The sequence below is a fragment of the Lynx canadensis genome, chromosome B3 (genome assembly GCF_007474595.2).
Source record: "Lynx canadensis isolate LIC74 chromosome B3, mLynCan4.pri.v2, whole genome shotgun sequence".
NCBI lineage: Eukaryota > Metazoa > Chordata > Mammalia > Carnivora > Felidae > Lynx > Lynx canadensis.
The window spans coordinates 48,709,783-48,998,140 of record NC_044308.2 but is presented as its reverse complement, the minus strand read 5'-3'; the positions used below and the strand labels follow the sequence as shown (position 1 = coordinate 48,998,140).

Genomic DNA, 288,358 nt, shown 5'->3' with positions numbered 1-288,358 from the left:
TGCCTGCAAGATAAGGCAGACAGAGCAGGAGCTACTTCAGGATTATTCAAAATATATTTCTCTGTTTTCATTTTCGTTGACAATGTTGATTTCCGCATCTTAGGTAAAATAGCCACATCTCTCAATCTTGACAGAGTAGCCTTATGTAGGAGATGAACATCTATCGGCCTCACCTCGGATGCTTTCCTAATTGTCCAAGCTCCCTTCTTCCTTGTTGGTAGCCTCCAGCTGAAGCAGGACCAGAACCTATCCCAGTGTGTCCCAGAGTGAAGATCTCAGTCATTTCTTAGATGCAGGCTGATTAGAAGTCAGACCCTCAGGCAATAGATGAGCGATATGTGGTTAAGCCCCTTCCAGGGAGACATTGGGAGCTGGGCATTTTTGCCTGCTTCCTCTACTCTGGGCCCACATGTATGTATAGCTGCAAGTGACTACTCCTGTGCCTGTGAAACTTGAGAATGCAAGTCGCAATACTAGGTGATCCATGGGCAGGTCACTTGGACAGCAGTGCAAAAGCTGGGGCACAAATGTGTGTACAAGTTTCTTCCACAATGACATTAGCAACTTTGGGCTGTGGGGAGACAACAGGAGAGGTGTCCACCAGTTTCCTAGATGTGTGTTAAAGGAGAAGTCTGACCGGCAGTCAGCAGTTTTCCAAGTATGCAGATGGGTCCCCTTTTAGTTAAAAAAAAACAAAAAACAAAAACGGGGAGATGGAGTGGGGGGAACCTGGGTGGATAAGTTGGTTGAGCATTGACTCTAGATTTCAGCTCATCATGATCCCAGCCAAGTTCATGGGATAAAGACCTACGTCAGGTTCCACACTGAGTGTGAATCCTGGTTAAGATTCTCAGTCTCCCTCACCCCTCTCCTCGGCTCATTCTCTATAATAATTAAATAAAAATCAAAAATTTGAATATGGGTAATTTTGCCTGCTCCCTTTATACTGGGCCCAGGAAGGGCAGCCCTTGTTAAGTGTTCACATACCAGTAACTACTCTTTTGTTTGCTACAGTCTTGTACCCAAGTGTCACTGGTGTTCAGTGCTAGGTGTTGTGGGGACCTGTCCCTTGGGTGAGCGTCTTAAAAGTTAGGGCACCAGATGTGCATTCCAAACCCTTCACTCCTCAGGGAGAAGATAGGAGTTGTGGAGTTATTTCCTCGTTGTATGGTCTTGTACCAGGTTTACTGGAAATGTGTCTCAGCCTTTCCTACTCATTTCAATGTGGCCATTTCCTCATTCAGCTAACGTATAAGTCACCTAGCTAGTTTCTGGATTTTCTTCAGTAGTAACTGCTCTGTATGTAACTATACATTGTGTGTGCATGGGAGTAAGAAAGTTGAAGAGGCTACTATGGTGTTGTTATTGGTCAATCCTTATTTGATAGCTTTTTAAAAAAAAAAAAGCTGGGCCTAAAAAAAAAATGTCTGGGCCTAATCCCAGAGATTCTCATTTAATTGGCCTGGGACAGGGCTCTGGCATTGTTAATTTTATGGCTGGCCCATATAATTCTAATGTGCCAACAAGTTTAAGGCCCACTCTCTGCATGCTACTATAGCTGTCCTTTAACAGATTTGACCCAAACCTTCCTGGATGCCTAATCTCTAGTGGCGATTTCCCATCTAGCCAAAGGAAGTAAAATCACTTGATAGGACCCACGTTATTTCTGAGATTCCACTTAAAAGTGGGAATGACATGTTACCATGAATGCTGTACATTTTGAGAAGATGATCTGAAGATTTTTTTCCCTTTTGGTTGTTAAGACAGCTCAAATAGCCTACTGGGCATCTTCAAAAGCCACCTCTCACCTCAAATGAACCCTGAAGCTTATCAGCATTATAACTTTCAGTCCCTAGGACTGTTGGCAATAATCCCAACAGTCCTGGAGAATTTTAAGAACTGGCAGAAGAATAAATACCTATTAAATTTTCAAAGTCCTATAAACTGTAACTAGATGAAGACAATTCCCAATGATTCAAATTTCTCAAATATAACATAAACTAATTATTTTGTTGCTAAATGAGGCAAATAATGCCTCATACACAGCAGACACAAACATTTCAAAACCTAATTGAACACTGAAATCACTCATAAATAAAAGCAGGTGTTGGTAAAATTTCAAATTTTTTAGATAGCAGGATTAGCATACATTTCAGGGCCAGGTGAATATTTCCTTCAATAATTAGAAATTACACTGTAATTACAGGCATTACTATCCTAATTTACTTTAAGACAATAAATTTCAAAAACATTTCATTAGATTTGCTGTCTTAATTACACTCAAGCTGGGACAAATGATCACCTGTCAGTCCTACACACAAAAAAATTAAACTACTTCATAAAAACGTATCCAGTTCTCCAGAACCCCTTCTCTTACTTGATAGATTTTTTGTTTCCCTTGAATGAGTAAACATATATTGAGCACCAACCATGTGCCAGGCATCATACTAGATGCTATTCAGAATACCAGCAGGTGACTGACTCAGACTGAGCTTAATTCTAAGCTCTGCTAGTTGTTAGTGACATGGATCACACTATTCAATTTCTGTTAACCTCAGGTTCCTCATCTGCAAAATGAGGACAGACTTAAAGGGTTGTGAATATTCTAAGATTAATGCAATGTACCTGTCGGTAATCACTGGCACTAAATTCTCACAACTCTGGAACTAGGTAGTACTACATATTTGTAAATGTGAGAACAATGGTATTGAGAGGTTATGACCTGCATATTTTCTCCTTTGAGATGTTTTTCCCTACACAATTTTTATTTCCGTTGTCTATTCTTCTAATGTATTTTCTGGTAGTTCTTCTTGTGTATATTCTAAGAAATGGGGGAAACTGTATTAGTTCAAGTCAAAACCTAATAGCTGTGGTGTTTTGGCAGCATGAAGAATCTGAGGGCTGAAGAGAAACTCAGTGAACCATGCAATGTAAACACCTAAAATTTAACAAACAGGAGTATGTTGTACTATGCTTCTGAATGGCAAATTCTTTGAATCAAGTAAACTGCCTTTAATACTTGCTCACTCCCTCCCTGTACTGCATTCCTTGCTATCAGAAGAGGAAATATGGAAGTCTCATTAGATGCACACTAGACAACTGTGTGGAGTAATTGACTAGAATGGCATACTTTTCACTGGTGTTCCTAAGAGTCCACAGCTTGCCACCAAACTAAACATATTAGCACTTTACTGTAATAGACTAAAGCAAGTATTTAAAAGCTGTCATTCTGAAAACTGAGTTCCTCAAAATACTAAAGAGCCTGTCTCTTGTATTTTTTGTTTGGTTAACATTACTTTGGAACAGTACTCTTGAGGTATTAATAGATTCTTCCCAATTCATTGTCCTTATTTATGTTTTTATACTCTATGACTGCCATAACAATAACAGCTTATGTTCAGTCCTTCGTAGGATTTCCTGACATGGGAATGCTCCAGCCAAACCCAGAAATGCAGGTTGATCTGTTGCCACTAAAGAAGTAGACCTAAGCAAAATCTGGTATGCCACCTAAGGCAAACACTGCTCTTAAGCAAGTCTTCCTAACAGATTTGATTAATGCTGAAGTCACAGAATGATTCCTTTCTTAATGCAGCTCACTGCTGGTAATTTATCTTTTGTATCTTTGAAGTTACTGGTTATTTAAAAAAACAAAAAACAAAAAAACCGTCCAGTAAACCTAGCATGTAGCTACACACTAATTTTCCACTTAGTCACAATTATCAAGCATCTTCCAGGCACCAGGTACTTAATATGTGCCTGGGATAAGATAGAAACCATCCCTGGACCCTTGGAGATTATGATAAAATGAGCTGCCTGGATTTGCTGAACAGGATGGAGATGTCTATTAGTCAAGACTTTATCACAAATGTTGAAAAGGAATCTATTAGCAAGATCAAAGGGCAGCCACAAAACTAGAGGTTACAGAATGAGATATAGTAACTGGTACCTTAGGGAAGGTTACGAAGCACAAATATCACCTTCAATCCCTATATGATGGATTCAATTAAGTTATAAAAACCAAGGAAAATTTTGGAGCAGGACAGCTTAAGCCAAAGGGTCACCAGTGGCACCAGAAAGTAGAGATTCTTACATTCAGAACATAAGAATATATTCTTAAAAAGTCACTTCTTCACAAAGAAATTCAACTGACCAAAAAATTTCAAATCAACATAAGGCTAATTGATACTCAAAACAAAAACATGCAGGGCAAAATGTGTGAGTTATATTTTCAATTCTGTTATATGTAAAAAAAAAAAAATATAGAAAGAATTTTCCAAAAGAAATAGACTTTGAAACTGTTTTTTCTTTTTTGATACTTATTTTTCCCCCTTATCTTTTGAACACTTTTAATTCAGCAGGCTACTGTGCTAATTTTTACCAGGTAGTATTCATTCAATATTATAATGTATACTATACATCTGTATAATTAAAGTCTGATTTTTTTCAATCTCCTTTTAAAATGTAAGAAGGATTGGTGGGGGGGATAAACTGTCTTACATAAATTAACCCTTGATATTATGGGTGATAATTCACTGTTTAAATCATGAGCTGACAAATCGGAAATGGATTTCCCCCTCCCAATCTTCGTAACAGAATGGGGAATAAGATGCTCTAAATAACTGATTTTTCTAGGTGAAATTAAAAGTTAAAATTAACATTTTAAGCCCTACATAACTCTGGCTTTGTGGACTAAGTGCACTGTAATCAATTTAATGACAGCTATCCCCAAACCCTAATACCCTCCACCTTTCTCCCAAGGCAAAGCCCATTGCCTATAAGTTTTGTGTGGTCACAAAGCCAATCCTAACAGCTAAGAATTCAATACTACCTATTATGGGAGTGGCCTTGAAATGATTATTTTGCATATATTACCTGGATCCTCATAAAAAATCCTGTAGTCATACTATCATTTCCATTTATTCAATGAAAAAACCAACACACAGGTTGAGCATCACTCAAGTAACTTCTACAGTCCTCTCTTATAGCAATCACTGGGACTTAAGACAGTATCTGAAGCTCCAGATAAATCCCTTCTACACATAGGCACTTGCATGAATACAAAACACTGCCTACTCCATCTATGTGATAAGAAGGCAAGTTACCTAAAAATTCTTATAACTAGAAAAGAAGAGTGCTACTTCGTGGAATGTTAGGAAAGAGGCCAGTCCTTATTGAACTTATTTCTATAACATAAACATCTTTCAAGGTTTTCTATTTTTAAGAAATAAGACTTAATGAGTTTAAGTAAATTCTACTCCCAGGGTGGAGCTCAAACTCACAACCCCAGCATCAAGAGTTGCATACTCGGGGCGCCTGGGTGGCGCAGTCGGTTAAGCGTCCGACTTCGGCCAGGTCGCGATCTCGCGGTCCGTGAGTTCGAGCCCCGCGTCGGGCTCTGGGCTGATGGCTCAGAGCCTGGAGCCTGTTTCCGATTCTGTGTCTCCCTCTCTCTCTGCCCCTCCCCCGTTCATGCTCTGTCTCTCTCTGTCCCAAAAATAAATAAATGTTGAAAAAAAAAAAAAATTAAAAAAAAAAAAAAAAAAAAGAGTTGCATACTCTACTAAGCCAGCCAAGTGTCCCTTAATGAGTTTTTTCTGCTATGCTACAAGGTTTTATAAGGCAAATGTGTAAGCAAATTCTTTTCTATGACTTCCAAAGTTATATTACCCTTAAACAATTGAAGAATACATAAGTTCTATGAAGCAAAGGTCAGGAAAATTTTATGCTTTTGTGTTACACTAACTGCCCAGCAGAGGTCTCAATCAGACAAATAGAAACAGCACTGTACCATGCCACTTCTCAGGCAACATTTTAAAGGGACAACTCAGTCATAGAGCCGTACTTAGCTGCAGAGGAGGGAAGGGGGGAACGGTGGCATCTGCATCCATACAGTTTATAAAGATATCTGGGATCTCAAAATACTATGAATTCCTGACAGGAAGAACTGATACTGCATCTCAAAGTTTAATAACCAAACAGTTCTCTTTTCAGCTCCATTTCCCAAACTGATGGTCTCAAGGTAGGAAATCTGACAGTATGTGATCTTAAACATGTTGATTTTTTTTTAATTTTTTTAATGTTTATTTATTTTTGAGACAGAGTATGAGTGGGGGAGGGGCAGAGAGATAGGGAGACACAGAATCTGAAGCAGGCTCCAGGTTCTGAGCTGTCAGCACAGAGCCTGACATAGGGTAAACCCACAAACTGTGAGATCATGACCTGAGCCGAAGTCGGATACTTAACCGACTGAGCCACCTGGGCACCCCTTAAACATGTTGATACTAAAACAAACATAAATCTAGTATGGAGTACAAACTTCAAGTAATTTAACAAATGTCTCTGAGTTCATGTATCATTTCCCCTAATTGTTTTATCAATAATGTTGTCTACCAATGACCCATATTTAACAAATAAGAACACAAGGGCAAAAATCACACTGGAATTCAGATCTTTGTCCTGAACACTTTGTCCAGTGATCACTTTTTCACTAATACTGAAGTAAAAATTTAGCCATTACTTTATAATTTTATAACCCTAAGATTATAATTTATTCTAAGTTCTGTCCTTAAAAATGTGAAGTGAGTTAATATCCTTAAAGTTGCAAAAAATGTAGAAATATAAAAACATTATTCAGTATATATTTTTCTTTAATTGTATTTCCTACTTCAGTAGTATGTGGGAGTTCTTTTCTTCCTGCTAACGAATAGTTTTTTAGTAGCTTTTAAACAAAAAATATGAACTTAGGTCCAAATAATTTGTGACACAAAAACCGTAAATTCTATTATCCAAAAACAATTAGGAGCTTTTTTAAAATTTTTTTTTTTCAACGTTTATTTATTTTTGGGACAGAGAGAGACAGAGCATGAACGGGGGAGGGGCAGAGAGAGAGGGAGACACAGAATCGGAAACAGGCTCCAGGCTCTGAGCCATCAGCCCAGAGCCTGACGCGGGGCTCGAACTCACGGACCGCGAGATGGTGACCTGGCTGAAGTCGGACGCTTAACCGACTGCGCCAGCCAGGCGCCCCAATTAGGAGCTTTTAAACCACTGCTAAGCCGGAAAAAAAAATCTGGTTCTATCAGGAATCTCAGAATTGAGTGTTCTCCAAAATGAAAGTATAGAGTACCATTTCAGGAAAAAGCTATTCAGCTCTCACCTCCAACATAATTAGGCTTCATATACTCTTCTAAGAAACCAAAACAAATACTGAAATCAAAATAAAAGATTACTTAAGGCTAATTATCCTACATACAGGTTGTTTTAGTTCCTTGTTTTAAGCCCCCTTCTATAATATTAATAAAGTAAAATTAATATTTTACTGCAAAGAAAATTTATGGCTAGGGATATGTAAAATATATTTTTGTCATTAGTTCTTCCATAAATACTGCATAGTGCCATTACCCAAATGGCAGGAACATTTTATGCCTACACTTCACTTCTGTATTTACAAAGAGAAGTTGCATGACTTAGATAAATGTAAGTATCAGTGAAGGTTTAACAATGGAAATGCAATCTAACATCCATAATATCTGATATTTTACAGACAGCAATGAGCAACGTAGAAGAGATATATTTTTAAATACCTTTCATTTGAGTGACCTTATGTAAAATATAAAAGATCATTTAGAAGTTCTTGGTCTCCTAAGGACATTTTCAAATGCACTTATAGAAATAGTGAGATCTTTAAGAAATATCTTCCATGTCCACATCCTGTTGTAATTTCTGCACCATTTTTTCTTCCAATTGCTTTCCTTTGCCTTTAAAAACAAATTTTAAAAAAATATCAATCCACTGTAACCTTGCAGAACTCTTAGCAACATTTTATAAAGGATCTTAGATGGTTTAAAATAGCCAATTCTAAGAAATTTAAGAATAGTAACCAAACCCACACAGGTCTTATGATATGTCATACATAAAATAAGCATTCCATACACATTTATTCATTTCACCCTAACATGCATTTTAAATATGAGAGAACACAGACACAGAGACGGATAAAATTGTCCCAGATCACTCAGTAAGCCCAGTAAGCTCAAGAGAGAATTTGAACCCTGGCCCTCTGGCTCCAAGGTCTCTGTTCTTTATAGTGTACTTACCTACCCTAAGAGGGTTACCTAAAAAGTTACATAACAACAGCTCATTACTGTTGTTCTGGGTGTAAGTTCACATCGTCTATATGTGAAACAAATGCTCCACGATTTTGCCTATTTTAATAAAAGTTGGTACAAAAATTAACTCGTTAAATACTTAACTATTCAATATATAAAGAATTTGACCTTACTAAGGTTTCGACATGGAATCATTCACAGGAATTAACTCTTGAACTAAATCTCACCAAAATTTCTCTCCCTTCAGGTAATCTGCATAAGTAAATCATATAACAGATGGTATTTGGTGCCAGCTGAGTGAAGACTGGTTTTCTAGCACCACAAAAGAAACTATTCACACAAACAACTGCCCAAATGAGTGACTATAGGCAAGTTATATAAACTTAAAGAGAAAATTTTAATACAAACAGCAGTATCAGAACCCAGAAAGCTAAGGAACAGAAGCTCAGACTCAAAAGGCCTGGGCCTCTGTATTTATCCTAAGTTGCACAAGTCCCATACCAACCAAAGTTGGAAAACCACTAATAAAAAACACTATTATTTAATAAAAAGTATGAAATAGGCAAAAATCTATTAAATTAATACTCAAATATGACTAGCTTATGGAATACAAGATTTTTCTGAAGGGAAGAAAAACACCATTTGCAATAAATTAGAACTGGGCAATACAATGAATAAATTATATTTTTATAAACAAAGTCATATCATAAATGTGATATTTACATGAAAAAATGCCCATAAAAAGTTGACTAGCACCCACTTAACCAGACCACAACAATCCTGACTCTTGATTTCTCTACTGAAAGAGAACTTCTGTGTAATACAGCACTTACTGGCAAGAGGGGCCCGGATAAGATGAATGTTTTGCTTGACTTCTTTGATGTCCTGAACTTTCTGTAATTCTTTATTTTTCTTTAATCTAGGACACAACACATAAAAGCCAAAACTAGTTACTAAAATTGCTTTAAAAGACATTAATTCATAATTTATCAAAATTATTTTAGCCAGGGATTAGCAGTAAGAACTCAAAATTATTTTCCAGTTCCTAATTAGCTTAAGAAATTCTTACACTACCACTGGTTCATTGACTGTATCCCTAGTACTTAGGAATAAACTGGGGATTAATATATATTTGCTGAGTGAATGAAGAAATGTGATTGAAGAATTAAATGTCAGACATCAATGTCTATTATATAGATATAGTGCAAACCTCTCAAATGCTAAAGTACCTAGATCTTTTCTCCTCAAATGAAATAGTCTCTGTGCTAATTTTTCTGATCAGTAATACAAGAACACAAAACACATGTGAGACAAACATGCTAACAGACTAGTTCTCAAACATTTAGCTTTTGTTTCTATATCACTTGAACATTTTTTTAAAGCCAGAAAGCTGTCGGCACATGCTTTTCTATGACAAACCAAATAGTAATGTAATCAAAAACAAATGCTCCTGGGACACCTGGGTGGCTGTCTGTCAAGTGTCCTACTCTTAATCTCATGGTTCGTGGGATCTAGCCAAGAGTGGGCTCTGCATTGATAGCATGGAGCCTGCTTGGGATTCTAGCTCTCCTCTCTCTACCCCTCCCCTGCTTACACGTGTAGACCCTCTCTCTTAAAAAAAAAAAAAAAAAAAAAAAAATCCCTGCTCTAAAGAAATAGCCAATTCCAGCCCAGGGAAGTATAAGATGAGGCCACATCTTCTTAGCCATCAATCAAGAAAGCACCCAAAGAAAGATGAGGAAATTCACAATGAAATGGGACCCTGCCTGAAGGGATGCCCAGTAGCCTATATGGAGCACTTACAACATCAAAATAATGACAAAGAATTATCACCCCTTGAATACCAGAAGAATCAATGAATACACACAGATACATGAATAAATAAAGGAATACATTTTGAAACTGGAAAAGGGAAAAGCTCCTTTATATGAGAAAGGCAACTAATAAAAGAAAAAATTACTGAACCAGGTACCAGTTTGAGTAACTGTGCACAGGGTCAATGTATTTCCCCTAAGATATGTACTGATCAAAAAGAAAGAGCAGAGCTTTTCAATGGAGTGGAAAAAACTGGCAGACATCCCCTTAACCAAGTGATCAATCACTTGAAACAATATGTGGCTCCTGCTATGTGTGTCCTTCTCATGTATCATCATTTCTATGATACTCTGGCCAAAAGTACCTAACTTGAATCTAATCATGAGGAAAACAAGATAAACACAAACTGAGGAACATTCTATAATATAACTGACCTGTATTCTTCAAAAATGTCAATGTCATTTAAGAGGAGAAACTGTCCAAACTAAAGGAGCTTGAGGAGATAGGACCACTAAATGCAATGCAAGATCCAGGGTTTTCTGTTGCTACTGGAACTGGTGAAATTTAAATAAGGTTTGTAGGTTATATAACCATATCATTCAATGTTAATTTTCTGATTTGGGTAATTATATGATAGGTATCTAAGAACATGTTCTTATATTTAGAATATATACATAGAAATATACTCAGAAAAAGGGTATCATGTCTTCAACTTACATAAAGACAAGGACAGAGTGAATGTGGCAAAATGCTACCAGAATATACAAGAGTTCTTTATACTATTCTTGCAAGTTTTCTGAAGTTATGTGAAAAAAATTTCTCTAGATTTCTACTAGTAATTATTTTTCCAAGAGTTAATCTACACATGTTCATACCTGTTCATTATAAATTTAGCTTGGCGTTTCTGTTTGATCTCTTCAACTCTCTTCATTGCATCAACTACAAAAAAAAATGAGTTACGTATTTTTGCACATTCAAGCAAGAGCTTTAATAATCACTTTATTCTGACTTAGAAATGGCTTAAATGAAACCCTCATTGCACAAACAATCCCTACTAAAATAGCTGAAGAAGGTAGGTACTCTTAGAGTTAACAGTAATGTCACCTATCTTTCACAAATACAGCTCTAATTTTTATTTTACAAAAATCTTTACTGCTACTAAATTTTCCTTCTACTTTAAACCAGCCCAAACTTTAAGAATTTGGATTAAGGGCAACAAATCTCATTCTTACCTTGTCCTCTCCGTTTAAAAAAAAAAAAAAAAAGGCACCATCCTGGTAATAAATACTACTTTTTCCTTTAAGTGCCTGGGATATGATCTGCACATGATGAATACTGGTAGAATGAACGAATCAATTTGCCATGTTCCCAACCACTAAAATCCAATAGTTTTGGGAAATGTGTAGAGGGGCTAAATCCAACTATGCTCTACAATCTACATTAGCACTAAGATTAAGACAAACCATACAAGTAATTTTACATTTTCTAGCAGCCACATTTAAAAAGTCAAAATCTAGTGATGTATCTTGTTTTATCCAATATATCCAAAATACTGTCATTTCAACATAATACAAAAATTACTGAGGAATTTTATGCTTGTTTTCATATAAAGTCTTCAAAAACCATGTATTTTACATTTACAGCAAATCTCAGGGCACCTGGGTGAGTCAGTAAGTTAAAAGCATCCCACTTCTACTCGGTCATGATCTCACAGTTCATGATCTCACAGTTCATGAATTCAAGCCCCGCATCAGGCTCTGTGCTGATAGCTCTGAGCCAGGACCCGGCTTCAAAATCTGTGTCTATCTCTCTGCCCCTCTCCTGCTCATGCTCTGTCTCAAAAATACATGTTAAAAAAATTTTTTTTTTTTTTCATTTACAGCAAATCTCTATTCAGAATAGCCACATTTTAAGTGTAGCCCCTGTGGTCAGTGGCCGCCAGACTGGGCAACACACTCCCAATCTAACTTCTTCTATTCTGTGGATCTGAAGAATAGCAGGATATTCAAGTAATCTTAAAACATCACCAATATACTTTAACTATAAAGGATAAAATACAGTGAAAAAACCTGTCAGATGCCACCTTAAACAACGATCAAAGTTAACACAGCCAGTAATAAGACCAATGGACAGCAGGAGGTAGCTCCTAATAGGATACAACGATAAGAACTCAGCATCCCATCTATGATTACCCAAATCTAACACTGAGGCAGTATCAAACAAAAGTCAATTAAGGGACTTTATACCAAACACTTGACCCATACTCTTCAAAACCATCAATATCAGTGCACGTGGGTGGCTCAGTTAAGCATCCAACTTCAGCTCATGTCATGATCTCACAGTTTGTGGGTTCAAGCCCCACATTGGGCTCTGTGCTGACAACTCAGAACCTAAAACCTGCTTCAGATTCTAGGTCTCCCTCTCTCTTGCCCCTCCCCCACTCATTTTCTCTCTCTCCCCCAAAAATAAACATTAAAAATTTTTTTTAAATCTGTCAGTATCATAAAATATAAAAACTTGGGAACTGTTTCAAATTCAAAGAGACATGACCTGTACTATTCCTCCACAGGTCTAAGATTAAATGATAATACTGTACCAATGTTAATTTCTTAATTTTAAAAACTATGCTATGGTTATTTACAAGAATGTTCTATTTTTCAGGAAATACTCTTTCTAAACTACTTACGGATAAAAACATTATATATGCAACTTAAAAACTTCAAAATATTATAAAAGGAAAACAAAGGACAGAGAATGGTAAATTTAATAACATTTGAGGAATCAAAGATGAAGGATATCAGAATTCTGCAGCTTTTCTGTTCAGTCTAAAAATATGTCAAAATAAAATCATTTAAGTGTAATCTGGAGACCAGCCAACATTGATACCACCTGAAAGCATGTCAGAAATGCAGAATCTTAAGTCCCACCAACACATGCTATATCGCAATCTGCATTTTAACAAGATCCCCCAAAGGTCTCATGGAGCCACTGGTATTAAGATAATGTCTACATGAATAATCTAAGACAGAGTCAACTTTAAATCTGGTCATGCTAAATATGTAACTTTTTTCTTTCTTTACTTTCAACAAAAATATGGCCCAGTTCTGGTACTCAAAAGTATTTCTATACCTTAAAGTTACTCAGAAGGGAAATAAACAGCAGTGGCAGGTAGGGGCACCTGGGTGGTGCAATCGGCTAAGCGTCCAACTCCATTTCATCTCAGGTCACGATCTCAGTGTTCATGAGAACAAGCCCTACTTCAGGCTCTGGGCTGACAGCCTGCTTGGGATTCTCTCTGCCTCTCCCCCTACACACACATGCGTGCTTTCTTTCTCTCAAAATAAGTAAACTTTTCAAAAAAGTGGCAGGTAAATCCTCTCCAAAAAATAAGACACTACCTTTCCAAATATTGCAAAAGACTGAAAAATTTTTAATGTAAGAAACACCTGATATTTTTTTTAATGTTTATTTTTTTGAGAGAACAAGAGACAGAATGAGCGGGGGAAGGGCATAGAGAAAGAGACACAGAATCCAAAGCAGCCTCCAGGCTCTGAGCTATCAGCACAGAGCCTGACATGGGGCTAGACTCATAAACAGCAAGATCATGACCTGAGCCAAAGTCGAACACTTAACCAACTGAGCCACCCAGGTGCCCCAGGAAACACCTGATATTAAAATTGACCTGCAACACAAAGACCTGAAGGATAAAATACAAACTTTTCTTCCTAGGATTCTTGTTTTTGAAGTTCTCCTGCTGTTTCTGTGGACACCAGCATCTTAACAAAAGTTGCTCAGTCCACACCTTTCCACAATTCAAAAACGTAAGCAATGAATATAAAACTGCCAACAGATTAGCTTCAGACCTGATGATACTGAAATAGAGGGTGTGGGGAAGCAACAAATCTTTTAGAAGAGTAACATTTTTTTGGAATACTACTAAAAGTTTTTATTAACTGTGCAGTAGGAAATAGTTTTAAGTTCCAAAAGACTCATACTGTCTACTGAGAAAGTTTTCTATGAAAAGTCTACTTTTAGGATCTCAAAACGAAAGGATAATAGAATCTATGCGGGGGGGGGGGGGACCCTCAATAGAGCACTGCTGCTTATAGAATTTACTTATGTAGGGGTGCCTGGGTGGCTCAGTCGGTTAAGCGTCCGACTTTCTCAGGTCATAATCTCATGATTCGTGGGTTCTGTACTGACAGCTCAGAGCCTGGAGCCTGTTTCAGATTCTGCATGTCCCTCTCTCTCTGCCCCTCCCCTGCTCGCACTCTGTCTCTGTGTCTCAAAAATAAATAAAAATTTTTTTTAATTTACATATGTATAAATAAGTGGGGCAGTGATTGATAACATATGAACCAGTTACTGTGTAAGAGAAACAATAAAATAGGATTACTCAGTGAAGTGCATCAGAAGGGCAAGGACTATATGTGCCCTGTTCATCTTTGTATGCAAGACTAAGTACTTATTGTTATAATACATGAAGTCTTACGATACACAATTGTATCTTTCAGGAACAGTGTTAATAACAGGAAACCAGCACAGAGGGTCATAGTAACTGAATATCCACAGACGACTAAAATATTCACCTGTTTCAACATCAAACTGAATCTCCACCAAGTAATAGTTATAAAATATGTAAAAATGATCTGGAGCTGCTATCCTCAAACAGTAACAAAGAAAATAAAGTCCAAAATTAAATAAAATTCAATGGGATATAAAAATGCTTTCAGACCTTCTAATAACATCTCTGACAAGTTTGTCTTTTAGATCATTTTAAGAATTCTTACCAAAAATTTGTAATAATGCGTGGTGATGGATACCAACTAGACTTTGTCATTTCACAATATATATAAGTATCAAATCATTATTACACTGTATACCTGAAACTAATATGTTCTATGTCATTTATACCTCAATTAAAAAAAAAGAATCCCATTAATCTCTTTAGAAATCCTTGAGTTTAAATCAGCATTATTTCCTTACCAAATAAACCCACTATACTCAACTGCTTTCAGAAATTAACTCTTCCTCTAATTGCAAAACAGAGGGAAAGACCTTATTTAAAAGAAACAAAACACCTAGGTTATGTGGAAAGGCAATTCCAAAACTGGAGTCTAAAGTCTTCACATAGTCCAGAAAGATAAAGCTTTAGAGAGTGTCAAATACTACTACAAAGGCCCCAATTTTTCAATTCCTCCCCTGAAGTGTTGTGACTGGGCAAAAGGTGATAAAAAGGATGCCCTGACTATGATCCATTCAAGACTGATAAAGTCTACAGGACCCCAAGCCCTGGAGACTTCTAAATAACAAACCAACTATATCACCTCCACACCCAAGACTATATAAATGGCTAAAGAACACGTAAGACAGGCATGGGGAGAAGAAAAGTCAGGGACAAGGACCTCAAACATACGCAAAGGGTCATCTACAAGCTAACTTAAGGAATTTAGTTTTACTACATATGGGTTTTTTTTTTTTTTTCTCACTAAAGTCTCTGCCTACTTCAGGAAAAAGAGGGAAAAAGACAAGGACTAGTTACCATTGCTTTTAACTTCAGCAGCCTATAGCTCCACTTATACCTAAGTCATGCACTTAGAAGTTCTATCAGAAAATGTAATTATCACCTTAGGTGCTACACTTTTTAATTTTACAGAAGCATTACATTTTATAAAGTATACCGAATGTTTATATCCCTAAACTAAATTATCTAAACTTATAAAGTGTTAGGTTGGGGCACCTGGGTGGCTCAGTCAGCTAAGCATCTGCCTCTTGATTTTGGCTCAGGTTTGATCTCGCAGTTCGTAAGTTCAAGCCCCACATTAGGCTCTGTACTGACAGTGCAGAGGCTGCTTGGGATTCTCTCTCTCTCTCTGTCTCTCTGCCCCTTTCCCCACTTAAGTGCACACAGCATGTGCACGCTCTCTCAAAATAAATGAAAAAAAAGTGTTAACTTTTGTGTATATTTTAACTATGCCACACTCACCCCAAAAAAGTATTCTCCACTTCTATTTTTTCTCAGATTTTTAGGTATTTTTATATCTGTGTAAGCACTTCAAATCATATCTAATAATTACATTATTTTTATAATGTATATATCAGCCAATTCTGAAAAGGATTTGGGGCAGTTTATAACAAAAGATGCAAGTACAACAGAACTAGTAAAACAAAGATAAAGAATAAAAGCTAATCAATGAAAACATTTAAGCAACATAAAACATTAAATTCAAGGTAATATCCCAAACAAGTCTCTAAAATTCCCGGTATTCCTTTGTGACTTACTAGTTTTATTCCATAGCTCTCGCTGGTATTTAACAGGTTCATTTCTACGTTTTTCAAATTCAAATGAATTATCCTGTAAGAGAGGGAAAAATAATGGTTTTAAGGGAGATACAGAGGAAGCATTACTTAAAACTTTATTCTCCTTTTCACAAGGGTTCCAAGTATTTCAAACCATGGACACATATTAAGATTTCCCCAGGGTGGCCCCAGCAAACCCAAGTTTTCATACTTTTTCTCCTTTTCACACCAGATGTATAAGACAGCCCTACTGAAAATACCAATCTGTATACAAGTGATTCTTTTTTTTTTTTTTTTTTTAATAGATTTTCAACGTTTATTTATTTTTGGGACAGAGAGAGACAGAGCATGAACGGGGGAGGGGCAGAGAGAGAGGGAGACACAGAATCGGAAACAGGCACCAGGCTCTGAGCCATGAGCCCAGAGCCTGACGCGGGGCTCGAACTCACGGACCGCGAGATCGTGACCTGGCTGAAGTCGGACGCTTAACCGACTGCGCCACCCAGGCGCCCCTGTATACAAGTGATTCTTAAGAGGACATCGTGAGGAAGGTATTAGCCCCATCCTTCAGAGGGGCATATAACAATCAAGGAGATTATAAAAAAAACTGAAGAGGCCTCCCTAATTTCCAGTTCCTAGATGAGACTCACAGGCAGAAAACTTTCTATGAGGCTGAACCATATGAATTACTACTTTTCAAAGATCAAAATGAGTCAACCATTGAGAATTTCATATGGTTCAACCTAAAAACTTATCATGTATGTTCATATATCTCAACACTTATGTACCTTTGTTATAGCATAAAGCTATATAACTACACATCTTCAAATAAATGTGGTGCTACTCTGCATGACATAATTCACTCCCAGAAATTCTTCAGGTGCCCTTTAAATGTACTTGGTATTTTGACAGTTAATAATCCTATTTACCTTAAAACATGAGAAACAATTTTAGAAAAGCTATAGTTCTCTTAGAAAAACTATAGGTATGTTTCTTAGTTTTCAAATTTATGTGAGATAGGCACATGGAACAGCATTAACTCTGTATTTACCTATTTCATTTATATACACGTGACCTACTCAGTCACAATAACCTCAGCAAAGACAAGGTAACTGGTCACCAGCAGATGACTGTGACTGGCATCCTTTCTTCACTCATGCAGTTGTCACTTGCATTTGAAGTGCTAAGTTTATTCTCATCCATACCAGAAATCATTTTTGTGACAATAATTGTGATTTGGCTTTGCATCTTGTCAAAATACATTCTCCTCATTCATGGAAAACGAGGAGTATTAAGGAAGCCAGGAAAAGGCTTCACTACAATTGCTTAGACACTGCCCTTAAGGAGTAGAGAGGTGGGAAAGTCAAACAAGGAGGGAAGGAACAGTTCAAAGGTCTTCCTCCCTCAAAGGAGGCTTATGCAGCAGCTTTCACCTCCTCCTTTACATGGGTCATACGTGAACTAGCTTCACCAGGCCCTTATACCAACTCAGTACCAACAACCTGATGATGGCTGACTCATGCATGATATTCTCTCACCCTTGACTATCCACTATTCCTCCTTCTACCAACACTATTACCTAATTTCTCTGTTCTTGAAGTCCTGTAAGAAAATCCAGAAACTGATAAATGAGTCTACTACAAATCTTATCAGAACCCTTAATGTTGGTGATGAATCCTTTAATTAATCTCTTGGCTTTGTCTCAAAATCCTTGAGTAGCAATTTTCAACTTCACCTCAATCTATTTAAATGATTTTCCCTTTTGTTTGCAGGAGCTAAAAAATGGTTTTCTGAGAACAAGGAAAATCACGTCCAAAAAATGAATTAGGAATTTTTTTCCTTTTCAAAATTCTACCGATTTATCATTTTTAGGATCATGTGAGAATTAGATTATTATCAGAACCAAACCCAAATAAATCATTTACCAATTCTCATCACAGGAAGCGTTGTTATAGTTAATTAAATTATATGCCCTCCCCTGTAAAAGTTAAAATTTTAAAAACTGTAAAAATTCCATTGAAAGCTAACTATACTCACCACTGTAAGCTCTTTACCAGCTGCTTTACGGAATGCTTTAGTCCACCTGACCTTGCGAGGATTGCGCTTCTTTTTAAAGTTTTTATGACACTTGGATTTACAGAATCTGAACACCTATAAGAAAAGTTAAAATAGTGGAAAGTCAACATTACGATTTTTTCTATCGTAGGATGTTACCCCTGCCCAGACAAAATATACTGCAAAGTCTGAAAAATGACAATGGTTGTACTCACAATTTCTTCTTACAACACCACTTAGAAATACATGTAAACATGTAAGATTAAATGTAAATTGAACTATTTTTTGACTAAAACCTGACTATCAAATATCACAGCTAAAGGCTAAGGGCCCCCAAAATAATATGGTTAAGAAACTACCAGTCATGTTTATAGATTAACAGTAAAACCTTACAGTCATCTTAAATAAAAAATGGTATTTGCAAGGAAAGTCACTTATTTAAATCCCTGCCCACTTAATAATAATTCTCAAAATTCACTTTCTATATACCTCAATGTGGGAGGTGGGGGTAGTTTCAAACTACTCCTGTAAATCCCTTTTTGTTCTTTCCATCCTTTTTGTTAAAAGCACAAAATAATTTCAAAAAAGCAACTAACAATGGCTACAGATTTGTTTTCTAAAATATGTATTCATAGTAGGAAATTCTTCAATACTCTAATTCTCCACCTTCATCCCAGAAGATATTATCCTTTAACAGTGCTAACTTAAAGTTTAATGATGCTTCAATATGCCAGTGAAATGGCTAATTAGGACTCATTATAAGTCTACAATGCATATTTTGTTACTTTGTAATGTCTCCAAACACAATGCAATTTGTATGTGTACAGGAAATCTGAGAAGAAAAAGTACTTAGGAGTATATGGATCTTGGCAAATAAAATTAAGGTGAATCATCACACCTAGAAGATGTGACCTATCTTCTAGGTCTAATTAAGTATAAAAAAGGTCAAAATGAAGTATAAACATTTCAAATTTTGTGTATACATCACAAACCTGCATATATATCACAAGCCAAAATACTTTTCTTTTTTTTAATCTTTATTTATTTTTGAGAGAGAGAGAGAGCGCAAGCAGGGAAGGAACAGAGAAGGAGACACAGAATCCGAAGCAGGCTCCAGGCTCCGAGCTGTCAGCACAGAGCCCAAAGCGGGGCTCAAACTCATGAACCATGAGATCATGACCTGAGCCAAAGTCAGATGCTTAACTAACTGAGCCCCCCAGGCACCCCGCCAAAATACTTTTCATTTTATGTACACTTTGTTCTATGGGGAAATTCAAGCAGGTCCCCATATACACTAGAACACAGTTTTCTTAGAAATATTCAATACTAGGGTCGTCTGGGTGGCTCAGTCAGTTGGGCATTCATTCAACTCTTGATTTCGGCTCAGGTCAGGATCCCAGGGTCATGTGATGGGGTTCCACATTGGGACCGAGCATGGTGCCTGTTGGGATATTCTTTCTTTCTCTCTCTCACTCTCTCTGTCTCTGTGTGTGTGTGTGTGTGTGTGTGTGTTCCTGTTCCTCCCTGTCCCCTCCTGGCCCTCCCTCTCACTCAAAAAAAAAAAAAAAAAAAAAAAAAAAAAAGCCAATACTAGTTTAATCTGATCTGGGTCAGTACCTCCTGGAGAGCCCTCTCCTAAGAGACATGGGTCAAAACATGCCTGTATTATAAGTTTCAAAGCAAGTAGAAATCTAAGAATACAATGGATCTCCTGGAGTACCCCACCATGAATTCATATCAGTAATTTTGTATTTTTAGCCCAAAGGACTATTGCCTTTTACAGTAAAAGCCTCCTACATTTAATGCCTACTAGATAACTCCTAGACAAGTCCCCATTTCTGAGATACACCTAATGAGAGGTTTGAACTTGTCCTGGATCTCCTCAATTCCAAACTGAGCCAATGTAAAGTTATACATAGAGAAGTCTATTTGAACTCTGTATCTAATAGATGTTAACTGAAAAGCACAATAAAGTACCTGAAAAGACTGGAATCAATGGAGCTATGAAGGGAATTCAACCAACAAATAAGAAAGATCTACTATGTGTCTGATATTACCAGGTACTAGGGATACAAGAATAATTAAAACATCATACTCTATCTTGAGAAGGTTAGGACAGCATTGTAATAAAGTCTCACTTTACAATGAAGAGATTGAGATCAGGGTAGGGCATAAACAATGGGATAAAACTACATACAATGGTCATACGTAAGTAAAATGGAAATATAAAAAAAGGAAGTGGTGGGTGAGTGGTGGATGGATTGTGAGGCAAAGCTTCATAGGCTCAAGTTTCCCTCTTAAGCTAGTCCTCTATCATCCTCAGTCTTCAACATGCAGATTAAATGATCTAATACCTCAGCTTCAAAGTTCTTCAACTCTTAAACTCCACTGACTGAATACTTATTAAGCACTCATTAAGGGTGCATGTATTTTTTATGTTTGAAAAGTATATAAAAATATGGAATATTAACACTAATTGTACCCTTAAGAAAATACCTAAGAAGCGTAAGAGAGGAGATCTCTATGAAAAACGGTCCCAGGGAGCCTGGGTGGCTCAAGTCGGTTGGGCCTCCAACTTCAGCTCAGGTCATGATCTCACTGCTCATGGGTTTGACCCCCACATCAGGCTCTGTGCTGTTATCTCGGAGCCTGGAGCCTGCTTCGGATTCTGTGTCTTCCTCTCTCCCCCTCCCCCATTCACACCTCTCTCTCTCTCAAAAATACACAAGAAGGGAGGGAGGGAGGGAGGGAGGGAGGGAGGGAGGGAGGGAGGAAGGAAGGAAGGAAGGAAGGAAGGAAGGAAGGAAGGAAGGAAGGAAGGAAGAACAGTCCCAAAAGCTAAGAGAAAAAAGGCAGAAAACCTATTAGGAAGTTATAAAAGTAACAAGTGCCTAATATGAAACCAGAGTGGGAGGCCAAAAAGAAAGCAAAGACCACTAAACTTTGCAGAGCCAGGTTAAGACTTGGTAACTAGATTAAAAAAAGGTAAAAGGTTCAAAGATGACTCTCACATTTCTAGCAAAACTGTCTAGGCATAGGACAGTAGTATTAAATGAGAAAGCAAAAAAGATGTGAATTAGGAACTCTCAGTAACCTCACTGGTACAAACAGGATTTCCCCATCCAGTGGAAAATTCAGACTAGAGCAAAGAAGGTACAGATTTGGACATCATAAACACAGAAAGAACGAGATTCCTATCTTCCTTAGTGCTTCAGGGCCTCTGAATCTCATATCCCCAGCCAACTCTGTTCTTGTCTTCCCTAGAGTAAGCTGGCTCGCAGCCAATTCAATACTGTCCTTGCTAGCAATACAGACTTCATCACCATGAACTTCCACTGTGTCTGCCAAATCAACACACAACTCTAGATAGCTCCCATGGTCTTTTGTTCTCATTCCTATACCCACCCGATAAGCCCTGCGGGGCAAAAACCGTAAAATTATAATGACCAGATGATCTACAAAGCCATATTGCCCACTCTGAATTAAACGCCAACCTAACGATCATTAAGTTAGTTTCTATAAATTTTTTATCATGTTCCTGAGATCAGGTATTCAAAATCTTCTACACGTTCTTTCAAGTTCCCAAACCTAGTTTTGGTCCCACACTCTCAGCAAAAACCCCTTGCTCCTAATTAATGACGTCAATATCTTCCATCTATAATAGATACAAGGTGATGAAGCAGAAAGTGTAATTCCTTAGCATGACAAAGTCACCTGTTAAAATATAAAGTCCTAGATCCAAATGCTGAGAAATAGTATGTTAGAGGAAAGAGATTCGTTCTGATATAAGAAAGCAAATTCATGTATTATTCACAAAGTCTTTCACAACCAGGTCTCATAATTATGTTTGTATTTTATGTTTATAGATGTATCTTCTTATGTAGACTTACATATATGTGTATTTATAGCCTTACCCCAGGCCTGGATCACCATTTACAAGTCACTTCCCTAAAGACATTGTTTCGCTGTGCCTCTCTTCAACTGTTTACTCTTCCACCACCTAGAATTCCCTCTTCTCACTTTTTTATGCAACATTCAAGATGCAAGATAAATGTCTTTCTGAGCCTTTTCAAATACGACCCTCCCCAACTCACCTCCAGCAACTTCGTAATACATAACTATTATTAGGCCATATGCAGTATTTCTATAGTGTTACAGACACTCCCAACTCTTTTTTTTTTTTTAATTTTTTTTTCCAACGTTTTTTTAATTTTTTATTTTTGGGACAGAGAGAGACAGAGCATGAACAGGGGAGGGGCAGAGAGAGAGGGAGACACAGAATCGGAAACAGGCTCCAGGCTCTGAGCCATCAGCCCAGAGCCCAACGCGGGGCTCGAACTCACGGACCGCGAGATCGTGACCTGGCTGAAGTCGGACGCTTTAACCGACTGCGCCACCCAAGCGCCCCACAGACACTCCCAACTCTTATTCATCTCTAGGGGCATAGACCCTAGCAATAATGCTTGACTGGGCATACATTCAACAAAGTTTACTTAATTCAAGAACTCCACCCAAGTACAAGAGTGACCAAACAGCCCCCACACACCCCCAGACTACATCCGGCGCTGGCTAAGATAACTCGGGAACCTCACCGCAGCCAGCCCCGGTCAAGGGTGGCCTGGTGTCCAGCTCGTTTCGGGACACCAGGAAGGAGAAACTCCGCAAGCGGGAGGTCGAGGCCGGAGGTCCTCACAAAATCATCCCCTTGTGAGGGCAGCGCGGAAAACGCGAGCCAAACGCCCCAGGTGCAAAGGAACCACGCGCAGAAGCGGCGCTCCTCACGCCCGCGGGAGCGTCGCAGAGCGCGCGCCAGTGTTGGCGACCTCACCTTGCAATCGTTGCGGACAAACATCATGCCGTGGCCGGGGTAAATGGGCCCCGAACAGAAATAACACTTCTCAATACGCATGTTGAAACCGCGTGAGCTCTCACAGACAAAACGCCGAACACGAGTGGAAGTGACGCAACCCGTCACAGGAAGTGGTTCTCTTTAGTACCTGACCCCGGAAATAGTGAGCATGCGTCGGCCCTGAGGGCCCTGGGAAGCGGTCCGAAAGTGACAGCGCCTCTCAGCGGTAGCGCGAGCAAAAGCGCTGCCGTTTTGCGCAGGCGCAGAGCTGCAAAGTCGGCTTGGCAGCCTTCACTGTGGGAGGTGGAACGTGGCGGTACGCCGCCTTAGAAACCTGTTCTCACAGCGGGTCGTTTTCCTCTCTACCATACCCTGTAACGTCAGCATTTACTCCTATCTTATGTGATTTGTTCTTTGTCCCTGGCCGACTCTACACACACTGGGATGTCTTTAGGAACTTCTTAACACTGGGGCACTGCCTGCCCCAGACCTGCCACTGACTGGCGTCCCCAGAGTACTTGCGCTGTGGCAGCGAGAACCTGCGGCCTCAACGCTACGACCCAAGCGGTCGAGTCTCTGAAGCTTAGAGAACGTTACCAACAATTTTTGAAAGACTTGTGGTGATTTAAACCTTTTCTCCTCCCTACCCCCTTTTAATTAATATGCATATGGTAAAAACATTTTAATAGGAAACTAAGTTTCCCTCCTCAGACCTCGAGACTTCTCCACAGTGGCAATTGGTTTCTTTTCAAGATTTTCTGTGCGTAGATAAACATGTTGATTTCTGTGTGCGTGTGTCTCTTTCTTCTTTTTAACACTAATGAGCATCCTATTCACCGTTTTCTGCACCTCGTTGTTACCTGTCTCCCATTATTGGAATAAGAGCTCCATGAGGACAGGGATTTTTGTCGTTTTGTTTACAGCTATAGCCCACAATGATGAAGTCTTGGGGTGATGGTGGGGTGATCCGGAGACAACAACGGCCAAGAAAGAATTCTTGAAGATGTCTTTGGTGCAAAAAGGTGATTTTATTATAAAGCATGGGGACAAGACCCATGTGCAGGAAGGGCTGCACTGGGTTGATAGGTAACTGATTAGATACCCTCAGGTTGTGAAGAGGTTAGGGATAGAGTAAGTCTCTAAGGTATTTTGGAAACAGGGTTTCCAGGATCTTGAGGGATTAGCTGTTGCCAGGGAAATGCCATTTATTACCGGTTAGTAAAACCTGAGTCATGGAACCATGGAGATGTGTATTAGAGGGGCATAAGCCTGGAGTATGATTGCCAGCATGTATCTTGGGAGTTGAGATAAAGGAAGTTTCCAAAGGAATTTTTATATGTTAAAGTAGACTTACAGGATCCTCAAGGTTGGGATAATGTTAAGCTAAGATTCTCTTTTGCCCCTAGCAAAGTGTCATCATCAAGGCAGCTGAGCTCCTATTGGGAGGTCACTCTGCCTGTTTCAAGAACTAGTCAATGGGAATTTAATTTTTCACTTGCCTTAGTTTCACACATTACCATGTCAAGTAGTTAAACCCTTTCCTTTGTTCTTGGGTAGCCAGGAGTATCCAGGAAATATCACATATTCCACCAGCGAACAGGGGGTACTGTTAGCCTTTATTTTGCCCTCAGCTTGCCCCACACTCCTCATCAACAATACCTAGAAGAGTTCCTGACACATAAGTATATATTCTATTATCAATGAATATTTACCATTCTTTTTCACCATTTTGTATAATATGCAATTACATGAAGATATCATTTTAATTGGTTGCTTATTGATAGACATTTGTTTCCTACCTTTTGGCATAACAAGTACCTTTATATTACTGGTGGGAGAGTCAGCATTGTGTGAATGGAGGTCTCGGTTCTTGGACTCCCCTCGAGAAATATTTATCTGAGGATCTGCACTCCAATAAAGATAGCCTGGAGGAATGTAGCGAGAGGAAAGCAGTTTATTCAACGTTTTTTTTTTTTTTTTTTTATTTTTGGGACAGAGAGAGACAGAGCATGAACGGGCGAGGGGCAGAGAGAGAGGGAGACACAGACTTGGAAACAGGCTCCAGGCTCCGAGCCATCAGCTCAGAGCCCGACGCGGGGCTCGAACTCACGGACCGCGAGATCTGACCTGGCTGATGTCGGACGCTTAACCGACTGCGCCACCCAGGCACCCCGGAAAGCAGTTTATTAAGGTGGGAGAGCAGTATGGCCCAGAGATGGCAACTGCACTGAGGCTAGAGGGGTCCTTTCTTTGTGTATAAGCAGTCTTGGGTCACAGAGGGAGAGGTCTCTAATGGAGGCTGCTTCCAATCAGTTGGGAGATTCCTCCCACAGGTTGTGAGGGAGAGTTTTTGACACTACAAGGTTTGTACCAAAACATTCATTGCAGCCTCCCCCCACGCCCCCCTCCCACCCAATACTTCACTCTCAACCAAGAGACTGAAAATTATTTTATCCTTATTTAATCTTCTGCTCTTATTCCCATCAACAATTATAGAAGAGCCTCACCAGTCCTCACAAGCTATTTACACAATTCCTTCCCAACTCTCAGTTTTATCCTGCTATTTGAACAAGAAATTTCCTGCCCTTCTCACTTACATGGTCACCCAGCTTCCCCTTCTTACCTTTAATGTCAGAGGCCACATCCCTCATCCATGTTTTTAATACCATACCCTAATGTTTCATCTGAGACTTGTTCGTTTCAACCTATGAGCATATTCAGTGTTTCACATTAGATTGAATGGACAAGTAGCCAGTCTCCAAAGTTTTTTTTTCTTTCAAATTATAACAGAAAACATGAGAAAGGAAAGATATGTATTCTACATCCAATAAGTTGAGCTAAAATCTTAAAATACTTCTTTACATTTATCAAGCTTGAGACCTATGATTCCTGAATCTGAAAATAGATGTCTTTTATCATTACTGAAAACTCCTCAGCTCTTTTCTTTGCATGTATTGCCTCTTCTTTTCTTTTTTTTTTATATATATGAAATTTATTGACAAATTGGTTTCCATACAACACCCAGTGCTCATCCCAAAAGGTGCCCTCCTCAATACCCATCACCCACCCTCCCCTCACTCCCACCCCCCATCAACCCTCAGTTTGTTCTCAGTTTTTAAGAGTCTCTTATGCTTTGGCTCTCTCCCACTCTAACCTCTTTTTTTTTTTTTTTTTCCTTCCCCTCCTCCATGGGTTCCTGTTAAGTTTCTCAGGATCCACATAAGAGTGAAACCATATGGTATCTGTCTTTCTCTGTATGGCTTATTTCACTTAGCATCACACTCTCCAGTTCCATCCACGTTGCTACAAAAGGCCATATTTCATTTTTTCTCATTGCCACATAGTACTCCATTGTGTATATATACCACAATTTCTTTATCCATTCATCAGTTGATGGACATTGAGGCTCTTTCCATAATTTGGCTATTGTTGAGAGTGCTGCTATAAACATTGGGGTACAAGTGCCCCTATGCATCAGTACTCCTGTATCCCTTGGATAAATTCCTAGCAGTGCTATTGCTGGGTCATAGGGTAGGTCTATTTTTAATTTTCTGAGGAACCTCCACACTGCTTTCCAGAGCGGCTGCACCAATTTGCATTCCCACCAACAGTGCAAGAGGGTTCCCGTTTCTCCACATCCTCTCCAGCATCTATAGTCTCCTGATTTGTTCATTTTGGCCACTCTGACTGGCGTGAGGTGATACCTGAGTGTGGTTTTGATTTGTATTTCCCTGATAAGGAGCGACGCTGAACATCTTTTCATGTGCCTGTTGGCCATCTGGATGTCTTCTTTAGAGAAGTGTCTATTCATGTTTTCTGCCCATTTCTTCACTGGGTTATTTGTTTTTCGGGTGTGGAGTTTGGTGAGCTCTTTATAGATTTTAGATACTAGCCCTTTGTCCGATATGTCATTTGCAAATATCTTTTCCCATTCCGTTGGTTGCCTTTTAGTTTTGTTGGTTGTTTCCTTTGCTGTGCAGAAGCTTTTTATCTTCATAAGGTCCCAGTAATTCACTTTTGCTTTTAATTCCCTTGCCTTTGGGGATGTGTCGAGTAAGAGATTGCTACGGCTGAGGTCAGAGAGGTCTTTTCCTGCTTTCTCCTCTAAGGTTCTGATGGTTTCCTGTCTCACATTTAGGTCCTTTATCCATTTTGAGTTTATTTTTGTAAATGGTGTGAGAAAGTGGTCTAGTTTCAACCTTCTGCATGTTGCTGTCCAGTTCTCCCAGCACCATTTGTTAAAGAGGCTGTCTTTTTTCCATTGGATGTTCTTTCCTGCTTTGTCAAAGATGAGTTGGCCATACGTTTGTGGGTCTAGTTCTGGGGTTTCTATTCTATTCCATTGGTCTGTGTGTCTGTTTTTGTGCCAGCCTCTTCTTTTCTCTAATTTCTTCTTCTAGAATTCCCATTGGACATAAATTGAAGCTTTTATCTTTCCTCTATATCTCTTCTCTCATACTTTATCTCTGAAATCTATATAATTTTCTCTGACCTGGTTTCTAGTTCAATAATTCTCTCTCCAACTGTGTCAAACTTGCCATTTAACTTTTGACCATTAAGTTTTCAGTATCAATCGCTACGTTTTTCACAATGGAAATTTTTTTCATTCAGACCAATATTGTAGCTATAATAATGACTTCTTTTTCCAGATGTTTCAATTCCTTTTATGTTTGTAATTATCTTAAACATTTTTACTTTGTGGTCCACATCTGATTACTATATTATTTAAAGTCCTTAAGTGTAAAATATTGCTGTTTTTGGTTTACTGACCCTGGGTCATGATTGAGGATGAGGGAGTGGGCAAGGAATGGGTTTTTATTCATAATTGTGAGTTCATCCTTAGTAGAGTGTTTTCTGTAAGAGTCCTGTAACGTGTGGGTGGAGATGTTCCCTCTGAAAAGATTTTGCTTTGCTTCTACCAAGTAGTCCAGAGGAATTACCAACCAAAAATCACATTTTTATGTTAATTTCTTAGCTTAGCCATTCTCAGGCAAAAAATAGGATAAACTTGAACCGCAAACCTGTGTAAAAGGTTATAACTTTTTCAGGAGATACTAAAACATAGACTGGGCCCTGGCTTTCTGTGTGTTTGGGGATGGGGGCATTCTCCATTCCAGTGCCCTACCTCCACCATACCCAAGGCTTTCTCTCCTAATGGCAAGTAGTCATTAAAACCAAGCACCTTATGTGGATCCTGAGAAACAACAGAAGACCATGGAGGAGGGGAAGAGAAAGAAAAAAATAGTTAGAGAGGGAGGGAGGCAAACCCTAAGAGACTCTTAAAAACAGAATAAACTGAGGGTTGATGGGGGTTGGGAGGGAGGGGAAAGTGGGTGATGAGCATTGAGGAGGGCACCTGTTGGGATGAGCACTGGATGTTGTATGGAAACCAATTTGACAATAAATTTCATATAAATAAATAAATAAATAAATAAAATGTAATAATAAAAAACCAAGCACCTTGACTACTAATACTGACAAAATGAAACCAAAAGCAAACCACACTCAATATCAGGTTGTTCTAAATTCTCTCTGTTGCTGCCATTGTTGTTGCCATTGTTTTTGTCTGTTTTGTGGGGGAAAGGGAAGGTTGCAGGATATTTCCCTTACTTTGAGAGACCAACACTGTATTTTAAAAAAAATATGTTCATTAGTGCTCTCTTCAGCAGCACATATAGTAAAATTGGAACAATACAGAGAAGATTAGCATAGCCCCTGCGCAAGTCAACACGCAAATTTGTGAAACGTTCCATATTTTTTATAAAAACAGGGAGGGGGGAGAACTGGACAGCAACATGCAGAAGGTTGAAACTAGACCACTTTCTCACACCATTTACAAAAATAAACTCAAAATGGATAAAGGACCTAAATGTGAGACAGGAAACCATCAGAACCTTAGAGGAGAAAGCAGGAAAAGACCTCTCTGACCTCAGCCGTAGCAATCTCTTACTCGACACATCCCCAAAGGCAAGGGAATTAAAAGCAAAAGTGAATTACTGGGACCTTATGAAGATAAAAAGCTTCTGCACAGCAAAGGAAACAACCAACAAAACTAAAAGGCAACCAACGGAATGGGAAAAGATATTTGCAAATGACATATCGGACAAAGGGCTAGTATCTAAAATCTATAAAGAGCTCACCAAACTCCACACCCGAAAAACAAATAACCCAGTGAAGAAATGGGCAGAAAACATGAATAGACACTTCTCTAAAGAAGACATCCAGATGGCCAACAGGCACATGAAAAGATGTTCAGCGTCGCTCCTTATCAGGGAAATACAAATCAAAACCACACTCAGGTATCACCTCACGCCAGTCAGAGTGGCCAAAATGAACAAATCAGGAGACTATAGATGCTGGAGAGGATGTGGAGAAACGGGAACCCTCTTGCACTGTTGGTGGGAATGCAAATTGGTGCAGCCGCTCTGGAAAGCAGTGTGGAGGTTCCTCAGAAAATTAAAAATAGACCTACCCTATGACCCAGCAATAGCACTGCTAGGAATTTATCCAAGGGATACAGGAGTACTGATGCATAGGGGCACTTGTACCCCAATGTTTATAGCAGCACTCTCAACAATAGCCAAATTATGGAAAGAGCCTCAATGTCCATCAACTGATGAATGGATAAAGAAATTGTGGTATATATACACAATGGAGTACTATGTGGCAATGAGAAAAAATGAAATATGGCCTTTTGTAGCAACGTGGATGGAACTGGAGAGTGTGATGCTAAGTGAAATAAGCCATACAGAGAAAGACAGATACCACATGGTTTCACTCTTATGTGGATCCTGAGAAACTAAACAGGAACTCATGGGGGAGGGGAAGGAAAAAAAAAAAAAAAAAGAGGTTAGAGTGGGAGAGAGCCAAAGCATAAGAGACTCTTAAAAACTGAGAACAAACTGAGGGTTGATGGGGGGTGGGAGGGAGGGGAGGGTGGGTGATGGGTATTGAGGAGGGCACCTTTTGGGATGAGCACTGGGTGTTGTATGGAAACCAATTTGTCAATAAATTTCATATATATAAAAAATAAAAAAAAATAAAAAAATAAAAAAAAATAAAAAAAAATAAATAAAAAAAAAAAAAAACAGGGAGGGGGACAAACAGAAGAGACTCATAAATATGGAGAACTGAGGGTTACTGGAGGGGTTGTGGCGGGGGGGGGGAATGGGCTAAATGGGTAAGGGGCAATAAGGAATCTACTCCTGAAATCATTGTTGCACCATATGCTAACTAATTTGGATGTAAATTTTAAAAAATAAAAAATAAAATTAAAAAGATAATAATAAAGTATAAACCACAATACTCTGAAAAAATATGTTCATTATATTTTATACAGCATTATTTAAATGTTTTAGAGTGGAAGAATTTCCCAGTTATATAGTCACCAATGTTGCCAAAAATAGAAGACCTGGAAACACCATACAGAAATTTCCATTTTATAAAAATGCCAATCAAAACACTCCTTCTGGAACATTTCTTGGATTGTTAGTAATCTTGACATCAACTCCAAAAGATCAGAATGTACTTCTCAGATTTCCTAATTTCTCATAACAAACCAATATAGACTTACAGATGAGCCTAAACATTTTTGAAGCTGTTTTTATTTTCAATCCTACTCCTCTGTCTTTGAACATTGACTCCTTTTTGAAAACTTGTTCCCTTCTGCCGCTGCTTAAGTCCTTTATGCAGTCCACCAATAACCTACTATGTGCCAGGCCCTTTTCTGTGTAGTGACAACACAATTTTGAAGAAAGCTGCCCGAGTCCCATTTGTCATGGAGTTTATGTCTTAATGGATGGAGACAAACATGTAACTGAATCAAGTGGTGTTGAGTGACATATATAAAATCAAAGCAGGTAACAAAGAAGAAAGCAACAATCTGGTTGGGGCCATGAGGACAAGTGACTGCTATTTTACAGAAAGTGGTCACTAAAGTCCTTTGCACAAGGTGACACTTGAACCGTCTTAAAGGATAGGAGAGAGAGTCACGCAGATATGTGGAAGACTAGCTATTCCAGATCAAGGGAACAGCAAATATTCCTGAAGCAGGAACACACTTGACTGCTCCAAAGAGACCAGTGTGCCCACAGGATAGTGAGGGAGGGGGACAATGACAGAAAATAAGGTCAGAGTCCATCTCCCCACATATTCTTTCCGTATCCAATGATGATACCCCCTTCCCGATGTCTCTTGCATCCATCTCTCAGGTATAATATTAATTCAGGCCCTTACCATCCTTGTTTTGCTCACCAGAGACTGGCCAGTACAACACTGCCTGCACTGTAGGTGTTCTATAAATGTTTGGTGATAATGTACTTGAATTACCTTCTCCAGAACCTGTTGTCTTGGCTGGCTCCTCATCAAACATCTAATGAAATTTCTATCCCTGAATTTAGTTTTCTCTAGTATTCTAACTTCTTCTTTGAAACTTTACTGTGATAGGAAATGAAATTATATTCACACACAAACTTGACTAGACTACTTTTTAATTATAAGCTTAATTGGCACAAAGTTCACTGAAGATACACTTCACTTTTATACAATCTTATAAATAGAAAAATACATTGATGCAAAAAATGTTACTTCAATAGCAAATTCAAACAAGTGATTTCCCAAGAGAATACAGGTTATTTATTTCAATAATTAAAGATAGTTCCTGCATGTGCACTCTATCATGTATATGTTTAATTGTGTATTATAGATAAGGCCAATGGGATATATAGCTAATTGCTCATTTGGTTCTTGAAAAAGTGAAACATACAAATATTGTCTTCTTTTTAACTATATATAAAATGCTGCCTGATACGTAGCAGTAAAATTATAATTCACCTCACTGAAGTCTTACAGCAACTTTAAAAGGCACTGCTTGTGATTATGACCCTGCCCTTGTAATGTCTGAATCTTCGTCTCACTGAAATAACACAGTTCAAATGCACAGGACTCAATGACTTCTTCAGTATTTAAAAGAAGTCTTCATTTCAAGACTAGAAATATGTAAGATCTTAGTAACCACAGCTAGGTGTTTTAAAGGAGTGGTGGGAGGGAACTGGCAAAAAAACAGGATACTCAATAAAAAACTATTTGAAAATTACCATATAAAAGTTAATTACTTTCCATCATCACTGTATTTTTATCATTACAGTTCTTTCAAGCATTTGCCACCACAAAATACATTTACTTTTATTCTTTGTCTAAATTACAATGAGTGATATTTCTTCCTAAATAGCGACTAAGCTCTTTGGAACTTTTTATCTAATTTCTTTAAACCACTTTAATAAATAAGAATTTTCCCCTATTGACCTTTATAAACACCTGCCATAAGGCATATTTTAAAACTACCTTGAATTTGATATGAAGACTCTTAAGCATTACAGAGGAATCCATGAGCTTGGCAAGACCCAGCAAGTGCAATAAATGCCTGTGATCTCAATAAAAAATACAGGCTATAGAAAGCTTCATTTTTCTTATATTCAGCTATAGTATAACTGCTTAAATACAAACATCTTTTATCTACCAAATAGCAAACAAACATTTTATGTAATTAAAAACTAATTCCTTCAATTCCACCAATGTAAAAAATAAAACAAATTGCAAATATCAATGACATAAAGCATGATGGTGAGACAAAAGATTAGTAGTTCATAAGCTAATTAAAACTACTGTCTGAGGATGCCAGACCAACATTATAAATATGAAGACAAAGAAGCTAAATGTTTACTTATCACAAATAACTTCAGCATAAGCACCAGCTATGTCCAAATGTGGCCAGCACATAAGCCAAATATAAATGCACAGGTCACAGTGAAATAAAGCCATAAAAATCTAATTCCCTGATCCTTCGATCAACCCTTCAGAGCAGTGGGAATATAGCAGGGAGCTAGAAGCCCCACTTCAGTTGCTCATGCTATATTAAGACACCCCCGACCTCATCCCCAATTCCTTACCTACCAAGAGTCAAAGCGAGTGTATAACTGGTCAATCCAGTTTATCCAGAGTCTATAGACATAACCATAATTTATCCTATATTCATTTTAAAGATAATATTTATATAAATACTCACAGATATTGAACTGACATTTGTATATATTGTTAGTTAACATTCAAGTGGTTTAGATGGCATTTTACAAGGTCACCTAGAGTACAAGTATGGTTTTTAAAATTTGGATTGTTTTATAATTGTACCTAAGATTTTAAGAGTTGGACTCTGGACTGATGTATGTTAAGGCAGGTGATGGCATCTTTAGTCATTCTACTTAATAAATGTACTTTTCTGTAACCACAGAATCCTCAATTCTTGAATGATCTACTGTCATGGGCTAAAGTTTTATAAGGCACTTTTAGCAATGTGAAACATTCTCACAACTCTCAGGCTGAATCTTAAATATTTACAAAGCTGCAGCAAATTAATTTTGAAACCAGATGCTTTAATTGACAGCTCTAATTGGGACGGTGAGAAGCAGTTTGTACACGTCGGTTCATCTCTCTCTGTGCCATGTATTACACACAGAGAAGATCACAGACCCTTGAGTTATTGTGTAGCTCACTGGACTCTTCAACAGCCACATATCCCCTTCTCCTTTTCTTCATTCAAGTGATCTGTGGAGGTGTGACCATTGGATCGTACCACTCCTTCAGGAATCCAGGATTTGTCTACACACCGTTCCATTCGCTTCATTATCAGGTCCAGGAGCATCTCGATTGCTTGGTTTATGTTTGTCCCGTTGGCAGCACTAGTTTCAAAGTAGGGGATTCTGCAAGACAGAGACAATTCAGGTAAAAACATGTGTAGGGAAAAGAAAGTGGCCTTTGCCCTTTATAATTCAACTTCAAAAGTAAGTGGAGCATAAATATACAAGAAAATAAAAATGCTTTACCACAACAGAGTACATAAAAAAGCAAAAGAAGACAATAATATAATTAACACTGAATTCCTAACAGAGAAAAACCTCTGGAAATTTTTATTCACATTTCACAGATGATTTTTTTTTATGTTTATTTTTGAGAGAGAGAGAGAGAGAGAGAGAGAGAGAGAAGACAGAGTGCGAGTGGGGGTGGGGCAGAGATAGAGGGAGACACAGCACGTGAAGCAGGCTCCAGACTGAGCTGTCAGCACAGAGCCTGACACGGGACTCGAACCCATGAATTGTGAGATCATGACTTGAGCCAAAGTCAGACACTCAACTGACTGAGCCACCTAGGTGTCCCCCACCCCCCATTTCACAGATGATTAAACACAGGCTCAGAAAGATGAAGTAATTTTCCCAGTTTCATAAAAATACAAAGTAGAAGAGCCAGGATTTGAATCCACAGCTGCTTGATTCCAGTGAAACCAACTCAACCATTATGTTCTACTGGTTCCAAACTCATCTGCTTTGTATGAGGATTTCCAAAACAAATCCCTTCTACTGCATGCTGCACATGCACTGACAGTAGAGAAAAATGCACGCTCTCTGGCTGTGTTTGTCAAAGGCTTTGCCACTTGTCAATTCTAGCCTGTATTCTCTGATCATAAACTTGAAGACATTCCGATTTCTACATCATCTCAGAGTTTCTCAAGGACATCAGTCTTTGGTTACCCAAGGACCTGTGATATATGTGAAATTTTTAAATAATTCACAAAACATAGTTTCAAAACTATTAAGACTGCTTCTCATATAATCTTGAGAAATGAGTCTTCTTTTTTCTTTTTTTATTTCTTTTTTAAATTTACATCCAAGTTAGTTAGCATATAGTGCAACAATGATTTTAGGAGTAGATTCCTTAATGCCCCTTATCCATTTAGCCCATCCCTCCTCCCACAATCCCTCCAGTAACTCTCTGTTCTCCATATTTAAGAGTTTCTTATGTTTTGTCCCCCTTCCTGTTTTTGTATTATTTTTGCGTCCCTTCCCTTATGTTCATCTGTTTTGTAACTTAAAATCCTCATATGAGTGAAGTCACCTATTTGTCTTTCTCTGATTTTGCTTAGCATAATAACCTCTAGTTCCATCCAGGTAGTTGCAAATGGCAATATTTCATTCTTTTTGATTGCCAAGTAATATTCCCTTATATATATACAACACATCTTCTTCATCCATCCATCGACGGACATTTGGGCTCTTTCCATACTTTGGCCATTGTTGATAGTACTGCTATAAACTTTGGGGTGCATGTGCCCCTTTGAAATAGCACACCTGCATTCCTTGGATAAATACCTAGTAGTGCAATTGCTGCGTTGTAGGGTAGTTCTATTTTTAATTTTTTGAGGAACCTCCATACTGTTTTCCAGAGTGACTGCACCAGTTTGCATTCCCACCAGCAGTGCAAAAGAGATCCTCTTTCTCCGCATCCTCGCCAACATCTGTTGTTGCCTGAGTTGTTACTGTTAGCCATTCTGACAGGTGTGAGGTGGTATCTCATTGTGGTTTTGATTTGTATTTCCCTGATGAGGAGTAATGTTGAGCATGTTTTCACGTGTCAGTTGGCCATGTGGATGTCTTCTTTGGAGAAGTGTCTATTCATGTCTTTTGCCCAGAGAAATGAGTCTTCTCTCAGTGGCCACCTTTTATACACTTGAGTTAGTTCTTGAAACAGGATTAATCAACTGCCAAATTCTTCCTGCTTCTTAGTAAAGCCATGAAAACAGTGATAAAACTGTATTTCCTCAAACTATCGATTCCATTTCCGCCATTTAGTAAGGAATCTGACCAAAATGCTCTGAGATATAACAACTGCAAAAGAAAGTTGTTTGAGCACCTCTGTGGGTATTGCAATTGAGTCTAGTTAAATGTTCCTTACATTTATAGGGACTTTACAATTCTCCATCAGTATTACTTTTTTTGGAGAATAGCTTTGTTTTCCTGTGTTCTCCTAGTATGTTAATACCACATCAGTGACTCTGATTACAATTTCAGTTCCTCTTTTGTTATTTCTTGGCTAGGAGCAGCTTCCACCTGAGAGCTTTTATAAATATATATATTTTTAAACTTCCTAGTGCTTTTACATCAAAAATCAAAAGAAGACAATAAAATAATTGACACTGAATTCCTAACAGAGAAAAACCTCTGGAAATTTTTATTCACATTTCACAGATGATTAAACCGAGGCTCAGAAAGGTGAAGTCATTTTCCAAGTTTCATAAAGATACAAAGTAGCAGAGCCAGGATTTGAATCCACAGCTGTGTGATTCCAGCTTGATTCCAGTTCTTCTCACAGCTGCTTTGCTTCTCATGTCACTAAGATGCCATAGTGGGGGAGGGGGGAAGTGCCTGGGTGGCTCAGTTGGCTAAGCATCTGACAACTCTTCACCTTGGCTCAGGTCATGATCTCACCATCCTGAGATCTGAGATCGAGCCTGCATGGGCTCCTTGGAGGGGCTTCTCTGTCCCTCTCCCCAAGTCCCTCCCCTCCCCCTCTCCCTCTTCCCCACCTCCACCACTGCCCTCGCAATGTTGCATGTACCCCCTCTCTATTAAAAAAAAAGGCAGCAGCAGTACAGTAGGGGGTACATGTATAGGAATGGAAGGCTATTTCTCCATATGATTCCTCATGAGGCTGTCTTGTTATCTGCACACTTCCTGTAGGAGCTGATAGGACTTGCAACGGGACCTCTGCACTTCTCTCCTGCTCCAAGCTAGCTCTTAAAAACTCATTGAGGAACTCTCCAATGAACATTTATCCATCCATCTGTGAGTACTACGAGACACAGTTGCTCTACTGATTCAACCATGTCCATGTTCATACCCCTCTGTATCCTGATGCTAACATACCTTAATCAGGAAACAGTATGCTGGGCAAATTACATGCTCTTAGTGTTTTTAAACCTGCCTGGCAACACCTTTGGTTACTGTCAGTCTTCTTAATTCCATCTTCATCTGTTGCCTTATCCATAAAATGAAGATAATGCGTCTCTCTTTCCCACTCCCCTGGTCACATGCAATATTTGATGACCAAGTGGGAGGAGTGCATCCTTTGTGGGGATTCAACAAATATTTATTTATTGAGCACTTATGTTATTGAGCTGAATCACGGGGACAGTGTGTGATGCTGCCATTGTTGTAAGAATGGAATTTAGGTTGAGAATTCTCAAAATTTAAATATTTACATTTTCTTCATCATGCTTTTTCTTAACTACACCATGAAGAATTATTTAATGTCTACAGAAAATTTCTCATACTTAAAAGAAGGCTTGGGGCACCTGGGTGGCTCAGTCGGTTGGGCGTCCGACTTCAGCTCAGGTCATGATCTCACAATACGTGAGTTCGAGCCCCACGTCGGGCTCTGTGTTGACAGCTCAGAACCTGGAGCCTGCTTCAGATTCTGTGTCTCCCTCTCTCTCTGCCCCTCCCCTGCTCATGCTCTGTCTCTCTCTGTCTCAAAAATAAATAAAAACATCAAAAAAATTTAAAAAAAAAATAAAAGAAGGCTTAATCATTCTAGCACCATTCAGAAATATACTGTTTCATGGAAAAGCAACTGAAAAATTCATCATTCCCCCCAAGAATAATGAGCTGAAATTGGAAATACAAAAAGAGAAAAAGAGAGAGAGAGAGGAGGAGGAGGACGAGGAGGAGGAGGGGGAGGGAGGGAGGGAGGGAGGGAAAGAAACAAAGAAGGGGGAAATAAAACTGGTTGAACAGAAGAACTTTCTTGTCATCATAATGCACATCTAATTTTTTGAAATCCCCTCAAAATCCAATGTAAATAGCTTTCAAACTCAGGTCCTGAGCTCCAATGAATTCAACTGAATCTATTAAGCTGTTTCTACTTTCCACAGTTTTTCCCTCTTGCTCCTGAAAATTGCTTCACAGTTATTTTTGAGGCATACATGAAAATCATAGTTGAAAATACTTTTAAGAACTATAAAATCTATGCATGGAAGTTACAAACATCCTTGACAATGGTTAGGAGCCATAACCTCTGAAGCCAGCCTGCCTGGATTCGAATCCTAGTACAACCTCTTACCAACTATGGAACCCTGACAAGCCATTAAACTCTGTGCCTTATTTGCTTCATCCATAAAACTAAACACTATCAGCATTGTCTTATAAGGATTAAATGAGTTAACATTTAAAGCATCTATATCATAATCTGACACACAAGAAATGTGTCATTTTTGATATATGTGTCACTGATAAATGTTTCTTATTTCTAAGGCAGAAATAGGTTAGGTTACAAAAGTTTGTTTGTAATTTTGTTGTTTAACACTAAGAACATATCATCCCATAGAAACACTGTCACTGAGTCATGAGACAGTCATAACTCCAAGAGACCTGAGCAGCATTATCAACATTAAACTCTCAAACTATCTTAAAACTACTGATTTAATCCACAATGTACCTGATCTACAGAACTACCCTAAATCCTAGTACCTGGGACCATGTTATGCTTCCTTCCTACATCAGGGATGGCTCACTCGGATCCATCCTTGCCGGAGTTCTTCATGCCCCAAAGCATCTGCCTACCTTGAGCCCTCATCAGATCCCTAATTCCCCCAAGTGATCTTCACCAAATGCAGAGAGAACTGGACTTTATTTCACTGATTAATACTAAGGTAGAAATGATTGATGCCTCTAGCAGATCAATAAGCTATTGTCTAATATGGTTGCTAACTTAAATATTTAATTGGTAGAACTTCAAGTTATATGAATTAGGTTACAAACTTTCAAGTCACTCATGTTGATATAGTACATCTTTTAATAAGATGTACTTTAAATTTTAATTCCAAATTCAAGCAACAACATCTCAGTCAAGTATATTTTCTTGCCATTTGTGAAGCTCCAGGTCATGGGACCAGGAGTCTGATTAACAACCTTAATCTTTAGACTAATCATTCAGAGACTTCCTTAGAAGACTCTGGGGCAATGCGGTTTTTGTTTCTACAGGAATAAATGACTGCTAAAATTCACTCCTCTCTGCTCTCTGATAGTTACGCTGCCAGAGAAGCAAATGAGATCCACAGAGAAGACCCTGAAATAAGACTATCTTTCCCCAATAAGTGATGCTCCAGAAACAGAAATGTGTCTTTGAGTTCACATTTGAAAACTGGACTGTCTTGCTTGTCCTAAGGGCAAAGATGAATCTAGTGGATGCAGTCAGTACTATTTTTATGTCCGCATCTTCTTGATGTTCACTTCTAGAAGGCATTCAGGCTACATTATCCAAACACTTCTCCCTATCTGTAAAGAGGATAACCGTGGTTCATGGGGTCATTGCGGTAAGGAGAAATTGAGATAATACATGTAAAGGGCTTACTTAGCACAAGCCTAGAATCCAAAAAGTGCTCAATAAATGATGATCTAATGGGTTTTTTCTTCTCTAAGAATAATACTCTGCTTTTCCAAAAACTTATTAGGCAAAAAATTTTAAAAATTACCTTAAATTCAAGAGGATCAATTACCCTTTTAACCACAGAAATAGTGATATTGTCCCTTCTCTCCACATGGTGGTGCTAATGTAGCATTACTAGAGGCAGTATTACCAAACTTGTGAAAAAACCCTGTGCAGCTACCTGTGATATCAGTCCAAAAATAACCTCTGAATAGTCATTTGGAATGCATGCAGAATCCAATTTTGGTATATTTTTTAAAAGAAATAGATTAATCACAAATTTTAAAATAAATAAAATGAGCAAAATGGCTAACTACTTCAAATCAATGAGGGAGGGTATTATGATCATTTACAGTTGTTCACCAGGATATCAAGATCCTGCTCATGCCATAGGTCAGGATCCACATCAGGCTGGTTTCCTTTCTACTACTTATTTCCACAAAACTACAAGACCCTAGATTACAGTTAGAGGTTGTCAAAAATGAAAGCAAGTATATTTGAGGCTTCTGTCAAATGGTTCTAGTTATTTGGCTCCAGTACGGATCCAGATATTATGGAGAAATTTTTTACTAAATTACATAATTAGTCTCACTACTTTTCAAAGTCTGTTGAATGCTAAATGAACAACCATGTATAAGAAAGGGCTGGTTTATGGACTGTTTCAAACTAGGAGGTTGTGCCAAATAAAATCTAGATCCTGTAATGAGTTGTGTGGGGTTCTGAAAAAGTTTGCACGTTTAGTTTCAGCTTATGTGTGTGGTTTTAAACATGCCCAATAATACATCATTATTTCTTGTATAAAGGAAGGATGTCATGAAGTATGCAAAGAATCAAATTATTTGAGATCAAGCTATTCATACCACATTTCATCTAGTTCAACGCACAAAGGACACTAAGTATGCTCCTGAGCTAAGCCACTTGAACCCCAGAAATAGCCTGTACTCAATAATGCTGTAAATAAATGTTTTTAACACATCCTTTAATCCAGAAACTCTTGAGCAACTTTCTCATCAATAGCTCACAGCCTCCAGTGGGGAAAAAGTTGTCTTAAATTTGCTGCCTTTAAGGAAGTAGATCTTAAAAGTTCTCATCAGATGAAAAAAATTGTAATGATATGTGGTGATGGATGTTAACTTATTGTGGTGATCATTTTGCAACACATGTATCAAATCATCCCATTGTACACCTAAAACTAATACAATATTATATGTCAGTTATTACTCAATTTAAACAAATTGCTACCCGTTCCTCTGTACGACACATGAAATATGTACATTGAATTTTCACTCCTTCCTTGTAGTCACATTTTTTTCTATTTCTTTCAACTCTGAATCATGAACAAAAGGGTTGTAATGACCACCAACTAACCTTGTGAAAAAAGAAGAGTCTGGGAGGGTATTTGGATGCAGCCATTTTTACTCACAAAGTCCTTGCCTGCCCACTTGTGGTGGATACTCTCTCAGTACCAACCCCAGTGTCCCTTCCCAGTCTATACCACAGCTGATTTAATCAACTGTGAAAGAAAAACATTCCTCTCTAAAACATGGATTTTCCAATGATGCGTCATTGAGCACATTTCCCTCACCCATCCATGGTACAGTAGACAACTGCTTCACTTTCTGTGCATAATGATTTGTCCAACTATACTGTCAAGGAAAATATCCACCAGCATGCACGTCTGATAGTAACTTGACATCCACGCCAGTGGTTCTCAAAGTGCTGTCTTCAGCCACCTGCAGGAGCAGCATCCGGGGATCGGAAACAAATTTCTGGGTTCCACCCCGGATCTACTGAAACAGAAACTCCTTGTGGGGGGTGCCTGGGTGGCTTAGTCTGTTAAGCATCCGACTTCAGCTTACATCATGACCTCAGAGTTCCTGAGTCCAAGCCCAGCATCAGGCTGTCAATGCAGAGCCCACTAGGGACCCTCTGTCCCCTGTTCTCTCTGCCCCTCCCCCGCGTGTGTGTCCGTGTGTGTGTGCGTTATGTGTGTGTGTGTGTGTGTGTGTGTGCGCACGCACAAACTCTGTCTCCCTCTCTCTCTCTCTAGCTCTCCCTCTCTCAAAAATAAAAAAATATATATATATTAAAAAATAAAATAAAGAAACTCCTTGGGACCCAGCATTCAGGTGATTCTGAACTGCACTATACTAAGGCTTGAAATCCCATAGTATCACCTCAAAGAGAATGTTGCCAATACTGGATTCTGCTTCCTCTTCTAACATATTTGACTTTGTAGCTATTTTTTAAAGTGTTTCAGCAACTGTAGACTGTAGTTGTTTTGACTGGCAGCAGTACAAGTTTGAGCAAACCTGCTTTACTCTTTTCTCTGATTGCATTGACAATTTTATTCAGTATAACATACTAGAAAGTATTATTTTGCACTTGTTCTAGACAAACCTAAATATTATAGGGAATTACAGGTAAATGGATTATTAATCTACTAAAAACAAAACTTCTGATATTCTTCATCATGCATTCGATTCACCCTTTCCATTTTTGGCTACCCCATGAAATCCTTATTCTCAGATCTACTGTCCTCGCAGACACAGACTTATGTTCCATATTTGTACTGTAACATGGTCTTTATTACGTTTTCAAAGTTTTTCTAAGACAAAGTCTTTCTCAAAATTCATGTATATTTAAGAGAACCATTTGTGAGCCAATGATCCATTTTCAGGAACTGGGGAGAAAAGGTAGCACAATAGGAACAGAAAATGCAAATTTATCAAATATACAAACAGTATCAAGATGTATCATAAACTGTACCCTATTTTATGACTTTTAGCATAGAGATAAACTGACCAACATAGCCCTTTAGTACATGTACAGCCAATGAAAATGTTAAGGATTAAAAATGAAAAAAAGATTCTGTGAAAATAATCATTAAACTTAGATGTCAAATTTATGAAATGCATATGCACTAAACTGTTTCATTATAGCTCCTCCTGAAATTGCGAAAAAGCCTACAGAACTACATTTCATGCTTCCTAATTCCTAAGAAAATTTTGTTTCCATTCCTTTCCATTCTTCTCCAATAGATTCCATAATCTTATGTGCTAATCCCTCCTCTCATTTTAACTTTATTCAGAAACTTTAGATTGAGCCCCTCTTATGAAGTACTCCCCAGAGCTTGTGAGCTGGACACAGATGAAAGACAATCCCTGTCTCCCTACAATCCCAGATTCCCCCTACAGACAGAAGGCAATGTTGGGCTCTTTGATACCAGGGAGGATGTGGAATCCTGAGAACCAGAACAGAGGAAATAAACAAAAGGCTGAAAAAGCCCAGAGGGGGGAGAAGTCAATCCTGGCTCCACTCCAGTACTTGAGAACATACTTGTTGGATCTAGCTAGCTCCCCTAGATGCCCTACCTCTTTTGGCTTCATTCACATACTTCTCAAGAGCATGGTCTAGGTCCATGGTTTCCATTGCTTCATCACTCACTTCCTCCTCACCTACTTGCAACATAGCTCCCAGGTCCCAGTTTCGACACTTCAGTATTCTCATTGGTATCTGGCCCTCCCCCTTTCCTTTGCACTACATTCATTACAGGAGTGCCTCTCAAGAATAGATGAGCATATCAGAATCTCCTGTGGGGCTCTGCCAGCCTCCACCTCAGAATCACTACTCCAGACCAAGTGTGTCAGAAGCTCAGAGGTGAGGCCCAGATCTGAGTATTTGTTAATAGCACCAGAGGTACTTTTAACATGACAATCAAGTGGAGAGCTTTTAAAAGACATCAATGTCCAGGCCCCTGCCTGTGGTGGTTTTGTAACAGGTCAACTTGGTTAGGCTGAACATTCCCCAGAATTTCCTTTCTAGTTAGGGTACATCACAGGAGAGATTTGGGGGATATTGGGGGGTGGAAGTAAAGCAGCCGCCACTCCGTAGCTCTCATACATTGTTGCTCACCTTCTGGCTCATCTCGTTGGCATAAATAAACCAGCAAACACACCTCTACCTGCTCCACATTCCCCAAGATCCTCTCAGTTTCTCCAGCTCCTGGGCCGAGTGTGCCTAGCTCTGTGCCAAAGGTCCCTGGCTTCTCTAAGCTATCCACACCATCCAGGCCAGAGGCAGCAAGTACTGACATGGGTTTCATGTGTCATTATGGGTCCCAGATGGTGTTTCCTGGTGCTCTCTCTCATCTTAGACCCACCTTCCCTTCCTGACTTCCTGTCCTGTGGACTTCAAGCTTCAGCATCAGAAACACTTTACAGAAACTGTTTAACCAGCTCCCACAAATCCCTGTAACAAATTTTTTTAGGTATAATTTTCTTTGATTGAATCTTGCCTAATAAACTGCTCCAGGCCAATTATTTCAGAAGCTCAGAGGTAAGGCCCAGACACAAGCATTTGTTAAAAGCTCCTCAGATTTTTTTTTTTTTTTTTGTATCTAAATAAAGATTTTGAGAGAGAAAGAGCATGCACACAGGAAGAGGGGAAGGGCAGAGAGAAAGGATCCCAAGCAAGCTTTTTGCCAGCAGTGCTGAGCCCAACGTAGGGACTGAACTCACAAACCCATGAGATCATGACCTAAGCCAAAACCAAGACTCAGGACACTTAACTGACTGAGCGAACACAGATGCCTGGCTCCTCAGGTGATTCTAACACAGTTAAGCACCATCTATCCTACAGTGAAAACCTCCACACCCTACTGCAAATCTGTGCCAGGGTAAGCTAATATAGTTGATGGGAATACACACAGCTCCTCAGCCCCACCCTGCCTTGCCCCACCCCTAGAATTGAGAAAGACTTAAAATCCTGCTCTGCCCCACCCTGTCTCTAGTCTTTCCTCCCTCCATTTCACCACACCCATCCACCACCCTAGACTGATATAGACAAGTACTTATCACATCCCTCCACATTCAAAGGCTTTCAGCAACTTCCTGTCCCCCAGGAGATTAAGTCTACTCTCCTTATCTGGTATTCAAAACTGTCCCCAGACTCTGGCTTCTTCCCGCCTGGCCAAACTATCCTTCTACTCCGTTCCCAATGTGAACCCTATCCTCCAGTGTTTTCTGGTCCTCCATCAATCCAAGGAAGAACAAAGCAGTTGTCACAAGATAAAAAAAGAAAATGCCTCCTCTGGCCTCCTTGGATTCTGCCTAACAACCAGGACCAGTAGCATCTCCTGCACACCACACCACCTCTCTCTCTAACCTCCCTTCCTTCTCAACTCCACTTGCTGCCTCCTGCTTACATTAAGGGTAATTAATGCATATACATTTGAGTTCTCATTGTATTAGAGGTAGAAACAAAGCAGAGCACAAATTCCTTTGTAGAGGTGCCCTGACATTTTTAACAAGTGGAGGCTAACCCCTTCTTTCATGGCCAATTAATGCTGTTGCTACTGTGATCCTATTCCAGAGCTCAAGGAAGACAGTATTTAGATTATTCTCTACAACAAAACCACAACCTAAACCAAGGGGATCCTCACACTCCTCTCCCAGCATAGAAATTTCAAAGCCAATAGGCCTGCTTGTATTCTGGGGCTCTCTACGGCAGCACATGAACTGGCTTTGCAATTTTTTTGCTGAATAGAGATAATTATCCCATGCATCTCCTACTTGCATCTTGGGAAAGCAGCCTTATAGAATTAGGGCATTTGCACTCAAATGTGTCTTTCTTCAAACACCATGAGATTGAGAAAATGGTACTGAAAGAGTAAATTAAAGCCCTCACCCGGTGTTTTTCCTATGGTTTCACATATTAATATGCAAAGTAGGTATTTATACCTCCCAAGGCTTACATCCGAGTGTGCTGATTTTTTGCTTTTGTATTTTCTATTACCCATTCATGTGCTAATGTTTGAATTGGAAATTCACACTTGGAATTTGAATTGGAAATGTTTTCTCTAGATTTCTCCACAGAAACACTCACCCATATTTCTCTGCAAGTCCTCTTGCTTCTTCCTCTTTTACTACTCTCTGGTCTTCTAGATCACTCTTATTTCCACATAACACTATATCTGGGTTTTCACAATATGCATGCATTTGTAGCTGGCCTATAAGAAAAATTATTAAACGAAAGTAAGTGTACGGTCAATGGAAAATATATGCAAAAGTGCTTCAAAACTGTAAATGGATAGAGAGACATAAGGAAATGATATAATGCTTTCAAAAGCATTAACAACCTAATCAACAAAACCAAATGGATGGGACAGATATGTAAAACTTATCCTTAAGTTCATACCTCACCTTATTTAAATATCACAGAGGAGTGGGATAATTTGCTAACCTTCCAAAAGTATGTACGTGCATGTGGCAACCACGGGCATACACCCATGAGGCTATCTTTCTGTTGAAGGCCATTTGAAAAATACTTGGAAAATTTTAGTACTTATTGCTTTAAGATTAAGCTCTGTTTTTCCTATGGTTTCTTTCCATGCAACAACATTTTTAAGAGAACGGTCTTCATACAAACTAGCTTGTTTCTCTCTGAAATGTTTTTCACATTTTTCTATTATCCTAAAGCAGAATCGATTCAATTAAAATAAACAAGATACAAGATTAAGGGAGAGAAAATTTAGAATAAATAATAAATGATTCTGTCACCAGAACCAAGAGGAAGCAGGAGACTATAATTCTTATTCCACAGCTTTTATTTCTTTTCACCTGAAAACCCGTAAATAGGCATAATTTTAAAAAGCAATTAAACAAATCTTATTTCTTATTCGTCATACCCCATAATAAAATTAAAGCAGCCCAAACTTTCACATTAAGACATACCTCAAAGTTGGTATGGCCTATTTTTATCATGGTTAACCAGAACAGTGTTGACATTTTAGTTCCTCATTACAAAGTCATGTTCATTATATCTTATCAAGAGAAAATCTAGTTGGCAAGCATTCACTGATCATTAACATAGGCCAGATACTTGGTGCAGAATTTCAGAGCCCTGGCCTTTGCCTTCAAGGACAATCGGGCAACAAGGCCTATACAGGCAAAACCAAACTGTGTTTCCACTGACTGCCATGCCCTTTCTTTCCTCCAGGCTGGTACACATTCTGTCCCCATGTGCTTGAATACCCAGCCACAACCTTCCTTCCAGGAATCTTGACCATTCTTTTAAGACTTGACTCTCAGTTACCTCTACTGTGAAACCTTTCTGGTCTCCAGAGAGTCTCTGTGTTCTATTAACCCATGTGTCCAGTGTCATGATTACAAACATGAACTCAGAACAGACTGTGTCTAAGGTTGAATCCTGGCCCGCCATTTACTAGCTGTGTGACCCTGACCAAGTTGTTTCCCCATCTGTAAATGGTAATAATAATGGTACTTACTTCATAGGGTTAAGGTGTGGATTAAATGAGTTAATTCAGTGATTCTCCAAGAAAGGTCCACGGACCAGCAGCCTCACCATCACTAGGGAACTTACTACAAATGCAAATTCTCAGATCCCACCCCAGATCTACTGAAGCAGGAATGCTGGATCTGGAGCCCAGAATCCGTGTTTTCATAAGCCCTCTGGGTGATCCAGATGCACATTTGAGAACCACTAAGTTAATCTTTAAAGCATTTAGAAGTGCTAGGTGAGTATTACCAGTAATGATGTTTAATAGTGTTTATTTTGGAGACTCTGGTAAGTGTGATTATTGGCGATTTTTATTTCTTCCTGATTTTTCTACAAACACTGACTTACTTATATAAAAAGTAATCAATTCTTTTAAAAATCTCACTGAAGAAAAAGGCAAATACATAAAAACCTACTACAACCTACTATGCTAAAAATCCTCAAAGTAGTACAAAATAGAAGCTAAGAGGAAAAAAGTTTAATACAACTACAGTTATCACAGAAAATTTCATGGAGGCCATAATTTCCCAGATTTTAAAGAATAAGTAGAACTCCATTGGGGCGCCTGGGTGGCGCAGTCGGTTAAGCGTCCGACTTCAGCCAGGTCACGATCTCGCGGTCCGTGAGTTCGAGCCCCGCGTCAGGCTCTGGGCGGATGGCTCCGAGCCTGGAGCCTGTTTCGATTCTGTGTCTCCCTCTCTCTCTGCCCCTCCCCCGTTCATGCTCTGTCTCTCTCTGTCCCAAAAATAAATAAAAACGTTGAAAAAAAAATTAAAAAAAAAAAAAAAGAATAAGTAGAACTCCAACCAGTTTAAAAAAGGGTGGGGGGGGGGGTAGAAGGGGCTTTTCTCTGAGGTCCAGGAAGACAGATGAGTGAATCCAACACTGCCTGATTCCTTTCAGATTTCAGATTTAGGCTTAGAGGACTCAGCTCTCTGTTCAGTCTCCTGATTCAGCAGGGCTCACCTTTGTATGTATCCCCTTCCCAAAAGGGCACGGAGAGAATCGTAGTCAAGAGAAAAGGCACTGCCAGTACAGGTCTGGAGAAGCAAAGGGAGGACACAGACCTCCTCTCCCCAGGCTAATCAGAGTCCAGGAATCAGCTGTTTAATGCAACAGTACCTTTGTTCTGATATGTATCCCACCCCCCAAAAAGAAGAAATGAATGATCCGTGTAATACGCAAAATGCTAATGGAGGAAAAATAAAATGTATAGATAATACATTTTATTCCCAATTAAGATTTGATACTATTACTTCTGACCCTGAACATTATAACTTTCTTTTTTTTAAAGATGGGTTGGGGAGGGGGGGAATATTTTCCATTGAAGATATGAAATCCTCAAAATGTATATGTTTTCTTTACCTGTAAGAATTCTTTTACACTATAAGGAAAACAAAATAACATGCATACATTACACATAATTTCACATAACTCTGTTATTTACCTAATTAGCTAAAAAGTCCAGATAGACAAGATTTATCTGTCTCAGAGTTTCCATTTCTATCAGTGAGCAGGGGCAGAGAGAGAGGGAGACACAGAATCTGAAACAGGCTCCAGGTTCTGAGCTGTCAGCACAGAGCCCGACGTGGGGCTTGAACTCACTAACCGCAAGATCATGACCTGAGCTGAAGTCGCATGCTCACCTAACTGAGCCACCCAGGCAGCCCCAGAATTTGTTCTATCGATACTGAAAAGAAGATGAGAAGCAAGATCTGAAAATAAAGGACTAAAAATAGCCACCATCATTCAGCTGTAAGAGAAATAATGAGGTATGCAACACGGGCATTAACAAAGTCAAGTCCAGTAAGCACAACTAAATTTGGGGAAACTATACTTAAAATATTAAATAGCTCTTCAACTGGTAATGATCAATTTAGTTGAGAAAGTGCATTAAAGGCTACTGAACTTGGGGCGCCTGGGTGGCTCAGTTGGTTAAGTGTCTGACTTGGGCTCAGGTCATGATCTCATGGTTTGTGAGTTCCAGCCCCCCCACCCCCACCCCGTCAGGCTCTGTGTTGACAGCTAGGAGTCTGGAGCCTGCTTTGGATTGTGCGTCTCATTCTCTCTGTACTCTGTCTCTGTCTCTCAAAAATAAATAAATGTAAAGAAAAAAATTTTAAAAAGCCTATTGATCTGAAAGCAAAAATTCCATGTCCTCAGAGAAGTCAACTACTATTTAAGGCCCAGAGTCCTCATCCTAAAATAAAGACACGCCACCTGCCTGAATCTTCTCCCAGAGCTTGTGAGGACCAGATACAAAGTATGGGAAAAAACTTTTAAAATCACAATGCACCACAGAAATTACTTATTTCAAAACTGGTTCTTAAAAACAAGGTTTTCTACTATCAAAATCACAGCCAATGACCCTTTTATAATACCAAAACACCAAGTCGTTTTTAAATGGTAGGTATTTTTTTTTTTTGTATTCTGATTTAATGGTCATGTTGTATTTTTTAACATTTAGAAACATATTTAATAACCTCCTCTAAAACTCTGCTATATTCAATATTAAAGACATTGATTTATATTTCCAGAATTCAGTTCATTTTTTCCTTGCTTCCTTCCTTCCATAAATACATAAAAAGCACATTTAATTTCTACTGTATTCTAGGCAACATGCTTGGTGCTAAAAAGACATACACAAATCAGAGTTTAACAGATTCATGTAAGAAAGACATGTTAACAAGTATAGCAATTTAGCATACATCATAATAAAAATATGTACAAACTATTATGGCAATTTAAAGAAGAAATACATAATATTGTATGGGGGTCATGAAATTTACATTTAAGCAAACACTCTGAAAATAAGGAGATGCTTCCTCAGGAGACATAGGAGAAGGGCAACTCAGTGGTAAAAACAAAAGTAAAATTCCAGAAGCAAAGATCAGTGAGCCATCAGCTGAAGATGAGAATGACAGCCAGTGGCACATTTTGAAGCATCTTGTAATGCATGTAAAATATCTGGTACTTTATCATGGGCCACAGGAAGCCATTGAAACATTTTAATGAGATCATATTTATCTTCTAGAATGATAACTCTGGCAGCTATGTGGACAGTAGATTTGAGGGAGATGAAACTAGAGTTAAGACAACAAATTAGGATATTAGACTAGGTCAGGTAAGAAATAATGAAAATCTAGTCTAGAAACTGTCAGAGATAGACTTGTGAACCATGGGTGTCATGCTTAAGAGCATGGTCCCAGGAGCTATACATTCACTTACTAGCCACATAATCTTGGATAAACCAGTATCTTTCTGTCTCATTGTGCTTGTCTGAAAATGGAGCTAAAAGTGTTAATGTATATTAATGATTTAGGATAGTTTTCAAGAGATCTTATTCATTAATATTAATATTAAGTACAAGGATCAGGTTTTTTGTTGTTGTTGTTGTTTTGGTTTTATTTTATTTTAACTTGTTTTTTTATTTTTTTAAATTTACATCCAAATTAGTTAGCATATAGTGCAACAATGATTTCAGGAGTAAATTTCTTAGTGCCCCTTACCCATTTATCCCATCCCCCCCTCCCACAACCCCTCCATTAACCCTCAGTTTGTTCTCCATATTTATGAGTCTCTTTTGCTTTGTCCCCCTCCCTGTTTTTATATTATTTTTGTTTCCCTTTCCTTATGTTCATCTGTTTTGTCTCTTAAAGTCCTCATATGAGTGAAGTCATGTGATTTTTTTCTTTCTCTGACTAATTTCACTTAGCATAATACCCTCCAGTTCCATCCACGTGGTTGCAAATGGCAAGATTTCATTCTTTTTGATTGCTGAGTAATACTCCATTGTGTGTGTGTGTGTGTATGTGTATGTATGTATGTATGTATGTATGTGTATATATATGTGTGTGTATATACGTGTGTGTGTGTGTGTGTGTGTGTATGTATATATATATATATATATATATATATATATATATACCACGTCTTCTTTCTCCATTCATCCATCGATGGACATTTGGTCTCTTTCCATACTTTGGCTATTGTTGATAGTGCTGCTGTAAATATTGGGGTGCGTGTGTCCCTTTGAAACAGCACACCTGTATCCCGTGGATAAATCCCTAGTAGTGCAATTGCTGGGTTGTAGAGTAGTTCTATTTTTAGTTTTTTGAGGAACCTCCATACTGTTTTCCAGAGTGGCTGCACCAGCTTGCATTCCCACAAATGGTAGGTATTTTTAAGTAACCATATTTATTTTAAATATTTGGATGTTAAGAATTTGACATCACAGTATTCTTTAATAGATTTTTCTAGTCTAAATTTACACTAATACCATCAACAGATAAAAGTGTACATTTGCAAACTGTTATTTGATCAAGTAGCAGGATTTTAAGTGGCTACTAACCAATCATTTAAGAGATTAGGATCTCTGAAAAGAGCCAAGATGAAGGTGTGTGTGTGTGTGTGTGTGTGTGTGTGTGTGTGTGTGTGTGTAGTACTGGTGACCATTTTTGCAAATGTAATTCTAGAGTCTTCCATCATGGGATCCTCCTGCCCAATGCTCTGGCCCTAAAAGCAGAAAAGGGACCTCTGAGTACAGAAGAGACATGGAGCTGAGGGTATGATCTGCAAAGCCTTCAAAACATATTTATATCTATGTGATGTATGTGTTAAGCCCTGGGATGATACAAGTCCTCACAGTATACGACAGGCAAGCAGATACTTAGAGATTTATCTTCTCTGGGCTTCTGTCTCCTTATCTATCAAATGGGGCTAACAGCACCCTCTGTGGAAAAGCCAAAGTGATTACATGCAAAGTGCTGCCATGTGCCTATAGGATAAGAAGTACCCAGCAAAGGGGTGCCTGGGTGGCTCAGTCAGTTAAGCCTCTGACTCTTGATTTCAGCTCGGTCATAATCTCACAGCTTGTGGGTTTGAGCCCCCCGTCAGGCTCCACATTGACAGAGCTTGCTTGGGATTCTCTCTCTCCCTCTCTCTCTCTGCCTCTCCCCGCCTCTCCCCTGCTTGCTCTCGCTCTCTCTCTCAAAATAAATAAACATTTCTTTAAAACACTTATAAAAAAAAAAAAAAAAGAAGTGGTGAGCAAATCAAAGTTAACATTACCAGGAAAAGCACAGAATGTTAGTTATCTTTGCCCCTAAAGTAAAACCTTAGGAGCTCCTCCAAAACAACTTGCACCACAAGTAGAATATAAGAGGGCATTTTATTATGGGAAGTGGGCAGTGGGAGACAGGGAAACAGTAACACTTACTTATCCAGTTTCTGACATTGAGGAAACTTTGCTCATTTGTCAGATCAAAAAGCAGAAGAAACCCCATAGCATCTCTGAAGAATGCTGTTGTCAAGCTACGAAACCTAGGAACATAAAAGCAGATTGGTCACCTAAATCATGGCCTCACTCCTGAAATATAAAACTAGCAGCAATTCCCTCAGCTCTTCCAATAATTCATCAATAACAAATTAGGTGTTTAATAATGTGCCATAATTTCTAATAATTTCACATTATACATGCATATGGTACCTCTTAACTATACAAGATTTAACAAAGTGTGCTATAATAGATCATTTTATCAGTATAAAGGTATATATATAATCAATGATATTGGGTATCTTATAAAATATGGTAAAGAGATATCTAGAGCTAGAAAGAATATTTCAAAACATACTGATACTTTCCAAAAATTATATTTGGAATTTTCTTTTAAAATAAAAACAATCTTGGAGCACTTGGGTGGCTCAGTCGGTTAAGCGGCCAATTTCAGGTCAGGTCATGATCTCACAGTTTGTGAGTCTGAGCCTTGCAACAGGCTCTGTGCTGACAGCTCAGTGCCTGGATCCTACTTTGGATTCTGTGTCTCCCTCCCTCTCTCTCTCTCTGTGCCTCCCCTGCTCATGCAGTCTCTGTGTTTCTCTCAAAAATAAATAAACATTAAAAAATTTAAATAAAAACAATCTTATAGAGAACTGATCGTTACCTGAGGGGAGGTGGGGGAAGAGATGGGTGAAATAGATTAAGGAATTAAGAGTGCATTTCTCATGACGAGGACTGAGTAATGTATCGAACTCAGTATAGTGTATTGCTGAATCACTATATTGTATACCTGAAACTAATTTAACACTGTATGTTAACTATGCTGGAATTAAATGAATAAAAATAAATAAAATAAAAACAATCTGTGTAAGTTTTTAAAAATTAAAAAAAAGATAATGATATTCCAAAAGTGTATACTACAGTTATTTATCACTTACGTAAGTTTATGTGTTAATGGAGTATGTGATTTGAAAAAACAGTCTGCTGGACAGGGACCACAAGAACTAGCTCATGATACATTAGTCTGAGCCAAGAATGCACAGTACAATTAAGAGTTAATTAGGCCAAAAGCAATGGTGCCTGCTGTGTAGGTTTTCCTTGTCCTGAGAAAGTTCAACTTGACCTGACATTGCAATGGGTTCCATAACCTTTTAATTTCAGTCTCTACAGAAGTTTAATAACTCTGAAAAAACATTTCTTTGGCTTCAAGATGAGAGTACTATTGACTCAGTCCCTAGCCTTTCTTGGTGCTCTCTTCCAAGGTTTTATCCAGCTATATCCTTTCTCTCTCCGTTTCAAGTCCGTTTCCATTTTACTTTTATGCAAAGCCTGCAACTGACAGGCATAGGCTCTACGGAAAAGAATACTGACGTGAATTTGTCATCTAATATATTTTAAATTTTCTCAAATATTCCTAGTGAACATTTTTACAAAAAAAAAGAGTCCTTATCTTTTAGAAATACCTACCAAAGTAGTTATAAATGAAAAAATCTGTTATTTGGAATTTGCTTAAAAATAATTTAGGAGTGGGGGTAAAAAGCGGTAGAGGTATAAATGAAATGAGATAGGCCACAAATCGATGGCTGTTGAAGCTGGGAAATGTGTACATGATTTTATTATACTATCCTTTCTAGTATATATTTGAATATTTCCAGAATAAAAAGTTAAAAAACAAAAGAATACTTCAAGAAAACTAGAGAAAACAGCAGCTTCTAGCTAACTTAAAGAAATTTTTATCAAGATTTCATGTGACTTATCTTGATCAAGCAACCTCTGACCATATGAGTTAATTCCAATCAGATTTTCCATGAGGTTTCAACAATCAAGAATAATGCATGCAATTCTACAATTGTCTTTGTGGCTGAGTAAATAGCAAAAGTAAATGGTGGAAAGTGTCTAAGCAAATGAGTAGAACGAGAAAGGAGGAGGAAGAAAGAGAGAGGAGGGAGGAGGAGGAGAAAGCAGGAAGAGAAAGAAGAAGAAGAAAGAAGAAGAAAGACCGTAAGTAAGATGGTCTATTTTGAAAAGGATTCATTTTTCTTCTGTCCTTGTATGAAGGACACATCATTACCATTTCGGATTGATAAATTCCCTGCTAATTTGTAAGTATGTCTTATCTAAGTACAAATCAACCCATCAGCTGGCCTTTTCCTGCTCAGGCACTGTATGAAGAGCATAGCTGGTTTTCCCTTTCCTCCAGTAAGAAACACATAACTGAAGGTCTCATACCTCTCCTGCCCTGCTGTGTCCCATAATTGCAGGTGGATTCTCTGACCTCTACCAATGGCTCCATCTGGCCCATTGGCTCTGTACACCTAAAATAGCAAAATGGAAAAGAAAACTTTTGAGAACACTACTCTTCTTACTTTTCTATTCAGTAAAACTCCCATAAGCTTCTAGACTCAAAAAAAACCCTCTGGAATACAACCTTGTTTGTATGTTATTCCAAACAATTATCTTTGGGTAATACAGTAATTTGTAATAAAACATAAATATACACGTTATCTATTTTTATAAGTATATTATGAAATATATATAAATATCATATAATATGTATAAATAACAATAATCTGGGGAACTTGGGTGGCTTAGTTGGTTGAGCGTCCGACTTCAGCTCAGGTCATGATCTCACCATTCATGAGTTTGAGCTCCGCATCAGGCTCTCTGCTGTCAGCACAGAGCTCACTTCGGATCCTCTGTCTCCATCTCTGTCTCTCTCTCTGTCTCTCTCTCTGTCTCTCTCTCTCTCTGTCCCTCCCCCACTTGTGCATGCACGTGTTCTCTCTCCCTACCTCTCCCTCTCTCTCAAAAATAAATATTAAAGAAAGAAACAAAACATTAATCCACTCACCTTTCCTCAAAGTTCCCTCAGGTCACTAGTTTCAGAAAATATTACCTTTCTATGATTTTTCCCTATCCCATCTTTAAAAAGTACTCTAAAGCAATTTTATAGGAAGGACATCTTAAGATCTCTTCCTCCATTAAAGCAATGAAACACTGGCCAAAAATGTCAAAATCCACTTTTTCTAAACTCTGAGAATTAACAAAGGCTTGCAACATCCCAAGAAGAATCTATTCCATAAAAATGGCTGAATATCAGTAAAAACAGTAAACTTCGTGCTGTTTCAATTTATCTTATTCCCATCCCACCCTCCCCAGCTCCTTAGTAGCTTTGAAAAGCAACAGATGCATAACTATGGTAGCTGTGAAAAACATTAGCATAGTAGCCACTGAAAGGAGGCAGAACAGGTTTGGAGCTCTCCAAGTCTTATCCCCAGAGAACTGTCTGAAAGTTACCTGTAAATCTCCATTCCCAGGCCTTCACTTGACTTTGCCTGACTCAAAGCTTGCTCTATGATGATAACCTTACCCTTAGGACATTTGTTGAAAACAATCAGCAGCAATTATTTAACATCACAGCTACCAAAGGCAGCAATACCAACTGGGGCTAAATCTAACAAACAAACAAACAGGAAATGAGATGTCCATAGGGAGTCTTGAAAAGCTCCAAAATGTTCCTTGGAATCTACTAGGCCACTTTCATGTATGGGACCATACATATGCTTGGAAAAGACTTGAAAAGACCCAATTCTCTATGGCTGACTTTGAGACTCTCTCAAGCAGGAAATGAAGGCTAAGGCAGAGTTGTAAACTGCCTGCAGGAACATTAGGCACATGTCCCACAATGGGTGCATGCATGCACATACACAATCTGTTGGAAAAGGCTGATAGACTTACTGGTTCAAAGAAACCTGTCCACTCATTGGCTTATCACTGAGTTAACTGAACAGAGACTTCAGTTAACTTCAGCACTAGAATTAGTGCTGGGATAGAATTAGTCCCGGGATGTCACTAAATAAACAGCAGGAACAACAGCAACAAAAATAAAGAGCAAAAACAAAAACCTCTTAGGAAAGGGGAAGAATTTGATTGCCAGGTTTTATCATTTAAAATGTCCAGTTTTCAACAATGTTTATGAGACACATAAAGAAACAGGAAAGTATGGCTTATACACGGGGGGGGGGGGGGGGGGGCAGGGGAAGGGAGTGAAGAAATCAACAGAAGTCATCCCTAAGGAAGGCCAGATGTTGAACTTACTAGACATAGACTTGAAATCAGCTATTATAAACATGTTCAAAGAACTAAAGGAAATCATATCTAAAGAAATAAAGTATGAGAATAATGCCTCATTGAATACAGAATGTCAATAAAGACATAGATGCTATAAAAAGTAAATAGAGATTCTGGAGTTAAAAATACAGTAAGTGAAGTGCAATATTCACTAGAGGGGCTCAATAGCAGACTTGAAATGGCAAAAGAAATAACCACTGATTTGAAGAGACAGGTCTGTTGAGATTATCTAGGCCATGGCACAAAAGGAAATAGAGTAAAGAAAAATGAACAGAGTTACAGAGACCTATGGAACCATCAAACATACCAACATATGCAAACTAGCAATCATATCAAAAGAAGACAGAGGCAGAAAAAATATTTGCAGAAATAATAGCCAAAAACATCCCAAAATTTGATGAAAAACATTTGTCTTCACATTCAAGAAACTCAGTGAGCTCCAAGAAGGATAAATTCATAGAGACTGACTAGACACATCATCATCAAACTGTCAAAATCCAAAGACAAAGAGCAGCAAGTAAAAAGTGATTCATCACATACAAGCAATAGAGGCCAAAAGGCAGTAGGAGGACATAATTAAAGTGCTGAAAGAATAAAGACTAATCAACCAATAATTCTATAGGCAACAAAGCTTTCATTTAAAATTGAATGATTAATTAAGACATCACCAGATACACAAAAACAGAATATTCATCACTAGCATACTTGCCCTATAAGAAATAATAAAGATAATGCTTCAGGCTAAGATAAAAGGACACTAGGCAGCAAATTAAGTCCATAAAAAAGCAAACAGCACCAGAAAGATAACTACATAAACATAAAAGAAAGTATAAATGCATTTTTGTAATTCTTTTCTTCCATTTGATTTAAGTACAACTTCATGAATAAGTACAAACCTGTTGATAGGCACACAACATATAAAGTTGTAATTTGTGTGACAATAACGGTGCAGAGGAGGGAGTAGGAAATGAAGTCCTATATAAGCACAGTTTCATTATAATATTGAAATTAAGTTGGTATTCATCAAAACTAGATTGTTATAAATTAAGATGATAATTGTAATGCTTAGTGGAACTATTAAAAAAATAACTCAAATATAGTAAAAATAATGGCAAGGGAGTTACAATAGTATACTAGTAAATATAGAACACAAAATAAAGTAGTCATGAAGAAATTGAGGAACAAAAAGAGAAATAAGACATGTAGAAAACAGGGACACCTGGGTGGCTCAGTCAGTTGAGTGTCTGACTTGGGTTCAGGTCATGATCTCATAGTTCATGAGTTAGAGCCCCGCATCAGGCTTGCTGCTGTCAGCACAGAGCCCACTATGGATCCTCTGTCCCCTTCTCTCTCTCCTCCTTCCCCGTTTGTGCTCTCTCTCAAAAATACATACATAAATGCATAAACACATAAATAAATACCAGAAAAAGATACATAGAAAACAAGTAGCAAAATGGCAAACATAAATGCTACTTTTTCAGTAACTATATTAAATGTAAGTGGATTAAATACTGCAAATAAAAGGCAGAGATTGGCAAAATGGACTTGAAAACATGATCCAACAATGTACTGTCTACAAGAGACACACTTTAGATTCAAAGACACAAAGAGGCTGTAAACAAAAGGATGGGGAAAAAATACCATGCAAACAAAAACTAAAAGAAGAGCTCGAGGGGCCATACTAATATCAGAAAAAAGTAAAATTAAAGCAAAAATTGTTATTTATCATTTTATAATGATAAAAAGGTTACTCCATTAAGGACATATATGAAGAAAAAGGGAGAAAAATAAGCCGACAGTAATATTGAGATATTCCAATACTCTACTTTTTGTAATGGATAGAACAAGTAGGCAGATGAACAAGGAAATACAAGACTTGCACAACACTATAAATCAAAGACATGACAGACATCTACAGAATGCTTCACTCAACAACTGCAGATCATACATTCTTCTCAGGTACACACAAAACATTCTCAAGGACAGGCCATATGTCCTCATAAATTCAAAAACAAGCCTCAATAAATTCAAAAGTCAAATAATACAAAATGTGTCTCTAACCACAATGGGTAAAATTAGCAATCATTAACAGTAAACCAAAATTTGGAAAATTCACAAATATGTGGAAAATAAACAACACAGTCTTAAATAACCAATATGTCAAAGAAGAAACACAAGGGAAACTAAAAAATACTTTTAGTATTTTTACTAAAATACTTTTTTTACTGTAGTTGTAGCACAACTACAAAAAATGATCAAATGAAGCTAAAGCATTGCCTAGAGGGAAATTTCTAGCAGTAAGCACCTATATTAAAAAAGAATAAAGATTTCTAATAAATAACTTTCAACTTTAAGAAACTAGAAAAATAAGATAAACTAAACCAAAAGCAAACAGAAGAAAAGAAATCATAAAGATTGGTGGAAATGAATTGTCTTTTCTTTAAAAAGGTCAACAAAATTCATAAACCTTTAGCTATATTGACCAAGAATAAAAACAGAATACTCAAACTCTTAAAATCAGAAAGTTTTTTAAAGATCTCTGTATCTCCAGATACACTAAAAAATAATAAAAATTTAAATAATTAGAAAAATTTTTAAAGGACAAAACTACCAACTTTACATTTCTAAAAAGATTATAAAGTAATACTCTGAACAATTGTATGCCAAAAAATTAGATAATTTATAATTGAGAAATTCTTAAACACAAATACCAGAAATTAACTCAAGAAGAAATAGAACATCTAAATAGACATATAACTAATAAGGAGACAAATAGAGTTTTTGTGGAATGGCCAGGCACAAATGTCTTCACTGATGAATTTAACCAAATGTTTAGAGGAGAATCAACACCAATCTTTCCCAAACTCTTCCAAAATAGATAAAAGGTGGAAATACTTGACTCATTTTATAAGGCCAATATTATACTGATACCAAAACCAAAGATATCATGAGAAAAAACAAAAACAACAACAAAAAACTACAGACCAACATCCATTCTGAGTACAGACACGAAATATTAGCAAACAGAATCCAACAAAATATAAAAAGGATTATATGCCATGACACAGTGAAATTTATCACAAGGACAGCAATGTTGATTGGCCTTACAAAAATCAATACAACACAATACACCATAGTAGTATAAAGAACAAAAATCACATAACCATCTCAATATGTGCAAAAAAAACCTTTGAAAACATCCAATGCCTTTCATGATAAAAACACTCAACAAATTAGAAATAGAAGAGAATGTCCTCAACTTGAAAAACTGCATCTAGGGGCGCCTGGGTGGCGCAGTCGGTTAAGCGTCCGACTTCCGCCAGGTCACGATCTCGCGGTCCGTGAGTTCGAGCCCTGCGTCGGGCTCTGGGCTGATGGCTCAGAGCCTGGAGCCTGTTTCCGATTCTGTGTCTCCCTCTCTCTCTGCCCCTCCCCCGTTCATGCTCTGTTTCTCTCTGTCCCAAAAATGAATAAACGTTGAAAAAAAAAATTTAAAAAAAGAAAAACTGCATCTATGGAAAACCCAAGAACTCACATTATACGTAATGGTGAAGGTCTGAATGCTTTCTTTCTCCCTGAAATCAAAAACAAGATGAGGATGTTCTCTCTCATCAGCTCTATTCAACATTTTACTGAGGTTCTTGCCAGGGTAATTAGGCAAGAAAAAAATAAAACTTATCCAAATTGGAAAAGAAGAAATAAAACAGGAGATGACACAATCTTGTATATAAAAGATCCTAAGGAATAAATACACACACACACACACACACACACACACACAATTAGAATTAATAAACAAGTTCAACAAGTACCCAGTGTACAAGATCAGTTTACAAAATAAATTGTATTTCTATACACTGGAAATGAACAATTCAAAATGAATTAAAAAATTAATTCAATTTACAATAGCATAAAAACAATCCGTTGAGCATCCAACTCTTGATTTTGGCTCAGGTCATGATCCCAGGCACAAGCCCCATGTCAGGGTTCCAAACTGAGCGTGGGGCCTGCTTAAGATTCTCTCTCTCTCTTCCTCTACCTCTCTCCCCCACTCATACTCTCTCTCTAAAATTAAAATAGTAATAGTTTTTAAAAATACTAGCATAAAAAATTAAAATGCTTAAGAATACTATTAACAAAAAACATACTTTGAAAGCTGCAAAACATTGTTGAAAGAAATTAAAGAAGATCTAAATAAATGGAAAAACATCTCATGTTCATGGATCAGAAGGTGTAATATTGTTAAGATACCAATATTCCCCAAACTGATCTGCAGATTCAGTGCAATCCCTACCAAAATCTCAGCTGGCTTCTTTGTAGAAATTGATAAGCTGACCCTAAAATTCAAATGTAATTGCAAGGTATCCAAAATAACCTTGAAAAATAAGGACAAAGTGGGAAGACTTTGACATGCTTCCCAATGTCAAAATGTAGTACAAAGCAGAAGTAGTCAAGATAGTGCTGGCTTAAGGATAGACATCTAGATGAATGGAATAGAATTTCAAGTCCACAAATAAGTATTTTTATTTATGGTCAACTGATTTTCAACAAGAGCACCAAGATCATTCATAAGAGAAAGAACATACATAAGAGAAAGAACTTTCAATAAATGCTAATGGGACTAGATACCCATATGCAAAAAAATAGAAGTTGGACCCCTATTCACACCATACACAAAATTAACTCAAAACCTATGGAGAATGAATTAATGCCTGAAGGAGGGTAAATTGGAAAAGACTGCTAAAGGGCATGAGGTTTCTTTTGGGGTGATGAAATGTTCTAAATTTAGATAGCAGTGATGGTTTGTACAAATGTGAATATACTAAAACACTGAGTTGTACACTTTCAATGAGTGAATTTTATGTTATGTAAATTATATCTCAATAAAGTCATTTTTAAAATACAAGGTTATAAAATGGAAATTGATAAATATAATCACATATACACATGCTGATTCTACCAATTACATGTCAATACTAAAATTTTTATAAAATCCTGTTCTTACTCAGTGGGCCTTTAAGACTCTAGCAGTGGAAAAAAAGACCTAGGGTGACTAAGAGGGAATGAATTCTTCTGCCCTGGAAGACAGAGACCCTGTATCTTTTCTAGGAAGAATATTCCCCATTGAAAGATCTTTGTTATTAATCTCCTGACCCCTTGTGGACCTGCTTCATGGTAAGGGTTGATTTTTCAGCAAGAAATGTAGTTCACAGAGAAGACCATCTTCTCTCTGCAACTCTAACACAGTGACTTCCTGCCCTCCTCTCCATCACCAGAATAACTTTCAGTCCTGTGGTTCCTTAAATGAAAGAGCCCCCTCCTTCAGTGTTCTGTAGAACCTCACTGTTCCCTTGGTTACTTCCCAGATCAAAACGCAATACTGGCATTCTCACTCCAACTCCAACCTCACCCTTCTGGCAGCAGTGATGAATTCTGCCACTTAGTGGGGTTGAATTAAGAAAAAGGCCATTAAAAATGACATCAAAGGGGGAAGAGCATAGCTCACAAAACAGGAGTATCAGGGTCAGGGTGGTTTGTAGGTTTCATAACAAAGTTAGACAAATAACTGTGAAGGTCCAGGGAAAGACACAAGCCTAAAGGGTGTTCAAGGGAAAATTAAAAGAAATCTTCACTTTTGTCTCCTTGGTTTTGTTTTCAGAGAAAGAGGTTGAGTGCATGAATGTGGGAGAGGGGTGGAGGGGAGGGAGGGCGAGAGAGAGAGAGAGAGAGAGAGAGAGAGAGAGAGAGAATCTCAAGCAGGCTGCAAGCTCAGCACAGATCCTGACATGTGGCTAGATCCCAAGACCCTGGGATCAAGACCGGAGACCAAATCAAGAGCCAGATGCTCAACTGACTGAGCTACCCAGGCGCCTATCTCCTTGGTTTTATATTAAGTGTTTTTCAGCACAACCTTCTAAATCACATTGCCTAGATTGAACATAATGCATTTTCATATGCACCCTTTACTGGTATATTCCAAACTTTGTCTTTCTAATTCCTACCAAGTAGACTAAACAGAAAGGCAAATGTTGACTCAGATATTTTTATATAGAACTTACCACTCTCTTTTCCCTGAAATCAATGCCCACTGTTGTGATAAATTTGGAGTTAAATTTGCCATCTGTGTACTGGTAAAGTACACTGGTTTTCCCCACTCCAGAGTCTCCCAAAGCTAAAAACTTGATGAGGTAATCATAATCTCCATCAGACATAATGAAGAACTCAGTGGTTCACCTGCAAAATACAAACAAATGCATATTTACGAAAAAGCCATTAGGAAATATTAGAATCTTCCATGAATAAAGTGAGTTACTTTAATATCCAGCTCAATAAGTACTATGTGACACCTATATGCCTAGGGTTCTGTGAAGAGGATTAGATATTACTGCCCCCAAGGACCTAATATTTTGCTAGATGAGGTACTACTGAAATAACATTTTAATTTAAATTTAACATGCACATTACAGTACTATCAAGACAAAAATTCCAAGTGAGAATGAAAATCAAGAAGATAACCACTACCAAGTCTTTTTTTTTTTTTAATTTTTAAAATATTTATTTTTGAGAGAAGAGAGAGTACAAGCGGGGGAGGGGCAGGGAGAGAGGGAGACACAGAATCCAAAGCAGGCTCCAGGCTCTGAGCTTTCAGCAAGAGCCTGACGCTGGGCTCAAACTCACAAACTGCAAGATCATGACCTGAGCCAAAGTCAGACACTTAACTGACTGAGCCACCTAGGCACCCCCAACCACTCAGTCTTACATACAGATCCTATAAAACAAAAATTTTAAAAAGAAAAGAGAAAGGAGAATGTTACAGAAATAATAAAAATTAGGAGTGCAAATGATTCTAACCACCCCCCCCCCTTCTTTTTCAGAGTCTCCTAGCACTAGATCCTTGGCTTTTCTCTTTTATGTGGACATCTAGGCAATTTCATTTATCCTATTCATTTTCAAATGTCACTATAGTTAATTCCTTCAAAGACAATGCTAAATTCACAAGTAAAATTTGGCTTGCAGCTTCTTTTATTTTATTGTTATTATATATTGCAATTAGGTCAGGGCTTTGCTAGAATTCACTTCTCCCTTGGGAACTGAGTTCCAGATTTGAGCAGTCACTGTTTAGAGACCATAGTTCCATTACAAAGGGTTCACCTACCCATACTTGCCTTGGTATTTGAACAAGAAATGCTACCAATTCAGGTCTTCAATAGTAACTAAAACAAAAGTCCACCTTACAGAAGAAAAATTCTGTTTTTACCAGCAAGACCTAAACATGGTTATTTTTATCCTTTGCAACCAGCACTCTTCATGATTTGTTTTTATTCTCTAAATAGATTCAAACTACTCAAAATACCAGTCCAACTGAAAATGTAGTCTGCTTCCAGGGAAAGCTTACTTCTTTTTATCTTTGCATTTATGATACCAATAAACCGTTCTGAAAATCAGAAAAATAATCAGCTATACCATTACCACTGACCACTCTACCTGCCCATTCAAACATGCATACTTACCCATACACACACATCAAATGCCTACATTAGATGCTGATTTTCCTCTCATTATCCACTTTCACCCAGCCTCACATCGAGAAACTTTACCACAATTCTCAATGCTTCCTATGGAATTATTTCTATAGATCCGTAAGATTCATAAAAGCTTAAGCAAGGACATTTATTGGTTTTCAAGGGTGCCTCCCCCACCCTATCCTCAATTTGATGACTCACCTTATGGCCAAAAATCCTGAATGCCGACCCCCAAGAGCCACTGCAATTTATTTCCTCATCATGCCTTAGCGAAGACTGTGACCTCATATTCAGATATGGCTGGTCAGCTGATAAGGGCAGAGCCTCCACTAACATTCATAATTCTATTTGCACACTATAAAGAATGATACTTCACAGATGATGACCTTCCTATGCTATAGCTTCAGTATGTACAGGTTGGTTGCCAGTATTAATGGTACATAACAGAATTCCTCTCCAGAAGATGACCAATAGGGTACAAATAGTTTATCACACTACAGCATCTCATTTGGCTCCCAGTGATTCACTAATAAGAGCTAAGAATTGAAAAGCAGGTCTAGATAGTGTTTAATCATTTTAGAGGTTCCCCTCAAAATGAATGACCAAGCAGAAAGCAACTCCGAAGTCTGCAATGATAACAGCTATCTTACTTCTTTATTTTTAATTTGAACAAAGTTTGCTCATTTCTATATCTGTGTTTTTACGTCATTTAAGGTACAGAAGAAAATGTTGTCATCAATGGCATCACTCTTCTGTAATTCTCTAAATCCACTTGAACGGAATTCAAAGACAGATGAAACTACCTCTGCTGCACCAAAATTTAATGTGTTTATTTATCATGGGAGAACAGTCACGCAGATAAGTCTACAAATGCTCTTTGTGGGTTTCGTTTTCTATTCATGTTGACAGCAATACATAACAGTTTATTCACAAACCAAGCCATCATAAATGAAGGTATTAACAAACCAAATACCACAACTAAAGGTATAAAAACCACCATCACTATTAATCATAGTTTGCACTCTTCAGATCATGCCTCTAGGCAATTATTTTCAGATTAACAAGGCAGATAAAGATCCAGACCTTTCACTCTCTGGGTTCAGTTTTCCAAAGGATGAAAATTAGAACCCATAGAGATTAACTCATTTGCACAGTCTAGCATATACATCTCCTAACTCCAAGTCCAATGTCCACTCTATCTCCAAGCTTATTGTTGTTACTCAAGTTTCTACAAATGCATGTTGGGCTTAACAGTGACTGGGTATGATATTGTATAAGGTAGCCTAATAGGAAACACATGACCTCTGAAGTCCAGGAGAGCCAGGCTGAATCCCAAGTCTCCCACATGCCAGCTACTCAGATGTCTCTGAGCCTTGGTTCAAGTTTCCATTCTGTGAAAAAGAATATATACTCCTTCACACTCTTGTTCTAAGGATTGAATGAGATGCTCTTTGTGGAACACCCAGAACAAACAGTGTTTGGCATATACTGGGTACACAGCAGATGTTAGCTCACTCTCTTCACCCCATTCTGGACAGATCAGACTGGCTCTGAAGACCAAGAACAATCTCTGAAATTGCCCCTGATCAGCTCAAGACATATTTCTAGCACAAAGTATTTCTGACTGGTTCAGAGTCATTTGCTGAACTAGATCACTTAGATCTAGTTCACAACATAGATCACTTTCAAACTAATTCTGATCTTTTGTGGCTGGTTTAAAACATTTTCAACTCATTGTAAATTGATATGTCTATTGCAAAAGAGTTACGACCAGCTGAAAAACAGGTTCAAATCTGTATCAGACATTGCAATCCATTCTAATAAGCTCATACTTGTTCCAAAAAAAATCTGAATGCTTCATTCTAGTTCAGAATCAAAGAGTTGAGTTCAGAGTCCACCTTTTTACTGACCTAAAGCCACTTTGGCTAAAATTAGGTATATCTAGTGAACATTACTTGGGTCTGGTTTGAATGGCTCAAACTGCTTCAAACTAGTTTTACCTAGCTCTATAAGTTCTGACCTGAACAAGCATGTTCTGACTGGTTCACATTAGGTTTGATTGTTTCAGAGTATATTTTACTGAATCAAGTTAGTGCTAATCAGTTAAATCTCTCCAACTAAGTCATACTTGCTCTAATTTTATCAAACTTCTTGTAAATTAGTTCATGTCATCTATCAAATGTTTTTTATGGTCTTAGATGGATTAAAAACTGGCTCAAACTAGTCCAAGTTGACTTATCAGATGTTCAAACAGTTTAAAGCTAGAAATGTAAAATGATAAACAGAAGCACAAAAAGCAATGGTTTGGTGCTTTACACTTACACTGAACCAACAAACTTAAATTTTTACTTATAATTACCTCAATTGTATGTGTTGGAGAATAGAGAACAGGTTGGGAGAAAGGAGTATTGGCACACTGGCAGAGAATACGATAAACAATAGGAAGAGGTGTGATGAGTGCCAGAGTCTTCCTTGGTTGAGAACTCACCCTTCATTTTATCTAAGGGACCTAGCAGCAAAACAGTGATCCATGATCCAACAATAAAATAGAGATTTCAAGTTGAGGAAAACCTTCATCAAATTTGGAGGCTATGTAAAGTGTGCCCTAAATTGGTCACAATGACTAGGCTAGTCTGGGTTAACAGAGACCAGAATTCTAAAAAGGAAGGAAGCTGCAAGGAAATAAAAGGACTCAGGAAAAGAGGTAGGCCTTCAAACTGGTAACAGATTTTTCAGGGTTTGGGCAGGGTATATTGATGGTAACAAGATTCTTCTCTGAGTTTGCAGTTATTTAGTTAAAGCCTAGAATTAATGGAACCATTCCATCTTTCAGCAGAAGATAATTCTAGTGCTTAGCAAACTACAAGCACAAACACACATGTGTGTGTTTCACCAATGCTTATTACCACCAGATGAAGAAAACTTAACATTAAGTTTCAGCTGAAAACATACAGCGCAGAATTTTACATTTGGAACACCCCAACAACATTTTGTGCAAACTATTTGCAGTCAGTATTCCAAACTACCGATGCTTCAGAAGCCAGTTCATGAAAGCTCTTTCCAATTGCATTGCTCTTGCTAAAAATGGGTTGGAAGCCCACACACTAAGTATTTTATAATCTTTATCACAGCCCTAAAGGCAGGTGCTACATACTACACACACTTATTCCCTCAGAAGGATCTCAGTGCCATTCTGTCATGGATGTCCCAATGAGAAGATGAGTAAGTGGGCCTTGGGCAGTCTATCTACATGCTAACATGGGCTCAATTCCAGCACATTGTTGAGGGACAGGAAAAAGTAGAGGTTAAGAGCATGGAATCTAGAACCAAACTACCTGGATGTGAATCCAGTCATTTCACTTTAGAAAATTTAACCCCTTTGCCTCAGGCTCTGCAGTTTGAAAATTAGGAATGATTTTTTTTAATTAATTTTTATTTTATTAATTCTATCATGCATATGCTTTCTTATTTCAATTTCTTTATAATTGGGGTGCATCTTACATTTTACAGTCTTACAACCCATGACATCTTGCGATTGTTACTAAATGAGGTGGTACTGGAGAGAATTGTGTGAAAACCTTTCATTAGCATCTTCTAGCAACATCACAAATGCACCATCAACACATTTTAGATTTGATGAAGCATTAAACCTATCTCAGAGGGTTATTGTGGGGACTGAGCTAATGTGTACATGAAGAGTTTAGAACAATGTCTGGCACAGAGTAAATCCTGTATTAGTATTAATTCCTATTAGCGTCATCATATCGCAATCTAGCTTCCAACAGTCAATATGCAGGCAATATTCCTTTCTTAGAACTGTAAGAAAGAACTATGTCCCTAAAAATTAATGAAAAAGAAAATAAGGATCTATGTATGAAGAACACTTGAACCCAAAAATTTCACTTCTTTAAACTCTAGATCTCCTTCAGGAAGTAGAATCTGAAATACCTCAAGGAAGTGTCTTCTAAAAAGTCAAGAATGACCCTAATTTGGGACTTGCAAAAGACTTTCTTACTCAGTTCACTTCCACCTCTCCTCCCTATACAAATATTTTTTCACAGGGCTCTCCACCCTCACTCTCATCAGATTAACAATAGAAAGCAAGAAACACCCACTTCCTCAACATTCACTAAGTGGTGATAATTGCCTTCTGAGAGAAAGTCAATGGTCTTCTTCCTTATTTAAAAAACAAACATATTTTAATTGTTTTTCAGGGAATAAGATAGGAGAGTGGTTTTAGTTAAGAGCAAAGGAATTAGATCCATTTGTCTCCCTCTCTCCCTACCCCCCACCACACACACAACCTTAGCCCAAATTCTCCATAAAGCTTCCTATTAAAGTCAATCACAGACTCCAAACTTAGGATCTCCTATCATTTGGCAGAATCATTCTAAAACTATTCCAGATAGGTCAGCCATTTCTTGAAAGCCAAATTTTCCCTCTATCACCCATATTTAGTACAGAAAGTAAAAAAAAAAAAAAAAAAAAAAAAAAAAAAGGAAAGGATAATATTAGTTGAATAATCACCATGTGCCACAAACAGTACTAGACATACATGATTTTATCAGGTCATCATCCTTAAAGAAAACTCAATGGTCTGTATAAGAGTTATAATACATAAAGAGTGATATTTTCTTAATATGATGGGAAGTAGGCTTGGGTTCAAATTTTGACTCTTTGTGTGAGACTCCTTGTTCTTTAAACCTCCATTCTTTCAACCATAAAGTGGAGATAATAATGGCTACTAGGTGACATTATCTACAGAAAGCTTTTAGCATATTGCTTAGTCTGTGTTAAGCGTTCAGTAATTGAAATTTGTCTTTAGCAATACTATTCCAAATAGTCTCATCAAGTTTTCAGCAAGGCATGTCATTTTACAATCTATTCTTATTTAACCCAGTACCTGAACCTTTAGAAAAATCATAGGAAACATTCAATTTAGGTACAATCACTTATGAGGTCTTCATCCATCACAAAAGCTATCTTGGCATTCCAAACTAACACTAAGTTTTATCTGTGTGATTTTTGGCAGTTTCAGAGCTGGAGTGTTCGTGAGTTGAATATTTTAATTTCTACAAGAGGAAACTGAATGAAGCTCAGAAAAGACAAGTGAATAATATAAAATCAACCAGCAGGTTAGATGTGGGACTGAGCTAGATCCCTAGTCTAAATTCTAGCACTGTATCCTTTTCTAACATATCATGATTTTTGTTCTCTCTGTATTCCTTTCCTTCCTTAAAAGCCAGGAACCTCAGTTATAGTTGCTTTGATTCAGGAACCAAAGTTTTCTGTGGTGCCAGCTCTTACAGAGATGAATTGCTTTATAACCAAGGCTTAGACTCAGAGAAGTTGGGATAAAAGGCCTGTACTTCTGCGTCTCTGTCACAAAGCCCTTCCTTCTGATTGGTTCCCCCAAGAAGAGAAGTCAGAAACTGAGGGCTTGTCTGCCTCTTATTGGTCATAGTAAATCCAAGCAATTAAGTACCTTGATACTTGTACCATCTCCTGTAAATCCTTTCTTTAGGTCTTTCTTTCTTGTGGTTTCAAAGTGGAAAGAGCATAAAAATCATCAAGTTTTTCATTTCCTTACAAACTTGTTTGGTCTCGAGCTTAGTACTCTTCTCTCCAATCAAGATTATTTTCTGTAGTGCTGCCTTAAGTTCTCTGTAAGGATACTTCTGGCTCATTCACTCTCTCTTTCATTCATCAAATATTTATTGACTGCCTTTTCTGTGCTTGTTGCCTGAGCACAATGGAGAGCCAATACTCACCATGGAAATCTTACACTTTTAGACACATCCTAAGGTATATTCTTCTATTGACTATACCCACCTCTATGGTTTTTCAAAAAAGCCAATCCTCATGAATATTTTAATCTTCCTTTCTAAACATAACACAATATGACATCAAAATTCATACCCCCATAGTACTTTTTCCCTGCCGATATGTGCACAAGCCACATGTGTGGCATGCATATAAAGATGCAAAACGAAGAAAAATGTGAAGCTCAATAGAGAATAAAGAGAAAACTTAAAAAAAATACTTATTTTGAAAGAGGGGGGAGGGACAGAAAGAGGGCAACAGGAAGAGAGAAAATCCCAGGCAGGCTCCACGCTCCGCATGGAGCCTGACACAGGGCTCCATCTCACAACCACAAGATCACAACCTGAGCCAGTATCAAGAGTTGGACACTTAACTGACTGAGCCACCTAGGTGTGCCAATAAAGAGACAACTTTTAAAAGAGAAACATGAGGTATATGTCCAGAATTTTTACTGGAAAAGATTTTGAACTTCTTAGGTTAATAAAATATTACAGTATTGCTATAGAGCTTATGGATTCCACTTGTCTTGCCCAAAGTGATTTCTATGTAGAAACTGGAGCATATGAATGTAACTATTTTTCTGATAAAGCATAAAACATCAGCATTTTTGGGAACTCTATCGCCTCATGTTCTGTCGTACATATTAATATCCCCTTATCCAAGCATTCATCTAGATAAAAATGTTCACGTACCAATGACTGGCATAGAACAATAAAGTCTATCAGTGTTTTTAAATTTTAATGTTAAAAATCAGGAGGCTTGTCTTATTTTGTTTTGTTTATGGAACCACTGTTGACCCATTCCTGGCATTCTGAAGCACAAACATAATAGAAACAGCAGAAAAAGGAAAGAGAAATCATACAGAGTGAGGCAGGGTAGAAAAAGCATTTTAAGATGTACCAAGATATGAGTGGGGTCAACTTGTGTTTACCAAATAAGCCCTGGCTACAACGGTCTCAGACCATTGCAATTCCTACATCCTGGAATAAAACACATCCACTCTCACTACAGAAACAACATGTGTACTGCTCCATTTCCACAAGAGAAGACAGCCTCTGCCTTCCCTGTACGTAGGCTTCCTCTTCTCAATTTCTTGTCTAAGTATGAGGAGATAGGTTTCTGTCCTCTTGAGTAGGAGCTGGTCTTGTTTGTGAAAAGATCTTGGGTAGAGAGAACTAAGTGGAAATCTAACAGCTTTGAAAAACAGAAGGAAATTGGAATCTAGCTCTTCCTTGACACTTTATTGAAGGATGAGTTTGATTTTATCTAAATTCTGAATATTATAAACTGCATTAGATATTCACCTATTACCTATGATTCATACATACATTCCTATCAATACAGTGTTTTGTAGAATATCATGGATCCATCCTTAACAGTAACGGGAGATGTCCCTGGCTAAAAATCTAAATTTGCATATCATTTGGCTTAATATTTATAGATGCACCTGCTACATAGGAATATTCCATTCTCCTCATTTAAACAAAGTGAAAAGACTGACTTATAGCAGATGGTAGTATTCCAGCATAGCAAGTTATCCAAAGAAAAAATAAAGTGATCTGCAAATACCATGAGATTAAATATACATTTCCAAAAACTTGCAGGACATCCAAACATTTCCTCATTTGTAAATTCTTCCTCTAGACATTTGCAAATTCTTTATGAGTATTAAAGAGAACTATTAGGGTAAATAAAGAATAAACAGTCTCAATCCAGGCGTTGACCTATTTCTGAAATGTTACCATCATTTCAGTATGTGAGCAACATAACCCAGTAAACAAATACAAGCAACTACACATTAGGAAAGAAGGGGACATTGGAATTATTCTTGAAAGTGGAGAGTGTTCTTCTGGAAGACCATTGTGGAATGATTCAAATGAAATTATGGCTTTTCTTTTTTTTAATTTATGGAGACCATTGATTCATTTACTTAAAAGAGTTTATTTATTGCTTGAATCTCTTTTAGGATCAAAATATGAGTGTTTATAGGAATTTATGGAAAGTAAACACTGGGTGTTATATTACTTGTAGTTTGTGATAAGTAATTCTTGTTTTATAGAGATACAAGGTAACAAGGAAAGGGCACGCTGTAGAATAGGTCGTTTGTAAAATATAGGCCATACTATGGCAATAGGAGTGGCTGTTTGGTTTGCTGAGTAATATCTCAAACAATGTGAAAGCAGCCCCATAATGGACACAACCATATGTCACTGCAACATCCAATCCATGGCTAAATGTGCTTCTTAATGACACCATGAAGCTGGAAATTAAGAATCTGAGAGAAGTGAAAAATCTGTAAAGTCTACTCCGACACAGAGGCTGCTTTTTAAAAGCACATAGAAGATGATGTTAACAAACACTGGAGTCAGGGCCTCCTATATTCAAACAACAGGACGCCACCACCTACCTGTGTAAAATAAGTAGCAAAATGCCTAATAGCTATCAGTAGGTCACAGTTCTCGTATGATTACAACAGATTAAAGCTTGAACACTGATCTTACGACTTTAAGCCTGGTACTTTTTCCACAATACCTTAAGAATGACACTGAAAACTTTATAAAACTCTCCAAGAATGGAGTGAAAATGTTTTCCAAAAATAGAAAAGGAGGAGGGACTTCAGCTACTTGGAAGGTGGGCTATCTGCAAGTCAACTGGTTGACAGAAGGAATTCTGCTGTCGCAAGCTAAATGATGGCATTTGGTTGTGTCGGAGTGCCACCAAATTCTGGGCTTGGACTCAGAGGCAGAAATACTACGAATGACAGTACTGCTACCCCAGGCAGGACTGCAAGGATAAAAAAATCATGTAGACTTGCAGGACTTGATATTGGAATATGCATTTCCAAGGTCACAAAACACACAACACCTTTACATTTTTCACCTAGAAATGGAGTCAGTGGTGCTTCTCCCAATACTTGTCCTCCCAGAACATGGGACATGTGTGGTGAGGCCTTTGACCAGCACAGCCTGGCTCTTTCTCGCCTCTCACCTGCTGCAAGTTTTTCGTGTACTGCAACACAGCAAAGGTGTTAATCTGTCAGGAGAAACACGCCAAATCAAGGAGCAAACAACTTTAATTTGTGAAGTAGCAATGATGCTTCTTTCATTCCAAGAAAAATATTAGGATAGAAAAAATTTAGGAATTAGAAGAAGGAAGACCTGTTGAGGATCACTGTCCAAATAATAAAAACAGTGAGATAAATATCCCTGAGTTGACAATAACTGGGGAAGTGAAGAGCTCCATTATCATTGCCTTTTTTTAAAAAATGAGAACGTGAGCACTCTGTATTATTCACCGCGTAGGTAAAGTGTGTCCAGAATAAATACCACTCTGCCCTTCCAGATCCAGCCAATTACACACTAGGATATTATTTTCAATGTTGTTTATAAGGGTGATTTTTACAGTATAGTGAAAACATTTCACTGATTTCTTAAAGGACAGGGACCATACTTTAACTTTTCTGTGATGACCTACATACTTGCAGGAACTGTGAATGTTGGGAGCTCCCATCCCACATACCCTACTCCAAAGGCTAAACTGAACCCTTGGTTTGGCACACAGATGCTTACAATGGTTACTAAGATGTTCCAGATATGGTTCCACTTCTCCTTTGTCCTACCTACCCCACATCCTCATCCCTGCTGACCACATCAGAGCTTGGTTGTTCTCAGCCCCCAGGAATATGCTCTTTGGTTACGTGGTGGCTTATTAACACACACAGGATTCCATCACTTCATAACTGGTTTTCTTTTCCATAGTCTAACATCCACCCTCAACCACCCCCCATGTTGGGTTCTAACAGCCCTGTTGCTAATAATTACCCCTGTGCCATGACCTCTCTACTCTCTTTTCCCCTTTCTGGCTTTCCTGTCTCTCATTTTCAGGTACTTTTCCCCAACACCAATTTGTGTGTGCAAAAACTGACCTTACACCAACAATGCCAGTCAATGAATGCACATTTCCTTATAACACAGTGAGTTGCCATGTTAACTTCAAGGTATTGGACCCTCTCAGTAAGCTCAAGTGCTGCTGTGTCTTCAAGGACTTCTACTTTTCCAATAAGGAAAAGAGATTTGCCCCATCTATTCCTGGGAATAGAGCCATTTCAGGAACATAAATTCTTCTCAGTACTGCGCTAGTTTTGGTTTTCCCATAATGTTAATGAATAGGCAACATACTGATACAAGTCCATCCTGAGTTTAAACAGCTGTAAATATTCTTACCATATACCAACTTTCTTCTTTTAAAAAATGCTGCTCCATTAAGGAAACTATCAACAAAATAAAAAGCCAACATATTAAATGGGAAAAAACTTTTGCAAATCATATACCTGTTAAGGGATTAATATGCAAAATATATAAAGAAGTCCTACAACAAAACACCAAAAAACAAAACAAAACAAATAATCTGATTTAAAAATGAGCCAAGGACCTGAATAGACATTTGCCAAAGAAGACATACAGATGACCACCAAGTACATGAAAAGATGTCCATCGTCACTAATCATCAAAGAAAATGCTAATCAAAACCACAATGAGATATCACCTCATACCTCTTAGAATGATTATTATCAAAAAGTTAAGACATAGCAAGTGTTGATGAAGGTAGGAAGAAAAGGAAGCCCTTGTACACTGTTGGTGGGAATGTAAATTGGTGCAACCACTGAGCAAAACGGTATACAGTGTCCTCAAAAAATTAAAAATAAAACAATCATATGACCCCATAATTCCACTTCTGGTATTTGTCAAAAGAAAATAAAAACACAAAATCAAAAAGATATATGCACCCCATGTTCACTGCAGCATTGTTTACAACAGTTAAGATAGTGAAACAACATAAATATCTGTCAAAAGATAAATGATAAAGAAAATGATATCAATACACACACACACACAAATATAACACACACACAAAGGAATACTACTAAGCTATAAAAAAGGAAATCTTGCCATTTGTGACAAGATGAATGTACTTTGAGGGTATTATACTAAGTGAAATAAGTCAGACAGAGAAAGACAAATACTGCATGATGTCAGTTATATGTGGGGGAAAAAAACACCCCAAGCTCATGAATACAGATCAGTGACTGCCAGAGGCAGGGAGTGGAGGAGGGCAAAATGGGTGAAGGAAGTCAAAAGATACAAATGTCTAGTTATGAAATAAATAAGTTTTGGGGATGTAACATACAGCATGGCAAATACAGTTAATAACATTGTATTGCATATTTGAAACTTGCTAAGAGAGTAAATCTTAAAAGTTCTCATCACACAAAAATTCTATCACCATATAGGACAGGTGGTAACAAGACATACCATGGTTATCATTTTGCAACATATGCAAAAATTGAAAAGTTACGCTATATACCTGAAACTAATACAATGAATGTCAATTATACCTCAATTTTAAAGATTTTTTAAATAAAAAATTATAAAAAGAACATTGAAATAGGCTCAGAAAATCAAGCTATTTCCTGATGATTTAGCACAACCCAAACAATGACATGAGGATTCTCAGCCTTGCCCACTGGGTGTCAGTAAGTTACAGACAGCTGGTTATAGGTCTTTTGGGTCCTTCTCAAGTCTACTTTCTACAGTAATGTATTTAGAACATGTGTTCAATTGCTCCCTAAAAAGTATCATATTCTTTAATAGCTGAATCAAAAGGAAAGAAAAGAAACTCACCCAATTGACAAGGTCTAATCGGATATACTTCTTATGGATTCTCAGGAAGTCTTTCCTTGTTCCACCCATTCAGTGTGCAGTCTTGGAAAGGACTGTTTGCATTTCTGTCAGCAGCTGTTTATAGAATGGGGTGTGCCTTGGATTTACTTATGCAAAAGGACCAAGAAACTACAATGTACTTGCAACCATCCAGCCAATTTCTAAATTAACCTGTATGATCACAGTTGGCTTTTTAGCTACTGCTGTTGATTTCTAATTTTATTGCATCTTGGGTCAGCAAAATCGTTCTGCATAATATCAAATTTTGAGGGATTTCTTAAGTTTTATGAATGTTCCATGACTGTTTGAAAATTATCTATATACCCTGTTAGTTGTATGCTAGTTATGTTTTTCAATCTGATATTACCTTTATTTACATTTTACTACTTTATCTGTTTCTGAGAAAGGTGTGAAGAAACTGGATTTTTTCTTATAAAATAAGTACAAGATAATATCTTAAAGAAGATGAATATAAAGCATCATAAAAGAACAAGGCATTGCAGTCCTTATTCATGAGGCATTCAATCTGTGGCCTTTGTGTTATGTAAAACACTGAGATCCATGGAGGTACTTTAAGAGTTCTGTAACTTTTTATTCAAAGGTCTGTTTTACCTTTATTTTTTTGATTTGGAATAAAAACTCGTATAGTCACACAAGTTATATAGCAGATTTAGAGACATCCAAATTATTCATTTATACTGCTTGCCTAAGTTATTTGTTTCTGTCTTTAGAGCATATATGTTACTTGAAATATCTATAAATGTGTTATTAATGGAGAAGGCTGTAATTTGCACTAGGCTTTTCTCTCCTTTTTCTTTCTCTTTTTTTAAAATTCAGAGTAGATCCCTGGGTCCACTCTTGTGAAATTATTTAAAGAGGCATATGTGAGCCACTCTCCGTACATGACAGCAAGGCTGAGGCACATCTGTTTAGCATGTTTGCTTCCATCCCATTAGGACAGTCAATTGAGCAATAAGGAATGAACACAATATGCTGCATCAAAACATTTGATTACAGATCACTGTAGAGATGATTTTATGTTTGGAGAGCTTCTTGTTTGACTTCTATAAATATGATTGAGCTATTCTAAGTTTGGGTTACTTCTTGTCTATTGCAGATTAGTATCTTCACAGCCTGTTGGATACTCCTGCACAGGGTCTCAGAAAACCTACATCAGGTCATTGCAGTAAACCTTTCACTACCTCAAAAAATTGCTTTGGTCCAGCCAGTTGCAAACTATCTTTAGCAAGTTTCTTCAAATGAAATCTTACATGGCACTCCAATATACAAAACCAATGAAAGTGGAACCATTCTGATAATAAGATGAACATGATACCTGACCTCCAAAGCCTGTGGCCCCCACAAGGACTATCAAGGGTCCTTTGCACACATTTGGAAACCAGTGAGGAAAGCTCTACCTTCCACCCAACTGAATCATCTCATTTGCCTTTGTACACAAACACTTCCTGTCTGCCTAAGGTGTTTAGCCTTAGATCGACAACACATTTTTGTAAGGCCTGCTAGGCTTTTCTACTGAACATCTCCTTAAGATGCCACCTCTCAGATCTCCCCCACTTACCACATTCTTAGGATTCATCTCACCTGGGAGGGAAAACCTAAAATATACTGGGTGTCCCTGATGAGAACTCCAAGTAGGGGTACCTAAAGCTTGAGAGAATTAAGGTAAGTTGGTAAGATAGAGTCTTGGAGACAATGATCATTGGGTCACTCACAGGAAATGAAGGTCTATGGGTCTAAGTCTAAAAAGTCCTGGAAAAATCCACACCGAACTGGCCAAAAGTGAACAAAAAAGCAGCACCCGTCACACCCCACCTTGGGACAGGTACCAGTGTCCTTGAAAATGAGAATTGTTAGATGGATGTTTATAACCAGCTACCTTGGTGATCCCTTGCTAATGGGACTAAATGGACACACTGAGGCCATCAGAAAATATATCCAGATTAGTCTCAACAAACTCAAGAAGCTATTATTTTGTGCTATATCCAAAGCCACTTTATACTAAACTATAACCAGAGTAGCATAAAAAGGCACAAAGTTTCTTTTTAATAGTGATAGAGAAAAACTGAAAATTCTCTCTGCTAACTTTATTTTTTTTCTATTAATTCAGGAAAAATTGCCAGTATTATATTTTATCCACAAAATGCTTTGTTCCAGCTAATGGCTATGTCATGAAAACGTTGCTACTTTAAACTATTCAAAAGTTCCAGGGAAGGAGAAAGGAGTGGTGGGAAAATGGGAAAAGAACAACTTCTTATCCTCCCTACCAGAGCACGCAGGCTCATGTGTAGGTGGCACAGAACCAATTCAAGACACAAGGGGCTAAATACAAATGGAGGTTCCCAGACAGGTGGTCAACGTCACATCAAAGTCAAACACCAACAAAGTAAGGAACAGATCAAAAAGGAAAGAAGTGGTTTATGGATTTGTGGAAGAGTGTCCCAGGAATTCAGGAGAACATGTAGTCCTAGAGACTGGAGAGACATTTTAGCTAATTACAGACAGTAGGGACAACACCTAGAAAAGGCCTTCAGTGGTTGCGGTTTTATCAAAAACCTGAGAGATTACCTTCTAAGTCAGAGCAATTTTTTTCCATCTGGTTGCTCTCTCCTGTTAGCCCATCCAATTTCAAAGGCTCCCTAATTGTTCCAACCAGATTCCTTCACTAAGTTTCCTCTTCCTACCTTGGGCATATGGAAGGCCAAGCGTCCAGATTACCATTTGGTTCCCCAAAGCCATACCTGTCTTTGTCATCAGCCAAGCCTAAGATAAGGGCACTATGGGAACCAAGTCCCTGTTTTCTCAATAATATTTTAAGGCAGGAGTCTAAATATATTGGGGCTAAAGTGAGTGGGCAAGATGGTCACTCAGAAGAAAATCTAGAAGACCTTGTTTAAAAAGGAATGGATAAAAAAAACTCAATATAAATTTACTAACACAAAATAAAAATGTTGACTGAATCAGCAAGAGAACAAGTCAATAGGGTAAAGAGAATTATAGACAAAAGGAGCATAAAGCACATGACAAAATACCATGAGAATGTAAGTATCCATGAATTTTTAAGAAATTGATAAGCAACAACTTTAGAAATTTTTTTGAGTGCTTGGAGGACATTAAAGAAACAAGTGATATTAAAATTTTTAATGATGATGAAATGAGATTCTACATATATGAGAGATAACTGTAAAGTAGTAAGAAAAAGTTTTTATAAGCCACCATGACAATCAATCTCACAATTCCATAATCATATTTTAATAAGTCAACTTTTTAAATATAAAGTTAACTTCCACATACCCACAAGTTTGACTGTAAAAGTTTTTAAGTTGAATGTTTAGACCTCAGGAATTATGCTTCCATTAAAAAAAAAAAAAAAAGACAGGGGCGCCTGGGTGGCGCAGTCGGTTAAGCGTCCGACTTCAGCCAGGTCACGATCTCGCGGTCTGTGAGTTCGAGCCCCGCGTCAGGCTCTGGGCTGATGGCTCAGAGCCTGGAGCCTGTTTCCCATTCTGTGTCTCCCTCTCTCTCTGCCCCTCCCCCGTTCATGCTCTGTCTCTCTGTCCCAAAAATAAATAAACGTTGAAAAAAAAAAAAAAAGACAAAAAACAGTGTTACCAATGGTATCCTTTTTTTTTTTTTTTTTTTTTTTTTTTTTAGCTTATTTTGAGAGAAAGAAAGAGGGAAGGAGGGAGGAACGGAAGCAAAGAGAGAGGAGCCTGAACTTGCAGCTCCAACTTACAAACCATGAGATCATGACCTGAACTGAAATCAAGACTTGGACACTTAACTGACTAAGCCACCCAGGTGCCCCTGGTATCCTTTTTAAATTAGAACTTTCCCATATACATTTGCACATCACATAAAAATACAATTGCTGTATAGGTATCAAGCATTGAAAATAAACTAAAACTTCTAACAATAAACCCCAATGATATTAATCAACTTTTAATGAGAAATTACCTTAAAAATTCATATATGAATGTCACAGAAAAGGTTTTACATACTTACATTTCAGAGTCTACTGCATATAAAGTACAATTTCTGATTTGAAATAATTTCCCTTAATTGCTGGCATCTCTGAGTAGTTGACATACACATTCCTTCAGCTCCTATTAAGTAATTCTACACTGTGGACATTTTGACACAGGAAGGAACAGATGTTAAAGTTCTATTACTACTAATCTAAAATGATTTAATTTTATGTTCCCTTAAGAGACAGAAGCTCATAAAAGAACATGTGTAGGCTTCTACCATTAGGACATTGGACATCTTTCATATGCATTCTAGCAGAAGAGGTTTTACATTTTATTCAGATGCAAAATGCTACAGAACTCAGGAGATGCAGTGTGATTTCCAAACCAAAATGTGGGGCATGTGATGTTAATGCATTTTTGTGATCCTTTTGAGAAAAATTAATATAGTTTAGAAATATAGTTAGGTTGTCCAAGTAGTGGAATTTCTGAACCATCTCACTAATCTATGGGGCAAATGCACAAGAATATGTGAAATGAGAAAGTCCCAGAGATATCCATGGATTTAGTCATCACAACACATCTCTATGCACAGATGGTGTGTGATTATTTGAGCTCACTTCTCTTCTGACACCAGGGCTCAGGGGTGCCCTACTGATTGCCATAGAAGGGAAGAGGGAAGGAAAGTTGTTTTAAAGGAAACATGCTTACCTATATGTCCCTTTTCTCACAGCCTCAGGTAGTAAAGGAATGATCACAAACCAAGCCAAATGCTTCTCTACCCACTCCACTCTCACCCTGGAAACCTGTCTTCATAAGCCACATCCTACTCTGGATATTTCTTTAACCAACATTTTCTCAATATGTATGAGTACTCTATCTGCTTAATTTGTATTAAGCAATACATAATTTGTATTATGCTACTTCTAAGTACTTCTCTCCTTTCTCATGAAAGTGTCTAAAGTCTTCAGCAAAATTGCACAATTCCTGAGGATGGTCTTGTGTATTGCTGGTCTACCACCCCTCATCACCAGACTGACAACAGGCCAGCTGTCGCCCAACTGCTAATTATGTCTACCATCTGGCTTTCTCTAACAGCCTCTTCCTTCCTCTGGTTCCCTCTGTTCATTGCTGATTTCATTCAGGGGTGACTCAAAAAGGGTCTTGGAACTCTAGTGAAAGCTGGTCTTTTTTGGTAAATTAAATTGTATTTGCTTTCAACTTAACCATACTTAAACAACTTCTATGTTGCCCAGTACTGTGCTAGCAACTATGAATGGCATGAAAGAAATATGTGACCCAGCCACTCCCCTCAAGAAGTTGGTATTGGAGTGAGGAAATAAAATGAATTCATTTTCAACACAGGAAAAATAAGATTCTCAGGAAGCAAAGTGTCTAGTATGCCACATAGACCACCCAGCACAGGACATCAAAAGTGCAAAGGGCATAAAGTCAGAAGACCTGAACTCTGTTACATACTTTCTTGCTGTATGACCTATGGCAAGTCACATAACCTCTCTGAGACTGTTTCCTCAATACGGGAATATTTAGCAAGATTATTGTTGGTATTAAAGGATACATTACATGAATGTATTTTATAAACTATAAACTGCTAGGTACAGTAAGATGGTGGTTTACAAGACAAGTAGACTCTGGCAGGTCAGAAAAGGCGGGGAAACTATCTGACCAAGGCTTCAAGCAGGAACCAGGGTCTGAGCTGAATACCTTCCAAGCCAAGAAGGATTTAGTGAGGTGGTCAGGAATAGGGAAGACCGTATGTGTGGTACAAGGGCATGGTCTGACTTCAATTTAACAAGTATTGAGAAGCCCTGTTAAATACTGAAAAGGCTACAAATAAGACTAAGAAATAATTCTTCACCTAAAAATTTAGTCAGAGAGACAGAAGACAAGTAATTATGAATTCAAAGGAATGCTTATGAGGTAATGTGGCAAGTTGAAGAGGGCTGAATGACTAACCTGTCAGTGGATGGGTTTCTAGTTCTGGCTCTGCTACTATCTCTAATACTATCTACTACCATCCCTCTCTAGGCCTTGTTTCCTCAAATATCAAATAAGGAGGTTTCAACTCCATGGTCTCTGAGAAAACATTCTATTCTCTGATTCTAGGTTCAGAGTCCAGGGTTTCGCCATGACAAATGAGAAAGATAAATGGATTCATGGTAGCAGCTGTCCTTTGTATCACTTCTCACTCTTTAAAGATGAGAGCCTAGATAGAGGCACCAGCAGTGGGAATGAGATGGAAGGAGCCCAAGAGACATTAATTTAAAAATTTAATGCAGCGCCACAGTGGGTTGAAGAGAAAGTAGCAGACAAAGCACTCCAAAGAATCACAGTGGGTGAAGTAGTGTTGCAGACAGAAAGAGGCCATTGAAATGGGGGAAGGGAAAAAGTTGGAGTGGACATAAGGTTTCTGTGGTGGGGATCAGGTTTTTGGAGGGGAAAGATGATGAGATTTGGATTAGGAAAGTTGCACCACAGAGAAATGCCGAAAACCCTCTCCATTCCCTATGGTCCCACATTTATGTCTGTCCTTGGTATAGAGTCAGAAGAACCAATGGTGAAGGGTCAAAAAAGAAGGCCAGGCCTGTACCCACCACAGGAGAGGGAACACATAAGACCAAGGATCACAGCAGGGATTCTCAGCCAAAGAAAATTACATGGAACATGATGGCCAGTCCCTACTGTTCTGACAAAATTTTGTTTGCAGACATCATGCCCCTGTTGTATGGTACTTTATCTGGCAGGGAGTAAGAGGGAAATATCAGGGAAGACAGCTGGATGTCACTTTGCCTCCACCACTTTCTCTCCTTCGGGGAGCCATCATTAAGGCATCTGCTCAGTTTCAAAACTCAGATCTTGCCCATCATCATATACCACTCATCCGACTACATGTCGATGAAAACAAATACTGGCCAGAAAAAAAACATAATTTTCCTTCAGCTTCTTTCTCTGCCTGTCTCACTTGGCTTGCAATTATTACCGCTTTTACCGCTGATGTTAAGAAATGACATGCCAAAACCCTTCTCTAATTACTTAATGCCTGTGGGTTTTCAGATGAGAATTAGCGGAACTAAACCATATCCTCCATGTTTTTGTTCTCATTTGGAACAATATTGTATTGCTATAAATTATGTGTGTGCACATCTCCTGATACATGCTAGCAAGAGTTTGTCTAGAAAAGTGTTTTCCAACCTTTTGCCTGCTATTTGTATGACAAGCTGGAGCAAATGCTCATGATCAAAGGCAACAGATTTGGGGGCTCCAGCAATGCCAGAATCTACTCACCCATCCTGGGGGAAGAGGGCTTCAAATATCTCAACCCATCTCAGCCAATTCAGGGCATATGAGAGAGGAAGCTCTGCTCTAGGGTAAACACCAAAAAGTCAAATTCCTGGGGCTTAGGTATGTGCCTGCTCAAGAATACAAGATAATGCCAAATAATTGTCCAATGCAGTTGTTTTATACTCCCAACTTCACATCCTCACCAAGATCTGCTGTTTGTTGTAAGACTTTTCAAAATAGTAACATACTGTTATCTAAATTAGCATTTCTCTGACTGCAAATGTAGTTGAGCATATTTTTTAATTTGTTGGCCATTCAATTTCTTCTTCTGGAAACATATTTATGTCCTTTCTGTATTTTTCCTCTGGGTTATCTTCTTATGGACTTGCAAGAGTTCTTCACATATTCCAGATAGTAGTCCTTTGTCAGTTACAGATGTTGCAACTATCTTCTTCCTGTTCGTAGTTCATCTTTTCACTTTTTTAATGGCTCTTTAACTGGTCAAAAGAAATCCTTCTTTGCCTAAAGTGATAAAGATGTTCTTCTACATTATTTCCCTAAACATGTTACCTTTCACATTTAAGTCTCTAATCTGTTGAAAACATTTTAAGGTATATGTAGGGATCCAATTTCATTATTTTTCCCTGAAGGATATCTAATTGTCATAGTACCATTCACTGAAGAAGAAAAAAAAAAAAAAAAAAAAAAAAACAACTATCCTTTCCCTAGTGATTCATTCTATAAAGGCTTGTTTCTGGGCTCTTTTGTTCCTTGATCATTTTTACTATCCCTGGGCCAATGTCACAAGGCCTTAATCACTATGATTTCATTATACAGGTATTCCTCAACTTATGATAGGGTTATGTCTAATAAACCCCTCGCAAACTGAAAATATCTCAAATCACAAACACACTTAATACACCTCATCTACTGAACTTCAAAGCTTAGCCTAGGGGTGCCTGGGTGGCTCAGTCAGTTGGGTGTCCGACTTTGGCTCAGGTCATGATCTCACAGTTCATAGGTTCGAGCCCCGTATCGGGCTCTGTGCTGACAACTCAGAGCCTGGAGCCTGCTTTGGATCCTATGTCTCCCTCTCTCTGCTCCTCCCTCCCTCCCTCTCGCGCGCTCTCTCTCTCTCTCTCTCTCTCTCAAAAATAAAATAAACATTTAAAAAATTAAATTAAAAAAAAGTTTAGCCTAGCCTACCTTAAGCATGTTCAGAACACTTTCATTAGCCTACAATTGGGCAAAATCATCTAACACAAAGCCTAGTCTATAATAAAATGTTGAATATTTCATGTAATTGAATACTGTACTGAAAGTGAAAAACTGAGTGGTTATCTGGGTACAGAATGGTTTTAAGTGTATCAGTTGTTTACCCTTGTGAATGTGGCCAAGTGGGAGCTGAGGCTCACTCTGGCTACCCAGCATCAGAAGAGAACTTCTTACTGTATCCCTAGCCTAAGATCAAAATTCAATATTCAAAGTGCAGTTCAACTGGATGTGTATCGCTTTCACACTATCAAGTCAAAACTCCTAAGTCCAAGCATCCTAAGTCAAGGATCATCTGTACAACTTAGTATCTGGGAGGTCCAGCCTCCTCCACCTTACTGTGGACATTCTTAACCTCTCACACTTTGATCTAAGTTCCTCAAAAACCCTACGGGAATTCTGATTGGTACTGCATGAAAAATCTATGGATCAAATTGAGAAGACTGACACATTCACAATATTGAACATACCTGTGCATGTACATTTTACTGTTCCCATTTATTTAAGCCTTCTTTGTTTTTAAAAATGCTATCAATAAATAAATTATATCTTCATAAAGACTTTATAAATCTTCAGACTTATGGATACTTTATATTTTTGTCACTATTATGACATCTTTTAAAAATGTATATATCTTCTATATGTTCCAGTTAGGATGTCCCAAAGTATTTAATAGACAGTCCTGTCTTGATTCTAACATTTTACCATTAAGAATAACATTTTCTGGGGCACCTGGGTGGCTCAGTCAGTTAAGAATCCAACTCTTGATTTTGACTCAGGTCATGATCTCACACTTCATGGGTTCCATCCCCACATCAGTCTCTGTGCTAACTGTAGGGAGCCTGCTTAGGATTCTCTCTCTCTTCTTCTCTCTCCGCCCTTTCTCCCACGTGCTGTTGCGCTTTCCCTCAAAATAAATAAATAAAAAAATAATTACATTTGCTATAGATTTTTGGTAGATGCTTGACCAGGATAAGGAAGTTCTCCATCTATTCCTAATTTTCTAAGAATAAGTATTACAAAAGAGTATCAGTTTTATGAAGTTTGTTCTGGCATCTATTGGGAAAATTATGTAATGCTTCTTTCAATCTGGTGTTTATTTGTAATTACGCAAAATTATGTAATGCTTCTTTTAAGCAAGTAATTGACAAGCTTTTGCATTTATTGTGACTTTGATCTTTCTAGTTGTTGTTTTTTTTCTTCTCTAACTTTCCTGATTTTTATTTTTTTTTCCAACATTTATTTATTTTTGGGACAGAGAGAGACAGAGCATGAACAGGGGAGGGGCAGAGAGAGGGAGACACAGAATGGGAAACAGGCTCCAGGCTCTGAGCCATCAGCCCAGAGCCTGACGCGGGGCTCGAACTCACGGACCGCGAGATCGTGACCTGGCTGAAGTCGGATGCTTAACCGACTGCGCCACCCAGGCGCCCCCCTTCCTGATTTTTAAATTTATACTCTCTACCCAGGTCATTCCCATCCTGGGAGGGGTGCAGGAAAGGCCATAGTTCTCAGAGTCACTCATATTTATTTGAAAGAATAAAAAATGAAATATCTAGTAAGTACCAGGTATTTGAGGTGATTACCCAAAACTAATCTTCAAATGTAACACATTACATTTATATAAAGTTGCTCTTTTGAAGCTAAATAAAAAAAGGTTACTTAAGATGCAGTGTTTTAGAGGCAGAAGTAATTATTATAGAAAGTTTTTCAAGTGAAATAGTGTTTCACTCCCTACAGAAATATCAGAAAGTCATTAGCTACCTTTCAAATTTTCTTTTCAAAACTATTATTGATTTTAAACACTAGAGCTCAAGCTCCCCCATTATAACACACCAATTAGAGGTAACATTTCAAAAATAGGCATTTTAGAGAAATACAAAATGCTACTTATATATGTTCTATAACTCAACATTATCAGTCAGAGGGGTCAGGCCATGCCTCAAAACCGTGGTTCAGAATCTAAGTAAGACTAGCCCCAATGATGATATAGTACAAACAATGTGGAGACAGAGGGGAAAATATTGGCATTTCCTCTTGCTTAAAGCTGGGGTGGCTCAGTCGGTTGAGTGTTTAACTCTTTTTTTTTTTTTTAATTTTTTTTTTCAACTTTTTTTTATTTATTTTTGGGACAGAGAGAGACAGAGCATGAACGGGGGAGGGGCAGAGAGAGAGGGAGACACAGAATCGGAAACAGGCTCCAGGCTCTGAGCCATCAGCCCAGAGCCCGACGCGGGGCTCGAACCCACGGACCGTGAGATCGTGACCTGGCTGAAGTCGGACACTTAACCGACTGCGCCACCCAGGCGCCCCGAGTGTTTAACTCTTAATTTTGGCTCAGGTCATGATCCCAGGGTCCTGGGATCAAGCCCCACATCGGGCTCCAGGCTGAGTATGGAGCCTGCTTGGGATATTCTCATTCATTCATTCTCTCTCTCTCTCTCTCTCTCTCTCTGCCCCTCTGCCTCTCTCCCCCACTCACATTCTCTTACACTCACTCTTAAATTACAAAAAAATAAATAAGGTGGGGTGAGCAAATCTGATTTTTTGCCAGGCTGCATCAAGAGGGTTTGTACCTCTAGAGAAGTCGGAGCAGGTTCTGTCTTTACAAATGAATAAAGAATCCTATAATCCCTTAATAGGTGAGTACCCACTGCATGCTGTGCAAGGTGATAGAAATGCAAATAAGACAGATACAGCACTTGCCCTCAGAGAGTTTACCATCTAATAGAAGACAGGGACGACCGAAACAAGATGCCAAGTATGGTTATTACCTATCGTAGGCATAATGGAAGGATCTCATGAGATTAACACTTAACCCTGATATGGATCAGGTGGGTTAGGGGAGGTTTCTGGGAAGTAGATGAGTGGTTTGGGGACTTGGGATGCAGAAGTTCTCTAAGTACTGTGCAGTCCTAAACAGTACCTATAAGGCTAGCATTCTCTGGGGAAGAGCACTCTAGTCCAATGGTGTAGAACAGGAGAGGTAAAAAAAAAAGCTGAAGGATCCATGGACCCCCATCCATACACTGCCCCCATCCTACCCCACTGCCCATATACACATACAACCCAGGAGGCTACAGTTAAAAAAAAAAAAAAAAAAAAAAAAAAAAAAAAAAAAAAAAAAAAAAAAAAAAAAAAGACAAGGTCCTTTCCAGATACTTGGAGAAATGACTGAAGATGAGTATCAAACAGGTTCCTCACCTTTCTTGCCTCGGGCTATGCTCGAGGCCCTACCCAAATCTGCCATCTCCCTCTGCTAGTAAATGAGTGATCATATCACTTTGAAACTACATTTCTAAATTCTACAAATTCTAAACTCCATTTAGGATGGCCTATGCAATTATCCTAACATCTCTTTCATTTAACTCCATGAAGTGCATCTATTTGACCAAGGATGTTAGACAAGGTATACCTAGAAATGAAAAGGGACACTTATGCAAAGGAAATAGAAATCAGCAAGCAACTCTGTAACAAAGCTCTAGAGTCTTATTTCTAATAAAAGCACATTAAATATCACAAAAAAATATAGTATTGGAGTCTATACCTGACTCTAAAGAGCTCCCAAGCCACTGCAGCAGTGAACAAGTTTTACAACAGCATTAAAAAAAAAAAAAAAGTGGGTCTTCATTTTGTGATTTCTACAAACCCTTAATCACTTTTAGTTTTTACACATTTTTAAGAACTATTAAAGACTAGACAAGGGCAAAATCTATTTTTTTTAAACAGAACATTTAAGTGTTTTAGAGAAAAATAAACTTGGCTCAATTGACAAATGTGAACGACAAAAATTACAAAGCACAGGAGGATATGGGGAAGGGTAGTACTACTTGGGTCAGGTATGGAAGTACTTCCCAAGAAACTCCACAAAATGTCCCTTACATATAACTGAAATTAAATGAAAAATGACATACATACCAACCCAAAAGGTGTTAATAATCTCAAAATTTGATAAGTAGAATGGCCTATGGCAACAATCAAAAGGTCTACCAGAAAAGCTTGAAGTCACTGAGGAGGGACAGCCTGGTTCTGATGATTAAATTCAGGCAGCACCTATAAGCACATCAGTTTAAACATCATGCATTTAATAAGCCAGCACTGAGAACATGCCATGTGCTCACCACTATGTGAAGGACTGAAAACATTGCTCTGGAAGAATAATAGTCTAAAAGAAGCACTCTGTGGAAATGAACAGTAAAACATTCAGTGAACAAGATGCAATGTTTCAGTGAAACAAGAACTGTAATAGAAATATGCACAGTATGCTGGGTAGGTGGGAGGGCTGGGGCAGAAAGGGCTAGAAGGAGAGCCCAGAATGCCTCGTGGGGTAATCGGGAAAACTTCGCAGAGCAGCATCCAAGCCAAGAACTAAAATTGGTACACAAAGGGACAAGTGACACAAGTGAAGGGACAAAAATGACACAGTTCACAGAAGGATGTGGTCAAGGACTTCACATGGCAAATAAGCATCACCCTTTAAAGATAACAGAAACTATCAACAAAATGATCATTGATGCCGATCTGAAAGGTGCAAATCACTGTTGATGGAATTAGCTAAGGGCTGTCTGGCATTCAAAGTACAAAACCAGACAAGGCCTACAGCCATGAGACGGGAGCAAGTCCTAGGTGACAGACAGTCTGAGAGGATGGGAGTGGAGTGAAGGCATTTGTACTTGCAGAGGTATAAGGAGAAGGGTATAGTGCACTTAGGGGACCTAAGTAAATGGATGGCTAGACCAGTGCATGGGGACTGGAGGAGGTGCCCAGACAGAGGTTACAAAGGTGGGACAGACTCTGCAACCCCCTAGGCCTGAAAGGAGTCTTCCATAACATAAAGAGTCTGTGTTATCATCTGGGCAACGGAAAGCCACTGCAGACTTTTGTGAAGGGGAGGAGCATGAGGTGTGTGCCTTAGAGAGATCTTTCGGACAGCCACGCGGAGACTGGGAATATACAACATAGGGTCAGGAAGGGATGGGAGAGGTAGGGATTTGACTTCTGTCAGTGACAGTGGGAATGAAGAGGCAAGGATTAATTCAAGATATATTTATGAAGTAGAAAAATCAGTTTCACTTCTCAATTGACTGGTATAGGAGTTAAAGAACCCAAACTTTTCCTTTGGTAACAGAATGAATGGTATAATCATTAACGAAAACAGGCAAAAACAATTTGAAATGATCATTATAACTAACGCTGAGCACTTTTCTAAGCCCTTTAAAATCCCAACTCATTTAATCCTCACGACAACCTTATGAGGGCTCTAATTTTCAGATGAGAAGACTGATACACAGAAAGGTTAAATAACTTCTCCAAGGTCACTCAACCAGTAAGCGGTGGAGCCAAGATTTGAACCCAAACACACTCTACTACATTGCAGAGGACCAATTAAATGTCCCTTAGACATGATGGACTTCCAGGGAGTTGTGTTTAATTGGCATTTGGAAAACAGAGTAAGGTTCCAAAGAAAAATCAGTGTTAACAATATGGATTTTAGAGTGATCAACAGAATTGATTTCCTAAGGCCGTAAGAGAGAGAAGATGACTCTTGAGAATCAAGAGAGACCAAGAAGGACACTAGGAAGGAGATTTTTTCAACAATAGTCCATAGTCACCAAAGCACAGAGGTGCCAGCTTATAGAAATCTGGACTTCCTCCTTCTTGTGAAAGCAGGGATCCATCCAATCTAGCATTCATAGCTAAATGTTCCCTGCTCAGATTACATCAGAGAGAAGAGATGCCTAATAGAGTATGAAATGGGGAAAACAAAACAAACCAACAAACAAAAATTGATGCACTCAGCTCTTGGAAGGATAAGCTTTATCTGTATTTCAGCAAAGTGACTCCTGCCTCCAGAGAACCAGCAGTGATGCAAACTCATCTCATGAGCAGCACCCTGATCTCACTCACGTTCTCCCAACCCTCCAACCCTCAAGGAACCCACCACTGCTGAGAGGACAGGGCCCCAGCCATACCGCAGCAACACCAGGAGCACAGAAGCAAGCAGGAAGACGTCCTCTTGCAAAGACAGAACAAATTAATTAGGGCTTCTGCGAAATCAGCTTTTGTTTTTAATGGGCTTTACGTGACTCATCAGCTATCAGGTATGCTATGCCTGGAGCTCTATCTATAAATCAACCCAGTTCAGAGGGAAGAGGAAAGGAATGAAAGCAAAAGTGAACGGATATCTCAGGAAGCTTTAATCCTATACAGAGAAAACAGAAACAGAGGGAAGTGGCAAGCATCTCCTCTTTGAGTTCACAGGTACTGAGGGTCAGGAGAGGGCAGAAGCTGGAACATCAGCAGAGTCAGCCCTGGGTTCTGGGACCTGCTAACACATGCACAGATCTTGGTTGCTATGGTGCCATCCTGCAGGCCGCAAGGTTTCATCAGCATTTTCTGCCACAGTTCCTGTCTTGTGGGCGCGGCAAGTGAAAAAAAAAAACTGGTGTTTGTATTCTAATGGCTTCTGGGTCCCTCAACACTGGAAAGGACAAGAAGAAAGCGGTAAGAGACAGAAAGCAACCAAGATGGGGATAAACTCCTTTGGAATGTACTAAATCCAACCTGGATGTTCTATGGATAAGACGCCTCATGAATAAACTCTCCCCCCCAAAATATTTTTTTATTTTTTTTGTATTTATAATTCAAGAATCTAGAGAGAGAAAGTCAATTTTTAATCAAGGTTCTTTCCCACGGTGATGTGTGATCATAGGAGCTCTAGATTCACTGCTAGGAGAAAAGCTTGAACTTGCAGCAAAGAAAACAAAAGGAGGTGATGGTCAGCACCCTGGAGCGGAGGTGAGGAGACTGCCTTGATACCAATCAGCTGCATGACCTGCATGTCTGTATCCAGGTTCCTTCTTCACAGAAGGACACACAGAGCGAAGGCTACAAGATGAGACACAGGGAGACTTGGCCTTCAATAAGCCAAGGAGGGGCTTGGAACAGATTCTTCCTCACAGCCCTCAGAAGGAATGAACCCTGCTGACACCTGGACCTGATAGAATAAGGGTCTGCTGTTGGAGCCACCCAGTTTGCAGTGCTTTGTGACAGCAGTCCTTGCAAACTAGTACATATCCAGAAGTAGAGAGAACTGTGTAAGCAACTTCCCAGCAGACCTGTCCCCAGATCTTTCACTCCTGTATACTATCACTAAGCATCTCTAAAATATATGGACCTTTCCTTACATAACCACAATGCCACTGCCAAATCAAACAAAATTAACATTCGGGGGCAAATTTAATTTACAGAAGAAATATACCTTATACAAAAACACGTCCTTACATAAAGCTTTCCTTCATTAAAGCTATTAACAATATTAACAACAAAATCCCAATAAGCATGAATGTTTGTGAATAAAATCCTCAGAGGATGAGCAAGACTCTGGAAGCAAATTCAAGTCCTTAATCAGCTCCCTTATTCAATATATTAACTGAGAAAAAAACCTATGTTACTGTATTGAAGCACAGAAAAGAAAGGAAAAATGCAGTCAGTATTCATACCCATTCTCTGGTAATGGAAAATGCAACTTTAAAACCACACCCCCAAAATTTAGCAGGTGTCTTGAAGTCTTCGGTTTAAAAAAAAAAAGTTAATATGTGCAATGGTATTCTATGTCAAATTGCATATACTCTAAGCACATGAAAATTGGCCTGGCAATTTTCAAAACCTCTCCAAAAAAAAAAAAAAAAACAACCAAAAAACAAAGATAAACACAAAACTATACCTGATGGAGTATAAATCGTTGGGTGTTCTTCTAAAACTTTAGAAATGCTGTTCCCAAACTTCAACAATTAGACAACTTCCAATCACATGTCCTCTTCAAAAAGATTACTTTTTGTCTATGTGATGTAAAGAGAAATATTAAAGTCAGAATCGTCTACTTATAAAAGTTTTTCAAAAGAATCTTTTGAAAAGCAGTCTGCTCCATCAACTTTCAAAATCAGGCATCTCTGTAAAAACCCACAATCCAGCTAATTAGTCTCAGCTGTTTGTCATATGGCCTGGAGACCAGTCAAGTGATTTTGCTCCTTTCAAGCTTACTAAAACCCAATTCCACTGGCCTTTCAGCAGAAGGCAGCTGTATTAACCTCTTCTAATGTAAGAAGACTAGTACGAACTCTGTTTTCTTCCAGTCAAAAGACTGGAACATTTGTTTTCTTGAGAAAGAATCTTTCAAAGTATTGCATTCTCCAGGCCCTTAAAAATTATACTAACACTGTTTCTTCACAAATTCAATGCCTGATCTAAACAAGCAACACAGGAGATCAAATCAAAGTGGCAGAAACTATGGGGCTGGATAATTTACCAGCCTCCCGCTCTTGGCCTCCAAACTCATAAATAAAACTGTCTACTGAAGGGTCCACCCAGATTTCTTCTAGCATTTCAAATTCAACATGTCCTTCCTTCAACTTACCTCCTTTGCTCTTCTTTCACAGACTCTGCTTCAGGCCGCCTTCTCTGTGTCTTGAGTAACCAATCCCAACACCTACCCAGCCAGAAATCTGATGGTCCAAATTGACTCCTCCCCTCACTTCCCCTCCCACTTCCATCTGGCCACCAAGTCCCAGGGATCTTTCTGCATCCCACCTTTATTCCAAGTTTTTATTTTTTCTCATCTGGATGGCTATGATCAACCACTTACTTGGTTTTCTGGCCCCATTGATCCATCCTCCACACCACACCAAAATGATCTTTCCAAACTGCAAATGGGTAACCATCACTCTCCTCTATAAAACCTGTCAATGACTCCCCACAACCTCCACAATGAAATCCCTACTTCTTAGACTTCTGCTTTCAGTATCACCTACAATTCCTAGCCCCCTGACTCCAGCCACAAGAACTATTTATAATTCTCTAAAACCTGTGGTTTTCAAAATGTGAAATCAGTATCATCAGCATCACCTGGGACATGGTTAGAAATGCACATCCTTAGGCCCACCCCAGGCCTACTGAATCATAAATTATCAGGATGGCCAGAGGGTCTGTGTTTTAACAAGCCCACCAAGTGATTCTAATACACATTAAACTGGGAGCCACTGCTCTAAACCATCCAAGCTTGGTTCATCAAAACATATAGCCCTTTGGGGCGCCTGGGTGGCGCAGTCGGTTAAGCGTCCGACTTCAGCCAGGTCACGATCTCGCGGTCCGTGAGTTCGAGCCCCGCGTCGGGCTCTGGGCTGATGGCTCGGAGCCTGGAGCCTGCCTCCGATTCTGTGTCTCCCTCTCTCTCTGCCCCTCCCCCGTTCATGCTCCGTCTCTCTCTGTCCCGAAAATAAAAAAAAATAAAAAACGTTGAAAAAAAAAAATAAAACATAAAACATATAGCCCTTTGCCTCTTTGTGCCAGCAATGCTAAGTTAGATGCCTCTTCTCCGTGCTTATGCTCTCCTAGAGCTGGTCAACCCTGTATGGTGACATCCAATTTATTTTGTGTTGGTTGGTGAATATCTTGAAGACAAGAATTGTATCTTCTTTAGTTCACTCATCCCACAGTCACTTGCTGAGCATATACTTTCACTGGGTCAGATGCTGGGCATAAACTAATTAATGTATCCTTTGCCTCTAGGGGAAGCCACCCTCTCACTTTGGCAGCTTGATGTGTGACTGAAAACTCAACCTAGCCAATCTATAAAATCTTATCACCAACCTCAAGAACTGTGGGCAACTAAAAAAGCCTGAACATAACCAGCCTGACATCTCTCGTGGCAAATGGCATGGAATTTTTGGTTCACATCTGATATTGACTCAGATTTACAGACATGGTTTATTAAGGGAGAAAAGGTACATTTTCATGAAAACTTACTCCTCTATATTATCTTACAGCAACCTCTAGAATTCAGAGAATAATTTATTAAGGTAATGTACCAAGACTTTTAAATTCCAGATTAAAACTCATTAGAATTAACTTATCCTAATTACAGTAGGAGTTGAGTAAAGTTTCATATTAGCACTTCTCAACCTTCAGAATGCATAGGACTCTCCTAGAGATTTTGTGAAAATGCTAATTTTGATTCAGTAAGTTTGGGTAGGGCCCATGACTCTCCCTAACAAGCACCCAGGTGATGCCCAGGTAATACTGATGGTTCTAGTCCCAGAAATACACTTTGAGTATCAAGTAAAGCTTCCATTTTTTATAGAACTATTGGTCTTCCCATTAGAGCAACACAAACTTTTTTTACCTCCTCTACATTGAAAGCTTTCTGAAATGACTTTCTGACATCAGGATAAAGTGGCACACTAAACACACACCTTAGTTCTGCTACCTCCCCAAATCTCATTAACATAACGATAAAAAGCTGGGTTTTATTCTTTTAGACACAAACAAAGACAAAGTGAGTGGAAAGAACAGTTACAAAATGTGGAAGCTAGAAAGTAAATGGATAAGAGGTAACTGAACAGCAGACCTGGGAAAGGTGGCCCCTTATCTGCCACTAGGGAAAGCCAAAAAGGAACTCATCACAGATTCTGTAGAAACACCCCGGAGGTAAAGGGAGGGTAAAGTTAAGGCTAAAAACAATGGGAGTCTACTTAGGTCCTAATCCTCTAAATACTGATATACCTCCACCCCTACCTACATGCTGGAACTTCCAGAATGCAGGCATCCTCCACAGGCAGGTGGTTCAAATGTTCTTCTCTGGAGAATCTGCCCAGCCCCGGAGGGAAGGCCTAAAGATAAAGACAACAAGCCCAGGACATACTGATCTGACTAAAACTATTTCGTAACTGTTGAGAGGAGGGACGGAAATGGCATACATGTGTGGTAGAGGCAGGCGTGTGTGGTAGAGGGAGGTGGGGAAATGAGTTAACATTCTCTTCTTCCATGGTAAAGTGTCTAGGCATAGGCATTTAAATAATGCCTAAAACTGAAAACTGACCACAGAAATATCAGTATGTCATTTAGAGACAAGGGATGTAACTACCAGCAAGAGTCATCTTACTAACAAGAATTGAAAGCAGTCATCTCTGGGGAGCAGGAAATGAGCTGGCGGGGGTGGGGAGGAACTGATGTTTTTTTTGTAACAGGCCCATAGCACTATGTCCATGTATAACCTTGATAAAATTTAAAAAAATTAATTAATACAAAATACAGTAGTACACCGACCCCATCCATGGTTTTGTTTTCCAGGGCTTCAGGAATGTGGGGTCCGTAATGGCCCAGAAGCAGATGATCCCTAATGATTCGTCAGTAGGCCAATAGTTGCCAAATGCTATATCACAAAGCCTATGTCATTCACTTCACTGCATCTCATTGTATAGGCATTTTATCATCTCAAATCATCACAAGAAGGATGAGTGCAGCACAATAAGATATCTTGAGAGAGAGACACCATGTTCACATAACTTCTATTCAGTATATTGTTATAATTGTTCTATTTTATTATTACTTATTGTTAATCTCTTACTGTACCTAATTTATAAATTAAACTTTATCACAGGTATATATGTATAGGAAAAAACATAGTATATATAGGGTTTAGTACTATCCACGGTTTCAGGCATCCATGGGGGGTCTTAGAACACATTCCCCACAGATAAGGGGGGGGGAACTACTATAAAATGTAATGTCCATGCTTTAATTTTTTTCTTAGATAATTCAGGACATCACAATAAACACCACTGACTTGTGCTATCTCCTCAGCATCTAGGACCTACAATGAAGCAGGATGTTGAGGATCTGGGCTCTGGAGACTTTGAATCTCAGCTTTACCACTCACTGGCTGTGTGACCTCTCTGTGCCTCAGTTTCCTCATCTGTGGAACAGATAATAATGGGATTATTTTGCAAAAGCTGAATTATGTGATACCTATAAGTGTTTAAACTAGTGTTCAGCACATAGTGCTCAATAATAGCTATTTTTAAGGTATGTTTGCCCCGTAATAAGTGCCTCCTGACCACTGCATTGATTTCATCTTTTACTCATTTATACTTCATTCTCCTTGCTCCCACCTTCAGCCAGATGTCCCTCACCATAGTAATCCCTGTGCCTTTCTAGAATAACCCCTTCCCCTTCCAGTGTTCAGTTTCTAATTGACAAGGCACCTGGAAACCAAATAATCAAGCTTATTAAAACTGCATGTAAAATGGAGGAAACTGGGCGCCCAGAAATGTCCTGAAAACCTCTCTGTGAGGCAGATAGGCAAGTTTCAATATGAGCCATCTGTCTGACCCCTCAGAACACTTTGGGCTTACTTCCTAACTATCAACTGTGGGTCAGTGCGCTGGGTGACACTCAGGGTAACCAACCACCTCAGTTTCCCCAGGATAATCTTAGTTTTAGCACTGACAGTCTTGTACCCCTGCACACCTCAGTCCCAGCCCTGAGAAGATTACCTAATCCTTCTGAGCTTTCTTCATCATCTGTAATATAAAGGATAATATCTACTTTAAAAGTCTGGTGAGAATTAAATGAGAGAATGTTTGTATACTTCCTGACACATAACAAGCTCTCAATAAGTGGTAGCTCGAGCTACTGTACTAGTTACATATTATTATCCACTCTAGTATCAGTGGCAAATCATTCTTAGATACCTACCCTGTAACTTGGTTATTTTCTTACTGGCAAAAATAACTTGCCTTATATACAGTAGATCTCAGGAGACTGAAATGTGTGCTTTTGTGAATTTCCTTCTGCCCTTGCCCTACACAATTTTATTTTAGGAACTAAGACATATTAGAGAAATTTAGTATTTCAATATTGCTAATTTCTCCACTGGGCAAAGTCCTAGGAGGTTCTTGCCATCTTTTGACACATGCATCTTTTTTATACTATGGGAGACCTGGGGTATTTATGTCAGTAGCTGCTTCCATACCTATGGACCAATCAGCAAGCCACCCCACCAAGACAGCCATCAGGCATCACACCTGACATTCTTTTTAATTTGCATCTTACTTTTTTCCTTCATAATGGAACCAAATCACTCAGTGTCCTAATGGATTGACAACTCATTCATTAAATATGCCAACTCCATCCCTGAAAAATAAGGGATCTATGTTATCATCAAACAGATGAAACACCATTTCTGACCTCAAAAGCTGAAGCAACTCATTATTCGATAGATATTAATTACAGCCTGGAGGAAATTGCTCACAACTGTGCACCCCATCAACACAAGGGTGAAGTTGCTATGAGAAAAGTTGCACAGTTTGGGTAGATAACAGGAAGGATCAAGTTACACAAAACCAAAACATGGCCTGGGAACCCTGTGAGAGGTAGAGCAGAAATGTAAGACACTATACTGGCTCCCAAACTCCCTCCTCCCATGCTCATATTGTTCTGCCAACATCCCTAACAAGGTGCCCAAGGCCTGTGAGTGCATGAAACACTGGAGACCCACACAATCTCATCAAAACCTTGAGGAGCACCCAGTTCCAACCACTGGGGTTGGAGCCAGGACAGGATTTCACCAAGCATGGTCTGCAGCCCACTGATAGCAGAATCACCTAGAGTACTTCATGAAAATCCAAAGTCCTGGCTTCCATCCAGGCCTCTAAATTAGGATCTGAGAAAGAGACTAGGGAATTTACATTTATAAATGCAAGCTTCCCAGGGGATTCCCAGTTATCTATAATAAAGTTTGAGAGCAGCTGTTCTAGGGAGACAACAGATAGCAAAATGCACAATTACAACTATAATTGTGTCAACCTGTAGGGAAGATCTTGTTTAACCTCTACCAGCCTCAAATTCCAAATCTGTAAAATAAGGATAATAATACCGACCTAGCAGAATGGTGGTGGGAATTAAATGAGATAAGTAATCGTCTCAAACATGGTTCCTCGCACACAGCAGGTGCTCAATAATTAATCGCTCCCCCTCCTTTCTTGTGTATGTCATTCTGATGAAGATTTATAACACTAGGTCCTGTTTTGAATAAATGTCACCAAAGAAAGCAGATGACTAGTTTTAGTTGAGCCCTTGATGTTAAAGAGTCACCAACTAAAAGGCTGAGGCCAGCTGCTTTAACTAGAGGTTGGACCACAAAATGTACCTATGGACAGTGGTTCTCAAACTTGAGTGTGTGTCAGAATCTTCTGGATGGCTTTAAAATAACAGACTGTGGGCCCTGCCTCCAGAGTTTCAGATCCAGTAGGTCTGGACTGAGAATCTGCATTTCTTTTTTTTTTTTTTTTTTTTTTAAACGTTTATTTATTTTTGGGACAGAGAGAGACAGAGCATGAATGGGGGAGGGGCAGAGAGACAGGGAGACACAGAACCGGAAACAGGCTCCAGGCTCTGAGCCATCAGCCCAGAGCCCGACGCGGGGCTCGAACTCACGGACCGCGAGATCGTGACCTGGCTGAAGTCGGACGCTTAACCGACTGCGCCACCCAGGCGCCCCGAGAATCTGCATTTCTAATACGTTCCAGGTCATGCTGATGGCGTTGGTCCCAGAACCACACTCTGATGGTCATTCTGCAGCCCCAGAGTCTAAAATCAAATTGATCTGACACTTGGTGGTAAAAAAAGGAAAACTATGCTGTATGCATTTCCTGTGTGACACCAGACTGCCTAGTTACAAGTAAATAAAGAAAAAAGTAATAAACCAGCAATTTCTGAAGTGGTATTGCCTCTGAACCTGAGAATCTTTGCTGCAATATTTTGTGAACAGCAAGGAGAGAAGCCTGGGAGATTTGAGTGCCATCTCCCTGCTCACCCGATGTGTGACCCTGAGTAAAGCCCTTGATCTCTCTGAGCCTCAGTTTACTTATCTGGAAACAGGGGTGGGCTCAGTCACTAGCTCCCAAACCTGGTCATATACCATCCATCATTTTGGCAGCATTTAACATTTTTTTCATGTTTATTTATTTTTGAGACAGACAGACGGACAGAGTGTGAGCGGGAGGGGGACAGAGAGAAAGGGAGACAAAGAATCCAAAGCAGGTCCCAGGCTCTGAGCTGTCAGCACAGGACCCAATGCAGGGCTTGAACCCATGAACCAGGAGATCATGACCTGAGCGAAAGTCAGATGCTTAACTGACTTAGCCACCCAAGAACCCCAATTTTGGCAGCATTTTAAAGGACACATGGATTCCTCAGCCCTGACTGCAAAGTAACGAATCAGTATTTCCAAAGGAGAGAGTGAAAAATGTGTGGCTTTGTGTGAGTATGTTTTAATAAATCCCCCTGTGTGATCTTCACAGGCAGCCAGTTGTGAGGAACCATTACCACGGTGATCTTTCGGGCCTCTTCCAGCAAGATATTTTTGATTTCTAAGTCCCTGTGCCCTGAGTCTGTGCTTACCAAGTAGCTTTCTTCTATTATATTTGCTCCACATGGAGTTTTACTACAGGAAGCAAGTACATTAGTTCTCAAAGAATCCAGTCTGCTTAACAATTCCAATTCTCATGTATTAATAAACTAGTGTTCTAGTTTTAGTTTAAAAAATAAAATAAAGGCCAACATGTAAGAAATACAGGAATTTCATAGGACTGAATCTGTAAAGCAATCTTCTCTAACACCAACTGCTTACTTTCTGTCATTCATTCATTAACTTAGCATCTGTCATGTACCAGGTATGATTCTAGGTGTTAAACACATAGTAGTTCACAAAACAAAGTTCCTGTCCTCATTGAGAGAACATTTTAGCATGCAAAGAGAGACAATAAATAAGTGAACATAAGGATAAAATAATTTCAAACAGTAATAAATACCATGAAGACAATAACACAATCATAGGATAGTGAGTGACCAGAGGCTACTTTTAATAGTCATCAGGGTGAAAGTCATCACCCACCTCTTTTTTTTTTTTTTCAGTTTATTTATTTTGAGATAAAGAGAGAGAATGTGTGTACACATGAGCCAGTGAGGGGCAGACAAAGAGGGAGAGAGAGAATCCCAAGCAGGCTCCACACCATCAGCCTGCAGCCTAATGCAGGGCTCAATCTCACTAACTGTGATATCATGACCTGAGCTGAAACCAAGAGTCGGACACTTAAATGACTGAGCCACCCATCCGCCCCCATCACCCACCTCTTTGAGGGGGTAATATTTGAAATTAAGTCTGAATGATGCCAAGGAAACAGTCACATGAAGATCTGGAGAAAAACACATTGAGGGCAAGACGTTCTGAAGAAGGAATGTGCTTGGCATTTCCAAGGAACAGAAAGGAAGATGAGGCTGAAAGATGAAGGCATAGGGATGAGCTGAGGTCATGGAGTCCAGCAAGGCCCAGATCATGGAGACCTCTACAGACCATGGTCAGAACATCTGAACCTTATACCAACCGCAGTAGCAAATAGCAGGGAAATTTAAAAGAGAAGGAAGATATGATCTGATTTAGATTTTTAAAGATCACCAGCTTTTTGCAAGGAATGGGCTGTGGCAGGAGCAGGGAGTGGGGGGCAAGAATGGGACCAGAAAAGCAGCCATATACAGAAGAAATGATGGTGGCCTTTAACTGAAAGCTGGCACATACCCATAGCAGGCACTCATATGTTTCTGGACGGCTTTAACTTAAGTTAAAATCATAATATACCTGGGTGGCTTACTCAGTTAAACGTCCAACTCTTGGTTTCAGCTCAGGTCATGATCTTACATTCGTGGGTTCAAGCCCTGCATTGGGCTCCATGCTGAAAGTGCAGAGCCTGCTTGGGATTCTCTCTCTCTCCCTCTCTCTCTGCCCCTCCCATGCTCGTGCTCTCTCTTGCTCTCTCAAAATAAATAAATAAACTTAAAAAAAATCATAATATACTTGTTTCACTTCCTGTGATATTTCAGAACAGTCAAGGAAAAGGCACTGGTTGTTAAAATTCCATCTGAAAGTCATTTCGTTTAAACAACAAAACAACACAATTTTGTCTTGCCCATCTTACACCTGGTTACAATCAAGAATGATTAGCATAGGGACATGGAAAGAACACAGTGGAGAAACGGCTGACAGGCCTGTCTTCTAGAACCTTCTCTGTTATCAATCTGAACCTCTTCTGAATCTCTGAGGTTACCTGGTTTCTAGAGTGCTTACCAGCCCTTGAATTACGTGATGCTGTAAGTTTAATAAATGTGGTGTCCTTACCTGGGTGACAAAATGGGGTGATGACTCAGGGTAGGGAGTTTCTGTTGTTGACTTTTAACCTTTCAGAGAAGCTACAGTTAATGAAGGTGTTAATGAAGACACTGTCCACTCTTACACTTTCCTTAGAAAACCCTAATGTCCAAGGCAAATCTGAAACAAGGGTATGGTTACCGGCTGGAAATTTGGGGAGCAGACACTCTCAGTCAGCTGAGAGCTCATCATGCATAGGTGCTGAGAGCACAGGTCTCTGAGGAATTTAGAGGCCAAGTCTTCAGTCACAATGCTCTCTGTGGGTTTCTAGCAGGCTTCCACCTATGCTGAGTCATGTGGCAGACTTGCTACTGACAGCTGTCCCCACAGGGTCCATTCCTGTCAAACGGTCCACCTGGTACCTCTACAAGGATCTCCTCCCATGTGATCCCTGAGGGCAGTGGTTTCTCAGTCCAACTGCACATCAGAATCTTTTGTGGGGACTTTAAAAACAGTATCAATACCTGGGCCCTATTCCACATTTAATGACTTAGAATCAGGGTAAGGGAGAGGTGACAAACACAACAATGGTGGAGTCATGCTTAGTTAACTTTACATGATGGAGAGAACATGTCAGTCAGGAAACTGCAGGCCAGGGAGATTCAGTTATTTGTCTAAGGCAGGGCTTCTCAGCCTTGGCACCATGAACATTTTGGGCAGGACAATCCTTTGTCCTGAGGGGCTGTCCTGTGCCTCTATCCATTAAATGCCAGTAGTAACTCCCCAGCTCTGACAACCAAAACTATCTCGAGACATTGTCAAGAGTCCTCAGGGGAGGAGGGGGTCAAATCAGCCCTGAGAACCCCTGGTGCAATATCACATAGTAAATTGTCAGCCATATTAGAGACTAAAACCCAGCCTATTAGTTCCCAGCTATGTTGGCTCCTCCACATTCACACAGGAGTTCCAGAACACAGGTATGAGTCACTCCCTGAAGAAGCACCAAAACCCACTTCATGGCTTTCTGTGCCTAAGCAGAGCAGGGCGATGGAGACTTGGCCTTGCCCCTGACAATGGAAGCCTAGTCAGGAACAGCCAGTAGCTTGTTTGGCCACATTTGGTCTCTAGTAACTGACTGGAACAATGCCTTATCTTTTCAAGGGCTGCTAGACCTTTTTACTCATTCTTGGAGTCATTCCCTTGTGGTAGTGAGATTCATTATGAAAATTAATCACATTTTAAGAAACAAAGAAATCCTGACCACCACCATAGATTAAATTTTAAAATTCTTGGATATCTAAGGGGCGCTTGGGTGGCTCAGTTGACTAAGCATTCAACTTCTGCTCAGGTCATTATCTCACAGCTTGTGAGTTTGAGCCCCACATCAGGCTCTGTACTGACAGTTCAGAGCCTGAAGCCTGCTTTGGATTCTGTCTCCCTCTCTCTCTCTGCCCCTCTCCCGCTCTCACTCTGTCTCTCTGTCTCTGTCTCTCTCTCAAAAATAAATAATAAAACATTCAAAAAATTTTTTAAAAAAATAAAAAAAATTAAATTCTTGGGTATCTCAAAAGAACATTTAAGTCATGACCTATTTCTATGTGTCTTATTCCTCCCCATATTAAGGCTAGTATAACAAGAATAAAAATGCCTTATCATAAAGTTTAGTTAGCTGAGACCCTGTCTTTGTTCTTAATGATACAAATACACAGGAGATAAGTAACCAGTCATACCCAGATAAGATTTGACCAGCCAACCATGTGGTGGGATCAGGGTAGGATGGATAAACTACAGTTAATAAAAATGAACAGATTTTTCAGTCTCTTGGCAACCAATTTTATTATTATGCTTTGACCTGGCAGCTGGTAAGGCTTTATATGAATTAATCAATTAACCCATGAAAAAACAAGATTAGTGGCTCTGAAATATGGCACTCTAGTGGCAGAGGAAGCATGTTCATTTTCAAAGCTGCTTTCTTAAATAGGTACACATAAGTTTTAAATAATAAAAAAATAACCCAGTGTTTTATAACAACACATCTCTAAAGGGTAAGTCACCTCTATCTATCTAATACATTTGTCCTTACCATATATCTTCCATATTTGTTCTGCCACAAGGCCAGGGGGTGAGAGGTTTCATAGGAGTAGGCCACAAAGCAAGCAGGTTGTCAGTAAGACAACACTTGGTTGTTGTGGACTTAAAAAAGCATCAAAATATCTTATGATAAAAATTTTTAAGGGACAAAAATATTAACAAGACCTCAAAAGGAATAAAAATACATTGAATGACAAGCTTTCTGGCATTGTCACAGGGAATACAACCAAATGGTGGCTTTCAACAGTCATATGGATCTCAGAGAAAAGACAAGGGTGTCTCATGTGCCTGCCACATTTGGATCTGGAGACTGGAAGGGACAGCATGATAAGGGAGTGATCATGGGAGAGTGACAACAGAAGTGATTAAGGGTGGGAATTGTTGAATCACTAAATCGTGCACCTGAAACTAATATAACACTGTATGTTAACTATACTGGAATTAAAAAAAAAAGTGATTAAGGGTCAACATGAAAACCTAGAAGAAAGAAAGAAAGAAAGAAAGAAAGAAAGAAAGAAAGAAAGAAAGAAAGAAAAGGAAAGAAAGAAACTTACAAAGTAACATATCTTATGGGAGACATTATGCAGTAGACCAACCACTGTGCCTGGAATTTCAGTCCTGACTCTGCCAGTAACTCTGTGATCTTACAGTCACTTAATGTCTGCGGATATGAATTTCCTTAATTACAAAAGACTAAAGTAAAACTCAATCTTCTTCAACTTCCTTCCATTTCTTATACTCCTTGAGTTTATGAGTCCTCTCTGTCCTTAAAGATTTTATTTTTTTAAGTAATCTACCCCCAACTTGGGGCTCAAACCCACAACCCTGAGATCAATAGTCGCACACTCCACCGACTGAGCCAGCCAGGCAGCCCCTCTCTGTCTTTAAGATAAACACATGTATGGTCACCAGAACGAGCCATAGCTCAGTCATTCTTTGGACATTATCATGATCAATGCATTTCCTACACATAAACATGGGTTTACCAGACTAGAGTTGCCACATTAAATACAAGATACCCAGTTAAATTTGTATTTCATAAAAACAAGTTTTTGGGGGGCACCTGGGTGGCTCAGTCAGTTGAGCGTCTGACTTCAGCTCAGGTCATGATCTCACAGTCTGGGAGTTCGAGCCCTGCATCAGGCTCTGTGCTGACAGCTCAGAGCCTGCAGCCTGCTTCGGATTCTGTGTTTCCCTCTCTCTCTGCCCCTCCCCTACTCATGCTCTGTCTCTGTCTGTCTCAAAAATAAATGAAAACATTAAAAAAAAAACAAGTTTTTTCGTATAAGCATTTATGCAACATACTTATAGTAAGAAACTATTCATTGTTTATTCAAGATGCAAATTTCTTTTTTTTTTTACTTGCTAAACCTAGCACCCTACCTCCAACCCCACATCAAAAGTTCAATTTTAAGAAACAAAAGTCTGATTCCATATATGTGAGTACTTCTGAGGTGTCTGAGGCACTAAATGGGAGGCCTTCTCAAGAATAAACACATAAGGAGGGGTGCCTGGGTGGCTCAGTTGGTTAAACAGCTGATTCTTGATCTTAGCTCAGGCCTTGATCTCAGGGTCAGGGGCTCAAGCCCCATGTATGGCTCCATGCCAAACACTTTTTTATTTCAAAAATTTTTTTTAAAGAGTAACACACAGAGACAAAAATAAATAAAAGGAGAAATAGCTTTCAACTTTCTTTTTAAGCAAGGCATCAAATTTTAGTTAACAGTAAATAAAATATGAGTGTTAGTAGACCTCAATAATACAAGAAGAGAATGTGGTGTGCCTTCTGTGCTGCATGACAAGACAGGAGGCCAAACAAGCTGGATGCTCACTGCTCCACATATCTCCCTCTCTGGACATAAAGTTAATTACAAAGCCTTTATCTCTTCCTCCAATTCAGTGCTCAGGTCTGCTCCCAAGGTAATCAGCTCAAGGGAAACCAGATCATAAACTTAAACTTCCTCATCAAGAGGCAGAAGAATAAATGTGACCCAAGCAAAAACTGCACAAGGCATAAAAAGCGAAATCAGTGAAAGGGAAAAATTATTCTCTTCAGAAGGCAATCTTGTTTTAATAATGGCAACACAATCTTGCTTCCAAGGAGTTCACATTTGTTTTTAATTTAGCTTTATTGAGGTATAATTGACATATAAAATTCCAAGACATTTAAAGTGTACTTCATGCTAATTTGATGTATGTTTACATTGTGAGAGGATTCCCCCCATCTAGTTAGGGGCTCAGACTTGAAATATGCAACCTCTGTCTTATTTTGGGGGGAGGTTTCAAACACAATTTATTAGGGAAAATATATTTATATATATCCCATGTATATGTAAAAATAATCCTTTTCCATATTTTGCAAATATAGATATAGTTTAAATAATTGAAGGTTGATTCAATTTTTAAATAACTTATAAGATTAATTACCATACTCTCTAGGCGAAGAAATTTAATTCTCACTGAGAAATGGCAGTAGGAAACCCTGTTCAACTGTAGCCAATATTGCTCTATCAGAAGCAGCAGGATAAGATGAACTAAAACAAGATATTTATAGCTATTGGCTAAAAAAATTAAATGTAAGGACTAGAAGTTTCCAATGATAAAAATAAATCCAGGTTTATTCATTAACTTACTGGTACATTCAGCAAGAGTTTATTATTGAACATTTCTTTTATCTAAGATACCTTGCAGCATAAGACTCAAAAAGTAAGCCGAAGTCATCATGCTCTGCCTCCAGGATATTACAATCTAGCCATAAGACGTGTATGACAACATATACATAAACAGTTTCCAGTCTAAAGTAGTTAGGTAATTAAATGCCAAAATGTGTCTCAGAATTGCAATTTCAGTTAGAAGCCAGAGAAGGATTAATTCACTATAGTGCAAAATATTCATCAAGAAATGAATTCCATTTTCTTGAATTTGAATTCAGCACAAGAAGCGGTATCCCTGGAGACAGGTACTGAATGCCTCCACACAGTCTGCCTAGCTACAGAGAAGAGGGTTCCCCACTGCCATTGTGATAAGAATCCAAAGCTATTCTCTTGGGGGGAATAGGAGGATAGAATAGGGGAGACATAGGAGATGTTCAAGTAGCTACAGACATTGCTTCTCTTAGGTGAAGTGTGAAGGAACAGAGAGGAAGCAACAGTAGAATGATCTCCATTTCTCAGTCTCTCATTCCCTTTTCATTCTTTCAACACATATTTTTTCAGAGCTTAATATGTGCCAAAAAACCATTCTAGGTGCTATGCACACCATAGAACAAGACAAATTCATAATCTTCATGAAGCTATTCTAACAGTGGGAAACAACAGTTGTGTGTGTGTGTGTGTGTGTGTGTGTGTGTGTGTGTAATGACAGTGCTATAGATACTCTAAAAAAAGAAAACTAAGGTAAGGTAAGGGGGCAAAAAATGATAGGTGGGGTGAAGGATGCTATTTTAGATGGGATGGTTCAAGAAAGCCTTTCTAAAGAAATGATCTTTGACTTGGATTAAATGAGTGAGAAAGCCATGCAGACATCTGAAGGAAGAACATTCCAGGCAGAGGAAAGAGCAAATGCAAAGGTCTTAAGGTGTGGGTGAAGCAGAACAAGCAAAGAGGAGGATAATGGAAGATGAAGCCACACACCACATCAGAGCCTTGCAGACCATGATGAGGATTTTTTTCTTCTGAGATAAAAAAAAAAAAAAAAAAAAAAAAAGCCACTGCACAGTTGTGAACAGAGGAGTGAGTGGCATAATGAACTCTGGCTGCTATGTTGACTGTAGAGTGGTGACGGTGAAAGCAGGGTGGCCCTGCAGGAGGCTTTTGCAGTAATCCAGGTGACAGAAAAGATAGGATCTTAGTAGAAGCAGTGGAAATGGTGAGAAATGGTTTTTATCCCATATATATTATATTTTCTCAAAGTAGAACCAGTGAGATTTACTGAAGGATTAGAGGTGGGAATGAGAAAAAGAAAGGAATCAGGTGACTCCAGAATATTTAGTGTGAGACTCTAGAAGAGTAAAGTTGTCATTGACTTAGATGGGAAAGACCAAGTGGAAGCAGATTTGGGAAGGGGAAATCAAGAGTCTGGTTCCTAGAGATTGCAGGGCACTTCAAAACCCTTAAAATCTGTTCTAAAACCAAAGATACCGATATTGAGAAGCTGATCTTACAATTCATATGAAAATTCAAGAGACCCAGGACAAACAGAACAATTTCAAAAAAAGAAGAACAAAATGGGAGGACCTCACACTTCCCAACCTCAAAACCTACTACATAACTACAATAATAAAGATAGTATGATACTAGCATAAGGATAGACAAATAGATCAATGGAATAGAATTAAGATTCTAGAAATAAACCCCCACATGAACAGCCAACTGATTGTCAACAGAAGTGCCAAGACCATGCAAAGGGGAAAAAAATAATATTTTCAACAAATTGTGACGGGAGAATTGGATATCCACATGCAAAAGGATTAAATTAGACCCCTGCCTCACACCATACACAAAAATAAACTTAAAATGAATCAAAGATTGAAATATAAGAGCTAAAGCTATAAAACTCTTAGAAAAAAAACACAGGCATAAATCTTCATGACCTTAGATTCGGAAGTTCTTTCTTAGATTTGACACTAAAAGCACAAACAACAAAAGAGAAAATTAATTATACTTCATCAAAATTAAAAATCAAGGCAAGCCATGTACTTTAAGAAAGAAAGGGAAGAAGAAAGAAAGAGAGAAAGAAAGAGGAAGAAAGGAAGGAAGGAAAGTTAGAAAGTAGGTGAAAACTAACATAAAGAATGATCTTCAGTCCAGTTCTTTCAGCATTTTATTAACCTTTCTTAATTTCTAATCATCTGCAGAACAGTTTTCCAGACTTTTCCCTCTAAAGCAAGTTTTTAAGAAGGCAGAAAACAGGGAAGGGGATAGCAACAATGGACTACCAACAAATTAAATCAGCAATAATTACAGAAAACATATAACATAACACTACTCCCCCTTCCCCAACTCTGAGCATGAGCCAAACATAAAGTGAAAATCCATGGAGTCATAAAAAACAGCTGTTAGCCCAAAGGGATAAGGAAGAAAACCCGAGGCAGAACATTCTGAGACCATGTGGCCAGCAGGAGCCAAAAGGCCAGGAAGATGAAGTTAAGGGCTCACAAGGTTTCCTTCATTTCAGGCCTGACTTTGCTTAATTGGTGATCTACTGGGAGAGAGATAAGGATTTGGCAATAGTTACCAAAACCTGTCCTTCAGTCCTACCACCAGTCAAGACCCAAGGGCCTGTCACCAGGTAGGGTTTTTGGTCTGACTGACAGGAGAACCTTCTCGCACCCAGCCAGTTTGCTGCCCAGACCCTCACCAACAAGGGTGTAAAGACGTTAAGTAATCAAACTGAAAACAACAGGAGGGAGAAAGAACTATGGGCAGTGCAGGAGGTCTCGGACTTTACTCCTCTCCTGCCAGAAGTTTCCTTCAACACTGACGGGGACTCTCGCGCCGGGTGCCACCCGGAGGTGACTTCAGCCCCGTGCCAACCTGGAACTGCACCTAGGCAGCACGTCGCCCAAGCTGTCCCCCACCCCCGGCGGTTGTCAACGTAGGGTCTGTGCCGCGCGCCTGCGAGAAGCAAAGCAGCTTTTCCGGCAGGCTCAGACCCCCAGAAGGGGGACGAGGAATCGCAGCCTTCAATGCCAGCCCCAGGGCCAACCCAGCCACTCGCCGGCTACCACGCTCTGCCCTCCGGGTTGAATCGGAACCCCTCGGACGCCGGGAACCGAGCAGCGCCTCCCAGACCACCCGCAGCCGCCCGGCTCACCTGGCTCCACCTCGCTGTCCCCACGCAGCTGCTCTTGCGCGCGCTTCGCGTCCACCCGTTGCCGGCCCTTTTTGGGTTCTCGGCGGGTATTTTCCGTCTGGCCCCACATCACTTCCCGTAGAGGAGAGCGAGGTGGGGGCGGGACCTCCTCTCCACCCTCCACCTCCCGCTTCCTCTTGTCACCTCAGGGAGCACTCCCGCCCTACCCCGCGAGGGCGCTTTGCGGGCTCCTCCTCGCACGACGCTCCCAGGCCCGCAGCACCTGCCGCACCTACGCCTGACTCCTCTCGTGAGCCACGAAAAGGCCCCCGCACGCTCCCTTTGGCCCATATTAGGTCTCCACCGCCCTTTCCTGGAAAGTGTGAAACCTTAGAAAGTTGTTTTCGTGTTGAGACACAGGGGTCACATTTACAAACTTCTCTGGGGCCAGCGAGCTGCGAGGTGTGCTTTGGTGACTCTCGCCAAATCTCCTCCCCCCACCAAAGCCATGTTCTTAAAGGTGTTTTCCAGGGCATCATATCAGTGTCTCCACCGTAGTAACCAGGGGGGTGCGGAGCAGCTGCAAAATCGGCCCGAGGCGGGGTTCCCGAGGCCCGGTATGCTCCTGCTCCAGGTGCTCCCGGGTCCGGCTCCCCGGGGCGGGATCTGCGCCGAACGTCCGGCTCTGCCACTGTCCATCCCGCCCCGCCAGCTTCTCACTCGGATCGGCCTGGACCTGGCCTTCCTGGGGCAAGGGAAAGCTCTTGGGATTCTTGGAAATGACGCGATAGAGAAAAAGTAAACTCTGGCAGGAAAAAATATATTTCTGAGAGGAAATGACAAACGAGGTCTCTGTTCATACAGTCTCGTTCGGATTATAAAATCACTCTAAATTTTAAGAGAGAGCAATTCGTTAAAAAAAAAAAAAAAAAGGCAAACTACAGCACAATAAAGAATAGCAGCGTGAGGAGAAATCCGCGAGCCTTTGCTGCCCCCCAGCGGCTTCCTTATTTCAGCGCGGACGGGTTTATGTGCCCCTGCTTGGAACCTGCAGCTGTGAAGCCGGTTCCCCCACCAGACTACCACTCAGAGGCAGCCAAATTTCTCCTTCAGTGGCCTCGGGGTATGGACAGTGGCCTTTGGGCTTGCCTCCGTGGGCTCTTCAGGCACAGCACCTCGGAACGAAATAATTCCACTTCTAAGCAGAACCAAATGATTGAAAACCCTAATCAAGCTTCTTTTACCTTCTGTTCCATCTCACTGATCTGGGTCTACTTCCACCACAAGTTCAAGCCATTCCAGGCCCACCTGCCCAACCCCATCATGCTTCCAGTCTGTAGCTATTCACAGACTGCACTGCAATATAATTAGCTTCTCAGGTATGTGTCCAATGGACAAAATCGCTTACAGGACAAAACATATGGAATTGTGAAATATTGGATATGCATCCAATCTAATATTTCTAGGCAAATTTAGCAGAGTAATCTCAAAGTTAGAGATAACAGATTTCATCATAGGGTGATAGTGTCAAAGGACGTTCCCCAGGTAAGGCCATCATACTAGTAATTCCGGAGTTAGGCTAAGACAGGTAAAGTAGCCCGTGTTCATGTGTAAAGGAACAGTCCTGGGAGTTACTGATCAGCTAATAATTGGAGGACCATCAATGCAGCAACTGCTAATGGCTGATATGATACAAGGAGAGTTTTCCCTTTCAATCCTCCCCACTCCTGAAGCCAAGCAGAGCTGTGACCAGGAGTTTACCTAGCAGGAGATCAAAAAAACAGACAATGGTAATGTGGCCCATTCACTATCTTTTCATTCACTGAATTTTAAATCGAGGTTAGGAATTGGAGATGCAATAGTGAACAAGGTAAATTGGTCCCTACACTCAGTGGCTTGGTAGACCAACAAGTAAGCAGGTTAACTCCAGTGTGGTGAGATAAGATCCCTGAAAATGGAAGTTAGAGTGTTATTGGGACACAAGTGACACCAAATCAAAATTCCCTAGAGAAACTGTTGCATAAATTAAGAAGGATAAATAAGGTAGGAGGATAAAGAAGAGAATTTTAGGAAAAGAGAGCAGAGGAAAGACCTGGAGGCAGAAGAGAGTATCAGATATTAGAGCAACTGAAAGAAGTCCAGAAAAGCTGAAAAACTGAGTAGAATGAATCAATCAGAGAAGAAACTGGAGGAATAGCAGAGGCTGGATTTTTAATAACGCTGGAATGATTATAATGATAATAGCTAACATTTACTGACCATTTACTACGAATCAGCTAATATGCTAAGAACTTTGCATATATCCCCTCATATACTTCTCACAAGTACCCTCTGAAATAAGTACTATTCCTGTCTCTATATCACAGATAAGGAAACTGAGTCTTAAAGCAATGAAACAACCTGATCAAGATCATACAGGTGAAAGTGGCACAGCCAGGACTAGAACTTAGAACTCATTTTCTAAATGGCTATAAGGCTAAGAATGGGTTTCAGAGGCCAATTAGCATGCTGAAATCCAAGGGATAACACTAATCTGACTTAAGACAGTGATCATGAGGATGAAGATGAATAAACAGATTTGAGATATTTAGGAGAATAAATCAGGAAGACTTGATTGTAGATGAGGGAGAGAGAGAAATCTATGGAAATGCCCATTTCTGGTTTCAGTAACTAGGAACCATTGAGCAAAAGGAAGAGAGCCCTGTTGCAAAAGGGTAAATTTGGCCATAATGAACAAGTTTAGGACATTTTAACTTTGACATATCGGCATCAGGAGAACATACAAGTGCAACTGTTCATTGTGCAGTTGAATAGGCTGATCTGAAGCACCGAAGACATGAACTGAAGCTATTGCACAAAGGGTACTCAAAGACATGAAAGTCATTGAGGTAGTCTAGAAAATGTACTACGTGGGCAAAGAGGGGGCTTGGTACAAAACCCAGAGGATCACTCCATTAAAGAAGTCTGAGAAAAGAGTGCCCAGAGAGGTAAAAAGAAAACAAAGAGAAAAAGTTAATTACAGAAACTAAATATATTGAATACATTTTGTGTATCAAATCAAAATCCTCTCTATACCACTTACTCTAGTCACAGAACTGGTCACAGCATACCTCTTGATTCCCACCCTGGGGCTTCTGTGACAATGCAGGCTGCTGCTTGAAACATGCAGAATCTCAGTTTCCAGTATCACTAATATGGTTGAAATTGGAGGTATCAGTAAGAACTCATGCTTTTTAACACATAGACCTAGACAGGAATAGGATTATATATTGATATGCAGGTATGTATGTACTTTCCAGTAGTGTCTGCTAAGATATGCCAAAAGCAATTATATCACAGGAGTTGTGAATACACTTAGCACCCAGATTTTCTAAATACCCTTTTGCAATACAAGCAACAGGCACATGATTATATCTAAATATCAGGAAAAATAAAACCTTAGAGCTAATAAGTGAAATAAGCAAAGATGCAGAATACAGGATCCATTTTTTTCCCCTATACATTGGCAATGAGCTATATAAAAAATTAAGAAAAAATCCTATGTGAAGTAGCATCAAAAAAAAAATAAAACACTTAGGAATCAGTTTAACCAAGGAGGTGCTGGGCTTATACGCTGAAAACCACAAAAACAAATTAAAGAAGACCTAAATAAATGAAAAGATGTTCCACGTTCATCATTACATAATATTATAAAGATAACAATACCTCCCAAAAGAAGTTACAGATTCAACACAATCCTTCCCAAAAGGAATGATTTTTGCAGGAATGGAAAAGTTGATCCTAAAATTCACATTAAATTGTAAAGCACCTCAAAGAGCCAAAACAATCTTGGAGAAAAAAAAAAACAAAAACAAGGTTGATGGACTCACTTCCTGATTTCAAAAATTAATGCAAAGCTGCTAATCAAAACAGTGTGGTACTAACATAAGAATAAGCATATAAATGAATGGAATGGACATGAGAATCCAGAAATGAACCCATAAATCTGGGGTCAAATGATTTTCAACAAGAATGCCAAGATCATTCAATGAGGTAAGAACAGTCTTTTCAACAAATAGTGCTGGAAGAACTGGATATTTAGATGCAAAAGAATAAAGTTGGACCCTTACCTCACATCATATATAAAAATTAACTCAAAATAGATCAAAGACCTAAATTATAAACATAAAACTATAAGACCCATAGGAGAAAACATAGACAAATCTTCATTACCTGGGATTTGGCAATGGCTTCTTAGACCTAATAAGAAAAGTATAAGCAGCAAAGGAAAAATGGGTTAACTAGGCTTTATCAAAAATTTAAAATTTTGTTTAGCAAAGGACACAAGAGAGTGAAAATACAATATACAGAATGGGAGAAAATATTTGCAAGTCATATATCTGATAAGAATATAGTATCAGAATATAACAAAGAGCTGTTACAAATAGAAAAGACAAACAACCAATTAAAAATTGGGCAAAGGACTTGAAGACATTTCTTCAAAGAAGGTATAAAAATGGTCAATAAGCACAGGAAAAGATGTTCAATGTCATTAGTCAATAGGGAAATGAAAATCAAAACCAGAATTAGATACTCGTTAACATCTACTAGGTTGGCCATAACTTTGTTTAAAAAAAGAAAAGAAAAATTACAAGTGCTAGTAGCCTGTGGAGAAATTGAAACCCTTATACATTGTTGGTGGGGATGCAAAACGATAGTCACTTTGGAAAGCAGTTTGGCAGTTCTTCAAAATGTTAAACAGAATGACCATATGATCCAACAAATCCAATGTGATCTTGGATTAGTTCCCAGACAAGAAAAAAAATATTGTCTATTGACCTAAAGAGCACTAAAAGGACTTGGTAGAATTTGCATAAAATCTGAGATTAGATAATATTGTATCAATCTTAATTTCCTGATCTCTATCATTACACTGTAATTATGAAAGACAATATCCTTGTTTTTAGGAAGTACACACTGAAATATTTAGTAGTAAAATGGCATCATGTGGGCAATTTACTCTCAAAGGGTTTAGAAAAACAATAATGTGTGTGTTCATGTGTAAGTACACATATATGGAAAGAGATTAAAGCAAATGTAGTAAAATGTTAACATTTGTGGAATCTGGGTAACAAGTAGATGAATATTTTTTGTACTATTTTTGTAACTTTTCTCTAAGTGTGACATTATTTTGCAATAGTTTTTTTTTTTTTTTAATTTTCAGAAGTCCCTTTAGAATATCCCTTTGGATAAAGTCTAGTGGCCCACTTAAAAATCTACCATTTTTTTTGACTTTCTCTCTCACCCTTTTACTCCCATTATCTGCCCTGCTGATCTTAGAATTGGAATTGATTTGTGATGAGACTGGAGAAACCACCACCTGATTGTTACATGGATGGCCCTGATGATACTCCTTTCACGGAGGCACTGGTGAGGAGGCCTGACATCTTTGAAAAGATCAATGGTCGTTGCCCTTTATGGGTTGAGATTGACAGTTGAAGATGCTGCTGCAACAGGTCTCCCTAGTATCAACCAGGAATAAAAGAATCCCCACTCACAAAAGCTACAGGCATTTCCTGTTCCCAGCACTTGTCCCAAGCCTTGCTAAAGCCTGCAGGTAAACACACTCCACACAGGGAGCACCTGTGGAATACGTGACTCTGGTGACCAGAGGGGCTAATCTGGTGGCCAAAAGGGCTTATGTTCCTGGGCACCACAGGATTGTAAAAACTAGAAAAACATTTCAGGGCAAGGTACTATACCAAGAGCATTACGTAGAAAAATGACCAAAACACAACCTCTGACTGCCTGCAGATAAGCCCTATTTACTTGTTCTGTAGCTTTAACCTGATGGACAGGCTTTAGGTTTGTCAGATATCTACAGACCACAGAGGCACTACCTGGGAATATAGGCAGGGAATCACTGTCTTTGCACCCTCCCTTGACTTCATCACAGCTTACTGGTACTTCCCAGAAAGGAGTTTATACACTCATCTGAAGTCCTGATTTTTACGACTCTTACCCAAGAGAACCCTCCAGATCGCCTGACCTAGAGGTCAGCAGGGTCTACAATTGTGTGCCAAAGGACTATATATATTTACATATGTTAAAAGCTGCTGCTGCCTAAGGATCTGGCTTCCAATCAGCCTGAACCCAGGTGCTGACTGAGATCACAGGTCTTAGCACACCATCAACAACTGGAACCCCTCAAGAATAAATCAGTCTACTTAGGCAATCACAAAGATTCCAAAGACAAATAAGATCTAGGGCAAGGTTGAACAACAAGTTTCACCTCCTATCTCCTTCAAAGTAAGATACCTCCTTCAAGGCTGGGAGAGGTAGCTAGTTTGCATTATACTCAGAAACAAGCATGAAGAGTCAAGGAAAAAGAGGAAACAGTAAAAGTATGTTCCAAATAAAAGAACAAGACAAAACCTCAGAAAAAGACCTTAATGAGATGCAAACAAGTAATCTACCTGCTAGAGTTCAAAGTAATAGGCATAAAGATGCTCTCCAAACTCAGAAGAATGGATGAATACAGTGAGAACTTCAACAAAGAGGTAGAAAATATAAGAAAGAACTAAACAGAAGTCACAGAGCTGAAGAACATAACTGAACTGAAAAATACACTATAGGGATTCAACAGCAGGCTAGATGATGCAGAAAAATGGATCAGTCACCAAGAAGACAAGGCAATGGAACTCACTCAAACAGAGCCACAAAAAGAAAATGGAAACTTAAAAAGAGAAGATAGATTAGGAGACTTACAGAACAACATCAAACAGAATAACATTAGTAGTGTAGGAGTCCCAAAAGGAGAAGAGAGAAAAGGACAGAAAACTCCAAAGAGATCCACATCCAGACACATCATAATTAAAATGTCAAAAGTTAAAGAAAAAGTCTTAAATGCACCAAGAGAAAAAAAAAAAATTATGTACAAGGGAACCCCTTAAGACTACTGGCTGATTTTTCAGCAGAAACTATGCAGGCCAGAAGGGAGTGGCATGATATATTCAAAGTGCTGAAAAAAAGAGAACTTCCAACCAAGAATATTCTACCCAGTAAATCTATCATTCAGAATTGGAGAGATAAAGATTTTTCCATGCAAGCAAAAGCTAAAGGAGCTCATCATCACTAAACCAACTTTACAAGAAATATTAAAGGGATATCTTTAGGCAGAAAAGAAAACACACTAATAACAAGAAAATATAAAAGTAAAAATCTCACTGGTGAAGGCAAATATATAGTAAAAGCAGGAGACAAACCACTTATAAAGCTAGGATTAAGCTTAAAAGACAAACGTAGCAAACATAACTATAATAACTAGTTAACAAATACACTAAATAAAAAGATATAAAATTTGACATCAAAAACATAAAACATGGGGGAGGGGGGCACCTGGGTAGCTTAGTCAGTTAAGCATCTGACTCTTGATTTCTGCTCAGGTCATAATTTCTCAGTTTGTGAGATCGAGCTTCACATCAGGCTCCATGCTGACAGCATGGAGCCTGCTTGGGATCCTCTCTCTCCCTGCTTGGGATCCTCTCTCTCTCCCTCTCTCTCTCTGCCCCTTCCCTGCTCTTGCTCTCTCTCTTTCTCAAAACAAATAAACCTTAAAAAATTTTTTTTAATAAAAACAACATAAAACATGGTAGGGGACTAAAAATGTAGAGGCTTTAGAATATGTAAAAATTTAAGTTGCTATTGACTTAAAATATGCTGTTATATATATATATATATATATATATATAGGCTATTATATGTGAACCACATGGTAAGCATAAAGGAAAAACCTATTATAGATACACAAAAGATAATGAAAGGAAAAAACTAATCATAACACTAAAGAAAGTCATTAAAGCACAGAGAAAAAGAGTGAAAGAAGAAAAAAGGAACAAACAGGAAATACAAAACCAGCTGGAAAGCAATTAACAAAATGGCAATAAGTACATACCTATCAATAATTACTTTAAATGTTGGGAATGCAGGCTGGTGCAGCTACTCTGGAAAACAGTATGGAGGTTCCTCAAAAAACTAAAAATAGAACTACCCGACAACCCAGCAATTGCACTACTAGGCATTTATCCATGGGATACAGGTGTGCTGTTTCAAAGGGACACATGCACCCCCATGTTTATAGCAGTACTATCAACAATAGCCAAAGTATGGAAAGAGACCAAATGTCCATCGATGGATGAATGGATAAAGAAGATGTGGTGTATATATACCATGGAGTATTACTCAGCAATCAAAAAGAATGAAATCTTGCCATTTGCAACCACGTGGATGGAACTGGAGGGTATTATGCTAAGTGAAATTAGTCAGAGAAAGACAAAAATCACATGACTTCACTCATATGAGGACTTTAAGAGACAAAACAGATGAACATAAGGGAAGGGAAGCAAAAATAATATAAAAACAGGGAGGGAGACAAAACAAAAGAGACTCGTAAATATGGAGAACAAACTGAGGGTTACAAGAGGGGTTGTGGGAGGAGGGATGGGCTAAATGGGTAAGGGGCACTAAGGAATCTATTCCTGAAATCATTGTTGCACTATATGCTAACTAATTTGGATGTAAATTTAAAAAATAAATAAAACAAGTTAAAATTTAAAAAATTACTTTGGGGCACCTGGGTGGCTCAGTCGGTTGAGCAACCGACTTCAGCTCAGGTCATGATCTCATGGTTTGTGAGTTCAAGCCCTGCGTCGGGCTCTGTGCTGACAGCTCAGAGCCTGGAGCCTGCTTCTGATTCTGTGTCTTCCTTACTTTCTGCCCCTCCCCCACTCATGCTCTGTCTCTGTCTCAGAAATAAATAAACATTAAAAATAAAATAAAATAAAATAAATATAAAAAATTACTTTAAATGTAAATTCTCTAATCAAAAGACACAGAGAAGCTGAGTGGACTTAAAAAAAACAAGACTCATCTATATACTGCTTAAAAGAAACTCTGCAGAAGTAAGGACACACCTAGACTGAAAGGAAAGAGATTAAATAAATATTCCATGTAATAAAAATGAAGAGAAAGTTGGTGTAACTATACTTATACCAGAAAAAACAGACTTTACACAAAGACTATAAAAGACAAAGGGCATTACCTGTTGAAAAAGCAGTCAACCCAACCCAGGATATAAAAATTATATTTGTGCACCCAACATAAGAGCACCTACATATAAAACAAATATTAGCAGATCTAAAGGAAGAAATTGTCTGCATCAATAATTGTAGTGTGCTTTAACACCCTACTTACATCAATGGATAGATCATCCAGATAGAACATCAATAAAGGAACATTGGCCTAAACCACACATTAGACCAGATGGACTTAATAGCTAAATACAGAATATTTAATCCCAAAGCAGCAGAATACTCATGCTTCTCAAGTGCACATGAAACATTCTCCAGGATAGATCACATGTTAGGCCACAAAACAAGTCTCAATAGATTTAATAAGACTGAAATCCTATCAAGCATCTTTTCTGATCACAATGGCATGAAACTAAAAAAAATTACAAGCAGAAAACTAAAAAAAAAAATCACAAATATGTAGAAATTAAACAACATTCTACTGAACAATCAATGGGTCAACAAAAAAAATCAAAGAGGAAATCAGAAAATACCTTGAGACAAATGAAAATGTAACTATAACAATTCACAATCCATGGGATGCAGCAAAAAATGTTCTAATAGGGAAGTTCATAATGATACAAGCTTACCTCAAGAAACAAGGAAAATTTCAAATAAACTAACTTTACATCTCAAAGAACTAGGAAAGAATAAATAAAGCCCAAAGTTAGTAGAAAGAAAAAAATAAGAAAGATCACAGCATAAATAAATGAAATAGAAACTAAAAATAAAATTTAAAAATCAATGAAACTAAGAGTTGGTTCTTTGAAAGGATAAACAAATTTGACAAACCTCTAGCTAGACTTACCAAAAAGAGAAGGCTCAAGTTAGTAAAACTAGCAAGAGAGGTTATAACTGGTACTAGAGAAATACAAAGGATCATAAGAGACTTCTATGGACAATTATTTGCCAATGAACTGGACACCATAGAAGACATGGATACATTCTTAGAAACAGATAATCTTCCAAGACAGAATCAAGGAAGAAATAGAAAATTGGGATAGACAAATTACCAGTAAGGAGGTTGAATCAGTAATCAAAAACCTCTCAACAAACAAAAGCTCAGGACCAGATGCTTCACCAGTGAATTCTACAAAACATTCAAAGATTCGATACCTATCCTCAAACTTTTCCAAAAACGCTTAAGAGGAGGGAATGCTTCTAAACTCATTTTACAAGGCCCTAATACCAAAACCAGGTAAGAATGCCACAAAAAAAGAAAATTACAGGCCAATATCCCTGATGAATATAGACACAAAAATTCTCAATTAAATATTAGCAAACTAAATTCAACAATACATTAAAAGGATCATACACTATAATCACTGACCTTATGGAACCCTGCCTTAGACTGTTGTAACAGGATACCATAATATGGGTGACTTAAACAACAAATATTTCCTACAGTTCTGAAGGCTGGGGAGTCCAAAATCAAGGTGCTCATGGATTCGGTGTCTGGTGAGAAGGCCCTTTTCCAGTTTGTACCTTCTTGCTATAATCTTAACATGGTGAAGAAAGTGATCATCTCTCCTGTATCTCTTCTTATAAGGGCACTAATCCCATTCATGAGGGCTCCACCTGCACAATCTACCTCCCAAAGGCCCCACCTCCAAATACCATCACACTGGGGATTAGGATTTCAACATATGAATTTTGCCAGGGGTGTCACATTCAGTCCCTACCAAATCCTTATTGTAGAAAGAACGAACTGAAAGCCTCTGAATATGCTTTCCCTGGCTAAAACAGTAAATGAGAAGCAATTTAAGCAAAGAATTGCAGACATTAATGCCATCTTTAAAGATTTTAAGGATGTGGGCAGAGTCTATATCCCCACTGAATTCACCTCTCTGGGCCTGGCAAAATTTAAATGGAAAGAGTTCTAGAGAAAAATGGATGGTGATGTTACACGACAGTGTGAATGTACTTAATACCACTGAATTGTACACATAAAACCTGTAAAAATAATGAATTTCATGCTATGTATTTTTTATTACACATAAAAAACAAACTAGATGGGTTGTGGCAGAAAGAATGAACTATCTCAATTGCAGCTATTCTGGATGCTGTATCCTTGTTCTTTCTTTTTTTTTTTTTAAGACAGCTTTATTGAGATAGAATTATTATAAAGCTCACTATTTTATAGTGTACAATTCCGTGTCTTTAGAATATTGACAAAGCTGTCACTGATCACCACTATCTAGTTCCAACACATTTTCATCACTTTGAAAAGAAACCCCATATCCTGGCAGCCACTAATCTACTTTGTTTCTCTCCATTTGCTTGTTCTAGACATGTCATATAATAGAATTACAATATAGGGTCTCTTGTGACCATCTTCTTTCATGTTTTTCCAAGTTTATTCATGTTGTACCATGTATCACTATTTCATTAATTATGGCTGAGTAATATTCTACTGTGTGGAAATATAACTTGTTATCCATCCATTGATAGACATTTGTGTAATTTCTACTTTTTTATTTATTATAATAATGAAGCTATGAACATTCATGTATAAATTTTTGTGTGGACATGTTTTCACTTCTCTTGGATATATACCTAGAAGTAAAATTACTGGGTCATAAGGTAACACTGCTTAACTTTTTGAGGAATTGCCAAATTGTTCCACAGCAACTGAAGTTTTACATTCCCATCAGCAGTGGATCAGTGTTTCAATTTCTCCATATCCTTGCTAACACTTATTATTTTTCCATCTTTTTTGTTTGTATGCCAAGTGGGTATCTTATTGTGACCTTCATTTAAATAGCTGCAATATCTTTATTAGAAAAAAAAATTAACTCATTCTCTGCCGCTTGGTATGTAAATGCTAAACTGACAATGCCATCATTCTCAGGAATATCAAAAGCAGTTCAATTTAAGTTGATGCTACATATAAGGGTTTATCATTCCTTGGATATAACAGGATCATACATTCTTGCCCATTGTCATATGACTTGACTCTGTACCCTGTATGAAGTCTGTGTCCCTGCCCTTGACTCTGGGCTTGACCATGTGATGTCCTTGCTATAAACCAAAAGAATATGACAAGGCTTGACATTTGCCACAACTGAGCAGAAGCTTACAATTCCAAGTTTTCTCTGTCTCTCAGTCCTATATTGTCCTATCCCAGAAAGGGGATGCTCCTTGAGCCTGGGTTCCATGATAAGAAAACTCATGCAAGAGAATCTATCTGTAGTCAAGCAAAGCTAAACCTATCACATGGTAAATACTTGGTAGATGAATTAAAATTTTCATGTGTATTTTTAAGTTAGCAAGAACACCATGGGGGAGGGGAAGGAAAAAAAAGTTAGAGAGGGAGGGAGCCAAACCATAAGAGACTCTTAACAACAGAATAAACTGAGGGTTGATGGGGGGTGGGAGGGAGGGGAAAGTGGGTGATAGTATTGAGGAGGGCACCTCTTGGGATGAGCACTGGGTGCTGTATGGAAACCAATTTGACAATAAATTTCATATTAAAAATAAATAAATAAAAAATAAATAAAATTATCATGTGTATTTTTATGTGCATAGAGGAAAAACAGTCACAAAAATTCACACTAAACTGTTGGACAGATTAAATCAGTATATGCATCAATAATTTTCACTTTTCATTTTGTTCATTTCTGTATCGTTTGAATTTTTATTTTTATTTTATTTATTTTTTTTTTTTTTTAAATATTTTTTTTCAACTTTTATTTATTTTTTTGGGACAGAGAGAGACAGAGCACGAACGGGGGAGGGGCAGAGAGAGAGGGAGACACAGAATCGGAAACAGGCTCCAGGCTCCGAGCCATCAGCCCAGAGCCCGACGCGGGGCTCGAACTCACGGACCGTGAGATCGTGACCTGGCTGAAGTCGGACGCTTAACCGACTGCGCCACCCAGGCGTCCCTCGTTTGAATTTTTAATGAACATGTATTATTTTTGTAATTTTTTCTTCACTCTTTTTTAAAAAAATTACCCATGCTGGCCTCCATTCAACATAGATAGCTTAGATTAAGTTATAAATTTACTTTTAAAGAAAAAGAAACCAACAATAAAAGAGTTGCTTTAAATAAAGCATTTTGTACGTGTGATTACATTGATAGCTCTCATTGAAAATACAAGCTTAAGATTAGAATAAAAATTATTAGTTCTTAGTGATTTCAAAAAATACTTTACATAAATAATAGATTCATAACAAATTAATTCCACCTTTACCACCATTATTAATGTAAATTTGCTTAGGTTAAACAGATTCTGTGTCATATCTGCCATCTTATATAACACTATCTTCTCTAAAACCCCACCTTGCTCTGGGCTACCCCAATTCTCAATTTATTCCTCCATTCTGCCTGGGGCTGAAAGACTGCTCAAGTATATTAAACCAGGCTAATTGTAGGCTACTTGAGGGACATTCTGCCTAAGGTAGTTAACTTGATCCACTTCATCTATAAACAGTGCTATAAACATCATTCTCAGCTATTTTAAAAATATAAAGGATCTTCCCATGATTCTGTATATGCTGCATTCCCAGAAAATTAACCTCAACTAGGAAACAAAATACTCCCTAAGACATTCATTTTAGTTTTTAAAAAAATTACTAGGGTCACCTGGGTAGCTCAGTTGGTTAAGTGTCTAACTCTTGGTTTTGGTTCAGGTCATGATCTCACAGTTAGTGAGTTTGAGCCCTATGTCAGGCTCTGTGCTGACAGCGCAGAGCCTGCTTGGGATTCTCTCTCTCTCTCTCTGTCCCTCCCCCACTCACACACACCATGCATGCTCTTTCTCTCTCTCAAAATAAATAAATATACTTAAGACAATACTAATCTGTCTTGGTTAAAAGACATAAGATGGCAAAATAAAAGTAACACTAAAATCGACAATGTTTGTTTTAAAATCATGGCCTATGATTTATTTATGTTTAAAATATATTTGAGAAGTTCTTACTACATTATTTGTAGTCAGTGTATAATTTCAATAGAACTTTAAACAATTGCAGTTCAACTCCATGCAGTATTAACTTTTCTTCTCTTCTGATTCTTGTGTCAATTTCAACTTTTTTTTAAATTCCATCTTATCTCGGTAGTACTGTTCAAATATTGGTTGATAAATATACATTCCTCCAGCAATTCCAAGGATGCTAGCAAAAAGCAGTTGTGGAAGAGTCAATCTCCCAAACATTTTTTCAACAAATGTATTCAGTGCTTCTGCCACCAGTGGTTTTGAAAAATTATAGTCCACATCCAGGAAAGATCTTCAGATCTGTGTACAAAAAAAAATGGGAAGCAAAGCAATAACTTAGCACAGCATCCTTGAAAAGATTCTATCCAGAGTGAATAGTATTTTCATCATAATATGTACATATCACTTGATTTAACTAAAGCACGAATAGAAATATATAGGGAGTATGGCAAATGAGGGTTGGGGATGGTGTGAGACAAAGCTAAATCCTATTACAGCATATTCTCCATAGTTTTAAATGGATAATTTTTAAAATGGCAAAAGTGAGGGGGCGGAGAGAGACATACTGTTTACACCTTCACATACTACATGAAGCTAACTACTGTAACAAACAGCTCCCAGAAGTTGAAAGTGACTGTCAATCCAATCTGAAGTAGAAGAAGAGAATTGTTACTTTTCATTATTGCCCCCCCCTTTTAAACTATTTTATGGGTTTTGGCAGTATGTGTGATTAAAAACAATTTTTAAAAACAGGCTAAAAGATTTTGTGAGTTTCCTTTGATGCTTTAGAAGGTACAAGTAGACATCAAACAAAAATTTTCATCCACTTTTGATAAAAATATAAAGGAGATCTGGCTGGGTTTACTTTTAAAAGCTGAGGAGTTACAACTCCACTATTTCTCAGAAAGTTATACTTGAGAACACTTTAGTGTCTGGAGAAAACATGTTTGTGAAAGAAGAAAGCAAAGTAAAAGATTTTCATGTTTTCTCATAGCAATCTTTCACCGTCACCTAGACCAGCCCCCGAGGTTACAAAAATTAGTGGCAGAGAACCGGTACTAGAAACCAGGTTGTCCTTAATATCGCTAAAATGGAGAAGAAATCTAAATAAACGACAGCTTACGAAGCATGCTATGGTTAATCGCCTGCTGAATGTAACAGAAAAAAAAAAAAAAAAGCAAGTCAGCTGTTTGTAAGATAAACCACACCAAATAGGGAGATTCCGTCTTTTGCCGCTAGCTTGCTAAGTGACCCTACCCAAGTCATTTAACCTTTCCTAACCTCATTTCCCACATCTGTACATCAGCTTAAATCATCCTACCCTACCCACTTGGTTCGACAGTTACTGAGCGACCACCCAAATAGTGAAATGTCACGCAAACAAGTTTACTATTATCTTTACCACCAAAACGTCCCGAACGCGTGGCCGTGGCTTCGCTGACCCCGCCTCCTGCCTGCCCCAGCGCAAGGGAGCTCCGGATCCTTCCAGCAGCTTCCGGAAGAGAAACCTGGGCTCAGAGACCTAGAAGCCAAGTCCGGGCAGCAATCTCACGAGAAGGAGAAGCCAAAGGAAAAACGCAGGCGAGCTCACGACAAACTACCCGCGCCAGACAAACGTGCAATATTCCGAAGGCATTCGCAGGCCGGCGTGAGGAGGCTGCCTTTTCCCAGGTATCTCCGCGCCTGCGAGCTACGGCTGCTGCAGTGGCCAAACTTAATGAGCGGAAGAGCAACGCGCGTTACTTCAGGGTCCTTCTTCCGAGGGACTGAGGTGTCAGGGGATCCTCAGTAGATATCGAAATAGGTGCAGGATGGAGCAAGAAGGTGGCAACGGCCGACTCTTTTTCCGCGGTCTGCAGAACCGCTCCCACGAGAAGATGAAGCTGCGAAAGAGAAAGTCAACTTTGTACCTCAGCCCCCCGAATAGCTCCGAGCGCAGCGGAGGTGAGTGATGAGGTGCGGGCGCGGAGCTCCGAGGCAGTGGCGGGAAGCCGCGGACCCTGAGCTAGGGCTCCATCTGCTGGGTAGGATTGCCAAGAAATCGTGCGATCGAGACCGGATTCTCGATCCCTGCCTCTTGCAGGGTGCTTTTCTGCATCAGTTAATTCTGCCGCCGCCGGCCTTGTGGAGTGAATTTACATGACGTTGCCACCCCCATTTTAGAAAGGGGGTACCCAGTCCGGGAGTTACCTGAGGTTTCGTAGCCGCGGAGGGGTTGATTCCTGGATGGGGTGGGACCAGGTCTGACTCCTAACCCATTTATTTTTCCCACCGCCCCCTCTGTCTTCTCATTGGTATGTCGTGATGATGTTGACAGGAGAAAAATCACCCCAGCAAGTGGGTTTTTGATATGTCGGAGGGGGGTTTTAATATAAAGATGGACTTCTCATTCATTCAGTAAATATTTGAGCGCATTATATTACCAAGCACGGTATAAGTGCTGAAAAGAATGCCGCGTTTCTCTTCTGGAAACCTGAGACCAAGAAAGGGGAGGAATCATTTGCTAAATGAAGAAGGAGGGTTGTGACGCGGGGAAAGGGAGAGGCAGCTGGACAAATAGTTGAACTTTAGGGATTCAAGATCACCTGTCCAAGGGCCAGTTCTGTGTACGGTTTATTCTCCCCAGTCCACAGAGTAAAAGGGTTTTTTTTCACAAGGTATGCTTTCAGCAGATATATTTCAGTCGGAGGTTTCTTTAAGTGTTTCTGAAAGATGAAAGTTGAGATGGGGCATGTATGTTGTGTTGAATGTACCAATTGTCTGGAAAATGTTTAAATGTGATTCCTGGAGAAGAAAGAAGGAGAGTGGCAGGAACCTAGAATGATAGCAAAAGACTCAAATGGATTAGAGTGCAAACACAATGCTCAGGAGGCCAGACAGGCACGTCTAAATAAGTTAAGCACCTTATATTTCAGAACCAGCCAGTTGCTGCCAGTTGAGCTCTGCGTCAGTTCTTAGTTTTGAAATGCTACAATATAGATTTAATATAAAATAGGATTTAAAATGTTGGCAACTAGATTCACATTAAAAAAGAACAAAAAAAAACAAAAACAAAAAACTCTGTATTCAGCCTGCAGACTGTCCACTTGTGGTAAAGGCAGGGCTTTGGATGCAGCAGATAGACCTGTGTTGAGTCCTGTTTAGTCATTTACAACCTTTTTGACTTTGGACGAGACAGTTTAACGTCTTAGTCTCAATTTCCTAGGTAAATGGGACTAATATCTACCCTTTAGCATAGTTTGGAGGGAGGATTAAACGAGGGTAAGGCGTGTGAAGGAATGAACTCAGCACCTTGCATAAACATCAATAAAGGCTATTTAAAAACATACAAAGGAGGGGCGCCTGGGTGGCGCAGTCGGTTAAGCGTCCGACTTCAGCCATGTCACGATCTCGCGGTCTGTGAGTTCGAGCCCCGCGTCAGGCTCTGGGCTGACGGCTCGGAGCCTGGAGCCTGTTTCCGATGCTGTGTCTCCCTCCTCTCTCTGCCCCTCCCCCGTTCATGCTCTGTTTCTCTCTGTCCCAAAAAAAGTAAATAAAAAACGTTGAAAAAAAAATAAAAACATACAAAGGACCATTTGATATGCCACTGTTTGACATATATAGAAGAGTTGCTCCTTAGTACTTTGTTAGCTGGTTTCTTTCATTAGCTACCCATATAGGATATTACCTCATTAGCCTCAGGCTTTAGTTAACCCAGTCTCTTTTTCAGTATTTATCTTACTATTCTCTTTATACAGTTAGTTCAAGAAAGATGAAAGGAGTGGCAATTACCCAATGGTGAGGCTCTGGCCCTTGTATAACTTCCAGCCCAGTTCTGTTTTGACGGGAGAGGCCAGAGTGTAGAGAGCAGAGTTCTCTACGGTGACTTAACAGAATCTAAGCAAGGGGCCAACCAGAGCATTAGTTCTGCAAGTGGAACTTGCCTGACTTTTATGCCACAATTACCTGTTTTGTTTTGTTTTTCAGATCTTCTTGGTGAAAACATTTATCTGGTCTTGTTTACTATAGCATTACGAATATGTAACTGTTTTTAGTCCAGACAAGTTTTGTTCCAGATGAATATTGGCAGTCTCTTGAAGTTGCACATCACATGGTTTCAAATATCCTTTGTAGTTTCTTTCCTATATTACGAATGTATATTCATCTTAGAAATTGCGTTAGCTTCTATTATGTATTTTTAGTCGATTTTCCATATATTCTCTAAGTAATTTTAACTTATCAAAGTATACCATTATTTTACACTAATATTTCTTCTATATCTTCTTTGATTTAATATACTTGCCTCAGCCTTTAACTAGCATGTATTCCCATAGTGCTCAGTACTGTGGAGGATGTAGATGAAGTAAAAAAGCACATTCCCATTTGAAGAGTTATGAGTTTAATTGGTCGATTCTATTTTTAGTTTGAAAAACCAGTATAAAATGCTGTGTTTTTAAGCTTCTTTGTCAAAAAAAGAGTTTTATGTATAGAAATGAAAATAGGTTTTGTTTCAGTGCTATTTAACATTAGTCCTTAATATTACTAATTATGGTTATTTGACCTGGAATGGACAGAACAATTGAGGGGTTACACTTATCCCTTAATCTTTGCAAGCATTTACAAGATTCTACACCTTTTGGGGAAAGATAGTGTTCAGTTGCTGGTAAGTTTAAATAAAGTAAGCAAAATAGTTATTAAAAGTAGACTTATTCCATCCTTTTAAAAAGGCTAATTAATAATCTATATTAACTAACTGATAGTAATTAGAAGTAGATTTATTCTACCCTTTTTAAAAGGCTAATGTATTTTAACCAAAGGATAGTGGTAGCAGAATATTTGTTTTAGAAAGATACTGCTAAACTCTGACCATATCTAGGAAGCCCACAGTTCCAAAGACGTACTGTGATGTGTAACTCTTCATTACATGCTAAAACACAAAACTGAGCATGGAAGTGTCCTCCTTCAAGGAATCGTGTTAAGATATGCAGACTTTGAGAATGACTACATTGTATATTCATTATTTGGACTTAGAAGTATTCTTCCTTCATGAAAGAATCACATGACAGCCGTGTTGTAGCTAGTTTTTGTTTTTTTAATTTGCCAGCAGAAGACCATGTTATAGGAGCTTATGAAGACTAAATACATATAACCTACCCAGGATTTAGTGTTGAAATTAAAACCTAGGGAAAATTAATTTCACAAGAATTTAATGATATACACAATCATTGTTGCTATGTATGTAGTATTAGGCAGCAGTAGTAAGTTAGATTGTAATTACCAGATCATGAATTTCTGGGGTCATTTGCCAAGAGAGGGTACAAAAGAAGAACTAATGGTGCCAAAGATTCTCTAAACTCATTTTCCTTTAAGCTGTCATCAGGTTAGACTCAGAAGTTTGGGACTTCCCCATTTTCTGTTAGGGAAGTGGCCCAGAATTCCAAAGGTAATCCAAATCCTGAAGGGTTTTTGGAGCCTGGAAAGAAAGACACATGGAAGGATCATGGCGAAGGAGAATTTACAGCAGTTGCAGAGTTTCTCCCATTGATACATGCAGAAGTTAGGAGCTGTGAATTCTCTTCTCCTGTCAGGGCTTCTAGATTGTGTAGGATAACTATAAAGTCTGGAAACACAGGCATATATATTAAGGATATCTTATATGCCAAGAAGTAGGTTATATTATGAATGAAGGATTCTTCAAGATAGAAAACTTCCTATTCCTTCAGAACCAATCCACTTTCCTCAACGTGTAGCTGACCCACCTGGCCATTTTGTGATTTAAAGTAAGCCTCCTATAGTCCCCATCCCCACCCTGCTGTGTTCCCCAAAACCTCTGTCCTATCTGGAACTTGACCAGGTGGAGAAACATTAAGATGCTATCACTTGGTCACTCATACTGTCATAATTGATTATTTTAAACATAGATTACATAATTTTGAAACTAGAAGTGGTCAGAGAAGTAAGGTAAATAGACCAAGGTCACAGCATGTCAAAAGCAGAGCTAGGGGAGCCAGGGTGCTCAGTCAGTTGAGCGTCCAACTTTGGCACAAGTCACGATCTTGTGGTTTGTGGGTTCGAGCCCCGTGTCAGGCTCTGTGCTGACAGATCAGAGCCTGGAGCCTGCTTCAGATTCTGTGTCTTGCTCTCTCTGCCCCTCTCCTGCTCATGCTCTTTCTCTCTCTCTCTCAAAAATAAACATTAAAAAAAAATTTTTTTCAAGCAGAGCTAAAACTAAATCCTAGGTCTACTTATTCACAGCCTAATGCTCTTACCAGATAGCTTCTCTCCAAACTGCATAAAGTGTGTATACAGAGTTAGGAATGGCTTAGAATTGCACTAATATGGTAGCCACTAGCCACATGTGTCTATTAAACATTTGAAATGTGGCTAATCCAAATTGAGAAGTGCTGTTAGTGTAAAATACATACTGGATATCAAAAAATAAGTATAAAATAAAAATGTAAAATATTTCTGCAATTTTTTATTTTGATGAAATGATAATATTTTAGATATATTGGGTTAAAATAACTAAAATTAATTTTACCCTGTTTGGGGATTTTTTTTTTTTTTTACGTTTTAATTTGGCAACTATACACTTTTAAATTATGTGGCTCAGGTTATATATAGTTCTGCTGGACAGCACTGGCTTAGCACATGTGAGAGGAAAGGGATATAGAAGGGAGACCTGACAGGTTACCACACTGGGGGCTTTCAATAGTCAGAAGATGCACAAGGGCATTTGGCCTCTGGAGTTTAATGGAGGAATCACGAATTTAAAGAACAGGAGTATGGTAAGCTGCCAACACAGGTATCATACTCAAGGTTACCCCTTGCATGTTCCTTCATACACCCCAGCCCACTACTTTTTATTTTCAAGGGCCATATGCAACTATTATTTAATTCTTCTCAGGTCCTTACTATAACCTAGAAAATTATGGTATCTTAAAAGTCTGGAGAGGGGGTTCTCTGTGCTGACAGCGTAGAGTGTGCCTGGGATTCTCTCTCTTCCTCTCTCTCTCTGCCCCTCCTCTGCTCTGTCTCTCAAAATAAGTAAACTTAAAAAAAGAAGAAAAATAAAATGTCTAAAAAAAAAAGTCTGGAGAGACTTCTAATAACTGAGAGTTTACATCTCCATTTATTTTATGTTGTACTAAAATTAACCTCTTTTAAATTCAAGATTCCTACATGACAGCCATTCAAAAAGTTTTATTTATCCAGGATAAACGTCTCCAGTTTTAAGTATCATAATCAGATAATGTGCTTTAGACATCCTGTAATTTTTTAATATCTGTCTTAAAATGTAGGTCTGCAAACTGAATACATTATTAAAAGCTAGAGTAGGAGCACCTGGATGGCTCAGTCAGTTGGGCATCTGACTTCGACTCAGGTCATGATCTCACAGTTAGTGAGTTTGAGCCCTGCGTCAGGCTCTGTGCTGACAGCTCACAGCCTGGAGCCTGCTTCAGATTCTGTGTCTCCCTCTTTCTCTGCCCCTCACCCACTCACTCTGTGTCTCTCTCTCTCTCAAAATAAACATTAAATTTTTTTTTGAAAAAAATAGAAAGAAGCTAGTGTAACTACTTCAGAATACAGTGTAACCATTAACTCCATAATACCATACTTCTGTCAATGCACAAGGATTCTTTCAGTTTTAGTGACTTCCTCAATTGTTGGCTTATATTATTTGTAGCCAATTGGCTTTTCACATGAACCTACTTTCAGGCCTGAAAGATAAGACATAAGCATATAGATCTTTATGCAAAGTAACAAGGTATGTACATAGATGCCTTTTGCTGTATTTTACAGGACACAGTTTAAGTGAAATTATGAAGTACAGCATACCTTTAAGACTTAAACATTAATTTACAGATTTTTTAATTTACAGATTATTGACAAAGAAAGGAACATAAAGTATTAGAAGCCACTGATACCTGATAGTAAAGCCACTCTAACTATAAAGTTAATAAAGACTGATCTAACAGAAATACAAATTCACATATATTTTAGAAACACATCTTTTGAACAAACTAAGTTTTAAAAACCTGTTTTTAGAGGCGCCAGGGTGGCTCAGTTGGTTGAGTGTCCAACTTCGGCTCAGGTCATGATCTCATGGTCTGTGAGTTCAAGCCCCACATCAGGTTCTGTGCTGACAGCTCAGAGCCTGGAGCCTGTTTCAGATTCTGTTGTCTCCCTCTCTCTCTCTGCCCCTCCCCTGTTCATGCTCTGTCTCTCTCTGTCTCAAAAATAAATAAAACATTAAAAAAATTTTTTTAAAAACATGTTTTTACATTATTTATTTTTCAGAAGCAGAGCACGAGTGGGGAGGGGGCAGAGAGAGAAGGAGACACAGAATCTGAAGCAGGTTCCAGGCTCTGAGCAAGAGTTCAGCACAGAGCCTGACACAGGGCTTGAACCCATGAACCATGAGATCATGACCTAAGCTGAAGTTGGACACTTAACCGACTGAGCCACCCAGGCACCCTTGAACAAACTAAGTTTAAATTGTGTTCTATCAGTGTGTTATTTTGTTAATAATAACTGACATTGTTTTAAAACTCTCAAAGATGTCAATGTGTAGCATTAGAATTACTAACTGTAATTAAGTTATAGTACATTTATTCTTTAGTTTTACTCTTAAATTTACTTTTTTTTTAAGTGTTCATTTATTATGAGAGAGAGAGAGAGAGAGAGTGTGAGCAATGGAGGGCCAGAGAGAGAATCCCAAGCAGCCTCTGGCTGTCAGCACGGAGCCTGATCCAGGGCTCGATCTCACGAACAGGGAGATCATAACCTGATCTGAAATCAAGAGTTAGATGCTTAACCCACTGAGCCACCCAGGCTCCCCTTAAATTACTTTTAATGTCATCTGATTACTATGTTTCTATAACTGTGGAATACTTGTCCTTTTATGAAAAAAAAAGTAATTTTATCATCTTTATTGCAGGATGGGGAAGTAATGTAACTTAGTAGTTAAGAGCACAGGCTTTAGAATCAGGCAGACTTGGGTTTGAATTCTGGTTTCCACACTAACTAGCTGTGCAGCCTTGAGAAAATTATTTAACCTCTCTGTACCTCAGTTTCCTCACTTATAAGTAGTACCTATCTCACAGGGATTGTTAGCAGGACTGAATGAGCTGATATATATAAAGTACTTAGTATGATACCTAGCACACATTACTGTATATAGTTCATAAAAATTTAACAAAAACCACTAAATGTCCTTGTAAAATAGAACCTTAACACAATGAAATGTTTTGCTGGCTATCTAAATTAAAAGTAGTAGTGTTGGAATATATAAATTACAGAGCAAGAATGAGAATGATAAAACTACCTTGGGCATTTCCCTGAAAAATTAATGTAATTTTTGTAAAAAAAAAACAAAACAAAACTATTTTTGCAGAAGAATACTATATTGTCTATTTTTGTACTAAGAATGGCCTTTAATTGATAGTTGGATCAGTTTTGTTGATTTCTTATGATAATTCAACATGAACCATTAAGATGTTTTTATATCTTTTTTTTTTTTTTTAACTGTTGAAGATTTGGATTCCTAGACTTGCCCAAGCACTTCTGTCTGCTGTAGCAGACATCAGGCTTTATTCATTAATGAAGCAACTAGAAAATCAGCAAATGGCAAAATGGGTGGTAAGTCCTAAACACTTTAGAAACTATATGTCACTTATTTCATTCCTACAGGCATGAAACACATGGAAAAATATCAATTCTCAAAACAGCTTCAAAAGATAATTTGTGCAACTTTTTCGAGGTACTTCCATAATGAAGAATAACAAAATGCAAGTGGTGCATGCCATATATTTCCTTCTGATTGCACCTTGGGTGACAGAAGCCACTGATGCCCTCAAAATCTGTGAGAGGCTAAACCCTAGGAACAGCCTGTTTAAGGACCCTCACTCATCAAACCTGTCAGAGTCCTTGCCTCACCTTCCATAAAATTCAGTAGGAATTGCTAGGGGCACCTGGGTGGCTTGGTTGGTTGAACGTCCAACTTCAGCTCAGGTCATGATCTCGCAGTTTGTGGGTTTGAGCCCAGTCTTGGGCTCTGTGCTGACAGCTCAGAGCCTGGAGCCTGCTTCAGATTCTGTGTCTCCCTCTCTTTCTCCCCCTCCCCTGCATGCTCTCTCTCTCAAAAATAAATAAACATTAAAAAAAAAACCTCTTAAAAAAAAGAAAACTCAGTAGGAATTGCCTACCTCACAGATCACATCCACTGTTTACAGGCTTTGTTCACTACCTCTAGCTACCTGAGACTGAGCCTAAGAAGTACGTTTTCACTGAAGCATTCCTTCACCTCTAGCTAGAATGTTTGAAATAGACTCTGTAAGGGAGAGAATGTAGTGTAGAAAACTGTCTTTTGTCAGACTTTTTATTTCACAGTAGGGAGATTCCTGATCTCACAATCTTGAATTCAGCCATTCAGTGGTTCCCATTGAAACCATATTCTGAAGAGTGATTGGATTCTTTAATATTGTGGTTAACCTCACTTGGCTCTTTCCTAAATTAAATAAACTTATATGAGCCAGCTTAGAAATCTTACTACCTTTTTAATCCTGTCTACTAGAAAATGTGTTCCAAGTTCCAAGTGACCAATTAATCAACACATTTCTGGAATATAATTTATTAAATATTTATTAATAAATATCAATAATTTAGTAATCATTAATAAGACATCTGCTGGTAGGGTGTTTGTTTGCCTTAAAAAGACAGATTGCAGTAGTGATTGACTCCTTCCTAATTTGATTCAAGGATAAAATCAGTCTCTATATACTGTACATTGCTGAAGGCTCAACCTAAAATGGCAAAAGCATAATGCCTTTGAAATCCTTACTCCAGAGTAGCAGTACTAGATTCTTCTGGTTTAGGAAAAGTCTTTAAATCCACAAACAATTGGAACATTTTTTAAAGGCTACATTTCAAGAGACAGGAAGCTAGTACTGCATGTTTAACATCCTTACACCAGCTAACAAGCTTCTTGGAAGACATTTGCTTTGTAGACTTGACGGTTCTGTTTGCATGTTCTCCCAAAACTGGGTTTATTATTTTAGTCAATTTCCAAATTAAATTTAACGATACATCCTGATAGTCATGTTTTTATTCTCTCCTGTGCTGTCTTAATTTTTCACCAATATAAGGCAACATTCCCAACCAAAGTCAATAAAAAACTGTCAAAATACTTGTCAGTAATAAAAGGCAATTTTCAGGAATACTGACTGGAAGAATCTACTTATGAACTTCAGTCTTCTATAAACTCTATCATCAATCTGTTTTATGCCTTCTCTTAGTGGGAAGTGAGACTTCAATCAAATGCAATGCCATAAGAATTTACCTGAAAATATAAACTTAACTTTAACATATATATATGTGGAATCGTCACAAACCTGTGTGTAATATAACTTCTTAGAAACAATGTTTGGGCATGTCTGTTTTCAATATCATTTACCTTTTGATGTGATTTTTGCAGTATGTTGACTTGCTGTTTTCCATAGAAGAAGGTAATACTGAGCTTTTCCACTTCCCATTCAATATATGTTTGCTTATAATTGTTCTTAGTTTTTTTGCCAGTTATGCTCTTGGTTCACGTGGTATTGCTGTACCAGAACTCTTACAAACACCATGGAAACTGTTCTCACTATAATTGCTCTTTTCTACTATCCTTTGGAAGGTTCAAAGTCTATGAACAGGTGAGATATATTACTGTTAATAATCATGTACGAAACTTGAAAAATCTTAAATATCAACATATGTAATGTCTGGTGGACTCCCTAATGTTCAAGTTTATTAAAACCACACATTTTCAGTTGATATATTTATTATAGTAGGAAACAGATATATGCAAACTAGGTAATGAAGGGCAGTTTAATAAAAGGACTATGTACAAATGTTTAGTCAGTGTTTAGAAAAGTCAATAAGGAGATAATCAGAGTACCCCCAGGCTAGTCACAGGAGGAGATTTCTGTTACTCCTTGGTCCCCAAGGAGAGGAAATTGTTACAGGAATCCATACAGAACTGTAACTTTCAGAGAGGACCCCAACAGGAGACAGGCACAGCCAGCCTTTAGCCATAGCAAGGAGAAAGCTGGGGGGGGGGGGGAGGTGGTTAAAATACTCTGACTCAACTCTTCTGCCCTCCAGTTAACCAAAGCCAACCAGAAGCCAGAAAGCAAGTGGGCTCATTGATGTAGTCCAGACAGGTCAGCATCCCTCCACACAGAATAAGTTTAGAGTAAAGGAAAAGAGATATGGAAGGGCAGACAAAAAAATTTATGGATCCAGGAGATTAGGTCCAATATGGCAGCATAAGAAGATCCTGAACTCACCTCCTCCCTCAAACATACCAACTCTACAGGAACATATAGATTATTGCCTCCCAAAAAAGATCTAAAAATGAGATGAACTGCTGTCCACAACAAAGGGTAAAGATAGGTAAAAAAGGCAGAGACACAGTCTCACGACCCCCCCCCCCCCCCCAGTATGGCAGCACCCAATAGGGAGGGTTCTCACCAGCTAGGCATTTGTTACAGAAGAGCAAGGGATTGGTGCTCCACATCAGGCACTCCAGGCCCTGGGATCTGTACCAGAGAAACAAGTGCCCAGTACATCTGGCTTGGAAAATCGACAAGGTAGATGTCCGGGGTCCCCAAGTGCTATCGGAAACTGAGATTTCCCACTTGGAAGGCTCACATGTAGGCTTGCTTACCATTTAGACCCAGTGGAAAAACAGTAGTTTGAGAAGTATCCAATAGTGACCCACAGCAGGAGGGATATCACAGGTCTAGAGGTCTTCTCTGTGGAGAAAGGGGATCAACTCCACATCAGGAACACCCCCTTCTTGGGGATCTGCATCAGGAATATGGGTCCCTATGATGTCTGCTTTTGAAATCAGTAGGGTTTAACTCCAGAAGACCCGAGGCCCATAGGAAATCTAGACTCTGCTGTTTAAGGACCTACAGACAGTATCACTTGATCCAAGAACCAGCAAAGAGGCAGCAGTTTGAAAATCACCTGAGCCAGACATAAGATTTACTGACAAATTTTAGGGTGTGTACTGGAGAGGCTGGGCACTTTCTTCAGGAACAGAAGTGCCAGTAGACACCATTTTTCTTGTCCACCTTCAGCCCAGCTAGCCCAACACTGGCAAGCAATAATTTAGTACTTTCCATTTACCTCGCTAGCATAGCTCATCATTCTCCTGCAAACCTGCCCCACCCAACCCACCCACCCTGGCAGGTGCTGCTCCAAAGCAGCTCCCACCCAGGGGGCAGCCTCTGTTGGGACTGGTACCCCTTCACAGTGACTCCAGCCCTGGGATGGGGGTAGACAGCCCTGCCCACCAGCATACCACACTAGTTGTGGCTGGGTTTCGGAGCCAGCCACACTGAGGCCTAATGCCATCCATCAGCATGTCCACAGCAGCCACAGCCAGGCCTCTCAGCCAGCTGTGCCAGCGGCTAGCCTGCCCACCAGCACGCCCACAGCATTTGTGGCCTAATCACAAGAGGTCACACAGCCCATACAGAGGATACCCCTAGAATGCCTGGTTCTGGTAACCAGGGAGAATTGTACTTCTAGGCCCATGGGACACTACCTTTAACACAGGACACATAGCTAATCTACCTAAAACCAAGAAACAAACACGGAGAGATAAAACAAGATAGAGGAATATATTGTAAATGAGAATAAGACAAAACCTCAGTTAAAAAAAAAAAAAAACCTAAACTAAATGGAGACAAGCAATCTACCTGATAAAGAATTCAAAGTAATAGTCATAAAGATGCTTACTGAACGTAGAAGAGTGGATGAACTCAGTGAAAACTTAAGGAGATAGAAAAAAAAATATATATATATATATGCCAGTTCTTTACAATACAATAACTGAAATGAATATATACTAGAGGGAATCAACAGCAAATTAGAGGATGCAGAAGAGCAATCTAGAAGACAGGGTAGTGGAAATCATCCAAACAGAAGAACTAAAGGAAAAGGAATTTTTTTAAATGAGGAAAGGTTAAGGGACACTAGGACAACATCAAGCAGACAAACATTTGCATTATATGGGTCCCAAAAGAAGAGAGAGAAAGGGGTAGAAAATTTATTTGAAGAGAAAATAGCTGAAAACTTCCCTAACCTGGGGAAGGAAACTGATATCCAGGTCCAGGAAGCACAGGGAGCCACAAAGAAGATGAACCTAAAGAGGTCCAAAACAAGACACATAATAAGGAAGATGCCAAAAGTAAAGTTAGAGAGTATTAAAAAACAGCAAGAGAAGAGCAACTACTTACATACAACAAACACCCATACAACTACTAGCTGATTTTTTTATCAAAACTTTGCAAGCCAGAGAGACTGGCATGATATATTCAAAGAGCTGAAATGAAAAAACCTATAATCAAGAATGTGCTACCCACTAAGAATTAAAGAGAGATTAAAAGTTTTCCAGACAGAAGTTTAAAGTTCATTACCACCATACCAGTGTTACAAGAAATGTGGAAGGAAATCCTTTAAGCAGAAAAGTCTATAACTAGCAGTAAGAAAATTATGAAAGAAAAATTTCACTACAAAAGCAAAATACAGTAAAAGTAGTAGATCAATCACTTAAAGCTAGTATAAAAATTCAAAGACAATAATTATTTTTTATTGTCTTTTTACTTATAAAAGTAAGAAGACAAAATTAGTAAAATCAACCACATCTATAATAATTAGTTAAGGGATACAAAAATAAAAATATGTAAAATATGATCTCAAATACATAATCATGCAGAGAATAATGTACTGTGCTTTTAGAATGTGTTCAAATATAAGCAACTGTCAATTTAAACTGTTGTATACATAGTGTTATACATGAACCTCATGGCACTAATAAAAATCAATAACAGATACACAAAAAAATAGGAATCCAGGGGCACCTGGGTGGCTCAGTCGGTTAAGCGTCCGACTTCGGCTCAGGTCATGATCTCACGGTCTGTGAGTTCGAGCCCCGCATCGGGCTCTGTGCTGACCACTCAGAGCCTGGATCCTGTTTCAAATTCTGTGTCTCCCTCTCTCTCTGACCCTCCCCCGTTTATCCTCTGTCTCTCTGTCTCAAAAATAAATAAAGGTTAAAAAAAATTAAAAAAAAAAAACAGGAATCCAAGCAAAGCACTATGAAAGTCATCAAATCACAAGAGTAAAGAAACAGAGCTACAAAAACAAACAATAAACAGTTAACAAAATGACAATAAGTACATATCTATCAATAATTATATTAAATGTAAAGGAACTAAATGCTCCAACCAAACGATATAAAGTGACTGGATATATTAAAAAAAAAAAAAGACCAGTCTATGTGCTGCATAGAAGAGACTCAATTCAGACCAAAAAATATGTACTGAAAGTGATGAATGCAGATATTCCATGCAAATGAAGTGAAGAAAAAGTGGTGGTAATATTTAGACAAAATAGACTTTAACACGAAGACTATAATAGGAGACAAAGAAGCACATTACATAAGGATAAAGGGATCACTCCAACAAGAGGATATAACAATTGTAAATATGAATCCAACATAGCAGGACCTAAATATATAAAGCAAATATTAACAGACCTAAAAGGAGAAATACAGTAGTAGGAGGACATTTTAATGCCCCACTTACAACAATGAATAGATCGTCCAGACAGAAAACAGTAGCTCTACTGACACATTAAATCAGATGGGCTTAACAGACATAGAATAGTTCATCTTCAAACACCAGAATATGTTTGGTTTTTTTTTTAAGTGCACATGGAATATCCTCCACAATAGATCACATATTAGGCTAAAAATAAGTCTCAATAAAGTTAGGAAGACTGAAATCTTACCAAGCATCTTTCCTGATCACAACAGTATAACACTAGAAATCAATTACAGTTTTTTAAAAAATGGGGGAAAAAAAGTGAAGGTCAAAAACATGCTACTAAACAAGCAATAAGTCAACAAAGAAATCAAAGAGGGAATCAAAAAATACTGAGACAAATAAAAATGGAAACAACATTGCAAAATCCTTAGAATGCAACAGAAGCAGTTCTAGGAAGGAAGTTTATAGCAAAACAGGCCTACTTCAAGAAATAAGAAAAATCTCAAACAATCTAACCTTGTACCTAAATGAAGTAGAAAAAACAAAGAAAACCCAAGGTTAGTAGAAGAAACAATAAAAAAAATCACAATGGAAATAAAAAAAAAGAAAATATCTGTGAAACTAACAACTGATTGTTTAAAAGGGGGTGCCTGGGTGGCTCAGTTGGTTAAGCATCTGACTCTTGATTTCAGCTCAGGTCATATCTCATAGTTCGTGAGTTCGAGCCCCACATCAGACTCCACGCTGACAGTGTGGAACCTGCTTGGAATTCTCTCTCTCCTTTCTCTCTGCCCCTGCCATGTGTGCATGCTCCCCCTCTCCTTCTAAAACAAATAAACTTAAAACAATTATAAAAAAAAATAAAAAATAAAAGATAAGATAATAATGTTGATAAACCTTAGCCAGACTCATCAAGAAAAAAAAGGACTTAAATCAGAATGAAACAGAAGTTACAGTCAACACCATAGAAATATAAAGGATTATAAAAGTACTACAAAAAATTATATGCCAACAAATTTGACAACCTAGAAGAAATGGATAAATTGGAAACATGTACTCTTTCAAGACAATTAGAAAGAAATAGAAAATCTGAACAGACTGATTTCTATTAATGAAATTGAATCAGCAATCAAAAAACTCCTAACCACTAAAACTCCAGGATCAGATGGCTTTACAAACAAATTCTATAAAACTTTTACAGAAAAGTTAGTACTTATCCTCAAACTGTTCCCAAAAATTGAAGACAAAGGAACACTTCTAAGTTCATTCATTGTGAGGCCAGCATTACCCTGATAACAAAATTAGACAAAGACACTAAAAAAAGAGAAGGAGAAGAAAAATATTATGAGCCAATATTCCTAATGAATATAGATGCAAAAATCCTCAACAAAATATTAGCAAACTGAATTCAACAATACATTAAAAGTTATCATTTACCACAGTCAAGTGGAATTTATACCAGAGTTGCAAGGATCAATATAAGCAAATCAACATGATATATATACCACATTAACAAAATGAAGGTTAAAAAGCATTTGACAAGGGGCATCTAGTGGCTTAGTCAGTTAAGCATCTGTCTCTTAGTTTCAGCTCAGGTAATGATCCCACGGTTTCATGGGTTTGAGCCCTGCATCAGACTCTATGCTGGCAGCACAGAGCCTGCTTGGGACTCCCTCTCTCTCCCCCCCCCTCTCTGCCTCTCCTCCATTCACACTGTCTCTCTCTCAAGATAAATAAACTTTAAAAAAAAATTAAGAAAGCATTTGACAAAATTCAACATCCATTTAGGATAAAAACTCACAACAAAGTGGATACAGAAGGAACATACCTTAACCTAATAAAAGCCTTATGTGACAAACCCACAGCTAAAAGCTTTCAGCTTTTCATCTAAGATCAGGAACAAGACAAGCCTGTCCACTCTCACCACTGTTATTCCACATAGTACTGGAGGTCCTAGCCACAGCAATCAGACAAGAAAAAGAAATTGGTATGGAAGAGGTAAAACTCACTACTGCAGTTAATATACTACATATCAAAAACCATAAAGTCTACACACACACACACACACACACACACACACACAAACTATTAGGACTAATAAATGAATTCAGTAAAGTTATAGGATACAGAATTAATATATAGAAATCTGTTGTGTTTCTATACAAACTAGCAGAAAGAGAAATTAAGAAAACCATTCCATTTATAAATGCATTTTAAAAATACCTAGGAATAAATTTAACCAAGGAAGTGAAAGACCTGTACTCTTAAAACTATAAGACATTCATGAAAGAAACTGAAGATGACACAAGTAAATGGAAAGATATACCTTGTTCATGAATTGGAAAATTAATATTGTTAAAATGTCCATATTACCCAAAGCTATCTCATCAATGTGCCAATAGCATTTTTCTCAGAAATTAACCCTAAAATTTGTATGGAACCGCCAAAAAGCCCTGAGTAGCCAAAGCAATCTTGAGAAAGAACAAAGCAGTAAGTATCACACTCCCAGATTTCAAACTATACTACAAAGTTACGGTAATCAAAAAAGTATGGTACTGGCACCAAAATAAAAACATAGATCAATGGATCAGAACAGAGAGCCCAGTGCCTAGGTGGCTCACTTAGATTAAGCATCTGACTTGATTTCATCTCAGGTCATGATCTCACTGTCATGAAATTGAGCCCTGCATCAGGCTCTGCACTGGGCATGGAGCCTGCTTGAGATTCTCTCTCTCCCTCTCCCTTTGCCCCTCCCCCATTTTGTGTGCTCATGCTCTCTCTGAAAGAAAGAAAGAAAGAAAGAGAAAGAAAGAAAGAAAGAAAAAAGAAAAGAGAAAAGAAAAGAAAAAAGAAAAGAAAAGAAAAGAAAGAAAGAATAGAGAGCCCAGAAATAAACCCTCACTTCTGTGGTCAATTAATCTATGACAAAGCTAGGCAGGAATATACAATGGGTAAAAGACAGTCTCTTCAAAAAGTAGTGTTGGGAAAACTGGATGGTTACATGGAAAAGACTGAAACTCAACCATTTTTTTCAAACCATATACAAAAAAATAAAACAGATTAAAGACCTAAATGTAAGACCTTTAACCATAAAACTCCCAAAAGAAAACAGGTCATAAACTCTTGGATGTCAGTTTTAGCAATATATTTTTAGATCTGTCTCCCCAGGCAAGAGCAACAAAAGCAAAAATAAGCTATTGGGACTACCTGGAAATAAAAAGCTTTTTGCACATCAAAGGAAACCAACAAAATGTAGAGGCAACCTACTGAATGGGAGAAGATATTTTCAAATGATATATCTGGTCAGGGGTTAATATCCAAAATACATAAAGAATACTACAATTAAAAATCACATGAAAAAAATGGGCAGAAGACCTAAATAGACACTTTTCCAAAGAAGACCTATAGATGGCCAACAAACATGAAAATATGCTAAACATAACTAACCATCAGAGAAATGCAAATCAAAACTACAATGAGATATCACCTCACACTTCTCAGAATGGCTATATCAAATAGACAAAAAAATAAGTGCTGGCTTGGATTGGAGAAAAGGGATCCCTTATGCACTGTTGGCAGGAATGTAAATTGTTGCAGCCACTATGGAAAACAGTATGGAAGTTCCTCCAAAAATTAAAAATAGAAATACCATACATATAGTCCAGCAATTCCACATCTGGTATTTATCCAAAGAAAATGAAAACATTAATACACACTTCTATGTTTACTGCAGCATTATTTACAATAGGCAATATACAGAGGCGACCTAAGTATCCATCGATAGATTAATGGATAAAGAAGGTTTGGCACGTGCGTGTACACACACACACACACACACACACACACACACACACAGTGGAATATTACTTAGCCATAAAAAAGAATGAAATCTTGCCATTTACAACAACATGGATGGACCTAGAGGATATTAGTGAGGTAAGTCAGACAGACAATTACCATATTATTTCACTTAAAGTGGAATCTAAAAAACAAAACAAATGAACAAACTTAACAAACAGACTCACAAATACAGGGAACAAACTGATGGTTGCCAGATGGGAGGAGGGGTGATTGGATGGGAAAAAACATGTGAACGGGATTATGAGGTACAAAGTTCCATTTATAAAGTAAATAAGTCAGGAAGATATAAACTATAGCATTGGGAATATAGTCAGTAATGTAATAACTTTGTATAGTAACAGATGATAACTATATTTATTGTGGTAAGCATTTTATAATGTACATGTCAGATCACTATATTGTACACTTGAAACTAATAATACTGTGTATCAACTATACTTCAATTTTAAAAAGTAAATTAAAAAATATATATGGGCCTGATTTGGGCTTATATAACAGGGGAAGCAAATGCCAAGCAAAGGGAACAACATGAGCAAAAACACAGGCTGTAAAAGGGTTTTATCTTATCGTGGGCAGGTTGTCCATTCTGCCACACACTCTAGTGTTCTCACTTCTGTAGTGAGAAGAGAAGAATAAGGGATGAGTCAGAAATGGGACTCTGCCCTTCTGCAGAATTTAGACTTTATTCTGTAGGTTGTAAGAAACTATTGAATATTGAAGACTTTTGAAAAGCATGACATAACCAAATATGATTTAGAAAGAATTCTCTTGCAGTACCAGTATTTAGGATATAGTGAAAGGGGGAAAGCCAGAATTTCATCTAATTAAAAAACTAGTATCCATTCTTCCTATATAAAAAGGTTGTTGGGAGAATCAAATCAAATAAAATCGTTTCTGCATTAGACTCCTGATTGCAAGAATAGGCATTCAGTTAAGCATACCTATATGATGAGAGCTTTACTGTAAGGTTAAAAATAAAAATAAGGAAGGGGCGCCTGGGTGGCTCAGTCGGCGGCTCAGGTCATGATCTCGTAGTCCGCGAGTTCGAGCCCCGCGTCAGGCTCTGTGCTGACAGCTCAGAGCCTGGAGCCTGTTTCAGATTCTGTGTCTCCCTCTCTCTCTGACCCTCCCCTGTTCATGCTGTCTCTCCCTGTCTCAAAAATAAAATAAACATTAAAAGAAATTTTAAAAAAATAAAAATAAATAAAAATAAGGAAAAGAGGCACCTTGTAGCCAGGCGCAGAAGAAAATTATAGAATATCTCAGCCACATAAATGAAATGAATGAATTTTATAGAATCCAAGGCAGTTTTGAGGAAAAGTCTGTTCTGTTGTGTCTTTATAGCCTCGTCTGTGAATCTGTTTTGGTTGTCTAATTTTAAGCTTATAGCTAGTCTCCATTTCTGTCCTCACTACCAACTGTCCAACATTCTCTATACACATTCAGTTTGAGAAAATCTGATTAGGTCTGTTAAATGCATTATCCCTATTTGGACATAGTTTCACACTAGCCTGTCTTAGATTGCCTGGGTTCAGATGCCCTCCCCTGATTCAGTCAAGCAGGGAAGGTCACGTAGCACAGACGACTACTGCATAAGCATTCTTCCCTGGATAAGCATGACAGGTACTATTCCTGGCCTTAGAATATATGACATTTTGCAAACTTCTTTAAAAATGCAGTTATTACAGGGGTGCCTGGGTGGCTCGGTCGGTTAATTGTCCGACTTCGGCTCAGGTCATGATCTCACAGTTGGGGAGTTCGAGCCCCGCATCAGGCTCCTCATTGACAGTGCGGAGCCTGCTTGGGATTCTCTCTCTCTCTCCCTCTCAAAATAAATTAACTTTAAAATTTTTTTTAATAAAATAAAATGCAATTATTATAAATGAAAGATTTAATGATGGTGTGAGAATACCTAAGCATTGATTTTGGTAAAATGATAATAAAACGTCTCTCATTAGAATTCAGTGAGAATCTATATAAAACATATAGCACAGGGTCTCTTACAAAGTAAGTGCTCAGTAAGTGTTGCTGATGACAATGATGTTAATTAAGTAAAGGGATATTTGAGGGCAATACAAAGGAAGGAAGGAAGGAAGGAAGGAAGGAAGGAAGGAAGGAAAAGGAAAGGAAAGAAAGCTTGACGAAGGGGGGGAGGGGGGAGGAGAGGAGGAAAGGAAGGAGGGAGGGAGAGGGAAGAAGGAAGGAAGGAAAGAAAGAAAACAAGAACTATGAAAATATTCCTGACAAGTGACAGAACTTGATGTAAAATGATGGGAATGGGAAGGAAACAAAGTGGATGTGTGGGATGAGATGCTGCTATTTAAGGGAATCTAAAATTTTAAGACTGGGGCGCCTGGGTGGCGCAGTCGGTTGAGCGTCCGACTTCAGCCAGGTCACGATCCGCGGCCCGTGAGTTCGAGCCCCGCGTCGGGCTCTGGGCTGATGGCTCAGAGCCTGGAGCCTGTTTCTGATTCTGTGTCTCCCTCTCTCTCTGCCCCTCGCCCGTTCATGCTCTGTCTCTCTCTGTCCCAAAAATAAATAAACGTTGAAAAAAAAAATTTAAAATTTTAAGACTGAGAAACTGAGTGATACTATTAAATATTAGACACTGAACAGTTTTCAGAGAAGGTTTGGAGCTTATTTCAGACACTTTGATTTTGAATGCCAGTATAGATCTGTGTAGAAATACTCAGAAAAAAAAGTAAGACATACAAGTGTGAAAGTTTGGAGTGAGGTTAGGACTACAAGTGTACGTCCATCCGGGGATGCTGTTAGTAGTTTCACTACAGCAGAGGTTGCATTAGGATGTATGCAAAACAAACCAACCTATGAATATATTTTATTTCACCTGCACAGTGGCTTTTGTTTTGTTTTTTGAAGAAACTACTTGGAAACATTTTTAAATTGGGAGATCTTACATAAAATCTGGATTTCTGGTTTCTTTTGAAAAAATGAGAGGCCCAGCAACATTTTGGGCAAGGATTCCTTCGTGTATCAGAGCCTCCCCATGGTCTGCATCACTCATTTTTATTATTTATGTAGTCTCTGTAGGCACTTGAATTTGAAATCCCTGCTCTTATATCCTCACCAACATCAGAAATTTCTCTATAGCTACTTATTAGTTAATAGATATATAATGGTACCATAAAGTTGTTTTGTTTTCCCTGCTTTAAATTTTAAGCAGGGCTAAGTCTATTTCCATGTAATAATCTACTGTCTGTAGTCCTCATGATTAAATTATTAGTCTCCTTTAGCCAGTTATTGAGAGAAGTCCTAATAATAAAAATCCACATTTCTATCCATGCTCTTAAAGTTTGTATAGTAGGGTTTGTTTTTTTTAATCAATTATACATACATATTTTTCGTTTGGATAAAATTAGCAGCTTACTTTCAAAAGAAAATCATATGTACTCAGAAGCTCATCATTGCCTAAATAATCCTAATGTTTCCTTAAATGCATTTATTTTCTTTTTCTTAGAGAATGGTTTTATGTGACTTTCTTTTATCTCCTTAAGAGAGACTTGACCATTTTTCCATCAGGAAAGCAATTGGCAGAGTTGTATAGCTAAAAATTAGTATACCTTTCAGCAAACAAGACCAACATTAAGACAATGAATAGCTTCTTAATTTAAAAGACTAGAATTGGGATATCAGAGCTGGAAAAAACCTTAGATATTACCTCTTTGAATGGATAAGAAAAATTAAGAGTCAGAAGTATAAGTAACTTACCCAAGATCACACAGCTATTTATACCAAAAGGAAAATGCTATTATTTTTTTAAATGTTATATTACAGCATAAATTGTAGATCACTTCTAAACGTGTTTCCTATAACACATTTTCCTTGCTTATAGTGTCAAGTACTCATCCCTGGTGGCACTTGCCTTCATAATTCGTCCCACAGCTCTCATTCCATGGATACCTTTGGTCTTCAGACATTTCTGGCAAGAGCAGAAAAAGCTTGATCTTATTCTGTATCAGTTTTTACCTATAGGGTAAGTATGGCTACAATCCATCTATTAATTTTAATAACCTATAAATTATAGATTATGAACAAGATTTTACTTTTGTAGTCAATTATTATATCTTTTAATGTCAATGAGAATTGTCAGACTAAGGAAACAATATTTCCAAATTTATATTTTATATTTTTATATTTATGATTATGGTTAATAGTAATTAATTTGCTTCAGTGGGATTCTTTGCAATTTTTCTAATTTAGAACTTTTTATACTTCATTTCCTAAATGTTTCTTAAATACATTTTAGAAATACGTGATTCTTTTATATTTGTGTAAGGCTTTATAATTTATAATGTGTATTTAAGTATTATTTCATGATCACAATTCTTGGATCTAGACAATGTAGGTATTTTTAGTTTGTAGTAGAGGAAACAGACAAAATTAAAATGAGTTAGCTAGAGTCATTGGTTGGTAGCTGTGATAGAACTGGGATTGAAACCCATGTCTTCTGTGCTCAGTTCACCAGCATATATACTAAAGTTAGGGGGGCACCTGGGTGGCTCAGTCAGTTAAGCATCCAACTTCGGCTCAGTGCATGATCTCACAGTCAGGCTCTGTGCTGCCAGCTCAGAGCCTGGAGCCTGCTTTGGATTCTCTGTCTCTGTCTCTGTCTGCCCCTCCCCCACTCGCACTCTGTCTCTCTCTCTCCCTCTCTCTTTCTCAAAAATAAACAGTAAAAACAAAAAAGTTTATACTAAAATTGGAACAATACAAAGAAGATTAGTATGGCCCCTGTGCAAAAAAACAACCCGTTTCTTCTAATTTTGAGCTCCTAGGATCATACGTATCCCAAGTATCTAGTAGAGTATCCAAAACAATTATTTATTGAAAGGGCTGCATGCATTCTGACTCTTATGACAGTAATTTTTTTAATATACTAGTATTCACTCTGTCTATTTTTGGGTAGGAGTCAAAAAGGGCTAAATCATCTGGAAGCCAAGTTGCCACTGCTGTCATTTCTCAGATTAACATTGTTTTTAATGTATTATATTCATTCAGTAAATATTTGTTTAATCCTAGTATGTGCCAGGTACTGTCCCAGGTTCCAGAGATATAGCAACTTAACAAAGTCCCTGCCTTTATGAAATTTATATTGTAGTGGGAGAAGACCATTAAAAACATGAGTAATATATATTTGTCAATTGATAATACATGCTATAGGGAAAAATAACAAGAGATAAGCATAGAATGCTAGTGTAGGAGGGAAGCAGTTATTTTTTATAGGGTAAATGGGGAAGACCACCATGATAAGGTGACATTGGAGCCAAAACCTAAAGGAATTGAGATAATTAGATAAGGAAAGAATATTACAGGCAGAGACCAGCAAGTGCAAAGACCTTGACATAAGGGTGTATTTGGCATTTTTGAGGAACAGCAATGAGACTGAGCTAAAGGAAAGTGAGTTTGGAAGAACATGATAATAAGGTCAGAGAGACAGCAGAGGCTCAGATCATGTAGGCTTTTACACAGGGAGATGAAAAGCCTTTTTTCTCTCATCAGCAATACGATGTATAGTTTATTCATTCAACAAGTATTGATGTTTTGTATCAAGCATTTGATGATTCAAAAGTGAGGAAGATGCAGTGTCTGCTCCCAAGGTCAAAATTGGTGGGGGGGAAAGAGATATAACAATAATTCTTGACCAGCAATATAAAGTGTTCTAAGTAGTTATATAACAAAAATGTTATAGGAAAAAAGATAATAAAAAGCCTAATTCTGCTTGAAGGGGAAACATTATATAGGGAAACATTTATAAAGTAGGGGAAGTTTTAAGTAACATCAAACATGAACATGAGTTTGCCAGGTCTAGGGAATCAGCATGCTTCAAGTTGTAAAGGCCTGAAGGAGCCTATTCATATAGATCAAATACTTGTTTATTTTGAAGGGAAATATAGGAAAGAACAAATGAGATAATGTATATGAAAATACTTTGAAATTGTACAGTGCATGACAAATATGATTCACAGTCCTAATTAGTCTTACACTCTCAAGTATTGGTATATAGAGTTTGGCCCTAGCCAACAGCCTTTTATGTATTAAGGACACTTTATTTTTTTTAATGTTTTTTTAAGATTTATTTTGAGAGAGAGGGAGACAGAGAGAATCCCAACCAGGCTCCACTCTGTCATCGCAGAGCCTGACATGGGGCTCAAACTCACAAACTATGAGATTATGACCTAAGCCAATATCAAGAGTCAGACACTAAACCAACTGAGCCACCCAAGCGCCTCATGCATCCTTTCAAAATAACCAGTTGTAGCGTGCCTGGCAGGCTCTGTTGGTAGAGCATGAAATTTGATCTTAGGGTCATGAGTTCAAGCCCCACATTGGGGGTAGAGTTCACTTTAAAAAAAAAAAAAACAACACAAAATTCATCTAATCTAAACACTCCCACTTTGTAGATGAGGCAGTGGAGTTTCAGGGAAGAAAATGATACCTGCAAGCTCTTTTGGCTGATCAGGATCAGAACTGGGACTAGAACCAAAAACCTCTACACCTTGGGCTTTTTATTTTGAAAAAAAGAAAAAACAAGCAAACAAACAAACAAACAAAAAAACAGTTGCATATCCAGACAAGAATAGTATCTCTAAATATGGAGAAAAATCTTGCTTTAGTCTTGGGAAAATTTCTAATATGTATGGACCTACTTCTTTTTGCCTTTTACATGACCTTGAGAATTTGGGACATCATTTTGTCATTCATTCTGTAAAATCAAACATAATTCAGTTGTCTTTCAGCTGCCACATTGTCTCACCAACAATTAGCAAGACAAAACATAGTATGGGACATCATTATAGATCATGTAGACATTAAGGAGATAAAAGGATAATATGAACAACTTTTTGCTAATAAATTTGACAACTTAAATAAAATAGATGAATTCCTAGGAAAAAACAACTTACCAAAACTGGCAAAAGAGAAAATAGTAAATATGAATAGTACTATATATAATAAAGTGAATTTGCAATTAAGAACTTAAAGAAATGCCAGGCTCAGATGGCTTAACTGGTGAATGCTACCATATATTTAAGGAAGAAAAAACATTAATCCACACAAAATATTCCACAGAATAGAAGAAAAAAAAATTCCCAACTCCTTTAATGAAGATCCCATACCCTTGATCCCCAAATCTGACAAGGAACCTTGCAAGAAAAGTCAATTATAAATCAATCTCTCTCATGACTATGAATGCAAAAATCTAAACAAATCTTACCAAATTGAATCTACTGATATATTAAAAAGGAGAATGAATACATAACCAAGATTGGTTTTAGCCCAAGAATGTGAAGTAGGCTTAGTATTTGAAAATCAATCAGTATGAGTCATGACATTAACAGAATAAAGGAAAAAATTCATCTGACTATCTTAGTAGGCACAGAAAAGCCATATGATAAAATTAAAAGCCTATTCATGATGGGAGAGAAGGGAAGAACCATTAGAAAATGTGTAATACAAGGGGTCTTCATTAACATGACAAAGATTTCTATAAAATGTTACAGCAAAATCACACTAAGTCTTGAAGCACTGAAATCCTTTTTTCCGGAGACTGGAGACAATACATGTATGCTCATTATTTCCATTGCTGTTTAACAGTATATGTACTAGCTAGTGCTGTAAGGCAAGAAAAACAAATACTTGGAAAAAAAGAAGTAAAACTATATGGCATGACTGTATGTAGGAAATCCAAAAGAATCTAAACAATTAGTAAATAAATTCAGCATGCTCACTGGATACAAGGTCAATATATGAATACTGATTGCCATTTGTATACTAAAACTAGTGGGTAGTCTCAATGTATCTTGCTATAAAATATGTATTAATTACAAAAGATAATTTTACAGTAGAGAAACTTGACAGATACTTCCTTAATCAAGTGATCAAAGTTAAGGGGCCCAAGGCTGGCTCAATCGGTAGAACATGCAATTCTTGATCACAGGGTTGTGGGTTTGAGCCCCACACTGGGTGCAGAGATTACTTAAAAATAAAAAATCTTAAGTAAATAAATAAATAAATTTTTTGGAAGTGATCAAAGTTAACATTGCCAGTAATTGGAGAGGTCAGTATCATGAAACTCCTGATTAGAAGCAGAGAAAACACCTTGACCCTTCTGTGGTATTACTGCCATAATGCATAGCCTGAATCTAATCATGAGAAAGCATCAGGCAAACCCAAATTGACATACATTTTAGAAAATAAACTGACTTGTATTCTTCAAATATGCCAGTCATGAAAGATAAGGAAAGATTAAGTAAATATTCTAGATTAAAGGAGACTACAGACATACAACAAGTGAATACAAAAAATAATCAGGGTTTTCTTTTTCTTTGTATAAAGGACACTATTGGGCCAATTGGCAGAACCTGAACAAAGTGTAAATTAGATAGCCATAAAAATTTAATATTAATTTCTTGGTTCTCATTATTTGTGGTTTATGTAAGAGAATTTTCTTATTTTTAGGAAATACCACTAAAAGTATAGAGATGAAGGCGAATGATGTCTGCAACTTATTAAACAGTTCAGGAAAAAATGCATATTTAAAGAGAGGAAAGAAAAAGATAAAGCAAATATGTAAAATGTTAACTTTTGGGGAATCTAGGTGAAGTATATATGGGAATTCTTTATACTATTCTTGTAACTTTTCTCACTCAGAATTATGTCAAAATAAAAAAAGGAAAACTATAATTTACAGTGGCATCAAAAAACATCAGATTTCTATGAATAAAATAATGAAAGGTGTACAAGAACTCTACACAGGAAGTTATAAAACTTGGGGAGAAACTAATGAAGACCTAAATAAATGGAAGAGTATATATACTATCTTCATGGACAGAAGACTCAATATTTTAAAGATATCAGTTCTCTCCAAATTGTGATCTATATATTAAGTGCAATTCCAACTAAAGCCCAGTATGGGGTGTGTATGTGTATGAATCGATAAAGCTGATTTTAAATTTTTCAGTGGAATGCAAAATACCAATATTAGCTAAAAGAATCATAGAAAAAAAATGTTGGAAGACTTACACTAATAGATATTAAGACTTATTACAAAGTTATAGTAATTAAAATAACTTAGAATTATTGCAAGGTAAAACAAATAGACTGGTTGCACACAATAGTCCAGCAACAGGCCCAGACATATAGTCGCTCATTTATAACAACAGTGATAAGGCAGTAGAGAAAGGATAATTTTTTTCAATAAATATATAATTAGCTGGATATCCATTTGGGAAAAAATTAACTTTAACTCCTCTTCCCATAAGCAAATAAATGAATGAATAAATATCCAAAAGAATTATAGATCTTAACGTAAAGGTAAGAGAGTGGCACTTCTTCAGGATATGATAGAATATCTCCATGAACTTGAGGCAGGCAAAGATTTCCTAAATAGAATATAGTTAAGTATTAACTATAAAGGAGAAGATAAATACATTTGAATACATTAATATTTAAGACTTTTGTTCATCAGATTCACCACTGAGAGTGAAAAAGCAAGCCACAGACCAGAAGATATATGCAATACAAAAAACATCACCAAGAAAAAAATTCCAATCAATTATATACAGAACTTGTAAAAATCTGCAAGGTAGCAATAGAAAATTGATTAAAAGACCTGAACTTCAAAAGATAAAATTTAAGTGGCCAAGAAGTATAAAGATACTCACCTCATTAGTCATCAAAGAAATGTAAATTAAAACCATCATGACATGCTAGTGTACATCTACCCAAATGGTCTAAAAAGATACAGAGCCCTTACATATTCCTGTGGGAATATAAATTGATACAACCGCTTTGGAAAACTGTAAGAATTTATTAAGGCTGATTGCACCTAAACCCTAGGGTCCAGTAATTTCAATCCTAAGTATATACTCAGCAGAAATGTATATGGGAAACAAAAGTTGCATAAAAGAACATTCATAGCACTGTTCATAATAGTTAAAAAGGGAAGCATAGTGTTCATCAACAGAATACATACATTGTGGTATGTTATTCGTATTCAGTGGAATACTATATAGTATTGTAAATGAATGAGCTACTGAAATATACAAAAAACTGTGGCTTAATCTCATAAACATAATGATCGAAGGAAACTGGACATAGTACATATAGTGTGATTTCATTTTTGTAAAACTCAATAAAAGGCAAAACATCTACACTATCAGAAGTCAGGATAGTGGTTACCCTTGGGAAGAGAGTGGAGATTGGTTGGAAAGATGAAGAAGCCTTTCGAAGTGCTTCTAATGCTCCATATCCTGTAATCTATATGACAGTTACACAGCTGTGTTAATATAGTGATGATTCATGAAAGCTTATATTCATAGTGTACTTTTCTGTGTATATGTTTATGGTAGGCAGCCTCTGAGATGGCCCCCATTGATCCCATGCCCTTGATATTCATGTAGTTGTGTAATTCCCTTCCTTTGAGCATGTGCTGGACATTTTGACTCCATTCTGACAAGTAGAAATGTGGCAGAAGGGATGACACTTCCAACATTGGGTTATAAAAGGACTGTGGCATCCAGGTTGGTGCCCACCTTACTCTGTCTTGGCTGGCTCACCCTGAGGTGCCGATCTCCATATCAGGAGGTAGTCTTAAGAAAAAGGTCACATGTGGGAGACTGATCCCTGATCTCGACAGCCATGTGAGAGAGTGTGGAAGCAAATTTCCCCACCAGGACCAGTGAAGCTTTCAGATGAAACTGTAGCCCCAGCCAACATTTTGACAGTTCATGAAAGACTCTGACTCAGAGACACCAGCTAAGCTCCACTTGGATTCTTGACCCACAATACTGTAAGATAATAAATGTTCATAGTTTTAAGTTGCCAGGTTGTGGGGTAATTTTGTACAGCAATAGATAATACAGTGTTTATTAATTTAGAAACTTTCCTTAAATACAGCCACTGTCAGTGGAAGATCTTTCAACATGTATAAATCCACATTCAGTTGGCAAAATTGTAAAGCATTTTTAAAGTGACTTTTGATGCCAAGCATTTGCGAAGCCATATGCCAACATTGGATTTTCAGTAGGTTCAGAATATTAATCACTCTTCTGTTTTGTTTTTCAGATTTATCACTTTAAGTTTGTCTCTGATAATTGATCGGGTTTTTTTTGGTCAAGTAAGTAAAAACATATTAAACTAACAGCTATTTTTAATTTAACCATTTATTACACTAAAAACTCAACCTGACTTCTTAATCTGTGAATATTTGGGAACACAGGCAAATCACTTTTTTAAAATTTTATGGGATACATTAAAAAAAAAAAGCTATTGGCATATACCCTTCATTCAATTTGCTGTGCTTTCTATAAAACATAATTTTGTATTCCTAGTTGAAGTTAAAAGGAGTCGATTTTATGACATTTTTGTCAAGTTTGTACAATTAAGTCAGGTTTGTTAACAATAAAGGTTAACTTTTTAAATGATTTTAATTGACCCCAAGTTAATCATTCAGAATTCCAAATTAATCCAAATACTCTCTATTCTTCAAGCATTTTGTTTGACATTTTATTTTTTTAAATTTTTTTTTTTTCAACGTTTATTTATTTTTGGGACAGAGAGAGACAGAGCATGAACGGGGGAGGGGCAGAGAGAGAGGGAGACACAGAATCGGAAACAGGCTCCAGGCTCTGAGCCATCAGCCCAGAGCCCGACGCGGGGCTCGAACTCACGGACCGCGAGATCGTGACCTGGCTGAAGTCGGACGCTTAACCGACTGCGCCACCCAGGCGCCCCTTTGTTTGACATTTTAATGTCATGACTGTTGGTAATGGCCTTTGGTTGTTTTAAGTTCCCTGATTTTAAGTCACTTAGGGGCTCTGGAATCAAACGGTCACAGTTTGAAAGCTAGTGCCCTCATTATTACCTATGTGACCTTGGATAAGTTATGTACCTTTCTTGCCATATTATGTACCTTCCCTATCTGGAAATAACTGTGGTATCTGTCTCATAAGGCTGAAGAGTTAAATGAGATACTGCATGTAAAGACTTACTTACTTACAACAGTGCCTGGGAGAAATGACCACTTACTGTTAACTGCTGTTGTTGATGTTACTATCTTCTTTGTGCTTTAATTCAAATGGTAATGTTTTCAAAGCTTTATCTTAATAATGTGTGATATCATAAGGTACTAAAGTTTTGAATATCAGTAACACACATACTCATATAAAAACTATTTTTGAAGATCTTTATCTATTATTGCATGTAAAACTTATCAAAATACACATCAACATTTAATCATGCTTTCTTAAACTGCAGAAACTAGCTTATAAATCAAAAGAACACATTAAAACTTGGAATTTAAAAAAATGAATAAAGAATGATTTCATGTGGTCATTAGTCAAAATTATTAATATAAACTATCATCTTTTTTTTTTTAACTTCATTCCTGATTTAATGTCAAGATTCTGCCAAATTCTCTAATGCCAAAGATTCATACCTGGCACTAATACAATCCTATTTCTTTTTCCATCAACTATCCCAGTGGACCCTGGTTCAATATAATTTTTTGAAATTTAACGTGCTACAGAATTTGGGAACGTTTTATGGTTCTCATCCATGGCATTGGTACTTCAGTCAAGGATTTCCAGCTGTTTTGGGTACTCACTTACCATTCTTTATTCATGGCTGCTTTCTGGCCCCAAAGAGGTACCGAATACTTTTGGTAACTATACTGTGGACACTGCTAGTTTACAGGTAAGATTCTATTTGTGCAAATAATTAGACTTTTTTAATGCTACCAAGAAATTAACTAAATTCTTCAAAAAGTAAACTGTTTGTCTTCTGGAGATGTATTAACTCTTATGATTCGTTAGTGATATTATTTAGCAGACAGAAAAGATAATAATTATGCTGATGCTCAGAATGAATACTTCTGATATCTTTAGTTCACTTGTCAAGGATTACAATCAATTTTTAAGAAGTTGAAAACATTTTATTTGCTTCTAAAAACTGAAACTACCAAAATTTTAAGTACTGAAGGACCAGAGAAATTATATTTTTCAATGAAAATGTATATATCTTTATTCCAAATTTGAGTAATAGGACTTAGTTGGATTGGTAATAGAAATCTTTTTTAGAATGTAATGGTACTTTAGAATTTCACATTGACATCAAATGTTAGGATTACTTTTAACACATCATCTCATAACTAAAAAAGAGACTGCTTCCTGAAGCATGAAATTCAGTCTCAGTATTTAGAAACAGATGTTAACTATATTTCATTTTAAATATATTTATTTCTCAAACTGTCATGTAATATGAGAAAACACTATTTTCTCTTAATATCTGTTTTTATTATAGCATGTTGAGCCACAAAGAATTCAGGTTTATCTATCCAGTTTTACCATTTTGCATGGTGTTCTGTGGTAAGTATTTTTATTTAATATAGAAAAAGTTGTATTTATATAGAAATAGTTAAGACAATAAATTTTCCATAAAACACGAAAATAGTTTTTAACTAAGCTAAATGAGAAATTCCTAATTACAAATTATATTACTGCAGTATTCCTTTTGCAGCCTACTTTTTCCTGTGTCCTGTAATGTGAAATAAAAACAGGATTTAATATCCAAAGCCTTTGGGTGGTAATATTTCTGGCTGTTAGAAATCTTTCCCTATAAAGTAATGGAATAGGTCTATTTAGCATTTTAAGTTTATGATTAGACTATGAAATTCTTCATTCCATAAATGAAAAATATATTTATAGCTGTTGAAACTACTTTTTAATGTTTCTTTATACACATCTACCCCTTTAAGACTCACTCTAATGCCTATGCAATTTTTAAAGTGATGCATACCTCTGATTTTATTTTTGACCTTTTCTCCATTTTTCCACTAGGTCTTTGCAGTAATTTTTTTTTTTTACATATGACTTGTACAAAGTCTTCTATTCCTCAACTCTGGAAAATGTGAATTTTTACATTGGTTGGTTTGGAAAAACTGAAATTGAAACTACTAACTGCAAGTTTAATTCAGAATAAATGACTGTTGGCTTCTTTCAAATAATCACTAAAAAAAAAAAATCACTGAACTAGGGAGGGAAGAAGTAATCAACTGAGACTGGAGGCTGGGAAAAACTAGGTAGTCAATGGCATCAAACTTTTTACTTAAAAAACAAAACAAAACAAAACCAAAAAACAGCAAACCACCCAAGGTTAAGCAGCCACCTTTGACCAAGTATACATCATCTACAGATCTCAGATGTACTGTCTTCAGTTGATAGACACACACACACACACACACACACACAATCTAAATATTTGATACATCTGAAGTACTGAAACCAAAGGTCATTTGTGTCTCTACAGTCTTACGTCATATAAAAATGCAGGCACAAAAATATAGGCATCAAACAGAACAGATATTTGGTAAGTCTTAAGAATACTGGGGCCATTCACCAGAGCAAATCTGTTTATGAACCACTATTCAAATTTTTGCTTTACAATGATGTGAATTGGAGTTAAAGTTATAAATTGTTTGGTTTTTGCCCAGGCATATTGCCATACTGGAGGACAAATATTTGTGTGTGGTGTTGTTGTTTGGTTAATTTAGGAATTTGGTTTCATTCCATTTGTATAATTTGAGTTTTTCCAGCATTCCACTTCTGTGCCTTCTGTCTTTAGAGAATGTTTTAGAGAAAGACTGAGTTGTGTGAATCCTCATTCCCAGTCCAAAACAATGAACTGTTTAAATGGCAGGTTCCTGGTGACATTTCCAGTCCCAGAGATTGAGATAAAATGCTGATGAGGGCTGAAGAGATCCCCTTCTAATGAATGATAATCAGCCTTTGTGCCATCCTGTGTCCACTCAGAAGGATCCCTAAAGGACCAGGAACTAGCAAAACCCCTCATCTTCTCAGAGAATGTGATCTTTTCCTGTGGGCACATGTATCTACAGTCCTTGAATTAGACCTAAAGATTCTAATTCCTAGGAGACTTGTATTCCCACTAAGAGTCTGTAGTGAACCAACAGACATTAATCTTTGGATGTTCAGGAACAGTAGCAGGCAGTAGTTCTCTTTGTTTTAAATGGTCCAGTCTGTGTCATGAAATTTTGAGTTTTATTATATCTCAAATCTCAGTTTTTGTTCTTTTGTGACCTCTTTTAACCTGATTTTTATATAGACACAACTCTATCATCAATTGCTATGTAACAGCCACCTTTTAGTGGCTTAAAACTTCACTTATTATGTCTGTAGTTGGTACACTGTCCATTCCACCACATTCTTTTGGTCAAAGCAAGTCGCAAAGCCAGGCCAGATTCGAGAGGAGAGATAAACTTCAGGCTCAGGTAGGGACTGGACACATGAAGAGGAAAAACTCCAGCCATTTTTTCAATCTCCAATAATTTCTCTTGCCTAATTTGAATTTCCCTGAGTACTGTTCAAAATAGGACCTAACTCTGGAAAACATATCTTCTATATTTGGCTCTTATCCTTAGTGATCTAACCTTGTGCATCAGTTTCCTCATCTGTAAGACAGGTGCCATTGGTCTAGTAACATTGAAATTTTTAGTTGAACCTCTGTCATTTGTGCTGATGAGGTTCCTAACACCTGCTACTAATTCTACATTGGGTATCTGCTTAATTTGTTTCTACCAAAGTGGCCAATGCAAACTTGCTGGTCTCTGATTAGGCCACTTTGTTTCTCCATATACTATTTTTGTCAAAATTGCACATGCCTGATGTTTCAAAAGCCATTCCCTAAGTTTGTTTTAAAAAACAGTGGTTCCCTTCCCACCCTCCCAGTTCCCCTTCTCAGAATCACTTAAACTCCTTTAGGTGGTTTGATATTCATCTCTTTAAATAAAATGCTCATAATGCCTTTAAACATCTTTGTTTTTTGGCATTATTTAGGACTTCTCGCTATGAAGATGAAAATAGCTTTATTTCCTCAGCAAAGTAGGAAAACAAAATTCTTCCTGATACCACCCTCTGTGCCCAATATTCTTATTACTCTTATTCTTAATAAAGTCTCCTTTCAAATAAAAATAAAGCCTCTCTTCCCCAGGCCCATTCTCCTGTATGTTACATTACAGAATTAAACCACCCTTTTTCTCATGTAAACACTGAATTTAAGTTAACCTAACAGCTTTCCTAGAGTATTTCAAAATGAAAAGTTCAACACAGAGAAACACCTCTGGTTGGTAGAACCTGGTGGAGATCTTTTTCTTGGGCTTTTAGATAGGGTTTTCTATTACAACTTGCCAAAACCAGGATGTGTTTGATGGGATCAGGAATATACAGCCCCTTACTTTTTCATCCTCTCCATTACTATGAACCTTACCTTGGGAAGAAGGAACTCATCAGTTACTGCTTAATACAGATTGTAACATGAAGTATCCAAAACTTAAAAAGTAATTGTGTATATCAAGATAAATCATGTGATGATTAGAAGATACGGCTGAGTAAAAAAGGAACCAACTCATGCAGGGCCTTCTTCGCATATTCAAGTTTTTAGATTTTATCCTGGAGAGTGGTCAACTGGGACATAATGGTTTAACAATAGTCTGATAGTGATTGGATAAGAAACCAGTGTGTGTATTATAAAAATATACTCATGGTACAAAAAGACAAAACCCTATAGTTGTCACCCTCTGAATAATCTAGCCCCATTTCCCAGAGAGAATTTTCACTTTCTTATAAATTCTTACAAAAACTTCCTGTATACCCTTTTTTATGTACCTTTGTTGGCATAGGTAACAGAAGAAAATTAAATATTCTGGGATGTTATTTAGCACTGAGTTAGAATTTATGGTAGGCCTGCCCCTATTCATGGCTCACTTTCCACAATATCAGTTACCTGCAGTAAACTGTGGTTCAGAAGTACATGATCTCCTTTCTGACCATCCTGAGGTCAGTAGTAGCCTAATGCTACGTCACAATGCCTGTGTCATTCACCAGACTTCATCTCATCACATAGGCATTTTATCATCTCACATCATCACAAAGAGGATGGCTACAGTACAATAAATTTTGAGACCACGTTCATACAACTTTTATTATAGCATACTGTTATAATTGTTTACTATTAGTTATTGTTAACTTTTTACCATGCCTAATTTGTACGTTAAACATCATCATAGGTATGTAGGTATAGGAAGAGTATAGGGTTCTCAACTATCAGCAGTTTTAGGCATCCAGTGGGGGTCCTGGAATGTATCCCCCGCAGAGAAGGGAGGACTACTGTATGTGAAGTGAAGGAATCTGTATCCTGACAAGTAGTCACTGGGTTCTTACCACATCTTTATTCTCATAGAAATTACATGACAGGCTGACAGATTTCTGTAAGTGGTTTATAGAACAGATAGAAAGCTCCCAGAATCTTCAGTAATTGGGAGAGAGGTCTCACATTTCAGGTTAGGTAATGCTTACATTACATTGTGAGGATTATTCCTTTCAGAAGCTAGTTCATTTTAGGGTGGATTCTTTCAATGAGAGCCACATCTCCATATTATTTGTACATACAATTATGTAAACTTACTGGGCAGCAGTTACTAGGATCTTGTTAACTGCCTCTTTAAAATGGTGAAGAAACCATAGTACTTACTTCCCTGTAAGAAAACCATGGATCCTAAGCTTCTCCTGTGGCACAGACTAGCACCTGTAGCTATACTATATTTCCAACTCTCCCTTTAACAACTCCAGTTTCAGAAATCCCCTTGGAAATGTTCAATGTCAATTTGAAAACCCTCAGTATTCAAATTCAAGTCTGTTCAACTGTTCGTTCTTTCCTTCTCTTCCCAGCATTTTCTGTGTATTATTTCTACAAATAATATGGAGACTGAGTTCTCTCTGAAAGAATCCATCCTAAAATCACCACAAAGAAATAGAAGCATTACCTAACTTAAGACTCCTCTCCTTACTGAAGCTGGAAATAAAGCACATTTTCTTCCAGCATTCTACCTCAAATGCCATTTTTACAACATTCACCACCATGTACTCCAGTTTTGTATCAGTCACTCATAACATTGTCTCCCTAATGCCAGTTTCTGAAAAACTTTAAGGAACATTTAGTGAATGAACAAATTGTTAACTAGTGTACCACTTCCCAGATGCCCAAGTTATACTTTATTTGAATATTCCTGAGGGCAAGCTGTCTTCTAAAGTACCTTGCCAGGATAGACTTGATAGCTTTTTGTAATCTGAGGCACTAGGTGAGAGGGATGTGTGATACTCCAACTGATGAATAGAATGAACTACAGGTAATGTTATCTAAAACATTTCCTCAAGGAACAAAATTGGGTATCTAAGATTTCTTGCACAAATTTGATTCAGCTATCAAAGTAAGTGGCAGGTATCAAATGTCTTGGAATAGATGAAGTTATTTTCATTATTATTTTCAATAGCTGTATTTTCAATTATATTGTTTATATGCATTATGTTATCTATAATCTTCAAAGCAACGAATACAGATAAAAGAAAAGCTGTTAAGGCCCCGTATCTAATTAACATTTAAGTGTACAATGAAAGGTATCTTCAGTTTTTCCTAAACTGAATGTTAACAGTTTTCTTAATCTGCAACAATGGTAACTTGAAAGAATGAGTGTCTTCAGTTAGTGTCAAGTACTAGATGTGATTCAAGTGAAATACAGATCTTAATTTACTCCTGTTTTTTTTTTTTATTCTTTTTTTTTTTTTAATTTTTTTTTTCAACGTTTATTTATTTTTGGTACAGAGAGAGACAGAGCATGAACGGGGGAGGGGCAGAGAGAGAGGGAGACACAGAATCGGAAACAGGCTCCAGGCTCTGAGCCATCAGCCCAGAGCCCGACGCGGGGCTGGAACTCACGGACCGCGAGATCGTGACCTGGCTGAAGTCGGACGCTTAACTGACTGCGCCACCCAGGCGCCCCTACTCCTGTTTTTGAAACAATCCCTCCTAGGCCAACCTTATGTTAATGTCCTTAAATGGGAATAGTTCAAAATTAATTTTATTCATGTTCAATTGTTTTTAGTGATTGAGCCAAGCTAAAACAGCTGATAACAGTCAATTAGGTGATAATCATGGAAAACAGTGCCTTGGCCCCAGTGGGAATTAGTGCTAAAATTTCAGGCAAGCCACAGACTAGATTCTGGGTACCCAAATTCCAAAAGAACAATGATCTAATTCCAGGAGACAGTACATGTGGATGGAGAATGAACAAAATGGCAAGAAAGCTTTTTCTTTCCCAGTGGAAAGGCCTGTTCTTTTATGGTATTTTCATCAGATCCTAATGTGCTCATTATCAATGATTATTACTGGGGAGCAGGACTATAGGAGGAGGACAGGGGACTTTTACTTTTCATTTATTCTGTTCTGCTTGGGGTTTTTTGCCACATGCAAGAGTTATTTTACAAATGGAAAAAGTGTTCAGCATCTCCAAGTTGCCCAACATTGTAGCAAAAGAAGACATAGTTCTTTCAGAAAACGATATCCATCCATGCCACCAAACATATAGGAACTACTGAAAATCTCTCCAGTGGTTTATTTTTCTAAGAGGATACTCTGCTGATCTTCATCCAGAATTACTGAGACTATATGTATGCAATCCAATGCTAGTGCTTGGGAGATGAAAGAGAAGAGATAGGTAAACAAACTACTATGTACCATGACAAGCACAGGACATACATTTTTCTAATACTTGGAAAAGTTACTGTTATCCCATTTGCAGATGGGAAACCTAATGCTCAGCAAAGGAAAGCAACTTGTGCCAGAGTTAGAATTCAAATCTGGGTCTGTTGGACTCCCTAGCCATACTTTTTCCACTATCATTTTTTCTAGAAAAAGGTCAAGACCAGAGGGCAATGATAGTGAATGGTTTAGAGAAATTATAAAGATCACCTATTGCTTATTTCTTGTTTGTCTATGACAGCATTACAGTTTGTGCTACTTCCATTAAAGATTACAAACGTATCTGCAGTTAACATTTGCTTAGCTATCCTAAAACAAGAGTGCCAGTATTATGGTTCAACATGTCTATCTTCATACAGGGTACTCACTAAACCACCTCAAAACGTGGAAGAAACCAGCACTCAGTTTCCTGTTTTTATCAAATATGCTCCTCGCCTTCTATACTGGTTTAGTTCATCAACGAGGTACTCTTGATGTCATGACTCATATTCAAGAACTCTGTTACAATAATCCCAATATATCTTCAGCCTCAGTGTTTATAATGATGCCTTGCCACTCTACTCCTTATTATAGGTAATACAAATTGTTCCACTATATGCTATTAAGAAAATGAAACTGACTACTTAAATTCCTCAGATTCCTGAGTTTAAATTAACTGACCACTGATCAAGTGATCTCTTTTCATATCAGTTGTCTCACCTATAAAAATTAGTTAATTCAGTTAGATGATATCCTAATGCTTGAATTAAGTGTTTCTGAGAAATATAACACTAAAATTGCCTTAATTTTGCAGGACAGTTTAAAAAAATATCCATTTGGTCCTATGCTTCTGTTCTAAGCTGCATTCATTACCAAATGCCCAATAATGGTACAAGAGTAAACTGCTTTGTTTTAAAAAGTTATACACCTACTTAACCTGGCTTTAAACAATCTCAAGTTAATTTTCCATGTGCATAGTCAACTAAATGTCAAAGTTGATATCATTTTAAGGTAACTTAACACTTTTGCAATACTCTGCTTAACTGAATCATCAATGCCGGATCATTGATACACAATTTGGAAAGTTGGGATTGGCTAGCAAAAGCCACCAGTTTGATTTAAGACCCCAAGTATCCCTTCAACTTGAGGCTCACCTACTATATAAAAAAGACCAGAGCTGAGAGTGGGACATTCACTGTCTCTCCATGCTCATGATAGCAGTAATGCTGCAGACAACAGGAATTCTAAAGGCACCAAGTGCTTTTCATACATGGTTGTAGCAGTTGATGTCTTAGGCTTTGAATAGTTCACCAAGTTCTTATCTTACATTTTTCAAACTGCACAATGGAGCAAAAAATGTCTAATGCCTACTTTGGAGTAGAAGGCTGGCAACTTTTTCTCAGGTGTTTCTATTTTCTCCCTGAAGCAAGATTTTCATCTCCTAAATTATAAAAGTCCATGAAGTGTTAGGTCTTGTGTAAATTTACTTGTATGCATTTCATAGATAACAAAAAGCTCTATCACATAGTTATTTTTCCTGAGGCTAAGTTATAAACATGGCTTTTGCATAGTGCAAGCAACTGGCTTAAGTTGTCCTAATTCATCAATCCATTTTTACAAGCACTCTAGTCTTTCTATGCCACAATAAAACCATTACTTATTTGGATTTTAATCAGTGAACATATGTTGCTTGGTTACTAAAGCTTATTTAAATAAATCTAAAACAAACAAAAAACAAAAACCACACAGGAAAAAACTTATTTAAAGGATGTGATCCATCCCCTTTCAGAGCAGAAAGGGAAGAAAGCGAGAATCCTTTGTGGTTCATGAAATTTTCTACCTTGCCAATTAAGCCTATGGGGAATTACTCTTATTAACAAGTAACCTACCTGGTCCCAAAGGCCCCTTCCATTCTTGCAAGAGCATACTGTTACAGAAGATGGAGTCTCCCACACTACTTACTATCCCACCTTGAAGTGACGTTTCATGCTTTAGTTTGGACTTGATGGTTATGCTGCTGCGGCAACAAGCAACATGGTGTAAGAATCATATTGTCCATCTCTGAGAAAACTACACTAAAGGCTTGCTTCTTCACCTCAATTGGAACCCATTTAAGATTCAGATTTCACATTTTCTTATGTGAACATGATGGATTTTAAGAGTACTTTGAAAAAAAAATTTTTATTACTTCTTGTAACTTTTAACTTAACTTTCTCTTTATAGCCATGTCCACTACCCACTTCCAATGAGATTTCTCCAATGTCCCCCAGACCTGACTGGAAAAAGTCAGTATCTTGATGAAGCAGATATATTTTATCTAAATCCCTTAAACTGGCTTTATAGAGAGTTTCACAATGATTCGACACTGCCTACTCACTTGATCATCTTCAGCATTTTAGAGGAGGTAAGGAAACACGAAAAAAGGGGAAACTTACTATTTATATTTCGCCTCAAGTTTAGCACTCAAGTAAACAGACAACATAACTTTTTTAAGGTCCCTTCCAACACCCATATATTTTTTTAAATGTTTTACTTATTTTTGAGAGAGCATGAGCAGAGGAGGGGCAAACAGAGGGGGACAAAGGATGTGAAGTGGGCTTTGCACTGACAGCAGCAAGCTGATGAGGGGCTCGAACTCAAACCGTGAGATCATGACATTCAATCAACTGAGCCATGCAGGCACCCCACCATCCCCCATAATTTGTAATTCGTCTTTTCCCTGGTCAAAATCCGTCCCAGTTCTATAACTATCAAGATAAATATGTTACTTAACAAGTTAATTCTTTTATTAAGGAACTATATTGTTTTATTAAGAAAAAAGTGGTAGAGACGCAAATGAGGTCATTCTAAAATTCTTGAAACAGTGCTCAGCAAAATGTAGCCTTTATTTATTTAAACGTTTATTTACTTCTAGGAAATAAGTGCTTTCCTAATTTCAAGCAGCTATGAGAGAACTGCTGTGTTCTTCCACACTCACTTGCCAGAAGGTCGAACTGGAAGTCACATATATGTCTATGAACGGAAATTAAAAAGGAAACTCAACAGAAGCTGAAATTCTCAACTGTGTTTAAATCTTTTCTAGAGAAACAGACATTGCTGGGTAGAAATATTCAGATGCTGCGTAAATACTCCTGTAAATACTGGGTAAAATTTATGAACTAGCAAAACACCACTGAACTGATTTACCAAATATCACTACTGAGGAAATGTATGAAAAATATCACAAAGTATAAAATCATATATTAATACAAATGCCAGATTTTAAATAAAGACCTTTAGTTTTCCTCATGGTGTAGTTTTATTGTTTCTTCCACAATATTCAGATGTGCAAGAAATTTCACAAGAGAACAAGTCAGCAAGCTCATAAGAAGGCAGCAAATTCTTCACAAGTCAACGGGCTCTTGAACCCACAAAAAGACAAGAAGCAAGTGTAAGATTATAAAGTGTTAAAGATGAAATTCCATCACAAGGTACTTTTTCAAGCTCTACTGCAAATTTAACACAAATATCAGTGTTAATTACACTTTGTCATAGGATTTGAGCTTGCTTTAAGCTCATACACTGAAAGGAAGACTCATTTCATGCACAAAATCTGTTGCATGCCTGGCTTCCTTGAAACTACAGTTGAACATTTCCAGTGCCAAAAAAATTTCAGCAAAACTAAACTACAGGAAAATGCAAGTTAGTAAGCTTTTGCTTGATGCTTCTGAGTAATAATGTAAAGTCATCAAACTGATACTTAGAAATGATAGAAAGACATTATCTTGATAATTTCATTTTAGTTTCAATACCAAACATTGTAGATACCATCCATGTTTCTGTTACCATTTTCTAATTTAACTGAATCATGACAATCAATATTTAGGGTCAAAAGGTAACTGCCCCAATTCTATTTCAAGATTTGCCATGTGTCTTCCATTAGTGCGACCATATTTATGCCATTTACCTTCCCTTTTATAAGGTTGTGGCTGAGGGTGCTTCTGCTCTTGTTTTCGATGCCTGGAGTTTTCAATATTTACCATACGTTGCTTTTTATCTGGTCGACTGAAAGCAGTAAACACATTTTTCATCTATGTTAGAGTTAAATTTAAACAAGAAACAATTTTAATGTTTTTCTCCATTAATTATCTGAACACTCTGAAAAAGGATGTTAAATTAACCTGAAGTATAATCCTAATACAACCATACCAAAAAGATTCAGTATTATACTTTTATCCTACAGACAGAAAAAATAGACAAACATAACTGTAGTGGCAACAAAGGGGAAATACCCAACAAATAAATAGAAATGTGACAATAAAATAATGAGATGTGTTTCCATTATTTTTCCTCTCCTGCAAAACCAATCCCTCCCCATTGGCTTCACCCCTCAGCAGGAATATGTATACATCTCTTACAAACAAAAGAAAGTCTTTTTTTTTTTTTTCCCTCAAACTCCATAATCAGGCTTCTTCACTAAAGAATCAGGCTTCTTCACTACCTCACTAAAACAGTCCATAATGCCATTCATGGCCACCCAATTCCCCAACCAAGAAATCCAGTCTCTTTTGTTTAATGTTTAAAGCATTTGACACACGTTTGTATATTCCTTTCACTTGAGATGATCTTTCAATTTTCATGATGCTATTCTATGGTCTTCTTCTCAGCCTTCATTCTCCACAACCCCTTACATGTTAGTGTTCCCCAAGATTCTGATAAACACCCCCAGCCTAGACTATCTATATGCACACAGAATTTGGACTAGAGTCATGTATCTAATGGCCAACTAATTTTTTTCATGTGACTGTCAATACGTACCTCCAAGCCCAATTCTCAATTCCAATTCCCCTTACTCAAAATGCCCTCGCATCCCTTACCTTAGTGATGCCACTATCCAACTAGTGATCCAACCCAGAAATCTGGAAGAAATGTTATTTTCTACTTCTCTTTCACAAGAAATACCACCAATTTTTCTTCTTATATATTATTCAAATCTGTCTCTCTCCCACTCATACTATTAACCTAGTTAATCATCAGCTCATGTCTGTACTTTTTCAAAGACCACCTACCAGCTTCACTCTTTCCAACTAATCCTCCAGGCTATTGCCAATGATCCAAAATGCAATGAAGCAACAAGTCTTTTAGCATAAAATGAAGTCCTTCTGATCTTCACAAAAGATCTGTATCTTTTCATACCCCAGCACTACCTTGCCTCCTTAAAAGGACATGTCTTCACATCTCCAAATGTGTGCAAATGAAGTTCTCTTTGAATAGAATGTCCTACTCTATCTGCTTGACAAATTCTCATTTCTCCTTCAAAAACCAGTTTAAAGAAGTTCAGTTCAAAGACCACCTCACTCATGAAGCCTCCCAAAACATCTCCAGGTTGAGGCCACCACATACAATATCTCCATTCCTCACTTCATTTCTTACATTTACCTAACTCTCCAAAAGCTTGTGAGCTCCTTGATGGCAAGAGTTTTTCATGTTTCATCAGGGCAGCCTCACACTGTTTTGCTCATTTAGGCACTAGATATTTAATGACTAAAGATACCAGAATCAGTCTCATTATTTTATAGACACATTACATTTATTCAGAAAGATAATATATACCTATCTTAAAGATAAAAAAATAAAGCTAACATTTGAAGATTAGGTGAGTTTCAGGTTACAGAATATAAAGCTAATAAGCAATGAATAGTTTTATTTAGAAATTATGCATATAAGCCACACATATTATAACCTGTAGCTTGCTAAGTTTGCCTCTACCTTTATCAAAGATAATTCTGTACTAACTATTAAGTATCATAATTTAGTTGGTAAGTGGAATTAGATAAGTAAGTGGGTCAATGCAAACGGTACACACGAGTTCTTCCAATTTCAGAGTGAAATCTGAATTTACTCACCCAAAGTGAGTAAAAAAATAAAAGATTAAAGGAAAATAATTTCACTTAATTACCTTTTCATATAAACTATAATGAAAAGAAACAAGATAGGCTAAAATAGGATCTTTTTTCCTTAACATATTTTTAAGGCAGAAATTAAACCATTTGCTCGAGTCAAAGTGATCATATGAAATTTTCAGTTTGTAATAGCTATTAAAATTTTATCTTTCCATTTAATTTATTCTAAATTCTCTAGCAATAAAGTACTTTTACAAATAACACTTTTTTTTCTTTACAAAAAGTACTTTATGGATAGTAACATTCCAAGATGTTAAAATGATAAAAATGCTACCCAATCTATAAATGTTAAAAACTATTATAATAACATGGTGCTATGTAAACCGACCTGGGTCCATATGGAGGGGAAAGAGTGTGACCAAAGAAGTGTCTATATATATATCCATCCAACTTCTCAAACACTCCATCATTATCTACTTGATATTCCTTCATGTCTTTAAGATAATCTTTAACATCATTAACAAAGTCTGTGAAGAGCTTCTGATCATGTATAAAGACACCATTTAGGAAAAACTTATTGATGAACTGATCAAGTTCTTTCCAGTGATGAAAACTATCCAGTTTTTCTAATAAATACCTTTCAATTAACTGTCTAAATTCATCTATCCTTACAGGATTCAACACTTTCATATTAAAAAGGTTAATGGATTCCTGTTGAGCACATTCAAATACACCAGAACAAGACTTTCTGAAAGAATCAAAATTTGCACTACAGTCATGCTCAGAACTGCATTTCTGTGATTTTGTATTTTTTCTAAATTCTTCAAAGTGAATTGGCTTTTCTTTCCTTCCCTCTCTTTGCATAGTAGGGCCTCTATTATTCTGGTTTTGTGTACGTGACTTATACTGTGGGTGTAAATATTCACTAAAGACTGTCGGTTTTTTAGCTGCTTCTTCTTTTGTTGCACCAAATCTTTTATTGCCCTTTTCATCAAAGATATTCTTGGTGGTATCTTTGAAATGCCTGAAAGTGGATTTAACTGAATCTGAAAACTTTTTCAGATTTTCTTTCACGGCTTCTTTAGCTTGTTTAATTTTTTCTTTATGATGTCTCACAAACTCCTTGGTAGAATTCTTCATGGCATCAAATGTTTCCTTAACTGAACCCAAAAATGTTTCCTTTGACTTATTTTTAGCCCTGTGGTTTCCTCTGCTCCCTTTCTTTTTTCCATCAGTTTCTTGTTTTACATTTTGATCTTTTGCCTCAATATACAGCCTTTCCCACAAATCAGAACGCTGCTGTTCAAAGTTTAGCTTCTGCTCCAGCTCAGTGAGTCTTTCCCGTAAGATTTCTATTTCCTTTTTTTCAGTCAATACATTCGGAGAGTCTGGGTTGCCATATGATTCACTAGAGCTTAACTGCTGGAGTTCCACCTTTAAAGCCATGGTTATCAGTCGTTCTCTCTCCAGTTCCTTCCTTAGCATCTTTGCTTCTGCCAAAAGAGTCTCCCTTTGATTAAGGAAGCTGTGTGTCTTCAGCTTTTCTTCTTCCAGATGCTGCTTAAGTTTCTGATTTTCTGTAACCAATTCAGTACCTGTCCCTTTATCTTCCAATAGCCTAATCTGTTCTCTTAGTTTCCTTAACTCTTCCTGTAATGAAGATAAGGCTTCTTCTTCCTTCTCCAGAGATATTCTTAAATACTGATTTTCTGTATCAAGGTTCTTTTTCTGAGTTTCAAAGGCCACCTTCTCTTCTTCAGTAAGGGCCCAACATCTTGCAAGGTTTTCCTTCAATGACTAAATTTTTTTGAAAGAGAAGAAAGAAAAATGTCAAATGCCTTATTTAAAAGCTCAATTTAAATCTGTAAGATGAAATCATATATAACCAATACTCATAAATTTTTAGTATCTATTTTTTTTAAGATTTTATTTTTAAGTAATCTCCACACTCAATGTGGGGCTCAAACTCACAACCAAGATCAAGATCCAAGAACCAAGATCACTCTACCGACTGAGCCAGCCAGGAGCCCCACGTGTCTATTTCTGCAGACTACCCTTTATGCAGTATATGTATTTGTAGTGTATATGTATGTATTTCAAGATGTAAAAATAAGAAGGTTCATATGGAAGAAAATGCACAGCACAGGCTACATCAAAATAATAACATAGCTGGGGCCCCTGGGTGGTTCAGTATGCAAGTGACCAATCCTTGATCTCAGTTCAGGTCTTCATCTTGGAATCATGAGTTCAAGCTTCACACTGGGCTCCATGCTGGGGTGTAGAGCCTACTTTAAAAAAATTTTTTTTTAATGTTTATTTAGTTTTCAGACAGAGAGAGACAGAGCATGAATGGGGAAGGGTCAGAGAGAGTGGGAGACACAGAATCCGACGCAGGCTCCAGGTTCCGAGCTGTCAGCAAAGAGCCCGACAGGGGGCTTGAACTCATGGACCATGAGATCTTGACCTGAGCTGAAGTCGGAAGCTCAACTGACTGAGCCACCCAGGCGCCCCAGGGGTGTAGAGCCTACTTAAAAAATATATATAAAATGAAATGTTTCGTTAAAAATAAACAACAACAACAACAACACAGCATGTTGGAAGAATTTAAAGACTGGAAAAAAATTAGCTATAGCCTAGTTCATCCCTAGTAAGATTTCTAAAATAGAACTAGGAGTACTTCTGATTAGTGTTTATTAGTGATTACTATTTCCCATAATCATATTAAAGCCTTAATGGTTTCTAGGTCCACTTACAAGTTAGAAGAAAAGGAGACAGGTCTTCTATCTTTTGACTACAGGACTCTAATCTCTCCTGAGAAGTCTCCTAAAGAGAATTTAGGCAGGACTAGAGGCTTCTCGGACCCTTAAGTGAAGATAATTTTTTATAAAAATAAAATTATAGCTAGAAGTCAGCACCCTTGATAGAGAAAAAAAAAAACCATGTTCAATAAGGTTTACAGAATTTTGCTGCATTTCAAAGTAGCCTTGAATGATCTTTCTTTCAAGATGTTATTAGTAATAAACTTTCACCAAAACAGCAAGAAACTAAACAATATGCTTAAACAAGTTAATTGTTATAGCATTATCTAATCAGTTAGAGTATCTTATGCATAAATCAGCAAATGACACTTAAATTTTACTTAATTTACCACAGACATTATGGTTATTCATTTGAATCAGACAAAAAAAAAAAATCTGATATACAAGAAACAAAAAAAAAGTCCTTTAAGAGAATGACAGGGGGCACCTGGGTGGCTCAGTCGGTTGGGTGTCTGACTTCGGCTCAGGTCATGATCTCACAGCTTGTGAGTTCGAGCCCTGTGTTGGGCTCTGGGCTGATGGCTTGGAGCCTGGAGCCTGCTTCGGATTCTGTGTCTCCCTGTCTCTCTCTGCCCCTCCCCTGCTCGTGCTCTCTCTCAAAAAAATAAACATTAAAATTTTCTTTTTAAAGAGAGAGAGAGAGAGAGAGAGAGAGAGAGAATGACAATATTGGGGTGCCTGGGTGGCTCAGTCGGTTAAGCGTCCGACTTCAGCTCAGGTCATGATCTCACAGTCCATTGGTTTGAGCCCCGCATCGGACTCTGTGTTGATAGCTCAGAGCCTGGAGCCTGCTTCGAATTCTGTGTCTCCCTTATCTCTCTGTCCCACTCACACTCTGTCACTCTCTGTCTCTCAAAAATGAATAAATGTTTAAAAAAAATTTTTTTAATAAAAAAATTAAATAAAGAGAATGACAGTATTTCCACTTGAAAGATAACCATCTGAAATGGATGGTTCACTGTCTTCAGTCTTCGAAGAACAAATTAAAATTTAAAATTTCATTATCATCATTTTATCTGCTCTCCAAATGAGAGAGAAAACAAGTTTCATGTATGCAATGGAAGTGGACCACAGGGTAGTACAGAGTAATGTAGCATTATCTTTAAATGCAAAAGCATAAGGGGCCACAGAATGACTGCAGGGTATATTCTGCATTCAGCAAACTCCATAGTCTTAAATTAAGTGCCTGATAAGCAAATCCAGGAGCAGGTCTCCCATGAAGATCTTCAAAGCCACATTTAACAGCTGGAGATAAGAGATCTGCAAGAACTGACTCAGTGAAGATCTATGCAGGGTCAGTCTCCTAAAAGTCAACATCATCCTATGGAACCAGAAACCACGATGGTAAAGAAGAAAATGGCTACTCTTTTTACAACATCCTTTGATCCAGGTAGGAAAAACTACACTATTAACAAATAACTTGAGTAGTCCCTGCCTGAAAGAATTCAGATGTCAAGTGGGATTCTTTTAAGGAAATGTAATGTGACCCTATAAGGGATACACACATCAACTGAAGGAAATTTAAAGGAATGGGAGAAAAAAGCAACAGTTTACTTTTCTACCCTGAGTTCTGCAAGCCCTATGCCCTCCTTATGGATGAACCAGATAGGAGACCAGCTATCGCGCTGGTCCTCATACCCACACAGGTATTAAAAGAGCTGCTGGGTGGTAGGTAAGTTTTTGGTGGGAAGTAAAACATGCTCTCTCTTCCATCCGATCCAACAAGAAACCAAAGAAAAAAAAGGACTGGCTGATTACTTCATTTCCCTTGATGAAGGAAAGATCTTAGAGAGAGGCTACAAACTCCTCTTTCTCACTGATTGGAAATGTTTTGTTCAGTTCTATAAAAATAATGCTAATAATAACAATGTTTTCTATATATATCAATTAAAAATGTTAATTATAATAATCAGAAATAACATCTTTGGTGTCAGATAAATTCAGCTCTGCCAGTTGCTAGCCTTGGAAAAGTTAGCTTTTTTGAACCTCTTTCCCATCTATGAAATGAAGTTAATACTTGCTTAATTCACAGAGCTGTGGTGAGCAATAAGAGTAATACTGTATGTGAGGTACTCACAGCAGTGACTAGGACACAGTAAGTAATCTACAATTACAATAGTATATTTACTCACTAATAATCTTCTTTGTACTTGTATCTGAACAGCACAATAATTATTGGCTAACAAGTCTTTTTTTAAAAAGTTTGTTAGTAGTACCTACCTTATAATCTATAAAAGATTCTTGTTCCTGTTGACATTGGGAAAGATAATCCTTCATATCATTCAATTCATCTTCATGTATCTTTCTGACTAACTGTTGACGCTTCTGAATCTGAATTGTGCCTGAAAAACGAATAAGTAAAATCTCATGATGTCATTCATCAAATGGTGGTAGATAAATGTTAATATAAATCAGGCCAAGTAGGTTAATGCATTTTTTTTTTAATTTAGCACACATCCACAGATACTTAAGCAGTTCACTATCCTTTTGATTACAACAAGCCAGTCTACCATAACAAGGGCACTTGTTTGTTGTTTTTGAGAGATGGGTGAGGTATAAAAAAATGTTGTCTTCAACAGGGAAACAAACAAACCATGAAATCCATTCACAGGATATAATCAATAAGGAAAAATAAAAATGTCTATTTTTTCTCACTACATTTTGCCTAAATGATGTAACACAGCCCAAAAGGTATAGCAAGGAAAATAATTGGCTGTGATTACCTACCCTTCTCACAGCCAAATCTTTTAAAAATTCTGCATTAGTTAGGTCTGTGCTAGAGTGCCACCATCCCCATCCCAGGAGTGAAAAATCTTAAGCCAACTAGGAGTCTCTAAGTTTTCACCCTAAAAACCAAAATGTTAATTTGCCAAGACATGCTGTTCACATGCTGCTACATTCCTCATGCATGAGAGAGAAAAAAACAAAATAAAACACTAAGTCAAAAATAAGGCAAAAGGGGTGCCTGGGTCGCTCAGTCAGTTAAGCATCCAGCTCCTGATTTCAGCTCAGGTGATGATCTCACGGTTTATGGGACTGAGCCCCATGTTGGGCTCTGCGCTGACAGCGTGGAGCCTGTTGGGATTCTCTCTCCTCTCTCTGCCCCTCCCCAGCTCATGCGTGCAAGTGCGCGCTCTCTCTCTCTCAAAATAAAGTAAACATTAAAAAAAATAAGGCAAAAGGCATTTGGCAACCATGACATTAACATCTACAGTGGAATTCTATTATGTAAAGACATCACAGAATTTGGAATGAAAGGATGTAATGATAGTTTACTACTTCTTCCCCTACTGCTAAAAAAAAAAAGAACCTTTGATTTCTTCAATAATCTTGAGAAATAGTAAAGAGAAAACTTTTGCCAAATCATAAACAACTGTTACCAGCTCTGATATTCTTCTGTTAGGGTTCACTTCCTCTCTTTTAATTTTCCAATTTATAAAAGCATGGTAAATTTGTTTCAATATTACTCAAAAGAATTTCAGATTTTTTAAATGTTGAAAATTCATTTGTAGTTCCCCAAATAACAGAAAACCTCTTTGTTTTCAAACTGCTGACAGGATGAATTCCTTCACCCCCTTGGAAAATAACCTAAAACTATGTGTTGAGATCTGAATTTGCAGTACTATTACACAGCATGCGTTGGACATCTGTCTTAATGTAGCCTGATTTACCTCCTCTGCTATAGTCCAGCCAGTCTTCTCACTGCTCCCAAACCCAGCAAAGTTTACATTCAGATTATCATGTTCTCCGTTGCTGCAACAATCCACTTTCCTTCTACCTAGCATAAGCATAAGACCAGACCCGGCTCAAATCCTACCACCTCCAGGATGACTCAGTAAGTATAGCCTTTGAGCTATAATTCTTATCTGTGCCACACAACTTAGTACTTAGTTATATTCTGTTACAATGTCTGAAGAGCAGGGTAGCCTATCAAAACTTAAAGCAACTCCATGAGAAAATCGAATCAACTGAACTCCACTGTTGATTTAGAATATGGATAGCCGACATGTATAAAAAGAGTAAGGAAGACAGGTGCTTCAAACATGAAAAATTTTTTTAACTTTTCTAAGCACCTTCAGAACCTAAAGCAGTACCATATTATCTGTAGTACATTGTTTTACTATCCTCACTCCTGCTAGTTTTCCTTTCCTTCTAGGAAAGGTCTGATTCTCCAAGCTCATACAGAGCCAAGCTTGGTGAATGTTCGCAGTGATTCACTTAATGGGATGTTTTGTTACATAATTAGTAACCAAATGATAGATTATGGAATGCAATGACTAATTTCATGGTGCATGAGAAATTCAAACTGGCTCTGAAATCAACTCAAAAGAGCTCTTAAAGTGTTGAGACAAGTGCCAGAATTAAGAAAAAAATGTGATGTCGTTTAAATAGTGACCTTGAAAAACTGTCAGAGAAGTTTTTGTATGTTCACCGAGCTAATCTCATCACGATGCAGACCTATTTCATATTACCCAGGCCTTTCATATTCCAAAAAGATGCTTTTAAAAAGTATAAGAAAATGTTTTATTAAATATAATCATTAAAGTAAAATTTACAAGTAACCAAAATTTTAAACAGAGCAGTAGTTTCTTAATTTTGAAAGCACTCGTTTCTAAGTTATTCTTTCCACTAAATACTTAAAGGTCATGCAACTGGTGGGGTTTTAATGCAATTTGGATTAACATTAAATCACTGTCCAATTTTTTTAGTAAGAAAAAAAAGATTAAGAGAAGACCTTCTCCTTTGTTACCTCCATGTTTACCTGTGGGGAAAGAAATCATGCTCAAAAAAAACATTCATACATTTGTTCCAGCTAGAAAATAACAAAATTAAGCATATATTTCAAGTCAAATCTCATTACAACAAACTTCAAGGGAGGATACAAATTACAGTATCTCAGTACTAAATTCAAGCAGATATCCACCAGGAGTCTAAATGTTAATTTTTTAATATAAAGTTAGACAAGAAGAAACACATTTTATTGACTCTGACTTTAAAGAAGTATTGACTGTCTTACTTATTCTAACATTACACTGTGTTGAATAATGTATCTTTTCCAAAAATTAACATATGGTGCATTTTGCATTAAGGTACACATTGTTGAAAGGAACTAGCAAAACAGGAATATTCCAAAAGTTAAACTGTGGATCATATCAGCAAAACTCAGAAGTTCATGTAAGGCAAATTGAAATCTGTAAAAGTGACAAGATCTAAAACATTTGCTTCATGTGTTTTTTTTCAAAATTCTAATACAGCAAAGAGTGTGAATGCTCAGTTCTCAAACAGTCTTATCTTTGTAGAAACAATCACATTAACTAAGATTCAACAGTTAGGCTCCCAAATGAAAAACAACACCATATGGAATTCCCTCCTCTTTTCATCCAAAACACTTTTAAGGGCTTTGCATTAAAGATGATTAATATACATAAACACTAACAAGAACAACAATGAGAAAAGTATAATAATAAATTATAAAAAAATAAATTCTCAATTCATATGGATCATGGAAGCAGCAACAAATGTCACAAAATATAATGTTTGCATAAAACCTGAGGGGAAAAATAATGAGCACCAATTATTATGACATTTCAAATATAACCATTTCAACTGAGATTTAAATAATCTTCCAAATAAAGCCACAATTAAAGCTAGTTTGTGATTCTAAATTAAAATGATGGCCCTTGTGGTAAGCACTTCAGATTTTTAATCTTTTTCTTTAAAGAAAAAAAAAAAACATGGATGCTACATTTCTTAAATAAATACCACCAAACTTCAGTGAAAAACAGCTTTGTGAGATAGGCAGCACTATCCCCATTTCCAAATGAGAAAACTGAGGCTCAAACAGATGGCAAGCTTTGCAAGGTTATATATTTAATGAGGACACTGAAAACAGATCCCAGAATTCCTCACTCTTAGTAAGGGTCCATACACTAGACCATCAATTTTTATATAACCAATTTTCAAATACTTACCATAGAAATGTCCAAATCCCATGCTGATTGCAATCACCAGAGCAAGTATAACACATTTATTGAGACCACTGCTGAACTGGCGTTTATGCAACTCCTTAGAGGGTTCGGTTTCTTGTTCGGGGAGTAGCCGTTCTTCAGAGTCAGAACTAGAAACAGTCTTCTTCCTAACACGGCGTCGTCTAAAGGCAGGACTAGGCTGATGACTGGTCTCATCGCTACTTGATTCGTCGTCGCTAGGCTGGGATGAAAATACTATTTTAAAAAGAAAAACGTAAATATTAAAAATTTTAGAATAGTTTTTCTAGTAAATGATTTAGAATAATCAATGCCATCCCTACATGCCCTTTTACATAAGACAGCCAAAAACAAAAACAAAAGAACACAAACACTCAAGTTTTCAAGTTTATCAACATAAAGCCATAAACATCAAAGATTTCAACTGTGATACACAAGAATCAATCATAGTCTGTGCCTTTGAGGGTCTATCTGGTTTTATTTTTCAAACCTCTCTTAAAGTTTATACTGTTAGAACAATCATTCTCATAGTCTATTAAATTTCTTTGCTATTAGAACCATAAACAGATACTGTTTCTGGAAGGAAAAAAAAAACTGTCAATCTCTTCTTTCAATTTCAAATAGAGGCAATTTAAGCTCAACTGTTGAAGGGACACAGGGAGGTATACAAACAGTTCCTGTGACTTACAAAGTACAACAACTACCTAAAGTTTTCTTGGGTGTATCTGGACCCTAGTTTCATTTCCATTCCTTGAGTCCACAATCAAGGTTCAAAGCACTATAGTTTAACACAGGTATCCAGAAGTCAGATGAGCCCTTCCCTTCGACTGCCACTCTTACTAGAAGGTTATTAATTTTACCCTCTAGTAAATATGTCAGCATGAGGAAGTGACACAACAGCTATCTCCGATATTAAGGACTAGTCTGGTGCTGCTCCTTTATGAAAAGAATAGTAAAGAACAACAACAACAACAAAAAAAAGCCACAAGAAATCTCAAGTCCTGGTATATCCACTAAAAAAATCACCTTTGGTTTTTTCAAATTTATAATTTGTTAACACCGCTCCATCAATCAATAAACTATATGTTAACACAGAAGGTTAGATAGCTTGGTAACAATTTCCACAGGCCAGTTAGAGGAATAAAAAAAAAAAAGCACCAAAAGGATAAATGTGAACCTCAATGTTATACAAAGAGCTCCAAAATAACAAACATTCATGCTTCAAAAAAGTAAAATGGTTCTTCAGAAGACAGGATAACCATGCCACAGGAAAGTTGGTGACTTAGGTTAGGCAATACTTTTTAAAGATGGATCACAGAGGAATTCAGGTAACTTTCACACTGACAACAACAAACACAAAGACAAAAAGAACTACTGAATGAACGAATATTCCTAATATTTAGTGATACAGATGCCACTGAGAGATCTTTTGGTCATGACCCTTATGCCCATCATGTTTATCTGGTTATTCTTGATCACTAGTTTTTCCCAGATGCCGTCGCCTCAGCTGTGAGGTTACATTTCTTGGACAAAGAGAAAGAAAGGAAGACTTAAACAAAGCATTACATAATACAAAGGCATTCAAGATCATGGTTGGAGCATTTAAGTCAGACTCTCTGGCAATATGTATTAAGATGGATAAATGCAAAAACAATTCGTCAAGATTCCTTTCAAATTTCATTTGAAATGTCACAAAATTAAATTTATTTAATTCTACATTAGCATATCACCATCATTATATATTCTAAGTAAACAAGGCAGCCTAATCTATATTAATAAATTCACCTCCTTATCTAATGCTTCCATCTTTTTTAACCCATACATAGGACAGCTAAAATATTTTGGTTTTAAATTTCTTCCAAAGCTTAATTTGGCCCACAGTCCAAGATGCAGGCAACGCAAAGGCATGCAGTAAGCTCAGCCAGCTTTATTACAAGACCAATTTGAACACCTGTTTAGAGTATCACAGATGACAACAGATATCTTTAAAGCACTAAGTAAATAGTAAATGTGACTAGGCACACTCAGCTCTGGAAAAGCTGATCAGATTTAGTCACACCACCTTGGAAAGCGAGTTGGCTAGGAACATGGTGTTTCAGCTGATCATCCCATCCCCTTATGCATTCAGGAATCTTCCACAGCTTCTCCCACCACCTTTCTTTTGTGAATAAACAGGAAAAAAAGATGTATAAAGCTTTGTTATAAAGACTAAAAAGGAAAAAGAGAATTGAAAATACTTATTTTAATTATCACTTAACATCGTTATTTGTGCTCCATCAAAATTTTACAATCATGCCTTTTAAAAAAAACATATGCAATACAAACTTTTCTACAGCTACCAACTTTGCTTTCTTGGGGGAGAATCCTCTGGCAGCAGTGGACAGTATTCTCAAATAAACAAAAAGTATATTGTCCCAAGAATCTAATTTAGAAGAAGAAAAAACCTGAAGATGGAATCCTACAGAGATGGAGAAGGGAAAGGAAAATCAAAATAACCAGGAAATAGGTAGTCAGGAATTAAACCAAGAAAAATAGGAGATAAGAGAGAGAAAACAAGACTCTTAGCAATGGATTTCTATATAGTGTTTTCAACGTAATCCAAAATGTCCTTTTTTCTTATTACTTTGTAATACTTTATTGAAATAACTTACTCCTTTCGGAGAGATAGCAATGGATAAAAATACTCCTAATAAAATATTTCTCTTAACTGAAACTGTAAAATCCCCAAGTCCAAGTTCAGAATGGAGATAAAAACCAGAATAATGTGCTCTGAAGTGTCCAAATTCCTGAGAAAAATTGTTTATAGCATCAATTTCTTAGATGTCTGATTGGACTCTTCTGCTACTCCTGCTTCAATGTGACTACTTTTTCTGGCCCATGAATATTCTCAAATTAAACCAGCATCTATAGTTTTCCAAAAAAAGGAAGGATGGAAAGAAAGAAGACTACTTGAATACAGCATGAATCCTGGATTTAAACAAAATAAAATCTGATGAACAAAAAAGGTTCTAAAATCATTTCATTAGTCCTTGTAATAAATGTACTACGTATACATTCTGGCAAAGGCTGACCACCACTAAGAATGCCAGTTGAGTATTTAAATATTTGAATGAAAAGCTCTTGTATACTAACTGAAAATAACTCACCATTAAACGAGATAGCTAAAAATCTCTACTTGACATTTTTTTAGCTTAAAGTGGAATAAGAGAAATTCCATTTGTCTGATTCTGGCAAATGTTAAGTATTAAAGAATGGTAAATTCTAAGAAAATGATCCAAAATAGACACGTCCCTATTTTTCCATCAAATTAGGACATTTTGGAATCCCTTAGCAGTGCACCAACTTGTCTTTCCCACAATTCATCCTTGAGCTACTGCTCAAGTTATTGGTTAATAAGTGTGAGTTAATTCCAGGTCTGTTTATCTTCCAGTAACTTTGTGTCTAAATATTTATGTCCATGTGAAAAGACGTTATTATATACATCCCTCCAAATGAGCCAAAGAAATATAGAAAGGAATTAGCTCAGTAACTCACATTTTAACTTCCAAATCATTATCTCAACAGTAGGCATGAACTGCATTAATAATATGACTTAAAATAGGAACCTTTCATAACTCAATCTAAAATGAAAGATACAAAGGTCAGAGGCTTTGGGATGCTGCTGTGCTGCCAGCTCTTTGAACCCTGTTTAGCACATAGTAGCATCCAATAAATGTTTGTTAAATGATTAATAACTGAAAGGATCTAAAAGACTTCAATTAATAAGCTTATTTCTAGAATATAAAATTCGTACCACTGTAAGTAGAAACCTTAACTTTCTCCTGTTTTTAGTTACAATGGCACAATCTCCCACCCTTAAAGATCTAAAAAATGTATCAAATGCATTTGAGTGTTTCAGACAGTAACAAATCTCCTTGAAGATATTTTTTTCATCTTTCACTTAATAAAAGATGTTGTTATTTATTGTTATAGCAATTGTACTCTAAGTCCTACAATGTAAGAAAACACCAGATTTAATAGTAGGTTTTACAAAAAAAATCTCAAATGTATTAAAAACTTGACCATTATATATATAAAAGGTGGTCACAGGAGAACTTAAGTCTGTCATCAGTGTATTCTTTATGCAGTTCTTACCAGTTTCTGGCTGACAGAATGTATACTGGCTGCTAGAAGAAGAGCCCATGTTAAAGTCTTCTGGACTCTGTGCTTCTTCAACAATTATAGCTTCCTGATTTCCCATTTCTTCTAACTTAGGTGGCTCAAGGGTAACAATATCAGAATCATCACTGACAGTTCCAAAATAGACATGGTCTTCCGACGACTTTTCTTCTCTCTGAGGAATAATTTTAAAAACAGTAAATTTAACAATTATTTAAGAGCCTTATGTTTTCTATGCAGTTCAAAGTGTACAACAGTACTTAAGTGCTATGGTAATTTAGGCTTAAAATAAAAGATAGGAGTCCTGCCCAAAAGACAAAGATTACTCAGGAGTAGACTCATCTTTCAGATTGAAAACACCATCAACCCCCTTGACGATTATCTCTGTCAGAATTAGATCAAACTGCTGCCTAATTTTCATGGGCTACAGAAACTAAAAAGCTCACTTTTAAAACACAAGGACCATGGAAAAGAGGATTCATTTCTCACCAGTTCCATGGGTTTATTCGAGCATAATTCAATAGTCAGGAAGCCCGTAAAAGACTGATTACAAATTTCTCTGGTTGCATATGTAATAAATTTCAATAGCTATGCCATGTAAAAATCATATAAACTAGTTTTATCTAGAAGTCAAGTAAAACACCAAAAAACAAGATTTTGTTTGTTCTCAAATTTAAAAACGAATCTTCATTTTTAAAGATCAGTCCTAATAACTTAATTTCTCAGTATAATTCAAGAATATAATCTACTTCAAAGTAAAATTATATTGGAGAGTAAATGAACAGATCTTTCACACATTTCCAAGAAATCACTTTTGTAAATTAAAAGGCATTTCACTTAAGAGTTGAAACAGAAGCTAACGCTAATCATAAAAGTGACCAATCTGTGGAATCTCAAAATTTTTAATAAATGTTGCATAATTCAAAGAGGAATAAAAATATAACTAGAAAGGGAAACCTTAATTATTCCTTAATATTCCCTAAGGAATATTGCTTACCATATATCCACAGAGTAAAACATATGTTTACCTCAAGGGCCGACTTCGTTTCCTCCAAAGCTGGATAAGCAGTTTCTCCCATTAACACTGTGCCATTTTGGCTACTCTCTGATATAAAGCAAAGATCAATTCAATCAATTATACTTAACTGACTTTTTATAGGCCACATATATTATAATCTGAGTACATAAAATCTATTCCTAATTTTGTAAGTGGATTTAATGAAATGTCATATACAATCATAACATCACTCTACTGTTGCTAAAAAGATCTCTGTATTTCAAATATAATTATTTGAAATTGTCAGAGGATAATTTTAGATACCGAACTGAACTCATTTAAATTCTACTAAAAAAACAATACAATCTCTAAGTAAACAACATAATCCCTACTGTACAATACCAAAGTACTAAATTTAAGGTGTTTGTAAAAATCTGTTAATATGGGAAAACATTTTTCAGACATCTGATGGTACATTTCCTGAACTCTTAGTTTATTCAGAATTCCTAAAAGTAGCACTATTCTAATGACTGTCAATACCTGGTAACTCAACAAACAAAACTACAGCTTCAAATTATGAGTTCTTTGCCATGAAAAGGACTATAAAAAATTAGGATTCAAAAGAACACAGAAAAACAAAATGTCACTACAGGAGATATATTTTATAAGAAACTCCTCAAAGAAAAAAATGTACAAAAAAAACCCCTAGAGTTCATACAATTCTATTTTTCATACAAAAGGCTATAAAATTTTCATAGAAGTCAAAAATATTAAAATAATACATGATAAACATAAATTTTATGCACAGCCAAGAACATATACCAAACGTTATATGCATTTGCATATTTTATTACATTAATTTAAGAAGATTATTATTAATTTTATCAATTTTTATGTATAGCAGTTATCTCCAGATAAAAAGAATTAAGGGTGACTTAAAATTTGTTTTGTTCATCATTTTTTTCTGTCATTAATGTGTATATTTCTCATAGAATTTAGTCCCTCCAAAAAAAACAGAGGAGGAAAAAAAAGAAAAACTTTGCCATCTGTATGTGTTACATAGCCCCTAATAGAGTATTAATCTGAAATTAAGTCTTTCAGCAAAGGTGGACTTGGGTCCAAGAACTCCCAAGGAAGTCTGGAAATACTTTTACATATGTGAGTATGTGTATTTCTTGGGAGAAAAATCTGGCCTATCAAAGATGAGGATCACTGTTCAAATGAGAATAATCAATACACAGGCTGAAAACAAGATTAACAGGTATAAACCATCATTACTTCTAGACATGATGCATCCACTTTATTCTCCTGAGGAGAATATGTTCTATTTACATTTTAATGCAATTTTTTAAAACTGTTTAAGAAGTCATTTAAAAATGAAGAGTAAAGCAGTTAAATGCCTTTTTTTACCACCTCTTACCAAAAGTAATTTGAAGTGTGACGCTAACTAGAAAAGAGTTTAGTAAATCTCTTGTATTTTGTACATCACTAGTCTTAAAATTAGTAGTGTTTAGTTACTGGTTACACTTGCATTATCAAAGAGTTTATACGGAGGCTGAAATACATACTACAGCTGCAAATAAACCACTGGTTGGTGTCACTACCCAATCCACACGAAAATTTTAGTCATTTAGTGACCGTATCTGATTAGCCAGAAAGGCTGCCTGACTAGAAAGAATGCAAGATTCACACTATTGTTCACACATCCTATTTAAAAAAAATAAAATCAGACTCCTTTTAACATCGTACCTCCTTCCTCTGATTGCAATACTTGTAGCTCCTCTTGCTCTAAAGATGTGCATTCTGGAGCGAGCTCACAGCTGTCACTGGCTGTGCCATGTTCAGAATTCACCATCTCTATATCAGACCCCTAGGGAAAAAAATGATCATCAGTTATATGTCTATCAAATCAAGCTCAAAGCTGGGTTTCACTACATGTAGATGCTTCCATTGTTAAAAGTCCTGGATGCTGCCATACTTCAAAAGGAACAGTATCTAATCTGACTACCTTTTATTCAATTTAGTCCATAATGGCCTATGTCAGGGAAACAGCAGAATGGAATCACAGGGTTAGATTCTAAGAGAAGTCAGCCAAAAGTCAAATGCTGTACTCTATTTTATAAGCCCAAGCAATTAATTTGATCACAGAGGGTAGGTTTTTAAGCTTTGCTATTTCTATTAATTTACTTCTACTCAACATTTACGAAGGTACTATGCAAGGCACTTTGCCATGTGTTATGAGGTATAAAAACCTCAATTCCAAAATTCAAATTTGCAACCTATTCAGAGAAATTTCCATATGCAAATAACTATTTACTATGGCAACGCAGAACTAAAAGTCTAAAGGCAAGGATTAAAATGTATCTATAGAATTGATGGAGTAAATTTTCTCTATAAAATTTTAGATTATTCTTTATTCTTCCAAGGTTGTCCTCCCTACTTTGATGTCAACTACCTTCTCTTTAAGAAAATAGTGGATCTTACAGTTTTTTCTCATATCTTAATTAGTAAAATAAAGTTAACCACTAAGTTGGTTCTACCTATCCTCATGCCCCTCTCCCAATTTTTTGTGATTTACTGATCCATGAAACTGAAAGGTCTAAGTTCTCCTAATATACATAACTCAAAACAGCAAAAATTAAAAGAATTCATTAAAGGAGTAGGTTTTGAGTTTAGTCCTAAGGAGAATTCTGAATGTTAAGACTCTGGGAATGCCTAAAGTGGTAGGGAAATGACAGAAACAGGGTAGGGCTGAATTGGGGACTGCAAGGGACACAGGTTCTGGCCTAAAACAGAATGGCAGCAATGGAAAAGGAAAGGAAACACATGTAAGAGACATTAGCAAGAAAGAGTAGAACTGGATAACTAGATACAGAGGGAAGAGGGATGAAAATACGAATCTGATCTACTCTGTGACAAGATTATCTCCAACAGAAGCACCCTAATGACACACTTCGCTAAGTGCACGAGAGGCTTCCTGCCTTGCTTCACAATGCAGAATCCTAAGTAAGACTCCCACAGCTTCCTTGTTCCTATAATGTTAATTATCCTTGAAGGAAAAGTTACTGCTATGGGAGCTGATCTAAGCTTTGTATAAAACAGGTTAAAAACAGAAAAGTCATTTATTTAAAAAAGAAACCACCCCAATCTCAATTGGTACAGCTGCTATTAAATTTTCCAACTATACTACAGAAAAAAAAAAAATCCTTCTTTGGTTAATAGTGATTTTTAGAAGACAGGAGTAACCAACTGTCTAAGCCTTAAATTATCAAAGTAATTATAAAAAATACCATTTAAAACTTTTATTAGTCAAGGAAAACAAGTCAAGCCTTAAGAGATCCTAAAAACAAATAGGAAAACTGTAGACAAATCCATTAAAACTTTAAATATAGATGACTTTTAACTTATTGCTTCTATTTATCAGTATTTTATGATTTTTCTACAATGAACATATATTACCAATGTGGAAAAGAAATTAATGCTTATTATATACTAGTCATATAACATCATACTTCTGTAAGAATATTCATTTTTTTAAAGAGTTCTGGCCATAGCCTTGTTTCTGTCAAGTTCTGCTAATAACATAACATAACATAGCATACCAAAAGTAGAACATATGTTCTCCATGCTCCTTTCTGGTGTGTTTTAATGCAGCCAACATTTCCTAGTTATAAAATTTGGCCAAATTACTTAACCTCTCTAATCTCTAGTTTTCACAACTATGAAATGAGAATGAAAACAATCTATACCACAGACGGTTGTTTACAATTCTATGAGAATGTAGGTAAGGTGCAGGCCCTACACAATAATAAACCTTCAATAAATATTTGCCTAATGTCTCAAAGCTGAGGAAAGCAATGTACTATAATGCAAAAGATACTGCTCGTTAAGAGTTTTCAGTAGTGAAGTTTAATATGGGTGCAAAAGTGTCCAAGCTATGGACAATGGAACCTTAGGCTTCAACATAAAAAAATAATGGCCTTCAAAAAGCCCAGCTTACACCACTAACACTGTAATATTACAAATTGCCTTATTTGTATTAAATAGCATTAAAAGTATTAATAGCATATTAAATATTAAGGTATTAAATAGCATACCTCATGTATTGAAGTATTAAATAGCATACCTCATGATTGATGACAGTCCAACCACAAGATGAATCACTGTCACTGGAATTTTCAGACATTTTTCAGGTCTACAAATATAAAAATATATTGACATGTGGGGTATATTTTTAAAAATTCTATAGGAAGCACTACATGTGATCTAGTATGAAAAGTGGCTTGCTGCCTTCCAGGTGAAACTGAGACAACCCACCCACAGAATTATCATACAGGGCATATAACTGCATATTTCTATGAACAAATACAACCAAACTTTTAAGACAAGAGAACCTCCTCAGTTAGACTATACGGACAGTCATATTGTTGGAATAAAGAAATAAAGTCTGAAAGAAAATGTAGGATTTGGCCAGGCAGAACTGAAGGGAAAGGAGAAGCCAATTTGACTCTGTGAGTAAATCAAGGGTTGAGAGACCAAATAGCGGAAGAGCTCCCAGGCCAAGCAAAATAAAGTCTATTGTGTTGGCAACATGAAGCAATATAGATTTTTCAAGCAGGGAAAGAATACGATCAAACAGTTTTTATGAAAATAACTATGTCAGCAATACTCCACCTGAATTAAAATAAAGCAGGGGGAGGGGGGAGACCAGAAATGGGTTAGAAACTTGAGGTCATTGACAATAACCCAGACTCAAGTCCTAAAGCAGTATATATATTGGTCACTCTAACTGGTTTGTTCTCCCCTTTCTATCTGAAACTCCTATTTAAACTTCAAAACCAAGCTAATCAAATGATATTTTACTGACTTCGTTCAACATATTTAAGTCCTATAAATGCTCCTATTATTGTACATACACTGAGAACACATTAAATTCAAGTTGAATTAGCATTTCTAACAGAACGCTAATGCAGATAGTTCAATATGGAAACAGTGCTCATTTACAAACAGGCCAAAAAATATTGGTCTGAATCTTCTATTAGTGATTCTGGAAAAATTAACATTTTAAAATGAGAAAATATAAAGAGGTGCTTGGCCACTAATAATATAAAAATTAGCATGTATTCAGACAAATTACTCAAAACCTAAAATGAGATACAAAGATGACTGTGTGACTTATACTGTCATGCTAGAGCATTTTCTAGTAAGTCACCTGATTATTTGATTTCCTACTTACAACTGATTAGGGCCCAGGCAGTTTATAACTCCATAAATGTAAAGGTAAACTATTCCAGTAGAGAAGATTACCCCAAAGGCTATAGCACTCCATATTAAGCTATTATACAATTCCCAATTCCTCATTGAACCAGTTTTTATGAGTTTAAAAAAAAAAAAAAAACTTTGATACATTACTATTTGTACTTGAATTCTTTTATAACAATTTGAAAATTATGAGCTGACATATGAGACTACACAAAAACTGAGCAATTAACTTCACAGGAGGAAAGAGGAATGGTCAAAGAAGTCTTTATGAGGTTACAATGTTTTTTAGACATGGGAGACAGCAAGTTTTAACTGAATTAGTTGCCAAAATTTAAAAGTTGAGAGATTTCACAAAAAAATAAAGTTGTTTCCCCTTTAGAGATGACACTGGATGTCCCAAAAGAACAGAAAAAGCATTACAGAGCAAAAACAAAGGCAGAAAACAACTAAATATGAAAGTTCTAAGCAAGGCAATTAATCTAGCATGAGTGGAATGTTAAAAGAAATCAGTTATGAATCTTTAAAAGTGCATATATTAAGATGAGGTAGCAAGCAATTAAAGAGCCCTAGACCTGGGAGATGCAAGCCATCAGAGCAATACTCCCTGGAGAAGATGAGTATACATTTAACCAGGATTCATGAATGGGAGGGAACAAAGAAAGGACAGGGTTAGGAAAGATTTGAAAAGACATCAAAGATTTTTGTTTTAAAGGATTTAATAACCAAATACAGAAGGGAGAGAGTGTTGGTAGGATAACTCCCAGGTTTCTGGTTTAAGTGACTGGGTAGTTGGAAAAACCATGGAACAAGAAGTAGGATAAAGAAAACTACCTGAAGCCTAAACATTCTTCCTTCCTGTGAAAGCTTCTAACCTCCTTTATAACCCACATTCTCAATACTGCTTCATCTCACCTCTGAGACTTACCAGTGCTTTACTTTCTTAATAATCTTCCAAAACTTGTGGGTTGATTACCAAACCCAGAGATATTTAGTGTGTACATATCTCCTACTTTTCTCTAGGTAATTTCCATTTAAACGGCTCTTTTAAACAGGTAGTTCCTAGCTTTCGTTTTCTAACAAAGTACTCTAGTAGCTCAGGTGTTCAAATTAACAAAGCCAACATTTCAAAATAAAGTTATATACATTGCTAAACTGGAACAACTTGAGCATATTTGAGATTTTCAAATCAAGGAGCCCCATTAAATCAGGCCCCAGTTTAATTCTTAGTTTACTCATCTGGAAGGAAGGACAAATTTGACATCCAGTCCAAATGAGAAAAAAAGATTCCCTACTGGACATAACACCAGAGAAACAGTTTGGTTAAGTAGAATTCAGAGCCTTACTAAAGAACCCACTTAACTCAGCAATTCTCAAAAAGTTGGGTGCACTGCAATTAAAGCAAAATTTTAAAAACTGAGCCCCACCCTAAATACACTGACTCTAAAAGGTGCCATTGTATATGAACCTCCTCATTCGTCAGTGACCTTCCTAAGATGATAATTTTATTATATTATTCCTTTAACATGCTAAGATTTTCATACTGTCTTCAGGGTAATGCCCAAAGGTACTGAATATCTAATGTTTCATCTCTAGCATCTCATCCTCACTCCATTCCTTCCCTCTTTGCTCAGACTTTGATACCCTAAAAGGCTTGACATTGCAGATATTCTGATCAGTTCGCTAGCCCCTTACCTCAACCCAAACTCCTGTGCCCGTCCTTCCTATCTCATCCCCAAAGACTAGTATTTTCCCTAATCTACCACTTAAGAGAATGCTGTGCTGTAATTGCTTATTTACTTGCCTATTATATAATCCCAACACACAAGCACAGTGCTTGACACATATTAGGTACTCAAAAAGAAGAAAGGCAGATTGCTGGATGGTGATGCAGTTAGTAACACAAGTCTAAACTGTTCAAGGAAATAAAAATTCCGGAGGGACCCATGAAGTTCCTCTCCCATTATTTTGACCAAAGGTAAAGGCACAAACTCCTCCCATTTTAAAAGCATTACTAATAATTTAGAAATATGCAGTTTATGGGAAGTTACAAAGGCACAAATAATCATACAAAGTTATAAAGTTAAGGTACTTTATGAAGATGATAAACTTGAAGCACTTTTCTAGACCCAGGCTTCCTTTCAGTCTTGAGTAGTTTCTTTGTCATACATTTCCCATTGCTTAGGCTTCTTGGGCATTTCAAATATAACATCTACAAGACTTAAAATCATCTTCCTGCTGTTCTTCCTATTTTTGCTATCTCAGAGAACAGCATTAGCCAAAAACAATCTGGCTATAAGGAAAAGCCACAAAATATCAACCCCTAGATTTAGGATAGCTAAAACTTCACCTTGACCCCAAAATCCACTCTTACCCCAACTTCATCATTTTCCACTTCAGTTAAGGTAACAGCTCCCTCATGGATCTCTAACATGTGATCAATTCCCTTCCAGTCACTCCTTTACAAGGCTGCCCACACTAAGTTTATCCAAAAACATAAATCTAATCATTTGAACTACTCAAATCACTTAAAATTAGTCTCCACTGCCTTCCAGATAAAACCCAAAGTCTATAATAAGAGATTCCAGAATAGGAGACATCATTTAAATGGACTCTCTCACCTCGCAATATGTTAAGATTTTGTATGTAGAACTCTATTGAAGAGAATTTGACAGTAAGTATTACAAGCACATGGTATCACCAGAGAATACAGCACAAGCTGGTGATGATAGGATGTAAATTTACTCCATGGAGTCTCATCTCATTTATGAAGCTACTTACAGCAGAAAGACCAATTCTACATGGGTATAATTACACATTCTTCAGCAGACAGGAGGCCTAAGGTGATCACCATTTTAAATTCATTCCTTTACCCATCTGTTCAACATTTATCAAGTATCTAGGCACTTGCTAGGTATTGAAAATACCATACACCAAAGTACAAAACAGACAGGAGTCTTGTCTCCTGGGGCTTGAATTCTATTCATAGTTGAGTATTTTGAACTGCATCTGAGCCCTGTGATGGAGGAAAGCAAGGAACACTGAAAAATCTCCCAGTCCTGTTTTGTCTTCTGACAAATGACTAAATGCAAAAGGGCCAACCTTCCCTCACAAATCCCAGGTTAAGAGTCACTTCCACTTCTCCTCATGATTCCCTTGTTTACTTGCCCTTATAAAACCCCTTGGTTTCCTCTCTCTTTGAGATGTTTCTCATTAATGAACTTTCTCTATATTGCAATAGCCTGAATTAAAATCATCAATTATACTGTGCATTTCATCTTCCACAATGGAGACATTCAATAAACAATACATAAACAGCTAAAATACACAGTATATTTGATGCTATATTTCTAACTATGAAGAAAAACAAGAGAGGAGTACAGAAAATCCAAAGTTGGAAGGGACTGATTTTTAAAAACATAGTCAGGAAAAGCTTCATTAAGAAAAGTATATTTGAGCAAATATTTGAATAGGTGAGGCTATCCTTATGCGGTTAGCTGGGGAAAGAGCATTTCTGACCAAACTGCAGGTACAAAGTTGGAATGAAGCCTGCCTCCATCTCTGAGGAACAGCAATGAGGCCTGTGTGGTAGAGAAGAGTGGCCTGAAAAGCAAGCAGGAAAAGATGAGGGCAGAGGGCTAACAAGCACGTAGAGCCTTATAGATCCTAAGACTTTATAGCTTTTTACTCGGAGTTAAACTAAGAGTCACAGAAAATTTTTGAGGAAAGAAAGAAAACACTCTGGTAGCCTTCTTTAGACAGCACTGTAGGGGAGAGCAAAGGCAGAAGCAGGAAGATCATTTACAAAGCTACAATATCCAGCTGAGAGATTATGGTGGTTTGGACCAGGGTGGTAGCCATAAAGACAATCAGAAGTGGACAGATAACACAAATATATTCTGAAGATACAGCTAAGTAACGACACTTCCCAATATACTGAATATAGGGTGTGAGAGAGGAGTCCTGGCCTAAATAAATACAAAAACCAAATTGCCACTGAGACAGGAAAGACTTCAAAAGCAGTAGGTTATGAAAAGAAAACTGGTGAACTATTTTGGGGCATGTTAAATTTGAGACAGCGATTATCACATTCAAGTGGAAACATCAAGCAGGAAGCTGGAGACTGAGTTTAGGGGAGTTATGGGCTAAAGACGTAAAACACTTCAGGTGGCAGTTGTCAAAAGTAATAACAGCAACATTAATTTTATCTCAGAAAGTATAACTGGATTGAGTGTTACCTGATATGATGGTGCCCCTCATCCTTCCTGAGTAGCTACATTTTACTATGGAAAAGGGTAAGGTTTCCTATCACCATATCTTCTAGAATTAGACATGATGGAGAAGAATGGGAGCATTATTCTCCCACATGTCTATAATTCCAATGTAAGCCAACCAATGGGCTGTCAGCAAAGGTCTCAAAAGTGCTGCTGTGCTGTAAGTGGGATCAAAGATAAGGCAGTCTAGATAGCTTTCAAGAATCTATTTCAAAAATGTTTTTCAGGGGCACCTGGGTGGCTCAGTCGGTTGAGCGTCGACTTCAGCTCAGGTCATGATCTCGCAGTTCGTGAGTTTGAGCCCTGTGTTGGGCTCTGGGCTGATGGCTTGGAGCCTGGAGCCTGCTTCCGATTCTGTGTCTCCCTCTCTCTCTGCCCCTCCCCCGTTCATGCTCTGTCTCTCTCTGTCTCAAAAATAAATAAACGTGAAAAAAAATTAAAAAAAAATGTTTTTCAAAGGCTCTGGAACTTTCACCTCCCCAAAAGGATATCAAAATGCCTGCTTTAAACCAGACTTCATCATGAGAAAGGGAAGAGGATCCAACATCCCAACTAATAAAAAATTTTTAAACACCCTTTAAATTTTTTCTCCAATAACAACTCTTCAGAAATATTTTAAATGAGCCTATCTTGATCTGAAACATAAGTATTTCATTCATTGAGTCAGCATATACTTCTTGAGCAAGTACTATGTGCCATGCATGAATTATTCCAAGTGATGGGGATACAGCACAGCAGGGTGGCAAAACACCAGGACCTTCCCTGAAGAGTTCATATTCTAGGGCTACACACAAGCAGAATATATGGTAAGTCAGTTGGTGGCTAATAACTGTGGAGAAAAATAAAGCACGAAGGGGGAAAACTGAATGTAGGGATTGGAGGATAGGGATCAGAATAAGATTAGATAAGGTTAGGGAAAGTCTCCTACCAAAATATGAGGGCAACTATTTCTCTATAACCTCAAAAGGCTAACAACCATCATTAATGTCTGATCATCTCCTGAGCAAAAACTATCTTATTTTAATGCACATTCCCCAGATAACTTAGTGGGGTTGTATATCTTTCCCAATGTTTACTGACTATCCTTATTTCCTTTTCTGTAGATTATCTCATGTTCTTATGTTCACTTTCTTATTGGATTATCTTTATTGATCTGAAGTTCTTTAAATTGGGTCACAAAATAATTCACTATTACACCCATCACAAATATTTTCTTCTAAAATGCTTCAGTTTTTTAAAAATACCTTCTATCATAAATTTTATGCAGTCAAATACAGAGGATGGAGAACAGGGTGTTCTTTAGAACACCTATATTATATATCTTGCTTGCTCTTAAAAAGTCTTTCCTAATCCAAGGATGACAAAACTATTCTATATTTTCTATTAGGACTTTCTCAGTTTGGGCTTTACATTTAACTGTTTAAATCTATACATCTGGATTTTTTTCCCTTTTGGTGTGAGAAAATATCCCGATTATGGAAATTTCATACTTTTTCTATGATTTGAAATGCCAGTTTTTATTATGTAAAGTTCTATAGGGACACTTGGGTGGCTCAGTCAGTTAAGTGTCTAACTTCAGCTCAGGTCATGATCTCATGGTTCGTGAGTTCAAGCCCTGCATCAGGCTCTGTGCTGACAGCTCAGAGCCTGGAGTCAGTTTCGGATTCTGTATCTCCCTTGCTCTCTGTCCCTCCCCTGCTGTCACTCTGTCTCTCTCTCAAAAATAGACATTAAAAAAAAATTTTTTTTAAGTTCTATACATTTATGAATCAATTTCTGTAGTCTCCATTCTGTTCCACTGATCTATATTCCTGTACCAATGCTGTTTTAATTATTATGGTACTTGTCACTTTCTCTAGTACCATTTTTCAACACTTTTCTTACTCCCTTCATAAACATATATAAACACCCAAAACAATTATATACAGGCAAAGATGAAACTGACGGCAGGTTACATACAATACTTACTCCAATCTGACCTTGAGAATAACTATTCTCTACAAACAGTCAAACCCTTTACAGAGAAATTCAGAAACTTTCACTATCTGGCAATCACTTAAGTCTCCCTCCTGAACTATCTCACCTGGTCAAAGTAATCTACTTACTATGTCTCCTGAATACAGAATGGACACTCATTCATCCATGTCTTCACTTACTCAAGTTACACTTCCTGGAATGCTTTCCTCCTCCTCCTTTCTTCTCATTCTATACTTAATGCTCAGCTCTCCTCCATGAAATTTTCCTAGATCAGTTTCTGACACAATGGTCTCTACTCCTGAGTCTTCAGCATTTACGTCTTACTTCTTAGCACAACTTGCCTAATGTAGTTTGTGTCACTTTTTTCCTTGAGTTACTCTGCTTGTTAGTATTATGTTCAAGGCTTTGTTTGATAAAGAGCTTCAACTTTAGCTCCACCCCTAAACTTGCCTGTGTTAAACTGAGCATAGTTATGAGTATTTTTTTAATGCTGTGTATTTTCAAAAGGGATTTAGAGCCACTAAAATCACTACCTACCACAGTGAAGAGGTCGAAACAGAAAAGCTTAAGAAATCCATTATCATCTACCAATTTCACCCACTCTTTAACTTCCAAATGAAGTCTCTAGCAGCAAGGAAAGAAAATTTGATGAAACCTAATGCCACATCACCCCAGTGGTCTGACCATGTTACTGTACTTCTCAATTCTAAAAAGACCTCCTACAAAAGCATAGCAAAAATCTATTGTAAAAAATGAAAGTCTCCAGCTGGAGCTGGCTTCTGTATCACTTCATCTTACTTTCAGCAGTCAGAGACAATACTCTTGTATCTATCAGGAGACCAGCCTTCCTGGTGTAATACTGAGGATGCTCTCAATTCAGTCTTAAAGACAGTGAAGCCTAGTTCAGATCTACGCAAAGGCATTTTACTCTAACTCTGTAGCACAGACAGCCCTCATAAAAGTGCCACACCTTAACATTACCAACATCAACTTTGCTTTGTTGTGATGCCACTGATGTACATTAAGAGTCTATTTTTTTTTCAAAAGTTTTTAAATATTTATTTATTTCTGGAAGACAGAGACAGAGTGCAAGCAAGGGAGGGGCAGAGAGACAGAGACACAGAATCCGAAGCAGGCTCCATGCTCCTAGCTGTCAGCACAGAGCCCAACACCGGGCTTGAACCCACGAAGTATGGGATCATGACCTGGAACAAAGCTGTAAACTTAACCGAATGAGCCACCCAGGCACCCCAAGAGTCGCTTTAAAAAAGTCCTACTGAACTCATTATCTTGTTCCTTGAAATTGTTAGTAAGCACATACTTCACTACATTTTCAAGCATCTTCTTTACAAAAAAGATCAGTAGAAATTTCTGACTTTAGTGTTAGAAGAACTGAGCTTATCCTGAACAGGTGGCTTCAGTAACTGAAGAGTTTTCCCTCTTGATACCTAGCCTTGGTAAATAATATAGACCTCATAATGTATATTTTGAGTAGAGGAATATCTTCATCACTGGTTCCATTTCATAATTCCTACCATTATGCTCTCTGTCTCATTTTTCTCTTCTACTTGTGTTACCTTCTTCTATTTTGTCTACCTCAATAAGCTGCTTCAGCCCTCTGGCAACAAGATAAATTCATTCATTCACGTTCATTCAGCAAATATTTATTAAACATCAACTGTATGACACTGTTCTAAATCCTTTTGTTTTAAATATTATCATTTAGGGGCTCGAAACAGGTTTTGATTAGGCAAAATGCAAGGTGAGTACAAACAGAAGCAAAACATGCAGATAAGATGGGGAGGGTATTTCAGGCAAAATGAAGAGCATGTACAAAGGCAATAAAAGGAACAGGCAAAGAAAATCTTCCTCAACAGTGGTGGTACATAGTTTATATTTGCTGCAAATTTCATTTTTTAAGTTTTACTTTTAATTTATATCCAAGTTAGTTAGCATACAGTGCATTCATTTCAGAAGTACAATCCAGTGATTCATCCCCTAATGTACCACGTGTTCATCCCAACCAGTGTCCTTAATGCCCCTTGCCCATTTAGCCCATCCCCCTACCTATGCCCCCTCCGGCAACCCTCAGTTTGTTCTCTATATTTAAGAGTCTCTTGTGTTTTGTCTCCCTCCCTGTTTTTATATTATTTTTGCTTCCCTTCCCTTATGTTCATCTGTTTTGTATCTTAAATTCCACCATTCATGAGTGGAAGAGATTTTCTTTCTCTAATTTCACTTAGCATAATACACTCTGGTTCCATCCACGTTGTTGCAAACAGCAGGATTTCATTCTTTTTGATTCCCACATAATGCTTCATTGTATATATATTCCACATCTTATCCATTCATCCTTCAGTGGACATTTGGGCTCTTTCCATACTTAGGCTATTGTTGATAGCGCTGCTATAAATGTTGGGGTGTATGTGCTCCCTCGAAACAGCACACCTGTATCACTTGGATACTTACTGCAATTGCTGGATTGTAGGGTAGTTCTATTTTTAATTTTTTTAGGAAACTCCATACTGTGTTCTAGAGTGGTTGCACCAGTTTGCATTCCCACCAGTAGTGCAAAAGGGTTCCTTTCTCTGCATCCTCACCAGCATCTGACAGGTGTGAGGTGGTATCTCATTGTGTTTTTGATTTTTATTTCCCTGATGATGAGTGATGTCGAGCATCTTTTCATGTGTCTGTTAGCCACCTGGATGTCTTGGCTTTGGAAAAGTGTCTATTCATGTCTCTTTCTCATTTCTTCACTGGGTTGTTTTTTGAGTGTTGAGTTTGATAAACTCTTTACAGATTTTGGATACTAACCCTTTATCTGATATGGCATTTGTAAGTATCTTCTCCCATTCCATCAGTTGCTTTTTAGTTTTGCTGATTGTTTCCTTTGCTGTGCAGAAGCTTTTTATCTTGATGAGGTCCCAATAGTTCATGTTTGCTTTTGTTTCCCTTGCCTCTGGAGACGTGTGGAGCAAGAAGTTGCTGCAGCCAAGGTCAAAGAGGTTTTTGCCTGCTTTCTCAAGGATTTTGATGGTTTCCTATCTTACGTTTAGGTCTTTCATCTGCTTTGAGTTTATTTTTGTATATGCTGTAAGAAAGTGATCCAGGTTCATTCTTCTGCATGTCACTATCCAGTTTTCCCAACACCATTTCCTAAAGAAACTGTCATTATCCCATTGGATATTCTTTCCTGTTTTGTCAAAGATTAGATGGCCATACGTTTATGGATCTATTTTTGGGTTCTCTATTCTGTTCCATTGATCTGTGTGTCTGTTTTTGTGCCAGTAACATACTGTCTTGATGATTACAGCTTTATAATACATCTTAAAGTCCAGAATTGTGATGTCTCCAGCTTAGGTTTTTTTTTTGTTTGTTTGTTTTCAGGATTGCTTTGGCTATTCGGGGTCTTTTCTGGTTCCATACAAATTTTAGTATGGTTTGTTCCAGCTCTGTGAAGAATGCTGGTGTTGTTTTGATAGGGATTGCATTGAATATGTAGATTGCTTTGGGTAGTATCAACATTTTAACGTCTGTTCTTCCAATCCATGAGCATGGAATATTTTTCCATTTTTATGTGTTCTTCAATTTCTTTCAAGAGCTTTCTATAGTTTTCAGTGTTGTTATCCATGGATAATATATACCCTACAGTAGTTTACACCGAAGTGAAATTGAGGCCCAAGAGAGAATCTTTGCTTTATTAATTTTCCAGCTTCTGGATCTCACTCTCCCAGCTTTTCTCATGCAACAATAAAGCAGACTAAAAGTAATTTCTTTCCCTGCTTTCAGTTTTCAGGATGCCCCACAAAGGATCAGGAAAGAACCCCCTCTCGTTAAAAATAATAATGGTATAATTATAAAATGGTACAATAATAATAAATGCTCAGCAAATAATGCAGTTAGGTTTCTCCCCCAATACTATAAACATGGAGGAGGTCAGAAAAAGGCGTTGAGGATCTTCTGAAACTGATTTTTCCATCACCATTGCACAACTTCATTTAAGAGACCACGGAGTTAAATCCTTTTGGAATGACGAAAAAAGAAAAAAAAAGATTTTTCACCTCTTTGGTTAGGTTTACTCCTAGGTATTTTATGGTTTTTTTAATGGTTTTTGGTGCAATTATAAATGGGATCAATTCTTTGATTTCCCTTTCTGCCGATTCATTATTGGTGTATAGAAATGCCACTGATTTCTGTGCACTGATTTTATATCCTGTGACTTTGCTGAATTCTTTAGGGTTTTATCAAGAAAGGATGCTGTATTTTGTCAAATGCTTTCTCTGCATTTACTAAGAGGATCATGTGGTTCTTTTTCTTTCTTTTATCAATGTGATGTTATCACACTGATTGATTTACGGATATTGAACCAGACCTGCATCCCAGGTATAAATCCCACTTGATCATGGTGAATAATTCTTTTAATGTATCGTTGGATCCGGTTGGCTAGTATCTTGTTAAGAATTTTTGCATCCATGTTCATCAGGGAAATTGGTCTGTAGCTTTCCTTTTTAGTGGGGTCTTTGGTTTTGGAATCAAGGTAATGCTGGCCTCAGAGAATGAGTTTGGAAGTTTTCCTCCATTTCTATTTTTTGGAATGCCTTCAAAAGAATAGGTGTTAACTCTTCTATAAATGTTTGGCAGAATTCCCCTGGAAAGCCATCCAGCCCTAGACTCTTGTTTTTTGGGAGATTTTTGATTACTAATTCGATTTCTTTACTGGTTATGGGTCTGTTCAAATTTTCTGTTTCTTCCTGTTTCAGTTTTGGTAGTTTATATGTTTCCAGGAATTTGTCCATTTATTCCAGATTGCCCATTTTTTTGGCATATAATTGCTCATAATATTCTCTTATTACTGTTTGTATTTGTGCAGTATTGGTTGTGATCTCTCCTCTTTCATTCTTGATTTTATTTATTTAGGTCCTTTCCTTTTTCTTTTTGATCAAACTTGCTAGGGAGTTATCAATTTTGTTAATTCTTTCAAAGAACCAGCTCCTGATTTCACTGATCTGTTCTTTTGTTTTGGTTTTGATAGCATTGATTTCTGCTCTAATCTTTGTTATTTCCTGTCTTCTGCTGGTTTGGGGTTTTATTTGCTGTTCTTTTTCCAGCTCTTTAAAGTGTAAGGTTAGGTTATATATGTGTGGCCTTTCTTCCTTCTTTAGGAAGGCGTGGATTGCTATATACTTCCCTCTTATGACCGCCTTTGCTGCATCCCAGAGCTTTTGGGCTGTGGTGTCATCGTTTTCACTGGCTTCCATGTACTTTTTATTTCCTCTTTAATTTCTTGGTTAACCCATTCATTCTTTAGTAGGATGTTCTTTAATCTCCAAGTATTCGTTGTCTTTCCAATTTTTTTCTTGTGGTTGATTCTGAGTTTCATAGTATTGTGGTCTGAAAATACCTGCAAATTGTAAATGTACCTGGGATATATCCTTCCAAACATTTTATATAAGCATTGGGGTCAAAAAGTATCCTACTTTACTCTTTCCAATTAGCTGTTTAACAAACTTCTTAATGTTTAAAAATTATTCAAAAATAACTTTAATGACTAAAAAATGTAGTGTTATATTTATCATAGTTTATTATCCTATTAATGGATGTTTAAGTTATTGATGGGTTTTTTTACCATCAATGAAAAAGAGTGATGCAAGAAAAAAGTCATCTAAGGCTTTTAGTGTCTAATAAAGATGGTTCTGTCACTATACTTTATGGTAATTTGGCAGATTCACATTTTAAAAAGTTACACTGACATAAATATTTCTGTAGTTAGATGGTGAGAAATCTCTTTCAGGAACTAAGTAGTCTTCAATAGGTTCACTGTGGGAGGAATGAACTCTCCACTGTATTTGCTTTCTTTTTTGAAAGTAGTCTAACCTTAAGTGATGGGTCAGTTTACACTTTTACCATCTACAGTGTCGACCTCATTTTGGTCCCCAAATTCTAGCAATAAATAAACCTAGCTTAGGAGACCAGTTCAGCCAGTAAGCCTTTGTGCTATGGGAAGCAGAAGTACTACCCTAGGGGAAGTTGATTTCAAGGCTTACTGGCTAGAATGGTCAGGAAAACCTTTTATTTGAAAAAGACTTAGAAAAAAAAAAAAGAAAGAAAAGAAAAAGGAAAAGACTAAGTTTCTGTAGGACTTTTAAACTGTTACAGCCGATAAATCTTGCAACGTATTTTCAGCAAGCAAAGGCCAAAACTAAGTGGCTTTCCAAAAGCATCAAGGAACAAAAAATTTGACAGGCAATTCTGAATATGGAACTAAATGCTGGCTATCATTCTGGATGCTCACAACACAGCACAGAAGCTTCCCACTGTTGATGCAGAAGGTAGAGGATCAAAGAGACGCAGAAATACAGCCACTTTCGTATAAAATATTTCCAAATTAAAAAAGAAAGCAAATTTCATTGTTCTCCCTATCCTGCATCCCAAAGGAAAAAACTCAGTTTTTGCCAAGTTGCATCATTCAGGAACACAACCTCCACATTCATAAACATGATGTTACAAAAGACTTTCAATGTCATCTTTTGTTTCCCTTGTAAAAGATAAGCATTATTAATATACAGCTTCTTAAAACTTTTAAGACCACCTGGTAAAATAGGGCTAAATATTTAAATGTACAAAATGAAACAACAAAAAATATCAAAGAAATTGGAAAACAGCTTTATAATCCAGAGGTAAAGATGATCTTTTTCTGGGGCACCAGGGTAGCTCAGTCGGTTAAGTATCCAACTCTTGATTTCAACTCAGCTCATGATCTCACAGTTCACACAAGTTTGGGCCCCGCATACAGCTCTGTGCTAACAGTGCAGAGCCTACTTGGGATTCTCTCTCTTCCTCTCTCTATGCCCATTCCCACTCAGGTTCCTCTCTGTCTCAAAATAAATAAATGTTAAAAAAAAAATTATCTTTTTCTAAGATTTACACAAAACCCAGAAATTGTAAAGGAAATTATATAAAAATATACACTTGTTTGCCAAAAGTAACTATATGTAAAAATGAATGATATACTGGGAAAATATCTGAGACATGTATGCAAGAGTTTTCAAAACACTTCAAGTGCACCAATAACCAATAAGAAAAAAGGTTAAAGCACTGAGTGGAAAATTTAGCAAGTAACATGCTCAAGCAATTTTTAAAACACATAAAGTAGTGTAAAAAGAGAAACAAGATTATTTTAATGCCTAACAAATTAACAAAGACTAAACAGGTTAGCAGGTTGGATAAGATATCGGGAAATAGGCATTGCACACAGGGGAAGTGTATACTGTTATCTTTCAGTGATGTTTTTAAAGTTTTAAAAGTAATCTCTACATCCCATGTGGGGCTTGAACTCATGATTCTGAGACCAAGAGCCGCATCCTCTTCCAACTGAGCTAGCCAGGCACCCCTCCTTTCACTGATAGGCAGAAAACCTGTGACCCACCAATTCCATTTTATTTCCTATTTATTTCATTTCTAGGAATTTATCTGACAGAAATGCTAACATGAGTATGAAAATATATACACAAGGGGCACCTGGGTGGCTCAGTCAGTTAAGTCTCCAACTTTGGGTCAGGTCATAATCTCACAGTTTGTGAGTTCCAGTTCCACATGGGGCTCTCTGCTGTCATCACCAGGCTTGCTTTAGATCCTCTGTCCCCCTCTGTCTCTCTGCCTCTCACCCACTTGTGTGCGCACATACACACAAGCTCTCTCTCAAAAATAAACATTTAAAAAATTGTTTAAAAATTAAAAATATATATATACACACGTGTAAGAATGGTTGACGGAATAATTTTTACAATATAAAATTAGAAAGTAAAATGCCCACCAAGAACGAATTTATTAAAATTAAAATTTATAGCATCTATAATTAACACAGCCAATAAAAGATCAAGTAGATCAACATGCCTTGGCATGGAGAGGTATCATTAAAAAAAGCAAGACAGAATAATATGTATAACAAAATGCTATTTATATTAACCTATGTGCGACATTAAAATTTCAGAGTATCTTTCAAATCCAAAAAAATTAAAATTATATGTAATATATCTGCTAAATTTTCAATGACCATTATTACCTTTATAGTCAGCAGAAAATAAACACTTTTTTAAAATGAAAAGACAAACCCAATTTTAAGCATAGTATATGACTGATACAAATCCAATCATCTTCTGGATGACCAGCTTCTTCAAAACAAGTTAAAGGGCTTAAGGGAGTCATAGAAAAATGTTTACTATCTGAGGTATGAGAAGTTTACTGTGGAAAACTGACACTAGAAAAGACAGCATTACTCAGGGCTTTGATGAGTCCACAGTGCAATAATTATACCATTAAGATGTGGGTCCTATGGCTGCCCTGACTCTTGGTTACTATATTCATCATGTGAGTGGATGCAAAGATAAACATAACCGATCTTTGTAAGTAACCCTCTCCTAGTTCTAATGGAATGGAATTTCATTTAAAACACTGAAATCTATCACTAAAAATAGGTATCTGGGAAAAAATCTAGAACAGAGTAGTAATTTCACATTATCCACACCCAAAAAGAGGCACTAACACTGTTACATACAGCAGAGTACAGCAGATTAACCTTTGGATCTAGAAAATAAATTCTCTAAGAAGTGAATCAATACACAGTTTCTTCACAAATTTCCTTCTATGATGTAACATCCCTCAAACAGGGAAACAAAAGCAACTACTGCCATATTCAAAGATAAAAGTATTCTATTTTTGCCTCAATCTAAAAGAAGCCACACCTTTGATAAAAAGTTTGAAATGAGGTAAACATTATGAATTCAAACTTCAAACACTATGATGAAATTAAGATGTCTGTTAGCATGTAAACATTGCCTTCACCAGTATTCTCATTCTAAGAAAAAAATCTGAGATTGTTATGTCTTAATTCTGGAAGAGCCCAAAAGAGCCAATAAATACATAAACTTGACCAGGCTCCATACTCACTTGGGGACCATGAGCCTCTGGTGGCCCCTTTTTCCCTTTTATGAATAAATACATAAATAAAACTGTTGGGTTTTGTCTTTTTGTTCTCCTTTATTCTCAAATTTTTTAAAAAATAATTTATTTTTGCTTGTTAAAAAATAAATATTCATCATATATCTATACTTTTTCTTTAATTTGTCCTAATTTTATGAAAAACAAAGGGATTTTACACTTTTCTTGTTTTCCATTTTAAAAAATATAGAATTAAATATACATCCATTGTTACTTTTTAGTAGTAATATTAGAAAATATTAGTAAAGATACTGAGTTATCAACTAATCATATAAACAGCTGTTAACAACCCAGGATACAAAATGTATTTCTTTGCCTTTCACTTTCATATATATTTACTTACAGTCCTTAAAAAGTTTCTAAAAGACTTTTTTGCTTTAATATTCTATATGTCCATCTTACTGAAGTTAATCTCAAGGGTCAGATGCTATAATAGGCAGTGCTGATTTCCCAAGAAGGTGTCTAAGCTGTAAACTATTTCTGAAAGACCAAGGCTTACACATGCAACGTATCTCTCAGAGGACCTACGATTTCATATACAGTGTAAGCTCACTGTTATGAGCCTGTTATGAAATCAACTTAAACCAACATTTTAGAACATTAAACACATTTAGAGGATTAAAAACAGCCACTTCCTACTGTTAGAAGTTAGAATGATATGATGTGCAATTAAAAAAAAAAATCAAAACCAAAATTAAAAGCCCAACCATAAAAGCACACTAAAGTTTCAGGACCTTTAATGCAGAAGAGTGCAAAGTCACAGTCAGGACAAGGGCCAGGTTTCCTTCAACCTAGAAAAAGCCAAAAGTTCTACCAAAATATCAAAGTAATACCCCATTTGACATTTTCCATCAAACTTCCCTGTCAAAAAATACATTATCACATTATCATCACACTTCAAATGCATAATATATTTTTATGTAAATGTTACTTTATGTAGACCAATAATACTATGCATGCATAGATCACTCTGCCACTTACAAAGTAATGTCTTTTTCATATCTGATTTAATCTTCACAAATACCCTAAGAAGTAAGGCAACCAGCTATTATGTACAATGTACACAGGGAAACAAAAGAGATTCATAAATTACGTGCTCAACATCATTAAACATCCTGACTCCCAATCCAATGCTCTTTTTACATGTCATCACATTGGTAACATGAACTAGAAGGTTTTAGGGTTGTGATTTATGGACAAACACTAAAGAAAAATTAGATTTCTGATTTACTGTAATGAAGGAGGAAAATCTTTGACTCACTTTACTCATTTTTTAATACTTCCTTCAGAAAACCCTACTGGCCCTTCTTTAAACACACACCAGAAGCCCTTTTTTAAAAAAAGAAAATCCCTAAACTTACCAGTTAACTGCAATCCTTCTCACATTATAGGGCTAAGTTTCATCTTAGAACTCAAACTGTAAACTTTTTTCAAGTTTATCTGATGCAATACATTGGACATATCCTTTGAAACACATTCATATCTCTAAATTGTTTTAATCTAGTCAAAACTGTAAAACTGCCACAAGGAAGTTCTTGAAAATAGAAGTTATCACATACATTATGGCAACTTCCTCACCTAACCACACATAACATGCAAACAATCCAGCCTCTAGTAGTTCTGCATTGTTAGATGAGTCTGCATTTTCTGTTTTAAGATATCCTGGGCTTAACAGGCCTTGCTGCTGTGTCCATGTTCTTTACATGTCAGAAACTACTGCTCTAGGATCTTAGCAGTTCATACTCACCTAGCTTTTTTAAATGTTTATTTAACTTGGATAAGAATACAACTACACAGTCTAGACTACAGTACCGTGGAAGCAGTTAGTAACTCAAACATGTTAATCAATTATGTTTCTTATGTCCAGTACATGGACCCAAATATCTAGTAAGATATTGAGGCAACACAATACACAAAATATACAAAATTAAAAAGTACAAAACAGTGAAAAAGATTTGGAATTTGAGGAGGAAGCAAAGCTCCAAAGAACAACAATCTAAGGAAATAAAATATGACTACTATAGCTTGAAAAACAAAAAGCTTTAGAATGGAGCTTTTATTAACAGTTAATGGACACTTGGAGTTGAGGTTAAATCTCAATTTTTCAGGACCGATCACTGCAAACATAGATAGAATATTCCTATAGAAGACCAATGTGACCCTTTCCTTATGACAGAAAACCAAATGTGGGCTAAATAATGTGCTTCTTATCCATGCATAACAGACATATCCATAATAGAAAATAAAACAAAAGTAAGCATAATCCAAAATATCAGACATATTAAACATAGTACTCAAAGTGATTCAATGAAAACAAGCTTTAAAAGCCCACATTTTGTTACTGTTTAACTTCTTTATTTCCACTGGCAAATGCTTACAAATAATAAATTCAAATTTTCCCTATCTCCAGATCTTTTCAGATTAGTATGCCCATCTTTTGTCACCTGATAGATTTACAGGAATAATCAAGATTGTACTGCCTTAACGCAAGACTAAGCACTTCTGTCGTTGATTTTATTGTAAAAAATGAAAACAGATTTTAAAAAAAAAGATGACATGTACAAATAATAAGAATTATTGTCATATGTGAGGGGTTTTTTTCCTTTTAATCCACCTAACGCCCCTTCTGCACAAATAATTTACATTCAAATTGTTACTCATATAGTCTGTGGATGCAATAGCAGGAGCTTTGTGTATGTTTTTTGTTGTTGTTTATTTGCTTTTTAAAGTAATGTTTAAAAGGTTAACTGGAATTGCTGCTTAATTAATTTTTCCATAGAAAATTTGGAAAATACCAGAAAGTATAAAGAAAAAGTCATTTGTAGTTTCACCATCTACTCACTTTTACAACTATCCTTTGAGCTTATTTCTGATCACTTCTAGCTTTACAGTTTACACAATTAGAATTATACTATTTTCTAATCTGTTTTCATTTAAAAAGTAGTATTTCCCACATCCCTGAATATTATGAGTATGATTTTTTAATTGCTTCTTTAATTAGAATCCTATTCTTAGTGTAAAGGGTTAAAAATTATGCTTAAAATACCTTACTCCCGTCCTTCAACTTTACGATGAGAGCTCAGCAAAGAATAGTAAACCATTCACACTAGCGTTTAAGGTGGGATAAATTAGATCCCTCTGAGAAATGTGGGACCTATTAAGATTCAAACCTTAAACTATGAAGCACTAACAAGGATTTCAAGCGTTATCCAATGGATGTAACCTTAGCGGAGGAGGCAAATCTAAAATTCGCAGGACTCAAGTAGTTACCTTTCTTGATACAACAGAGCCCCACGTCGTTTCTACATAAAGCAATTGTGAAGCAGTGCAAATTTCACCCACTCAACAAAGTACCCTAATTGACTGAGTTCATTAAAATTGGCGCTCCCAATGGCAGAGCTGGATTCATCAAACAGAGATAAATATGTAACGCATACAAGGAATTGTGTGGACAGCTGCTACAGGGGAGTTATCCATTAGGAAGACCATACTACAGTGGGTTGGTGGATGGGGAAGAGGGTAAGAAAGGATATCTGACCACTGTCAGCCTGGCGTATAAGCAGAAATCTCAGCCGCATTATTTAATATTTAATCTTTCTATTCCTGGCATCACGGGGCTCAAACGTCACCAAAAAAGATGGACCGAATGAAAAACCCGGCCGGGTGACGCACGTAACATCTTACCATATGGATGCTCAACAATCAAGACCGAGAAGCGCCCCAAGCCAGCCCGGTGAAGGAAGGAGTGTCCCCGGGTTATAAACTACCCCACGCCCCGGACACGCCGTTCGGGTCTGCCAGCGGGCATCTGAGGCTGCAGGACCTCGCCACCCGACGCCTCAAAGGCCGGCTCAGGCCCGGGGGGCTGCGGACTCGCGTTCCGGGACCACGCGCGCGCCTGCACACACCAGGCTCCAGGAGTCGGCCCCCGCCGGAGCAGACCCCAGTCCGAGCAGCCCCAGCCTCACAGAAGACCCCGCCTCTGCCTCCGGCAGAAGAGGGTGCTGGTCAGGGCCCGGACCGGTGGCCGCTACTCCTCTCCCGGGGTCCCAATCCGCCCAGGGCCGTACCTGAACGAGCAGTGCCACCTCCGCCCGACTGCGCTGACTGTCGCGGTGGCGGCGGTCACAGCTCCGAGCACAGTGACGCCTCTCTTAAAAACAACAACCTGCTCGCAGGCGTCCGCAGCCGGGAGGTGGTGGCCGGCGGAGCGACGCAACGCATGCCGGGACTCGTAGTCCCGCCTGCTCCTCATGTCGGGCACCGGAGGAGGGAAGAACTACGACTCCCGAAGAGAAGTGCAGCCCGCCGCTGCCAGGCTGCAGGAAGCTAGGCGGGGCATCAGCGATCCTCACAACATCCGGGCCCCGGCGCTGGAGAGGCGCCGCGGCCGGTTGCTAAGGAGACGGGCTGCTCTTACCACTCTAAAGGATTCGCGGTTTCACCCCGAGAGCTACTCCTTGGATTAGGCGGATTAGTCGGTACATATTGATTCAGCCAGCGGATCACGTTCTCTTCGCTGCTTTAACTGGATGTAGTAAAAGGCCGCGTCCCCTGGATGCTCGCTGGTCTTCTTACCATCCGCTGCGGGGAAAGACTACGTTTGCCGAAAAAATAAGGAAGATACCGAGAATGACCGAGTACGACTGGGTGGGTTTGGGCAGAGGGCTGAATGTTTTTGACGGCTGGTACTCCTTGCTGTAAATTTGAGCATCGCCCCCGCAAAAAAAAAACCACACCTTTTTAGGCAACCACTGGGCTATACAGATGTAATTGTGCATTGCATTGAGCCAGAATTGCCTCTGAAAATATAAAAATGATTGGGGATGGTATGCAACTCGTACCCCATTGCAAACTGTGCGGTGATGGCTGTAAATGAGAAAAATGTACCTTGTTAATTTTACATTCTTACACTGTGCCTTGTTCAAAAGGGATAGGACCAAAAAAAGGATATGTTGCCCTTGTGTTTACTGTTGGTGGAAGCAGTAGAAAGTTAAGGTTTAAGGTTAAAGTTAAGGTTTTGTCCCTCAATTGTGGCAAAAAAAAAAAAAAAAAAGATTAACAAGGGAGATGATGGGCCTGGGCAGAAAGAAAAAGGTACCCCAAAATTTGACTTTTGGAGGGTTTTTTTATTCGTTTGCTTTTGGTGTTGCTCTAGTTAACATCACTTGTGACACAACACCAAAAAAGAAAACACAAATTTTAATTTTACAATTACAGCTTCCATAAAGGGCATTTTCGTTATCTCAATGACTTATTCTTATTTATCTTTTTTTAAATGTGCATGTGTTTATAATGAAGAACTTTGAAAAGTCACAGTGGCTTGACCTTCTGTAATTCCAGGGGAGACTGAAAAGTACATTAGTGAGAAAGCTAATATCTATCTATAGATTTTTATTCTTTTCAAGGCAATTTCACAGTGTAATTTTAAGACAATTTTAGAAAAATCATTTACAATTTTAATTAACCTTTTTATCCTTAAGTAATATTTGCTGTGTAACCTGGCAGAGCATTTAAAATAATCCTTTTGTTATTCTTTGTATGAGGCTGTATGTTTTTAATTGTATCTAGTTTGAACTCTATATTTTAAGAATATCAGATTTGAAGAGGGTGAAACCCAAATAAAACTACAGTGAGGCCATGAATAAAGTAAAAGCCATGAATGTTTTTTTTTTTTTTTAAGATTATTTATTTAGTTTTGAGAAAGAGACAGCAGGGAATGGGCAGAGAGAGAGAGAGGAAGAGAAAGAATCCCAAGCAGGCTCCACACTGTCAGCGCAGAGCCTGACTTGGGGCTTGATCTCACAAATGTGATCATGACCTGAGCAGAGATCAAGAGTCAGTTGCTTAGACTGATTAAGAGTCAGAGGTCAAGAGTCAGACTGAGCCACCCAGGCACCCCTTGAGTATTTTGTTTCTAAGTCTATAAACATTTGTTAATTATCCTGGAAGTCTAAAAAGATTTAGGTAGACACTTAACATTTCCACATTGTGTGGTACAAATTATGCCAACAAAGTTTGTCTTCTAGTTTGACTGGATTTGGTTTTCTGTATTATATTTTGGGCCAATGATCAGAATTTAGTAGCAGTTGATTTGATGAAAGAGTACTCTGTGACTGAGGTTGCTATGGGCAACCTGACTGGGTGTCCATAAAGTATATTAGGGTTGCTACTGTTTCCTACAAGTTACAGGGCAGCCGCCTTCCAACTAAGAAGCTTTTCCTGTGCTCCAGAAACCTACACACTTTTTAAAAAAATGTTTTTAAATTCATTTACTTATTTTAAGAGAGAGCAAGCATGAGCAGAGGAGGGGAAGAGAGGAAGAGAGAGAGAATCCCAAGCAGGCTCCACACAGTCAGCATAGTGCTCGCCTTGGGGCTCGAACCCATGAACCAGGAGATCATGACCTGAGCTGAAATCAAGAGTCGGAGGTTTAACCAAGTGAGCCACCCAGGCACCCCCAGAAACCTACACATTTTGAGAAAAGCTGACCTGTTGAGATACCATAGGATTCTGGTGACTTGCTATTGTCCAGTCTACTGTGGTATTTTTAAAAAACACTAATAGGCAGTGTCACAAAGAATAAGTAGCAAGATCTGATGAGGTCTACTTCTAGGTTTGCCAGCTTCCTGCAAGATTATGAATATACTGGGGCACCTGGGTGGCCTAGTCAGTTGAGCATCCGACTCTGACTCTTGATTTCAGCTCAGGTCATGATCTTATGGTTCATGAGATCGAGCCCCTCATGGGGCTCTGTGCTGACAGAGTGGAGCCTGCTTGGGATTCTCCCTCTCTCTGCCCCTCTCCTGGGATTCTCTCTCTCTCTCTCTCAAAAAAATTATGAATATGAAGTATTAGTAAACTGTACTATACAGTTTATATATACTATACAGAAATGCAGAATCTCTGCCCTACCCCAGACCTGAGTCAGAATCTACTGTTTAACCAGATTCCTGTGTATTTCATATGTACATAAAAGTTAAGAGAAGGACTGTACAATGTAGTGTTATTAACCTGTAAACTTTAGAACTGAATTCTGGAACATCATCCATATGCACTGAGGTTTATCTGAAAGAAATGATAAAAACTGATTCCATTTATATCACTTCAATTGTATTTCATTTTATCTCCATAACCACAGGAACTATGGCAATTTTGTTTTGTTTTTTATTAATTTATAGATGATACATAAACAATCTCCTATTTAACACAACCTTTAAAAATCAGAGTTACAGTACCCTGTCAACTACCATGAAGTTATTTAGATATAATAATGTAACTTCCTATCTGGAAGGATTTAGATCTTACATGTTCCAGAAGCTGCCAAATATTTTTATTTTTTTATTTTTAAACTACCAAAATTTTTTGCCTATTTAGATACCACAGAACATACTTATTAACTTATTATAACTTATTAACTTGTCACAAATAAAGGGCCTTATCATGAGTAAATATGCATGTCCCTTTATGCTTTTTGAATAACAAAATCACTTAGATCTGTTAAAAAGAAAACCTGGGGCCAAGGTGGAATCACTTGCCCCCAGGATAGCAAACCAAGACTTAATTGCAGTTTAAGCCACTCCATAAGAGGAATTTAAAACCAATCAATCTGGAATTTTATAGTCAGCACCAATCAGGTGATCTGTCACCTTGGCTCACCCTCTCCCTCCCCAAAGGAAAATGAGGTAATCTGCATGATAAAACCCTCTGTCCTTTCCCCTAAAGGAAGGTGACCTTGCCTGAAACAATCTTTTCTTTTGCTAGTAACTTATCCTTCCTATGAAAACCTTCCATTTTGTACCACTCCTCAGAGCTACCCACCACTTACTTGATGGGATGCTACCTGATTCATGAGTTGCTTAATAAAGCCAATTAGATCTTCAAATTTACTTTGTTGAATTTTGTTTTTTAACAGTTGCTATTGCTACATTTGGAGGGTCCTGATATCTGAGTCCTCAGATTAGAAAACAACCATCTAATCCAGCTCCTTCATTTTATATTTATAGACAAGGAACTTGAATCCTTGTAAAATAATTTCATCAGTCATCTAGCTATTAGTGCTAATATCAGAACACAGAACTGGTGACGCCTAAGAGGTGCTCTTACAACTCTTGAAGCAAAAGGTACACAAGTAGCAAGTTTCCCAACTAGTCTGTTGGGAAATAAGCCATGCAGGTATGATTATGGCCCTCTCTCTACCCACACTCCTTTGCCTATCTCCCAGAGGCCTCTTTATTTTTTTTTTCAACGTTTATTTATTTTTGGGACAGAGAGAGACAGAGCATGAACGGGCGAGGGGCAGAGAGAGAGGGAGACACAGAATCGGAAACAGGCTCCAGGCTCTGAGCCATCAGCCCAGAGCCTGACGCGGGGCTCGAACTCACGGAATGCGAGATCGGATCGTGACCTGGCTGAAGTCGGACGCTTAACCGACTGCGCCACCCAGGCGCCCCTCCCAGAGGCCTCTTTAACTCCTCACTATGGCTTAGCCACAACTTTCATAACATCATCTAGGGATCAGCAGCTTAAGCATCTCCTGGGACTTTGTTAGAAATGCAGAATCTTTGCCCTACCCCAGACGTGAGTCAGAATCTACTGTTTAACTAGATTCCTGTGTATTTCATATGTACATGAAAGTAAGAGAAGGACTGTACAAGAGAACACTACTATGGATAAAGGACTTCTAGTTTCAGATAACTTCTCCATGTTATTAGTAGGTAGTAAAGCACTACTAAGATTTTGTTCCTGATGAGACAAGTTAAGAAAGAAACAGGCCTTAAAGGTGGCTGGGTCAGTAGTAGCTGGAGGTTCCAATGAGATAAATATTCATAAAATAATGGTCTAATTCCCAAGAGCTGAGCAATGAAGTTTTTCTGAGGCCAAATATTAAAGTCTTTCAGCTCAAGATACCAAGACAATAGAACAATAACCAAACACTTCAGACCTTTGTCAATTACAGTATCAGTCTTTAAAAAAATGAATAGTTAACCTGGAGAACTTAAGAAGAAAAAAAGAAGACCAGCAATTTCATTTCTAACACCTATGTTTGCAAAGGGAAATTTACAGTAAGAAAAAGGCTTTTCCCTTTATTCAAATACAGCAGCAAAACAAGTGCTCTTGGATTGGATTTTCAGGAAGACCCAAGAGTTCTCAAAATTAAAGAAGCTCTTCTGAAAAGTTACTTTGCCTTATGAATGTCATTAAAACAGGCACAGCATGAGAACATAGTATACTACTTTGTGATACTACCTCATTTTATAAACTATAAATTTACAAACTTTACAAGTTCTGTGGGATAAATGGAGTCATTAGATGATAATTAAAAGAACAAATAATCCAGGCTCTCTTATTTTACAAGCAGGAAACTGAAGCATAGAGAATCAGACTTACCCAGGTTCTCACATTCCTGGCAAGTCCAGGAGGCCAGACCCAGTATTCCAGTGCTCTTTTCACTAAACTTGATTCAGATTTTTAAATCCCTTATTCACAGAAAAATACTTCCAAAAAGTTTATTAAGGGCTCTCTTCAAGTAGAACATTAATAGTTGACTGAAAAGTTGATTGAATATGATTTATAGTACTGTTACATAAAAAGGTAGCTTTTAAGCATGTTATTATGAGGAAAAGATTTTAACTCAGGTTAATTTCAACTTGTAGCGCCTTTTTATTTTTCAAGATTATAACCAGTCACAAGTACATCTATTTTTTTTAATGTTTATTTATTTTGACGATCACTTCACATAATTAAGGTTATTTTTGTGGCAAGAACATTTAAAATCTCTCTTACCAATTTTCAAGTATATAATATAGTAATGTTAACTATACTCACCATTCTGTAATTAGATCCCCTGAACTTATCCCTCTTATAACTGGAAGTTTGTACTCTTTGACCAATATCTCTCCATTTTCCCCCATCACCCATCCCCTGGCAATCACTATTCTGTTGCAATCAGTTTGACCTTTTTATTTTTAAAAAAATTTTTAAGGTTTATTTTTGAGAGAGAGATAGCAAGCAGGTGAGGGGAGAGGAGGAGAAAGAATCCCAAGCAGGCTCCATGTGGTCAGCACAGACTCCGATGTGGGGCTTGAACTCATGAACCGTGAGTTCACGACCTGAGCCCAAGTCAGCCCTCAACCGACTTAGCCACCCAGGCACCCCTCAATGAGTTTGACTTTTCTAAACTTTTAAATTAATATATATGTGACAATCTAGTATTCTTTATCTGACTTAGTTCATTTAGCATAATGGCTTCCACGTTGTCCGAAATGGCAGGATTCCAAATCCTTCCTTTTAATGGCTGATTAATATTCATGTGTGTATGTATACATCAGAGTATAGTATACTACATCTTTAGCCATTCATGCATTAATGGGACACTTAAGATTGTTCCCATTTCTTGGCTATTGTGAATAGTGCTGCAATGACCATGGGAGTGCAAATATCTCCTCAAGATAGTGCTTTCACTTCTTTTGGATATATAACCAGAACTGGGATTGCCGGATCACATGTTAATTCAATTTTTAATTTTTTGAGGAACCTCCATACTATTTTCTATAGTGGCTACACCAATTTACATTCTTACCAATAGTGCACAAGGGTTCCCTATTCTTCACATCCTCTCCAATATTGTCCAATATTTTTGACACTAGCCATTCTAACAGTGAGGTGATATCTCATTGTGGTTTTAATTTGCATTTCTTTGATGATTAATGATGTTGAACACCTCTTCAAGTACCTGGTGGCCATCTGTGTGTTTTATGTGTGAAAAATGTCTATTCAGGTCATCTTCTCATTTTTTAATCAGATTCTCTTTTGCTATTGAGTTATATGAGTTCCTTGTATATTTTGGATATTAACCCCTTATCAATATGGTTTGCAAATATTTTCTCCAATTCCGTAGGTTGTCTGTTCATTCTGTTGCTTCTTTTGCTATGCAGAAGCTTCTTAGTTTGATGCATTGTCATTTGTTAGTTTTGCTTTTGTTGCTTATGCTTTTGACGTCATATCTAAAAACTCTGCCAAGACCTAAATCAGAGCTTTTCCTCTGTGTTCTTTTCTGGGAGCTTTATGGTTTTAGATCTTACATTTAAGTCTTTCATTCATTTTGAGTTAATTTTTATGAGTGGTATAAGACACTATTGTGTTAAGTTTAATTTTGGTGGGGTTTTTTTCCCCCAAAATTTTATCATTGACAATAACTTTATATCTTTATATTTTAGGACAAGAAAAGTGCTTCAGCTTCAAATTCAGACACAGAAATGAAACCTGAACAACTTCCCCCTTGTGTGAACCCTGGAAATCCTGTGTTTTCATGTATGTTGGACCCAAAGACACTCCATACAGCTACCTCACTATCAAAACCTAAGATGATTATGTACAAAACCAGTTCAAGTAATTATGGTGAATTTTCACCTATGCCACAGTTTTTTCCCTGCAATTATAGTCCAAAGGAACAAGTATTTTCAAGCCATATCAGAGCTACTGGATTTTATCAAAATAATACTCTAAACACTGCACCTGACAGAACCAGAACCCTTGATTTTCCTAATTTTCAACACACTCTATGAAAATATATTCCTGTGTATATTTAAGAGAAAATATACTCAGGAAAAGTGAGTTCTAAATCTAAGGCTAGAATACCGAATTTGGACTAGAAAAGCATTTGAATTAGTTAAAAGAAAACTTTTAAGAAATAAAGCATTTGAACTGATAACTGAATGACAGTGACTTCTTCTTAAAATGTGTTCAAAATAGAATAAAAGGTGGATGCGTTTTAGTACAAAATAGAATAAAAAGTAGACACATTTGGTACAATATTTAGTACATATTCTCCAAAAGTTTCAAAAGGCTTTAAGGATCTCACGTGTCCACTGAATATATTTAACAAGACAAAGGAACACAGGAGCACTAAGAAAAAAAATTGAATTAAGGAAGACTGACCAGTAATTTCCCAGTTTTCTGTTATTTCAACTAATGGCTTAGAACCTGGGGGAATGAATGTTAGTTTCCACTGCTCCGCTGGTAGAAGAGAGGACCTGCTATTCATTCATTCATTTGGCAGGTATTTATAGAACACTTGCTAATGACAGTCACTAATGCAAATGGAACACAGAAATAAAAGACAGTACCTTTATTGTTTCAATGAGTAATATTTTAGGGGAATGAGATTAGCAAATCAATAAAATGTGATAATTTATGTAAATTTTGCAAAAGGTCTTTCAGACACAAAGACAGAATTGCTCAAATTGAGACCAAGGACATCAGGAGAAGCATCCTGGAAAAGGTAAAACCAAATCAAAGGAAAGATCAGTAGAGGAAGAAGAAGCAATACGTAGAAGTACAAAGATGTAAGAGATGCAGTACTTTTTTTATAAACGCAAATAATTTGATATATCCTTAACACAGTGTAAGCAGTGGTGGATGACAGACTATTCCTTAAACTATGTAATTCCACTGTATACAGAGATTTATTTATTTCAGCTGCCATCTGTTGAAACCACACTTGAGTCTGAGTACCTTTAATGAAAAAAATCACGGCTCTTATGTTTCCCTATTAGTGTCAGATTCAGGATATTAACATCAATTAAAAAATAATCTTGAGTTGCTAGGGGATCAGAAATTTGTATCTTCTATTTATAAAAAAAAGGTTTGATGTGAGAAAATAGTTCAAACTCTGCCTCATAAGATTTTTCCAAACACCTCAAAACTTATTTGATAATGACATAAAAAGAAAAATTAGTTTTGTTCACCTCCTCTAAAACACCAAAAATCAGGGCATTGCACAAGATATTGAGGTGAATACTGCAAATTAAAAAAAAACTTGAGTTTAGTTGCCTTTTCTCCACAAAATCTATACAACCTATTTTCCCCCTTCACTGTAGGTACTCAATTTGTGGCAAGTGAAGTCAATTTTTTAAAATTTAGAATCTATATATTAACCTAAAGATTCTTACTATAGCAGGTGGTTAGGCCCTTTTTTGTTTGTTGCTAAAATTCTCAGGTAGGATGAGTATCTCAGAATCAAGCACATTGTCTGGAATAGCCACTATATAGTCATTTAGTGCCTGTTAAAGTCCAGGGATTTTCTAGGCACTAAGAGCATGTCCTCATGGAGCTTAGATTCTCGTAAATTCCAGTAGGGAAAAAGAGACCAAAAAACATATGTATAGAGGGGTGCCTGGGTGGCTCAGTAGGTTAAGTGGCCGACTCTTGATTTCGGGTCAGGTCATGATCTAACGGTTCATGAGTTTGAGCCCCATGTTGGGCTCTGTGTTGACAGTATGGAGCCTGCCTGGGATTCATTCTCTCTCTCTTTCTCAGAATAAGTAAATACTCTCAAAAAAAAGTATAGATATATATGTGTGTAAGTACATATATATATAGGCATATATTTACATTTACATACATGTATAAATGTACATATATAAATGATGTATACATAGTTACACATAAATATTTATGTATGCCTATAAATATATATAAAATATGCCAAGTGATAAATGTTACGGGGAAAAAAATAAAATAGGGTTGGGGGAAAGGGAGTGCTTAAGCAAGGAGTTATTTTTGGTAGACTGGTCTGGGAAGGTCTCTGATCAAAGTTGATGTCTGACCAAACCCCTGAAGGAAGTGAAGAGAATCTCTGGGGAAAGTAGAGCTGTTGTGAGACAACTGAACATGTAGTCTGGAGTTCAAGGGAGAAGCCCATGTTGAATATAATCAATTTGAACAACATCCACACGAAGATATTATTTAAAATCATGAGGCCAGATAAGACTATAAAGTATTCATAGAAAAGAGACCAAAGGACTAAACTCTAGGGAACTCCAACATTTAGAAATCATGGGAATGAATATAAATAAACAAATGAGATCAAGAAGTAATTAGTGAAAGAGGAAGAAATTAGCAAACTGATGCCCAAAAGCCAAGTAAAGAATTTGTTTCAAGAGGCCAGCTGTGTGAAATTATCTTGAGACGTAACACATGGATTGAGATCTGAAGGTACAAATAGGCAATGCAGAGAACATTAGTCACCTCAAGGAGAAGTGTTTTAGTGAGGTCACAGAAAGGAAAACTTTAATGGAATAGGTTTAAGAAAAAATGGAAGTGGTACTTTTTAGTAGTTTTGCTGTACACTGAACAGAGAAATAGACTGGAAGCCGGAAGTAGACATATGGGGCCAAAGGTTATTTTTTTAAAAGATAGGATAATATAGCCTATTTGTATTCTGATGGGATCACTTTTTGTGAACTACTGACCTGCACTAATCAGCTCTAAAGATAAAATGTAGTTGAAGACAACTACAGAGTAATGTTTCTTTAATATAGACTAAAAAAACTAAACTGTATAAAATCAAAAGCATGGATAGACAATATACAGAATTATTCACCAGCTTATAGTATATTTAGAATCTGGATACAAACAACTTAAAAGAAGCTTTAGAGTTTGGACTGTGAAATTCACCACTTTGTGAGATATACAACATAAAGCAATACATTTTTGGAATATGCTAAAATGTAAGTAAGTAAACAAATACACAAATTTGTAACTTTACATATAAGTAAACAAACACAAACAAGTTTGTAATTTTTCCAAAAAGAAGGATTTCATTTCAGAAAGCAGTTTGAACAACTCATTCTTGTAGAAAATATTTAAACACATTAGGTAAAAAATTCAGAGGGGCCCGTGCGTGGCTAAGTAGGTTCAGCATTGGACTCTTGATTTTGGCTCCAGTCATGATCTCGTGGTTGTGAGATGAACCCCACATCAGGCTCTGTGCTGAGCAGGAAGCCTGCTTGTGCTGAGCAGGAAGCCTGCTTGGGATCCTCTCTCTCCCTCTCTCTCTGCCCCTCCCTGGCTCTGAAAAAACAAAACAAAAACTCATATACTTTAGGCAAACTTTCCTACCTTTATATGATTATCAGAATTGTTGACATTTCACTTCCATTTCTTGACTCATCATTACTGCAAATACAGCATGAGCTCTCAGCTTCAAATAAAACTAAGTTTATCTTCCCAAAGTAATATTTTATCAGTGAGTTTAGGTCTGTCTCTCTTTTAGCTATAAACTAAAAGACTATCAGAAATCTAGTTTACCCCATCAAAAATCTAATAAATATATTTGAACAAATAAGTTGATTGGTTTTTATTATGTATAATAGCTAAAAATTATGGAGTTTACTATTTCTATTATTGTACTGTTTTTTTTGTTTACTGTTAAACAAAAAACATGTTTCTTAGGTCATAAAAAGGATAAAACGAAGTATAAATACTGTCAAAAGTAGTTCCTTAAAGAGACTATTTTAAGATGGCCATAGGGGGGCGCCTGGGTGGCTCAGTCGGTTGAGCGTCCGACTTCGGCTCAGGTCACGATCTCACGGTTCGTGAGTTCAAGCCCCGCGTCAGGCTCTGGGCTGATGGCTCAGAGCCTGGAGCCTGCTTCCGATTCTGTGTCCCCCTCTCTCTCTGCCCCTCCCCCATTCATGCTCTGTCTCTCTCTGTCTCAAAAATAAACATAAAAAAAAAAAAAGATGGCCATAGGGTCATCATATGCCTTTAAAACATTTTAGAAAAAAAAATAAAAAATAAAACATTTTGGAAAGGGGAATTACATTTCAAAAACTATGGGTAATGACAAAGAGAAGATGCTGGTAATGTGGTCATTATCTGAAGCATAAACCTGGTTTTATTGGAGAGTTAGTTACAGTGAGGTATGCCTTAGGGTTTATAAACAAACCTTATAGGAAAGAGGAAGCCTGTTGTGTACAATTGGATGCATGATGCCATGAAACATTCTATTCAAACTAATTCTCCTTGTTCTGATTCTATGTGTTAAAAAACAGAATTCAACTGAGTGAACTTGAAAAATTTAACTGGCTTTATTTAACAGTCAGGCAGGCAGCATCCCATCTAGCCAGCAGAAAAGTGCTCTGAGAGGCTAAACAAAATGGAAGGTGTTTATAGGCAGAAACAGGGTGGGGCAAAGAAGCTATTAACAAAAAAAAAAAAAAAAAAAGGGGGGGGGGAGGAGGAGGAGAAGAAGAAGAAGGATTGTTTCAGGTTTCAGGCAAGGTCACCTTCCTTTGGGGGAAGCATGGGGTTCTAGCAAGCAATTTACCTCACTAGTACTGATCAGAAAATTCCAGATTGACTGGTTAAAGTTCAGATTCTTGCAATTATATCCTGATTTGCAGCAATGGGGGCAAGTGAGTCCATTTTTATTTTACTTTTTTAATTATTTTTTTTATCATTTTTAAAATTCCAGAATAATTAACATACACTGTTATATTAGTTTCAGGCATACAATATAGTGATTCAACAATTCTACACATTATTCAGTGCTCATCACGATAAGGGTACTCTTAATTCCCTTCACCTATTTCAGCCATTCCCTCCCCTCTGGCAAACACCAGTTCTCTATATTTAAGAGACTTTTTTTTTTTTTTTTGCCTCTTTTCCCTTTGTTCATTTGTTTTGTTTCTTAAATTCTACATAGGAATGAATTCATGTGGTATTTGTCTTTCTTATACTGACTTATTTCACTTAGCATTATACCCTCTAGATCCATCCATGTTGTTGCAAATGGCAGAATTTCATTTGTTTTATGGGTAACATTCCATTGTAGATACATACCATACCTTCTTTATCCATTCATCTATCAGTGCATACTTGGGTTGCTTCCACATTCCAGTTAATGTAAATAATGCTGCAATAAACATAGGGGTACATATATCCTTTCAAATTCTTATTTTCATTTTCTTTGGGTAAATAGTAGCAGAATTACTGGGTCATATGGTAATTGTTTTTCATTTTTCAAGTAACCTCCACCCATTTTCCACAGTGGCTGCACCAGTTTGAATTCTCACCAACAGTGCCCAAGGGTTCCTTTTTCTCCATGCCTCACCAACACTTGTTACTTCTTGTCTCTTTGATACTATCCATTCTGACAAGTGTAAGGTGATATCTCATTGTGATTTTGATTTGCATTTCCCTGACAATGAGTGATGTTAAGCATCTTTTCGTGTGTCTTTGGAGTAATGTCTGTTCATATCTTCCGCCTATTTTTAATCAGATTGGTTTTTTGTTTTGTTTTGTTTTGTTTGTGTTGTGTAAGTTCTTTATATACTTTGGGTATTAACCCCTTATTGAATATATTATTTGCAAATATCTTCTCCAATTTGGTGTCTTTTTGTTTTGTTGATTGTTTCCTTTGCTATTCAAAGCTTTTTATTTTCATGTAGTCCCAATAGTTTATTTTTGCTTTTGCTTCCTTTGCCTTAGGAAACATATCTAGAAAAATGTCAGAGACATTACTGCCTGTGCTCTCTTCTAGGACTTTAGGTGTCATATTTAGGTCTTTAGTCCATTTTGAGTTTATTATTGTCTATGGTGTAAGAAAATGGTCCAGTTTTCCCAAAACCATTTGTTAAACACTCTTTCTTTTTCCCACTGCATATTCTTGCCTCCCTGGCGTAGCTTTATTAACCATGTAAATGTGTGTTTATTTCTAGGCTTTCTATTCTGTTCCATTGATCTATATGTCTGTTTTGGTGCCAGTACCATACTGTTTTGATTAATACAACTTTGTAGTATATCTTGAAATCTGGGATTGTGATACCTCCAGTTATGTTCTTCTTTTCCAGATTACTTTGGCTCTTCAGGATCTTTTGTGGTTCCATAAAAATTTTAGGATTTTTTATTCTAGTTCTGTGAAAAATGCTCTTGGTATTTGATTGGGATTGCATTAAATCTGTAGATTGCTTTGGGTAGAATGGACATTCTAACAATATTTGTTCTTCCAATCCATGAGCATAGAATATCTTTCCATTTGTGTCATTTTCAATTTCTTTCATCAATGTTTTATAGTTTTCAGAGTACAAGTCTTTCCCCTCTTTGGTTAGGTTTATCCCTAGGTTTTATATTTTTGGTGCAATTGTACATGGGATTTTCTTGATTTCTCTTTCTGCTACTTCATTATTAGTGTACAGAAATGCAACAGGTTTCTGTATATTGATTTTGTATCCTGCAGCTTTCCTGATTCATTTCTCAGTTCTGAAGATTTTTGGTGGAGTCTTTAGGGTTTTCTATATATATAGTATCATGTCATCTACAAGTAGTGAAAGTTTTACCTCTCCTTACCAATTCCAATGCCTTTCATTTCTTTTTCTTGTCTAATTGCTGTGGCTAAAACTTCCAGTACTATGTTCAATGAAAATGTTGAGAGTGGAAATCCTGTCTTGTTCCTGCCCTTGGGGGAAAAGCTCTGTTTTTCCTCATTGAGGATGATGTTAGCAGTGAGTTTTTCATAGACAGCCTTTATTATGCGGATGTCTATTCTCTCTAACCCTACTTTGTTGAGGGATTTTATTATGAATGGATATTGTACCTTGTCAAATGTTTTTCTGCATCTATTAAAATAATATTTTTTGGGGCACCTGGGTGGCGCAGTCGGTTAAGCATCCGACTTCAGCTCAGGTCACGATCTCGTGGTCCGTGAGTTCGAGCCCCGTGTCGGGCTCTGGGCTGATGGCTCAGAGCCTGGAGCCTGTTTCCGACTCTGTGTCTCCCTCTCTCTCTGCCCCTCCCCCGTTCATACTCTGTCTCAAAAATAAATAAACGTTAAAAAAAAATTTTAAATAATATTTTTTTATCCTTTGTCTTATTTTTTAATGTTTATTTATTTTGAGAGAGTGTGCACACACATGAGCAGGAGAGGGGCAGGGAGAGAGAGAGAGAGAGAGAGAGAGAGAGAATTCCATGCAGGCTCCCCACTCAGCATGGAGCCTGATATGGGGCTTGATCTCACAACCATGAGATCATGACCTGAGCCCAGATCAAGAGTCTTAAGCTTACCTGACTGAGCCACCCAGGCAACCCTATCCTTTTTCTTATTGATGTCATGTATCAAGTTGATTGATTTGTGAACATTCAGCCACCCTTATATCCCAAGAATAAATCCCACTTGATTGTGGTGAATGATTTTTTTTAATGTATTGTTGGATTTGGTTTGCTAATAATTTGTTGAGGATATATGTATCTATGTTCATCAGAGATAGTGGCCTATAGTTCTCTTTTTTTTGTAGTGACTCTATCTGGTTTTGGTGTCAGGGTAATGCTGGCCTCATAGAAAGCTTTCCTTCCTCTTCCATTTTTTGGAATAGTTTGAAAAGAATAGGTATTAACCCTTCTTTAAATGTTTGGTAGAATTCACTTGTGAAGCCACAAGTGACTCCATTTTGGACCTGTTTCTTTTAACATGTTTACCAAGCAATTTTATGATGTGATTTACTATATACATCTGTTTATAAGGAAAGGTGAATTGTCATATAACCTATCATCCCCATGCAGATGCTCAATTTCTAATTATGAATTAATAAGTAGGCAGTCTGTTTTGCTGGGTTAATAATTAATAAGTAGGCAGTCTGTTTTTCCCAGGCAGTCTCCTGAGCTGGGTTAATGTGAATCTGATACTCAGAGATGGGTCAGCTATTGATAGGTCTTTGAGAGTGAGACTGAGCCAGATCAGATCAATACGATAATGAAATACTCCTATATTCAGTCTTTTGGGGAGATCACCTACTAACCCTTTCCCCAGATGGTATGTGCAAAAATCCTTTGTCCTTATTTGCCACATGGATGAGTTCACTGGAAAGTACTTGGCTTGCTGGTGACAAGTGGTCTCTCCTTCACCAAACTCTAAACAGGTTCCTTTAGCCACTTTCCAACTGGGCCTCATCCTTGGTCCTTGTCAAGTTCAGCTGTTAGCAAGAATAATGCTAAGTTGGGTTAGCCAGAATCCCCACCATTAATTTCAATCACTCTCAATATTTGACCAAATACCTCATCCCTCATCATCCCCAGGTAATGCCCAATCAACCTGGCCTGCCTTCAGCAAGAATCCTGTTAGATTAACATAGCCAGAATCTCCCTACCCCTGATGTTTCCTCTTAGTGATTTTCTATCCACTGACAACTCCAACCCCCACCCCCAACTTGTTCCTTAGCTATTAATCACCACTTGTCCATTGCCCATGCTATGTTATGAAAAGACCCCAATTCTACACGGAGATCTCTTTTCTTATCCTGTAATAGTTCCCAAGTGAAATCTGTTTTTACTGCTCTAACTACTGTCCAGCTCTGGTTTTCTTTGACTCTGGAAAACTGGACAGGATATGTTTATACAAACATATATGTTTACTTTCTACTTAACTATTAGATAGCACCTATCTATTAGGAATAATATTTTCACTTCTGTCAGTAAAGAGCTAAAATGCATTAAAAAAAATTATACCAAACCTGGTCTGGGACAAACCACTTTTGCTTAATGTAATTCACAAACCTCTTTCTGGGAAGAAAGAGATGAACTTTCCTCATAAAATGCTTAAGCACTTTAATGACATAAAAACAGGTTTAATCAAACTAGTTACCCATCCACCCTGACTCTCAAGTGACTATCAAAGGGCAAGTGAGTGGTATATTAAAATATTTTTTTAATTAAGTCTAACAATAACTATTTTCTATTCCTGTAAAGCATCCACTGCAAAAATGGGCTAAGTCTGATCTTTCCTTTGTAATCAATATTTTGATATAGTTTTGATATTTCTTCATAGCCAAATTTGTCAAAAAATCATCTTTAATTAACATGTATACTATGTATTTATGTGTATGGTAATCACATAGTAGTGGGAGATTAAAGATCCCTTCAGATGATTAAAGATCCCTTCAGTTTACATTTCTGTAACAGCCACATTTAGTTTGTTATCCATTTGGTATCTTGAAATTAATTTCAATTAAATAATTGACATTATGAAAAAAACCAAAGGACTACTATTAGAATTTTTTTATCTTTTATTCACAGGCCTTAATTAGCACTATTATTTGGGAGGTATGTTTTTATCATAAAAGAGATGGGAATGTTGTATCAATATTTCAACTCTGTCACTACTTCAATCTAAGACAAAAGTCCCTTGTAAACCATAGGAGATTGCTCAAAAGAGGTCAAGTATTTCGTAAATACAAATTCTACTGTTGCATTTATTTTTTTTTTTAATTTTTTTTTCAACGTTTTTTATTTTATTTTTGGGACAGAGAGAGACAGAGCATGAACAGGGGAGGGGCAGAGAGAGAGGGAGACACAGAATCCGAAACAGGCTCCAGGCTCTGAGCCATCAGCCCAGAGCCCGACGCGGGGCTCAAACCCACGGACCGTGAGATCGTGACCTGGCTGAAGTCGGACGCTTAACCGACTGCGCCACCCAGGCGCCCCTCTACTGTTGCATTTAAACCAAGACTTTACTTAGAGGATAGGGTAAAAAATATTCACACATAACTAGTTAAGACTATCTCTTCTTCTATTCCTCCAAGGATAGATCTTTTGCCCTTAGGGCAGCTATTGGGCCCAGTCTTTTCGAGAGGGCAGGGGGAGAGGGGGAGAGGATGGTAATAGGAAGAGCCTGAAGCAGCACTAGGTTGGTTAAATATTTTGAACATCAAACTGGTATTTGACACACATGAAGACCCATCTTCATTTTGGTAACACTTATTTTTTAAAAATAAATTGACAAACCAGTGTTGATTATAAGCAAAAGCAATCCTTATTAGAAGCAAGTCTTATTAGAAGGTCTAATAACTGCACAAGGCTGCTATGTAAGTTATCAAAAGTTGCTTTATAAAAGTCTCAAGGTTGCTGAACTAACCTTATCTGTTCCCATTCAAAAAAAATATTGAGTTAAAAAAAAAAAAGAATGAAGCTGTCTTATGGTCCATTTGAATGATATCAGATGATCAAATGCTATAAAAACTTACTCCTAAAAAATTGTTTGATTTTTCTAAAAATCCTCTAAATATAAACAGACAATTGTGATAACTACTATGTGCAAAAGGGAAGCTATACTGTTTTTGCTTAATGCTTGCATCATCACAGTGATACAACACAAGTGGTGGTGCAATCAAATGCCAGTATCATACATAATATTCTGTGTTAACATTTCACCCTTTGCTGTCTTTTTTTCTTTTTCCTATTGTACTTGAAGGTACTAGAAAACTTACCTTCATCAGATAGTATGAAATATGATCAAGGCTTTGGGGAACACTGCCTGTACCTGAAGTTGAAAACAAGGTTTCCCAAACAGTTGTTTTGCTAGATTGAACTGGTCTAACCTCCCACACAGGTGGTGGAGAAGTATGAAAGGGAAAAAAAAGGTTCTGTGCATTGAAAACTAAGTGAACATCAGTATCGATTATACCAAGGTCAATCATTCAGACAACTAAGTAGTATATATAATTAAAAACAATTTTTTAAGGTGGTCTTTTATTTTCAAATTTTACCTTGTCAAAAATGAATCCATGTCTTGTCTTAATACTCATCACACCGACAAATATTTGGTTAGTTTTAAGGGTAAGTTGAATTCAGTAACAACAACAACAATATATATATACACATATACATATGTATGTATATGTAGGTACATATATATGTATATGTATATATAATTAATCTGTGTATTGAAGAAGAATTAAATCATTCTTGTTTTGATTTACTTATTCAGAAACCATTCAAGTCACACATTTAATTTTCCATAGATTTATAATATGTAAATCTATAGATTTTGCCCTCTACAGAACTAGAGAACTAAAGAGAAAGTGATTCTGCACAATCAGCCATATTTACAAATATTCTTAATGTCTCCAGTTATTTTTTTAAAAACTTCAAACAATATCTAGTACAATACCTAGTTGCTTCAGCAGTCATTAAGATTTTAGTTCTGTTCCTTGAATTATATTCCGAATCTTCTCAGCATCATTTTGCACAATTTCATTGGACGGGTCAATCTTAAGTGCAGCTTCATAATCCTGTAAGCCTATATTTACATAGCAGTGATAGTCAGTATTTTATACATACTTGTGTTATCTAGACAATTTTTTTTTTTTTTACTAAAAATAACTAATAAGAACATGGTTCAGGACAAGTACCAGGTTTTCAATTAGATTCTCATTTTCATATATGCATCTCTATGTAGTATTTCTAAAATACTGCAGAAATTTTTCAGTAATTTCAGAAGTAATTATACTCACTTCACTCAGGATTTTGTAAGAAGCAGTTTTTTTAGGGTTTTTAAAAATTCATTTAAGTAATCTCAACACCCAATGTGGGGCCAAGATCAAGAGTCACATGCTCTTCCAACTGAGCAAGCCAGGCACCTCAGAAACAGTTATTTTAAATTCAAGTACAAATAAGCTAACAGCTTAAACTCATTAAAGCATGAACAGACTCATTTTTGAAAAATGCCATCTTATTTAGAAATTCTAGATTAGGAGAGCCTGGGTGGCTCAGTCGGTAAAATGTCCAATTTCAGCTCAGGTTTTGTAGTTTGTGAGTTCGAGCCCTGCGTTGGGCTCTGTGCTGAAAGCTCAGAGCCTCGAGCCTGTTTCAGATTCTGTGTCTCCCTCTCTTTCTGCACCTCCCCTGCTCCTCCTCAGTGTGTTTCTCTCTCAAAAATAAATAAACATTAAAAATTTTTTTTTTGATTCTAGATTAAAAAAATAATTTTGGTAGAGTCAGTCCATACTTTATATAATCCATAGATTATTGTTTATGTTTTTTTCTATAGCTATCATACCTACAGAATTCTTTTGAGGAAATTTGGCTTAAAAGGAAAGCATTGTGGGCTGGTTGTTACATATATACACAAATGAGTCTAAATCTTCACCAAAATAAGCAGTGGGAAAATTTCTTTGAGAATAAGGAAACTTGAGTCCTAAGTGCTACTGATTTGCCATGCCACTTGAGGTAAAGCACTTAACTTCTCCAAGCCTCCATTTTCTCATCTTTAAAATGAAGAGTACTTTTAGCTCAGAAAGTCTATAGTGCTATCATTTCTAAAGAATGCTTTAAAATCTTTCATTCCTGCATTCATAATTTTTATCTTCACAAAGCTGGACGAGACACTTAAAAAACAAAAACAAAAACAGGGCATATAAATCTCATATGGGTGCTTTGGTTGGAAAAATCTCTGGGGTACCTGGGTGGTTCAGTCAGTTGGACATAGGACTCTTGATTTCACCTTAAGTCATGAGATCGAGCCCTGCATCAGGCTCTGCAATGCAGGTGGAGCTGCTTAGAATTCTCTCTTGTGCACACATGTGAGCTCTCTCTCAATAAATTTAAAAAATTTTTTTAAATTTAAAAAACGAAAAAATTAGAAATCTAAAAATGTCAGAAACAAATTTAAAAACAAAGTCAGAAATAATAAAACCATATAGACTAGCCCCTTCCCTGGTAAGGCATCATCAAGGAGTATACCTTTAGGCCTTGAATAAAGGAAAGCTGAATGGTCCTCTGGGTACAGAAGTATGGGAAGAAGAACATTAACGGTAAGACACTGACTACTAAAAATTTTTGCCTTTGGAGCAAAATGAGTCACTGCAAACCAGTCCCCAAACACATTAAAAACAAAAAACAATAAAAAAATCAGTGTTATGGCTTCTATCCACCAGGCTGAATTACAAACCTTAGCACAGTCCCACAAATATAAGCAATGATCATATACGGTAGTACATCAGTTATTTCTGAGCTTGTGTGTGTGTGTGTGTGTGTGTGTGTGTGTATGTGTGTGTGTGACCAAAGCAGTTCATTTTAAATTTCCATCATATCTTAACTGACTCATTTAAAAAAAAAAATTTTTTTTAACGTTTTTTTATTTTTGAGACAGGGAGAGACAGAGCATGAACAGGGGAGGGTCAGAGAGAGGGAGACACAGAATCTGAAACAGGCTCCAGGTTCTGAGCTGTCAGCACAGAGCCCGACGCGGGGCTCGAACTCATGGAACATGAGATCATGACCTGATCCGAAGTCGGCCGCTTAACCAACTGAGCCACCCAGGCACCCCTTAACTGACTCATTTATAACCTTTATCACACATCTTTCTATATAAAAGTTGTCTGATGCTACAGCATTTTCTGAGACCTAAACCGGTTGTTCACTCCCTTCTACAACAATAAATTTTTTAAGTATTTCAAAATCATTTTTGTCAGATAAATTGCAAAGAATACATTAAATGCTAAAAATATAAAACAGTGGAGTCCTAAAAAGTTATGATCTTAAGTAATCCCATTGATACTTTTTTCAGAGTATAATTTGTAACTTAAAACATTTCTATCAATTTCTTACCTTCTACATACAATTCTAGTTGACAGAATGCTGTTCCACGTCGTATATGTGCCTTCACTCTTCCATTAGCATTGTCTGCAACAGGTGGTGTCAGTAATTCTAGTGCCTTACAGGATAAAATGAGGGAAAGAATTTCCTAATTTAAACTTGAGCAAAAACATGGTAAAAATATTAACTTTGAAACAAGCCTCATGTCTTCACCCACCAAAATTTTGGGCTTAACTGATATAGAAATGTATCAAATACTTATATTTGGGTTGAACAATTTAAAGAATTGTTCAATTGTTCCTATACAAGATTCATACCCTCTCTCCCAAAGTCATCTCTGGTTTATCATTTGAAACCTCTACATTTTTACCTTTATTAACAGGAATGATTAAAGAGTATTGGAAATCTTTTATAAAAATTCAAATTGGTCATTTCAGTTCATTCAATCATTCAATAAATATTTGTGGCGAGAATTGTGCTAATAAAAGGAAAACTGGATCCTAAGAATATTGCCAGATCTTTTAGTAGCTTAATAAGATCAAAGTATGAGGATCTGGTTATTTCTTCCATATTTTCAATCTCAAGGGGCAACCTAAGAGATTTTGCATGTGATTTTCCCTGTAGACAGGTTACTTGGATATGGAAAAAAAGAGAAAAAAACTAGTTTATTAGTAATGACATGATATTAGTAATGAAATTAGGATATACTAAGTTATTCTGAAAATCGGGAAATTACTAGGGAGCTATCCTACCGTGCAAGTGGTAGTGATAACAAGGGAATACCAAGTTTTCTTCCTTCAACCTTGCAGTAAGTCTGCAAAACTTTAATAAGAAAAAGGGTAAGCACAACTGACAAACGTTTACTAATTTCCTTGTGAATGTCAAAGGATACATCAAGGAAATATAGGAGCAATTGATAGGGGATTTCTAATGAAACTTGAAATCTCAAAAAAAAAAGTTTCTTATCTATTCAAACACAGAAAAATCTTTTTTTCAGTAAAAAAAAAAAAAAAAAAAGCCCAACAAGATGACTCTTATAATCCTTGCATCTCAACTACATAAATTTAAAAGAAAACACATGAAGGGTATCATTTAAACCAATAAATAAGGATAACAATTTTAAAGCAACACACACACACACACACACACACACACACACACATACCTTAGAAGAATCTTCGATGGCCTTGTGTAAGTTTTTTAGTTTTAGGTGGCAAGCAGCCCGATTCAAATACAATAGTGGAATCTTGTTATTTAGTCTTATGGCTAAGTTATATGCATTAATAGCTGCCAAATAGTTTTCTGTTGCAAACAATTTGCTAATGAGACAAAAAAAAAAAAGGAAAACAATATAACATTGAAATAGGAACACAGAAATACTATCTAGTAACATCTGGCAGAGGAGATGGTTTACCTCCTTTTCTATTCCCTATACAATGGTTTGTAGGCTACACTGCCCCCTACTTTCCTCCACATGTATCAACATATAATCTGAATGGGACTGACCTCACCCCCACCTCCAAAGGTAGCTATCGGTAGTTTAAGCCCTAAGCATATTTCTATCCTCTTGGCTACAATGACTGACTTGGGGATAAGCTTGTGACCTAAACTGGTCTATTCAGAATGAAGCCTGTGACTTTGTTTCCAATGTTGGAGAATGAAAAGTTGGGAAAACTCCTCTTGCTGGATACAAATGAAGAAAGCATACAGCCCTAACTGTGGTGACCATTTTTAACACGATGTAAAGAGCCAGCACTAGAATGAAGCTGATACCATAGAATTATGAAAAGAATAAAAAGGCAGACAGAAGCAGAGTCCTTAGTGATACAATTAAGCTGCTGCATCAAGCTTTACCTGAAATATAACATACCTTTAGCTTTTTAGTTACATAGCCAATAAATTCCTTTTAACAGAGTTTAAAATTGTTTAGAAAAAATTTTTTATTACTTGCAAACAAAAGCATCTAATAGACAGTTTAAATCTTCCAAAATTCTCTTCAAACAGATGCACATAATTAAGGGTTTTATTTAAAATGTAAAGTGGTTTTTATTTTTCATGTACAATTCCTAGAATTTTGGAAAATGCACAAACAAGGGAAAAAATAAAATACCAAATATAAAAATGCTATATAAAGAACACTTTGTATTTATTTCCAGTTGACTGTACTGCATACTGTACTGTTCTAGAACTTGATGACATCAAAGTAAAAGCACCCAGTAAACCATTAGTAAAAGGTAAAACAACACTACTGTGACATCTAACGTAATCCTGATTCAAGTTTAAAATAACTTGCACAAACTAGAAAAGCTAATTCTCTGGTAAAAGTTTATGTTTCTGAAATGCCTCATATCAGCTAGGATGTTTCGGAATGCAAGTAACAGGATCCCAACTCAAACTGGCTTAAACAAGGAAGTAAATGATCTCACATTTAAAAAGTCCAGAGAAGGAAGCCAGGGTGGCTCAATCAGTTAAGCCTTAGACTTTTGATTTCAGCTCAGGGCATAATCTCACGGTTTGTGAATTCAAGTCCCACGTAGTGCTCTGTGCTCACACAGCAGAGCCTGCTTGGGATTCGTTCTCTTCCCCCTTTCTCTCCCCACTTCCCTGCTTGTTCTCTATCAAAATAAATAAGTTTAAAAAATTAAAAAGAAAACAAACAAAAAAACAAAACAGAAAAACAACTCCAGAGGGAAAGGCTCCATGCCCAATGAAATCAGCAACTTGAACATATTATCAAGGCCTAAGGTTCCTTACACTTCTCCATTATACTATACTCACAAGCTACTTCATCCTAGGGCTGGTTTTTCTCATAGTATAAGACGACTGCATAGCTTAAGGTGCCACATTCAAAGCACGATATTCATTAGAATAAAATGGGACGGTATCTTCTGGTATATGCTCCTTGAGAGCAAAAAAAAACCTTTTCCAGAAATCTCCTGGTTCACCTCCTTTCCCATCTCATTAACCAAAAGTACCCACCTGAAAAAAATATTAAGCCTTGGGGTACCTGGGTGGCTCAGTTGGTTAAGTGTCTGACTCTTGGTTTCTGCTCAGGTCACCATGCTCTCACAGTTCCATATCAAGTCCTATATCAGTTCCACATTGAAAGGGATCCTGCTTGGGATTCTCTCTCTTCTCTCTTCCTTTCCCTCCCCCACCTCAAGCTCTTTCTCAAAATAAACTTTAAAAAATATATATTTTGGGGCGCCTGGGTGGCGCAGTCGGTTAAGCGTCTGACTTCAGTCAGGTCACTATCTCGCGGTCCGTGAGTTCGAGCCCCGCGTCAGGCTCTGGGCTGATGGCTCGGAGCCTGGAGCCTGTTTCTGATTCTGTGTCTCCCTCTCTCTCTGCCCCTCCCCCGTTCATGCTCTGTCTCTCTCTGTCCCAAAAATAAATAAACGTTGAAAAAAAAATTTAAAAAATATATATTTTGTCTTAATAAAACCACCAGTCACTCCCTCTCTTCCTCAATCTATCTCCCCATCTGTCTCTTTCTCGCCCCACTTTTACACCTCAGTACTACATATTGCTGTTTGGGAGCATTTAAGAAAATTCAACAATATGATAATCTTTTCATATTAAGAAAATTGGAGATACACTATTTTTAAAGATTTTTTTAAAATTTTTTTTTTCAACGTTTATTTATTTTTGGGACAGAGAGAGACAGAGCATGAACGGGGGAGGGGAAGAGAGAGAGGGAGACACAGAATGGGAAACAGGCTCCAGGCTCTGAGCCATCAGCCCAGAGCCTGACGCGGGGCTCGAACTCACGGACCGCGAGATCGTGACCTGGCTGAAGTCGGACGCTTAACCGACTGCGCCACCCAGGCGCCCCAAAGATTTTTTTTTTTAAGCAAAGTATTCTCTAATTTCTGCCAGGATTTCTGAAACCAGTCTCCTCCTAATGATGGACATTTAGGGTTTTTGTTTCCTAATACTCTGCTTTTATAAACATTATAATAAAACATAGATCTAAAAACAAAACAACAACACAAGCAAATAAACCCACCAGCAGTGCAGTGAAAACCCTGATTTGTTGAAGTCAATCAGAATTTATCTCAGGACTTGGTCACATGGGTAATACGGTCTACACTCCTAACCAAAATAAGGTCTCAGCCAATAAGGATAAAGAGAGGGCATACATTTTGGCTGGATAATCTATAGTGTCTACTACAAGCTTCCCCTCCCCTTTTTAATTATGGCACAATATACATAACATAAAATGTACCATTTTTAACCATTTTTAAATGTATAGTTTAGTGGCATTAAGTACATTCACATTGTTGTGCAATTATCATCAACGTCCAACTCTAGAAGTTTTTCATCTTCCAAAACTGAAACTCTGTACTCATTAAACATTAACACCCCATTACCTCCTACCTTTGATGACCACCGTTCTATTTTCTGTCCTATGAATGTGACTGCTGTAGGTACCTCATATAAGTGCAATTATACAGTCTTTTTCCTTTTGTAACTGGCTTGTTTTACTTAGCGTAATGTCTTCAAGGTTCATCCATGTTGTAACGTGTAACAAGAGTTTCTTCCCTTTAAGGCTATTGAGAATACACCATTCACAAAAAATAAACTCAAAATGGATAAAGGACCTGAATGTGAGACAGGAAACTATCAAAACCCTAGAGGAGAAAGCAGGAAAAAAACCTCTCTGACCTCAGCTACAGCTATTTCCTACTTGACACATCCCCAAAGGCAAGGGAATTAAAAGCAAAAATGAACTATTGGGACCTCATGAAGATAAAAAGCTTCTGCACTGCAAAGGAAACAATCAACAAAACTAAAAGGCAACCAACAGAATGGGAAACGATATTTGCAAATGACGTATCAGACAAAGGGCTAGTATCCAAAATCTATAAAGAGCTCACCAAACTCTACACCCGAAAAACAAATAATCCAGCGAAGAAATGTACAGAAAACACAAATAGAACTTCTCTAAAGAAGACATCCAGATGTCCCACAGGCACATGAAAAGATGCTCAACGTCACTCCTCATCAGGGAAATACAAATCAAAACCACACTCAGACACCACCTCACGCCAGTCAGAGTGGCTAAAATGAGCAAGTCAGGAGACTATAGATGCTGGAGAGGATGTGGAGAAACGGGAACCCTCTTGCACTGTTGGTGGGAATGCAAATTGGTGCAGCCGCTCTGGAAAGCAGTGTGGAGGTTCCTCAGAAAATTAAAAATAGACCTACCCTATGACCCAGCAATAGCACTGCTAGGAATTTATCCAAGGGATACAGGAGTACTGATGCATAGGGGCACTTGTACCCCAATGTTTATAGCAGCACTCTCAACAATAGCCAAATTATGGAAAGAGCCTAAATGTCCACCAACTGATGAATGGATAAAGAAGTTGTGGTTTATATATACAATGGAATACTACTTGGCAATGAGAAAGAATGAAATACGGCCTTTTGTAGCAACGTGGATGGAACTGGAGAGTGTTATGCTAAGTGAAATAAGTCATGCAGAGAAAGAGAGATACCATGTTTTCACTCTTTTGTGGATCCTGAGAAACTTAACAGAAGACCATGGGGGAGGGGAAGGAAAAAACAAGGTTAGAGAGGGAGGGAGGCAAAACATAAGAGACTCTAAAAAACTGAGAACAAACTGAGGCTTGAGGGGGGGTGGGAGGGAGAGGGGGGTGGGTGATTGGCATTGAGGAGGGCACCTGTTGGGATGAGCACTGGGTGTTGTATGGAAACCAATATGACAATAAATTTCATATTAAAAAAAAAGAATATTCTGTTGTATGGATATACCACATTTTGTTTACCAAAATATCCATCAATGGGCACTTGGGTTGCTTCTACCTTCTGGCTATTGTGAATAATGCTACTATGAACATGAGTGTACAAATATCTGTTTGTTTCCCTGCTTTCAATTCTTTTCTGTATATACCCTAAAGTGAAATTGTCGGATCATATGGTAATTCTATTTTTAATTTTTTGAGGAGGCTCCATACTGTGTACAATTTATATTCCCACCAACAATGTTCAAGGTTTCTAATTTCTCCATATCCTCACAAACACTTGTTATTTTCTGGGTTATTTTGTTATTTTGATAATACCCAGTGTAATCTATGTAAATTAGTATCCCACTGTGACTCTGATTTGCATTTTCTAAATAATTAGTGACATTCAGCATCTTTTCATGCACTTTTGCCTTTGGAAATCCTCTTTGGAGAAAAGTCTATTCAAGTTCTTTGCCATATATATATATATATATATATATATATGATAAATATATAAATATTTATATATTTATATTTATATGTATATTTATTTTCTTTGCCTACTTTTTAAAAAGATTGTTTCGTTTTTAAACTGTTGAGTTCCAGAAGTTCTTTAAATATATTCTGGATATTAACCCTTTATCAGATACATGATTTGCAAATATTGTCTCCATTCCATGGGCTCTCTTTTCATTCTGTTAATAGTGCCCGTCATGTACAAGTTTTTAATTTTGATGCATTTCCACTTACTTGTCTTTTGTTGTCTGTGCTTTTGATGTCACACCCAAGAAATATGCCAAATCCAATGTCATAAAGTACTCTGTGTTTTAGTCTAAGAAATTCATTGTTTTAGCTCTTCTGTTTAGATCTTTTATCTCTTTTGAGTTAATTTTTGTATAAGGTGTTAGGTAAGGGCCCAACTTCATTCTTTTGCATATGAATTTCCAATTTTCCCACCACCATGTGTTGAAAAGACTGTCCTTTCTCCACTGAATAACTATTGAAAATCATTTGATCATAGAGGGGAGAGCTATTTCTGGACTATCTATTCCATTGGTCTGTATAACTGTACAAATCTTATATTAACCTCTACATTTGAAGAACAATTCATTTTTCATCTTTAACATAAGTTTATAGTTTTATAATATAAAAGTTTTATCAGAAAAATTTTTCCAGGTTTGAAGGGAAGAAGAGTTTAAAATGAAAATTATTTTTAAACTATTTTTAACATTTATTTTTGAGAGACAGAGAAAGAGCATGAGCAGGGGAGAGGCAGAGAGAGGGAGACACAGAATCTAAAGCAGGCTCCAGGCTCTGAGCTGTCAGCACAGAGCCTGATGTGGGGCTTGAAACCACGAACCATGAGATCATGACCTAAGCTGAAGTCGGACGCTTAACTGACAGAACCACCCCAGTGCCCCTACAATGAGTGTTATTAAAAGAACCAGGGGCGCCTGGGTGGCGCAGTCGGTTAAGCGTCTGACTTCAGCCAGGTCACGATCTCGCGGTCCGGGAGTTCGAGCCCCGCGTCAGGCTCTGGGCTGATGGCTCAGAGCCTGGAGCCTGTTTCCGATTCTGTGTCTCCCTCTCTCTCTGCCCCTCCCCTGTTCATGCTCTGTCTCTCTCTGTCCCAAAAATAAATAAACGTTGAAAAAAAAAAAAAAAAAGAACCATTGTAGGAGGCATAATAGCAAGAAATATAAAGTATTAAAATATTTTTAAAGTTTACATATACATATTAAAATATAAATCCAAATGAACATTACTTTTTTTTAACTTTAATGTCACTACAAAAATCCAAAAATCTGCCGTATGGCTTTCAGAATGATTTTGAACTTGGAAACAGCCAAATTTCAAAAGGAAAGGGAAAAAATTAAACCTGTATCCAAAGGGCAGTAACCTTTGAACAATTTAAGCAGAGAAGTTAATGACCATGAAGTCTTCATTGATGCTCGAAATAAGGCAATGCCAGTGAAAAGAATTATGCAAAAGTACTCATTAATTCAACACATACCGAGTGCTTATTATACTGAATGTATAGTGAGAATAAAAGAGACATGAACAATTGCAAACAATCCTGTCATTTTAATTTTTTTATTATTTTTTAAAATTTTTAAATGTTTTTATTTATTTTTGAGACAGAGAGAGACAGAGCATGAGCAGGGGAGAGGTGGAGAAAGAGAGGGAGACACAGAATCTGAAGCAGGCTCCAGGCTCTGAGCTGTCAGCACAGAGCCTGACGCGGGGCTCGAACTCATGGAGTGTGAGATCACGACCTGAGCCAAAGTCGGACGCTCAACTGACCGAGCCACCCAGATGCCCCAAATCCTGTCATTTTTAATGTTTATTTATTTTTGAGAGACAGAGAGACAGAGTGAGGGGGGAAGGGGCAGAGAGAGAAGGAGACAGAATGTGAAGCAGGTTCCAGGTTCTGGGCTGTCAGCACAGAGCCCAACATGGGGCTTGAACCCACGAAGTGTGAGATCATGACCTAAGCCAAAGTTGATGCTTAACCGACTGAGCCACCCAGGAGCTCCAACAATCCTGTCATTTTTATGATGACTGACGGGTATGCCTTTGTAAAGAAAGAAACATTCTGATTAGCAATAGCCAAAAGGGCCCAAGATTTTGTACAAGACTGGGAGAGGCAACCAGAGGCAGGAATGATAAGAAAGAAGTGATGTAGAGAGAAGTAAAGAAAAGGGCAGAAGAGAGCTAGGAGAAATCAGAAGTAGTGGGGCTTAGCAACAGCAATAGGGCCAGGAGCAACACATATTCCAATAGAAGACAGAACGGCTCTGTTTTGTGGGCAATAGGAACTGTAACAGCCACCTGCCCCTGAACAGACTTCAAAAATTGTTGTCTCTTTCAGCATCTTATCTTTCAGCATAGAAAACATTCTTGGGTATCTCTAGAGCTTCTAAAGCTGAGTATCAGTATGCCTTTGTGAAGGCACATCAACCACTACAATTTAGCACTCAGGATGGAAACAGGAAAAGGAAACTACATACTAAACAAAATGACAAGTTAGGCCATAACAGTTAGTGTATTGCAATAGAATCTTACGGGCTATAAAATGCATACAAACAAGCAAATGAACAAAATGATAATTACATCAAAGAAGTCATCTTAGAATAAATATGGATTCTAAACTTCTGTAAGTCAGGCAAAAGGTAGAAGTATAAGAAAACCGTCTTATCTCCAGAAACATAGTTTTTAAAATGCAGAAGAGGGGCACCGGGGTGCCTCAGTTGGTTAAGCATCCAACTTCAGCTTAGGTCATGATCTCAGTTTGTGGGTTCAAGCACCTATGTTGGGCTCTGTGCTGACAGCTCAGAGCCTGGAGCCTGCTTCAGATTCTGTGTCTCCCTCTTCCCAGCTCCCACTCTCTCTCTCTCTTTCAAAAATAAATAAACATTAAAAAATTGTTTTAATAAATAAAATGCAGGAGAGCAAGGCATATTTGGCAGATCTGTCCTGAAAGTAGGCAGGTGCAAAGGACTGTTGGAAGATGACTCTTCATGGGAATTTTATGTTCGTGCATATCTTATGTCAGATGCACAGGCGGCTTTTATTTGGGACAATCTTTTCAAAGATGTGCATATAGCACATAGCCTTGGAAAATATAGTGTCTCCCTCTGGGGCAAAGAGCAGATTTATCTGCTGTTCAGTATGAAAAAAAGATAGTATCTCTTTGTGGGTCAAAGGCTGGACATATTTGCTTATAATCCTCTCATGAAAAATTGTGTTCTTTAAGCATGGTGTTCTCAGCTGTGGTTCAAACCTAGGCCTGCCTATGCATTGGCCTTGTGGGACTTGAGGCACAAAGGGAACCAATATGAAGGTCACACTGATTGCTCTGCCTTGAATAACATTCCTTTGTCTCTGACCCATGAGTCTCATGTCTTCTCCTGGTATCCATGAAACTGTGGTAGGCTAAACCTTCACAGTTCTTGCTGGGGCATGGACCCAAACCTAAGTATGTGGAAGAAATTCAGTTTGGCAAGTAGAATTATATACTGTGTTGGGAGAAGATGGTCCATAATCAGCATCAAAAAGTCCAACATGAAGTAAAAGACATCCAGCAAGGCAGATCGAATCCAGACACAGAACATACGCAAACAATAAGGATACGGAAATACAGACTGGCAGACTAGGTTAGTCTGTTGGCAGATAGTGGGCTCCTACAAACAAAGTTGGGGCTCAGAGTAGAATTAGCCCGGTGGCAAAAGGGAAAGCAAAAGCAAAGGACATCCTCAATCTTAAAAGGAATGGGGTACTAGGCAGGCGACAAAATCTGACATGACACTTAGGCCAAGAGAATAAAAAGAAAATTCAGACCCAAGAACCAGGGTAGACAATGCTTTTATGTAATAATAGCAATACAATGCTGGATTGTAGCATAACATATCCTTGATTCCCTCCTATCTAACATTAGACTTGGCTGTAGAGAGTGAGGTATGCAGATGGGATTCAAGTGGCCCTAGCGTGGGGAAAGAAGGTATGTAAGTCTAAAGTTAAGACAGGGTCCAAAAGAACTTACACTAAAAGTCAAGCACAGAGTAATGTCCTTGAGACAGAACAATGGTCCATTTACAGTCCATTTACTTCATGTGATTACAAGTGTCTAGAAGGACAGCTATTAAATTTATTTACAGATTCTGAGTCATGTAAGGCTGTTAAATAACATCATACATACCATGCATATACCTATATTAGAGCATCTAGACTCTGTTTTATGAGATGTTCTCAGTGAAAAGCTATCTGGTACATAACGTTAATTGGAAAAGGTAAAATGCTTTCATGAGCAAGTAAAATTACCTAAGCTTATGTATTTTCCCAAAAGGTAGAGATTTGGCATTTAAAACTAAGATACAGTAGTGGGAAGCTAGGCAAAAAACATGAAAACAATCTGTGGCTTTTTCTAAGAAAAAGCTATTGGTTTTTGAAAGGCTTGTCCACCTCTACCCTTTTGTGAAGCAAGTGTCCCATGAGTTTTAGCACAGTAAGAACAGTTTTGTCCTGTGTAAATATAGAAGGCTATCATGAAACAAAGCCTCTGGAGATGAAGGTATTTCATCCTTTGGCTTAAAGTCAACTAACCGCTTCTGAATCAGTTCTATTATGTCTATTTCTATCTTTTGTATTGCATTACATTGCTAGTGAGGATATTCTTCTAATAAGTCTTACCTTTCCTTTTATCTATTTGTACTTGGCATTTTGATTAACTGTACTTTGTTTCTCTGGGTGTTATTAGCTACTAAGTTTTCTTCCATCTCTCCTCATTCTCAGTTCTCTTCCTCTCCTCTTGTTTTGCTTCTCTTTCTTTTCCTACCTAATTGGAGGTAGTAAGGCAAAGTGGTACAAAAACAAGAGACTAAAAGTAATTATAATCTACCAGTCATGCCCAACTGCTGCAAAGTATACTTTTGCACTAGGTTGCTGCCAATTTGTTGCTTTTGCCAGCAATTTTATTTCAATATTTTACTTTAAAAATTTTTTATTTGGGGAGCCTGGGTGGCGCAGTCGGTTAAGCGTCCGACTTCAGCCAGGTCACGATCTCGCGGTCCGGGAGTTCGAGCCCCGCGTCGGGCTCTGGGCTGACGGCTCAGAGCCTGGAGCCTGCTTCCGATTCTGTGTCTCCCTCTCTCTCTGCCCCTCCCCCGGTCATGCTCTGTCTCTCTCTGTCCCAAAAATAAATAAACGTTGAAAAAAAAAAATTAAAAAAAAAAAATTTTATTTAATTTAAAAATTTTTTGAAACCTTTTAATTTTATTTTTTGAGAGACAGAGAGAAGAGCACAAGCAGGGGATGGGCAGAGACAGAGGGAGACACAGCAGGTTCCAGGCTCTGAGCTATCAGCACAGAGCCTGACACGGGGCTCAAACCCAAAATGCAAGATCATGACCTGAGCCGAAGTTGGATGCTCAACCAACTGAGCCACCCAGGCACCCCTAATTTTTAATTTTAACTTAATTCACACACACACACACACACACACACACACACACACGTGTTTGTGTATGCATCAGTCACAATTCTAACCCTGGCTCAACGATCTCATCTGTCCTTTCTACTCTTAAACCCAAATCACATCTTAAGGGTATCAGAAGAAGACCAAACCAACACTCCTAGGACCTTTAGCCAGTCACAGCAACACAACACCTATACCAAAGACCTGTCTCACCATGTCAATCAACCCTGTTATCTTTGAGCACTGATGTAAAAGCACACTTTTCCCCTGTCTTCGTGTTGCCGTTCTTTCCTACTCCCATCCCCCTCTACTCCTTTGCACTTTCTTTTTTTTTTTTAATTTTTTGTTCTAATGTTTATTTCTGAGAGAGAGAGAGAGTGTGTGTGTGTGTGTGTGCCTGAGCAGGGGACAGGCAGAGGGAAAGGGAGACACAGAATCCAAAGCAGGCCCCAGGCTCTGAGCTGTCAGCACAGAGCCAGATACAGGGCTCAAACTCACAAACCGTGAGATCATGACCTGAGCCGAAGTAAGCTGTTTAGCCAACAGAGCCACCCAGGCACCCTTGCAATTTTGTTGTTGTTGTTGTTAAAGCAATCTCTACGTTCAAAGTGGGGCTGGAACTCGAGACCCCAGATCACGAGTTACACGCTCTACCTAACAAGCCAGCCAGGTGCCCCTCCTTTGCACTTTCTTATTCCCGGTTTTGCCATAACTGACTCCACCTCTCACTCCTTTCCTATACCCTTAACTTTTCTTAAAAATCCTGTCTAAAATAAACTTGGCTCTGTCCTCAGGGCAATGCTAATCTCTACCACCCTCTCCACTGCGTCCCTTCCTGAGTCCCCACATCAGGGGTTAGGACTGTAGAAACTGGCATTCTTCAGACTCTCTTCTGCTAGATATAAGATCAAACTCTCTCTTTATACACAAGTCATTATCCTTTGAGATTCCTGACATCTTTCCCCCTACAGCCTTCTAGTCACTGTCATCTCCTGTCTTTTTAAAAGTCACTATTCTCCTGGGACACCTGGCTGGCTCAGTTGTTAGAAGTGTTCAACTCTTGATCTCAAGGTCATGAGTTCAAATCCTATGTTGGGCGTGGAGCCTACTTTAAGAGAAAGACAGAGAGAAAAGTTAAAATCACTCTTCTCATATTCATTAAGGCCTTTGAAACTGGTTCCCAGCATCTGTCTCTATCCCGACTTCTGCCATGATTCCAGAAGATTCCAAAATCAAGAGTCAGATGCTTAACCAACTGAGCCACTGAGTTGCCTGGCATCTCTTCCTGTGTAACCCAACTTGGACTTTGTGGCTAAATACCTGAGCTATTTTTCTTTTTCTTTTTTTAATTTTTTTTTTTTTTAACATTTATTCATTGTCTGAGAGACAGAATGTGAATGGGGAGGGGCAGAGAGAGGGAGACACAGAATCCGAAGCAAGCTCCAGGCTCTGAACTGACAGCACAGAGCCCGACAGGGGGCTTGAACTCACGAACTGTGAGATCATGACCTGGGCTGAAGTCGGATGCTTAACTGACTGAGCCACCCAAGTGCCCCAACTGAGCTATTTTTCTATGAGCAATCTGGTCCCTTGCACTACTAGTCTTTTACTGTACTTGTCAGTTAAAATTCCCACTCTGGCCCAAGATCTATTCTTAAATCTGAAAGAAGACTAAACCCTAAAGGAGATAAATCACACAGCTGTACTGACATCTCTATGAATTCATGTTCTCAACCTGGCAGAGCCAACAGTATTCACTAATCAATTTCCCTTATCTAGATATATACTTGTCTCCACTATTCTTCCCTCCAATCTCAGAAAATGAAGTATCTCTGTCTATTCCAAGTCAATCCATCAACATTTTCTAGAGCAAAGTAATCAATCCAACAGGACAGCCCACTTAGCTTTGCCCATTTTAGCATTCTCAGGCTGCAAGGAGGAACAATTCATAGCCAAACCAAACTCTGTCTTCACTAAGGCTAACCAATTGGATAAAAAGGACAAAATCAAGACAATCCATCCAATTCTTGGCTTTGACCCAATTTTCTCCACTCTGCTCAGGAGGATTTCAATCATCTCTTCTTTCTCTTGTCTCCAAATCTATTCAAATCTTTTATATTCTTAAAGAAACAAAACAAAAACTGTTTCAACTTTCTGCTCCATTGGCTTCTGGGAATATTTTTGTGTACTCCTTCGTTTTGCCAGACCTTCAAATGTTGGTAGGTCACAGAGTGTTATCCTCAGGCCACTACTCTCCAGGTCTACACACTCTTTGTGGATATCTCAGACACTTTTATAAATTTAACTACAATATAAATGTTGATAAGCTCCAAATCTATTTCTACAGTACTGGCTTCTCCTCTGAGTTTCAAACTTGCCGGACAGTGTCACCCAGAATGGCCCAGAGACATCTCAAACTCAATATATTAAAAACTGAACTTACCTGCATTCTCTCCTGATGAACCTCTCATCTAGTATTCCCTAATTTAGCTGGTGACAGCATGCAATCAATCATTCAAACTAGAAACTGAGAACTCCTCCTTCTTACTCCCTCCAAATCGATCAAGAGGTTCTGCCTATTTTATCTCATCATTATTTCTCAATTTGCCCTCCTCTTCACCCCTACAACACCACCTACCACAAGGCCAGTTCAAGGTCTTTGCTGTATTTTCTATAACACATTTTTTCCCTCTCCTTACAGAATAAAATCTAAAAAAAATCTAAAAAAAAAAAAAAAAACACCTAGACTCTTAAATATAGTGAACAGACTAGTAGTTGCCAGATGGGAGGTACATGGGGGTATGGGTAAAATAGATGAAGGGGATTAAGAGTAACTTACCATGATGAGCACTGAGTGATGTATAGAAATGCTGAATCATTATATTTTATACCCGAAACTAATATAACACCAAATGGTAATTATACTTGAATTAAAAAATAAATTAAAAAAAAGAATTTTAACCAAACACACAAGGCCCCTGATGATTTTTCTAGGTTCATTTGTCATTACTCCTAGCCTCAAATTTTATGTTTTAGCAAAATATAAACCACACATAGTTCCTGACCCATATATCACACCATTTCTTGTCTCTTGAGCTTTTGTTCATATTTTCTCCAATACTTGAAATGAATGCCTTTATTTCCCTTTCTCTTAAAACTTCTACTTATCACTGAGGATCTCAGGTGCTACATTTGCTATGAAGCTTTTTCTGAACATACCTTCCTTCCTTTAGGGGTAAATGTCCCTCTTATGTACTCTCATTTTACTTTGTTCTTTTCTAGGTATTGTACTTCTCACAAAGTATTTTAAGTATTTGTATAAGTATGTCTCCTGCACTGATCTTTGTAGCTCAGAGGCTAGTTGGTAAATAGCAAACAATTAATAGATGTTTATTTAATGGTTGAATAAATGGAGAGGAAGGGAGGCAGGGAAGGGGAGAAAGAGGAGGAAGGATCATGTAAGACTTTAATGTTGGAAGTAAAAGAAACCAACTTGTCAGTCTCAGGCCTCTGACCTTCAGAAAAATTGTCACTTCAGTTCAACTCTACATATTAATCCCTGGTGGTGTAACAGGCAAAAAGACCAAGAAAAAATAAGAAAAGAAAAATACAGATGCAGACATTGTGGTAGACAGATAATGGAGACGACCCCACCAAAAGATGTCCATATCCTAATCCTCAGAATCTGTGACTTTGTCACCTAACATGGCAGGAAGGATTCCACAGACTGGCCTAAATTAAGGTCTTGAGGTGGGAGATAATTCAGGATTAAGCAAAGGATACTAATGTAATCACAAGGATCCTTATAAAAGAAAGAGGGAAGCAGGAAAGTCAGAGCAAGAGAAGGAGATGGGATTATGGAAGGAGCGGTTGGAGTGATGCAATTGCTGGCTGGAGGCCACAAGCCAAGGAATGCAGGAAACCTATAAACTGGAAAATGAAAGCAAATAGATTCTTCCCTATAGGCTCTAGAAGAAATACAGATGACACCTTGAGTTTAGCCCAGTGAAACCCATTTTGAACTTCTGATTTCCAAAACTGTAAGATAATAAATTTGTGTTGTTTTAAGCCACTAAGTTCATGATAGTTTATTATGGCAACAATAAAAAAATAAAAGTCTATGTCATGAAATACAATAAGTAATATCTACAACCGCCTCAAAATATGAAATCAAATTGCCATTCATAATGTATCAGATTGTACTGTTTTTGATAACTGTATAAAAATATTCACACATGGGGTGCCTCAGTGGTTCAGTCGGTTAAGCATCTGACTCTTGATTTCAGCTCAGGTCATGATCTCATGGTTGTGAGATTGAGTCCCAAATTGGGCTCCATTCTGATCATGCAGAGTCTGCTTGGGATTCTCTCTCTCCCTCTCTCTCTGTCCCTCCCCCCACTTGTGCGCTCGCGCGCTCTCTCTCTCTCTCTCTCTCAAAATAAATAAAAAAACATTTTAAAAAATATTCACACACAGAGCAACATATAAATAAATAAAAGGATTTCATGGATATAAAATGAAAATTTGTAAGATAAATTTGGTAATCTTTTAAAGATGGAGATGAATAATCAAAGAAGCTATAGTTTCTGAAAAACACATTTCTAGGAAGGGCTTATGTTAAATATAAGTGATTTTAAAAGGGATTTTAATAAGTGATATGTTTCATTTCTATGACATTTAAATGCAAAATCAAATAAAAATAAGAGCCTTATTTGTTATACAATCCGACTTTTTAAATATGGAGGCACTGCCTATCTAATTGGCTTATTTGGATTATCTTTCCCCAACAACATACACACATAAGCACATATGTCAAGATACCTAGAAAATGTAGTTAGTACTACGGTCTACTTAAATTTATTATAAATCTCATAGCCAGAGTCCAAACAACATACTTTCCTTTGTCCTTCAGCCATTCTGGATTCTTTTCTTCTTCTTTTAAATCAGAAAGTTCAGGAATATCAGTATTCAATGCTCTCCGTGCTTCCGCTTGTTTGTGCAACCACTGAAATCAGAGAAGTGTAATGAAGGACACAAAAATCTTATTTTTATTAACAGCTACTTTGACATTTGCCAGCTTCTATATAAAATGGAAATACTATTTGTTATGGACTGAATATTTGTGACCCCCAAAATTCGTATGTTGAAGCCCTAATCCCCAGTGTGATGGTATTTGGAAGTAGAACTTTTGGAGGTAATCAAGTTTAGATGAGGTTATGAGAATGGGGCCCGCATGATGGGATTAGTGTCCTTATAAGAAGAGGAAGAGACCAGAACACAGCTCTCCTCCCACTACTCCCTGTACCCTGATCTTGGACTTTCGAGCCTCCAGAACTTTGAGAAATAGATGTCTGTTGTTTAAGGCACTCAGTCTAGGGTATTTTGTTACAGCAGCCTGAGTAGACTACTATACTATTTGATATGCTGATTTTTTTAAACTTTCAGTTTTTATCCTTTTTTGTTTAACATTACCAGATAGTTAAGACCAAACATACAAAAATTTCTAGTCCAAATTTCATACAAATGGGAGTTTGTGGGAGTTCATGGGATTATTATTTTATTTTTCTTATCTATAACACATTTGTTTTTCTATATTGAAAAATACAGGGGCGCCTGGGTGGCGCAGTCGGTTAAGCGTCCGACTTCAGCCAGGTCACGATCTCGCGGTCCGTGAGTTCAAGCCCCGCGTCAGGCTCTGGGCTGATGGCTCAGAGCCTGGAGCCTGTTTCCGATTCTGTGTCTGCCTCTCTCTCTGCCCCTCCCCCGTTCATGCTCTGTCTCTCTCTGTCCCAAAAATAAATAAACGTTGAAAAAAAAAATTAAAAAAAAAAAGAAAAATACATAAATGACTTTTATTTTTTCTTTTTTAAAAAAATTGTTTAATGTTTATTTTTGACAGAGAGAGACAGAGCATGAGTGGGGGAGGGGCAAAGAGAGAGGGAGGCACAGAATCTGAAACAGGCACCAGGCTCTGAGCTGTCAGCACAGAGTCAGACAGGGGGCTTGAACTCATGGACAGCGAGATTATGCCCTGGGCCAAAGTCGGACGCTCAACCAGCTGAGCCACCCAGGCGCCCCATAAATGACTTTTAAATAATTATATTTTTATAATTTTAGAAATAACTTTATAAATAATACAATTTAGAATATATTGTTTAATAAGAAAATAGTTAATAAACTGTCATTATGTCTTAAGGATCTTCAATCATTTCCACAAGTTTTGAATTTGAGAGGCAATACTTAACACCTTGTAGTAAAAAATAATGCAGTTCTTAGAGTCTATATACCTAAAGATAAAACATTCAAAATGCCAGGGCCCAGGTATTTATAAATGAATGAGAGATATTCTAGAATGTCACATTAGAAATACCTAACGTTAATAATGAGTAATTATTGTATTAACAATAAATGTCCAAATCCATTACCAAAACACAAGTTTACAAATCTAATATAGAAAGTGATGTATGGGGCGTATGGGTGGCTCAGTTGGTTAAGCTTCCAACTTCAGCTCAGGTCATGATCTTGTGGTCCGTCAGTTCAAGCCCCATGTTGGGTTCTGTGCTGACAGATCAGAGTTTGGAGCCTGCTTCAGATTCTGTGTCTCCCTCTCTCTGCCCCTCCCCTGCTCACGCTCTGTCTCTGTCTCTCAAAAATGAATAGATGTTTAAAAAAAAAAAAAGAAAAGAAAATGATGTATTTGGTAAAATAGATGGCAAGTGTTTATCTCCTGGAAAAAGCAATAATACTGCATACTGAATCTGGAGACAAAAAAATTCTGCAAAATACTTTTCCATAAGGAAATACTAAAATATATTCAAGAAGTAATATCTTTAGTCTAATGAATACTTAAATTCAGAACCAGTACTAGTTTTAAAAGATGAAATAAAAAATATTTTCATTGTGATCACTGTAACTCACAGCAAATATACTTACCTCCTCTTCTTCTGCTACTTGTGATTCCCGGAGAGCAGTTGGAAATACTCGAGGGGTAAAGTTGATTTTAATACTGCCAACAGAGCGAGGAGCAGGAATACTATTTTCCTTTAACTTCTCCAAAAATATATTTTCTGAATTTCTTCCTTCAAAAGCAGTATTAGCAAGTGAGTTCTCTCTCATTTTCTAGTTAACAATCAAACTGACTGTTCAACTAATTACACAGCAAAGCTACCTCTAAAATCCTATACAAATAAACTGAAGATAACTTCTCTAGAAAGAATGTAAAACCCATCATCAAAAGTGTGGCAGCAAGTTATCTGTCCTTTAATCAATGACCCCAGCTACTTTTCTAGGGTTCTCTTTGTTAAAACACACAGTGTCTAATTTACATTCAATCTAGGGAAGGGAGGGCACTCTAGGCAACTCTACAACCACTTTCCATTTTAGAAAGCCATCACTGGAAACACTACCTCTATTTTCCTTAAGCTCCTACAGCAATATCTTCTATAAGCTTCCTTATAAAAGTTATGGTATAAAAGTGATGGTATAAAAGTTTTTCAGCCATCAGAGATAGCTAATGAAAAGAGGAAAAAAAAAAAAGTAATAATGAAAAGCTATACGTTTTAATAAAGATAGTTACATGTAATAATGGTTAAATCAATATAAGAGGAGAAATTAATCTACGTGTTAGAATATAAAGTATATGATTAAAAGGAAGGAAAATTAGGTTTAAAAACTGCAAAAGTACCAAAAGCATGATACACAGATAGAAAAGGCAAATATCAAAAATTTAAAGAAAATCAGATTTTTCACAAATATGACAGTAATATCTTTGTTATAAAATACAAATAAGAAAAAAAAACTTCTAAATTAAAAAATTGGAAAATGGCCTAAATTGACATTTCCAAGAGAGGGAGGAAGGGGACAAGGAGGAAAAAAATAAGGACTCAAACAAACAAGAAAGCAACATTAACAAAAATTTGACTGCAAGTTTTCTATAGATGTCTGTAGTTGAGACAGCTATCTTCCAGTATCCTAGCCATTCTCCCCTCTTCCTTTTAGAAATAGAATTTGAGTTCTAGGCTAGGTACATGACTAGGTCAGGCTAGAATCTATATAACCCAGCCTCCCTTAAGATTAGATGTGATTGGAGCGCCTGGTTTACTCAGTTGGTTAAGCCTCTGACTCTTGATTTCGGCTCAGGTCATGATCTCATGGTTGGGAAGTTCAAGCCCTGAGCCAGGCTCCACGCTGACAGTGCGAGGCCTGCTTGGGTTTCTCTCTCTCCTCCTCTCTTTACTACCCTCCCTTGTTCACATGTGAGCTCTTTCTCTCAAAATAATAAAGTTAAAAAAAAATTATGTGTGACTATATGCCAAATCTGAGACAACAAAATCTGAATAGAAGTGATGTATACAACTTATGGATTGTCATCTTATAGGTACATCTGCTTGCTGTGGACTTCTCTTCCCATTTCCCACTGGCTAAAAAACAACGCCAACTGCAGCATCCAGAGATTGAAGACAAATGAGGTAATAACAAAGGCGGCCCCACCAGCCTGGATGGCCACACAGAACAGTCATCTATCAGGCCTACATGGATCACTGTTACATAACAAGTATTAGATTATGGAGAACTATATTTCTGTCTTATTTGATCTGTAACTTGGACCTCCTTATTACAACAATTAGCTTTAACTATCTAATACAATGTGCCAAAATTTTATATCCAAGTAAATTGTTGTTTACGTATAAAAGCAAAAGATGTTCCTAGATATGTAGAACTAAGTGAATATATTACTTAGCCATCTTTTCCAAAGACAGTAAAATCTTGGTTTGTGAGCATAATTTGCTTATAGTCCAAAACACTTCTATATCAACACAAATTTCCCCCATAAGAAATAATGGAAACTCAGATGATTCATTCCACAACCCAAAAATACTCATATGAAAATGATTATAATACCATAATATAATACAAAATAATAAATAAAATATACAATAAAAAGAAAAATAAATTAACCTGCACTTACTTTTGAAAACCTTCGTGGCTAGTATAAGGGAAACAAGAGAGAGGAGGGTTATTGTGTAAGACGACTTTCACTATCATTAACAGAAATCACCGCTATCTATTGGCTCAATGGAATCTTTTTCTGCATGGGGGCCATTGTATATACTCATATGGATGTTGACTACAGTACAGCATTGATAAACTCTTGTCATGTACTGTATTTAATGTAACTGGCAATAAGGCAGCAGAGGAAAGGGTCTATATCTGCCAGCAGCCTGACTTAGAATAAACCAAAACATTCCTAAGTTTACGGTTGTATGGAAAGCAAAGGACTGTCTGTAGGTGCTTTGAAGTGAAGAAAAATACACAAGTGCCAGTTGTAGGCACCTTGCAACATTCTGAAAAATCTGATTTCTGCCAAACACTACTGCATGAGATAGAGCATCTGAGCATGGTAGACAATCACCCACAATTCTGCAGCCAGAGAGAACCATTGGCTCAGTTGTGATCATGTGACATTCGGCATCATGTACAACTCATATTGCAAGACATCACTCATGTATCAGGTTAAAATTTATTAGAAATGTTTGCTTGTCTTGCAGAACACTCACAGAATAAGTTATTCACAGTCTAAGGTTTTACTGTGAAATATTCAAAGAAACGTTCCAGAACATGGAGAAATGAAATTGAAATTAAGAACCCAAGCATAGGGAACTTAATAGTAAAAATGGAAAGCACGGATTTTCTAAATAGTGGAGAAAACACTAAAAATTTATGAATAAGATTCTTAAATGTTAGTACAACAGAAGGAAAGCAGAATAAAAAGTTAAAATGAAGTATCTAACTTCAGTATAATACTACTAATGATTACTAGAATACTGAACATGAAGGAAATAAGCACTCTTTTCCATAATGAGAAATTAAAAAATATTTTCTTACTAATTTTGCTAAAATAAAATTTTTTTAATGTTTATGAAAAACATTAAAGTGACCACTAGTTACCTTTTTATTTTTTTTCCTGAGAGAGAAAGAGCTCCATGCACAGAAGCAGGGGGGAGAAGCAGAGACAGAAAGAGAATCTCAAGCAGGCTCAACACTCAGCATGAATGCAGAATACAACTCCACAACCCTGGGATCATGACCTGAGCCAAAAATCAAGAGTCATATGCTCATGTGACTGAGACACCCAGGCACCCCAACCACTAAATTAAAAATAGGGTATCCATTATAAAAATAGGGTATCTAGCCTCCAAAATCTTATGGTAAAATAAGACAAATAGTAAAACATGAAAATAAAAAGAAATTAGCTTTCTGTTTATAGAAGCATAAGTTAAAGGCTTTAGACACTTCTACAAACAATTTCCAGATAAAATGTTATATACACGTAAAATCCTTGATAAAAGTATAACAAATAAACATAGGTTCAAATATACAGTTCAGTTCAAAAGGTAAGCAAAGAAAAAGTCTTATCAGAGATTTATAGTCAGGTAATTCAAAAGCTGACAAAAAGCTGTTTGGACCCCCTACGTTCAGGAATAAGACAAGGATGTCCACTCTCATTATTACTATTTAACATAGTATGGGAAGTTTTAGCTTCAGGAATCAGACAACAAAAAGAAATAAAAGGCATCCAAACTGGCAAGGAAGAAGTCAAACTTTCACTATTTGCAGATGACATGATACCCTATGCAGAAAACCCAAAAGACTCCACCAAAAAATTGCTACATGAATTCAGCAAAGACAACAGGATATAAAATCAATGTGCAGAAATTTGTTGCATTTCTATACACCAACAACAAAGCAGCAGAGGGGCACCTGGGTTGCTCTGTTGGTTAAGTGACCGACTTCGGCTCAGGTCATGATCTCGTAGTTTGTGAGTTTGAGCCCCATGTCCGGCTCTGTGCTGACAGCTCAGAGCCTGGAGCCTACTTCAGATTCTTTGTCTCCCACTCTCTCTACCCCTCCCCTGCTCACGTTCGGTGTCTCTCTGTGTCTCAATAATAAATAAATGTTAGAGAAAAAAATGTTTACATACAATGGAATATTTTATTACTCACCATCACAAAGAATGAAATCTTGCTATTTGCAATGACGTGGGTGGAGCTAGAATGTATTATGATAGGTGAAATAAGTCAATCAAAGAAAGACAAATACCTTATGATTTCATTCATATGTTGAATTTAAGAAACAAAATAGATGAATATATGGGAAGTGGGGGGAAGACGAGAGAAGGAAAGAAATCACAAGAGACTATTAATGATAGAGAACAAACTGAGAGTTGCTGGAGGGAGGTGGGTGGGAGATGGGCTAGATGCATGATGGGTATCAAGGAGGCCACTTGTTATGATGAGCACTGGATGTTGTATGTAAGTGATGAATTGGGCACCTGGTTGGCTCAGTTGATTAAGCGTCCAACTCTTGATTTTGGCTCAGGTCATGATCTCATGGTTTGTGAGTTTGAGTCTGGCATCAGGCTCTGTGCTGACAGAGCAGAGCCTGCTTGGGATTCTGTTTCCTTCTCTCTCTGCTGTTCCCCTGCTTGCTCTCTAGCTCTCTCTCAAAATAAATTAAAAAATAAATTTAAAACAAAAATAAGTGATAAATCACTGAATTCTACTCCTGAAGCCAATATTGCACTGTTAACTAAAATTAAAAAAAAAACAAAACGTTGTTTAGAAATATATCTATATATCCAAAATACATATATAAAGACTAAAGGCTAGAAATTTAATGCTGATACAGTTACAGAAGTGGGAAGCTGGAAATGAAACTAGAAGCTTAGAAGGGCTGCATTCTTAGTGTAAAGGATACTTATAGGGGCGCCTGGGTGGCTCAGTTGGTTGAGCATCCGACTTTGGCTCAGTGAGTTCGAGCCCTGCATCAGGCTCAGAGCCTGGAGCCTGCTTCTACTTCTGTGTCTCCCTTTCTCTCTGACCTTAACCCACTCGCATTCTATCTCTGTCTCTCTCAAAAATAAATAAACATTAAAAAAATTTTTTTTAAAAAGGATACTTATAAAATCTCCATCCACTGGTCTAGGAAAGTAAAGCCTGTTCTTCCTGGGGCTTTGGACAGGAGGAGAAAAAAAATGTCTCTTGTGAGAAATCAAAACTCCAGGTATTCCTGTGAGCAACTCTTACTTCCACAAACCACAACACTTGAGATTTTTTTTTTTATGTGCACCCATTGAACAAAAAATCCTTACTGAAGATGAACACATAAGTCACATAAGGAAACAATCCAGTATGAAGGACAGTTACCAGACACAACAAACAGGAGGAATGGCTTCCTAAGAATTTGAAAAAATAGAATAATCCGGAAGAGATTAAAATAATAATTTTAAACATGTTTATTTAAAGAGCAAAAACAAGCTAAATCCATAATGAAAAACTAAGAAACTAATGACAAAAGAACAAACAAGAAACAAAAATGACAAAAGAATAAGCAAAACAAACAAAAAAAGGAACTTCTAAAATGAAAATATTGTCACTGAAATTTAAAACATTTAGGACAAGTTTAGCAGCACATTAAGCATAGGTGAAGAAAATCTGCAAACTCAAAGAGATCTGAGGATAACAGAGCAATTAAGAAATATAAAGAAAACTGAGAAAGGTGATATTTGAAGACAATAGCTTAGAATTTCCTAGAACTGACTTAAGACATACATTCTTTAATAAAAGTAAATTCCAAGTTCTGACATTATGAAACAAATATAAAACTGCACTGAGACTAATAAAATCGAACCACACCAAAGTGAAGAATTTTAAAGCAACCAGAAACAAAAGATGGATTACCTTATAAAGGATCAATAGCTAGATCAAGAGCAGACTTCTCAGCAACATTAGAAGGCAAAAGGTAATAGAAAAATATCTTTAAATTACTGATGGAAAATAACTACGATGTGGTATTCTACAACCAGCCAAACCATCCTTCAACAAGTAAAAATATAAAGATAATCAGTGCGCCTGGGTGACACAGTAAGTTAAGCATCCCACTCAGGATCTCGGCTCAGATTATGATCTTGCAGTTCATGAGTTCAAGCCACACATTGGGTTCTGCACTTACGGTGTGGAGCCTGCTTGGGATTCTGTCTTTCCTTCTCTCTGCCCCTCCCCTGTTTGTGTGCTTGCTCTCACAAGCGCCCACATGTGTTCTCTCTCTCTCTTTCCTCCAAAATAAACAAACTTAAAAACATTTTTTTAAATATAAAGACAATAATTGAACTTACACCCATAAATCTTCATTAAAGAACTACTAAAGGATTTACTTTCATATAAGGGGTTTTTTTCAATGTTTCATTTGTTTTTGAGAGAGAGCGCAAGTGAGGGAGGGGCAAAGAGCAGGGGACAGAAGATATGAAGTGGGCTCTGTGCTGACAGCAGTGAGCCCAATGTAGGGCTGGAACTCAGGAACCATGAGATCATGACCTGAGCCAAAGTCGGACACTCAACTAGCTGAGCCACCTAGGTGCCCCTAAGGATTTATTATCAAAGGGAAGGCAGTTTGACCCACAAAGAAGTGAAACACAAGAAGCAAAGACAAATAAAACATCAGTAAATATGCATCAATCTAAATAGTAATGACTATTAGTGGAGAAAAAATCCACACTAACAATAATGACTAAATTTAGGGATTTAAAAATATAGTGAAGTCAACTGATCCCCCTGCCCCTCAAAAAAGTGGACTAAAATATTTAGACAATAACATAGATGTGTATAACTATAATTTGCATACTAAATTTCCTTGTAACATTTACAAGTATGGTAGAGATTAACCTTAAAACTGTGTTTAGTATGCATGTTAAAATATAGTAATTGGAATTATATCTATATGCCAAAACATATACAAAAAATTAATATTAATCATTCAAAGAATGAAAATAGAATATGTACCTTTCAAATTAGGAGAAAGAAAAGAAAGTAATTAAGAACACTTTAAATCCAAGGCAGAAAAACAGAAAAAAAGAACGAAAAAGAAAGTCTGGTAAACGTAAATCACGAAGATAGAAGAAAATCCTAAGACAAAAGTGTATTTTTATTTATAATAATAAATCTAAGTGTCCCATTGTTTATTAAAAGAAAGCCTCAGGATAAACAAAAATAGGGGTGCCTGGGTGGCTCAGTCAGTTAAGCATCTGAATTCAGCTCAGGTCATGATCTTGCAGTTTGTGGGTTCAAGCCCCGCATCAGACTCTGCTGACAGCTCAGAGCCTGGAGTCTATTTCAGATTCTGTGTCTCCTTCTCTCTCTGCCTCTCCCCTGCTCATGCTCTGTGTGTGTGCGTGTGTGTGTGTGTGTGTGTGTGCGTGTGTGTGTGTATACGTGTGTGTGTCTCTTTCAAAAATTAAAAAAAAATTTTTTAAACACCACAAATACATATCATAAACTATAATTTATAAACATAATGATTCAGAAAATTTTACATATGAGAATTATAGTCATTTCCATTCTATACATTTGGAAACTAAAACCAAACCAAAACAAACAAAAACTCCCTCGTAATTCAAGGGCCAAAGGAAAAAACAATGATGAGTTACAAAATATTTGCAATTAAACAAGAACAAAAACACAAGATTCCAAGACTTGGTGACTTGGTATTAACATAGTATTTAAGAGGGAAAAAAATTTAACTTAACATGCATGTATTAAAATATTACAAAATTAATGGAAACAAGTTGGACAAAAAATAGAGAAAACTAAAGAAACTAAGAGAACACAGGAGTTAATGGAATAGAGAACAAAGAAACTGTAAAAAGGATCAACAAAACCAAAAATTGCTTTTTTGAATGGACTAATAAAGTTTACAAAATGTTACAACAGTAGATCAAGGAAAAATAAAATGGTGTTAGAAATAAATAAATAGAGATAATTATGTTATAATTAGAGATAGAGATAAATAAGAGAAACCTTATGCAAACAAATTTGAAAAGGCGATAAGCACAATTTCCTAGAAAAGAAATTATCAAAATTGACTTCAAAAAAATAGAAAATCTGGAAATCACTAACTATTATAGAAACTAAATGTATTTCTATGCCTAGACATATTAGGGGTAGTTTTACTAAACGTTTGAGCAGCAGATATTTGTTAGTGAAAGCAGACTATTTTGAAGAATAGAAAAAGAAAAAAGGTATAATTCCCAGTGTATAAATATTTTAAGAATTTGCATGTCTGAAAAGTTTTTATTTTTGCCTCATGCCTGATTAATAAGCTGGGTATAGAATTTCATAGTGAAAATTATTTTCACTTAGAATTTTGAAGGCACTGATCCATGTTTCAGGATTCCAGTGCTGAGGTTGAGGACAGATGCCAACATTTCCAGTCCTTTGTGCATGATCTGCTCCTCTTCTCTGGAAGCTTGCAAGATCTTTGTCTAAAGGGTGCTAAAGTTTCTGGTAATGTGTTCATCAGTGCTTTGGCATGAATATTACAAAATCTACCATGCTGGACCTGAAAGACTCTTTCAACATGGCAATTCATTAAAGTTTTCAGAATTTTTGTAACATTAAAAAATTATTTCCTCTGTCTTTCCCTGTCTCTTCCTTATACCCCTATGATTTGAATGTTGAACATCTTGGAAGGATACTCTGATTGTTTTATCTTTTCTACTTTAAATCTGTCCTTTTGTTCTACTTTCTGAAAAAAATTATAAAGTATATTCCAACCACTTGATTACAATTAAAATTTTTATCACATTTTAAATTTCCAAACTGTTGTATTCTCTTAGTATTCTTCACTGTAGCCTCTTGTTCTTGTTTAATGATTAAAATTTGTTTTGGGGATGCCTGGGTGGTTGAGTCAGTTAAGCATCTGACTCTTGATTTTGGCTCAGATCATGATCTCACAGTTCATGTGTTCAAGCCCCATGTCAGGCTTTGTGCTGGCAGTGCAGAGCCTGATTAGGATTCTCTCTCTCCCCCTCTCTCTCTCTGCCCCTCCCCCCACTCTCTCTCTCAAAATAAATAAATAAACTTTAAAAAATATATGTTTTCATTTCTTTGAAGACATTAGTTATAGTGAAGTTTTCTTCTGTTCCCTGCATTACTTGGCTGTTCCAAGTTGCATTTTTCTTTGTCTTGGCTGTCACCATCAATTAGAGATAAAGTATAAAAATTCTGACTGGAAGGTCTGTATACATCTGTTGGCTAGTCAGCTTTAGCAGGGTGAACTAGCTGGGCCATTACAAATGGCGGGATTTTTTCATCCTACACTCACTAGCTTCCCTGTAGAGGAATTCTCCAATCTGCATCCCAGGTACAGTAGGCTTGTGCATGCATATGTACATGTGCATGGGGATCCCTTGAATAAGTACTAAGATTTTCACAGTGCAGGTTTTCACTCAATCTCTGCATTTTCAATGCAGAAGAATCTTACTCAGTCTACAAGTGTGCAGAAAGGAAACCCCCAATTTTCTGTCATGATGAGGAAGAGATCTGGTAGTGAAACTCTATTTACACACTTTCAACCAATCTTTTTTTTTTTTTCCAGACTTACATTTGCCCTACCTTTCCAAGTTGAAAAGGGACAAATTAACCTGGCCTCAAGTCTCATCTCTCCCTCTACAACGTGTTTAGTAGCTTACCGAGCAAGTCAAAACTACATCAACAGAACAGGCTGATTCCAGTAACTGAACTCCTTCTAACAAGATAAGGAAGTCCCCATAATTAATTAACTAGACGTTCAATGATTCCCTTTCCCAGTCTCCTATAAATACAATAGTACGAGGGCCAGGACCCTCAAATGGAGGCTTCACTATGTCCGGCCATAAGCATAACTGAGGAATAAGAAGAACTTGAGAAAATCATGTGCACTTTGATGTTTTTCTGCCTAGAAGTATTTCCAATATACTCTATTCAATTTTACTAAGAAATAATTTATGTACAGTAAACTGTACTAATTTTACAGTGTATTAATTCAATGAGTTGACAGATGTATGCACCCATGAAATCACAATCATAATCAAGACAGAAAGTTTCTATCACTTCCAAGAGTCCCCTATGGCCACTTGAAGTTCATCCCTTCCTTTTACCTCTGGCCCCAGATAACCACTGATGTGCTGTCAGTCATTATAGAATGGTTAATATTTTCTACAATTTCATGCAGTATGGACTGGTTTGGTCTCTCTTTTTTATTGCAGAGTAGTATTTCATTTTTATGAATGTATGAGAGTTTGTTTATTCACTCATCTGTTGATGAACATCACTTCCAGTTTCTTGCCACTGTGAATAAAGTTGCCATAAACATTTGAATACAAGTCTTTAGGTGTATACCTCTCTCTTGTGTAAAAACTGAAGACAAGGATGTCTGAGTTACATGATAGGTATGTACTTAACTTTTAAGGAAGGAGCCAAAAACTTGTCCAAAGTAGTTGTACCATTTTACAGTTCTACCATTGGTGTACAAGAGCTATGGTTGCAGCATATCCTCAATAACACTTGTGTTGATGGTCTTTAATTTTCTGTTTTAGTCATTTTAGTGGATATGTGCTGTGTACTGTATCTCACTGTGGCTTTAAAATTTACTTATTTTGAGAGGGGGAAAAAGACAGCAGGCACACATGCGCATGTGCATAAGCATAGAGAAGGGGCAGAGAGATTGACTCCCAGGTGGGCTCCAAGCCGTCAGTGAGGAGCCAGACATGGGGCTCTATCTCACAAACTGTGAGATCATGACCTGAGCCAAAATCAAGAGTCAGAGGCTTAACAAACCGAGCCACCCAGGTATCGCTCTCATTGTGGTTTTAATTTGCATTTTCCTTACTAACAAATAATTTGAATATCTTTTCATATGTCTATTGGCCATTCATATGTCTTCCTCTTTTAAAAGTTCATTCAAATCTTTCATCCAATTGTTTATTGGATTGTCTTCTTACGTATGTGTTATGTACACAGTGAGGTAAGAGTCTACCCTCATTTGTTTCCATAAAGATATTCATTTGTTCTAGACCTTCCTTTACCTATTGAATTATCTTGTTACCTTTGGTTAAAATAATTGAACTATACATGTGTGGATCTATTTCTGGTCTCTGTATTCTGTTCTTTTCAACTTGTGTTTGTCTTTCACCAATTTCATCTTGTCTTGATTACTGTAGCTTGACGCTAAGTCTTCAAATCAGGTAGTGTGAGTCCTACATATTTGCTCTTATTTTTAAAAATTCATTTGGCTATTCTAGGTGATTTATATTCTCATATAAATATTAGAATCAGCTTGTCAATTTCTACAAAAAGATTACTGGGATTTCTACTGGAATTGCATTGAATCTATAGATGAGTTTAAGAAGAACTGACATCCGAACATTGAGTTTTCCAATTCAGGAACATGTTCTATCACTACATTTAGCTAGGACTTTTAAAATATCTCCCAGCAATCCTTCTGTAGTTTTCAGTGATGTGACCTTACACTTCTTTTGTTAAATTATTCCTACATATTTTCTCTTTTAATGTTATTATAAATAAATTAAAATGTAATTTCCCAGTTGTTTGCCTCTGGTAAATAAAATTTTAAGTGACTTATATCCTGAATTTATTAGTTCACCTATTAGTTCTAGTCGTCATATTTCTTAGGCATTTCCACATATACAATTGTGTCATCTACAAATAAGTTTTACTTCTTTCTGTCTAATCTTCATGCCTCTCTTTGCTTCTTCTTGTCGTAATGCAATGGTTAGGACCTCCAGTACAATGCTGAAAACAATCAGTGAAACTAGACATGCTTGCCTTGATCCTGGACCTACAGGGCAGGGCAAAGCATTCATTAATTCACCAATAAACATGAAGCTTACTATACATTTTTTTGTAAAAGGACTTCATTAAAGTAAAAAAGTACCTTTCTATTCCTAATCTGCTGAGAAATTTTTTTCATAAATGGGTGTTGGATTTTATCAAATACCTTTCTGCAATAGTAAAATGATCATATGTTTTTTCCTTTACTGTGTTAATATTCTTAATTACATTGAATAATTTTCAAATGCTAAACCAAATTTGCACATTATCCATTTCTATCAGTCAAAAGTTCTCTAAGCTGTGTGAAGAGAAAACATGACTACAGTTGATTAACCAAGAATGAGTTTTTGTTTTTGTTTTTCACTTAACAAGCTTGAAGGAAGGTAGGAAGGTAGTCCAATGCAGAGGTACTGGCTTTCCAATGTCTTTAATGTTGCAATCTCCTTCTTCTTCCCTATTCCATCATTCTTAGTGTATTTTGCCTCTTTGTGGTCTCAAGATAGCTAATGAGCTTTCTGCAAAGACCTTCATCTTACGTAGGAAAAGGAAAGGAGAAGCAAGCAGAAAGGAGTAATACTTTTCTATAAATCTTTAGCAGATTTCTTTTTGCATATCATCAGCCAGAGCTTGTCACCTGGCTACATCGAGTTACAAGACAGGCTGGGGAAATGAGGTGTTTTTGTTTTACTACTTTAAAATTACTTTGTTTATAAAAATAATTCAATATGCTTTGTTCCTTATTTTTTTATAATAAAAAATTTCAAGCATATATAAAAGTAGGCAGAATAGAATAATTAACCATCATGCATTCATGACCTGACTTCAATTATCAACTCCTGGCCAATATCACTTCATCTTCTATCTAGTTTCACATATTATTTGAAGCCAATCTCAGACATATTTTTTTCATCCATACATATTTCAGTAGGTATCTCTATGAGATAAGGACTTTTTTTTTTAATTTAAAAATGTTTGTTTATTTTTGAGACAGAGTATGAGCAGGGGAGGGGCAGAGAGAGGGGGAGACACAGAATCCGAACCAGGCTCCAGGCTCTGAGATGTCAGCACAGAGCCCAAAGTGGGGCTCAAACTCACAAACCAGGAGATCATGACCTGAGCTCAAGTCAGATGCTTAACCGACTGAGCCACCCAGGTGCCTCTGGAAATTTTTTACTTCTATAATCACCTTAATATAAAATACTAAGTAGTTTTCAACAAAATGACATCACCCAATATTGAAGTTCTAGGTCCAAGAAGAGCATGGATGTCACACACACATTTAACTCCTATGCCCTGCAAAGTAACTGAATCACAGTATAGACTCCTAGCTTCACATTAAGAGATAAAATTAGGGGGATGTGCTTTATAATATGGAACTGGTAATTAAAACTTCCAAGGTTTTGCTATTTCTTCATTAGTAATATTTTGGTTAAGCACAAACTGAGTCACTCTTCAAAGTTATTTTAAGGCTTTGGGATGCTAGGCAACAAACATTTAAAAGGTAATATTTTTTCAAACCAGTATTATACACTTTGAGTACTTCTTCCCTAACACATTTCTGATTGCAAATGTCTCCTTCATACAAACAAACCCTGCCAAAATATGTTATAAATCAAATAATGAACATGGCTAATCTGCCTGTTTTATCTGTGTAGCAATATAACACAACAATGGTCTTCACCTACTCTGGAGCCTGATCACCTGAGTCCAAATTCTGACTCTACCATTTATGAGCAGTGTTACCTTGGGCTAGTAATACCCTCTATGCCTTTTCTCACCTGGAAAATGGGAATAATCATGGTTCTTAAATCATAGGATCATTTAATGACTTTTCAACACACTCAACCTCACTTAAAGTGAGGTAAAGACATATAGCCTAGAAGAAAGAGTATAGAGCTCAAATCCCACAAGTTAACTTATTGGGTAGTTTATCATTTCTGAATATCTACTTCCTCTAATAAGAATAGCAGCACTTAGCCCAAAGTGTTGTTGTGAAGACTGAGTCACACAATCAATAAAATCACCTGGCATAGAGAAATCACCCAATAAATGTTAATTATTGTTATTACATAAGTGATTTTGCTACAAAATGTTCCATTTACAAAATATACGAAATATAACCAAAGCAAAGTTTAATATTCTAAAATCAGATAAAATCAAACTCTTAGCTTTCAATAAAGAAATATGTTCTTTTACCTATTTCTAAACACATCAGGATCGAAGGCCAGGAAAACCCTTGTTTGCTTACAACTAAGTTTGTGTAAGGGTACTCATGTTCCTCAGTCATGTGACGAAAATGTATTTTAATGAGATTCCTAGTTTCTTATCTCTAAAGAAATAAATGAATGCTCCTGGCGCTGCTAGTCCACTCCAAGTCTTTTTGGACCTGAGTTAAACACATATTTAACAACACTTGCATACATTTCAAAATGAAGCACACAAGCAAAACCAACACTGAATCCTTGCTCATTGTATTTTGAAAATGTCACTACTTCCTAAAAGAAGAAATAGATCTTTCACCTTAGGCTTTATGTTATAGTACTTATTCTCTATATACCAAAATAATGACCTAATAGTGTAAATAGATTATGAAAATAAAAAGTGACACATACACTTCACCAACAGGCCCTACTTTCCCAGAAAATATTAATCACTGTACCTTTAGTGGCAAGATTTCTAGATGCTGAAATTCTAGTATGGCTTTTATGTTTTAATTTTTTTCTCTCTTCTTCAATTTGCTTTTCTTGTTCACAGAATTTCTCTTCTCTATGAATTCTTTTTTGTTCTTCAGCTTTTCTTTGACATTCTTTCCAGGCTTCCAATTCTTTAGTTGCTTTCATTCGTTCATTTTCTTTCATATCTTCTATTTTTTTCCTCTCCTCTTCTTCAATCTGTAAAAATTACAATTACCAAAACTTTAAAACATGTAAAAAGCAACATTTTAAAAATAAAAACTGCATTATAATAGTCTTACCTCTAAATTCTTGTCATTGAATCTGCAGCAATTGTTAGTAGTGAATAAAAAATTAAAATGGGAATAGCAAATGATTTAGTATGTCAATGAACACAGGTTTTGGCTCCAGATTTACCATTAACTATTGATACCATCTTGAGCAATCATTTTCTCTAGCTTCAGTTTACTTATACGTAAAATGGGGGCAGGCATTCAATTAATCAGTTTACTTATACGTAAAATGGGGGCAGGCATTCAATTAAATGATATCTAAGGGCTTGGTTAAAAAAAAATTGTTTTTTTCTAAAAAACAAGTCAGTTGTTCCAAAATTTACACACACACACACACACACACACACACACACACACACACGCCTTTCTATGTATGCCAGCCTTACCTTGTCTTGGGACTGAAGTTGTGCCTACATTCACCTGAGAAACAAGGGAATAGTAAGAAAGGAAACAGGAAGGATGAACTACGGAATTTGTCTCTGGTGGGTAGAAATGTTTGAACTTTGGATGCTGTTGCTGACAAATATGTTTGCAGTAGCAGTTGTTTGAAGCTTCCACAAGAAAAGCTATCAGATGAATTTGAAAGCAGTGCATCATACAGGAGTGTGCTCTTTTTCCCTCTTATAAAATTCCTTCATATGGGCAAGAAAGAAAAAAAAAAGCCTGTGAAAGCCAAACTGGTTGGTGTAAATGACTGATTTACGGCCACTAGCTGTATGTGGCTAAGGAAGTACTTAAAATGTGGCTAATGTGGGGTGCCTGGGTGGCTCAGTTGGTTAGGTGACAGACTCTTGGTCTCAGCTCAGGTCATGATCTCACAGTTTTTGAGTCTGAGCCCTGAATCAGGCTTTGCAATAACGGTGCTGAGCTTACTTGGGATTCCCTCTTCTCTCTCTCTGCCCCATCCCCAACTGCACTCTCTCTCTCAATAAATAAGTAAACTCAAAAAAAGGTTTTTTTATGTGGCTAATGTGACTGAAAAACTAAATTTTTATTTTATTTAAGTTTCATTAACGTAAATTTAAGTTAATTTACATTTCTTTTTTTAAATTTTTTTTAACATTTATTTTTGAGACAGAGAGAGACAGAGCATGAATGGGGGGGTCAGAGAGAGAGGGAGACTTAATTTACATTTAAATACTACATTTGGCACAGCTCTAGAATAACATGCTGAGATGGAGTTTCCTAGAAGCTGAATTATTTCAGAATACAGAATAAACATTCTAAGTATGAAACTGCACTGAAGAGGTGTTCTGTAGTATCTCCATGACCTAATACCTTCTTCTGGAAGACTGTTATTTTCCTACTGGATCATGGAACACTGACTTCAAAATAAATTTCACAGAGTACTGAACAGGAGTTTCCTATAGTCCGAGAATTGCACATAAGGCCTAAACTAAGCACAAAATATGGTAATTTTTGCATGTTCTAAGTTCAGAGAGCTGCCAAAAGGTTGGGCCAGGAAGGATCTTACGTGTGGCAACGAGCCAGCCTTTAAATGACCGACAACAGGGCATGATGACCAGTCACTGTTAGCCAGAGACAGCCACAACCTAAAAGGAGAAGATGACAACTTCACCCAGTTAAATATTATGTTTGCCTTTTTTCCTCTCCTTCCTCTCTGCCCCAACACATGGAAGAAGGGAAAAGTATGTGCAGTCAGAACGCCCTTAATCCCTCAGAATCTCTACAAGCGAAGTGAATTTTGAAAAGTTTTTAAAAACATGTAAGACTAAGCCTTAACTACCAAAAATGAGACTACCCTTATAACCAAAAGTAACAGGAAAATTATGGTATTATAGCAAAGATATAATTAAGAGAACTACATATGTATATACATATATATACATACATATAGAAATACACATACATACATATATACACATATACATTTATGATTTGATTTATAATACACTATATTTTTAAAAAAAGGCTAACTCTTCAGGGAGAAATGGGGAAGAGGAAGGGCCAAGAAAGGCTTTACAGAGCAGGTGACAGAAGGGACTAGAATGAACAGAAAAACATGAAGAATACCACAAAGCTTACAATAAAAGGAAAAGAGAGACTAAATATATCAAAGAGAAAGACAAACAAATGTTAAACTATCCTTGAAGTTCCTTTGTTAAAAAAAATATGATATGGGAAACATACCTCTTAAAGAAAGGCTTTAATAGTAAACTACAGTAAACAGAAAAACTCAGAAGGGGACTGAAGATGGGGACATCTACGTTTCTTTTTTTTCCCCTAATGTGTATTTTATTTATTTATGTTTTTTTTTTTTCAACGTTTATTCATTTTGAGACAGAGAGAGACAGAGCATGAACGGGGGGGGGGGGGGGCGGAGAGAGAGGGAAACACAGAATCGGAAACAGGCTCCAGGCTCTGAGCCATCAGCCCAGAGCCCGACGCGGGGCTCGAACTCACGGACCGCGAGATCGTGACCTGGCTGAAGTCAGACGCTTAACCGACTGCGCCACCCAGGCGCCCCTATTTATTTATGTTTGAAAGAGAGAGAGAGAGACAGTGAATGTGAGCATGAGTGGGGGAGGGGCAGAGAGAGAGAGGAGAATCTGAAACAGGCTCCCTGCTGTCAGCACAGAGCTTAACTGACTGAGCCACCCAAGCGCTCCCATCTACATTTCTTTTAATTTGGAATGAATGTCTGGTTTATTAAGGCATTGTTCTTTATAAACCAATCTCTATTATGAATTACATGCAAAAATCATAAAATTAGCAAATTGAATTGAGGAAAATATTAAAATTATAATGCATCTTGATCAAATACCATTATTTCTTATTTATCATACTAGGAAATGAAAAGAGAAAAAACAATATAATTTCATTACATGCCAAAATATCAGTTGATACTAGGCATAAAAGAAAAATTTTACTTAAAAAGGACTCATATAACATCACACTTCATGGTGAAGCATTAGATATATTTCTAGCAAAATCACTAAGCCAGACTGACTACTATTGTACTATTTTCCTAGAGATCATAGCCTATACAATAGAATTTTAAAAACAAGAAATATAAGTACAGATTGTAAGGAAATAAAATTGTTATTATTTGCAAATAATTAGATTACCTGAAAGAACCAAAATAACAAACTGACAAACTATTAGAACTATAAGGAAAGTAAGTTCAGCAAGACAATTATATACAAGATCAACTAATAGAAACTCATAAAAACTAACCTTCCTACAAACTGGCAGTAAACGATTAGAAAAATACATTGGAAAAAAACATTGCATTAGTAATTGGCAAAAAAAAACTTTAAAAATCCTAAGAATAAGCTTAACAAAAAAGCTATTTACTAACAAAGTATTTACTAACAAAGCTATTTACTAACAAAGTAAATCCTATATGTATGTTAAATAATTTTCCTGAGGGATAAGTCCAAATAAATGGAGATAAATGCCATGTTCCTAGAGAGAAATCTCAATGTAAATACGTTGATATTCTGAAAATTAACTTATAGAGTCAATGTAGATCTAATCAAAATACCACCAAAACTTCTTAGGGAGCTTTGTAAGTAATGCAAAAATTACCTGCAAAAAAAAAAAAAATATATATATATATATATATATTTTATATAAATTTATTTATATGTATATAATATACATATATATGTATATATATATATATATATATATATATACATAGTTATCTCAGAGGCATGAAGGGGTTGGCAATTCCCATACACAAACATCAAGTATAAAGCTGGACAAATCTATCCAAAACAACCATTCTGGAGCACAGGAAACTAACCAAAGACAGCCTGCAAATTGAGAAGTGTTTGCTCTAGAATAAATGCTAAAGTAAAACGTAAGAACAGTGGGAGGCTAGACCTGTCTGCCTGAGGTTGCTCCAGACCACCCACTGCCAGCATGAATAATGAAACTGGCAGTTCTGCCAACATAAAGCTAGCAAAAAGAATCCAACAGCTTTGTTGGCAAAAAGGGTGGACTCATTTCAGGGTGGGACAGCAAAAAACCATGGATTTGGTGGATGAAAGTGATGGACTTCAGGGTGCCTGGGTGGCTCAGTCGGTTGAGCATCTGACTTCAGCTTGGGTTATGATCTCACAATTTGTGGGTTCAAGCCCCGCATCAGGCTCTGTGCTGACCACTTGCTCAGAGCCTGCAGCCTGCTTCAGATTCTGTGTCTCCCTCTCTCTCTCTCTGCCCCTCCCCTGCTCATGCTCTGTCTCTCTCTGTCTCTTAAAAATAAATAAATGTTAAGAAAATTTTTGGGGCGCCTGGGTGGCTCAGTCGGTTCAGCATCCGACTTTGGCTCAGGTCATGATCTCGCGGTCCGTGAGTTCGAGCCCCGCGTCGGGCTCTGTGCTGACAGCTCAGAGCCTGGAGCCTGTTTCAGATTCTGTGTCTCCCTCTCTCTCTGCCCCTCCCCTGTTCATGCTCTGTCTCTCTCTGTCTCAAAAATAAATAAACGTTAAAAAAAAAAAAGTGATGGACTTCATTGTGAATAAATAGGGAAATTTTGAAGTTGGTAGGGGTCCTGGTTAGGATAAGTGCCTAACTAGTCAGAAAATTAATAGAAAGATCATGTAAATGAGAAAAACACAGAAGGTCTACGAAAAGCTTACAAGTCTGGCTAAATGGAAAGGTATGTATTTATTAGGAAGACCTGAGAAAGCCTGGCATAAAACGAAACCAAGGTGAGGTGCCTGGCTGGCTCAGTTGGTACAGCAGGTGACTCTGGACCTCGGGGTCGTGAGTTTGAGCCTCACATTGGGTGTAGAGATTAAAAATAAAATTAAAAAAAAAAAAGTGAAACCAACAAAGAGTTGAAAACTGGCTCCAACTTTGAATGTATTCTAAATCCTACCCACAGACCAATCAGCAAAGGGTGGTAGCCTTTACCACCTCTGCCCATATCATTAGCTAACAATTAAGCTATGCAGACACAGGAAAGACCTCTAAGGAAGCCAGCCTAAAGAATAAGAATTAAAAAACTTAGCAGAGACATCAGCAATTGTGTACTACAAAGGAGACCAGACTGATTTCACAGTTAAAGTACAGGCAAGTTACTAAAAAATAAACAGCCCTCAATAAATAAACTAACAAACAAACAAAAAAATACAACAGGACCCAGAATTTCTATAATCTATTAACTAAATGTAAAGGGTATTTTGTTTGTTTTTTGTTTTTTTGAGAGAGAGAGTATGCTCACCCACATGAGTGGGGGAGGGGCAGAGGGAGAGGGACATAGAGAATCTCAAGCAGGCTCCATGCCCAGGGCAGAGCTCAATGCAGGGCTCCATTCCACAACTGTGAGACCATTACCTGTGCTGAAATCAAGAGTTGGATTCTCAACTGACTGAGCCACCATAAAATGTATACTTTTCAATCAATAATATTTCAGAAAACAATTGATAAAAATTTCTCAAATTTGATGAAAACATGAATCCATAGCTCCAATAAGTTCAACAAACCAAAGTAAAATGAACACAGAGATATACCTGAATGCAACTTAGTGAAACTGCCAAGTTAATACAAGAGCCAAACAAAGGAAAATCTTGAAAGCAGCAAGAATAAGATGGCTCATCATGTACAGGAAATGACAATACAAATAAGGCTAATTCCTCATTAGAAATGATGAAGGACAAAAAAAGTCAAACGCCATGTTCAAAGCACTGACAAAAAATATATAAACTATGAATTCCATGTCCAGCAAAACCACTCTTCATAAATGAAGATGAAATAAACACATTCCAAGATAAATAAACCTGAGAAGATGTGTTGTTAGCAGACCTGCCCTACGAGATATACTCAAAAAAGTTCTTCAGCCTAAAAGGAAATGGCACCCAACACTAACACAGATCCATAAGAAGGAATGAAGAATATGGGAAATTGTAAATATGTTCATAAATATAAAAAACAATACAAATGGATAAACAAAATGTGGTATATACATAACAGACCATTATTAAGCTTTAAAATGGAAGAAAATTCTGACACATGCTATATGTGAATAAACCTGAAGACATTATGCTAAATGAAATAAGCCAGTCACAAAAGGACAAACATGGTATGATTTCAATGACATGAGGTACCTAAAGTAGTGAAATTCATAGAAACAGAAAGGAAAATGGGTATTGCCAGGATCTGAGGGAATGGGGGAATGCGGAGTTATTATTGTTTAATGGGCACAGTGTTTCAATTTTGTAAGATTAACAAAGCTCTGGAGATGCATGGTGATGATGGGAGCACAACATTAATGTATTTAAAGCCACTGAGCTTCAAAATTAATGATTAAAACAAAAATTTTATGTTACATATATTATATCACAACTTAAATTTAAAAAGATAATGCAATTCAACATCCATTTATGATCAAAATTCTCAAAGTGGGTACAGAGGTGACATACCTCAGCATAATAAATGCCATGTACATCAAGCTCACAGCTAACAAGATACTTGACAGTGAAAAGCTGAAAGCTTTTCTTCTACAGTCAGGAACAAGAGAAGGATGCACACTTTCACCACATTTATTCAACACAGTATTAAAAGTCCTAGTCAGAGCAAGAAATAAAAGGCACCCAAATCAGAAAGGAAGAAGTCAAATTGTCACTATTTCCAACAGACATGATATTCTATATAGAAAATCCTCAAGACTCCACCAAAAAACTGTTAGAATAAACAAATTCAGTAAAGTTGCAGGATACAAAACCAATGTACAAAAATCTGTTGCATTTCTGTACACTAATAATGAGCTATCAGAAAGAGAAATTGAGAAAGCATGGGGTGCCTGGGTGGCTCAGTTGGTTAAACATCTGACTTCAGGTCATGATCTTATAGTTCATGGGTTCGAGCCCCATGTCGGGCTCTATGCTGACATCTTGGAGCCTGGAGCCTGCTTCAGATTCTGTGTCTCCCTCTCTCTCTGTTCCTTCCCCATTCACACTCTGTCTCATAAAAGTAAATAATACTTAAAAAAAATTAAAGAAAGCAATCCCATTTATAATTATATCAAAAGAACAAGGAGGTAAAAGACTTGTACACTGAAAACCATTAAGACATTAATGAAAAGAAATTGGAGAAGACACAAATAAATGAACTAAATTAATTGAACCAAGGAGGTAAAAGAATTGTACACTGAAAACCATTAAGACATTAATGAAAAGAAACTGGAGAAGACACAAATAAATGGAATATTCCAGGCCTATGAATTAGAAGAATTAATATTGTTCCAGTGTCCAAACCATGCAAAACAATCTACAGAGTCAATGAAATCTCTACGAAATTCCAATGTCCTTTTTCACAAAAATTGAAAACAACAATCCTAAAATTTATATGGAACCAAAGAAAACCCTGAATGACCAAAACAATCTTGAGAAAGAACAAAGCTGGGGCAGCAAGCCCACAGATTTCAAACTATATTACAAAGCTACAGTAATTAAAACTTACAAGTATGGTATTGGCATGGTGCCTAGGTGGCTCAGTCAGTTAAGCTATCCAACTGTTGGTCTCAGCTCAGGTCTTGATTTCAGGGTTGTGAGTTCAAGCTCCACACTGGGCTCCATGCTGGGCATGAAGCCTACTTTTTAAAAAATAAAAGTATGGTACTGGCATAAAAACAGACACACAGATCAATGATCCAGAACAGAGAGCCCAAAAATAAACCAATGCATATATGGCCAATTAATTTATGATAAAGGAACCAAAAATATATAATGGGGAGAGGACAGTCTCTTCAATAAATGATACTGGAAAAACTGGATATCCACCACATGCAAAAGAATAAAATTGAGCCATTACCTTACACCATACACAAAATTTAATTCAAAATGGATTAAAGACTTGGATGTAGGATCTGAAACCATAAAATTCATAGAAGAAAACACAGGTAGTAAATTTCTCAATAACTTGTCATAGTGATTTTTTGGATTTGACACCAAAAGCAAAGGCAAGAAAAGCAAAAACAAACAAGCAGAATTACACCAAACTAAGAAGCTTCTGCACAGCAAAGGAAATCATCAACAAAATGAAAACAAAAATCTACTAAATGAAATATTTGCAAATTAAAATATCTTATAAGGGGCAACTCAACACCAAAAGTACAAACCATCCAATTAAAAAAAGAACAGAGGATCCAAATAGACATTTTACCAAAGAAGACATACAGGTGGCCAACAGGTGCATTAAAAAATGTTGAATGTCACTAAATACTAGGGAAATGCAAACGGAAACCTCAGTGAGGTATCACCTCACAGCTGTTAGAATGGCTAGTATCAAAAAAGACAAGAAATAACAAGTGTTGGTGAGGATGTGGAGAAAAGGGAACCCTTGTACACTGTTAGGAGAAATGTAAATTGGTGCAACCATTACGGAAATCAGTATAGAGATTCCTCAAAAAATTAACAATAGAACTACCACATGATCCAGTAACTCTACTTCCAAAGAAAATGAAAACACATATTCAAAAAGATATACAATGCCCCTCCCCATCTTTACTGTAGCATTAATTACAACAGCCAAGGCATGGAAACAACCTAAGTGTCTACTGGTGGATAAATGGATAAAGAAAATATGGAATATATACACAACAGGGTATTGTTCAGCCACAAAAAGGAATAAAATTTTGCCATTTACAACAACATGGATGAACCTTGAGGGCATTATGATAAGTGAAATAAATCAGAGAAAGACATACCATGTGATCTCACTTTTATGTGGAATCTAAAACAAACAAACAAACAAAAAACCCTCAAGCTCATAGATACAGTGAACAAACTGGTGGTTACCAGTGATGGGATGCTGGGTTAGGCAAAATGCATGAAAGGGGTCAAAAGGTATAAATTTCCAGTTATAAAACAAACAAACCATGAGGGGAAAAAAGTGCTGCTGATTTATTACATTACATTGTTTAATCAAGAAAAAAGACAATACAGACTTTTTTTGGCCTTTATTCTCTTGATTTATTTAAAACCCTAAGATTTTTTTTTAAAAGCAATAAGTTTTTATTTAATTTTTTTTATTCCAAGTCTTTATTTAAATTCAAGTTAGTTAACATGTAGTGTAGTATTGGTTTCAGGAGAATTTAGTGATTCATCACTTACATACAATACCCAGTGCTCATCAAAACAAGTGACCTCCTCAATGCCCATCATTCATCTTGCCCATCACCCACTAATCTCTACTCCAGCAACCCTCAGTTTGTTCTCTATAGTTAAAAATCTCTTTAAGATGGTTTGTCTCCCTGTTTTTATCTTATTGTATTTTTCCTTCCCTGCCTCTATGCTCATCTGTTTTGTTTCTTAAATTCCACATGAGTGAAATCATATGGTATTTGTCTTCTCTGACTCATTTTGTTTAGCATAATACACTCCAGTTCCATCTACATTGTTGCAATGTACACACACTACATTTTCTTTATCCATTCATCTGCCAATGGACATTGGGCTCTTTGCATACTTTGGCTATTGTTGACAGTGCTGCTATAAATATGGGGGTGCATGTGCCCCTTCAAAGAAGTATTTTTGTATTCTTTGGATAAATACCTAGTAGTGCAATTGCTGGGTCGTAGGGCAGTTCTAAATTTAACAAAAAGCAATAATTTTTAAAGTACAGTAATATGTACTGTTGAGTTATAACAAATACATATACCTAAATGGCAAAGCAGACCAAAGAGAGGGGGAGATAACAGAGTTTTATTTGAACAAACTTGCTATATTTTACTGGAAGAGAATCAGTGCTTTCTTGAAGTAGATTGTTAGAAGTTAAAGGTGCATATAGCAACCACTGAAAAGTTTTACAACTATATATACATATACATATATATATATATATACACACATATATATACATGTACATATATATGTACACATATATACGTACATATACGTATATACATGTACATATGTATATATGTACATATATGTAAATATATATGTATACATATGTATACACGTACATATATATGTATATGTATATATATGTAAATATATATATGTATATATATATGTAATAAAGGAGCTCTAGTTCCAGTTTTGACATGCAGAAAGCTTAGAGGTTGTTACTCCAGTCCTTACAACAACAAAAAAAAGATGGACAAAGTGAAAAACAACTAGTTTTCTTGGACTCATTAGAGAAGTGAGTTGCAGGGCAAACTGTTAGCCTGAAATCTGGACAGACAGGTATATCCAAAACACACAAAGATGTAATTGCCTCTAGCAAAAATAACTAGAGCTATAAAATAGTAGGAACACTTAAATGGGTCATTTTGACAAAATACTAGAACTGAAGGGTGGACTAGCAGGACTACTGATAAAGTGTTTGAGGCCACAGTCTTGAGAAGTGCCCCTATATTTTTGTGGGCTTCACCTTCAGAAACCACATTAGGCTACATTGATGAAGCTCTGAATATTAACTTTGTGTCTCTGGCAGAGGGAGGGGAAGAATAATCATTGTGGATTACAGAAATACCCAGAGCACTGTCCTTAACAAAGATCTACTAGCCAGAGTCAAGGACCTTGCCAGAGCGGAAGTCCCTTATCTCTGCTGGGAAAGAAAATCCCTCCCACTTCAGTCTTCTCCAGCTTTCCTGTCCCACTTATGGGGAGAAGGAAATAGTCAGTAGTCAAGGATTCAAGAAAATAGACCAGGAACAGTGCAGTCAAGGAAGGGAATAGGAGGCAGTGGGAAAAAGCTGTCTCACTGGAGGAAAACTTGAAAGATCACAGCTCCAAGATACAGGCCCATGGAAAAAGTGATATTTAACTGAAAGTCTATGAATGCTTCTCTTCCCTTATAAATTTACTACCATACCTAGGGGGTTCCAGGACAATGAGAGTAGATTATATAAGAGAGAGTCTTATGATAAAAACTCTTACAGAAGAGGAATAGAAGCCCAAAGTCAAAGGGGAGTTCAAAAAAACAAAACAGACACCAGAGGCCTCTGATACCAACAGCTACAGCTAACATTAAACATAGCCTAAATCCCAGCCACATTAAAATAAATCAGCCTAATAACCTGTTTCTACTACCTGATATAACATGTATAGCTTTCAATAAAAAATTGCAAGGCATGCCAAAGGTATGTATGTTTACATACATATTTAATGTTATGTATGTTACAAAGTTACCATTTGACTAGACTTCAAATTCACGGGAACAAAACTAAAAGAATTGATGAAGAAAAATTATTTCTCAAACCAGATTTGGACTAATGGAAATGAGTTAATATATTTTTATATCCTACCCTTTATGTTTTCCTTTCTGCTCAGTAATAATCTTGTTCATTTCTGATAACAGCTTTTACAAACAGTTTCCTTTTTAGAGATGCCTAAGTGCATTCTGCTACTTCCATCTCAAGACTTTGCTGTTGAGAAGATTAAGTACCATCTAACCATTTCAGTTCTTTCCATTTTTCTCTCAACAAAAGTATTTTTGCTTCCACACTCTCTTCTTTCCAAGGCTAACAAATATCCTAATGGGTAGAATGAATGAATGAATGAATGAATGAATGAATGAATTTTAACCACACATCTGGAAAAGATGAAAAAGTTTGAAGTAAACAAAAAAATGGACATGTATGATTGCTGAAAGTATACTTCTATACAGATGTTGTGAATCTGGGATACACTTACACAAAAAGGATGTAGGTCAGCACACCTGACAAAATGTACATATAAGAAAAGCAGTGTCAGAGATACTGTCTTTTCTGATGACTACCTGTTAATAGCTAAAGTTAATTTCTCATATGCTTAGAAATTTGGTAGATTTACACAGAAAATTAGTAAATTATTATTACAGAAAAAAGAAATTAAAGGTAGAAACAAAAATCATCAGAAGGTAAGTGTTGCTCCTTTTTAAAAAAATGTTTTCTTATTCTGAAAAATATGCATTTATTATGGTGAGAACACAGAAAATAGAAAAGAAAAAAGAAAAAAGAAAAAAAATTACTAGTGATCTCACTATTTTCTATTCATTTTCTATTTTCTATTCATTTTTTAATTATAAAAATAAGATTTTATATAATGATCTTTTCAAACTGCCAAATAACACACAGATATGCTACAATAATAACTGAAATGAAAAAGCCAATCTTTAAATCAAATAGAATTGCAAAGGCCCCAGAATAGCCAAAATATCTTGAAAAAAAAAAAAAAAACTTGGGGGGCTCATACTTTCTGATGACTATAAACAACAAAATGAAAAATAACAAGTTTTGGCAAGGATGTAGAAAAATTGGAATCATCACATATTGCTGAAGAGAATGCCAAATGGTACAGTCATTATGGAAAATTGTTTGGTGGCTCCTCAAAAAGTTAAATGTCCCAGCAATTCTACTCCTAGGTATATACACAAAAGAATTGAAAACAGGTACTCAAAAAAATAATTATAAGTGAACGTTCATAGCAGTGCTATTTACAATAGCTAAAAGGTGAAAAGAACTTGAATTTCCACCAACTGATGAACAAAGAAACAAACTGCGGTATATCCATACAATGGAGTATCATTCAGCTATAAAAATGAATGAAGGTCTCACCTATTTTACAAAATGAATGAGGGACACCTGGGTGGCTCAGTCGGTTGAGCATCCGACTTCAGCACAGGTCATGATCTCACAGTCTGTGAGTTCAAGCCCTGCATCAGGCTCTGTGCTGAAAGCTCAGAGCCTGGAGCCTGTTTCCGATTCTGTGTCTCCCTCTCTCTCTGCCCCCTGCCCTGCTCATGCTGTCTCTCTCAAAAAGTAAATAAACATTAAAATAAATAAATAAATGAACTCAAAAACATTATGCTTAGTGAAAAAAGGCAGATACCAAAGGTCATATATTGTACGTGAAATGTCCGGAATAGACAAATCCATAGAGACAGAAGGTAGATAGGGACTACAGAGGAGGAGAGAATAGTGAGTGACTGCTAATGGGTATGGGGTTCCTTTCTGAAGCGATGAAAATGTTCTGGAACCACATAGTCATGATGGTTGCATAACTTGTAATTAAGCTAAAAGCCATAGAATTGTATACTTTATTTTTTTTAATACTTTTATTTATTTATTTATTTATTTATTTATTTTAACTTTTTTTTTACATTTATTTATTTTAGAGAGAGAGACAGAGCATGAGCAGGGGAGGGGCAGAGAGAGAGGGAGACACAGAATGTGAAGCACACTCCAGGCTCTGATCTGTCAGCACAGAGCCCTATGTGGGGCTCGAACTCACAAACCGTGAGGTCATGACCTGAACCGAAGTCAGACACTTAACCGGCTGAGCCACCCAGGAGCCCCCAGAATTGTACACTTTAAGAGTGAACTGTACAGTGTATGAAGGAAATCTCAAAGCTGTTATTTTTAAAAAAGGAGTAAGTGTAGGGCAAATGATGGGATAAGAGAGGAAAAGACCAACCAAAAATAAAGGTTCTGCTTACCAACATCTGAAAGAATTAAAAATGGAGGAAAGGGGAATGGGTAGGTTTCAAAGATACATTTCAAATTAAAATGGCATTGAGGACCAAATCAAAACCACCATGAGATACCATCTCACACCCATTAGGATGGCTACTATCCAAGACAAAAAGTCATAAAAGAGTTAAAGAATATTCATTAGCTCAAGTATATTTTCTGACCACAATGGCATGAAAGCAGAAATCAGTATCAAGGAAAACAAAAATTAACCAATATGTGGAGATTACACATTACTCCTGAACAACAAATGGGTCAGAGAAGATATCAAAAGGGAAATCAAAACATATATTGGAACAAATGAAAATGGAAACACAAAATACCAAAACTTATGGGATGAAGCAAAAACAATTTTAAAAGGGAAGTTTATAGTAATAAACTCCTACCTTAAGAAAAAAGAAGGATCTCAAATAAACAACCTAACTTCACACCTTAAAGAGTTAGAAAAAGTAGAATAAATTAAACCCAAAGTTAGTAGAAGCAAAAAAATAATAAATATCAGAGCATAAAGAAATGCAGTAGGGCCTAGAATGATAACAGAAAAGATCTGTGAAACTAAGAGCTGGTTTTTTGAAAAGAAAAATAAAATTAAAAACTATTAAGCTAAACTAAGGTAAAAGCAGAGAAGACTCAAAAAAATAAAATCAGAAATAAAAGAGGACACATCACAACTGACAACACAGAAATACTAAGGATCATAAAAAAGTAAAATGAATAATTATATGATAAAGTAGAAAACCTAAAAAAAAATGGATAAATTTATAGAAATGTACAACTTACAAGACTGAATCATGAAGACAAAATCTAAACAAACCAGTTATAGGAGAATGAATCAGTCATCAAAAACCTCCCAACAAAGAAAACTCCAGGATCAGATGGCTTCAGTAGTAAATTCCACCCAACATTTAGAAAAGGATACATACACATCATTTTTGAAAACCTTATAAAAAAGTGAAGGGGGGGTACACTCCCAGACTCATTTTATTAGGCCAGCACTACCCACATACCAGTCAAATAAGAACACTACATGAAAAGAATACAATAAGCCAATATCCCTGATGAATATAGATGCAAAAATTCTCCACAAAATATTAGCAAACCAAATTCCAGAGTACACTGAAAGGATTATACACCATGACCAAATGAGATTCATTCCTGGGATGCAGGATGGTTTAATATATGCAAATCAATTAATGTCATACATCAGTTTAACAAAATCAAGGATTAAAATCATTTGGTCATCTCAATAGATGTAGAAAAGCATTTAGCAAAATTCAACATCCTTCCATGATAAAAACTTTCAACAAATTAGATCTATATGGAACATAGCTCAAAATGAGGGCCATATATGACAAACCCAAAGCTGACATCATACTCAATAGCGCAAAGTCAAAAGCTTTTCCTCTAAGATCAGGAACAAGACAAGAATGTCCATTATCACCACCTCTACTCAACATAGTACTGAAGTCCCAGCCAGATCCATTAGGAAAAAAAAAAAAAAAAAAAAAAAAAAGTAAGAAAAGCCATCCAAATTGGAAAGGAAGACATAAAAGTGTCTAGATTTGCAGGTGACATACAGAGAAAACTCTAAGAACTCCAAAAAAGAAAAAAACAAAAAACAAAAAAACCCTGTTAGAACTAATAAATGAATCCAGTACAGCTGCAAGGCACAAAGTCCATACAAAAAAAAAAAATCAGTTACATTCCTACACTAACAACAAACTATCAGCAAGAGAAAATAAGAAGAAATCTCATTTACAACAGCATAAAAAAGAATAAAATACTTAGGAACAAATTTAACCAAAGAGGTGTAATATCTATACAATGACAACTACAAAATGCTGCCGAAAGAAATTGAAGACACAAATAAATATTCAAGGATTGGAAGAATATTGTTAAAATGGACATGCTACCCAAAGTGATCTACAGATTCATTACTACCGCTATCATAATTCCAATAGCATTTTTCACATCAATAGAAAAAACAATCCTAACATTTGTATGGAACCAAAAAAGATTCTAATCAGTTAAAGCAATCTTCAGCAAGAAGAACAAAAGCTGGAGTGTCACACTTTCTAATTTTAAACTATATTACAAAGCTAGAGTAATCAAAACAGTATGGTATTATTAAAACAGACATATAGATCAATGAAACAAAATAGAGTGCCCAGAAACAAACTTATGCATGTATGATCACCTAATTTTTTTTTTTAATTTTTCAATGTGATCACCTAATTTTTAACAAAAGCACTAAAAATGTACAAAGACGAAAAGATAGTCTGTTCAGTAAATGGTGCTAGAAAAAAATGGATATTCACATGCAAAAGAATGAAACTGGATCCCTACCTTACACCACACACAAAAACAAACTCAAAATGGATTAAAGACTTGAATGTAAGATCCAAAACCTAAAACTCCTAGAAGAAAATATAGGTGATAAGCTCCTTGACATTGGTTTGGAAATAGTTTTTTAGATTTGACACCAAAAGCAAAGGCAACAAAAGCAAAAATAAGGTGGGACTACATCTTAAGAGCTTTTGCACAGCAAAAGAGAACACCAACAATATAAAAAAGTAATGTACTGAATGGGAGAAATATATGTAAACCACAGAGCCAATAAGGGATTAATATGCAAAATATAGAAGACTCATAACTCAATAGCAAGAAAATAAATAAAAACTTTTAAGTGTACCAAGGACCTGACTAGTCATTTTTCAAAAGAAGATATACAAATGACTGACAGGTATATATATTCAAAGGAAATGAAGTCACTATCTCTAGGAGATGTCTACACTACCACGTTTAGTGAGGCATTATTCAAGATAGCCAAGATATAGAAACAATCTTCAGAATCCATTGACGGATGAATGGATTGAAATGTGATATATGTATATATACACACATGCACATTCATTCTGTTCATTATACACACACACATTCATTCTGTTCATTATATACACACACATATATATACATACTATGCATGTTATATATAACATATATACTGCATGGTATCATTTATACATCAAATTAAAAAAAAAAAATTGAACTCACAGAAACAGAGTAGAAAGAATGGTGGTTGCCAGGGGCTAAGGGGCAGGGTAAATGGGGAGGAGTTGATGATAGGGTACAAATTTTCAGCTATAAGTGCTGAGATCAAATGTAAGGATAACTGTATGAAGTGATATATGTGTTAATTAACTTCACTAAGGGATTCCTTTCACAATGTATATGTATAGCTAATGTTCACATTATATACTTTAAATATATTAGAATTTTGTCAATTACGCCTCAGTAAAATTAAAAAAAAAAAGAAGCTTAAAAATAAAGCAAAGCCACCATGGTACACTTTGAAGGAGAAACAAACAAAACAAAGTGTATTTGGTCTGTAAAACTTGTCAATAAGAAATATCAAAGACAGGGGTGCCTGGTGGCTGAGTCAGTTGAGCGTCCAACTTTGGCTCAGGTCATAATCTCGCAGTCTGTGAGTTCAAGCCCTACATAGAGCTCTGTGCTTACAGATTGGAGCCTGGAGTCTCCCTGTCTCTCTGCCCCTCCCCTGCTCACACTCTCTCTTTCTCTCTCAAAATTAAATGAACATTTAAAAAATTTAAGAAAAAAAAAGAAATATCAAAGACAGAAAAGGTGAAAAATAAAATTCAAAAGGAATAGTAATACAAAGACTGGGTATATGAATAACATAATTAAGTGTCTTATGATGGCAATAACTGTTAATAACAAATAAGGTAAGAGAATGAAGACTTCACATATAAAGAGTTCGTCAAAGGAGTTAGAACAGGAGTTACCAAAAGCACAGAGCCCTAAAGATGGGTTTATAGGGAAAATGCTAATTACCTAAAATGAAGAAACAGGATTATGAGAAAATCAATAGGGCTAACAGGGTACTGACATATACTGAAAGGAAAGAAGATGCAGAAAAAGGAGGGGCTGGGGGATACAAAAAATGCTAGGAACATTAAAATTACTAATAAAAAATAGAATAAAAGTGGCCAAGTAGTTCCTTGCGGTATTTTTGTACATTGTACACTCTTCCAATAAATAGCATATGTGGTTTCACAGATAAGAATTTTTTTTTTAACATTATTTTAGATAGAGAGGCACAAGTGAGCAGGAGACAGGGATGGATGGAGGGATGGAGGGATGGAGGGACGGAGGGAGAGGGAGAGAAAGAGAGAGAGAGAGAGAGAGAGAGAGAGAGAGAGAGAGAATATCCCAAGCAGATTCTGTGCTGTCAGCACGGAGCCCGACACAGGGCTCAATCCCTGGGCCCCAGGATCATTACCTGAGCTGAAATCAACCCCCACAGATAAGAACTTTTTAAGGCACTATAGTATAATCTAGACAACTCCAGAAAGCAACTCATACTTCATCTGCATGATTAGGCAACATTTGTTTCACAGGTTGAGATTTCTGGGTTTTATCTTTAAGAAAAAGAAGAAAGCACCTCAAAATTGATCTACCTAGGTTAAAAGTTCAGAGGACAAAAGTCAAGTAGTACTTACCCTGAAGTAGAAAACAAAAGGAAAACTCAAAAGAGAATAGGGCAATCTATAAAACAAAATAGTAAATAAGATAGGAAAACTAGGCAATAGCAGTCAACACTGTCCAATAGAGCATGTTTCAGATTAGTTTGGCATCTGTATTCCAAACTTTCATTAGTCACCTCAAAACCTATAACTCTGCCTCAATCTCTTTCCCTCTTGCCTCCTTCATCCTGAGGGAGGAAGGGGGGCAAAAAAAGGGGAAAAAAAGGATTCTTTTAATTATCTGTGTACTTAAGAATTTTCCAAATACTTAGTTATTCCTTAGCCCTGCCCTCTAGTGTCAAAAGATAAAATATCCCGCAGGGCAACTGGGTAGAGCAGTCGGTTAAGCATCAGACTCTTGATTTTGGCTCAGATCTCATAGTTGATGACATCAAGCCCCGAGTTGGGGGTCTGTGCTGACAGTGTGGAGCCTACTTGGGATCCTCTCCCTGTCTCTCTGCCCCTTCCACTTCTCTCTCTCTCCTTCTCTCTCTCTCCTCCCCCCGACTCTTTGTCTCTCCAAAGTAAATAAATATTTAAAAAATATACCCTGCTATTACTTAAGAGTAATTTTTTCACTGGTTCACCTTCATCCCACCCATTCCATTATCATCAATTCCTTGCTTTGGTTGTATTATCAACCTTTCCTTTACTGGCCTCTTATTCAACATGTAAATATGTTCAAAGTCTTTCCATCTTAAAAATACAAAAGTTCTGCCTCCACACTACAAGCACTTCACACTCAATAGCCAGAATGAACTTTTCCAAAATACAAACCCTATTAATTTGATATTCTTGCTGAAAATTGCTAAAGAGTGCCCCATTACCTTCAGGAAAATTTTTCAAAATATTAAGATTTTATTTCTGACCAACAAATGTTCCCTCACTGTGCCACTTTCTGTCATGTGCTTATTCAAGCTGTCTGTAATTTTTCCATTTATTCTCCAGGTACCTGTGACTCATTCTCCAGTATTGGGCACAAACAACACTGCCTCATATTTCCTGCCCATACTTTCAGACTGAGATACCAGTCTTTTGTCAGTGTTCTCTTTTTATCCTCCCATGACCTCTCATGCATCCTCTGGTGCAATCTGTTTTTCTCGCCTGTCACTTTCTCTGTACCATGAGTAAACTGAAAGTGAAGACTGACTTGTTCAACTCTGTAGCAACACCTTTCACAGTATTCAACAAATGACTATAAAGTGAACAAATGATAGATCAGCAGCAAAGATAGTGAAGAGCTGATCCTGTAAAATAAGTTTGAAGCAACAAAGACTTCATGATTCATGTGAACAGGTGTCAACTGATTATCATTTCTAATATCACTTTATAACATCTAAAGCAATTGTTTTATGGGTTTACAAGGGAGCCAACAAAATAGCCTGTCTTCCACTGGGCCTTGTTATATGCCGATGTAGATCATCAGCCTAGGATAAAATAGACACAAAGAAAATGCAGTGCTAAAGATGATGCAGACAGATGGAATCAGAGCCTGAATGAACTACATCTGATCACTGCTTTATCACTGAACTTGCAAAGTGGCCCCAAATTCCTCCCATCCCTATATGCATGCCCCTTTACAATGTGATTTAATCACTCTTTCCTAGAAGAGGTGTAGTCTTTCTCCAGCCCTTGAATCTGAGCTTGCAATATGACATATTTTGGCTAATGAAACATTAGTAAATATGATACAGCAAAAGCTTTAAAAGCGCTTATTCAAGCTTACCTTCCAGGCAAGGTTTCAGACACTTGAGCGAGGCCATTCTAGAATATCCAGCCATAACAAATCCAGCCCCAAACCACAGAAAATGCCTCACCAACATACAGAATGTTGAGAAATAAGTATTTGTGCCTTTAAGTCGCTAAATTTTGGATAGTTTATTACACAGTGTTATTGACTGGGTGTTTCTGTGCCCCCAAATTAATCTGTGGAAGCCTTAATCCCCAGGGTAGCTATATTTGGAAAACAGGCCTTTGATGAAGTAATTAAGGTTAGATGAGGTCATAAGGGTGGGGCCGGATAGAAAAGATTAGTGTCCTAGTAAGAGGAGACACCTGATTTCTTTGTCTCTCTCTCTCTCTGTCTCTTTCTCTTTCTCTCTCTCTCTGCCAACTGCAAACCAGAATAGACTCCTCACCCAAAACTGACTTTGCTGGACCTCAATCTGAGACTTCGAGACTCCAAAACTGTTAGAACTGTCTGTTGTTTAAGCTTTCCAATCTGTGGTATTTTGTATGGTAGCCCAAGCGACTAATACAACACAGTGAACTGACATTATAATGAGTCTTAGCACCAGCCCTGCTAATTATTTTTAAAAGATTACTACTAAAAACTGTTCTTTTTTGAGATGTAATTCAAATTTTAAGTTAATTTTTTGGTTTAAGCTAATAACATGTTGCCTTTTGTTGTTGTATCTCTTCATCTACTCTTACTGAACCATGAAAGTTCTTTTCTGAATATCTTAACATCAGACAGAGTAAAAAAATCTGTGTCTATCCATCAAACTAGAATGTTGCTACTGTCACAGGGTATCAGAGCAAGGTATTCACATTAATTAATTCAAATATTTGAGTACCTACTATTTAACTTGGCAATGGCTATAATAAGGAAGAAAGAAAACATAATCCCAACTCTGAATTCTACTGAAGGAAAGAAACAAACACATGGACAGTTTTGGAGTACGGCTATAGACTTACCATAGGTTCTATCCACCTTAACATAATCTACAGCTTCACATTTTATACACTAACACCCCTAAAACATCTTTCCAAATACCAAAGTCAGGCTTTCAGATACCAGTATACTAATAACTTCGAGACATAACATGGTGGTACTGCTAGGTTTATTATTTTACCAATACAGCAGAATGCATACCATTATTTAACTATTTTATTAGTTCAGTAAATATTTGTCCGTTACCACAAATTTATATTATTTTGCTTTTATTTTTTAAAATTCAGGAAAATGATAAAATCAAAAGGCTGATAGCAGCAATAACACATAAAGAAAAGATGGAACTCAAATATACTGAAAGCAGGAATCTTGGTCAGCTGACCATGTGTTCAGTTTTCAAGTAAAAGACAAAGTATATAACCATAGGTGCACCGCACGCACGTGCTCTCTCTCTATATATATATGATACACACACACACACACACAACCTACATATAAAGTCAAGTAGAAGTAATAAAAGAAGTGGAGAAACCTTTGGAATTATGAACTGTTCATTATGAATAAAATAGTAGTAATCCAAATACAAAAGAAGAGACTTGGATCCACAGAGCTCTTCATGAAATGCTAGTTATAGATTCCTTAATCATTTCAAGATGTCAACATGAGAATAGAGATAAGAAATTACTTGTAAAGTGGTGCCTGGGTGGCCTCAGTTTGGTTGTGCATATGACTTCGGCTCAGGTCATGATCTCACAGTTCATGGGTTCATGGGTTCGAGCCCCTTGTCAGGCTCTGTGCTGACAGCTTGTCAGAGCCTGGAGACTTGCTTCAGATTCTGTGTCTCCTTTTATCTCTGCCCCTCCCCGTTCATGCTCTGTCTCTGTTTCTCAAAAATAAATGTAAAAAAATTTTTTAATAAAAAAATTACTTGTAAAAAATTAGTCAGAATAGGTAAATCTATAAAGACAGAACGTGGATTACTGGTTGCCTGGAGCTGAGTGGATGGGAGGAATGGTGAGTGACTCCTAATGGGCACATGGTTTCTTTTTGAGGTGATAAAAATTCCTAAAATTGATTGTGGTGATAGCTGCACATCTCTAAATATACAACAAACTAATAAATTATAAGCTTTACATGAGTCAATTGTATGGTATGTGAATATATCTCAAAAAATGTATTGCTGATTAAAAGCTTTAACTTGAAAGCTCAACAGTTAAAAAAAGATACTAATATGTCAATATTTAGTGTTAACTGGGCTCTTTTTTTAAATTTTTTTAAGTTTATGTATTATTTTGAGAGAGCAGTGGGGGAGGAGCGAGAGAGAGGAAAAGAGAGAGAATCCCAAGCAGGCTCCCCACTGACAAGCACAGAGTCCAGAGCCTGATGCAAGGCTTGAACTCAGAAACTGTGCAATCGGGTCGCCTGGGTGGCGCAGTCGGTTAAGCGTCCGACTTCAGCCAGGTCACGATCTCACGGTCTGTGAGTTCGAGCCCCGCATCAGGCTCTGGGCTGATGGCTCAGAGCCTGGAGCCTGTTCTGATTCTGTGTCTCCCTCTCTCTCTGCCCCTACCCCGTTCATGCTCTGTCTCTCTCTGTCCCAAAAATAAATAAAAAACGTGGGGAAAAAAAGTAAAAAAAAAAAAAACAACAACAAAAAAACTGTGCAATCATGACCTGAGCCAAAACCAACAGTCGGACCAACTGAGCCACTCAGGCACCTCAAGACTCTTTTGTTTTAAATAATCATGTCCATTATTTCAAGATTTAAAAATAAGTAGAACACTTCTATCATACAACCTTACCATTTTTTTACTACCTTGGAAAAAGAACATTCTTCCTGAAACAAGTAAATCTATTGTTCAATCTTTATATCCTCCATTTTCATATAGATTTTCAGGAACACATGTAAGTGTAGATAGCCTACATAACATCATAAGTCCTATAACCAAAGCATGAACAAAGACCTTGAGGAAGTACAGTGATTGTAATAAATTATCTTTACACAGTTTACTATTATCTCTTTAATTAGAGGACTTTCCTATCAATCTGCAACTTACCTGCATCATAACATTTAGTGCATATTTTTGATCTTCTCGCCTTGCTGCAGCTTTTGCTTCTGTAGCTTCTTTTGCTCTTTCTTGTGCTTGTAAAATAGATTTTTCCCTTATTCTTTGCATCATCTCTTTGTCAACTAAAACATAAGAAATATCACTAAATTAGGATTATGATGAATGATTTATTTAGGAAAAAACTGTCTGACATACTGATCCAAGATGAGATTTGGGGAGGGACCCAACTTCACATGGAAAAATGAAAACATTTTTCAATATTAAACTGGCCAAGAAGCTAACATTAAAAGGCAAGCAAGCAACTGTAACAGCAATAAATTACTACAGAGGGAGATAATGACGGGGCGTGGGGGAGGAGGATGAGAGAAAGTAGGAACAACAGAAAAGGTGAATAAGGTGGGAACGATGAGGATGGGGAGAGGGACATAAAAGGGAGAGAAAGGGTAATGAAATGAGAGAGGGAAAGAGGTGCAGAGAGGGGGAGGGGACAGGATGGAGGGAAATGTACACATTTATCCCCCTCCCTCTCTGTCAAGAAACCAGGACTATTTGCTTATAAACCTAATCACAATAAATATCACATGAGGTCTCCTACAAGAGGAGGGTTTTTTTTGTGATGTACTAACATGTGCGTCTTCATTAATGCATTAATAATAATATAACAACAAGTGTAATAAATACGATACTCTCAAAGTATTTTAATGAGTATAAAAGATAAGGTACTTGGTGATATAAATGTATTGTGATATTTGTATTTTTTAAATTTTTTTTTTTAACGTTTATTTATTTTTGGGACAGAGAGAGACAGAGCATGAACGGGGGAGGGGCAGAGAGAGAGGGAGACACAGAATCGGAAACAGGCTCCAGCTCCGAGCCATCAGCCCAGAGCCTGACGCGGGGGCTCGAACTCACGGACCGCGAGATCGTGACCTGGCTGAAGTCGGACGCTTAACCGACTGCGCCACCCAGGCGCCCCATGATATTTGTATTTTTGATACAACTGTTGTCTGTTGCCTACATTCCATGTTGAGGGAATGCTAAATTTCAGTGGAAGGTTCAATTAAATTAGGGGCAAGCCTCTCTCTGCTGCAAGATAGCTTTGCTACTATTCTTCCTTTCTAATCTTATATTTTAATAAACTTTGCCTGTTTGTTCCAAAAAAAAAAGTATGGAATTAAAAACAAATTTAAGTCTACTTATTTATTGGTGGACGGAGACAGGGAGGGGGAGAAGGGGAGAGGGGGAGAAGGGAAGGGGGGAAGAAAGGGGGAAGAGGGGGGAAGAGAGGGGGGAGAGATCTTTGGCTCTCTAGTTTTTCTCTCCCTTTTTTCGCTCGCTTTTTTCCTCTTCACTTTATGATTATGAGAGGGGGAGATCGTTAAATCCCCCTCAGCTCCCACCATCAGTGGCATAGCCCAGCATGGGGCTCAAAACCATGAACTGTGAGATCATGACCTGAGCCAAAATGATGACAAATCAGATTTTTAACTGACTGAGCCACGCAGGCTCCCCTGGAATTTTAACTTTGAAAGAAACTGTCTTAAAAAGAAAAAAAAAAAAGCATGGCATTTTTATTCATTCAAGATCTTGACTAGGGCTTAAGGACTAAAATTAAGTCTGAAGCCTCCCCCAACCCACTTCCTGTTTAATAACAGAGTGGAGACAGCTGGACCGGCTTTAAGGGCAAAAATAATTAAAAGAACCTACTTTCACTTCTAAAAAATGAAAAATATACCAAGAAAGAAGTCAGGAGGAAAAAATGGAGCAAATATGTTTTGGATAATGAGGCAGGCTTGGCATATAGACTGCAGTTCCACATAATTTATGTGAAAACCAGTATTTTTAAAGAAATAATTTCACTGAATTGCATGTGTAACTGAGTTTGATTTCTAAAGGAATCTCAACCTTGTTTCTGAAGTAAAATCAACGTTACTTGTTATATAAGCTAGTTTTAAGACTGTTCTGATTAGTTAAATCAGAGGTTGGGAAACTACGGCCAAGATCTGACCTGCTGCCTATTTTCCTCTAGCACACAAGCTAAGAATAATTTTTATATTTTTAAATAGTTGAAAAATCAAAATAATATTTTGTGACATATAAACAAGATAAAATTCAAATTTCAGGGGCGCCTGGGTGGCGCAGGTCGGTTAAGCGTCCGACTTCAGCCAGGTCACGATCTCGCGGTCCGTGAGTTCGAGCCCCGCGTCAGGCTCTGGGCTGATGGCTCGGAGCCTGGAGCCTGTTTCCGAATTCTGTGTCTCCCTCTCTCTCTGGCCCCTCCCCCCGTTCTGCTCTGGTCTCTCTCTGTCCCAAAAATAAATAAACGTTGAAAAAAAAATTTTTTTTAAAAAAATTCAAAGTTCAGTGTCAATAAACATGAATGGTCTATTGGGCTGCTTTTGAGACCATATGGCCGATAATATTCAAAATACTATCTGGTCCTATATAGAAAAATATTCTTAAACCTTGGTTTAAAATGGTCAAAGTGTGGAATGGATGACCATAAGACCATGAAAAAGAAGAATCAAGTAATGGTGCAATGAAAGCAGATGTAAAAAACAAAGAGGAGATCATGGTTAGGAAAGAAAAAAAAAAACTCTTCAGTTAGTCTGGCATCACTAAAGAATTAAAGTAACCTCAGTATGGTAATCTACCTTAACCAGTATTTTCTGAGCTGAACACCAGACTTTAGAGAAAAATCCTACCTGGTCCTGGGGATTACAAAATTAAATTCCACTGGCAAAATACCAAGAAAAGAGTAATATCAAGAATGATATTCATCTCCCCAGTCTCAGTAATTCCTACTCAAGGCTTAAACGCCAGAGACCTAAGAGAAAATTTCAGGCAACAGATATAAACCCCTAGAATAAGACAACTACAACAGTGAGGAAGGAAATAGAGGTAAGCAGTAGAGGGCAATTACTGACCCACAAAGCCAATCTTGGTAGAAGAACAGAGTACTTATTAAGGGGAATAGAGAACAGGAATCTCAGCTTTGTACATTATAATCCCTGGGAAGTTTTTTTGAAACTACTGATAGCTGTGTCGCACTCCCTAAACTGATTTTGATTGAATTAGGCTGAGTTTTCAGACATCTGTGTTATTTAAAAGTTTTGTAGATGGATCAAAGAATCACTGCTCTAGAGTCAAACTGCTAGGGCTGCAGTTCCAGTCTGCCACTTACTTGTTGTGTGACCTGTGCCAATTATTCAACCCTTCCGTGCCTCGGTAGCATAACCTTAAAAAAAAAAAAAAAAACTGGCAGGGCAGGGGATGGTAACCTAATAGGGTGTTCCTAGGATTACCAGATGTGTTAATGCCTACACAAAATAAGGTCATATCAAGAGACCTGAGCCTCTGAAGATACAAGTCCACATCTGCTTGAGAACTAATACAAATGCGCTCTACTTTTGAATTATTCAATTCTTAATTTATCTTAAGTGTCAGCTGAAGCACTATATCATTTAAACCATGTTCATGTTCCTATTTTTCTTCTACTAGAAAAACAACTGTTTTGAAAGAGAATTTTTTTTTAAGGTATAAAATACAAAACACACAACCAGATGAACACCTTTGAATAAAAACACTTACCACCTGACAGTGAAAGGGTTTCCACATGGCCACTTCGTTTTTTATATAGGTGAATACAATAGTGTCATTCCCAATCTTGGCTTTGCTGTTCCTCATCATCTATGGGCGCACAGAGAAACACTTCAAATAAAAATGGAGGAAAGTTGACCTATTCAGAAGGGGGGGGGGGTGGTAAACGGAGGTTAATTTAGTTACATAAAATAAAGACTAAGCCTTTAAGAAAAAAAAAGGGATAGGAGCCAAAATCATTTTCTGACATGCCTGCTATAAATTTATTCGAGGTCCCATAAGATTAACAAGGCATATGAGGAAATCCTAGATAAGAATAAGGTCTGATCTGATGACATCTGTCTAAAGATGAGGTGTCACCTGATGGAATTCGGTTTGAAAAAATAGAACTAAATTTTAGGACGCTTATTTGCAACAACGCGCCCATGGAGTCTTCGGATCACGTCCCCGAGGGCCCTTCAGGCACAGCTCGAGTTCCTACCTTCAGATAGTTTTCCGTGCAGAACACGTCCGCATCTCTGACGGAGACGCCTCGGAGGGGCACAGAGATAAACACCGAAGTCTTCGTCTGCTGCCAGGTGTAATCGCTAACCTGCAGAGGCATCTCGGGAGGCGGTAGTAACCGAGGATTCGGCTGTTTAGGACAAGCACCTTCTCGTTGCTAGGGAGAGCCGGGGTTACCAAGCGCCAGCCCTTGCCGGTCAGGCCCGGCTGCGGCGCCCCGCTTCCAGCGTGCCCCGGGCGCGCCCCTTCCACCGCTTGTCATCGCCCCGTGAGCTTCTCTTGTGACTGCCGGGGCATCTTGCCGCCGGTGAGGCCACCTCTCTGGGCTCTTATCCGGTACCATGCGGTCTGATGAATCACCAAAGAAATAGTCCTTCGTCTTAAGAAAAAAGCCTTGCGGCCTGTGAATGGAAAAAAAAAGGGGGGGGGGGTGGGAGGGAGGAGCCTGGGTTGCTCAGTCCCTTAAGCATCCCACGTCAGCTCAGGTGATGATCTAGGATTCATGGGTTCAGAGTCCCGTGGGGATCTGTGCTGACAGCAGAAGCCTGGAGCCTGCGTTGGATTCTGTGTCTTCCCTTCTCTGCTCCTGCTCTCTGTCTCAAAAATAAACATCAAATAATAAATACTAAATTAATTATTAATTAAATTTTAAAAAAAGAAAAGAAGAAAGAAAAAGGAAAGAAAAAGATGTGCCCTTACTGGAAAGAGTGACCTGGGAGAAGCAGTGTGAGCCCATGCGTCTTGCAGCACTGGCCTTTTGTTACTATGGAGGCTGTCAGAGCATCATTTGTGTTCCTGTTTTGGAGATTTCCTGATCATACCGATCTCTGGCCTGGGAGCTTGGCCGTACTCTTGTAGTGCTCCAAATCCTATCAACCTTAACGCCACCAAAAAGAGTGTAGATCGGGTTCACTCCATGGTTTGAGACCTAGGAG

At 37.3% G+C, this 288,358-nt stretch overlaps 7 protein-coding genes and 1 non-coding gene across 16 annotated transcripts; 3 read left to right on the top strand and 5 right to left on the bottom strand.

Annotated features, from left to right (window-relative positions):
- Window positions 1–7,297: 7,297 nt before the first annotated feature.
- On the bottom strand, window positions 7,298–23,243 carry RSL24D1 (ribosomal L24 domain containing 1). The gene is made up of 6 exons (XM_030318142.1): window positions 23,107–23,243; window positions 18,261–18,374; window positions 16,206–16,278; window positions 10,799–10,862; window positions 8,942–9,027; window positions 7,298–7,757 (listed from the first exon to the last, which is right to left on the bottom strand). The coding sequence occupies exons 1-6, from the start codon at window positions 23,185–23,187 to the stop codon at window positions 7,684–7,686; spliced, it is 492 nt and encodes a 163-aa protein (XP_030174002.1). The 5' UTR covers window positions 23,188–23,243; the 3' UTR covers window positions 7,298–7,683.
- A 5,537-nt stretch (window positions 23,244–28,780) lies between these two features.
- Window positions 28,781–28,886, top strand: LOC115517329. The gene has a single exon (XR_003969793.1). It is a non-coding gene; the product is annotated as a U6 spliceosomal RNA (small nuclear RNA).
- A 2,496-nt stretch (window positions 28,887–31,382) lies between these two features.
- RAB27A (RAB27A, member RAS oncogene family) lies at window positions 31,383–108,805 on the bottom strand. 5 transcript variants are annotated; one of them, XM_030318138.1, is made up of 8 exons: window positions 94,350–94,367; window positions 92,190–92,261; window positions 91,500–91,614; window positions 62,206–62,380; window positions 54,245–54,330; window positions 51,956–52,059; window positions 45,325–45,448; window positions 31,383–33,881 (listed from the first exon to the last, which is right to left on the bottom strand). In XM_030318138.1, the coding sequence occupies exons 4-8, from the start codon at window positions 62,356–62,358 to the stop codon at window positions 33,683–33,685; spliced, it is 666 nt and encodes a 221-aa protein (XP_030173998.1). In that variant the 5' UTR covers window positions 62,359–62,380; window positions 91,500–91,614; window positions 92,190–92,261; window positions 94,350–94,367; the 3' UTR covers window positions 31,383–33,682. The 5 variants fall into 5 exon arrangements, with proteins under 5 accessions (XP_030173998.1, XP_030173997.1, XP_030173999.1 ...); XM_030318137.1 differs by lacking the exons at window positions 92,190–92,261; window positions 94,350–94,367 and adding an exon at window positions 108,660–108,782; XM_030318139.1 differs by lacking the exon at window positions 92,190–92,261 and having other exon boundaries at window positions 94,350–94,442.
- Window positions 108,806–122,608: 13,803 nt separating this feature from the next.
- PIGBOS1 (PIGB opposite strand 1) lies at window positions 122,609–134,234 on the bottom strand. 3 transcript variants are annotated; one of them, XR_003969437.2, is made up of 5 exons: window positions 134,120–134,234; window positions 127,943–128,137; window positions 126,631–126,806; window positions 124,287–124,568; window positions 122,897–122,985 (listed from the first exon to the last, which is right to left on the bottom strand). XR_003969437.2 is itself a non-coding variant. In XM_030318133.1 (2 exons), exon 2 carries the CDS (start codon window positions 122,902–122,904, stop codon window positions 122,740–122,742), a length of 165 nt encoding a protein of 54 aa, XP_030173993.1. In that variant the 5' UTR covers window positions 122,905–122,985; window positions 124,287–124,369; the 3' UTR covers window positions 122,609–122,739. The 3 variants fall into 3 exon arrangements, 2 of the variants coding, with proteins under 2 accessions (XP_030173993.1, XP_030173994.1); XM_030318133.1 differs by lacking the exons at window positions 126,631–126,806; window positions 127,943–128,137; window positions 134,120–134,234 and having other exon boundaries at window positions 122,609–122,985; window positions 124,287–124,369; XM_030318134.1 differs by lacking the exons at window positions 124,287–124,568; window positions 126,631–126,806; window positions 127,943–128,137; window positions 134,120–134,234 and adding an exon at window positions 124,088–124,202 and having other exon boundaries at window positions 122,609–122,985.
- On the top strand, window positions 124,476–164,990 carry PIGB (phosphatidylinositol glycan anchor biosynthesis class B). The gene is given in 14 exon segments (XM_030318135.1): window positions 124,476–124,629; window positions 126,652–126,714; window positions 126,717–126,794; window positions 127,195–127,227; window positions 127,230–127,327; window positions 132,202–132,306; window positions 134,230–134,360; window positions 145,984–146,124; window positions 153,216–153,267; window positions 154,633–154,844; window positions 155,451–155,515; window positions 162,119–162,332; window positions 163,962–164,142; window positions 164,653–164,990. Coding segments are annotated over 14 exon segments (1,644 nt in total). The 5' UTR covers window positions 124,476–124,496; the 3' UTR covers window positions 164,791–164,990.
- Window positions 164,991–165,012: 22 nt separating this feature from the next.
- On the bottom strand, window positions 165,013–206,310 carry CCPG1 (cell cycle progression 1). Of its 3 annotated transcripts, XM_030318129.1 has the most exons (11): window positions 206,159–206,235; window positions 185,708–185,776; window positions 183,331–183,451; window positions 181,613–181,689; window positions 180,561–180,759; window positions 178,489–178,584; window positions 176,412–176,663; window positions 172,660–172,781; window positions 168,009–169,417; window positions 165,685–165,782; window positions 165,013–165,138 (listed from the first exon to the last, which is right to left on the bottom strand). In XM_030318129.1, the coding sequence occupies exons 2-11, from the start codon at window positions 185,765–185,767 to the stop codon at window positions 165,122–165,124; spliced, it is 2,451 nt and encodes an 816-aa protein (XP_030173989.1). In that variant the 5' UTR covers window positions 185,768–185,776; window positions 206,159–206,235; the 3' UTR covers window positions 165,013–165,121. The 3 variants fall into 3 exon arrangements, with proteins under 3 accessions (XP_030173989.1, XP_030173988.1, XP_030173990.1); XM_030318128.1 differs by having other exon boundaries at window positions 165,013–165,782; XM_030318130.2 differs by lacking the exon at window positions 178,489–178,584 and having other exon boundaries at window positions 165,013–165,782; window positions 206,159–206,310.
- Window positions 206,311–206,384: 74 nt separating this feature from the next.
- Window positions 206,385–213,798, top strand: CB3H15orf65 (chromosome B3 C15orf65 homolog). Its single transcript, XM_030318132.2, has 2 exons — window positions 206,385–206,738; window positions 213,308–213,798. The coding sequence occupies exons 1-2, from the start codon at window positions 206,721–206,723 to the stop codon at window positions 213,653–213,655; spliced, it is 366 nt and encodes a 121-aa protein (XP_030173992.1). The 5' UTR covers window positions 206,385–206,720; the 3' UTR covers window positions 213,656–213,798.
- A 10,735-nt stretch (window positions 213,799–224,533) lies between these two features.
- Window positions 224,534–287,588, bottom strand: DNAAF4 (dynein axonemal assembly factor 4). Its single transcript, XM_030318131.1, is given in 11 exon segments — window positions 224,534–224,943; window positions 227,253–227,358; window positions 228,406–228,559; window positions 243,863–243,972; window positions 245,901–246,046; window positions 260,292–260,523; window positions 283,308–283,441; window positions 286,911–286,931; window positions 286,934–287,000; window positions 287,002–287,058; window positions 287,401–287,588. Coding segments are annotated over 11 exon segments (1,260 nt in total). The 5' UTR covers window positions 287,524–287,588; the 3' UTR covers window positions 224,534–224,833.
- Window positions 287,589–288,358: the final 770 nt, after the last annotated feature.

Bases quoted from the DNA above. Each gene is read 5' to 3' on its own strand.
- PIGBOS1 (XM_030318133.1), bottom strand. From the start codon at position 122,904: ATGTTTGGGAGATTGACTCTTCCACAACTGCTTTTTGCTAGCATCCTT.
- RAB27A (XM_030318141.2), bottom strand. From the start codon at position 62,358: ATGTCTGATGGAGATTATGATTACCTCATCAAGTTTTTAGCTTTGGGA. The intron at 45,449-51,955 runs GTAAGTGTTACT...TTTTTCTTATAG, and splicing joins CAATGTCAGAAACTGGATAA to GCCAGCTACAAATGCATGCA. The intron at 33,882-45,324 runs GTGAGTGTTTCT...TCTGTCTTGCAG, and splicing joins GGACTTGCAGAGAAATATGG to AATCCCCTACTTTGAAACTA.
- RSL24D1 (XM_030318142.1), bottom strand. From the start codon at position 23,187: ATGCGTATTGAGAAGTGTTATTTCTGTTCGGGGCCCATTTACCCCGGC. The intron at 16,279-18,260 runs GTGAGTATAGTT...CCTCTCTTACAG, and splicing joins CTGGTAAAGAGCTTACAGTG to GATAATTCATTTGAATTTGA. The intron at 9,028-10,798 runs GTATGAACATGT...GTTGTGTCCTAG, and splicing joins GCTAAATTTATAATGAACAG to ATTAAAGAAAAATAAAGAAT.
- CCPG1 (XM_030318128.1), bottom strand. From the start codon at position 185,767: ATGTCTGAAAATTCCAGTGACAGTGATTCATCTTGTGGTTGGACTGTC. The intron at 172,782-176,411 runs GTAAGTATTTGA...TTCGTTTTTCAG, and splicing joins GGGATTTGGACATTTCTATG to GCACAATTCAGATTCAGAAG. The intron at 169,418-172,659 runs GTAGGTACTACT...AAAAAAATTTAG, and splicing joins AATCTTTTATAGATTATAAG to TCATTGAAGGAAAACCTTGC.